The sequence below is a fragment of the Meriones unguiculatus genome, chromosome 3 (assembly GCF_030254825.1).
Source record: "Meriones unguiculatus strain TT.TT164.6M chromosome 3, Bangor_MerUng_6.1, whole genome shotgun sequence".
In the NCBI taxonomy this organism is placed as follows: Eukaryota; Metazoa; Chordata; class Mammalia; order Rodentia; family Muridae; genus Meriones; species Meriones unguiculatus.
In genome coordinates, this window is record NC_083351.1 from 180,144,651 (window position 1) to 180,383,282 (window position 238,632).

The 238,632-nt window shown below is 42.9% G+C and overlaps 3 protein-coding genes and 2 long non-coding RNA genes across 13 annotated transcripts; 2 read left to right on the plus strand and 3 right to left on the minus strand.

The window, feature by feature from the left end:
• Nucleotides 1-6,595: 6,595 nt before the first annotated feature.
• Nucleotides 6,596-14,434, minus strand: LOC132653226 (uncharacterized). Of its 6 annotated transcripts, none has more exons than XR_009591010.1 (7): nucleotides 14,082-14,434; nucleotides 11,353-11,849; nucleotides 10,429-10,685; nucleotides 9,414-9,557; nucleotides 8,866-8,921; nucleotides 8,481-8,618; nucleotides 6,596-7,758 (listed from the first exon to the last, which is right to left on the minus strand). It is a non-coding gene; the product is annotated as an uncharacterized LOC132653226 (long non-coding RNA). The 6 variants fall into 6 exon arrangements; XR_009591012.1 differs by lacking the exon at nucleotides 14,082-14,434 and adding an exon at nucleotides 12,193-13,878; XR_009591011.1 differs by lacking the exon at nucleotides 11,353-11,849.
• On the plus strand, nucleotides 14,429-58,379 carry Hsdl2 (hydroxysteroid dehydrogenase like 2). Its single transcript, XM_021627680.2, has 11 exons — nucleotides 14,429-14,663; nucleotides 27,775-27,938; nucleotides 28,842-28,940; nucleotides 30,062-30,176; nucleotides 32,893-32,996; nucleotides 34,674-34,772; nucleotides 39,704-39,898; nucleotides 44,427-44,498; nucleotides 49,266-49,484; nucleotides 51,462-51,590; nucleotides 57,590-58,379. The coding sequence occupies exons 1-11, from the start codon at nucleotides 14,647-14,649 to the stop codon at nucleotides 57,700-57,702; spliced, it is 1,326 nt and encodes a 441-aa protein (XP_021483355.1). The 5' UTR covers nucleotides 14,429-14,646; the 3' UTR covers nucleotides 57,703-58,379.
• Nucleotides 58,380-62,804: 4,425 nt separating this feature from the next.
• Kiaa1958 (KIAA1958 ortholog) lies at nucleotides 62,805-212,278 on the plus strand. 3 transcript variants are annotated; one of them, XM_060381147.1, is made up of 4 exons: nucleotides 62,805-63,085; nucleotides 136,384-137,578; nucleotides 182,165-182,337; nucleotides 198,775-200,820. In XM_060381147.1, exons 2-4 carry the CDS (start codon nucleotides 136,408-136,410, stop codon nucleotides 199,579-199,581), a joined length of 2,151 nt encoding a protein of 716 aa, XP_060237130.1. In that variant the 5' UTR covers nucleotides 62,805-63,085; nucleotides 136,384-136,407; the 3' UTR covers nucleotides 199,582-200,820. The 3 variants fall into 3 exon arrangements, with proteins under 3 accessions (XP_060237130.1, XP_060237129.1, XP_060237131.1); XM_060381146.1 differs by lacking the exon at nucleotides 198,775-200,820 and adding an exon at nucleotides 163,236-164,282 and having other exon boundaries at nucleotides 62,935-63,085; nucleotides 182,165-182,296; XM_060381148.1 differs by lacking the exon at nucleotides 198,775-200,820 and adding an exon at nucleotides 211,446-212,278 and having other exon boundaries at nucleotides 62,936-63,085.
• On the minus strand, nucleotides 169,982-209,683 carry LOC132653227 (uncharacterized). Its single transcript, XR_009591015.1, has 3 exons — nucleotides 208,855-209,683; nucleotides 180,587-180,747; nucleotides 169,982-170,241 (listed from the first exon to the last, which is right to left on the minus strand). It is a non-coding gene; the product is annotated as an uncharacterized LOC132653227 (long non-coding RNA).
• Nucleotides 212,279-222,039: 9,761 nt separating the features above from the next.
• Inip (INTS3 and NABP interacting protein) lies at nucleotides 222,040-232,308 on the minus strand. Of its 2 annotated transcripts, XM_021664101.2 has the most exons (5): nucleotides 232,075-232,308; nucleotides 230,629-230,709; nucleotides 226,754-226,856; nucleotides 224,717-224,807; nucleotides 222,040-223,236 (listed from the first exon to the last, which is right to left on the minus strand). In XM_021664101.2, exons 2-5 carry the CDS (start codon nucleotides 230,651-230,653, stop codon nucleotides 223,141-223,143), a joined length of 315 nt encoding a protein of 104 aa, XP_021519776.1. In that variant the 5' UTR covers nucleotides 230,654-230,709; nucleotides 232,075-232,308; the 3' UTR covers nucleotides 222,040-223,140. The 2 variants fall into 2 exon arrangements, with proteins under 2 accessions (XP_021519776.1, XP_021519777.1); XM_021664102.2 differs by lacking the exon at nucleotides 230,629-230,709 and having other exon boundaries at nucleotides 232,075-232,304.
• Between the last annotated feature and the right edge of the window lie 6,324 nt (nucleotides 232,309-238,632).

The following is a 238,632-nucleotide window of genomic DNA, read 5'->3' on the forward strand; positions in this document are numbered from 1 at the left end:
AATGTATTAAATTAAAAAAAAAACAATTTTTGTTCCAGTGCTGGAAACTAAGCTCCGGGTGTTAGCATCCTAGAGGGGCTCTGACTCTGAGCCTCATGCCCAGGGCCCTATCTTCACCATTATTGTCTCTAGCTAAATGACAGTAAATTATCTACCCATTTATAGTATTTAAAAAAAACAAAAATAAACCTTCCAAAACCTCAAAATCTGTTCCCATTAAACAATAATTTCTCATTCCCTCTCCCCAATGTTGGGCAAACACCACCTTCCTACTTTCTGTCTGAATTTAACTACTTTACATGCCTCATATAACTTTAGTTACATAGCATTTGTTCTATACGATGGCTCATACTAATTTAATGTTTTCAAGGTTCATACATGTTGCAGCATGTGTTGATGTGTCCTTGCTGTTTAAAACTGAGTGACACAGCTTGGCGTTGCAAGCACCCATGCTTACTGGGCCAAGGTTACCTGAAATGGCCAGCAAGAAATCAAACCAGGCGTGGGTAGGGGGAGCCACCGCAAGACTGAGGCCATGACACGGTTTTTGCAATCAGACTTTGTATACTCTTAGCAGAAACAGAATATGGTGGCAGTTGCCAGGATCAATACAGCAGCAGCTGCCAGGGTACAACGAGGTTTGCAAGCTACACAGGGTACATAGATTAGTATCCCAGACCAACCACACTGTCAAGCTTCCACGCGGCCCTGGCTTCTGAGGGAACATGCAGAGAAACACAAATCGGCCTGAACGCTTCACTGCCTGAGGGAGTGCCCGGTTTCTTAGGAACTAAAGGCACACAGTGCCCCAGGAGCCACAGACTCCAACCTGAAAAACCCATGAGGCATGCCTCTCAAGGCAGCTAGGCCAGACCAACTTCCCGATTCCCCGTGCCCCCTCCCCCCTTTTAGTTTTAGGGTTTGTTGGTCAATCTTCAAAGCAGACATGGAAGGGCAAATCAGTCTCAAGGCTATTCCCATTATAACAACAACAACAAATTCCCATAGACATTCTTATGGGCCACAGTTTAAGAAGTCCAATTAGAGACAGAAAAATAATGACCAAAATTCTTTGCCAGATTTTGTGCAGCAATGGAAGAAGGTAATTAATTTAACTTTGAATGCCGAATGGTTAATATTTCATCACGCAAGGCCTGAACATAGATATCCAAATTATCATGTGACGGTCTTTGCCTGGAGAACCATATGATTATCAGCGGGGAGGCACAAGATCTCAGAGCCGCTGACATAAACAGGAAAGGCCTTCTCTTCCCAGCTAACAAAGCGAGGCACAGGAGACTCGCGTACAAAGCCCAGTGTGTCTCAGAAATAAGAGATGCATCATCAGAGACAACGCGGCAAGGAGCAGCTGTCCCTCTGTCTCACCCTTCCCCTGCGATTTCACCTGTTCCCTCAGGCACACGTTTCTTCATCTGAGTCATTGAAGGAAAGCAGACCCTGTTCTTCATGGCTCAAGGACCCATTCTCTCCCCTCAGCCCCTCCCCCCCTTTTCAGGTGTAGCCCCTGCAGATGCCTCAGACTCTCTTTATCCATCTTGCAACAGTCAAGTCTCTTCAGGTATCTACACCCACTTCACACGCCACGGGAAAAACAAATCACAGACATAGCATTGGCACCGGTGACTTGCTGGAGCGGGGCCATTCAATTGGCCAGACATAATTAACATTTCCCCAGAGCACTGTGACCCTGAGGTGTTTCAGAGGGGGCCCAAAACACTGCCCAAGCAGCAGTGAGGCCATCCTTGCCCAAATTTGAAGTTAAAAATGGAAGATAAAATACTGTGAGGAGTAGCCATACTACCCTCCTCCTCCTCCTCCTCCTCCTCCTCCTCCTCTTCTGTCTTTAAATAATAATAATGTTTAAATGGTCCGTTAGCCTTTTCCACAAAAGATTGACCCTGAAGGTCCTATGGAATGCCAGTGCTGTGGGTTAGAGCATACGCTTGCAAAATTCCTGAAAAGGCTGGGCATTGTATGCAGGGGCATTGCCAGTTTTAAATATTTCACAGGGGCCTACAACATCAGCACTCTAAGCGCTGATAACATCCTTAACTGCTCCTCCCGATAGGGGAACAGTGAAAACGAACAATGAGTAAGTGCCCACAGTGGCTTGAACATATTTCAGCCTCCAGAACTAGGGACATGAATAACACCAATGTGCCAAATATGATTGTGCCATGACTCCCCAAGGATTACTGACAGATCATATTTGGCACATGGTGTTTCTCTTCCACACAAAGTACATTCCTTACCTCTCAAGCGAGCCTGCTCATTAGGGAAAATGTTTTTCAGTGCTGAAGCACTTTGGTGAGAGAGAGCTTGAGATTCTCGGCCTTCCTTTAGGCTGTCAGTTCCTGGTGAAGTGTTAAAAGGGAATCTGCCTTTTCATTTCCCTCAGACAAGGTCCCGAAAGATTAGAATGTGACATAATATTTTCTCTCACATCTGCAGTTTCTGCTGAACTGAAGTAAACCGTGAGCGGGCGGCTGACAAAGTGGTCCGTGCCGCTTCTAGAGACACTGCCCTGCCAGGGCTGGGTGCTGTGCAGAGGTTGGGGTACTGCTGTAAAGCAATGTAAATCATGGCTGCTTCTATCTGTTGTACAGAAGCACTTGGTTAAGTAAAAACCAGTGAGGCATCCAATATAGGTGTGCAAAAATCCCAACTTTTTTTTTCTCATAAGGAATACAAATTTTTGTTGGCTTTTGTTCAAAAAATCGTTTTGTTCAAGACCTCTAGAATGATCAGTTCATCAACCATAAGCCAATATAGAGTGGTAACCTTTTTTGGACTGAAAGATGTACCCATTCTGCTGGCCCCTTGTTCCAGAACATTCCTCTCGGGATGCCGGGAGAAGGTATAACTGACAAATGTGGGAACAGCTTAGGGATTCAAGAGCCACTGACGCAGAGCACTCCTAAATACATTTCCACCTGCTGTAATGCCCCACTGCAGGCTCAGCCCATTTTTAATTTTAATTTTCTTCTTCACAATTTATTCATTATATATCCCAATTGAAGCCCCCTCTTTGAACTCCCCCCAGTCCCACCATCTCTCCCTCTTCCCCCACCCCCTTGCCCTAGTCCTCTGATAGGGGAGTTCTCCACTATTGCCATCTCCCCATGGCTTGTTAAGTCTCATCAGGACTGCCTGGATCCTCTTCCTCCTGGCATGACAAGGCTGCATCAACAGGAGCCAGGAGAGATCAGAGAGCAGTCAACTGAGTTCACAATAGAGGCAGCCCATGATCCCCTCACTCAGAGATCCACATAGAGACTGAGTGGCAAATCAGCCACATCTGAGCAGGGGGTCTAGGGCCTCTACATTCATGGTCCTCCTTTGGTGCATCAGTCTCTATAGGATGCCCTGGGCTCAGATCTTTTAGTTTTGTTGCTCTCCTTGTGGGGCTCCTGTCCCCTCATATCTGTCTATTCCCACCTCTTTCTTCCTCTATAAGCCTCCCTGTGCTCTGCCCAAAGTCTAACCCTGAGTCTCAACATCTGCTTCAGTTCCCTGTCGGGTGAATCATTTCAGAGGACCACCTATGGTAGGCTCCCATCCTTTCTCCTCTCTTCCACTGTTTCTGGTATCTATCCTGCTTGCCATTCTGAATGAGATACACAATTCTTTACAGACACTGAAAGAAAATATCTCAACTTGATATGGAATAACAAGAAACTCAGAATAGCTAAAACAATCCTCTACAATAAAAGATCTTCTGGAAGGTATCTCCATCCCTGATCTCAAGATGTACTATAGAGCAACAGTAATAAAAACTGCATGGTACTGGCATAGAAACAGACTGGTGGATCAATGGAATCGAATAGAAGACCCAGAAATAAACCCACACACCTATGGAACCTGATTTTTTACAACGATGCCAAAACCATACAATGGAAAAAAGATAGCATCTTCAACAAATGGTGCTGGTCTAACTGGATGTCTACATGTAGAAAAGTGCAAATAGACCCATACTTAGCACCCTGAACAAAATTAAAGTCCAAGTGGATCAAAGTTCTCAACATAAAACTAGACACAGTAAATCTGTTGGAAGAAAAAGTGGAGAAGAGCCTTGAACTCATTGGCACAGGAGACAATTTCCTGAACAGAATACCAACAGCTCAGCCCATCCTTTAAGACACGAAAGACCAGGTTTTCCCTTCAGAACAAAAAAACCACCTAGATGTCCCTCAACTAAAGAATGGATACAGAAATTGTGGTACATTTATGCAATGGAATAGTACTCAGCAATTAAAAACGAGGAAATCATGAAATTTGCAGGCAAATGGTGGGAACTAGAAAAGGTCATCCTGAGTGAGGTAACCCAGAAGCAGAAAGACACATATGGTATATATTCACTTATAAGAGGATATTAGACCTAGAATATAGGATAAACATACTAAAATCTATAGTCCTAAAGAAGCTAAAAACAAAACAAAAGCAAAAACAAGGAGAACCCTAGGGAAAAGGCTAAAACCTCATTCAGAAGGGCAAACAGGATAGACATCGGAAGTAAAAGACAAGAAACAGGACAGGAGCCTTCCACAGGCGGCCTCTGAAAGGCTCTACCCATCAGGGTATCGAAGAGATACTAGGACTCATAGCCAAACTGTGGGCAGAGTGCAGGGAACCTTATGGAAGAAGAGGGAGATAGAAAGACCTGGATGGGATAGGAACTCCACAAGGAAACCAACAGAGCCCCAAAACCTGGGCCCAGGTTTCTGCAGATACTGATACTCCAACCAAGGACCATGCATGGAGATAACCTAGAAGCCCTGCACAGATGTAGCCCATGGCAGCTCATTCTCCAAGTGGGTTCCCTTGTAGGGGAAGCAGGGGCTGTCTCTGACATGAACTCAGTGGCTGGCTCTTTGATCACCTCCCCTTGTGGGATGCAGCCTTGCCAGGCCACAGAGGAAGATGATGCAGCCAGCCCTGATGAGACCTGATAGGCTAGGGTCAGACAGAAGGGGAGGAGAGAGGGATTTAAGAGGAGAAGAGGGAGGGTGGGTGAGACTGGAAGATGAGGAAGGGGCCATATAAAATAAAGGTTGAAGTTGTGGTGTGGAAATTTTCAACACAGTCAAGTTCTGTAGCAGCTTTTGGAAATTAGTCTTAAGGTGTCTTTTCTAACCTTTACTCATTGAGCAATGATTGCTGAAGACTTTATCAGTTTCCCTAAATATAAGATTAGAGTACTTTGAATTTTCTGAGGGGCTATAATCAATCTGTAATGGGTTAATTCAATTTTTATTTCAGCAAATATATCTTCCAGGATTCTATTATTTCAGCAGAAAGCAGACTACCACTCATATGTATAATATCAAGAAGGGGAGGGAGAGTAGCTCAGAGGTTAAGAGCACTGGTTGCTTTTCTAAGGGTTCTGAGTTCAATTCCCTTAACCACATGGTGGCTCATAACCATCTATAATGAGATCTGGTGCCTTTTTCTGGTGTGTAGGCATACATGCAGGCAGAACACTATAGATAATTTTTTTTTAAATCTTAAAAAAAAAAAAAGGCAAGAGAGAACTACTCTCCAGCTCTCTTCAAAGCAAAACATTCTGACATAAAGCTGGGCTATTTGCCTTTCTTTTTTTCTTGTTGAATGAATGCCAATAGTTGAGGCACTGTCTGCCTTTGGAGGGCTGTAGCCAGAATTAACCCTTGGCCCAATAACAGCACAGAGGCAGATGTAATCATTAATATCTTCTCCTTTCTTGCAAACAGGAAGGACGGCAGCTGGCACACAGCATTAGCACGGCCATATGACAGTTGTTAGCAAAAATCATTCCTGCCTCTCTATCGACCATCAGGCAGCTGACTGCTTGCAAAAGACAGGAAACATAATCTTGAGATGGTTCATCAGGCTCCTATCTGATTGTAGGAAGTTCCTCTGTCTTTTTTTTTTTCGCAGAATCTGTAATTTATGGCATACTTGCAGTACCAAAACATCATTTCTCCATGATCTTCAGGAGGATATGTAATCTGTCATTGAGCATCACTGTACATGCCTCAGCCTTCTAATATTTCAAAGATTTGGGGCACATTATTTTATTGATTTTCACTAGCTTGGTCCTGACATCTTTCTGAATAATCAGTCTTCCACAGTACGTATTCTCTCCCAGTAAGACATGCCTTTGCTAAGACTCTCCAGTCAGAAGGAACAAAAGTCTCCCCAGAAGTAGAATCAAGGAGAGACAACGTAAAAGAGCAGTTAGTTTATATTGAGAACAAACCTGCTTAAGATTCTTAAGTCAGGGCTGGAGAGACGGCTCAGCAGTTAAGAATACTGGTTGTTCTTCCAGGGTTCTGAGTTCAGTTCCCAGCACCCACATGATGGCTCACAACTGTCTATTACGCAATCTGATGCCCTCTTCTGTCTTGCAGGCATACATGCAAATAAGCACTCATGTGTACAAATAAATCTTAAGAGTCTTAAACGAAAGCAGGGGGTGGTGGTATACCTTTAATCCCAGTATTAAGGAGGCAGACAGATCTCTGAGTCAGGGATCACCTCTAAGTGTGTAAGGGCACCTGATATAGATGTCAAGAAATTAAATCAAGCTAGGGGCCACAGAGGCTGTTTCAAGTTTATTGAGAGCAATCGGACTTTTTATACCTCCCCCTGTTTTGCCCAGTTTGTGAGACCCCAAAAGACCAGAAATAGACTCTGCTGTAAATACATGAGGTTTTTTTTGTTGTTTTTTTTTTGTTTTTTTTTTTTTTAATTGTATATGGCCCTGCAGTCTAGGGGAACAGGGTTTTTAAAGGAAAAAAAACAAAAAAAACAAAAAAAAAAAAAAACGCAAGCAGGGACTTACATGCTTTGGTGTTACATGATTGGGTAAGGAAAATTGACTTTTGAAATGACTGGTCCATTTTAGGTGCCACGACCACAAGCAGTTCTAGCCTGGCCATATGGGCCAGTTTCCTAGCAACTATATAACTAGTGGATGGGGAAAGACTGCAGTAGGCTTGTTCTCCCCCTCAGGGTGTTAAGGCTAGTTCTTCCCCGCAAGTGGCTGGACATGTCTCCACCTAGCTGGACTTAATTCAGGCTTGTGCTTTAAACTTTAAAATAAGAGCCAGTGATTTTTAATCCTTTGGTCTCTCATTTCAGCATCCCACGATCATCTGAAGACCCAATCATGGCTCTTCCAGATATGGCCCCTGGAGTCAGGCCTCCAAATTCACCTTTCCATAATGGGATCTGAGTACCATTAGTTAAATTGCTCTCAAGCATTCCTTCATGAAAGCCATCAAGCTATTTAAAATACAAGGCCCAAAGGTAAAAATAAAATGAGTAGGGGTCCCTTCAGGGCAGATATAGGGGTAGTAAGCCAAGGAGAACTATTATAGCAGGATTTAAACCATCCTATGGAATCTTTTCTCTCTAGCATCTCTCCAGGCTTTTTGTCCAATTGCTGCAATATTAGTTCCCATTTCAGCTAAGCAAATGCCCAAGATCATAGCTAATGTCAGGGAGCCCCTTTTGACTTAGCATTTCAGCCTGTTAGGTGGGATTTTGGGCAAAGATCACATCGTCTGAAACTGCTTCAGAACTGACAATAGGATCGTTGGCAACAGGGGCTAGGAAGGCTGAAATGCCAGTCAAAGGCTGGGCAATGGGTCAGTCCTCAGAAGCATCTGGTTAGTTGAACCAACTGAAGAGACAGGAAACAATCATGTCAGCTTCCAGCAAGTTCTGATTTCAGCTTGCAGTCCATAGCTGATCCTGGAATAGAGTCAACCAGATGAAACTCTGATGAGACAAATTCAGACTAGAGACAGAAGTTAAAATTTGTCTATTAAATGGGAAAAGTGATGAATCCCAAGACCAGGGGAAAACCTCATCTGGGGTCCGTTTGAGCTATGCCAGATCCAGTTCTCATGACTTTTTGGTTTCCTGATACACATGAATTTTTAGTTTACAAAAGGAAATATATATTTTAACAAAATTCAGAAAAGTAACAAATCAGCAAATCTAATATAAACAACATTCCTCAGACCCCACATAAACTCCACATCTTTCTGTCCAGCTATTTACCATAAGACACAGGCAACTAACATGAAGCCTGTGAGCAAGGCAAACCTGTTTGCCTTTCTAAATAAAAGATCTAGTACCTAGTTAGTAGTTCTAAATAGCTAATGAACTGACTAATGAGCTAACAGTGGATCTAATTGTCTGTTCTTTAGCTGCAAAGTTACCATAAGCTCAGCCTAGTCGTCCATGTCATCAGAGACCTGAGAAGGATAAATTATAAGCTAAACAAATGTACCAATCAAAATGACAGAGATAACCAGTTAGTCCATCACCTAAGCATCACCTGTTGTCTCATGGCATCCTGAGCAGAGGCAGTCCAGCCCTCAGGCACAGATGAGAGACTATTTTTGAGGAAAACAAAACAAAACAAAACAGAAAACAAAACAAAAAACAAATTGAGATATCCACCTCACCTCGTCCTCAGCAACGTGAAACAATGACTCTTCAGATGTCCACAGCTTTGTCCACAGTTTAGGCTGGGCCCTAGCAGTGGGCCAGTTGGGGCAGCCTTGTCCAGTGGTTAGCACACCACAATTCAGCGTCGCAGTCACCTGTTGTTGTGCCCAAATCATGTTGGAGAGTGTGGGGGAGCTACTGCCAGGATTTTGGGACTCTCTGTCATAATAAGCTTACATATGTTAAAATGCCATATTCATCAGGTCTCTGACAAGCTTGAGGACCAGCATATCTGAGTAATGCTTTCTCTATTTTTATCTGCTCTAAACTGCATCCTATAAAACAGAACACTATAATCTCTAATTCTGGCATATTCCTTAGGTAAGTGTTTTAGGACCATACCTATTTCAAGTAGATCTACATTGACAAACTTCATAGTTATCCATCCAAGGCTTAACCTTAAAAACAAACAAAAGACTAGGTAAAGCTCAATCTTGTAACCAACCCTAGTCGCTAGCATAACTTTAAATATCTTTCCAAACTAAAATCAAAGAAAAACTTTCAATCCAATACAGTTCATAAAGGGGCTAGCAAATCTTGTTGATCCTACTGCATTGCATTAAAACTGAACAACAGAAAGCTTAAAGGACAGAAGTTGCACTTAGCACTAAGCAGGGAACTGAACACAGCCCTCAACAAAGCTGCTCCACCCTCTGTATCTAGGAACCAACATGGCGGCCAGCACGAGGCCGAGGCCAGCAATTCAAAACATAGCCATTAGGTGTCGCTGATGGCATTCTTACCTCCCACGGTAGAGCAAGCACTGTGGGACACTTACAATTTCCCATAACCGAAGTTCTAACATTGTAATCAAATAAGGTTTAGAACCAACTACATAATAGAACAGTATAGAACAATTTTAAACTGTACTTGAACCGTTCTGAACACACCAAATCCATCGGCCACAAAGAAAAGCAGGAATCCATTCATGCAGGAATTGGTAGTCAGGCATATATTTCATGTAATAGTTAACAAGGACTTGAATACAACCCTGTATAATCCTGGGCTAACATGGAGCTGCAGTCTTCTTCCCCCTTTAAAGAGCATAAGAAAACATTTTACATTGACAAATCACCAGCCTTTCAAATGAAGAACAACATATTTTACAGTTCTCTCAAGTCATATTTGCAGTTATGAAAACCCAAGGCAAATACAGTTCATTCTGTATACATACTCTGTCTTTCCATAACACTCTATATACCTTCAGGTTAGGTGTAATGAGCCTGTAAGACAGCAGAGCTGTCAGGAGCGAAGCTGAGAGACATTTGTGGTGACAGGGACTGGGCAACGCCCCTAAGACACTGAGAGCTTGTAAGACAGCAGAGCTGTCAAGGATAGAGAAGAAGATCTTTTAAGTAATAGCAACTAAGTAATGCCCTTGAGACATTAAGTAGTAAAATTAAATACCAGCTGATTAGCAGCTGGTGTGTGTGAACGAGTGATAAGTCAAACCTATGCCCTGAAAAAGGCATAAAAACTGGAGCCTGAGCCCACTCGGGTGCGGCAGGCCAGACTCTTTGGTGAGTACGCTGAGAGACCACCACTAACCAGCCAATTCCCGAACGGCTGCTTGAAAAACCCAGACCACCTTAACAAACCGGTTCTGAAGGGACCCCCTTATCAGACCGGCCCTGGAAGACGGCTCCCGAGCAACCGAAGCTTCCTCCACACCTGAGGCCTGGCTGGAGCAGAGAAGCTCCAAGGCCCATCAAGTCATCCGAAGATGCCTCTGAAGTCCGGCTGGAACTTCGAAGACAGCCGAAGCTGGAGGCAAAAGTGTCCGAGCCTGTACCTGTGGCCAGGTTGTATTCCCCATAGGATGTATAATGAGCTAGGCAACTTTTAGATATTTGTGTGATTAAAGCAGCATTCAAAAATCATTCTGGCGTTGGCTTTTATCAATACCTTGCCGCCCTTTGTGGCGTCTTGGTTAAAGTCCTCCGGCATAATTAAGCGCTCGTGACATTAGGCTTTTCCTGGCTCTGTTCTTCTGGTATAATCAGACATTCTTACTTTAGACAAGCTATTCTTTCCTTTTCCTTTTTAAAATCCCAGTCTCCTGCTTTCTTTCTTGCTTTTCAGACAACATAGAAACTTCCATCAAAAAAATCCTTTTCGTTCTGACATGATACTGCTGGAGCCCGCTGGCAGGTAGACAGTACCTGAGTGCAGAGTGAAGATTGAAATAATAATTAAAACAAATCACATTACACACAGGATCGGCCTGAGAGGGCTGTCAGTATGGATGCAGCGTGGGTTTATTCCACGATTTATTTTTTATAGGTAAAGCAAAAACAAGTCACATCAATACAAAAAGAAGTTCGTGGAATTGCCAAACTTTTCTAAAACTACTCCCCTGTAGCAGATATGGCCCAAGGTCACACAAACAAGCTTTAAGGAACTTAGCAAAACTTCTTTTCTCTGTCTCAAGGTGAAGGCCGGGGTGAAAACCTGTTTTTTGATGGATAACAAAGCAGCTTGATAAACAAGCAGCTCTCTGCAGGATACACTGTAAAAACAGCAATTTTCCCAGTTGGCTCAAACAGTATGGCTTGGTTTCATTTGGTAAAATTAATAAAGTAAATACCAAAGTTTTTTTTTTTTTTTTTTTTGGCCTCCCCCAAAGGGTTGAGAAACTGTTCCAAGTTCTTTGTTAGGCTGCCCAAGGTCATTATTTAAAATGCCTGATATACTTTAAAATGTTTCATGGCCTTAAACATTTAAACATTCTTCTCCAAAACATCAAAATAACGTACCCTTTTTAGGAGTGAAGTCATAAAGCATAACCATAATTTTAAAAGTCAAAACCAAATTTGTCAGGAGCCATACCTCAGGCAGCTGCTTTATTTAAATCTCAGCAGAAAGACTGCTTTTACCAGGCCTTCACTAAGTCAGGGAAGAATTTGCAAATCCATCTTTTGTTTGTGACAGCAGGTGGGATAGCTTGTGAAGATCACACCTCTTCCTCAGGCTCCTCGTGGAAATTAACCCACTGTTCTGAGATGTTTCTACTGTAGCCTAAAAACTCTACAATAAAAAGACAGGCTGGCAGTTGCTGCTAGTTTTGCTGCAGAGGCTTGAGGCTTGCTGCTTGTGGCTGCTTGCTGCTAAGGCGGCTTTTTGCTGTGGCTGGCGAGTCCGGACCTTCTTAAAAAAGCCTCCTGTGTGCTGTGTGTTTTTTTATTAATTTTAATCCTCACTCCCAACTCAAGAATCGTTCGACTCTGCTGGCGGGATCCGGCACAAATTATAAAATCAAAATTCACCAGTGCAAACTTTCAGTCTCTAAAACCAATACCAGTTAAAATGAGACTTGTCTTCCTAGTCTAAAAGAAAATAGGATGATAAAACTAAATTAATTGTGACTAAGAGGTTCTGTTAATTTTTTTTCTTTGCTGTGCCGCACACCATGTGGCAATCTCAAGATGGCGGAGTCACATCACATGACACAGCCAGCCACGTGGTTGCTATTTAAACACCTCTATGCTTTTATACATCATAGGCACACATATATGTTCTAAACGAGTTTGAATTTAACCTTTAAGTATACCCAATAACCCTTAATCTATAACCAAGACATACAGAGCATATTACCCATTTAAGATCAGTCAAAAACAAACATATAATGGCCATACATACACTTAAACAGACAGACAAAACTTTCCTTACTTCCTCCAGCTGAAATTTCGCTGGCCCAGGAGAAGTGCGGGACAATTTCACCCGTCTCCACCCTTGCATGCTTTCCCAGCCCGTGCTCACTGTGGTCGCACTGCTGCTTCAGGAACATGGAGCAGGCGGAAGGGTTCGGAGAAACGGGGAGGGTTAGAGGAAGTCTGTCCCATAGTATCCATAGTGACCACAGAAAGCCAGACAAACACAAAGGCAGAACAACATATTCCGTCAGCCAAGCAAGCAAGAACCCCAAACCAGTATGTTGGCGGCGCTTCCTCTCTGTGTGGGAGAAACGCCCTTTTTAAGCCTGTCAAATAGACTTGGGACCCTGTATCCCCCACAGTGCTATTGGGGAGCACTGCCCCACGGGGTTCTGGGACGTCTCCCAAGATCCCCGTGGCTTTGGTCTGCCAGCTCTTCAGCTGGTGTACTATGACACGCCCAATCCCTGGCCACCCACTGTGTGCCTTGAGATCTCAAAAATACACAGAATGACAGAACAGAGACATAGAACTTGGCCAAGACCAAAGTGCTTACGTGGGGTTCTGATCCTCCAGCTTGGGAGTCCCCAGAGGTCTTGGGAATCATGGAGAGGCCCCAAGTATGTTGTGCCTGATTCACGAGACCCCAAAAGGTCAAGTCCATTGCCAAACACATGAGGATCTTTTTATTACAAGCTACAGCTTGGGCTCACACACCCTCACCCCCTAAGCAGTGAGAGGGCAAGAGCCTCGTGCTCAGGTTACTTGGGTGATTTAAAGAGTCCAGTCCCTCCCAGCATGCCCAAAGCAGGAGGATTCCTACCTGGCAAGCATCTATTGGTCAAAACACAAGAGGGGCTGCTGTGTTTTGAATTGATTAGATGATAGGAAGGCCCCCAAACCATTAATGGCTTCCCTGCCTAGGGGGGATGGGCTGGTTTCCTAGCAACTGTATCTCTTGTGGGCAGGAAAGAAGGCAGTAAGGCTAGTTCTTCCCCTCAGGGCATTGAGGCTAGTTCCTCCCCCAAGGTGACTGGACATGTCTCCACCTAGCTAGCCTCTGTTCAGGCTTGTGCTTTAAACTTTAAAACAACGCCCACTGATTTTTAATTCTTTGGTCTCTCACCCCAACCCCCAGGCAGGCTGACCTTGAACTCACAGCAATCCACCTGCCTCTGCCTCCCTGAATGCTGGGATTAAAGGCACATTTTTATACCTTTATAAGAAAGAGAATATAAGGGTGATTACCAGAATCAATACTACGGTAGCTGCCAGGATACAATGACATTTTAAGCTATGCAGGGTACCTAGATTAGTGTCCCAGACCAACTGCCCCGTCAAGCTTGCACGCTTCCCTGGCTTCTGAGGGAACATGCAGAGAAACACAAATCAGCCTGAAACCTTCACTGCCTGAGGGAGTGCCCCAGCAGCCACAGACTCCAACCTGAAAAACCCATGAGGCATGCCTCTCAAGGCAGCTAGGCCATGATTCCCCTAAGGGAGTGGTGGTGCGTGCCTTGAATCCCAGAACTTGGGAGGCAGAGGCAGGAGGAGCACTGTGCGTTTGAGGCCGGTCAGGTCGACGTCGCGAGTTTCTGCACAGCTAGGGCTACATCGAGACGTCCTGTTTCAAACAAACACGGCCGGGTGCTCCTACACGGTAAGCACTTACTCCATTTAGTTTACCCTTCCACCAAAGAACAAATACTCAGACCTTTTTGGTTATTCTAGATAATGCACACCAATATAGGTGTGCAAACCCCTCTCTAAGTCGCTGGGAGTTAAAGTTGGTGGATCACACAGCAATTTTAATTTCTTTTAGGAATCACTGTCTTGCGCCAGCTATGTTCTCATACTCTGAATTCTTGTGGGTGAGTTTTGCAACGATCTCCTCCAGAAGCTCACCGGCTATCTCCAGACACTGGAGGTCAGGCCGGCCAAGTCCAAATTCGGGGGCAGTGAGAATGCGACGCTGACCAGCTTTTGCAACATTTTTCAGAGGTCCGTAAGCGTTTCTCAGAGCAAAGCGCCTTGGCTCGGGGATGGACGGGGAAAAACGACGCCCAGCGCCCCCAAGCCAGTCCGGCGTGCCCCTCAATCGGCTGTCCTGCCGGCCCGGAGCCCGCGACGCGCCGAGCCTCGGCCGGCAGGGGCCAGCCTACGTAGGCCTGTTCGCGGGAGAGGCTGATTGTCACAGCCGGGCCCGGGAGGGGGCGTGGCGTAGGCGCCTTCCACAGCGCATGCGCCGAGCGTCGGTTTCCCGGGTGTCGTTTGTGGAACTGTGGAGAGACTCGCCCAGCGCCCGGCGTGCGCAGGCGCACTCAGAGGGCTCCGTCCTTCGTCGGAGAGCCGGTTCCCGAGCGGGCCTCGGGGCGGGGCCGGGGGCGCGGCTAAATGCGGAGGTTCGCCTGACACTCACGGCTCGCCGGGGTCCCGCCACCGCCACCAACTTTGCCGAGCTGCGGAGGTCATGCTGCCCAACACCGGGTAAGGGCGGGCGGGCGGGCGGGCGCGGGGAGGGCCGCTGGGGCTGCCGCGCGCCCCGAAAGAGTCCGCGCGTCCGGGACCCCAGGGTCGTGGACAACCGGGGCAGGCGGGTCCCCGCCGCGGGGAAGGCCCGGGGTGGATGTTCCTGACGCTGTATCCGTGACTTTGGCCTGGCCACAGTAGTGTTATTCGCAGTTTCTAGGTGAAAGGTCTTTGGAGTAGTTCGCGGCTTAATCGCGAGTTAAAATGTTACAGCACGGATAGCCTAACCAGACGCGGTTAGGCCACCACCCCCAGCCCGCAACAGCTGGGGGCATATGTATATGTGCATATATATACATACACACATGTATACACATATATGTGTATACACACGTATATGCGGTTGTGCAGCCAGTCACCAGGACTTTGCAAAATCAAAACAAATACCCATTAACCAATGTTCTTACAATTGTTTTTGCCCTACTTAGTCCCTGGCAAACGCAGGTAGGTCTACCGTGCTCTGTGAAGTTTGGTTCCCTTAAGCGTAGGGACAAGCCCATTCTGTAGTTATCTTGACATATCTAGACAGCTAAAGGACTTCAATCGTTCAAAAGGGTGTAAGTCTTTCAATTGCCAAGGATGGGCACTCGGGGAGGCAGAGGCAGGAGGATCTTTTTTTTTTTTTTTAAAGTGGTTTAAAAATTCAGTTTCTTTGTATTCTCTGAATTTATAAACTTTTTTTTTTTTTTTTTTTTTTTTTTACATCTTACAGGGACACCTTCTACTTTTAGAAAATAATAGAAACTCCATTTTGGGCTTGTTGTTTTTACTGACATGTCTTGGGGTGTACATAGGTTTCCAGTACCTGCAACATGTCCTTGTCCTCTCTAATGGTCGAATATTATTGTTGAAGACCATCATTTACTTAACCTGTTCCCTGTTGTTGGATACTAAATCATTTTTAGTTGTTCTGTTATCTTTTTGTTGGTGCTATTTTTATTGCATTTTTGCCTACACTGTTATTCTTTGTTTTAACTACAGTCCTTCCTTGCTGTCTTTGAACTTTTTATGTAGACCAGGCTGGCCTTGAACCCACAGAGCTCTGCCAGCCTTTGCCTCCCAGGTGCTGGGATTAAAGGTCTGTGCCAGCATGCCTGGCTTCATTATCCTTCTTCTATGTGTGAATGTACCATCTAAGATAAATTCTTGAAAGTGAAATTGCTGGGTCAAAGAGAATATTTTAAAATTTGATATTGCAAGACAGGTGTTCACCACCAAAAGAATTGCACAGTCCTTCTGTGTGATCAAAAGGATTGGTATCAGTCCAATCTAGCCCATCTCAGGTTATAAAGTTTGAAAAACTAAATACCCAAGAATAGCCAGGAAAAAAAAGAAAAAAGAAACCAGATGAGGCGAGTTGGCTTTTCCAGGTATTAAAATAGTTTATAAACCTAGAGAAATTAAAATAGTTCTAATACATGACTAAGTAGATAAAGTGTTTGATAACACTAATCAAGAGGGGGTGGACCAACAACTCTTCATCATAGTTAAATTTTGTATTTATTTTTTCACTAGTGAAGTGAGACAGTTTAACTTCAGAAGACATTTGGCAGTATCTGAGAAGACTGTGGGTGTTACAGTGGAAAGGAGAAGCTAGTTGCTAGGTGCCTGGAGCCAGCCTGGATGGATGTAAACTACCTAGAAGCAATAAGCAGCCCCTGATAGCAGAATTTTCCAGTCCAAAATGTCAGCTGAGCAAAGACTGAGAAAGTATGGTTTAAAGCCATCTCTGCATCTTTTCCTTTATCTGGTTTAACCAATGAGGTCCTTTTGTCATTGTGTTGTGAAGCCTGGGATAGAATCCAGGGCCACATGCATGGTAGGTAAGCACTTTTTCAGTTCCTCAGCCCCAGTAGAGCGATTTTGATTGATCTCTGAGAACCTGGATATTTATTTGAGAAGTTTTATACTTTATCATATGTCACAAATATTTTTGGGATTTTCTTATAGCACTTGCTTTTGACTGTGGTACTTATTGAACATGAATAGATATGCTTTTACAAAGTCAAAATGATCATTCTGTTCTTTGAAGCTGTTTTGTTTTTGGAATATGCCTGTAAGACAACACTAAACTAACTCTTATTTAAGGTGGTATTCTAATATGTTATAGTCTTCCATTGTCTTTTTAATTTTAATTTTATGTACATTTGTGTTTCCCTTTATGTATGTCTGTGTGAGGGTGTCAGAATCCCTGGAGTTACAGAGAGTTGTGAGTTGCCACATGGGCGCTGGGAATTGACTACATGTCCTCTGGAAGAGCAGTCCTTGCTCATAACCCCTGAGCCATCTCCTAAACGCTGTCTTACACTGCCTTGTTTACTTACTTTGTGACGCTGGGGATGAAACTCAAGGAGTCACATGCTTTAGACAAGTTCTACTGAGCTAACCCCCAGCCCTTATTTCTATACTTTTAATAAACATTTCATCTTTTCTTTTCTTTTTTTGAAGCAGGGTTTCTCTGTATAGCCTTGGCTGTCCTGGACTCAACTTGTAGACCAGGCTGGCCTCAAACTCACAGCGATCTGCCCGACTCTGCCTTCTTGAGTGCTGGGATTGAAGGCGTGTGCCACCACGGCTGACTATTTCATATTTTATGACAAACATGTAGTATATTCATCTTTTCTCAGAAGTAGGTTAGGAAGCCACTTCGTTCTGTTTCAGATGGCTTTCTCAGTCACAGGCAAACTGACCTACCGTGTGTTCTTTCTTCCTCTTAGTGCACTTTTACCACGAGGAAGCACTTGTATGCATAGGGGTCTGTTTCTAGGCTCTATCCTCTATTACCTAGTCTGTCTATCCAGGTATTAGAATCAAATATAAATTACTCTTTTAAAATCTGGAAAAGCCAATTCTCCTCATTTGGATTATGTCTTAGAATCGTTCTGGGTGTTCAACTTTAGAACTTGAGATTTGCTAGTATATATATTTTTAAAGAAGTCATTATTTTTTTTAATGGTTAAAAATTTCATCACATTTACAGTAATTTTGAGAGATTCTTAGTAAATTAAAGTTTGAGTTGTGTCTGCATCTGCAAATTCTAGTTACTTGCTAATGACATTAAGAAGAATGCCCTTGCTGCTTGCATTCTGATCCTAATGTTCTGCAGTTAGAGGACCTTCTTAGGACGGGGCTGGCTGCCTTTGCCCCTCCTGCTGCCAATGCCCTGGACTCTGATGACAAAGCATTCCCTTTATTCTACTGGGATCCAGTCCAGCTGTATTCCAGGCAAAGGGATACGCCTTGTAAATTGAGAGTTCGCAGACATTTCATGTGAATACTTAACATTAAACATCTCTTTATTTGTGTTTATTTATTTATTTATTTTTATTTTTATTTTTTTCGTGTGTACATCATGAGTGGTTGGTGCCCATGGGGGTTGTAAAAGGATGTTGGGGTCCCTGGAGCTAGAGTAATGGCTGGTTATGAGCTGCCTGATGGGTGCTCAGTATTGAACTATGATCCTCTGTAAGAGCACTGAAGTTCTGTTAACCTCTAAACAGCTCTTTAGTAGTGTGTGTGTTTGTGTTTGTGTGTGTGTGTGTGTGTGTCTGTCTGTCTGTCTGTCTGTATGTATGTCTGTATGTATGTATTCGATACAGGGTCTCACTGTGTAGTCCTGGCTGGCCTGGAACTCAATATGTAGGCTGGCCTCAAACGCACAAAACATTTCTCCTGTGGTGTGCACTACCACAGCTAGCTTCTTCTGTGAGTGTGAGGTATGGAATTCAGATCTTCAAGCTTATTAACAGAGGAACAGATGGGATCTTTCTTCCTTTTGACATGGGAGTCTGGAAATTCTTTTTATGTTTTCTGACCTGCTACCAGGTCTTTGTCCTCATTTAGAGGATTCATGCCTCTATCAGTACCCAGGTTTTATTATTTAAATTCTCAGTGGTTGGGATTTCTCTCTCCCTCTCTCTTCCTTTCTTTCCCTCTCCTGCCCTCTCTTTTCCCCATCTTTCCTCCAGATTTTCCTCTTTCTCTTTCTCGGTCTTTCTTTCAGGCAGTCTCTATCCAGGTTGACCTGGAACTTAATTGTATATCCCAGGCTGACCTTGAATTTTTGGTAATTCTTTGCCCTTCACTTTCCAAGATCGAGGATTCCAAGTGTGTGTAGCCATACCCAGCTGGGATTTCTATTGTCACTTGTCTAACCTCGCCGTTTGTTTTTTGTTTTCCCTGTGGCACTAAGTTTCAGACACCCAGGGCCTCTTACATACTAATGCATGTCCTGTACTGTTGACCTATGCCCCAGCCTTCTAATTTAGCCTCTAAAACATCTGTTTGTTTTTTGTTTTTGAGGCAGTGGTCTCACTGCATAGCTCTGGCTGCCTTGGAACTTGCTATGTAGACCTGGCTGGCCTCAAATTTATGGAGACCTACCTTCCTCTTCCCCTGCCTCTCCAGTCCTGCGACTAAAGGCAGGCACTATGTTTGACAACCTTTGGTGGTTCACTATTTTACCCGGGAACACTTCGTTTGGCTAAAGTAAGTGCCATGTAAAAAGGGAAAAAAGCTTGTGAATTGGACTGAGATAAATAATGCTGTCATCATATGCGGTTGATACAGTTTTTTGCATTGCTTGGCAAAACTGGACTTGAGTGTATGCTTCTTTACCCAGTGTTGTCTAATAAACTACCCCCTAACTCTTTGGATGAGAGTGACTTGTTACAATTCTCCGGGTTGCTTGGAGTTTTCTACCTCACATACAGTGTGCTGAGGTGCTCGCCACATGGCTGCCTTCTGTCGCTTAGCCATGTACTCACTTCTCTGCAGCCGAGCATCTGGCTTCTAAGCGATGGTAGAAGCCATTGGCATAGTGTCTGTTTTTGTGATAAAATACCATTGACCAAAGTCAACTTCAGGAAGAAAAAGAGTTTATGTCAGCTTATAGCTCCGCAGCACAGTCCACTGCTGAGTGGGGTCAGACGGGAACTCAGGGCAGAAAGTGGAGCAGAAGCCACGGAGGAGTGCTGTGAACTGGCTTGCTCTTCATAGCTTGCTCAGCTGCTGTCTTAGACCAGGGCCACCTGCCCAGAGGTTGTATTACCCACAGGCACTTCTGGAAGGAACACTTTCTCAGTTGACGTTTCCTTTCCCAAATGACTGTAGCTGTTGTCTGTTTGCCTAAAACCAGCCAGCACACTCATCTACTGTTATGTCTAAGAATTGGATGGCATTTCTATTCATAGTCTGTTTTTTTTTTCTTCAACAAAAGCTAGAAGATTAAGTCAGAATCCAGGGAAGAGAAAATATGGGAGCCCCTAAAAAATCTTCACTGATTTAAACATTTTTAAATTTTAATTTGTATGCCTATAGAGGCCAGAAGGAAGAATAGGGTCCTAAGCCTGGAGTTACATGCATTCATAAGCTGCTGGTGTGGGTTCAGGGATACAAATTCTAGTTCTCTGCTAGAACAGCACTCTTAACTAAACTACTGAGCCAACTCACCAAACCCCTCAATTGCCTTTAAAAGGCATTTTGTCACTCTAATGAGGCCAGAAACCAATGCATAATGGAACAGTTTCACTGGTATGTGTGTGTTCTAGGGAAACTCTCAGGTGTACTGGAAGATGAGTTCGGCAATGTTATAGCTCCACTATTTTATTTTATTTTTTAGCTCCACTATTCTTAAGTAATAGAATGGATAACTTATAATATTTTCATGTGTGGAATTTCATGTACTGATGAAAAATAAGTACAGTTACTTGAATCAATATGATAGCTCTCTAAACAGAATCATATACTTTGTGAATCTATTATATAGAGTTCAAAATTAGGCAAACAAACAAACAAACAAACAAACAAACAAACAGAAAAAACCTAAAGAGTGTATTGTTTATTCCTTGGTTAGACAGGATTTTTCTGTAAAAAGGCCAGCTAGTAAATATTTGGTTTTGTGAACCAAGAGGCAACATCAGAGATAGAAGTACTTACATAATAAGACATAAAAATTATTCTCCATAATATTTTTGTTGTAGATATTAAAAATAATTGGGCACAAATTTTGTAGTACAGTATCTCATGAGAAGTTTTGAGGGGTCACCAAAGTGATATAGCTTTCTAGGATGTTATAACAAAGTACTACAAGCTGGGGTCTAGGATTAGTGTTTTCTGGCATTAAATTGGTTGCAAATAAATGTTCATCTGTAAAGGTCAAATCCTTGGGTCTAGCCCTCCTCCTTCACATACAGGTAATGATTTGGACTTGACTTGAGGGCTATAATTGGCTGAACCTTGGTCAGACATAGATACATAACTATTATAAGTGATTAAAAAGAATTAATGATAATTTTTAAAATAGCTTTTACTTTGTAGGGTAGAAGAAGGAAACAGGTAAAATTGGAAGTTTTATTTTGACTCATAATTTCAGAGATTCTCAGTCCATCATGGGGCTCAGGGGACAGCAGGGCTTCATGGTGGATGATGTAGAGAATGGGCAGGAAGCGGGGCCAGCTATAACCTTCAAGGGACTGCCTCTGGTGACCTTCCTCCAGACAGTCCTCTCCTAAAGGAGCACACCAAAAAGCTCCCCAATTGGGAACGTTTTCTGTTAAAAACGTTAAGACTTGAGATCAGGGATGGAGATCCCTCCAGATCTTTTATTGTAGAGGTTTGTTTTAATGATTCTAGGTTTCTTGTTATTCCATATAAAGTTGAGAACTTTTCTTTCAAGGTCTGTAAATAATTGTGTTGGTGACTTGATGGGAAATGCATTGAATCTGTAGATTGCTTTTGGTAAGATGGCCATTTTTACTATGTTAATCCTGCCAAGCCATGAGCATGGGAGATCTTTCCATCTTCTGATATCTTCTATTTCTTTCTTCAGAGACTTGAAGTTTTATTCATACAAGTCTTTGACTTGCTTGCTTAGAGTTGCTGCTTGCTTAGAGTTACACCAAGGTACTTTATGTCCTTTGTGGCTATTGTGAAGGGTGTTTTTTTCCCCCAATCTAATTTCTTTCTCAACCCATTTGTCTTCTGTATACAGGAGGGCTACTGATTTTTTTTGTTTTTTTTTTTTTAGTTAATTTTGTATCCTGCCACGTTGCTGAAGTTGTTTATCAGCTGTAGGAGTTCCCTGGTAGAATTTTTGGGGTCAGTCATATATACTCTCATATCATCTGCAAATAGTGATACTTTGACTTCTTCCTTTCCAAACTGAATCCCCTTGATCTCCTTTATTTGTCTTATTGCTCTAGCAAGGACTTCAAGAACTCTGTTGAAGAGATATGGAGAGAGTGGGCAGCCTTGCCTTGTCCCTGATTTCAGTGTGATTGATTTACATTTCTCTCCATTGAATTTGATGCTGGCTATAGGCTTGCTGTATATTGCCTTCACTAAGTTTAGGTAAGTGCCTTGTATCCCCGAGCTCTCCAGGACTTTAAACATGAATGGGTGTTGGATTTTGTCAAATGCTTTTTCAGCATCTAAGGAGATGATCATGTGTTTTTTCTCCTTCAGTTAGTTTATATGGTGGATTACATTGATGGATTTCCGTATATTGAACCACCCCTGCATACGTGGACTGAAGCCTACTTGGTCCTAGTGGATGATATCTTTGATGTGTTCTTGGGTTTGGTTTGTGAGTATTTTGTTGAGTATTTTTGCATCAATATTCATAAGGGAGATTGGCCTGAAATTCTCTTTCTTTGTTGGGTCTTCGTGAGTTTTAGGTACCAAGGTGACTGTGGCTTCATAGAATGAGTTTAGTGATGTTCCTTCTGTTTCTATTTTGTGGAATAGTTTGAAGAGTATTAGTGTTAGCTCTTCTTTGAAGGTCTGGTAGAATTCTGCGCTGAAATCATCTGGCCCTAGGCTTTTTTAAATTTTTTAATTTTTTTATTTTTTGATGGGAGACTTTTGATGACCACTTCTATTTCCTTGGGGGATATAGGACTATTTAGTTCATTTACCTGGTCTTGATTCTACTTTGATAAGTGGAATTGATCCAGAAAATTGTCCATTTCATTTAGATTTTCAAATCTTGTGTGTTTTGAAGTAAGACCTAATGATTGTTTGGATTTCCTCGGTGTCTGTTGTTATGGCCCCCTTTTTATTTCTGATTTTGTTGATTTGGATAGTGCCTCTTCACCTTTTAGTTAGTTTGGCTAGGGGTTTGTCTATATTGTTAATCTTCTCAAAGAACCAGCTCTTGGTTTCATTGATTCTTTTAATTGTTCAAGCTGTACTATAGAGTAACAGTTATAAAAACTGCATGGTACTGGCATAGAAACAGAATGGTGGATCAATGGAATCGAATAGAACCAGAAATAAAGCCACACACTTATGGACACCTGATCTTTGACAAAGATGCCAAAACCACACAATGGAAAAAAGCATCTTCAACAAATGGTGCTGGTCTAACTGGATAGCTATATGTAGAAAAATGCAAATAGATTCATACTTACCACCCTGCACAAAACTAAAATCCACGTGGATCAAGGACCTCAACATAAAACTAGACACCCTAAATCTGTTAGAAGAAAAAGTGGGGAAGAGCCTTGAGCTCATTGACACAGGAGACAACTTCCTGAACAGAACACCACCAGAACAGGCTCTAAGATCTACAATCAATAAATGGGACCTCATGAAACTGAAAAGCTTCTGTAAAGCAAAGGACACTGTCATCAGAACAGAACAAGAGCCTATGGATTGGGAAAGGATATTCACAAATCCTATATCTGACAGAGGGCTAATATCCAGAATATGTAAATAACTCAAGAAGTTAAACAGCAACAAACCAAGTAATCCAATTAAAAAACAGAGAATTCTCAATAGAGGAATATCGAATGGCAGAGAAACACTTAAAGAAATACTCGACATCCTTAGTCATCAGGGAAATGCAAATCAAAATGACCCTGACATTTCACCTTACACCCATCAGAATGGCTAAGATGAAGAATTCAAGTGACAATATATGCTGGAGAGGATGTGGAGAAAGGGGAACCCTCCTCCATTGCTGGTGGGAATGTAAACTTGTACAACCACTTTGTAAATCAATCTTGTGCTTTCTCAGACAATTAGGAATAGTGCTACCTCAAGACCCAGCTGTACCACTCCTAGGAATATATCCAAAAGATGCTCAAGTACACAACAAGGACATTTGCTCAATCGTGTTCGTAGCAGCTTTATTTGTAATAGCCAGAATCTGGAAACAACCTAGATATCCCTCAGTTGAGGAATGGTTACAGAAATTGTGGTCCATTTATACAATGGAATACTACTCAGCAATGAAAAACAAGGACATCATGACATTTGCAGGCAGATAGTGGTACCTAGAAAAGATCATCCTGAGTGAGGTAACCCACAAGCAGAAAGACACTCATGGTATACACTCACTTATAAGTGGATATTAGACATATAATATAGGATAATCATACTAAAATCTGTACACCTAAAGGAGCTAAGCAAGGAGGATGACCCTGGGTAAGATGCTCAATCTTCATTCAGAAAGGCAAATGGGATGGACATCGGAAGAAGGTAAAAATAAGGAACAAGACAGGAGCCTACCACAGAGGGCCCCTGGAAGACTACCCAGCAGGGTATTAAAGCAGATGCTGAGACTCATAACCAAGCTTTGGGCAGAGTGCAAGGAATCTTATGAAAGAAGGGGGAGACAGAAAGACCTAGAAGGGACAGGAGCTCCATAGGAGAGCAACAGAACCAAAAGATCTGGGCCCAGGGGTCTTTTCTGAGACTGATACTCCAATCAAGGACTGTCCATTCATGGAGATAACCTGGACCCCTTGCACAGAGGTAGTCCGTGTCAGCTCAGTCTCCAAATGGGCTCCCTAATAATGGGAGCAAGGGCTGTCTCTGACATGAACTCAGTGGCTGGCTCTTTGATGGAGCAGCCTGACCAGGCCACACAGGAAGACTATGAAAGACAGTCTTGATGACACCTCATAGGCTAGGGTCAGATGAAAGGGGAGGAGGTCCTCCACTATCAGTGGACTGGGGAAGGGGCATGGGAGGAGATGAGGGAAGGAAGGAGGGTGGGATTGGAAGGGGATGAGGGTGGGGGCTATAGCTAGGATACAAAGTGAATAAATTGTAATAAATAAATATATTAATAATATGTAAATAAATATAAATATATTAAAAAAACATTAAGACTATGGAGGATGTCTTGTTTTCAAACCATAACAGAGAAAAGTGGACTGGTGGCTTCTGTTTCTTGCTTGGATAGTAAGAACACCAGTGTTTATTTATTTATTTTTTTTAGGTTTTATATGCTCATTTTATATATGCTTTTTGTATCTTTACTATATTTTACTAAAAATCACTTTTCTTTCTCTTTTCCACTTTTCTACTTTGGTTTCATCCAAGTGATTTATGATGATTTGAGTGACAGTATTCCTCAGAAGCTTAGCTTTTGTCTCCTTGTTCCCCAGGAGGTAGTACTCTTTGAGTAGGTTTAGGCTATGTAGAATTGTTGAAGGAAGTATGAGGCCTCAGAACCAAGCTGTCATCCCCAGTTTGGACTCTCTGCCTCCTACTTGTAGTTAAGATGTGAGTTCCCAGGTTGCAGCCAGCAGGCCTACCTGCTGCCACTCTTCCCTGCTGTGATGGCGATGGAGTCTGTCTTTCCCTCTGGCACCAGGGACCAAATAGACCCTTCCTCTTTTATAAGTTGCTTTGGTCATGGTATTTTGTCACAGCAATAGAAAAGTAACTAAGAAGACACGATTCCTTATTTCAAAACCACCTCTGCCTGCACCTACAATGTCTTACTTCAGTGTGATCTGCCAGGACCACAGGAGCCTTCTGCTCCTTAGGTAGCAAAGTCATCTCTCTTGTTACCACTTTTCTTGTTGTCACCTAATAGCAGATTAAATAGAAGATCTGAGGTTAAGATGGAAGGTATCTTAGTTTGGGTTTCTATTGCTGTAAAGAGACACCATGACCCTGGCAACTCTTATAAAGGAAAACATTTAATTGGGGTTGGCTTAGAGTTTCAGAGGCTTAGTCTGTTGTCATCATGGTGGTAAACATGACATCATTCATGCAGACATGGTGCTGGAGAAGGAGCTGAGAGGTCTACATCTGGATTGGCAGGAAATGAATGGGGCAAATTAGGCCTGGCTTTAGCTTCTGCCTCCAGAGTGACACACTTTCTTCAACAATGTCACACCTACTCCAACAAGACCATACCTCCAATAGTGCCAGACCTTATGAACCGACGGGCCATTTCCATTGAAACTACCACATAAGGTATGGAGAATGAAAGGGCAGCTAGGGATGTCAGGATATTTGAATCAGGGCCATTTCTAGTCTGCCTGTTCTCACTCCCTTTAGGCTTGATCAGCAGCGCCACTGAGATGTAATTCTTGTAGCAATCAGTCAGTGGCTCTGCATTGTGCATGCAAAATACCATCACCACCTTTTTTTTTAATTTTTTTTCCTCTAGAGAGGGTTTCTCTGTGTAGGCTTGGCTGTCCTAGAACTCACTCTGTAGACCAGGCTGGCCTGAAACTCAGAGATCCACCTGCCTCTGCCTCCCAAGTGCTGGGATTAAAGGCGTGTGTCATCAATGCCCAGCAATCTAAAACCAGAAGGATGCTCCTACCTCTGACCTGTCAGCTCCCAACCCTCCCACTCATGATCTAGGCACTCACTGATCTTGAGTCTCTACAGGTTTGACTGTTCTGTCCATACCATGTCATTGAGTTTTAATAATGTGATCTGTGTGATTGCTTTCTTTTTCTTACTGTTTGTCCATACTGTAGTAGTCTTACTACAGTATTATATCTGTATTATATATACTATATTATAGTATATCTTACTACAGTATTTCATTACTGAATAGTAGTCAATACTGAACAGTACTTTGGGGGTAAACTACTTACATTATCCATTCATTAGTTGATCCATATTTGGGATTTTCCCACTCTACCTTTTTTTAAATTTATTTATTATGTATACATGGTTCTATCTGCACATCAGAAGAGGTTGTGAGCCACCATGTCGGTGCTGGGAATTGAACTCAGGACCTCTGGAAGAACAGCTAGTGCTCTTAACCTCTGAGCCATCTAGCCATCTAGCCATCCAGCACCTCTACCTACTTTTTTAGAGAATTTTTTTGAGAATGTTTTGTTTTGTTTTAAGATTTATTATTTATTATGCATATTTGCATGTATACCTGCAAGCCAGAAGAGGGCACAAGATTTCATTATAGGTGGATGTGAGCCACCATGTGGTTGCTGGGAATTGAACTCATGGCCTCTGGAAGAAGAGCCAGTGCTCTTAACCTCTGAGCCATCTCTCCAGCCCTCCAGCAGCAAGTATTATATATTTATTCTAGAAAACTTAAAAGTACTATAGAATGTAAAGGATAATAACAATTTATGTGTAAGTCTACCACTTTCAAATAAGCCTTGTTGGCTGGCATGGTGTTCGTGCCTGTAATCCCAACACTTGGCTGGTAGGAGCCGGAGGACTCGGGGATCAAGGCTAACCTGTTCTGCATGAGACTGTATCCAAACAACAACAAATCCAAAAATCTCAGGGCTGGGGGTGAGTCTGCGGATAAAAGCGCTTGTTGTGTAAGCCTGAGGCCTTGAGCTCAAATCCCAGCTGCCCTGTAGGGAAAGCTGGACATGGGCGCACTAGGCTGTAGCCCTGACTGTCACGGGAGGGAAGAGGAGCTGTAGGCTAGGTTATAGCCCAGCCCCACGTTCGCTAGAGACCTTGTCTCAGGAGGTTAGAGAGGAGTGCTTAGAGAAGGGCACCTGCGGTGATCCTCTGGTCTCTGTTCATCACTTAGGCATGTACCTTCTCGCACACATGCATCCTATGCACCACACACAGCCTTGTTAACACCTTTTCTACTGAAAAAAATTGCGCGTCGTCTTAAGGTTTACTTTGTATTTGAACAGATTCTCTTTGCCAGATCTCAGTAAGACTGGACAACCGCAGTTCATTAATAACTTACCAGTCATGCGCAGTGGTAATGAAGTGGGTTGTTAGCTGTCAGATGGGGTACAGACGACGTCATGAAAATGTGTATGAGCTGGTATAAATATAACAGTGAACTTTCTAACATGCTCACCTCTGCTCTGTTTAGGAAGCTAGCAGGATGCACAGTTTTTATCACAGGGGCGAGCCGAGGCATTGGCAAAGCTATTGCATTGAAAGCAGCGAAGGATGGAGCAAATATTGTTATTGCTGCGAAGACTACACAGACACACCCGAGACTTCTGGGCACAATCTACACTGCTGCTCAAGAGAGTGAGTGTGCCAGCCGCTGCTTCTTAGGCTGTCTTTAAAGCACCTTCCGTACAGGGCTTGCTGTAGAGTTTGGTGTAAGCTCTTTGAAATTGCATGTAGGGCCAGTGAGACGGCTCAGCAGGTAAAGAAAGGTGCCCGGTACCAAGCCTGACACCCTAAGCCCGGTCCCCGAACCTACACCGTGGAAAGAACTGGTGTTTGCAAGTCGTCCCCCGACCTGGACGCCCTTGTCATAGCATGCACACACGGCAAAATAAACTAAGTAAATGGTGCGCACACCTTTACCCCCGCGCTCGGGGGGCCTCTGTGAGCCCCAGGCCAGCCTGCCCGCAGAGCGAGAGCCAGGCCGGCCTGCCCGCAGAGCGAGAGCCAGGCCAGCCACGGCCACACAGACCCTGTCTCAGAAAACAAGGGGAGAATTGTACACCTAAAGAAGTATTTATGTTGTTACCGTAGAGGGGGAGTGCTGACCAGTTTTTCACCTCTAGCTCTTTTGAGGATTATGAGAAAGTCTAACTAAATCATGGCTCTAGGGCCGGAGTATGAAGGCCCTGGGTTCCATTCCCTAAGACAGTTATTTTTGGGTGGGAGGTGGAGTAGAGCGGAAGTGAAGACATTTGAGGGCAAGGTGGAGTGAGCGTTGGAATTGCTTTTAGATGCATCTAGTTGGGTGCAGTGCCCTTTAGCCCGTGTGTCTGCCTGTGCGCTGTGTTCGTGCCTGGCACCCGCGGAGCCCTGGCTGCTCTGAAGCTGATAGTTAGTCTGTCCGTTAGGGCTGTGATTCCTTGTAATTTATATCGACGTCTCCGGAAATGGGAACCTTTTTATTTATGTTTTAACGATCGTTGCATCAGAATGAAGGTGTGATTCTAAATACTTAGCGCTCTGTTTCCTTCTCTGTAGTTGAAGCAGCTGGAGGAAAGGCCTTGCCATGTGTTGTTGACGTGAGAGATGAACAGCAAATCAACAGTGCGGTGGAAAAAGCTGTCAAGAAATTCGGAGGTAGTCCCTTTATTCTGAAATAAGTATTAAACATTGGTAAAAATATAGATGTAAGGAGCTCCAGTGGACTGTCTTTGCTGTTTTTACCCTGTACCTGCATACCTGTGATAAATGATACATAGACCAGACCCAGTCAGAGATAACATCAGGGGAATGGAGCAGTGAGAACGTGTCGTGCAGTGAAGGTTGTGTGACTGGAGTCTCTTCCTTTCTGCTGTAACCTGCAGTTTTGGGAACACAACTCACTGAGGCAAACTGGTCTATAGCCTGAGTTTCCTGTAACTCCTTCACAAGTCCCAAACAGTTCTTCTCACCTTAGATGTAATTATCACCCTCTGCATACAGGTTTTTCACCGAAGTAGAGAACTTTTACCTTCTCACTGCAATTTTCATTTAATGCATATAACTGAAAACAAGATATATTGCATATACGTAGAAACTGGACAGAGTACACAGAAATTGGGATTATTTTAGATTTGTGTGTGTGTGTGTGTGTGTGTGTGTGTGAGAGAGAGAGAGAGAGTGTGAGTGTGTATTTCTGTGTGTGTCTGAGTCACTAAAGTCTTGTTTGGGATTTGAAACTCAAGATCATTCTCTTTCCCAAGTTTCCAAGACGAGAAAGGAGCCCTTCCCTTTAAGAAAGGAGTTTTGTGGAGAGAGAGAGTAGTATGCTTGGAAAGGTTGTGGGTCCTGGAGAGTATTAGAGGATTTGGCCCAAGGTTCCTGGAGTCAGTGAGAGAAGGACTTAAGGGCTGAAGCTACAGCTTGTAAGAACTAAGCCTCCTTGCAGTTTTCCAGAGAGCTCTGGTAACTGGCTCTATCTCCACTGTGCCAGTGAAAAATCAGAAGGTGCCATTTTGAAAGGGTGACTGGGTCTGGCATTTGTATAGGTCAGTTATATAGTCTTAAATGTGTATGTTATAGACCTATATGACTTTATATATGTATATATATGTATATGTGTGTATATTATGTATGCATGTATGTATTTATGAGTCAGCTGAGGGATCAACCATAGAGAGGAAATGTTTTGTGTGTGAGAGAGATAAAGGAGAGAGGGAGAGAGATAAAGGTAAAAATTCTGACTTTCATTAAAGTGGAACTGTTTCCTTTGGAAATAGGAATTGATATTTTGGTGAACAATGCCAGTGCTATTAGCTTGACCAATACATTGGATACTCCTACAAAGAGAGTGGACTTGATGATGAATGTGAACACCAGGGGCACCTATCTTACGTGAGTCACCAACAAGAGTGTGGGGATGTTGTGTTCTCAGAGAATGTACCTACATATAAACAGGTGGGGCCAGACAGTTTAAAATCTACTACTTATAGTTACCGACCTAATTCAGCTAATGATATTAGTATCTGTCCTAGTTAGGGCCCTGTTGCTGTGCTGAAACACCGTGGCCGAAAGCAAGTTAGAGAGAGAAGCATTTATTGGCTTACCCTTCCACATCCTAGTCCATCATTGAAGGGAGTCAGGACAGGAACTCAGACAGGACAGGAATGTGGAAGCCAGGAAGTGATGCAGAGGCCGTGGAGCGGTGCTGCTTGCTGGCTTTCTCGGTTGCTTTCTTCTAGATCCAAGACCACTAGCCCAGGGGTGGTATTACCCACAACGTACTGGATTCTCCCCTATCAATCACTAATTAAGAAAATGCACTCCAGGTTTCCATACGGCCTGATTCTGTGGAGGCATTTCCTTAACTCAGCGTCCCTCCTCTCAGGTGATGTTAGCTTATGTTAAGTTGATATAAAACTGGCCAGTACAATATCTAACTGTGGTGCTGGGAGTTTCAGTGTGATGTATAAGACAGAGTTTGTTGTTATGAAAACTGGGATGTGGGATATGTAATGTTGATGGCCCTGCTTGTTAGCAAAGGCAAGGTTTGTCCAATCAATCGCAGGAAAGCTGATGTTTGCTATGTAAATGAGAGGAGCTCCTTCCTCTGAGTGCAAGGTTCGGTCTTATTGCTAGAATGGACTGAGTTTTGTTTTTGTTTTTTCTAATGATTGAAGTACAGTTTCAGTTTTAATGAAAATCAGCTATAATATTGTTTGCCTGTCCTCCTTTTACCCTTGTGAAAGTGAAACAGTGTGGGCATGAAAAACAGTTTATACCAAAACTCTGTAGTGGTGTTGATTGTATTGGTGTCTAAAGTTAAGAACATGCTAGAGTGATCGGGGGTGACGACACATGCCTTTAATCCTAGTACTTGGGAGGCTGAGACAGGTAGATCTCTGAGTTCAAGGCAGTCTGGTTTACAGAGGGAGGTCCAAAACAACCAGAGCTATACAGAGAAACCTTATCTCAAGAAACCAAAAAGAAAAAAAAGTTGGAATTGGTAACAGAGTTTTGTATTTAGAAATAATAACAACAACATAATAATAACGATGATAATAATAATGATGTTGATGATAATAATAATAGTAAATTGACCTAAAAGAAGAATGGCTTAGTTCACAATCTTCTTCTTTTTTTTTTTTCTTTTTAATTTCAGTGCTAGAGTTTGGACCTTATGCATTATGCCTTATGCATCGTAGGCAGATGCTTTACCACTGAACTATAGCCCCAACCTCAAGAATTTCTTCTGTTGTACTTTTGAGACAGGTCTCTGTATGCAGTTTAGGTTGGCTTGGAATTTGGCAATCCTCCTGCCTCAGCCTCGTGAATGCTGGAATTAGTCATGCACTGCCACACTTGATGCTCTTAGATGTCCTTGAATGTGCAATAAACCTATAACTGAGCTACAATATGTTAATATGTTGTTTTGCTATATGATGTTATGACTTTAATACCTAAAATTGTGAAAATATTGGATATAGATCTTTGGTAAAATAAAGAATGTGTTTTAACAAGCAGTTAAAAATAAAATTAGACTTGGATGGTGGTGCACACCTTTACTTCCGACACTTGGGAGGCAGAGGCAGGTGGGTCTCTGTGAGTTTGGAGTCAGATTGGTTTACAGAGTGAGTTCCAGAACAGCTAGGGCAACACAGTTTTGAAAAAACAAACAAATAAGTAGCCCTCATGGGGGCGCGTATGTATAATCTCAATACGCTGGAGGGAAAGGCAGGAGAATTGCTCCCTGTTAGAGGCTAGACTGGGCTACATAGTGAATTTTAGGCCAACTTGACCTATACAGTGAAATTCTGTCTCAAAAAGCAAAAAGATCTGGGGGTGGTGGCTCACGGCTGTAATCCCAGCACTCAGGGAGGCAGAAGTAGGTGGATCTCTGTGAGTTTGAGGCCAGCCTAGTCTACAGAGCGAGTCCAGGACAGCCAAGGCTACACAGAGAAACCCTGTCTCAAAAAACCAAAACAAACAAAAAAAATAAACAAAACAAAAGCAAAAAGAAAAACAGTAATAAAAACCAAACCTCTAAATTATTTTACCAGTCCAAAGTGTGATGTGCCTTTGGAAGAGACATGTGGCCCTACACATGGCAGCGTTTTATCCCGTCTAGCATACACACTGTCTGAAGCATCTCGTTTGAATCTGTGGTTCAGTCCTACACGGCAGTTGTTACCTTAGAGTGACAATTCTAGAACTGGAAAGCTGAGTGACCCAGTGACATACAATGGGGCAGAAGCAGGATTTGAACCTATGATTGTCTGATAAGTGTATTAACTGAGTCTGAAGATTCTGAGTGTGTGTTGAGGTGGGAGAATTTGAGACAGTCATGGTTGAAAATACATCCTCAGTTGAGTGTAAAGCTAATATAGAAAAGGATTTAATTTTTTTCCACCAAGCAGATCATGTGGTCAGGACATGAAGCATGATCTCAAAGCATGAAAATCAGTTTCTTGCATTATCTTCATTCTAGAAAAAACAAAAGTAGTCTACAGACAAGCTGTACCAAACAGATCACTGAGCAAATACAGTTGCTCCATGGAAGTACTTTAAAATGTAAGCTATTAGTCTGACTTCTGCTTTCTTCCATTTTCAGATCCAAAGCATGTATTCCTTTTTTAAAAAAGAGCAAGATCGCTCATATTCTCAACCTCAGCCCACCCCTGAACCTAAATCCACTGTGGTTCAAGCAGCACTGTGGTAAGTGTTAGCTGAGGGCATAGGTCATTTGACTAATTTGTTTTGAATTCATCAGTGTAGTTATTATATAATCACAATCAGGATGTGCTAATTAATATTGAATGTTCTGTTATGCCAGTGATCCAGAAAATAAATTCTTAATCATTTATCTGTAATGCAAATTTTTGAAGTTGCACTTGATATAATTCACAGGTCTTAATGAATTTTGGCAAATATGTATACCTGTGTAACTATTACTCAAGTTATGATATGAATTTCCACCATCTTTCATGTCTCAGTAGGTGTGCTGTTTGCATGTTCACTAATAAAGTTAGTTGAAAATAGCTATGGAATACCTTACTTTTCAAAACAAAGGAATGATGTAAGACAAATGTAGGTAGCTAGAGCTATGTGGTCCACCTCCCTTAAAGTCGTAGCAGATGCTTAGCTCTTAGGCTAATTTACTCACATTTAGGAAGGCCCTGAGACTGAAAGTTGTGCTCTAGTTGATGAGGTTAAGTGAATTGGAAGCCTTTATTTTTTTAAATTATATGTGTGTGTCTCTGTGTGGGTAAGTGCCTGTGAGTTCAGGTGCCCTCAATGGCCAGAGGCGTCAGATCCCCTGGAGCCGGAGTGACAGGCAGTTGTGTGCCTAGCAATCAAACTCAGGTTCTCAGTGAGAATGGTATGCATGTAACTGCTGAACCGTCTAGTCCCTGGTACTTTTATTTTGTGGTGCTGGAATTGAAATTCAGGCCTCACAAATGCTAAGCACTTATTCTACCACTGAGCCACACCATACCTGTGGTGTTGATTTGTGAGTGAAACTTCCTCTGTAAATAATCACGCCCATTCTTTGCTTGTTTGTTTGCTTGCTTTGTTTTTGAGACAGGGTCTTACTATGTAGTTCTGGCTGTCCTGGAACTCACTATGTAGACCAGGCTAGCCTTGAATTCACAGAGAGATCCACCTGCCTCTGCCTCCCAAGTCCTGTGCCCAGAATACCCATTTTTTAAACAGTTATGGGTGGAAGCATATGGCAGTATCCCAGCACATAGGAGACTGAGGCAGGAGCACTGGCAATTGAGTAGCGCTAAGATACATAGTGAGGTACTATCTCAAGAAAGAAACAAGAAAAGAAAAAGAAAACATTAATATAATGAAATATTAGGATGGAAATAAGACACCTCTGATCAATTACTTTCTTAAAAACAATTGTTTTAAAACAGAACATTTAGAGTTAAAAGCATTATCTGCTCTTGCAGAAGGCTCAAGTTTGGTTCCTAGCACTCACGTCAGGCAGCTCACAACTGCCTGTAACACCAGCCCAGGGACATCTGAAGCTCTAGTATCCCCAGGCACTTAGTGGCGCACACATGTGTGCCCACATGCGTATGCACGTGCTCACACACACACACACACACACACACACACACAGATGTATTCATAACTAACCATAATAGCGTCCTTAAAACATATTTGCTCAGATGTTGTGAACTATAATCCCAGTGCTTGGGAGGCTGAGGCAGGAGAATCAGGAGTTCATAATCATTCTTTTCTATGTAGAGAATTGTCATGTATATTCTGTATTGTGAAAATAATTGTCAAAACTATCAGGGAGAAAAGAGTGACAGAAAACTGGTTGTTTCTACTCAAAAATTAGTTTCTCAACTTTTTGTGGTTTGTGGTTTCTTTCAGCTTATACCATTGCCAAATATGGCATGTCTATGTGTGTGCTTGGAATGGCAGAAGAATTTAGAGGTGAAGTTGCAGTCAATGCCTTATGGCCTAAAACAGGTTTGTACTTAGAAGAAACTGCTTAATTAGATCTGCATCCTTCTTCCACACCGTGTGCAAACCCTAAGTTAGTGTCTCGCTAACCTTAGGGGAGCACTCCCCAGTGAGCTAACTCTGCAGCCCTCTTACTGACATCCTGTGAAACAGCTCAGGTCACCTGAATCTTTTGGGAAATAAGGTCAGCTGTTTTCTGTGGAGCATAAACAGCCTTGCCGTCCATCCTCCAGCCTTGACATCATTGCAGCAGCTATGATGGGAGTGTGGCGCTAGAACAGGAGAGTCTCATGAAAGCCACCGAAGTGTTTTCAGCAAGTTCTTTTCAATTGTTGAGATTGAAAGGCTTGTTGAAGAAGCGGTAGTTGCAGGTAGGCATGTGACCATGCCTGTAGTCCCAGCTACTCCGCAGGCTGAGGCAGAAGCGTCGTCATTCAAGCACAGGAGTCAATGGGTAGTATGGCAAAAGGTAAAAACACTTGTAAAATTAAAGCAAAATTAGGAAAATAGTGTGCCTCTGCCACTGAAGAGAGGTTTTAACACTTATTTATTTACACTTTATTTATTTTTATTTTACTTTTTGAGATAGTCTCTCTATTATATAGCCCTGGCTTTCCTAGAACTTGTTCTGAAGACCAGTCTGGCCTCAAACTCACACAGATCCACCTCCCTCCCTCTCTTTCTGAGTACCTGGATTAAAAGGGTGCGCCACCACACTCAGCCAGGCTTTAACCTCTAATAAAGTAGAAAGGTTTCATGGTTTTTTGAAAATGTGTCTTTTTAAAATATTTATTTATTTACTTTACATCCCAATCATAGCCCCCCTCCCTCCTCTCCTCCCAGTCCCGCCCTCCTTCTGTCTCCCCCATATCCTCCCCTTTCCACCTCAGAAAAGGGGAGCCTCCCACCTCCCCCTTCCTGCACATCAAGTTGCATTAGGACTGAGCTCACTATCCTCCACCCGTGGGGGACAGGATTGAAAAGCATGCAAGAAAGACCTTGTCAGAGACAGCCTCCACTCCTTTTGTTAGGGGACCCACAGGAAGATGAAGCTGAGCATCATGTACATTTGTGTAGAGGGCCTAGTTCCAGTCAATCCATGGTCCTCGGTTGGTGTTTCAGTCTCTGCAAGCCCCTTGGGCCGAAATCAGATCCCCACCCTCATTTTCCTCAGCACTCCCTTCCCATTCTGAAGAGGGATCTCTTCCAGCACTTCTTCTGTCTTTTCTATTTTTCCTTCTCAGTGAGATTCAGACACCCTCCCTTGGGCCCTCCTTATTAGTTAGTTTCTTTGGGTCTGTGAATTGTAGTAGAGTTATCCGAGAATGTGGCTTTTGAGCATAGATTTGGAAGTGATTGGAGTTAGCCTTCTTGCCAAGAGAAAAGTGTTCAAAGATGCAGTCGGTGCAAAGACCCTATGGATGGAAATGCCTAGTATCAGGATCCAAGAACAGGAAGGAGACCATTGTAGCTGAAGTAAGGTTCTGAAATCAGTGAGGAAGTGGAGGCCAGACTGGGGACTTAACTGTGTGAAATGAGTGTTGAACCTGGATTCTGAAGAAGCAATAGGGAAAGCCATTTCGAGGTTACTGAAGTAGCAGTCACCGGCGCTGGTGGCCGTGGCGGGCCTGTAGCAGTGAAGGTGGGAAGGCCTGCTGTTGAGGCGGTCTGAAGGCGTCGCACTAGCAGGGTCTGCTGGTGGGTTCAGTGGGGCAGGAGAGAGCTAGGAAATCGTCAGTGAAGACTGCAGGACTTCTGGCCGGAGTAACCCGAACATGGGTTACACCACCGAGGTGAAGAAAGCTTGACATGGAGCAAGGTGGAGAGCAAGATTAGAACTTAACTGGAGACATCATGTTGGAGCGTCCAGGTGGAGACTGGCGGTAGGCAGCTGAGCCTCTGAGCCTGAAGGCTAGCTTGGAGCGCGCGGGTTATCAGCATTGACTGGTAATACAGTCTCAAGATGAGATGGCATCTGAGAAGTAGAGAAAGGACTGTTTGCATTGTAACATGAGCGATTTAAAAGAAGGACCCCACAGGTAAGGTAGGAAGAGGTCACAGTGTGACGTCTTGAAGGCAGGCCACTTGCAGGAAGTGTAGTAAGAGGAAGTGATCAATTGTATCAGTGTTGCTGATAGTTTTTAAAAGATTACGATTCACCATTAGTTTTGATAATCTGTACATCTCCTTTATGTCACTAAAACATTTATAATTTAATGATAGTTTATAAAAGCCTTCCTTACTAGAATGAAAACTCGAGGAAGATGCTGTCTTCTGAGTCCATCTTACTGTAGTCATTGCAGGTTTCAGTGAATATTTTTAAAAGATTTATTTATGTATTTTATGTATATGGGTATTTTATCAAAGACAAGCTTCGACATCAACGGGAAACTGAGGCAGGGCATAGATCCAGTGGCTGGCTGATCACCCAGCAGACTTTCTCTGAAGGTAAAAGGCTGAATTCTATGGGCTGGAAGTGATTGTTATTAACAGGGCTTCCACTGATAGTGATAATTGAGGGGCCAGAATTAATTATTGCTGGCAGTGGGCTAGGGCTGGTGGTAGGTTAGGGCTGGTGGCTACCTAGCAAGGGCCTTCCACTGGTAGTGGCAAGCAGGGGCTAGAACTAGTAGTTCTTAGCAGGGGCTTGCATTGGTGGTGGCAAGCCTCTAAAAAAGAAAGGAGAGAAAAAGACCACACACACACACCACACACACACACACACACACACACACACTCTATGAGGAAGTAAGACAGACTCCAGCAGGTAGGTTCCAACAAGTTTCTTCTTAACTTCACACATATAGATACATACATACGTATGTATGTCCGTACATACATACATACACATTCACACATTGGGTGGGTGGAGCAAACTCCAAACAGCAAGTTTGGGCTATGTATAATAGCCCACCCTGCTATTGTACATATACACACATACACATTTGGTGGATGGAATAAACTCCACGAAGAGCGAGCTCCAACAACATTTATTATTTCTCTCCAGCAAGATCAATCAAGCACTATAAAAATCACAATGTGGTTACTTTCTGTTTTTCTTCAAGTGAATGATTAACAATGAAAAAAACATGTTCCCAGATACCCTTACCATAATAAATGTTTTACATATTATAGATAGATGAGAAACAAACACTAAAAACAAATTATTCCCAAGAACCCATATACCTTTCTTTTCTTTTTTTCTTATTTATTTAATTTATCTTTTCTTCCTCTCTTTCTCTCTTTCTTTCTCTCTTTCTCTCTTTCTTTCTTGACAGCATTTCTCTGTGTAGCCTTTTCTGTCTTGGACTCACTTTGTAGACCAGGCTGGCCTCTAATTTACAGCTATCTGCCTGCCTCTGCCTCCCTGAGTGCTGGGATTACAGGTGTGTGCCACAGAGCATGGCTCCCATATACATTTGTAACTAAGCAACTTGTTATATATTAACAAAGTGTGAGCAAGCAAGGTAATTTCACAGTCAGCTTTTCTTTACCAGCAGGCTGCAACTTACCATTTCTACTTTAAATCTTTAAGGTGTGCACCTACTCATTAATAATTTTTATTAAATCATATCAGGAAGCTAAGACTCTACAAGTCTAGGAGAGTACTTGCCTAGTGTATATAAGGCCTGTGTTCAAACCTCTGCACCAAAAAATGAGAGAAAAAAAAAATCCAGCAGCTTAAATTGGCAAAAAGACCAAAGTCAGAGTTCACCCATCCAGGCTCCTTCCACCCAACATTCCAGTGAACCTGAAGTACTGAGCAGCTCAGATGAAGTGGGAAATGAGAGCCAACAACCTGGAATGTTGGGTGGAAGGAGCCTGGGAGGAGACAAAGGAGGGGGCCACAGCTGGGATACAAAAGTAAATAAATTGTAATAATGAAAGAAAGAAAGAGAGAGAGAGAGAGAGAGAGAGAGAGAGAGAGAAAGAAAGAAAGAAGAAAGAAAGAAAGAAACAGAAGAACTTTTAAATATCAGGTTTACATTAAAGCCATAAGGCAGTTAAACTCAACTGCCTGGTCAGACAGGATAGACACCAGAAGTGGTAAAAGAGAAGGAACAGTATGGGAGCTTACTATAGAGGGTCCTCTGAAAGGCTCCACCCAACAAGTCATCAAAGCAGATGCTGAGACTCACAGCCAAACTTTGGGCAGAGCACAGGGAGTCGTGTGGAAGAAGAAGTGGGGATAGAAGGACATGGAGGGGACGGGAGCCCCCAAGGAGACTAACAAAGCTAAAAAATCTGAGCCCAGGTGGTCCTGCAGAGACTGATGTATCAACCAAAGACCATGCATGGAGAGTACCTAGACTTCCTGCTCAGATGTAGCTGATTGGAAACTCAGTCTCTATGTGGGTATCCGAGTTAGGAGAGCAGGGGCTGCCTCGGTCATGAACTCGATTGCCTGCTCTTTAATCACTTGCCCATAGCAATATGGTCTTGCCAGGCCACAGAAGAATAGGATCCAGGCAGTCCTGGTGAGACTTGATAAGCTATGGGCAGATGACAGAGCAGGAGAACTCCCTGCTTCAGTGGACTAGGGGAAGAGGATAGGGGGGAAGTAGGAGGGAGGATGCGACTGGGGGAGTTGAGGAAGGGGCTTCAATTGGGATATATAATGAATAAAGTGTGAAAAAGGTAAAAATTAAAAAATAAATAAAATAAAAAATCAGAGGAGGTGCTTTTCCTGAAGGACTTCTGCAAGTGCAGTCTGTGCCGAGTAACAGCCGTATTTGTCTCCTTGTCACCTGTCCCACCCAACTCTGTCTCTAGAACATTTAGCGACTTTCTTGACCTTACTTTATTTTTTATCACCTGAGAAAGAAATTGACCTTGGTAGTTTTGAACAGTAGTTGTCTGTTGTTATTTCCATATCTTACGGAGTCGTGTGTGTGTGTGTGTGTGTGTGTGTGTGTGTGTGTGTGTGTTCTCCACAGCCATACACACTGCTGCTATGGATATGCTGGGAGGAACTGGTATTGAAAGCCAATGTAGGAAAGTTGACATCATCGCGGATGCTGCATATTCCATTTTCAAAAGGCCAAAAAGTTTTACTGGCAACTTTATCATTGATGAAAATATCTTAAAAGAAGAAGGAATACAAGATTTTGATGTATATGCAATTACACCAGGTAATACTTACAGGTATTGAAAGCGTTAATGTTTTCCCATATTTTATGCAATGTTGTATGTGTGTTTGTGACATTATAAAGTGAGTATATTCTTTTACAAGTTATTTTCCATTGAAGGAAAACCTCACACCATCTCTACCTTAAAAAAAGTCAAAAACAAACAGAAGTGAAAATTAGGGCTTTTGAAATTACATGATGATGTAGAAGGTTGGTTCAGTTATTCACTCCCATTAGGAAGTGAACATTTAAAAGGAAACTGAACTTTTAAAAGTTACTCTGCTGGGTGTGGTAGTGCACGCCTGTAATCCCAGCACTCGGGAAGACAAGAGACAGGTGGATCTCTGTGAGTTCGAGGCCAGCTGGTCTATAGACTGAGTCCAGGAAAGCTAAGGCTACACAGAGAAACCCTGTCTCAAAACAAACAAAGAATAAAAAAGTTACTCCTAGAAATCAGAGTGAAGATTTTATTTAGATGCATGACAGATGATACAGGAGTAGAGTTCTTTATTTTTTTTAATTAAATTATTTTTTAAGACATGCATAAGAATGCTCTATTTGCATGTGTACTGGCATGACAGAAGAGGGCATCAGACAGCAAGAGAGCATCAGATCCCATTATAGATGGTTGTGAGCCATTATGTGGTTGCTGGGATTTGAACTCAGGACCTCTGGAAAAGCAGCCAATGCTCTTAACCACTGAGCCATCTTTCCAGTACCCTCTCCCCTTTTTTGTTTTTCAAGACAGGGTCTGTCTGTAGCCCTGGCTGTCCTGGAACTTGCTCTGTAGACCCAGCTAGCCTCTAACTCACAGAGATCTGCCTGTCTTTGCCTCCTGAGTGCTGAGATATTTATACATATATGTGCCACCGTTGCCCAACTGAAATGTTTGTTTTCTTAAGAACAATCTTGTAGACTATGAAGATGAATGAGCAGGTCTGTCTTATAAATAGTGGTCCGATTTGAAAATTTCCAGAACTCTCCACCGTCCACTGTTTAAAATAATTTCCTTTGAAATTATAGATGGCTGTGGTAATGGTTTTTTCTTATATGTAATATATTTACACTAAGCAGGGTGCACTGGTCTCCACTACAATCTCAGCTACTCAGGAGGCTGAGGTGGGAGGGTGGTAAGAGCCCAGGAGTATAGATCCCCCCTGAGCAACAGAGACCTTTCTCTAAAAAAACAAACAAAGATATATTCTAAATAGAAAATTTAGCTAAAACCTGGGAATTCTATTTGCACATAAATGTATTTTAAGTGTTACTCATGAACCTAAGCTTGTAGATGAGCAAACTACATGTTCGTTTGGCTTATTCCCTCAGTTCCAATTGAATAGCTCCTGTCATTTTACAGAGCCGCTCTACATGTGCTGTCTGGGTAACCTCTGAGCGAAGCAGCCGTGCCTGGGGCTGGAGCAATGGTTGTTGCCAGGGGACAGCAGCCTAGTTAATGTGCACTCAGGTGCATGTGCGTAGCACGTGTGCACGCATGCACGCATGCACGCACACACGCACACACAAAATGAAAATAAATCTAGCTGGGTGTAGTGGCAATTGCCTTTAATCTCAGCAACTCAGGGAAACAGAATGGGGCAGATCTCTGTGATTTTAAGGCCAGCCCGATCTACAAGACAAGCTCTAGGCCAGCCAAGGCTACATAGTAAGACCCTATCTGAAAAAAATTAAAAATGTAAAATAAATCTAGAAAGCATTTGGCAGGGCAGCTCAGACTGAGTGCAACCCCTGCTTCTTACCCGCTTAGTGGTGCTGAGTGTGTCACCTGCTTTCTTGAGTCCCAATTTCCTTATTAAAAGTGAGGAAATAATTTTTCTGGAGAGGATTTTAGAACCATTTGCGAAATGTGCACAGTGCTCTTGCAGAGTGCTTGGCATGTGCAGTGTTCAGTAGTTAATATCTGCAAATAGTAAAACAGGGTCAAAGCTATTCTAGCACTTTGCCTGTGGGTAGATGGATACTATGTGGGAGGAGCTGAAGGAGATGCACTCAGATCCTCTGGATCCGGAACACTGTAAGTATTCCTGTTAGGGCTTTCGTGTCAGTGGGTATTGTTCTGGGGACGCACCAATAGACTTTGCACATTCCAGCAAGTACACTCCTACCCTTGAGCTATATTTCTAGCCTTGGCTTCTGAGTCAGCGCCTCACCATGCAGTTCAGGTTGGCGAACTCACGATCCCGTCTCTGCTTCCTTAGCTCTGGATGACAGGTATGTACCACCACCACCTGGCTCATTTCAGGTTTTTAAGACATGATGTTATTATATAGAGATTGTAAAATTTGTCTTCTGCAATCTTAGGACTTGGGGGTGAAAGGAGGAGGAACACAGGTTGAGGCCAGCTTCAGCTGTATAGCAAGATCCTGTCTCCTTCCCGCAAAATCATGCCAAGTATCAAGAACTACATAGATGAAGTACTGTGGTTTTAGGATATAACAAAAATTAGGTTACGCTTGCCCTAGGTGGGGGAGGGGAAGCCTACAATTTTGAAGGCTCTATGACCCTTAGATCCTTTCATGTACATGTCATATAGTTGTCAGATTATATTAAGATAATACTTAGATAGTTAACTTATTTTCTATCCATAACTGTTAGTTGATAAAAAGGCTCAGTGAAAGAAAATAACTTAGTGGGGCTGGAGAGATCGCTCAGAGGTTAAGAGTATTGTCTGCTCTTCCAGAGGTCCTGAGTTCAATTCCCAGCACCCACATGGTGGCTCACAACCATCTATAATAAGATCTGGTGTCCTCTTCTGTCATGCAGATGTGCATGCAAATAGAGCACTCATATGTGAAATAAAGAAATAAACCTTTAAAAAGAAAAGAAAAGAACTTAGCTTTAGTTTTCATGATGGCAGAAAGAAATGAAAGAGAAAAGATCCAAATACATGTATGCTAAGAAGTAAGACCTTAATTACTCTCCCCTGCTTTCAAGGGCTGGTCAAGTAAGAAATTAAATGTTGAGCACATTGGAGGGAGGTGGGATGAAAGGATTATAGGGATAATAAGGATTCAGGCTCCTGGATTAGTCAGAAGGCCAGTGAACAATTATGGCAGACAGAGTTTTTAAAGAACATACAGAAGCCAGGTGTGGTGGTGCATGCCTTTAATCCCAACACTCAGGAGGCAAAGGCAGGCAGATCTCTGTGAGTTCAAAGCCTGCCTGGTCTGCATAGTGAGTTCCAGGATAGACAGGGCTCTGTAGACTAACCCTGTCTCAAAAAAAAAAAAAAAAAAAAAATCAAAATAATAATAACAACAACATATAAATAATGAATTAAACATGGTGTTTTCATATATAGTTTGTTCTTAGTGATCTTCTTGTTCCACTTTCCCCATCTCCCTGTACAGTACTAAAATTCATAAAGAAGCACAAAAGACCCCAAGTAGCCACATCCACACTCTGCAGAACAATGCTGGTGGTATCACAACACTTGACATAAAACTATACTACAGAGCAGTAGTAACAAAGACATGGTTCTGGCACAAAAGCTGACATGTAGGCCAGAGTGAAATTGAAGATCTGGACATATACCACATAGCTGCAGTCACCTAATTTTTGACAAAGGCTTTAAAAATTAGGAGCGGGGAAAGGCAGCCTCTTCAACAAATGGTGCTTAGAAAATAAAAAGAACTGTAAAAATCAAATACCCCCTCAGTAAATGGGTTAATGAATTGAATGGACAGTTCGATGAAAGAAAAGACAGGTTAGTTGAACACATCAGTTCTCCAGCCAGGAGAGTGGTACATGTCTTTAGTTCCAGCACTTAGGAGGCAGTGAGTTCAAGGACAGCATGGTCTACACAAGTGAAATTATGTTTCAGAAAACAAAAAGAAAAGAAATAGAGAGCAGACCTTCGGGGTCTAGGGAAATGGTTGAACATGGAAAATGCCTGCTGCGCAATGGTGACGATTTGAGTTTGGATACTTAGTCTCTGTGTAAAAAGCTGAGTGTATTTTGTACGATTCTAATCCCAGAGCTGGGGCGCCATGGTAAGTGAATCAGTGAGAGACTGTAAAAGTGGCGGAGAGTGACAGAGGAAGACACTTGATGTGGACCCCTGGCTGCCGCAAACACGCAGGTCCAGGGTGTGCACAGCTACACGTGCACACACAGCGCATGTGTGTCCGCACACACAAGCAGGCACCTGGCCGTTCTTACCTGTGCTTGTGATACCCAGCGCTTGGGAGGCAGGAGCAGGGCTGCTGCAAGCTTGCTCCTCTCTACAGGAGTTCCCGGCTAGCCAGGACTAGCAAGGCTTTGTCAGAAAAAAAAATGAGACAGAAGGTTAGGTCTGAAGAGGAAATTTCTCATAAGAGAGGAGGATAACTACTGAGTTACTGGGAAAAATGAGTAAATTAGATCAAATAGTTCAATATTTGTCTAGGGGCTCTTTCTATAGTCAAGGATTCTTTTTAAGATGAATTTTATTAAAAAGTTTTAAAATCTTAATATAGTATAATAATTACTATATAATTATTCTAACTTGATTATATGGGGGTTCATTTTTCAGGCCATCCCTTGCTACCAGATTTCTTCTTAGATGACCACCCAGATACATATATAAAGGAAATCGAATCACCTGGTAAGATTCTAGAGCACATTTTATTTTATTTTATTTTTTTGCTTTGCCTGCATGTATATCTGTACACCAAGTATAAGCATACCTGGTGCTGCAGAGGCCAGGAGACAGTGCTGGATTCCCAAGTGGACTGGAGTTAGAGATGGTCGCGAGCTGCCACATAAAGGCCGGAAATTGAACTGGGCCCTCTGGAAAAGTAGCCAGGGTTCTTAACTGCACCAGGATTCTAGAGCGTATTCTATGTGTATGGATGAATGTGTATATGAATGTACATGGTCTCACTGTGTAACCTTGGCTGGTCTCAGACTTCTAGAGATCCACCTGTCTGTGTCTTCCAAATGCTGGGATTAAAGGTGTGTATAACATGTCTGGGTAAATCAAATTTTAAATAGGAAACTACAATCACTAACTTACTTTTTCTTCTAAAATATAGAATTGCTGTTGTAACAATGCTATTTTTCCCTCTGCTTCTAGTATGGTGGTTCCCATCCTTCTTGGTGGTGCAGCCCATTAATACAGTTCCTCATATTGTGGTGAACCACAGCTATAAAATTATTTGTTGCTACCTCTTAACTAATTTTGCTAATGTTATGAATTGTAATGTAAATATCCGATATGACAGACATCTGATATGGGACCCCTGGGAAAGGTTGTTGACCCCAAAGGGGTCTTGACCAACAGGTTGAGAACCATTGCTCTAAACCATTCTGTAACTTAAATATACATTATGTACAGTTCTCAGTTAACCCTAGAAAAAGGCGTTTTTTTGTTTTGTTTTTGCAGCTGTCCCAAGTTTTATTTCTTTGACAGCTGTCTTTAAGTGTTTTATGTTGATATTTGGAGAAAAATGTATCATGTTGAAGTATATCTAACACAATTTTTAATTTGTACTATTATCTATGAAGGGAGTTAATTTCAAAGGAAGTTTTGGGCATACCTTTTTTTTTTTTTTAATCTTTGTGATCTATTTAGCATACCATCTGTGGTTTACTGAAACACAAGAAACATTTTGTAATAAAAGTTTTTAAGAACGAATTTTCTCTGTGCCTTTGATATCTGTAGAACCCTGATGCTTTTACAGCCAAACTTTATTTCCAGATTAGTTCTATCTTTTATGTGTCTGTGTGTTATCTAAATTTTTGAACAAGTTAAAAAAAATAGATAATAAAAGGACATTTTTTTATACAATAAAGAAAATAAGAGCCATAGAAAAGAAAAGTAGTGAGGTCTACAACACAGAGAATGCTGGTTTAAAAGTTAGATCTTTAATTCATCAGGAGAGAAAAACCAAGAAAACAAGATCATCAGTTTTTTTCTGAAAAGGCTTCTTACAGAATGGTCGGAACCAGACTCTTAAACCCTTGAGTCTGGCCTTCAAGGCAAGAGACCTCAGGTCCTGTTTTTTGCCCAAACCCCTAAAATTGGATTTATCTTTTGAAGGGAGACACGTGAATTGAATTTGTCTATCACATTTCAAACAAGAACCATTTAGTTGGTCATCTTCTCCATCACATGTGGCCTATGTGTGATTGCTGTAGCCGCTTGTTCATGTGCATTGTTTAATACTGAAGACTGTACCGGAGCTGCAGAGCCGACAGCAGGTGGCAGAACCAGGATGTAGATTCTTGTTTCTCTGTTTCCAAAGTCTGTGCTTTTTTGTTGTTGTTGTTGTTTTGTTTTTTTGACACAGGGTTTCTCTCCAAAGCCTGTGGCTTTAACCAGTTACATAGCTGGTATTCCTAAAGGCTGAATTCTTAAAAGTCCCCAATAGTGCCAAATATTAATTTATAATGAGCAGTTGCCACCTCAGGGACTAAACGTGTAACTGCTGTGTTCAGCACATTCTCCCCCTTTGGGCGTAATTAACGAGGAACAGTATCATCATGAAAAGGGCATTTGCGATTGTGCAGTCAGAACAAGAGGGGTTAAGAGTGAAATGTCAGCCACTGACATTAGGCTTTGATGGGTAGATTTGTCTTGATGAACTTTCATTACAGAAATGCTCTACTTCTCACCCTTGAGGTCAGATGCTCCTTCTTTGGCAGCCTTCTCCATATAGTGCTAGTGCTAGAGAGAACATTATGTTCCATAGTTCTTTTCGCTTTTCTTATGTCATCACTAGCAGTTATAATCAGCATTTCCTGTCGGCATAGTTGTGTGCTTACACAGACAGGGGCTAGTATATCTGGTCTGGGGTTCAACTTACCTTTGCCAGCTGGCTTTTCATATGTGTATCCAGATACATTGCATTTTTACTATATATCTTAATGCAAAAGGCTTGGTGTGGAGCCCTCATTTTTCTGGTGAGAGGTTCACATTGCTTTCGAATCCACTGCTGATCGCAGCCCCTGCTGAGAGTTGGCTGTACCTTTTCTGGAATTTGTTCTCCATGTGCACACACATGCACACACACATGCACTCACACACATCATTTTGTTGTTCATTCCTTATCTCTGCTCCCTGCTGGAACACAGAGAGCCTACTTAGTTCTTTCTAGTTTATTTTATTTGCTTATAGTTTGGGTTGCTCATGTTCTGGTAGCTCTTAGTTTTCTGAACTATGCATTCCTAGGTTGGCTGCCCCTTTTCCTGTAGTTAAAGCACCCTTGGTTATTCATCTTCTTTCATTTTCTTCTGTATTTGGGGAAACCTTGTCAGATTTATCCTTGTATTACAGAGAATAATCTGTTAAGATTCTCTACAGTTTTATTTCTGTTCAGTTGTGTATATTAAGAACAGTGTCACAGCCAGTGGTGGTGGTGCACACCTTTAATTCCAGCACTTGGCAGGCAGAGGCAGGCGGAGCTCTGTGAGTTCAAGGCCAGCCTCGTTTACAAAGTAAGTCCAGGACAGCCAAGGCTACACAGAGAAACCCTGTCTCAAAAAACAAAACAGAAACAAAAAGAAACAAACAAACAAAAAACAATGTCACTGCTTGGCTGTTGTTTCTCAGTTTCTGCTTTTAGACTTACGTCCTCTTGTTGCAGCTAGGTCCGTGGTCTCCAGCACCCACTTCACAGCGTGTTGGTAAGACCTGCTGCTTCAGAGCAGCTTCAGGCTCACTACAGAATTAGAGGAAGGCTCCAGACAGCCCTCCATGCCCCGTGCCTGATGTGGCCTCCCCCACCCTGCTCCACAGTGTGTGCTTGTTACAGTCGAGACCAAGACATCATAAGAATAGCTTTCATGTGAAAAAAAATTTTAGTTTCATAGGAAATTGCTTGTATAAATTGACTTTGGATTTTTTTCAGCATAATTTACTCCTCCCTCAGTATGATACTGTTTTCACAGCATCCAGTTATTTTATTCTTGTTAATCTGTTCTCTTATAGGAGATTTTCTGGAGCTAGTGGAATGAGACGGCAGGAATATATTTGTTGCTTTTGCTCCACTCTGCCCTTCTGATGAAATTCCTTTCTTTGTGGATTCTCAGCTAGGGCCATGGCACAAGGCTGACATAGGTCCATCCTCACCTCTACTAAGAAAATTCCTCTTCTTGCCTTTCCAATTTATGTGTACATATAGATACCACGTGTGTACCTGCTGAGACTAGAAGAGGACATTTCATCCCCTGCAACTTAAGTTACAGATGTTGAGACATCTCTTTAGCACGTGCCTTCCCATTTTGATCAGTCTAGCTGTGTGCATGTACTTCCCTTGAAGCACCACCACAGAATTCCTTCCTACCATAGGGTTCACTGCAGGGCTGCTTTCCCATAGGCTCTCCCACCCCAACTCCCTTCCCCACTCCTCTTCAACTGTCTGTTTTTCTCCTTCGGGAGCTATGAGCTTTGAACTTGGATTTAAAAGATGAGAAAGAAGAATACTGTTGAGCCATTCTTGAAAAGTAGCATCTGTCAAACAGAGGGATAAACCTAGACTCTGATCCAGAGGCTTAAATATGCTAGTGCCTTCTCCTTTATTTAAAGAGGTTGAGTTTGAGATCTTTCATGAGCCAAAGCACAAGCAGGCCTATGTTTATTATGCTGAGTCTGTGTACCATAGTTACTTCCTAGAGCCATATCATAGGTTGTATGTGGGTCTAAGTGTGTGTGTGTATCTGTATCCTATGCCAAAGTTTAAAGCCAAAGCCTTGTACATGCTAAGTAAATGTTTTAAAAATGTGATATATCTGTAGCCCTATTTCAGTAGATTAAAAATTATTTGTTGGTGTGTGTGTGTGCACACATGTGAGTGCAAGTACATGCAAGCATGAACACATGGGTATGAATGTTGCATGTCGCACATGTGGAAGTGGGAGACTTCTTAGGAGATGGTTCTTTCCTGACACCTATAGGATTTGAAGATGAAACTTCTTATGTGGGGAAGGATTAGGTGAATACATTTTACTTACAGACAAGTAATATTTACTTGGCTATTAATTCAAGCCAAGTCTTGCATATCTTCATCTTCCTTACCATGGCATCTTTTTCTCGTTTGGTTTTATAACCTATATGGATGGCCTATATAGGTTATAAAACCAAACACTGTATTGTTTAGGAGCAGCTTTGTTAGGTTTGGGCGTTAGTAACCTATTTTAAAAGCCAGCCTTTTACTTACGAGAGCTAGCTTCTTAACATTCACAGCCACACATGACATGGTTGGCTGCTTTTCCCATCAGCTAGCTCTATGCTTGTAGATACCACTTAATCCATTGAAAATCATTTGGCCAAATGGGCTATTTGGTAGCAAGTCTGCCTGGCGTTAGCTGTGTTTTGGGCCTTACACTACCAAGGCTTTTTAAGTCTGTTTATGTAAATTATCTTTTGCAGACCCTGAGCCAGAAGTAATAGCAGAGAAGCCGCAGCCACAGCTGCAATCACATCCGCAGCCACAACCACACCCAGAGCCTCAACCACAGCCGCAACCGAAGCTGCAGCCACCGCCACCACATTTTGGAGCCGTGGAAGAAACATTTAGAATAGTTAAGGACTCTCTCAGTGATGAAGTTGTTAAAGCCACACAAGCTGTCTATCAGTTTGAACTCTCAGGTGAGGACTGAGTCCGATGATCTGGAGCTTTTATGAAACAGTGAGAAGAAGATTTTGTTGGAAGAAAATCAGCTCTTGACACCTGGATAGTTAGCTATGTCTAGAACTATTGAATATAGATGCTCAAAAACAGCAAGGAACTATCAGTTTGTATTTTTGAGTTAAGATTTGTTTGTATGGAAACAAACATGGGTAGAATACATTTTCATGGCATATACTTTCAGTGTTAAATAACTCCTTGGCATAGATGATAGGAAGTCCTACATAGATGGACATATGCATTGTGACAGGTAATGTAATAATTTAGCAGTTGTGGGCAGCTAACCATTTTTATTTTTGAGTTAGGCCAGTATGAATATAATAAAAACCTCTGCAATGAGCCAGGCATGATGGCACACTCCTTTAATCTTAGCACTCAGTGGGGGGGATGGCAGCAGAAGCAGGTGGATCTCTATGAGTTTGAGGCCAGCCTGGTTTAAAGAGTTAGTAGCTAGGGCTATTTTAGAGAGAGTCTGTCTTAAAAAATAAACAAAACCAAAAACCTCTTTACATGTTTTTCGATATAATAAAAAGTAACATAGGCTAATGGTAGTTTTAAGCACTGCTTTCTTTAGTTCTTTTATATGCAAACTTTCTCATCCTTTATGCTGTTCTCTGCCTTTTCAAAATCTATCATTCTCTCTTTTTGTTTCTGAATTTGTGGTCTGTCGCTTCAGTCATTTTTTTGTGTTGAAGTCCTAAGCTTGAACCCTTCCTGCTTATGTCATGACTTATCTATCAAAGATTAGTTTGGGATGAATCAAACTATCTGGTTGCCCAGAGTTGCAAAATCTTGTTATACAAGAACCAAAACAATAACATCAGCTGGACTTGTGGAGATTCATTTGTTATCTCTTTAGAGAGGTCAAAGCAGCATCTTAGACTTTTCTCCTGTCATTTGCTGCCTCATTTTCCACAAAATATTTTCAAAAAACCTGCAGCTAGCAGTGACTTCAGCTTCCTGCCATCACATGTAAATCAGCCTTCATAGGCCCTCCTTTTCTTCCCTGTACCCCGGAGTGTAGCTCCCCGCCAGTGCACCGCAAGCTTCCTTAACTGGACCTAGACTCTTCCTCAGATGCAGAGTTTGATCCAGTAGGTCAGGGGTGTCCCTGAGTGTCTCCATTTCTGACAGACCGTGACAGTAAAGTAGTTCATGGATGACGCTAGTAGTATTAGAGTTAGAGATCCCATTTCCTCTGGCTCCTCAGGGATTGTCCTGCTAACTCCTGCTAACTGTACCTTTTCTTCAATTTCTGCACCCTGCAGCCTCCTTTCCAGCAGTTATTTTAATGTTTTCACTGATAGTCTATCTTTAAAACAGAATCTAACAGTATTGCCAAACCATGCTCCCTGTCTTTCTTTCAGAGCCACACTGTATTTTTACCTGAAGCCCACTCTATGGAACATACTTTTCTCCCTCCAATTTTTCTTAGTTCCACAGAATCTGTTTTCCCCACAGTCCTAGATGATGGCTGTTTCCCCAGTGGCTATTTGTCATCCCTCCCTGTAACTCCTCTGTAGGCTCTGAGGCTGTTGACCACTCCTTCCTTCTGCAAATACCCCCTCTCCCTGGCTTCCTCCTTAACAGTCTCTGTTTATTCCCCACTTCTCAAAGTGAGCTGTTATATCCATAGACACTGAGCCATGTCCCTTGTTCCAGCCCCTCTTAAGCATTGTAGTAACTTGAGTGTGAATTTTACTGCTCCAGCTTTGCACTTCCTCTGTTAACACACCTGCACCACCTCTGATGCCTCTTTGGAGAAGAACCTGGCTTTTCTTTTTGCTATTGAATTATCTTCAGAACCTAGCGCAGTACTTGGATTTTAATAAGTGCTAAGTTGATGGTAGCCTGAGGATTTTAACCAGGACAGCATGGTAGAAGATGGCTACACAGTAGTGATAATTATGTTTATTTCCACATGTTTGTCTCTACAGGTGAAGATGGAGGCACATGGTTTCTTGATCTGAAGAATAAAGTTGGGAAAGTTGGGCATGGAGAGCCCCCTGACCGGGCGGACGTAGTGATGAGTATGACTACTGATGATTTTGTCAAAATGTTTTCAGGTGAGTTGTCAACTCTTTTAGATCACTTGCTTCAAATGGAAACTTTTGGAAATTCCACTTTCTTTTTTTCCAGATAATCAAGGTTCAGAAATGTTCCTAACAATGGGAGCTCTCTGTGCAGGTAGTCTTGGGAAAGCTGCTCATAGGCTGCCCCTGCTCCCACTTCTGCCTCATCTGACTAACGGGAAATTGATGGTGACCTTTCTTTTCTCATCACTGAGAAGAGAGCCGTCAGCCTGAATGAAGCTACTGCACTTTGAAGGTGTGGGCCGGAGTCATAGAGAAGTCAGCAGCAGCTCCCTCGAGCCTCCCCAGGTGCCATAAAGGAGCCAGGAGCCAGCTCTCTTACGCCCTTGTGCCTTGATTTTGTGAAATCTCTATCCCAGGGAATCTTTTGCATGATTTTATATTCTGCTCAGTTAGCTCTAAAAAAGTCAAAATAGTTTTAAGGGTGATTTGTTCTATTTTATTCTCTTAGAATATTACTCAAACTGGTAAGTTAACATAAATTCTTAAAAAAAAAATAGCAACACTACTCTTAACTAAGACATTATAATATTCTAATCTAAAATTAATTGTAGCTAGGTGCAGTGTCGCACACCTGTGATCCCAGCACTTGGTGAGGCAGAGGCAGAGGCAGCAGATCTCTGAGTTTGAGGCCAGCCTGGTCTACAGAGTGAGTCCAGGACAGCCAGGGCTACATAAAGAAACTGTCTCAAAAGAATAATTGTAATGAATTATAAAGTTACTCATATGTTCTCTCCTTCCACCTTTATGTGAGTCCTGAGAGTGCAAATCAGGTTGTCGGCTTACACAGTGCTTTTACCCACTGAGCCATCTTGAAGGTCACTCTTGCTCTTAGTTATTCTGTTCTGACTGACCTTCTAATCAGTGGATTGGGCATCAGTGGCTTCCTTTGCTTTGCTTTAATACAGGATTTCATGTAGTCTAAGCTGGCCTGGAAAACTGTATAGCTGAGGATGACTTGAACTAACCCTTTACCCATGTTAAGAGTTAGCATCACTGCTCTTGGCTCCATGGCTTCTTTAGCTTTTCCTTATATATAAGCCCGAGATAGTGAGCTTTCTTTCTCTTTCTGTGACTGTAGTCTTGCATTTGCCAGAGTTCCCTAAGACATGAGTTTTGAGGCACATTTTATACCTATACCGGGAACATTCTGCCTTTGTCATTTCATTCTGCTTATCAGCTTTCCTTTATATGGGTACAGTTTCGACTGTGGAGTCTAAGAAGTCTCCTTTTAGAGATCGTAACTATTTCTATGACTATTTGTGTAGAAGCATGCAGTATAATACAAAACCTAAAGTAACAAATCTCTTTTTAGCCAGTAGAGGCCACTGTGTGGCAAAGCAGTAAGTAATAAACTTTTGATGGGCTCAGTGGCACATGCCTGTCCTCTCAGTTTTTTAGGGAGCTGAGGCTCAGGAGGATTGCTTGAACCAGAAGTTTGTGGCCAGTCTGAACAACAAGGTGATGTCCCTAGCTCTTAAGTAAAAAGGAAAGGAAATAAACTGTTTTAAGACTACCTTATTTGAGCCAGATATAGTGGAGCACACCTTTAATCCCTGCACTCAGAGGCAGAGGCCAGTGGATCTCTGTGAGTTCGAGGCCAGCCTGGACTACAAAGTGAGTCCAGGACAGCGAGTGCTATTAGATACAGAGAAACCTTGAAAAACAAAACAACAACAAAAAAAGATTACCTTATCTAAAGAGTATGTATATATTTTTACATTGTGGTTAGTAACTTTGTTTGAAAGCTTTCCCCCCTCTATCAATATAGTTTTGATAAAATATTATATTGTAAAATTTACTAAGACAAAATTTGTCTTAATAAAAATATACATGATTCTCAATATATTTTTAGTCATCTACCATTAAGTTTGACTTTAAGAATATTTCTATTACTCTCTTTATGTAGTCAGTTCCTATTTCCACTCAGTCCCTAGCCAGCAAAATAAATATTTCATTCTGTTTTTCCATTCTTTTTTTTTTTTTTTAAATGGCATCAAAGTGTAAAGTATCATGCATTGGGCTTTTTTCAGCTTAAGGCTTTTAAGAGTCATTCATGTATTAGCAGTTTTATTTATTCTCCTTGTTGCATATTTAATTGTATGGCTATCCCATATCATTTTCTTTTTCACACAGGTAGCCCAGGCTCTCCTCATATTTGCTATAGACCTGAGGCTTTCCCTGAACTCCTGAAATTCTTGTTTCCACCTCCAAAGTGCTGGATTGCAAATATATAGCAATGTTTAGCAATGTATAGCAATGAATGCCCTTCTCACACCACATCTTGTTTGGCCACTCAGGAACTGACGGGCATTGTGGAGAGTGGTCACTGTTGTTTTGTTTTGGGCTATTCTGTGAGGGGTTTTTTTTGTTTTTTTTTTTGTTTTTTGTTTTTTTTCTTAATTCTTGCCCTTGACAGTACTGTTTTTTAGTTCTGTTGTTTTAAAAAAAATTATTACCATCCTACTAGAATCTTAACATTTTGGTTTGGATTACCCAATTGCTAATAGTTGAACCTTTTTAAAAAATGTGCTTATTGGCTATCTGTGTTATGCCTTAGAGAAATGTTTGTTTAGTCTTTGTTTTTAAAAGTTTTAATATTATGTATACGGTTGTTTTGCTTGCAACTATGTCCAAGCACCACTTGCATGTCTGGTGCCCATGGAGACCAGAACTCCTTGAAATGGAGCAGAACTACAGCCAGTTGTGAGCCTCCATGTGGATGCTGGGGACCAAACTCAAGTTTTCTAGAGGAGCCCCAAGGGCTCTTAGCCACCGAGACATCTTTTTAGCTCCCCCCCTTATTGTTTTTAAATTGAGTTGTCTTTTTTCCATGAGTTTTAAGAAGTATTTTTTTTTTAATTTCCAGGTATATTATATGCAAATACTTTCTTCTGTTAAAGATTTATTTATGTATTTTATGCTTATGAGTGCTCTGTCTGCATATATACCTGTGTGCCAGACAGGGCATTAGATCTCATGAAATGGTTGTGAGGTGCTGTATAGTTTACTGGGAATTGAACTCAGGACCTCTGGAAGAGCAGCCAATGCTCTTAACCACTGAGCCATCTCTCCAGCCCTTGTTTTCTGTTGCTGTGATAAAATACCATGATCCAGCGTGACTTACATAACGAGAGTTCATTTTGCCTTATGGCTCCAGAGAGTGTCGATAGCAGCGGGGAGGGACGGCAGCAGGTGCACAGAAGCTGAGAGTTCACATCTCAGATACATGGAAGAAACAGAACAATCTGGGCACGGTGGCCACGCCTTTAATCCCAACACTCGGGAGGCAGAGGCAGGAGGCTCTCTGTGATTTCAAGGCCAGCCTGGGCTACAAAGTGAGCCCACGACATCCAGGGCTCTGTTACACAGAGAAACCCTGTCTCAAAAAACCAAAAAAAAAAAAAAAGAAAGGAGGAAAAAAGAAGAAACAGAAAGACCAAATTGGACAAGGCTGTCAGTTCTCAAAGCCTCATTGCAATAGTGCACTTCCTCCAGCGAGCTTCGCGTTCTGCAAGCTCTGTAACCTCCAACCAACACCACAAATTGGGGACAAGGTGTTCAGATGTAGGAGCCTACATTTATTCCATAACCCTGTGTTGTAAGACTTGAAAAGTTTAGTTTGTACATTTAAGTCTGTGATCCATTTTGAGATAAATTTTTACATTTCTATCTTTGTGTGAGGTGTGTGTATGGAGTGGACAGGTGTTCATGCGTGGCATTTCTGTGGAGGCAGAGGACAACTGTAGATTCTGTTTCCTTTAGCCTCTGGGTACTGAGCTCAGTTCACCAGGCCGAGCCATCTCTTTGCTTCATTATTATTATTATTATTATTTATTATTATTATTATTAATCTCCCAAAGCATGAATTATTTCAGGTTCTTTTCTTCTGCACCTACATTTCCGATTAACTTTAAATTGCTTCTTTTATCCATGATTTTTGCTGTTTTGAACCTACATGTGTCACAGAGGTGGAAGGTAGGAGAGGCCACTAAGGTACCAGACACATGTACCTTGTAGGAGACATAAACAGTGTCGAAACATTTAAGTAAGGAAGTCATAAGTGATAGTTGGGCATACCTGGCTAAGGGTTGGAGCACTGCTGTGTACAAGCTGTGGGACTTCGGGCAAGGTAAAATCCTCTTTGAGCCTCAGTTTTCCTATTAACCCTGTGCTCTAGATTGAACTGGCACTGAAGTAATTTTATGTGCATTTGTGTGAAGGTGTCAGATCCCTTGGAATTGGCATTACAGATAGTTGTGAGCAGCCGTGTGGGTGCTAGGAATTGAACCCGGGTCCTTTGGAAGAGCAGACACTGCTCTTAACCACTGAGCTATCTCTCCAGCCCCATAGTAGCTATGTTAAAAAAAAATTTTTTTTTTTGAGACAAGGTTTCTTTGTGTAGCCCTGGCTGTTCTGTAGACCAAGCTGACCTTGAACTCAGAGATTCATCTGCCTCTGCCTTTCATGTGCTGGGATTAAAGGCTGTGCCACCACTGCCCAGCTGCGATTCTATTTTTTTTTTTTTTTTTACAGTTTTCTACTTTTATTGCAGCCTTCTTTTTTTTTTTTAAATTTTTCATCAATTACACTTTATTCATTCTGCGATTCTATTTTGTTGTTGTTGTTTTGTTTTGTTTTGTTTTGTTCTGGAGATAGGATTTCCTTGTGTAGTCTTGGCCGTCATGGACTCACTTTGTAGACCAGGCTGGCCTCAAACTCACAGAGATCTGCCTGCCTCTGCTTCCTGAGTGCTGGGATCCGCCTGCCTCTGCCTCCTGAGTGCTGGGATCACAGGCGTACGCCACAGTGCCCAGTTTCTAATTCTAATTTTAATGCTTACATGTCTCTGGTTGAAAAATGCTAACATATACTTTTGTGTTCATAGACTATACTTTAAAAAATTATTTCTTAAATAGTGTGTGTGTGTGTGTCTGTCAGTGGGTATGCCCATGTGTGTATAAGTATCCTCAGAGGGAGACCAGAAGCGTCAGATTCCCTGGAACTGGAATGATGGGCCTTTTTGAGCCACTGGACATGGGTGCTAGAAAACAAACTCAGATCTTCTTAAAGAACTGTGCAAGTTCTTTCTCCAGCCCTACATACATTATATTAAAAATAAGAATTTTTAGTATATGTGTGTTTGCGTGTTTATATGAGTACACATGTGCGAGTACCACTATGTGCCGGGAGGTCAGAGAACAGCCTTTGTGTGTCCGCGCTCACCTTCACCTTCTGACGGGGTGTCTCTGTGGTCCGTGGCTGTGTACGGCATGCTAACTGACCACAAGCCTCCATGCACTTACCTCACAGTGGGAGCCCCGGGCACAGACGTGCCTCCCAGCACACGACGCTACATGGCTCTGGGCTCTGCACAAGGTCCTCAGGCCTGTGCAGCCAGCACTTTCCCCGAGTCTCTCCCCAGCTCCTCACTACTGTGTACTTGATGGTCTTAGCTGCTGTTTGCTTAGACACACCGTCACTGTTTAGCTCAGCATGGCTTTGAACATGTGATCCTCCTGACTCAGCCCTCAAGTGCTAGAGTTACATGTACTGCTACGCCCAGCTTAAAAATCATTTGTAAATATTTTGTACATTTTTCACGCCATTTAATTTATTGAAATTAAGTGAAATGGGTAAAGGGTTTAATGAGCTATAATAAATTAGGAAAATTAAATAATGTAATATTTGCGTACCAAAATCCATTGGGGTCTGCATTTCTTTAGACTGTTGTACCCAGTAGTATAAACATAGCATCTTTAGCTTTTTAACGTTATCTTTTGTATTATAGGGTATTGTTAACATCCACGTCAGAAGCTGAGCTTCCCTAGATAGTAATGTGCAATGCTGTCTAGAAATTTCTGTGCTCCAGGATTTATATAACTGCAGATTCTTCCTAGAGTGCACGTTCTTGAAGTGGCATATCCCTTAGGACACTAATGACGCTTTCTCTGTCTCATTTCTTATTTTAGGGAAACTAAAGCCAACCATGGCATTCATGTCAGGAAAGCTGAAAATTAAAGGAAACATGGCCCTAGCAGTCAAATTGGAGAAGCTAATGACCCATATGAATTCCAGACTCTGAAGGACAAGAAGCAAAAGTGTTGACTGTTCTCCTCAGAAGTAAAGAAGTTAAAACTCTGTTGTCTCCTCCACTGTCGTATAAGGACGCATAGGTTTGTTCTGGAAAAAGTAGGATTCCTGTATCTATTAGACTTGAAATTATAATTAAAACAACTAACCACTCAAGACATCTTAATATATTGTCTATTTTTATCCAATTTCCCCCTCTAAGCCTTTATTTCATTCATTGCCTTTTATAGGAAAAATATGTACCATGAACAACTAATGAGAATCAAGCAATAAAATTAGCTGTTTACTACTTTATCCTCACTAAGAAAGTGTGTGAGGGACTGTAGAGGCAAACTTTTGTTTAACTTACTATAAGTATTTTATATTATTGATACTATTCTAGCTATCTTTACATTTTAAGCTTTTCCCTTTTTCTCCAGATGGGGTAACTCAACTGGCCTTGAACTCAGGCCAGTCCTCCTGCCTCCGCTTTCTTAGTGCTATGATTAGCCACCATGCCTGGCTAAACTGAGTTTCCAAGTGCTAACATACAGAAATAGAATTAGTTTGTGAGTATTCCTAACGCCCTGCAGTAGTTAGACCTACTCATTATCTTTAGCAGCTTTTTAAAACAGATTCTTTAAATCATGTTATCTTCAAATAAAGATGAATCTATCTCCTTTCCCCCCATTCTGTGTGCCTTTTATTTCTCTTTCTTCTCAGATTGCACTGTTAGGTCCCTTAAAAGAGTGGTGAATACTAATGGTAGGAATGGATGCCCAGCCTGAGTAACAGTATGACCTGTCTCAAAAAAATGACAGTACAAACCAAAACCAGTTCCGTCTGCTCTAAAATCACTGTGTAATTAGTTCACTAGATGTGTAATATGCTATTCTGTCCACGCAGAGCTAACTATCATCACAGTTACTGTCCTTCCTCTCCCTCCATCCCTTTTTTCCTTTTTATCCTGTGTGGAGTTGGGGAACCACTTGTGGGGACTCAGTTCTCACCTTCCAACATGTGGCTCCTCAGGGCTGAACTCAAGCCATCGAGGTTGGAGGCAAGGGCCTTCATGTGCTGAGTCATCTTGCAGCCCCAGTTAGAATGTTTTATCACCCTCCCCACGCTGCATCAACACAATATTTTAGTCCTGTGCAACAACAAACCAAGTTCCTATTACTACTGACTTGCCAATTCTGGACATATGTATAGAGTCACACTTTTCACTTTCCTGATAGGCTTCCTTCACTAGGCATAATACTTTCAAGGTTTATTCATGCCACATCAAAGCCATAATTTGTTTGATACATTTGTTGCATTGGCCTCTATTTTGGGGCTTAACGTAAGTTATTTAAAATCCTGTTGTGCCCTGTCACCTTTTGTCCACTCAAAACTTTCCTTCTCACTCAGGAACTCACGCCAGATATAATAGTTCTGTTAAAATTCTACTACAGTAGTCTATGATACAGTCACTCAGTGACTCAAATCCAACATGCTTGATAGCTAATAACCACAATTTAAAAACAAAACAAAACCTCATAGAATGCCAGGACAGAGTAATCATGGGAAACAAATTCTCTTTTGCTAATTTTTTTTTCCCTTTTTTTGAGACAGGGTTTCTCTGTATAGCCATGGCTGTTCTGGAACTTGCTGACCAGGATGGCCTTGAACTCAGAGAGATCCACCTACCTCTGCCTCCTAAGTGCTGGGATTAAAGGCGTGTACCACCACCACCTGGCTGCTAGTGTTTTCTTTAAACCACCCAAACTGTTACCCCTCAGTGAAGTCTAAAATATACCATGGACCTTAATAAACAAACACAGAACAAAAGATTTCATTTATATGTGTATCTTATATGTGCCTGGTGCCCACGGGAAGAGGACATATCAGGTACTGTGAAACAAGTTACAGATGGTTGTGCGTCACCATGTGGGTGCTGGAACCAATCCTAGGTCTTCTTCAAGAACAACAAATGCTCCTAACCACTGAGCCATCTCTGCAGCCCCAATTTTCTTTCTGTCTCTTTTTTTCCCACTAGTTAAGTTTCCTGCTATCTCCATATTTGTTAGCCTCCTCTCAGCACCTCCAACCTTCTTGAGATCTGAGAATAAGTTTGTGTTTGTACCTCATTTCTCTCCTGATTGACACACACTAAATTTTGGCCATGGCCATGATCTGGTTGGAATACAGACATGCCCTTAATATACACATTTAATCCCAAACAATGAAGATAAGGTTGGTTTATAGAAGGAGGCAGGCATATTTGAATATTGAATCTATTAAGGGACAGTCAAAGTGATGAATCAGAGAAAGATTTCATGGAATGAGTCAAATGGATATGCCCAACTTTCACAAGAATAGAACAGGAAGGAGAGGTTACTTAAGAGCTGTGCAGGGAGAGAGGAAGAGAGGGGAAGAGAGTGAGAAAAAGGGGGAGGGAGGGAGGGGAGAGATTTTTTTAACTGGGGTAGTTTTACAGAGACAGGCTGCAAAGAAAACAAGCTAGACCCAGGTCAAGACAGAACAAGCCAGAGAATAAAGAGGAGCCAGAAGATTAAAACATATTGCCAGAATTACTTTGAGACCAGGCAGAGCAAATCAGAGAGAAGCCAGTTTGAATCAGTCATCTTGGAGAGAAGTTTGGGCCAGAATAGCTGAGTTGAACCAGCCAGTGAGAGTTCAAAAAGAGCTAGGAATACCTTCATCTCATCACCTCATCTGACATTTATAACCCTGGATGCTTTGTTCACAATCTGTCATATTCTCATCTCTTACCTACCTCAGAGGTAGGAATGACTGAGATTTCCTTTCCTAGGAGGGGTGAGGCCAAGATGTGGGTAGTATCTAAGGCTGATCAGATTATGTTCTAAATATAAGTTACTGCCTTTATAAATGTTTTGGAAACAGCCATTGCCTTGTGGAGAAAAGGGAGTCTAGATCCAGACTGCTTTGGATGAATCTGAGCTCCAACAACAAACTGTTAAGATTTCTTAGTTTCTCTAAGCCTCAGTTTCTGAAAACTAAAATTATTTTAAGAACTGCAATATCACTTCTCAGTATATACCTCAAAATGTGGGGCTGGAGAGATGCCCAGGGGTAGGATCATTAGTTGATCTTCCAGAGTGGAGTGGGACTATTGAACCCTTCAGTGATATAGAGGCTTATTAATGTTTTAAAGCTTAGACCCTTCGCTGGGCAGTCTCCTGGCTACTCTAACCTGACCAACCCTGGCTATGTCCTGCTAAGTAGCCAGGTCCACCTCTCTGCTCCACTCTGGTCCATCTCCTCATCACCCCCTGCTCTGCCCCCATGTCCAGTGGCCAATCTTTCGCCTCTGATTTTTTTTCTCCCCGGTCCCATTCTCTCTGCCCAGAAGTTCTGCTCACTACTTTCTGCTCAGATCTTTATTACAATCAATAGGCAAACGAAGAAGGATAAATATTTACAAAATATGAGGCTAGCTGTAGAAATAACAATGCCAAGATCCCACTAGTATCTCTGCTGGTACAGAATTAACAATTCAATATGCAGAGAGACACTTTCACACAACATACCTCAACTCCAGAGGACTTGAGTTTGATTCCCAACACCCAGGAGGCAGCTCACAGCTATCTGTAACTCCAGTTTCAGGGCATTTGACACCTGCTACTGTCCTATAAGGTCACCAGGCACACGCTTGGGTCCAGAGACATTCACGCAGGCAAAACACCCACACATACAAAAGCCAATAAAAATTTTAACAAAGTTTTCATAAAATGGCAATGTTAATGGCACCAATTTTATAGATTTCCTTGACAACCCACTAAGTGCTTGGCACAAACCTGAGTATCTAGTAAGTGCTATGAAAGTTGTTTTTTTGTTTGTTAAATACGTGCAGTCTTGCCTCCGTATGCCATGCGTGCCATACGTGCCAGAGCACCAGTCTGAGAGTTTTAGGTGTTGCTCCATGAGTTCGTAGCTGCAAAAATATAGCTCTTATCAGAGAGTCAATCCTTTAGCCAAATATGAATGATGATGGCCTAGCAGCATGGATTCAGATTACCCTGAAAGACATGCCCCACCGTTGAAGTGTTTACATGAGATTTCTTTTTATTAGTTACAGAGCAAAGATAGTCATAAAATCCAGGCATTCAGCAAATGGCCGGGACTACAGGTGGGTGGACTACGGCCAAGCGGGCCCCATTTACAATTTTCTGGTGCTGATGAGATCTGTAGCTTTTGGCTTGCTGGAAACTAGTCAGGTGACAATGCGTTTAATTTTTTATTATTACTATTTATGATCGTTTTGCCTGCACGTATGTCAGTGCACCACTTGTGTCAGTGCTTGCAGGGACTAGAGAAGGCACCGGAGCCTCTGAAACTGGAGTTACAGACTCTTATGAGCCATTGCTGGGAATCACACCTCGGTTTGGAACCAAACTTGTGTTCTGGAAGAGCAGCCAATGCTCTTAACCACTGAGCTGACTAGCCTCTGCGAAAAATAACACTTTAAAGGTTTTCGTTAGAGGCATGAGGGTGGTAAGTTTGCCACATGGGCGGGCAATAGACTGGCTTTCAAAGAAACTAAAAGAGCCCAAGATAATTTGTCTCTGGTCTGCAACATCTTAACTCTTCATAATCATGCAGGTTAACCTAGTAGAATATTTAACACCGTGCAGCATCTTCTTTCTTTAAACATTTTGAGATGTCCAGTTTATTACAGGTGTGTGTGTGTGTGTGAGAGAGCGAGACTGAGTTGTGGCGTTCGGACACCACGGGGTGAGTACGCGGTTGGTTTCAGGCGGCCCGGCACAGCTCTGCCTGAGGTCAGACACCTCTGAAAGCGAGCGGGCTCCGCTTGCTGCCAGGCTTTACCGGACGTGCGCGGAGACGGCGGACAGCCACCCGCGTGGGAAGCGGCGGGGACGCGGGTTCCGTAGGGACCGAGCCCGTCCGGCTCAGGGCCGCGCCCCCTCAGGGTGGCGAGCGACGCGGGTCGGGCGCCTTCCGCGGGCGTCGCTGCACACTTCCTGTAGGTCCCGGCGCCCGCCGAGCGCTTCCGGTGCCGGCTGGAGCCGCGGTCCGAGCCCCCGCCCCGCCCCTCTCCGGCCCCGCCCCGCGCGGCCCCGCCCCCGCGCTCCGAGCCCGGCGCGCGGAGCCCGGGGCGCACCGAGCGGCTCCGCCGGTGGCCGAGCCCGGCTGGCGCCCTCGCCCCCGCCGCCCCGCCGCCGCCGCCGCCCGCCGCGCAGCCCACGGGGCGCCGCTCCCGCCCCCCCCCCCCGGCCCCGGGCGCCCGGGCCTCCGGCCGCGCTGCCGCCGCCCCCGGTCCGGCCGTCCCGTCCCGTCCAGCCCGGCCGCCCGGCTCCCGCAGGCCCCACCGCCCGCGTTCCTATGGACAGACGCACAGACACCTGCAGGTGGGTGCGGGCCCGCGCGGGGCGGGGGAGCACGCGGGCGCGGGGCCCCTTTGTGTGTGGGCGGCCGCGCCGTGACCCTCGGAACCTTCCTTTTGTCTGCTGCGGGCCGGCGAGGCGGGAGGGCGCTAGGGGCGGAGGGGTCTGCGGGCGCCGAGTCGGGCGCGCGGGTTCGCGGCCCGCGGTGTCGCGGCGCGGACTGTCCCTGCGCCGGCGTCCCCGAGCCGGCCGGGAGGGCGGGAGGAAGGAGGGAAGGTCTGCCCCGCCGGCTTCAGAGTCCGAGGCGCCTCGGGGTTCTGCAGCACCGGCCGGGTGTCGGGGGGCAGCGGGGGGCGCGTGAAGGCACGCGCGGCGGTTCGCTCCCTATCATTGTTTGCAGCGGAGGAGCGCTCTCCCCAAGGCTCCCCCAGTCTGAGGCTGCGCGCAGTGATTTGTGTTTGTTATCAAACAGATCGAGACACCTAGCGTCCTGGGAAGAGGAGGTCGGGCTGGCCAGCAAGCACATCACAGCAAACAAACGAAAAATGTTTGTGGGTTTCTCCCCGCTATCTTTAATTTTAATTTTTAAAGGTCAGATAGTGGCTTCAATGGGGGACATCGAACATGACTGGTTTAAAAAACAATTGTATTTTTGTTTTGAAGTTTTGGAGTGAAGTTTTCTTCTTACGGTTTCTAGGATTATCGCCGACAGTGTTCTGTCCATTAAAGTTACCCGCGGTGTCAGGTAGTGGCTAGTGAAAGCTTCTCCACATTAGAGAGTAAAACACAATGGTAGTCTTTTCATTCGGGCTAAGGGAAGACCTTTGTTTTCCCTCTTAAGACAGGAGATTATTGATAGCATGTGAGGAGAGCTCGAGGTTAGTGATTTTTCCCACCTGTGTTTCCATATTTTACAGGATGCGTTTATGCATTCAATGCATACAAACCAAAGATTGCGTTGTTTATATGCCAGATATAGTGTTTTCAAAGTTAAAAGATACATTATTCTTACTTGATTATCTGGCTAGCTTCGTGAATAGTTGCTATGTTTTCATAGACGATTAAAAGACAAATGAAGTCCAGGATTCATTTGTAAAATTCAATTTACAGACTAATGTTTTCTATGCAGGTATGGGGTTACGTCCTTACGCTAATCTGTTTGTTTTCACTTTTAGAAACTTTATTTTTGTATACTGTGATAATTCATATTGACGTAAGTCTGACTCTTACCTGGGCACTTTTGACTTGTGTTTTTTAAATTAGTTTTGAGGAACGCCAAGCATAGCTAGGTACAGCCATTTGGAGAAAGTGGAAGCTTCCTTTTAAAAAAGTAAGCTTGAAGGAAAAAATACTGTGGTGGGAAAGCTACTTAAATTGCCATTAAGTTGTTAAAAATTCAAGAAAAAATACAGTTCAATGGACTTATATTCAGTTACACTATTTTTAACACGAAAGAGTTTAATATGCTTAAAATAGTGCTATTTTGTGGGAGAAAAATTTACCCTAGATTCTTGCCCCAGTTCTGTTAGATTGTGTACTGAATCTTTGTAAGTTATCCAACCGTCTAGAAGCAGCTTCATGTGCCACAGTTGACGGGTTTTGCTGTGACCTCCCGTCTAGAGTAGGTAAACGATTTTCAGCTACACAGAGGCACGGAACTTAGTGTGTGGCTGTGGCCCTCCCTCCTAAACCTCCTGCTCTCCCTTATAAATAGCTTAAAGAGGAGGCTTGAATTAGGTCCGGCGTTATCTCGAACAGGGAGTTCTAGGGCACTATCAGGGCTGCAGCTTGGTGGCACTGCCCGAACTGGCAGAGAAGGCAGGCTGACAGACTGAATCGCTCGTTTGTGTGCTCGTTTGTGTATTTATTAGACTGTGATAAACTTAGCAAAGCACCCCGTGTAAGCGCAGAAGAGAAAAAAGAAGAGATGACCGTGCCCGGGCTGTGTTGGGAAGGGTGTGGTGGAGTGGTACTGGTGTCTAACAGTTTTCTCAGTCAGCACTAAAGATAATGCCTTGCCCTTTTGTTTCTTTGTGACTGGTGTGGAGATGTTAAGATTTTTCTTTCTGTGTAACTAATAAATGGTGTAATCAGAAGCATCCCAGAGTGGCTTATGTATTTTTAACTTATTTCCCTTTTGGTCAGTTGGTGTCTAAGAGGGCATATAAAATGATTTTTGTCCAGATGCTTTTTTTTTTTTAACCTTACTACAAATAAATCAAATAAATGCTCCTTGCAGAAAATTTGGGTTTGTGTAAATTGCCCTTAAAAAGAAGTTGCCAATTAGCTGTTTTTTGTTGTTGTTGTTTGTTTGTTTGTTTTCCTAAGCAACACTAAGCTGTCCTCAGTTAAATCTAGGAGACCTAAGCCTCTGCAGGCTTTCCAGTACCTTCCTGTGTTTGGTACTAACATAATAGAAGACTTGGAGGCAACAGATTTGCTCTTTATTGATCTGTGACTGTTGGTCTTGTCCTCGCCCTATCCCCTGCCAGCTCTCTGGCCTGGTGGGGAAGCAAACAAGAATGAGAGGTGTGATAGACACTGTTCATTGCAGGTTTTGCCATTTTGTACTAAGAAGAACACAAGTCCATGTTGCTTGCTGAAACACATAATTCATTCTTGGATTAATATCTTGGTACCAGATGTATGAGGCTGGCTCTGGAGAAGCATTCCCTCCTAAATCCTGTCAAAAATAGAGAAGCTGAGGATTGGAGAGAAGCCATTTATTTTGAACAGTTTATTTTATGACAGTTTGTGTTTATAAGAAACCTGCTCATAATATTTACTTAAGGGTTGTACATAGTACCCAAAGAAACCCCACAGCTTTTTCTTTTTTTTCCTCCTGTAAAAAAGTTTCCACAGAGCTCAGGTTCCATGATGCTTCTTGAGTTTGCTTCTGATTAGTTGATTTATGGACTTTATTTACCAGCGTGATTGGAGAATTCTTTTGCTAGTCTGAAATTGCACTCTGTCTGTGCTCTGGTCGGTTTCCTAGGAAACAAATGCACTGCAAAGATTCCATAATGAGGACTGTGGTTGGCTAGTGACTGTGTAAATTCTGTTGTTTGGTAAAGCTTAGTCTCAAATTCAAATAAAGGTCAAGAAAGCAAAAGCGCTGAAAATGCAAATGTGGGGATTTTATTTTGTATCCAATGCCAACAAAGTTTTAATAGGCTTTTCTGGACAAAGCGAGTTCCCCAGAAGTGTCCATTTGTTTTGCAAAGTCTTACACTTGAAGCAGCTGGGGAGATCTTTCAGTATTGCATACTGGTGACGCTGGTCGCTGAAGTGACAACAGGGATGTATTTCAGAAATGTGTTATAATACTTGCAAATCATGTAGAGAGCAAAGGGGTGGGGCATAGGACTTCAGAAATACTTTTATACCTAGAAGGAAGTAACATATATTTTGAAGAAAATTATGCAACTTCACATGAAATAGAACTTTAAAAACCTAAAAGTATTAGAGAAACTTCTAAAAAATACATTAAAATTTTATCATACAGTGATGTATTTCTATCTAGTTGTTTTTCCTTCTGATCTGTCTGAACTTTGCCCCAGAGCTGCAAGTTAGAGACCTGCTTTCCTCTCTTACTCTGTGGCTTCTGTGGCTCTAGATAAAGAATGAAAAAGCAAAGCACAAGGCAGCTGCTGGTGGGAAGGGAAGAACAAGAAGAAACTTACAGAGTACCAAAACTCCAGTGAAACCACTGCATATAGCTTTTCTTTTTTTTTCCCATTTTTTTTCCTTTCTTCTTTGTGTGTGTGTGTGTGTGTGTGTGTGTGTGTGTGTGTGTGTGTGTGTTTGAGGCTCTGTGTAGTCTTGGCTGTCCTGGACTTGCTTTGTAGACCAAGCTGGCATCACACTCATAGAGATTAGCCTGCCTCTGCATCCTTGAGTGCTGGGGTTACAGGTGTGCAGTACTGTGCCCAGCATGCAACCATCTTTTCATTTGATGCTTGAAAATACATTTTTGTTTGTGAATCCTCGAGGATACTTTAGTTCGTCTAAACATTAAAAGAAAAACAATGCACCTGTTTGCAGTCCCAGGGAACATCCAAAGTTGCCTCCATCCCTCTTCCTTGCTAACTAGGTTGTTTTTATAATTCACTTAACTTTTGGTTAACTTCAAGCATAAAACATGTTTTGTCTGGGTTCTCCTGTTCTTGGTTTTTCTCAAAGTTGACATGACTGACTTGAATCTTTCATTCCTTTTTAAATTGCACATACTATGCCCTTCAGTTTTTCTTATAAATATTGTTGTGGCTTTTCAATTTCACTGTTGCATTATTTAAAGCATAATTATCTCCTATAAAATAAAATCCCCTCTTTTCCACTGGGTAGTGGTGGTGCACACTTTTAATCCCAGTACTCAGAAGCAGAGTCAGGCCCATCTCTGTGAGTTTGAGGGCATTCTGGTCTACAAAGTGAGTTCCAGGAGAGCCAAGGCTACACAGAGAAACCCTGTCTGGAAACAAACAAAACCCACCAACCCCTCTCTTTGTTTTTGTGGGCTTTGGCTGTGTTTAAGTCACAGTTAAGGCTGTTTGTGACTTGTGGCTCGCCCAGCACATGGCCTCCCTCTTACAGGTCTCCTAACATCATCGCACCACGGGTGGCTTAAACAAGACTTTGTTTTATGATGATTCTTTAGGTCAGAAGCTGAGATCTGGGGTCCTGGGTGGTTGGTTTTTTTGGAGGGCTCCTTGGATTGGTTTCCTTCTGTGTGGCTGTGTCCTAATTTTATTTTGTAAAGACATCAGCCATTCCAAGAAGGACTATATGGATTAGACTACGTTGATATGACTTCATTTTACCTTACTTACTTCTTTTTGAAGGCCTTCACTCCAAAGATAAGTTTCTATCTGAGATGCTCGAGGTTAGGGCTTGAAAGATGCATCTGACAATAGTGTTTAGCCACAGCCTGTATTTGTGCTCGCTTGGAGCCTTAGCTATGTACTCACTCTTCTGTTCAGTGATTTCTAGTGGTTCGTCTTCTAGGTCTTCACTTTCCCCAAGTTCCCACAGGTTTATTATTGTTTTGAAGATTTGTATGTGTGTATGCATGCGTGATGAGTACCACATGTGTGCAGTATCCATGGAGGCCAGAGGGGTAGTTGGATTCCCTGAAACTGGGGTTAAAGACAGTGGTGAATCTCCATGCGAGTAGTAGGGGTTGAACACCACTCCTCTATAAGAGCAGCACATGTTCCTGACCCCTGCACCGTCTCTCCAGCCCCAGGCTTTACCCTTCAAAGGAATGGGGTGTGCACGTACACACGTGTGGTTTATGTGTGTGTGTGTGTGTGTGTGTGTGTGCACATGAACATGTGGGGCACTTGTGCATGTCCACCTGTGGAGGCCAGAGATTGATATTGTCTGTCTTCCTCAGTTACTCTCCATTTTGTCCTTATTTTTTAAGATAGGATTTCTTGCTAAACCTGGAGCTTACTGATTCAGTGTGATGGGCAGGCTAGTGTGCTCCAGGGATCCTGCCGTCTCTGCCTCATCATTGAGATCGGGCTTACAGCTGTGTACTGCAGCACCTGACTTTATGCATGCATGCTAAGGCTCTGAACTCAGGTACTCATATTTGCGCTATCTCCCCAGCCCTAGGCATGGATTTTGAGAAGAAAGAAAAAATAAGAGGAGTGTGGAATAGGAACTAAATGTAAGCTGTTTTACTAGTTGCTTTTATAAGAAACTAGTACAGAGCATTCCCTTTACAGAAAACAAGATGCAAAGGCTGAGGTTCCTCACAGCAAGGCTGATGGGTTAGCTCTACTGGGTAGAGGTTTTTGACCTGAGGCCTTACATTGGATGAGTCACTGAGTATGTGGCATAGTCCATGCTTTTGCCAGATTTGAGCAGAAGAATGGACAGTTGGCCCAGGTAGAAGCAGACGAAGAGTTTGGCTTTTTGTGTTAACTATCAAGAGTTCCTCCCTGGGCTTGACTGCCAGGGGAGATGGTACATCCTGTTAGATTTCTTCGTGTTGTAACAGCAGTGTTCTTTTCTACTTTGTGTGTATCCAGTGCCCGAGCAGTTTTCCACTGAGTCATTTGTGTTCCCTTCAGCATGCTGGCACTTTTGATCCCACCTTCCTCTTGTGCCTGAGTTCCATGGGTCAGGGCTGGTGGCTGTGTAAGTGTGTGTTGGGTCTTTTTTAATCTATTGGTTTCTCATTGAGTGCCAGGCTCAGGTAAGGAGCAATGTGTCAACTCTATGCTATTTAAAAAAAAAAAAAGTAGGTGAAGGCTTCATTTTGTTCACACTTTTCATATTTATTAGTAATAGCTAAATTAGAAAATTTTGGAAGACCACAGGATTGGAAGTGTGGCCAGCTTCAGTGGATGTGGGACGCTGCTCTGTTTTGTGGCTTCTGAGGACAGTTTCTTTGGTGGCCGGTTTGGCACTATTGTGCTGCTTTCTAAGGAGTTGTGTACCATCCTGCAATTAGTAATTTAAGTTAAAAAGGAATTCAAGGGGTGATTCTTCTTCTCCTCAGGCCTGACTTCTGTGCGTAATCAAGTCCCTAGATTCAGCAGTGACAGTTTCCAAGATTTTGTTTAACTTTGCAGTTGCTCTTAGGTTGGATAGACACAGAGTGGAGGTGTAGCTCCTGTACTACACACACCTACATGCACAAGGCCCTGGCTCTCGTCCCCAGCATGCATGCACACAAAAATGGTCTATTTTTCATGTGTAACATGAACCTGTATCATAGCACTTCTATGATCATTGTAGTTAGATGTTCTTCAAGTCCTTACAAATGACTCATGTGAAAATACTTGCTTTTTTCTCTGTTTGTTTATTACAGTTTATTCACTTTGTATCCCTTCTGCAGCCCCCTCCCAATCCCACCCCCCTTCCTCTTCTCCCCCTGTGCCCCTCCCCAGTCCACTGATAGGGGAGGTCCTCCTCACCTTCCCACTGACCCTAGTCTATGAGGTCTCATCAGAACTGGATGCATTGTCTTCCTCTGTGGCCTGGCAAGGCAGTTTACCCCTCAGGGGGAGGTGATCAAAGAGCCAGCCACTGAATTCATGTCAGAGACAGCCCCTGTTCCCCTTACTAGGACACAAACTTGGAAACTGAGAAGCCTATGGTCTTCCTCTGAGCAGGGGGTTTAGGTCCTCTTCATGCAGAAGTTAAACACCAACAAACCAAGTAATCCATTTAAGAAATAGGGTACAGAACTAAACAGAGAATTCTTAATAGAGGAATATCAAATGGCAGAGAAATATTAAAGAAATGCTCAGTGTCCTTAATCATTTGAAAAATGCAAATCAAAATGACTCTGAGATTCCAATCAGAATGGCTAAGATCAAAAATTCAAGGGATGGCACATGCTGGAGAGGTTGTGGAGAAAGGGGAACCCTCCTCCATTGCTGGTGGGAATGTAAACTTGTACAATCACTTTGGAAATCAATCTGGCGCTTTCTCAGACAATTAGGAATAGTGCTACCTCAAGACCCAGCTGTACCACTCCTAGGAATATATCCAAAAGATGCTCAAGTATACAACAAGGACATTTGCTCAACTATGTTCATAGCAGCTTTATTCATAATAGCCAGAATCTGGAAACAATCTAGATGTCCCTTAACTGAAGAATGGATACAAAAATTGTGGTACATTTACACAATAGAATACTACTCAGCAATTACAAGGAAATCATAAAATTTGAAGGCAAATAGTGGGATCTAGAGAAGATCATCCTGAGTGAGGTAACCCAGAAGCAGAAAGATACTTCTTCCTTTTTACAAGTAAAACTGTTCATAGCTTTTATACTTTAAAGGTAGTTTGACTGAATAAAAAATTCTTGTATTTGACTCTTTTTTGGTTTTTGTTTTTGCTCAAGTATCTTTCAAAAATGTTACTTTACTGTAGTGATTGGCAAGTCTTTCCCTGTGGAAGGTCGGATAGTAATTATTTTAGTTTTTCAGGTTGTAATTCTGAGGTATAGTTATTAACTGAGCCACTGTATCTCAGCAACCATGGGAATATGTAAATATTCTAGCACTATCTGTCCTCTACCGAGAGATGTGTGATGGTAAAACCAGGCTGTGAATTGCAATTTTACAAATTATAGTTTCCAGTCTTACTGCATTGCATTCTGGTAAATGGACTGTTGTAAAAGGAGGACAGGGTCTTGAACCCAGCACCTCATATGTACTGTGGGGACCATGTGGAACTGTATCTCCAGTTTGGATTTTATTACAGGCAACTTTATTTCTCTGCCTAGACACTCAAAGGATATTTTCTCCTGCTCTGAAAGGGCAAAGGGCAATACTTTTACTGGAATATGCCAGAGTAGTAACTGTTCTTTGTTAATTTTCCCAGATATACAATATATTTTACTATATTGGCCCAAATATTTTAATCTGTTACAACTTTTAGTCTTAATTGTATTTCATTATTTTTATTTCCTTTGGGGGGCTCTGTGTTATACATGCTAGTTCATCCTTGCTTATCTTTTATTCATATACCCTTTTCTTTGTTTCTTTTCCTTTTTTCTCTTTCTTTTTTATTTTTTACTTAGTACTGGTTGCTTTATTTTACATTTTTAGAACACACAAACACACACACACACAAACGTTTTATATATGCTTCCCTCATGTTGATCATCAAGGCCTTATGGTAAGACAATAAAAATGTTTTCATACAAATTAGGTATACTCAGAAACAGTGGATAATTTAAAATCTCTCTAATCAAAAACGTTTTACAAAATACATATTCTAGTACACATATGAATTTATCAGCCCTAAAATTAGATGTTAAAAGGCAGTTAAAAAAAAAACAAAACAAAAATAAAGAAAACATTTACCGCTGATGAGCCTGACAGAATATCCTGACGGCAAGGTAAGAATAGCTTCAAATGCTGAGTGTAATTGTAGGGAGGGGGATTATTGGCTGGACCTACATTTAAATAAACCTATTAGTAAGATTCTCTTTTTAATGAATTTCTACCAAATGAAAAATTCATTTGCAGCTGGGTGTGGTGGTGCATGCCTGTACTCCAGACTTGGGGAGGCAGAGGCGAGTAGATCTCAGTAGAGTGTCACTGACAAAGCTAGCCTGGAATTTGCTGTGTAGACCAGGCTGGCCTCTAACTCACAGATCTGCCGGGGCTGAGATTGAAAAGACTATGCCATTACGCCTGGCCGATTGCATTTTAAGAAATCATTGTCTTCATATTTGCTTACTTGTAAAAAAAAAAACGCACTTTTTATTTGTGTGTGACCTCAGAGGGGAGCTTTCTGGGGTAGGTTCTCTACTCTGGTTGCACTCAGCTCTTAACCACTGAGCCACTGCGCCAGCCCTTTTCTTTTAAATATTTCTTTCTTTATTTATTTAAATTGTATTTAAATATTTTAAAGAAAATATTTATTTAAATAAAGTTATATAAATATTACCTTTTCTTTAAAATATTTGTTTATTTGTGTGTGTGTGTGTGTGTGTGTGTGTGTGTGTGTGTGTCACCTGTGCAAGGGTGCCCGTCAAGGACCGAGGAGGAAGTTGGCTCCCCTATAGTTCTGCACTTACAGGTAGTTGTTAGCAGCCTGGCGTGGGTGCTGGAAACTCAACTCAGGTCCTCTAGAAGAGCAGCAAGCACTCTTAACTGCTGTGCCATCTCTCTACCCCTCCTGCTTTACTTTAAAAATATATAGATTAAGCTGAGTGTGGTGGCACACACCTGTAGTCCCAGCACTTGGGGAGGCAGAGGCAGGAGGATCTTTGTAAATTTGAGCCTGTTCTGCAAAGTCCAGTGCAGTCAAGGCTACACAGAGAAACCCTGTCTCAAAACAAAAGTAAACAAAACAAAAACAAACCCAAAATAGGTAGGTAGGTAGGTACTTTTTGAATGTGTATGTGACACGTGTGAGAGTGTGACACAGTGAGCTTATGAGGTCTGAAGACAGCCTTGTGGAGTCAGGCTCTCATGTCTGCTGAATGCTGGGATAGCAGGTGTGGGTCACTATGCCGGGCCATTTCCCTGTCTGTTAGTCCCTTCACTAGTCTTTCTGTGACAGCCACCTGTTAAGCCCTGGTGTTCCTTTAAGTGTTTCTGGTCTGTCCTCCTCTTTCTTAGTCTGTTTGGAAAGCTGTCATTTTTCTCTGTGCATCCTTTTTCCATCTAGCCAGTGTTAAGTTTTTAGCTTTTCTATTTCTCTGTGTCCTCCACCCCCCACTCCAGCTTTTCTTTTCTTTCTGTCTCTGTGTCTTTCAGGTCTCGTGTAGCCCAGGCTGATATTGAATTCACTATGAAGCCCAGGATAGCTGAGAGTACAGACACTGAGATTCTGCTCCTGTGCTCTCGTGCTTCTGCTTTACACCATGTTGTGTGGTATGCCTTTGCTAGGAGCTTCATTATCCGGTTCTTGTTCAGGGGATACCTTGGTTTTTTCCCTCACCTTCATATTTAAATAAGATGGCTTTGCCAATATTTTAGGCGTGAGCTTGCTGTGCTAGGGATAAGAAGTTGTCCTACTTTCATGGTTCAAAACTTTTCTCCTTTATTACTTTTGTGAAGTATTTTAAAATATTGCCACTCAAAAAAATCAAAGTGAAGTACTATTGTACACTCATTAGAATGAAAGAAGATGAAAATTAGCAAGTGTTGTGAGAACATACAGCAGCTGAAATTCTGAAATTGGAACGAACAAATTGGAAGGCTGTTTGGCAGCCATGGAAGCTAAACATGCATACCTTATGGTTCCACAGTTCCGCTTGGAGACACACACCGCCAGATGAGTGTACTAGAGTGAATGTTCACAGCGCTGTTTATAACGCCCCCACTGGAACTCTTCACAGTAACTGTCACCACACTGTATGGAAAAGCGTTACACTGATACACTCAAACAGATTGCATTCCGTAGTATTGATAACTTTGTCTCCTTCCCTGTGGTCTGCTCTCCCACACCTCTCCACCGTGATGGATGACCCTGGAACTGTGAGCCAAAAGAAATCCTTTCCCCTTGAGCTGTTTTAGATCAGGACAGCAACAAAACTAGTGCAGTAATGTTGATGGTTTTGTGATGGCCTGGAAGCTTGAGCAACTTGGTTGTTTGTAGTTGCAATTTTACTTAGATGGGATCTGTCTTGTTAAGGGTGAAATTTGGAAATGTCTTGTTTCCTGTCTTTTCGAATCAGAAGAACTCACTTTCACTCTCATACACATACATACACTTTTTGATCCTACATAAATGATGACTTTTTCTAGTTTATCTAACTCTCAGTGATAAACCGATACATACTTACTGAAGGGAATTTAATTCTTTTGCAGTGACAGGTTTGTTAATGTTTTCATGGTAGTTTTGGTTTAGGAATTAACTTTATCCGGCCATATTCAGAAAACTAGGAGCTCAACATTAGTAAGTTCCTCAAATAATGAAAATTAACATTGTGGAAAAAATCCACTGTTTTAACTCTTTTGTGAAAATATGTGAACATTTTCTCAATGAGTTTAAGTAAAGTCAGTTGTGCCTTTATTTGCTTTTGGAAATCTGAATTAACAAACAGAAACATTTAAAACTATCATTTTCTTTCCCTGGACAGTTGTCTCAAATTTGAAATTTTGTATTTTAAGTCCTGTTTCCCGAAACCAGTTCCAGAAAGGCTCGGAAAGGTTAGCCCTGTTGACAAGTCCGCTGAATTGACTGATTTCCCCAAGTCTTACTTGGCTTTGCTGGGACACTGTGAAACGTTAGCTGAAAGTACCTGGTCTCCTGCAGAGCGCCCTTGAAAGACAAGTGTTGTTTATAGCTTAGTCTTGCAAGGATCTTCCCTCTTGAACATATGGAAAGATGCGTCGCCTTATAAATAGCATTTTGCCTATGAATATACTTGTGAACATATTGGGTATGAATTTTTGATTTGTAGACATTCTACTTAAATTGCTTGTTAGCCAACTGGCTATGTTCTTTCTGGCAGTCAAAAGTCTTACCACAAAGTATGTTTTCTATATACACTTCTTTAATGATGTATACATTGATGTAAAACCTCTACCTTTCATTAAGGAATTAGTTTTCCTGTTAAAAATCAGTTTTAAAGCCAGGTATGGTGGCACATGTCTGTAATGCCAGCACCTGGGACAGTAAGGCAAGGAAGATCTCTTGCTGGAAGCCAGCTCAGGGCCTGCAAAAGGAGATTCCCCCCCCTAAAAAAAGTAATAACTTTATAAATTGCTTTCCTTTTTTAGGTCATTTTTGGCTGTTAAACATTTAAGTACATTCTTTGTGTGTGTGTGTGTCATATCGGTGAGAGGTGCATGTGGATGTGTGTGTTTTTGTATACTCGTGTATGTGCTGGGATCAGAGGGTAACTCTGGGTATCATTTCTTAGGTATCATCCACCATCTTTTTTTTTCTTTCTTGTTTTCAGAAAGGGTCACTCACTGGCCTACAAGTCGACTGGACTGGCTGGCCTGCCAACCAGACCACTGGTGGTTTGAATAAGAATGCCCCACCCCCATAAGCTCATGGAGGTGTGGCCTTGTAGAAGGAGGTGTGGCCTTGTTGGAGGAAGTGTGTCACTGCTGGTGTGGCTTTGAGGTCTCAGAAGCCCGCGTCAACCAAGTTCAGTCTCTGCTTCTCTTCCTGTTGCCTGCAGATCTGGATGTAGAACTCTCAGTTCCTTTTCCAGCACCATGTCTTTGTATATGCTGTCATGTGCCGCACCCTGATGACAGTGGCCTAAACCTCTGAAACTGTAAAAGCAAGCCTCCAGTTAAACGCTTTCCTTTATAAGCGTAGCCTTGGTCATGATGTGAAGTCGCAGCAAGAGAATAGTGACCAAGACAGAAGTTGGTACCAGGGAACAGGATATGCTGTTTGTTGGAGGGATGTAGAAGATGCTGAGGCTTTGGACTAGAAGAACATTTGTCTGGGTGCTTGCTTGCCTTAATAAGAGTTGCTTTGGTAATGCTGTCTTCCTAGTGACCGAGACAAGACCCAAGGTTCCACCTGCCTGTTTATGCCTGCAGAGAACACATTGCCAGCAGTTTTTTTATTTGCTTTTTGTTTTCTTCTTCCTTTCTTTTCTTTTCTTTTCCTTTCCTTTCTTTCTTTTTTTTTTTTTTTTTTTTTTTACGACAGGGTCTCACTGTGTAGATCAGGCAGGCCCCAAACTCACAGAAATCTACTTACCTTCTCCCAGTTTTTTGTTTGTTTTCTAAAATATGGTTTCTGGAACTCAAAGTCAGGTTCTTGTGCGAGGCAGGCCTCAACCACCTGAGCACTTCTCGTATCTGTCCTCTTAGGGGCACACTATTGATCTCAGAAATAAACATTTTCTTACCTGTAATAAGCAACAGTATATTGTTCTAGACAATAGTTCTGAGAAAGCTTTACCAATCAGAAGACCAATTTAACTATTTAAACACTTAAACTTTACTGTTGTAAGAAAACAGTTGCATCTGGGAGTTTATCTTAGTGGTGTGGAGTATTCCCTGTCATGCACAAGGCCCTGACTTCATCCCTAGCACTGCAAGTAAATACATGAATAAATAATTCCTTTCTCCTTCCCTCCCTCCTTCCTTTCCTCCTTCCCTCCCTTCCTTCCTCCCTCCTTCCTTCTCTCCTTCCCTTCCTTCCTCCCTTCCTCCCTTCGTCCCTCCTTCGCTTCCTTCCTTCCTTCCTTTTATGGTTTTTGAAACAGGGTTTCTTTGTGTAGCAGCCCTGGCTGTCCTGGAACTAGCTCTGCAGACCAAGCTGGCCTGGAACTCACAGGGATCCTCCTGCATCTGCAGGAGCTGTTGAGGGAGAGTACAGGCAGAGACATCTGCAAGAGCCCAGAGCAGAGAGAGAAAGTAGTAAACTGAGGATAGCCAGCAGACTGCACTGGGCCGTGGGGGGTGTAGAGTGAGAGGAAGACAGAGAGAAAGGGGCAAGAGAGAGGAGCCCAAGAGAGGAAAAGAGAATGTATACCTGAGATGGAGGCTTAGAAGGGAATGAGAAACTGGGGAAAAGTTTTTAGGGTAGGGGGCCACAGGTACTTGAGGTATTCTATGAGCCTGGGGCCAGCATGCTCTTTGGTATGCTAATGGCACCACAGATAGCCTTTGTCCCTTCTGGCTCCTTTGATAGCAGACAGCTCCCAGAATTTGGGGGAGTGGAGTTTACTTTGGACCTGTGAGAAAGTTTTAGGACTCATCAATACTAGCCCTACTAGTTTAATGAGATCCCTGACCATCTCATTGACTGGTCCTGGCTAGGGCATCTGTGAGAGAAGGGGGAATGGAGGGAAACAGTGGTGGAGTTAGTGTTTTAGTGTGGGGGCCTTGCCATTACGGAGAGAGCTGACAAGGGCTAGGACACCAGCTTGGGGGCTTCGAGATATCCAGTGGATAGTTGTGACTGTAGGAGCTTGGAGGCCAGCGTGGGCCTTGATAGCAACCACAGGTGTATGTCACAGGTTTGTTGTCTGGGGTTACTTGTTTGTACTTAGCCCAGGCTAGACTTGGATTTGTTATGTAGGTCATACTGGCCTACAGTTTGCATTCTTCCTGCCTCCACCTTCCCAATACTGGAATCACCGAATGCTGCCTCGCCCAACCCTTTGATTGCTTCTGTGCACCATGCAGAATTGGGTAGTCATGATAGATCCCTTGCATAACAGAAATATTTACTATCTGACTCACCTGAGGGAGAGTTGCTGATCTCTCAAAGCTGGACAGTAACTGGCATATTCAGCACTTGGGGAATTGTTGGGTAAATCCTTGTTCAAATTGCTATAGCCATTTACAACAATAATTGAACATAGCACTCAACTAGAAAATATTTGCAGTTGCTGTGTGTTAGGTACTTTCCTTGGCTCTAGGAAATTAGTAAAGACAGAGCCTTGATAGCCTTTATAGAAATGTTGACTTGAAGCCAAGTGCGGTGGCACACTCCTGTAATCCCAGCACTTTGGGAGGCAGATCTCTGTGACTTCAAGGCCAGCCTGGTCTATAAAGTGAATCCAGGACAGCCAAGGCTATACAGAGAAACCCTGTCTTGAAAAACCAAAAAAAAAAAAAACAAAACAAAACAAAAACCACAAAAAAAAAAAAAAAAAAAACACAACAAAAAACAAACAAAAAATTTAAGTAAGGCAGATACAAACAAGACAAAAGAACTCATAACTGATAGGTGATTAGGAGAAAAGAGCAGTGGATAGGGGTAGGAGCGCGTGACATTTAAGATAGAGTTAGCTAAAAAGAGCTCACTGAGCCAAGCATCATGGTGCATTCCGTTAGTCCCAACACTTGGAGGGAGAGGCCAGTAGATCTCTGTGTGAGTTTGAGGCCAGCCTGGTGTATATGGTGAGCCCCAGGGCAGCCAGGACTACACAGTGGGACCCTGTCTCAAAAAACAAACAAGAACTCACTGAAAAATGACTTTTATTTTTTATGTAAGGACTTAAAGTGAGGTGGCTAGAGCAAGTACATAGAAATGTGCCTGGTGATGCTCAGGGTTGCAGCTGACAAAAGTGGGTGGGAGAAGGGGCTGAGCGTGGGAGGTAAGGGAGCATGGGGTGGGGGCGTGAGGTGGCTAAACCATGTAGAATCTTAGGGCACAAAGAAAATCCCTGCTGTACAGTTGTCAAGTAGAAAAAGGAACATCCTTCTGCCTCTGTCTCCCTAGTTATGACAGTTATTTAAATACACATAAGAAAAGACACCAACAAACAAGTGTTAATATGCTGTATGTGTGGAAGGGCACAATAAAAAACAACCCTGAAAGGGCTGCTCTGCTGGGGAAGGCTCTGATTGCAGATGAGGGCTCCGTCATCTGGAAGATTCCAGACTGGTCCTGGCTAGGGCATCTGTGAGAGAAGGGGGAATGGAGGGAAAGAGTGGTGGAGTTACTGTTTTAGTGTGGGGGCCTTGCCATTACGGAGAGAGCTGACAAGGGCTAGGACACCAGCTTGGGGGCTTCGAGATATCCAATGGATAGTTGTGACTGTAGGAGCTTGGAGGCCAGCGTGGGCCTTGATAGCAACCACAGGTGTATGTCAACGAGCCAAAGGTCCCTTCTGCCAAAGGCAAGGGAAGTGACTTTTTGGCAAAAGGAACCTTGTCAAAAGTTCCTGAGGAATGCTGGCTTTTATCTTACTGCCAGAAATCCATTTGTAGTCCATCTTGAGATAGGTCTGTACTGTCATTTCTGGGCATATACACTGACTTTTGGAGTTTGGGAATTGGAATTTCCTTTGGATCTGACACTGTATAATTACAAATCATATATTTTTCTTTTGCTGTACTTCTAGAATTTTTCTATATTTTATTATTATGTATTTTTAAAAGTGTATGTATAGGTAAGAGGACAGCTTTTAAGGAGTGCATTCTTGGCTTTCATTTTGTGTTTTTGAGGTAAAGTCTTTGTTGTTTCGTCTGCTGTGCTGTATACCTCAGGCTAGACCGTCATGGACCAACCTCCCGCTCCACTTCCAGGAGTACAGAGGCTGGGTTAGACACAGGAGCCACTGCAATCAGCTTTTCCACATGGGTTCTGGGGATTGACCTCAGGTTATCTTGGTTGCCTGGCAAACACAATTAAGTGCTGATCACTTAATTGTGATTTTCTTTTTAAGTTTTTTTAAATAAAAAATTTTGTGTATTTGTGCCTTTGAAAATTTTTTGAAATCTAATATTTTTTTTATCTTCTCAAGGTGGATATATTATGATTTCTGAGAGTGGTGTGTCTTTAGCCTAAGGAATAGGTGGGGCTTTTTTTGTTTGTTTGTTTTATTGTTAATCTTCATGTGTTTGAAATAAAAGCGACTGTAGGGATTATTTATACTCTTGCTTTATGATGAAGAAGTGATACAAGCCGGCTTCTGTTTTGTTTGTTTTTTTTTTCTTGATAGTGTTCACATCTTTCATCATTTAATCTGTGGCTCTCTAGCACCTGAGAGGCTTTTGTGATTAATAATTTAACTAATCTTTGTTGAAAATAAAGTTTTTGCTGAAAAAAGTCAAAGTCTGTTTTATAAACCAGCACTGCATCTCTGGTGTCAGACTTTACAGGCTTTGCCTAGTTAAGGCAAGCTTTGGGCTCAGTGTTGTTGGCTTTAACATCATCATTAGTCCCTGTTAGTCCTTTCTGGCCTTTAGGGATGTTTGACATCTGTGCTTTTGTTCCCATATTTACAGATGATACTAAGTATATGCTTCATAGACTTGTTAAGGATTAAATGGATCCATGAGGGTCGAGTGCCAGGCACACAAGATAATTATTACTGAAGTTTAAATATTTGGAAGACTCTCATCATTTCTCTGCCTCCACCCCCCATCCCCACCATACAAACCTGCTGAGAAAATGGAATTCAAGAAATCTCTAAGTGGCTGGAGAGGTGACTCAGTGGTAAAGAGCACTGGCTGCTCTTCTAGAGGCCCCAGGTTTGTCTCCCAATAACCCCACAGTGGCTAATATCTGTAATGCCAGGTCTAGCATATCCAACTCTTTCTTTCTTCTGGTCTCCTTGGGCACCCGACACAGGAGAGTCATTATATGCACGTACAGGCAACACTCATACACATTAAATAAATAAAATCTTAGCTCTTTAAACATTTATATCTTTAAAGACATCTCTCCAGGCCTCCAAGTATATATGTCTTAGAGCACATTTTTATTTAAAATATTGTGAATATTGTGTTTGTGTCTTTCACAGGTCAGGTAATCTCTTATGAACATTTTGAAACTAGCTGTCTTAATGCAGTACCATCAAATCATGTGCATTTGTGGGCTGCGTGGCAGCCTTCCCAGTTACTGAGTTTTGAGAGAAGGATGCTTGTTTTATTTGAGTAACAAAGACATTGTGATGTTCACTGAAGTGACAGTGTTATGGAATGTGAGGCAGGATTGAATGGCAAAGGGCTGCTCCTAGAGAGGTTGCTCGTTTGCTGGAGCAGGCAAGGACTTGCTTTGTGAGTATCTAGGTCAGGGAGAGCTTGGTTAAACACACAGTGGTGAGGGGTTTCCAAGGGAGAGTGGGGGATAAAGATGTAGCCATCCTTTAAACATGCTACCACAGTTCTGGAATTTGCATATTCTCTAATCTCAGATACTAAAGATCACTGGACTCAACATAATGAATGTAACTAAGAATAAATATTTACCAGTTTAAAAATTAAAAAATATGGTAGTGGTTTGGTGAAATTGAAAGATGGAGAAAATGAAACTTAATTCAGTGTACTATGAAAGTTTAGAAATAAATCTGAAATTGTATTTCTTCATGGTAGTTAAGGATAAATAACTTTATGTCCGTAGACTATCTAATGTGGTTTGTGTGTGTGGCTGTTTGGGAACTGCACAAATTTTGACTAGTCTCCGTTAAGAAAATAAGAAAAATAAAAATAATTTTGCAATGTTGATTTTATTTTTCCAATACTAAACCTTTAAGGGGTTTACTGGCACCAGATCTCAGGTACTTACATACCTAGTGAGTATTGCTTTTATCCGTGGTTGTGGTATTTAATTGAACCTAGAGGTTGTTTGGAATTTTCCTTGTGAACAGGCCTCTGAGAAGTTGTTTTTAAAGTGCACTTAATATTAATGACTTAGAGGTAAACTGAGGACTTTTACAACTGTTTGGGTGTGGAAGGAATGAATGCATGCATCAACAAAGGCCCTCATGAATTATGGAAGTATTATATGGAATTAGCATTTCTTCCCAGCTCTCCTGCTAACGAGGCTCAGGTCTATGGACTTGCTGTGTCTTGGATTCCTCAGGAACACCTTTGATTGATATTAATCTCTTCTCAGTTTGAGTTGATAATGTGCATAAGAAAGCTTAGGAGGGGCTGGAGAGATGGCTCAGAAGTTAAGAATACTGGCTATTCTTCGAAAGGTCCTGAGTTCAATTCCCAGCAACTGCATGGTGTCTCACAGCCATGTGTAATGAGATCTGGTGCCTCTTCTGGTGCACAGGTAGACATGCAGAATGCTGTATAAATAATAAATAAATCTTTTTCCTTTTGATTTTTTCTTTTTTTATTATAATTTATTCACTTTGTATCCCAGCTGTAGCCCCCTCCCAATCTCATCCTCCCTCCCTCTTCTCCCATGCCCCTTCCCTAGTCCACTGTTAGGGGAGGTCCTTCTCCCCTTCCATCTGACCCTAGCTAATCAGGTCTCATCAGTACTATCTGCATTGTCTTCCCCTGTGGCCTGGTAAGGCTGTTCCCCCCTCTGGGGAAGGTGATCAAAGAGCCAGCCCCTGAGTTCATGTCAGAGACAGCCCCTGTTCTCCTTATTAGGGAACCCACTTGGACACTGAGCTGCCATGAGCTACATCTGAGCAGGGGTTCTAGATTATCTCCATGAATGGTCCTTGGTTGGAGTATCACTCTCAGAAAAGACCCCTGGGCCTAGACCTTTTGGTTCTGTTGCTCTCCTATGGAGCTCCTGTCCCTTCTAGGTCTTTCTGTCTCCCCCTTCTTTTATAAGATTCCCTGCACCCTGCTCAAAGCTTGGCTATGAGTCTCAGCATCTGCTTTAATACCCTGCAGAGTAGAGTCTTTCATAGGCCCTCTGTGGTAGGCTTCTGTCCTATTCTGTTTTCTCCTCTTCCAATGTCCATCCCGTTTGCCTTTCTGAATGAGGATTGAGCATCTTACCCAGGGCCCTCCTCCTTGCTTAGCTTCTTTAGGTGTACAGATTTTAGTATGATTATTGTATATTATATGTTTAATATCCACTTATAAGTGAGTATATACCATGTTTATCTTTCTGCTTCTGGGTTATCTCATTCAGGATGATCTTCTCTAGTTCCCACCATTTCCCTGCAAATTTCATGATTTCCTTGTTTTTAATTGCTGAGTAGCATTTCATTGTGTAAATGTACCATAATTTCTGTATCCATTCTTCAATTGAGGGACACCTGGGTTGTTTCCAGATACTGGCTATTATGAATAAAGCTGCTACAAACATGGTTGAGCCTGAACAGAACACCAACAGCACAGGCTCTAAGATCTACAATCAATAAATGGGACCTCATGAAACTGAAAATCTTCTGAAGTCAAAGGACACTGTCATCAGAACAGAACAACAGCCTATGGATTGGGAAAGGATATTCACAGATCCTATATCTGACAGAGGGCTAATATCCAGAATATATAAAGACCTCAAGAAGTTAAACAGCAACAAACCAAGTAATCCAATTGAAAAATGAGGTACAGAGCTAAACAGAATTCTTAATAGAGGAATATTGAATGGCAGAGAAACACTTAAAGAAATACTCAGTGTCCTTAGTCATCAAGGAAATGCAAATCAAAACAACCCTGAGATTTCACCTCACACCCATCAGAATGGCTAAGATCAAAAACTCAAGTGACAACACATGCTGGAGATGTTGTGGAGAAAGGGGAACCCTTCTCCACTGCTGGTGGGAATGTAAACTTGTACAACCACTCTGGAAATCAATCTTGTGCTTTCTCAGACAATTAGGAATAGCGCTTCCTCAAGATCCAGCTATATTAGACATATATCCATAGGATGCTCAAGTACACAACAATAAATACATCTTTAAACAATAAAGAATGCTTAGGAGGGCAGTGGCAGCAGCAGTGCATACCTTTAATCTCAGCATGCTAGGAGGCAGAGGCAGGTGGATCTCTGTGAGTTCTAGGCCAGCCTGGTCTACAGAGTATGTTCCAAGACAGCTAGAGCTAAAACAGAGAAAAACAAAACAAAAAAATGCCCAGGAGGATGCGTGGAAGAAGTTGTCAGAAATTCCTATGAGTGAATGTTTTGGTTTGATGTCACAAGCAGAGGATGTAAGCTTTAGCAAGTCAGCATTAGCACGAGGGGAACTAAACTTCTACCACTGAAACACCAGTCGTGCTTTCCGTCCCAGCAGTATCAAGGTGTTACCCAGAGTTGCTGTATCTCTTAGATTCAGTTGGTCCTCCAGCCCAGGAGATCCTGGAATTCACTGTAGCCCAAGGTGGCCTTGAACAACTCACAGCAGTCCTCTATCCCCACCCTCCCTAGTGCTGGGATTTCAGGCATGAACTATACATCCAGTTGGACATACGGTTTTAGTGTTGGGACCACGCCCGGGGTTTGCTAGGCAAACACTTGGCCACTGAGCCGCACCGTGGTGCGTGAAGTCGAGGGTGTATGTGGACTCTGGTCTGTTATGCTGACATTCTCTACTTTGTATGCTTGTACTTCAGCATGCTGAGACTAAAAACTTAAGGTGGAAGATAAGGAAAATGATCTGGGCTTCTGGAAAATTTTATTTTTTTTGCAAGAAGAAAGATTGACATGTTATTTTTCATAAGAAATCTATTCAAAAAATTTCCAGATAAAAGTACCAGTAGTGTATATATGATTAAATAATTCTTCTGCACTATAGGTTATAAAGATACAGTGTCTCCCTCCTGGTGTGTTTGCAGAAGCAGTGTAGCAAAGAAAAATTAAAAAGCTTAAATTCTCATTTTCATTTCTAAGGGAATAAAGAGGGAGAATTCATTATGTGAAGCATGACAAATAAGCATGTATTAAAGCAGCTACATATGATGATGGCATATTGTCGAACACCCCAAGAAAGATAATTTGCATGGAAGATGATTATTCAGTAGGGCTCTAATTTACAAGAAACATTCTACCATTTAATCGAGCCCTTTTACACAGTGCTTCGCTTCAGTGGATTGCATTTGCTGCCTGCATATGTACAATGCCATAAGAGTGGTTAAAATTCGATTCAGTGTAGCTGGAAGGTAAAACAACAGCTGAATGTCATGTCATAAAAGTATACATTATTAAACATTCCAAGATTGGTTTTGGAATTAGTTTTCTGTTGGCTGGTTTATACTGTAAAGCTGATGGCCTGATCTTTCTTTTCTCATAAGATTTTTATATAAGATTATTTGGCTATTTTGGCCACTAGTTAAATTATATGGTTCAGTTTAATTTTTTTTTCGGTTTTGTATTATGCTATGGTGAAGTGATCAAATATACCCTTCATTCATAGTTATTACAAAAAAAAAACCATTCAGTAATTAAAAAAAATAACTGAAGTAAACCTTTCAACAATTAGATGACTTGTGATTAAAATGCCCAGAGAGGTAATATATTGTAAAGTTTTAAAAGCATGTTTTTGCTTGTTTATTTGGTGTGTGTATGGAAGCATACATGACTCATTACATTTCTAGAGGTCAGAGGACAGCCGGTTTTTCTTCTGTCATGTGAGTTTCCATGTTTTTCTTCCGTCGTGTGAGTTTCCAGATCAAACTCAGGGCCTCAGGTTGGCAGCAAATGCTTTTACATGACAAGGCATGATGGTGCACACCTTTAATCCCAGCACTTGGGGGGCAGAGACAGATGGATCTCTGTGATATCGAGGCCAGCCTGATCTATAGAATAAGTTCCAGGACAGCCAGTACTACACAGAGAAACCTTGTCTCAGGAAAAAAAAAAAAAAAAAAAAAAAAAATTTTTTTTTTTTAAAGCATAGTGTAGATATGTTTCATATCTTACCGAAAGCATGCTGTGTGGCAGAGGCTGGAGGTGACACACTCCTTTAATCCCAGCACTTGGGAGGCAGAGGTGGGTGAGTCTTTATGAGTTCAAGGCTAGCCTGGGCCACAGAGTGAGTTCTAAGCTTATCACGCCACACAGAGAAACTCTGTCTTGAAAAAAACTAGCAACCCCCCACCCTCCCCCAAAAGAACAGTATGTGGCAAAGTTTTTAGTTTTGTTTTTCAATAGAGAAAGGTTTTGGATGAGCCTGGAACTGACTCCTTGTGGACATTTAATAAACACAGTTGTGAGAAGCCAGTAGCCAGGCCTGTTCTTAATGTGGAAACATTGAGGGCATGTGTCAGGGACGGGACACTGAAAACCTGCAGGCTAAGCCAGCGGAAGATAAGGATGCTATCAGTGATGTTCCAGAGGTCCTGCAGTGTAAGCTAGGCGAGGAAGGCGAGGGAGACGGAGGAGCTCTTGGGAAGGAAACCATGCGTGGATCACCACTGCATGGAAACATGGCAAAGAGGAATGTTTGCGAGACGACGGAGAGGGAGAAGGAGCTAAACTCTGTGTCTAGGGTGTCCATGGAGGCTTTTTTCATCCTCCATGAGGATGAAATTGAACAACTAATAAGACGAGGGAGAAAGGATTTTAAACAGCTGCTATGATGAAAAAACAGCTTGGAATATCTCCAGGAACGCAACTGAGGGCAAATTAAGAAGCGATAGCAGTTAGGCAACAGAGGTTGCTTCCCGTGAGCAGGCAGTCCTGGGTCACCTGACAGTGCAGAAATCACCTGGGTGGTTTGAGGAAGTGGGTCCGCCTCGTCCTCCCAAGTTTGCTCCTGAAAGCTGATATTTGGCAGCATAAGACCCTGAATTTAGAGGCTCTATAGAGCCAGTTATTTGTAAGATAAGAAAGGCTGGAATTGTTGAGGAAAAGACTGTATGATATTTTTAGTTATGGTATTTGTTCTTTGAGAATTTCATACGTGCATGCAGGGTATTTTGATTGTATGCAGCCCCCACACACACTCTCCTCCAAATCCTCCCAGATGTCCTGTACTTTCCTCCCGATTTCATGCCCTTCATCATCATTGCTGTTTTTGTTACCCAGTGAGTCCAGTTAGTGTGGTTCAAACAATCACAACTATAGACCACTGGATGGTATTTTTATACTGGGCAAATCTGTCAGGGTATTTTTGGCATGTACAAAAGCCTAGATAATTGTATTTTCAAGTGTTTCTCCACAATATATTATGTAGGATACACTCTTAGTATGTGTCTGTTTTGTTGTTCAGTTGCTTTTCTCTGTGTGAGTATGAATACACATTGTATGTGTGTGTTAGGGAGAGAATTGTGCTCCTGTTGTGTGTTGTGTCCATGTGAAGAGATATGCATGTGCGATGGTGTGGCGTGCAGAGGACAGCCTTTGTGAATCAGTCCTCATCTTTCCACCGTGTTTGAGAAAGCTTCTCTTGGCCGCTGCATCAGCCAAGCTGATCGTCTGTGAGCCTCTGAAGAGTCTCATCGCCATCTCTTATTTCTCTCCTTAGTGTTACTGTGGTGCTACTAAGCCTGGCTTTTACGTGAGTTCTGGGGATTTGAACTCTGGTTGTCGGGCATGTGTTATCACAAGCACTTTTACAGTGAGCAATCTTCCTCTTCCTAGTTACTTCTTGAAAATTTGTGTGAGTCTGTTTCTTCTGAGCATTTGAACAATTTCATTTACTGTGACAGCTGCTGCTGCTGCTATTGTATGTGGTATTGGAGGTTGAACCGTGACCTTCCGAGGTGCTGGGCAAGTGGTCAGTTTCTTATGTCCACACTGGTCTTTCCCTGCCCTTAGTTCTGTCTCTGTATCTTGAGGAACCTGCACTTGAGCCTACAATAGCATATTCTTTTTTATTTCATGGACATGTGTCTCAGATAAATGGGCTGAATGCACTGTTTATTTTCTTACCTTTATATCTCCATTCCTTTCTACTCCACATAGCTGGACATAGACAAATAAGCCTATGTAAACTAGCAGGTGATAGCAGCTCCGGGGAGGATGGAGAATATCAGGTACGCGTGGGAAAGGCTTTCTAATTTAAACACTTTTAAATTTCTTTTGATTTTGTGTGTCAGTGTTTTGCCTGCATGTGTGCCACATTTATATGTGTTGTTTGTAGATGTCAGAAGAAGTCATCAGACCCCAATTACTGACAGCTGGGAGCCATTGTGGCGTGCAGAGAACCGCCTCCAGGTCCCGTGTAAGAGCAGCAGGTGCGCCTAACTGAGGCCATCTCTCCAGCCTCCAAGTTTGCTGATTTTGTGATGCAGTCTAGGAAGACCTTTCTATAGTCATGTTTAAGTGGACTTGAAGTGGGGGAACAGATCATGCAGATATCAGCAGCATTCTTAGCAGCCAGTATAAACCCTTGAAGTAGGGACAAAATGGCATGTTTGAGGATGAGTGTGGGAGATCTTTGCAGATTAAGCAGAGTAATAGGGGGGGGGGGGGACACCAAAGAAGTAGATAGATTGGGTATTGGGACAAGTAGACACAATCGTCTCCTTGCCTGCTATTTCAGCCTGGGGACAGAAGGAATCAGGGGATTTGAAGAGATGTCTCTTCTCCACAGCTGGGAGTGGATCAGCGGGGCAGAGGTGTAGAGGCCAGCCTAAGCCTGCTGAGTCAAAACCTTTGAGAATGAAACTGTTTTTGTAAGCCCATGGGGTTATTTTGCTGCACAGAAGTTTTGAGAGGCACTGGTCAGAGGTGGTGAGAGCAGGTAACACTAAGGATTTAGTGGTCTTAACCTCTGTTAAAACAGTCTGCAGGTTTCATTGAAGCAAGAAGGGGAGAGGGAATGGAGTACTTACAAGGGGTTGTTAAAAATGATGTGCCATAAATTTTAAGCTGCATTAAAAAAGAAATGAGGACAGGGCATAGAGGACAGTGAACAAATGGTAGGATCAAATGAGTCAAAATAAGTCCATGAAAGGAAGTCTGACATAGATCTGATTGACTCTGAATCCCAGGCTTCCCCACTTCCTACTGTGTTTCTTGACTGTAGAATGGTTTCTTAGAAGAAGCAATATTTAGTTGAGAGAGTTTGCTATTGTTGTTGTTTTTATTTTTTATTTAATTTATTATTGTTGTTTCTTAAACTTCTCTTCCTGTGTAGTCCAGGCTGGCTTTGAACTTAATGGTTCTCTTGTATTCGCCTCTTGAGTGCTGCGATAAAGCTGTCTGCATTTATTTGTATTTGGTCTTGGGTAAGTCTTGTAACCTGAACCAGTTTTGGCATCACGGTGGAACTTCAGTACCTAGCAGTCGTTCAGAGCATGAAATAAATGTATGGAGAGACCCCGTGAACTATGTTGTGCTTTGTCCTAATCTGTGGAACACTATTTTTCATACTATCTTTCCCCCTTTTATAGCTTGCATTTTATTCATGAGGTATTTAGAACCTTGCCTCATAGCTATGAAAAAACAAATCTTGTAGAAGAGTGTGGAAAAAGTATTTGTGACTATTGTAACCATTTGCGTTATAATAATAAAATACTCTCTTAGAAATGTACCAGGAGACCTCCTTCCTCCTCGGCACAGCGGCACAGCGGACTCATCTTTCTCAGCGCAGACCTAACTGCCTGGGGTATACAACCGCTGAGACGGAGCCCCAACCACTTTAGCGGCAGACAAAAGCCAGCAGTACGTACCCCGGAGTCCCAGATTCGCGCAACGGCTGCACCATCCTCCCAGGGCGCGAATCTGCTAGACACCATACTAGCTCCGCAGGATCGCCATCACTGACGGTACGACCCGCCCAATCCCACAGTGACAGAGAATACGCTATATACTCACCGAAACCAGGCAGAAACGTCATACAACCTGGACACACCAGACACTGGGCCTCCCAAGCTTGGAGAGCACAACGAAGAGATCCCAGGACTTCCCAGAAAGCATTGGGACTAGCAAGCCAGTCTCCAGTTACAGCAGGACGTGGCAGCAGAGCAGTACTGAACTGGCGGGGCACCACAGCCCTCCAGTTTAAGACTAACCAGGGCCAAACCAGAGAACAGAGAGCCTGATTACACCATCCCTGCTGAAGTGACCACCCTGAAATCTCCAGCTGCAGCAAGACCTCAGAACCTGGCAGTGACAGCAGCACAGAACTGGTGGAACACTTCAAAGAAGCAGGGCCAAACCAGAGAGCAGAGAGCCCCGGATACCACGATCTCGGCCAAGAGACCTGCCTGTAAGTGAGTGCACCCTTGAGAATCTGCAGTTCCCCAGATCCTGGGTCCTTCTAAATCAGAAGCCAGGCATCGAACCCCCCTCCCACCCACATACCCACTTTGGGAAACAGAGGGGCACTAGGGACATTGAAGTTCCTGCCCTGTGGGCCTGATTGAGGAGCTAAGACAGTTAATACCAGAAATTGTGCTGCGATCATCATTAGCGCCTGCGACATATACAGTACAGAGCCCCTCCCACACACTCAAGGGTTCAACATTAGCCATCACTCTGTCCCTCGAGAAACTCATCCACGCACACTTACACACACAGACACACACGCGCGCGTGCGCACACACACGCTTGCATTTGCCCCGTTTGCGCCTGCGTACTTTCCTCCCACAGGTACAGCTAGTCCTCAGCACACGCTGAGAGTGCTCAGCTTCCTGAAGAACTCTCCAGACACCAGAGAGAGACAGCACCAGTCTGATCTGCAGAATCCAAAAACAAACAGGGAAGGTTTCAGATAAGCCAATGGCCAGAGGTAGGCGAAAGAACACTTCCAACATAAATCAGGACATCATGACTTCACCAGCAAACCCCAAAATCGATGGATACACCAATTCAGCAGAAGCACAGGAAAATGATTTTAAAGCCATGCTTGCCCAATTATTTGAGGCTCATAAGGAGGAAATGAACAAGTCTTTCAAAGAGATGGCCAGTCAATTGGAGGCAAAGAAAGAAGAAATAGACAATATCCTTAAAGAAACACAGGCAAACATAGCCAAACAAATAGATACACAAGTAGAGGAAAAATTAGTGGCATATAAGAAGGAAATGAAAAAAGAAATAGAGGCCATCGTAGAGAGACAGGAATCCAAATTCAAACACATGAAAGAAATGGTGCAAGGCATGAAAACAGAATTAGAATCAATAAAGAAAACACAAAATGAGAAAACCCTTGAGCTGGAGAACTTGGAGAAAAGATCAGGAACCACAAAAGTAAGCATCACCAACAGAATACAAGAGATGGAAGAGAGAATCTCTGGAGCTGAAGACACACTTGCAGAAATGGATACTTCTCTCAAAGAAAAAGTAAAATCAGAAAAGTTCCAATCACAAAATATCCAAGAAATCAAGGATGCTATGAAAAGACAAAATCTAAGAATAATAGGAATTCACGAAAAAGAAGACTCCAGACTCCAAGGTCCAGAAAATATTTTCAAGAAAATCATAGAAGAAAATTTTCCCAACTTAAAGAAAGAGATGTCCATAAATATACAAGAGGCCTACAGAACTCCAAATAGACTAGACCAGAAAAGAAACACATCACGTCACATCATAGTCAAAACACTAAATCTACAGAACAAAGAAAAGATATTAAAAGCAGCAAGGGAAAAAGGCCAAGTAACATATGAAGGTAGACCTATCAGAATCACACCGGACTTCTCATCAGAAACTATGAAAGCCAGAAGGGCCTGGGCAAGTATCATGGAGACTCTAAGAGATCACAAATGTCAACCCAGACTACTATACCCTGCAAAGCTTTCAATCAACATAGATGGAGAAAACAAAATATTCCATGACAAAACTAAATTTATACAATATCTACACAGCAAACCATCCCTACAGAAGATACTAGAAGGAAAACTCCAATCCAATGAAAACAAATTCACCCAAGAAAACAGGGCATACAGATAATGTCCCAACAAAAATGAAAAGAAAACAAGCAATGAATCAGGGTTAGATCATCGACTCCATTACAAAAGGAACTAACATGCATTGGTCACTATTATCAATCAATATCAATGGACTCAACTCACCAATAAAAAGACACAGGCTAACAGAATGGTTAAGGAAACAGGATCCAACATTCTGTTGCATCCAAGAAACACACCTATGCAACAAAGACAAACACTACCTCAGAGTAAAGGGCTGGAAAACTGTTTTTCAAGCAAACGGTTCCAGAAAACAAGCTGGAGTAGCCATCCTAATATCTAATAAAATAGACTTTCAACCCAAGTTAATCAAAAAAGATAAGGAGGGCCACTATATTCTCATCAAAGGAAAAATCCACCAAGAGGACATCACAATCTTGAATATCTATGCCCCAAATACAAGAGCACCGACATTCGTAAATGAAACATTATTAAAGCTTAAAACATACATTGATCCTAATACCTTAATAGTGGGAGACTTCAACACTCCACTCTCACCAAGGGACAGATCAACTAGACAGACACCAAATAGGGAAATAAAAGCACTCACAGAATCCCTAAATCAAATGGACCTAATAGACATCTACAGATCATTTCACCCAAACTCAAAAGAGTACACCTTCTTTTCAGCACCGCATGGAACCTTTTCCAAAATAGACCATATAGTGGGCCACAAAGCAAGCCTCAACAGATACAAAAGGATAGAAATAATCCCTTGTATACTATCTGACCACCATGGACTAAAGCTCGACCTCAACAGCAACAGAAACAACAAAAAGCCGACACGCACATGGAAACTGAACAACTTACTACTCAATGACAGCTGGGTTAAGGAAGAAATAAAGAAAGAAATTAAAGACTTCCTAGAATTCAATGAAAAGGAAGGCACAACATACCCAAATTTATGGGACACACTGAAAGCAGTGCTCAGAGGAAAATTTATAGCACTAAGTGCCTGCAAGAAGAAATTCGTAACATCACATACAAACAACTTAATGGCCCAACTGAAAACCCTAGAACAAAAAGAAGCAGATACACCCAAAAGGAGCAGACGGCTGGAAATAATCAAACTAAGGGCTGAAATCAATCAACTAGAAACAAATAAAACTATCCAAAGAATCAATGAAACAAAAAGCTGGTTCTTTGAGAAAATCAACAAGATAGACAAACCCTTAGCCAAACTAACTAAAAAGCAGAGAGAAACTATCCAGATCAGCAAAATCAGAAATGAAAATGGGGACATAACCACAGACATTGAGGAAATCCAAACAATTATTAGGTCATACTACAAAAGCCTATATGCCACAAAATTAGAGAATCTAAATGAAATGGATAATTTTCTTGAAAGATTCCATCTACCAAAACTAAGTCAAGATCAGGTAGAAAGACTGAATAGCCCTATATCTCCCAAGGAAATCGAAGCAGTCATTAACAGTCTCCCCTCCAAAAAAAGCCCTGGACCAGATGGCTTCAGCGCAGAATTCTACAAGACCTTCAAAGAAGTGCTAACTCCAATTCTCCTCAAGCTATTCCACAAAATAGAAACAGAAGGAACACTACCAAACTCATTCTATGAAGCCACAGTCACCTTAATACCTAAACCACACAAAGACCCAACAAAAAAAGAGAACTTTAGGCCTATCTCTCTTATGAACATTGACGCAAAAATACTCAATAAAATACTTGCAAACCGAATCCAAGAACACATCAAAGATATCATCCACCATGACCAAGTAGGCTTCATCCCTGGCATGCAAGGGTGGTTCAACATACGGAAATCCATCAATGTAATCCACTACATAAACAAACTGAAGGAGAAAAACCACATGATCATCTCCTTAGACGCCGAAAAAGCATTTGACAAAGTCCAACACCCATTCATGTTTAAAGTCTTGGAGAGATCAGGGATACAAGGCACATACCTAAACATAGTAAAGGCAATATATAGCAAGCCTATAGCTAACATCAAACTCAATGGAGAGAAACTTAAATCAATCCCACTGAAATCAGGGACAAGACAAGGCTGTCCATTGTCCCCATATCTCTTCAACATAGTACTTGAAGTCCTAGCCAGAGCAATAAGACAACTAAAGGAGATCAAGGGGATACAAATCGGAAAGGAAGAGGTCAAAGTGTCACTATTTGCAGATGATATGATAGTATACATGAGCGACCCCAAAAATTCAACCAGAGAACTCCTTCAGCTGATAAACACCTTCAGCAAAGTGGCAGGATACAAAATCAACTCAAAAAAATCAGAAGCCCTCCTATATACCAAAGACAAAAAGGCTGAGAAAGAAATTAGGGAAACAACACCCTTCACAATAGCCACTAATAACATAAAGTACCTTGGTGTGACCCTAACCAAGCAAGTGAAAGACCTGTTTGAGAAAAACTTCAAGTCTCTGAAGAAAGAAATTGAAGAAGATATCAGAAGATGGAAAGATCTCCCGTGCTCATGGATTGGTAGGATTAACATTGTGAAAATGGCCATACTGCCAAAAGCAATCTACAGATTCAATGCAATTCCCATCAAAATACCATCTCAATTCTTTACAGACCTTGAAAAAAAGATTCTCAGCTTCATATGGAGAAACAAAAAACCCAGAATCTCCAAAACGATCCTGTACAACAACAGATCATCTGGAGGTATCTCCATTCCTGATCTCAAGCTGTACTACAGGGCAACAGTAATAAAAACTGCATGGTACTGGCATAGAAACAGAAAGGAGGATCAATGGAACCGCATAGAAGACCCAGAAATAAATCCACACACCTATGAATACTCGATATTCGACAAAGAAGCCAATTCCATTCAATGGAAAAAAGACAGCATCTTCAACAAATGGTGCTGGACCAACTGGATGTCTACATGCAGAAAAATGAAAATAGATCCATATTTATCACCCTGCACAAAACTAAAGTCAAAGTGGATCAAGGACCTCAACATAAAACCAGATACCCTAAATCAATTGGAAAAAAAAAGTGGGGAACAGCCTAGAACTCATTGGCACAGGAGACAACTTCCTGAACAGAACACCAACAGCACAGGCTCTAAGAGCAACAATCAATAAATGGGACCTCATGAAACTGAAAAGTTTCTGTAAAGCAAAGGATACCGTCATCAAAACAAAACGACTGCCTACAGATTGGGAAAGAATCTTCACTAACCCTTTATCTGACAGAGGACTAATATCCAGTATATACAAAGAACTAAAGAAGCTGAAAAGCAGCAAACCAAGTAATCCAATTAAAAAATGGGGAACAGAGCTAAACAGAGAATTCTCGACAGAGGAATATCGAATGGCAGAAAAACACTTAAAGAAATGCTCATCCTCATTAGCCATCAGGGAAATGCAAATCAAAACGACCCTGAGATATCACCTTACACCCATCAGAATGGCCAAGATGAAAAACTCAAGCGATAACACATGCTGGAGAGGTTGTGGAGAAAGGGGAACCCTGCTCCACTGCTGGTGGGAATGTAAACTGGTACAACCACTCTGGAAAGCTATCTGGCGCTTTCTAAGACAAATAGGAATAGTGCTTCCTACAGACCCAGCTATACCACTGCTAGGTATATACCCAAAGTTTGTTCAAGTACACAAAAAGGACACTTGCTCAACCATGTTTATAGCAGCTCTATTTGTAATAGCCAGAACCTGGAAACAACCCAGATGTCCATCAACGGTGGAATGGGTACAGAAATTGTGGTATTTTTATACAATGGAATACTACTCAGCAATCAAAAAGGAGGAAATCATGAAATTTGCAGGCAAATGGTGGGATCTAGAAAAGATCATTCTAAGTGAAATATCCCAGAAGGAGAAAGACAAACATGGGATATACTCACTTATATAGACCTATAAGATATGATAAACATAATGAAATCTATACACCTAAAAAAGATAATCAATTGAGCGGACTTGGGGTAAGATGATCAATCCTCATTTAGAAAGACAGATGGGATGTGCATTGAACGTATGACAGGAGTCTACTGAGCGCATCTGAAAGACTCTAACTAGCAGTGTTTTCAAAGCAAAGACTCATGACCAAACCTTTGGCAGAGTACAGGGAATCATAAGAAAGAAGGGGAGTTAGTCTGATGGGGAAAGGATAGGAGCTCCACAAGGACCAAATATATCTGGGCACAGGGTCTTTTCTGAGACTGACATTCAACCAAGGACCATGTATGGACATAACCTAGAACCTCCACTCAGATGTAGCCTGTGGTAGCTCAGTAACCAATTGGTTTCCCAAAGTGAGGGGAACAGGGACTATTTCTAACAGGAACTCGATGACTGGCTCTTTGGTCTCCCCACCCCCGAAGGGAAGAGCAGTCCTGTTAGGCCACAGAGGAGGGCTTTGCAGCCAGTCCTGAAGATACCTGATAAAACAGGATCAGATGAATGGGGAGGAGGTCCCCCCCATCAGTGGACTTGGAAAGGGGCACGGTGGAGATGAGGGAGGGAGGGAGGGAGGGACTGGGAGGGAATGAGGGATCGGGACACGGCTGGGATACAGAGTTAATAAAATGTAACTGATAAAAATAAAATAAAATAAAATAAAAAAAAAGGAAAAAAAAAAAATAAAATAAAATAATAAAATAAGTAAAGCTATTAAAAAAAAAAAAAAAAGAAATGTACCAGACTTCAACTTCAGGTAATGCGACACAGAACAGTACTGTCATGTTGGCAGTGGTGGGGCATTTTGTTGTTGTTTTTGTATGTGCATGCATGTGTGCATGTGAGTTTGTTTGTGAAGAGGTTTATTATGATAAAAATTGACTTACATGATTATGAAGACTGGCAAATTACAGTTATTTTGGAGCCCTAGGAGAGCCAGTGGCATAAATTCCTATTGGAAACTTTAGACTTGGGGCCGAAGAAGTGCTGGTGTCCCTGTTCAAAGACGGGAGAAAGCAGTAAGAGTTTCTTCCTACTCTGCCTTCTTTGTTCGTGTGACTCTTAACATTGGGGGTGGGGCAGTCCGCTCTACCTGTTCAGATGTTAGTTTCATCTAGACTTACTGTTGTATACATACACAGTAATAGCTGACCAAACATTCAAGTTCCCACTAGTCACGAGAACACAAATTTAACCATCACACCATCTGAATGATGAACACAATTGATAAGAGGCTTTGACAGTTTTTAAGATACTGGACATCAGATAACAAGAACAGTGGTCTCTGAGAGGTGACAAACAAATGTGACAGATGTGGAGACTGCCTCACCACACTAGGTGGGGTGGAGGCGGCATTGCAACTAGATCTAAGAAGGTAAAACTGGGAGTCTGAGAAGGCCACCAACTACTGCATCCTAGAGTCAGTGAAGTTCGTGAGAGATGAAACTGTCTATCGTAGTTGGGGTTCTATTGCTGTGAAGAGACATGACCAGGGCAGCCCTTATAAAGGAAACCATTTAATTGAGGCTGTCTTATAGTTTCAAAGGTTTAATGCATTTTCCTCATGGTGAGAAGCATGGCAGCTTGCAGGCAGACATGGTGAAGGAACTGAGAGTTCTGCATCTTGATCTGCAGGCAGCAGCAGGAGACTGTGTGTCACACTTGGCATAACTTGAGCATATAAGACCTCAAAACCCACCCCACAGTGACACACCTCTTCCAACAGGCCACATTTACTCCAACAAGGCCACACCTCCCAGTAGTACCACTTTTCTAGGCAAATATTCAAATACATGGGGGGGCATAACTGTTCAAACCAGCACACTGTTATTGCTCACGAGATAACACGGCCTCATAGAGAAGAACCCCGAGAGACTCAGAAGGAAACGAGGAAGGATAGTGCAGGGTGCTTTCCAGAGCACAGATCAGTTGTGTTTCTACACCACACAAAACCTGCAAAGGAGAAAACACTGTCAGTTACAGTAGCATCTCAGAGAATAAAATACATTGAAATTGATTTAACCAAAGTGGCAAAAGGCTTGTATGCTGAAAATCACAAACTATTGCCGAAGTAAAGAATACCCAAATCAGTGGAGATACAATATTGTTAACATGTCAGGGTTCTCCAAAGATCCCCTCTCAATATTGTTACAGGGGTTTTAAAATGGAAAACTAGATCTCTGAATTAATTTGGATTTGTAAGAGGCCCTGAATGGCCAAAACAGCATTGGAAAACAAAACAAAACAAAACAAAACAAACAAAAACAAAGTTGGGGGACTCATAGATCATGACTTTTTTCTTTTACTTACTTTAAAGCTTTAATGAAACAGTGGTGGTAACACAAGGACCAACGGAGTAAAATTGCTAGTTGGTAAATACAGTGGTATCTGTGTCCATGTGACTGTCAGAGCGATTGCTGCGTCTGCACAGTGAGGAAAGCATAGTTTCATCATGCTGTGTTGGGGTGATTATATGTCTGCATGCAAAAGAATGAAGTAAAACCTGTCCTTCACTCCTTATAGAAGCAGTTCCTCAAGACAGATCAACCACCTAGATAGGAGTTAGAACCAGAAAACTTTTAGAAAATAAAGTGGAGTAAATCTTCATGACCTTGGATTTGTCTACAGATAGTAGATGTGACATCAAAAGCCTAAGGACAAAAGGGTGGTGGAGTGAGGGACGTTAACTAACTTGAAGTCATCAAATTTTAAGACATAGAATATCATAGATATTAATTACTGGTAATTGATAGGTAAGAAGCCAGAAAGTCGGTAAGAATGCAGACTAAACAAAAAAACTCATCAACCAGCGTCATGTAATTGATAGTTGCAGAACATTTCACTCAGTAATAACAAGCATTCTCTACAAGTTCACATGAAACACTGACAATTTACATCCTGGCCTTAAGATGACTTAATGTATATGTCTTAATAAATTGGAAACATTTGAATCATGCAGCGTGACCACAGTTGAAAGCAGTGGAAAACAGTGAATGCTGTCTGGGAAATTCTCAGATACTTAAAAAGGCAGTGACACTGCTCTGAGTCAAATAAGAAGAGAAGAAAATGGAGCCAGTGTGGTGGCATGTCCCAGTAGTCCCAGCATTCAACAGCCTGTTGCAGTCTCGTGTGAGCTCACAGGCTTGAGTCTACCTACATGATGAGACCTGCCTTGGGGCTGTGAAGTAACAGCAAGTATTTTGAGCTAAATGAAAATGTAAACACAGCTAGGCATGGTGGCCCATCACTGTAACCCCAGCATTTGGGGAAGAGGCAGGAAGATAATTACACATTATGAAACCTTATCTCAGAATCAAACACTAAGGCAAATGCAGACCTAAACAGACATAGATACACAAACATTTGTGAGAAGCAGCTAGAAGACCGCTTCAGGAGAAATCAATAGCGAATATATACAATGCTTTTACCTTCTAGCCTATAAAAAGAAAATGTTCAAGAAAAAGCAAATGACAACTGAGAAAAAGTATATCAGAGCCAAAATCTGAAAGACAAAGTAGGAAAAGAAAAATGAAATCAAGAATTAGCTCTTAGTTCTTTGGGGGCTAGAGAGATGCTCAGTAGTTAAGAGCATTTGCTACTCCTGCAGAGGACTGGAGTTTGGTCTCCAGCATACACATGGTGGCCCATAGCTATCTGTAATTCCATATCTAAGGATCTGATGCCCCCTCCTGACTTCCATGGGCACCTGGCACCCACACATATATACATACAGGCAAACAGACATACACATAAAATAAATGTAATCATGTACGTAAAAGAGTGAGCTCTGTGGGAAGCTGTTAATAAGGGAAATGTGTTGCTGTAAGGAACAACTTAGTGGTGTAAATCGATAACCCTTAGTCCCAAACCTTCAGAGCCCTCACCACTGTCAGGGGAGATGCATTTGTAGTTAAACCTTACAGAAAAAACTGTAGGCCCTGATGGCCTCATCAAGGAATCTCTCAAAGATTTAAGGAAAAGATAATACCAGTTACATACAAACTTCTAGGCTACAGAAAAGGACAGATTACTTCCCAGAGATCATGTAGCACAGATACTACAAGTTGGAATTATAGCCTGGGTGTCTGTCATAAATATAGCTAAACTCATAACAATTATTACAAATGAAATTCAGAAAATAACAGCAACGGAAAACATATTATGATCAAATGAGGTTTACCCTGAGGAGTCTAAGGTTGGATGAACACTCAGGATTCCAGAAATTCAGTTTATTATGTTAACAACGTGAAAAAGAAAACATGTTACCATCTGAGCAGAAAAGGATATTGACAGAACTGGACCTCCATTGTTGATTAAAAACAACTGCTGTCTGCAGGCTAGGGGAATAAGGTGTCTTCTCTCCCCGGTAAAGGCATATCTAAGAAAACTGTGCAACTAACTTCATTTTAAATAGTGGAGTGGTGAAAGTCCAATAAGGACCATTCAGCTTTGTACTGGAGTTTCTAGTCCACGAGATCAGGGAAGAGAAATGGAGATGAGAGGGAAAAAGTAATGAGGTTAGGAAGGAAGAATTAATATATCTATGTTCACTGGTACCATGATTCTGCCACATCATGTGTCATGTATGAAAGCAATACCAAAACTGCATGGCTTAAGAAGGTTGCAGAATATAAATTAAAAATACAAAACTCAACTGCCTATCTGTAGATTAGCAAAACAGTTAGGCATTGAAATTTAATGTACTATTTCCAGGAGCTTCCAAAAAGTAATTAGGTAGAGATAAAGGGTACAAAATACACGTGAGATTATACTCTTTTCATCACAGTGCATAACTGCTAGAATGTGAGGGCTTAAATAGATCAAGTGATCCAGCACGTTTATGCAGTGAACAGTCTGCAGTTGGAGACTAGTTCTCCTCAGCCAGGCACAGCAGTTTCCATGCAAGCTCAGACTATACCCAGCAAATTATTTGCTGGAAATAGACAACTGGCACTCAAACCTCTTTAGAAATGAAGAGGTTCTAGCTGAGCGGTCATTTTGGAAAAGAATGCAGTTGTATCACATTAATTTCCTGATTTTATTAAGTCACCTGTGAACATATCAGTACATATTACCTATATGTAAATATGTAGTAGAACAACGTGGTGATCATAAATAGTCCCCAGAAACGACCCAGTAATTTTCAGCACAAGTGTAAGGGATAATTTTCAGTCCATTTTACTGTCACCCGGGCTGGCCTCAGCCTTGGGTTATGGTCATCCCTTACCCCAGCCTTATGGGTAGTTGAGACTACAGGCATACACACCTCACCTGGCCAGCAGTCATCTTCAGATAACTGGACATCTGCCTGCAGGACATGAAATGTGTGTGCGTGTGTGTTCATATGAGTGCAGGTGCATGTGGAGGCTCAGAGTTGGTATTAGGTCTTCCCTGATTGCTTGCCACGTTATTTTCTGAAGCAAAGCCTCCTGCTGAACTGGAGCTTACTGACTGGTTAGTCAGGCTAACTAGTTTGCCCTGAGGACTCTCTTTTTCCTACCTCCCAGTGCTGGATTACAGGCAGCTAACCATGCCCGTCTCTCCTTTATCTGGGCTCTGGGGATTCAGCCTGATGACTTGAGTTTGTTTCTGGAACCTACAGGATGGAAGGAGAGAACTGAATCCCAAAAGCTGTCTTTTGACCTCTGCATATGTGCCATGGCACCTGGGTGCCCCCACAGACACATACACACTAAGACGTGTAAAGGAAAAAAGTTAAACTTGGGACTAGAGAGCTGTCTCAGTGGTTAACAAGATGGCTGATCTTCGAGAGGACCTGGGTTTGTTCCCAGAACCCACATGGTGGCTCACAGCTGTCTGTACCTTCAGGTCCAGGAGATCAACATCCTCTTTTCTGGCCTCCACCGGCATCCGTACACACATGCGTCAGAAACCAGAGTGCTGCCATGCTTGACCTCTTACATGGATTCTGGGGATTTGAACTCAGCAAGCACTTTACCAGTGGAGCCATCTCCTGAGCTCCTGCCCCCCACCCCATAGATTTTTTAAAAAATGTCAAACCAGGCTGTGGTGACACATACCATTAATCCAAGACCTTAGGAGGCAGAGGCAGAAGGAGCTGTCTGAGTTCAAGGCTAGCCTGGTCTACAGTGAGTTCTAGGACAACCAACACAGAGAAACTGTCTCAAAACTAAAAAAACGAGATGACAAAACAAAACCTACAACAACAAAAGACTCCAAAAAAAAAAAAAGTCAAGACTTAGAAAATTATACCTTTAGACTCTACCATTAATTGTTTTGTAGTATACCTCAGTGAAACTTTTTTTTGAGAGTTAAAATAGAAAAAGTGGCTGAGTGTAATAAAAGATCATAGTTTGAAAACAGCTCATTACCAGGCAGGTAGCAGGAATGCCAGCAACAACAGTGAACTTAAGAACTTAACCGCAAGTGACTGGCCACCACGCAGTTTTGGCTGCTAAGTTTAGGACATGGTTTCTCTTGGTTCTTTGAAGCATCTTATGTTATTAATAAGGTCTGTTAACCAACATGGGACCTAACATACACCAGACATTTCTTTATTTGCTGAACTTGTCATAACATCTCAAAACTGTTTTTAGGATCTGCTTGAAGTTAATGTGTAATTTTTGCTTGTTATCATCAGAAAGCCGTCTCAAAGGCTTTTAGGACCTTGTTCTGAATTGCCCTGTTCATTTTCTGAACTTTACTGCACCTGAATTTGCTTTCTTTACAGTCTGATCAGGATGCTCGTTGTTCACAGGATAAACAAATACTGTCTGGGGCAAATTAGGTGTAGCAATGAGGTATCCTTTAGTTTTCTGAGACATTTCCAATGGGTACATATTTCTGTAAGTCATACATACAGTGAGTAAATGCTGGTACACCTTTTAAAGTATAATTTTCTTAAAGTAATAACTTGCTTCTGATTAACAAACAATATGTAGTAGTAATCTGATAGTGGATTGTATTTGTATAATGTCATATTATTACAGTAATATTTCTATAACTGTTGATATACATCACTTTGTTCCTAATTATATGATGTTGCAGAAAGCGGACCATGTAAAAAGGAGGGGCTCAGCCTTTTAGTGATACCGTCTTAATGAAGATCAAAGAGGACTTAAGTTTTGTTTGGGAAAATGTCCAAGTAAAACAGTTGTCATTGAATACTTGGGCACATTCATGCCCACACCATATACGAAAGTTTTGTTTGGGAAAATGTCCAAGTAAAACAGTTGTCATTGAATACTTGGGCACATTCATGCCCACACCATATACGAAAGTTTTGTTTGGGAAAATGTCCAAGTAAAACAGTTGTCATTGAATACTTGGGGACATTCATGCCCACACCATATACGAAAGAACAAAAATGAAAGCTACAAATGCCTGTGTACTAAGTTTTCATTGTAGGACTATTTCTAGACCATCTGTGGCTTCCACCAAGACAGTTTATGTCGGCCCTTTTCTGCTTTGGCACTTGGAATACAGTGTTTGGAGGTAGGAAGTGTGGAGTGAATCATGTTTGTTTGATCTGGTTTCCCTTCATGATGCAGTCAGTGCCATCTTCAGTAAGTTCCGTTTCACCCACTCGTTTTTTTACTTTTAAGCCCTTCTCTGTAGTTTTTTGTTTTGTTTTTATCATCTTTCAGGCTTCCTGACCTTCAGATACAATCTGTTTATTCTGTTTTCACAAAAGGATTTGGCAGTTTGGCTTCTGGAGGGATTTTGCTTTGCCTAACTTGTCTTAAGCTGGGTGTGGTGGGGCACACCTTTAATTCCACCTTGAATGCAGACCTTTAATTTTAATGCTGAGGAGGCAGAAGCAGATGGATCTCCGATTTTGAGGTCAACCTTGTTTAAGTAGTGAGTTCCAGGACAGCTAGAGTTATGAAGAGAGACTTAGTTTCAAGAAAGCAAAAATAAAAACAACAAGAAACTTCTGTGTTTTTCATTTCTAAATAATCTTAATATTTAAAATAATATTTTAAAGGAATGTCTTAGCCTAATTTTTAGTTTTATTACATTGATCATAAACTTGTATGGTTTTTGCCTTTGGGAAGTTTGAGATGTTTCCTATTACATGATATTTTTTGAGAAATGTGCTCCATAGTTTTGGAAAATAACACATACCCTGTGTAGTCTATTCATTTCAGTTTAGTCTGAGTTCTTGTTCTAATTTACTTTTCACGTTACTGGAATACATTCTCTGTTCTCCCTTGCACCAAGCTCTAAGTTCCTCTTGCCTTTTCCTTGAGTTGCATTTGATATCTCCCTGGGTTTCACTGTACTGAATATCTTATTTAGTGCTGGTACATAGCCTGGTACCGCTAAGGAGTCCCACAATTCCCTCCTTGGTTTGAAGGCAGTCGTTCTTGTTGTTTGCTTTGACCATGGACCCTCACCCGCTTTGGCCCATTTTATTTTTGTTAACATGTTTGCTTTCAGCTGTAAAGTTGAACATACCCAGACTGGAGACCAAAAGCTGAGCAAAATGAAAAATGATTGTGCTAACATCTTAACTGAGGAGGACTTGGACCAGAGCTAGTGCAGGAGCTCCTTCTTGTGTGAACACCAACACGTAGCACCTGCCTCTTCACAGTGGGAAGACTGGAAATGTGAAAGAACATGACCCAGGTTGCTCTTAGAATGTCTGGTGAAGGTGGGGATGTTCTCGAGTTAATGGTACAGATGGCTTGAGTTAGCAAGGTACAGTGGTTGATGAGAGCTGGGCAGTGTCTCCTCTGCCCACAGCACAGCTGCTTCATCTTCACCACCCTCCTCTCAGCAGCCCATTAGAAACTCTATTTTCCCTCATCACACATAGCTCTTCATCTGAGAAAACTGACTCACATTTACATGCTTAGGGTAGAAAGTGGTCTTGGCAGGACACTGAGTTTGAGAAGATACCTCTCGCATTGATTGTATCCCTCTTTATTGGCTGAATCTTTCCCATCCATATTTCCATGTATTATACAGGCGACAGAATTTCCTGTGGCACTGAAGTTTACAGTTTCAGTGATACACATTGTTCTAAAAGATTTGTAAGGGGGGAAGGTTTAAGGAGTTCTGGACATAACATTATTTTTAAAGGGGGGAAATGTTTATTTTTCCCTAATAAACATTAGGGAAACCAGGAACGTTAAACAAGTAGGGTTGTCTATTCAAAGGTGATGTGTGGTGTGTTTTCTGCCCAGAAGACTGGGGATGGGTGTGGCCAATGGCCTGTTGAATTTTGCGCTGTTAACATGACAGAAACAGCAACGGATCCCTCACCCCTTAGGATCCCATGTGTAGTCAGTCCAGGGAACCCACCTTTATGGAAGATGTCACGTACTTTACAAAGAGTTTTGATGTAGTCATGCCTTAAGCTTTATTGTACACGTGAGGCTGAGTTTGTTATCACCAGGAAACTTTTTTTCTGAATTGTGCCGTGCTTAACTATGCCTAAAATAAACTCGCTGATGTTAGACTCATAAAGTTTGAAACAGCACCTGCTATTGAGTTGTGAACCAGACTTCCTTCTTGTCTCACACTGATGACACTTCGCTGGCCTCAGTAGTTGCACGGACCTCTCACTGATGGGTTTAAGACCCAATCAAGGATGTGTGAAAACACAGAAAATCAGATGTAGACAGGGTAACTAAACTCAGGAATTGGATCTTTTGTCTAGTTATACCTATTTACAAATCTTTGCTTTTGGCTGCTCTGTGCTTCAGAGAGATCTCGTGTGAAACAAACAGGTTATAGCTTGTTTTACCTTAGGGAGCACAGACAGTATAACAGAGATGCCTTTTTAAAATGTTGTAATAAACTATGTGTAAGCTAAAATTTATCATCTAAACCATTAATGCATTGTCCACTGTCTGTATTTTTAGGGGGAGGGGAGGAGCAGGAATCATTTAATCCAAGGTGGCCTCCACTTTACTATTCAGCCAAAGAGGCCTTAATTCCTGATCTTCCTGAGTGCTGGGATTAAAGGTATGAGTCACCAGTACTTGTGGTACTGGGGACTGAACCCAGGGCTGTGCATGTAGACAAGTACTGTACAAATCAAGCTGCTTCCCTAGCCCAACTTTTAGTTAAATGTATTTTTTTAGATTTAAGTATCCACTGTAGAGTAGAGGAGGACTAGCTCGTTCGTTTTTATTATTTGTTGTGGGGAGGTGGTGCTAGTGTAGAATCCAGGGCTTGCACATGCTGGACAAGTGCTCATTCCCTGAGCTTCATCCCAACCCTTAGCAAGACCTTAAAGTCCCTAAGACCCCAGAACTCTTAAGGTGGGCTGGACTTCTGTGCCTCCAACATCAGGAGTCTGCTGCTATAGTAAATGAGGATTGCATTTCCTCACAGAGATAGTAAATTTCTGATTGACCATGTTAAGTACTAGTTTGATATTTCTGGTCATGGGAGTTTCAGGTGTTTGTGAGCCACCATGTGGGTGCTGGGAAATGGACCTGGGTCTTCTGGGAGAGTAACCAGGGCTTTTAACCACTAAGCTGATCATCTCTCCTCAGCTTCTTTGAACGGACTCACTGTGTGTGTGTGTGTGTGTGTGTGTGTGTGTGTGTGTGTGTGTTTTCCTTAGAATTCTCTACACAATAGATTGCAACACATCATGTATAAGGAAGGGTACAACTTTTCAGATGTGAGGCCAGAGATGTGGGGGTAAAGGTCAGGTAGGTGTTGTGCGCAGGGATGGATTAGGCAGTGTTGCTGCTGTGCAGTCTTAGAGTCGAAACCTGATGATTTTTGTCCTGTCTGCTCTGACTTGTAATCAGTTACGTGCTGCCCATCCTTTTAGGACTGGAAACTTGAAGACTTTTCTTTTCTCCTGGAGTCTACAGCAGTTGACTCCCTGCAAGATTACAGATCTCGAGGAAAGGAGCATTTCCTGTGGTTTTCATTTATTCGTAATTGTGCGTTTCCAGTAATGGTGAAATAGTTTGATTCTGGAGACCACTGGTGGTCTGTTCATTGCCTCTGCCCTTCCTGATGATACCATTCCTCCTGCTTTATCTGTGTTTATTGGCTGTGGTTATTCATATGTAAAAATAATTTTGTCTAGTACCTAGTATATAAAGTAGAATTTATCGCATGCAACTTTCTCACATAGTTTTCTAGTTTTCACAGTGTTTTGCAGTTTGTTTTTGAATGACAAGCCCCATCTCCTTGATTACTGTCACTGCTATGCTCACTTACTACATTGTCGACCCACAGTGCAAACAGATCTCAGTTAACACAGTATGGGGAGGTATGGAGGAGAAGGAAAGATAGGATTGTTGGATATGAGTTGGAAAGTTCTTTCTATGTTCTTTTTGTTGCTGTTTCTCCATTAAGGAATTCATCCATGCTGTTGACTCTTTGGGGTTTCTGGCACACATGTTAGTTCTTCTTGTACCACTGTATCAGAATATCTGAAACTTGGCCAATTTTTAATGAGCAGAAATTTGTCGGCTGCAGTTCTGGAGTCAGGGAAGTTCTTAGGTAACATTTTGCAAAGGCCTGGCTACATTGTAATGTTACAGAACGTGAGGAGAGGGGCCCAGAGTAAACAAACTTTCCCTTTCAATAAAGCACCACTCCCACTGTGAAGAGGCAGCATTCATGTCCAAAACACTCCTTGAAGGCCCCACAGTTAAATCAGTAGGTTTTGGAGAAAGCAGAAGTTCCAGCTGTAATTGTTTCCCTTGGCTTGCAGGGCTTTAGGAAGGAGCTACCTGCACAGCTCTGGGAAGGTATTAAATCTGGGTAAGTCACTCCCTATGTAAGCCTTATGAGCAGTTCTTGTTTTTCAGACATTAAGACATATTGCTACCTACACTTTATTAGGAATTTTCTGTGCCCTCAGCTTCATATAACTTGCCTTTTGCAGTTCTCAATTTTCAGCTTAGGCACTCCTTTTGAGAATGACCTTCCCTGACCATCCCAGTTATTTTTCCTGTGTAATTCTTTCTCTGCACTTGGTTTAGAATTGTTTTTCAGCAATTAATCATAATATTACATCTTTACATCTCTCCTGTTTGACCATCAGGCTTATGTGGCCACCTACTTCTTTATTTTTTTATTTTATGTGTATGGGTGTTTTGCCTACATGTATGTCTGTGTAGCATGTGTGTGTCATGCCCTCTGAGGCCAGAAGAGGGTGTTGGGACGCCTAGAACTGGTGGCTGTGATGGGCCATGTGGGTGCTAGGAACTGGAACACTGTCCTCTGGAAGCCTGTGCTCTTCACTGCCGAGCCATCTTTCCGGCCCCATATTGACTCTCAGATATTCTTGACTATCTACTTTTGCCAGATGCTAAGAGTTCAGACAGCCCTGGCCCCTTCCCCCTGACCTTGAGTGTTTATACTTTTAAACAAATAGTGTTAGTCAAACACACTCAGTCCTCCTTATTGCCAGCTGAGTTACAGCAGGAAAGCATGTCCCTTCCTGCTTTGATTCTCACGTTATAAACAACTATAATTCTTTGCTCTGGGTTCTTCCATGACTTTGCCTTTTTTGAGACAGGTTCTCTGTGTAGCCTCTGCTGTCATAGAACTCACTCTGTAGACCAGGCTGGCCTTGAACTCACAAATCCTACTTGCAGCTGCCGCCTGAGTGCTGGAATTAAAGGCTTGTGTTGTCACACCCAGCTGATCTTGACATTTTTGTATTGTGTGTGCTGTTGCTCGTCCTCCGGCTCCACGCGTGTGTTAGCTCTTGTAGTGGCTCTGAGCAGAAGCAGGCTATGACATTGTGCCTTACATGTCTGACACGCGTTGCTCTGCATTGTTTATAGTACTTGTCTACGGGTTTAGTGCTAATGAATCAGCATGTGTTGACATGTTTGAAACAAAGGTTACATACCGATTGGTCAGCAAAAAATGAATGAGCAGAAGTTAGTAGGAACAAAATTCAGTATTTCCTGTAGAGCAGGGAAAGATGCTCGCTAATCTGCTGATGGAGCATTTCCTCTGGGAGCAGTGGTCGCTGGAGTGCTGTGACTTTACTGAACAGAGCTACCACAAGAATAAATGTGCGTACTCTCTAAGTGTAAAGAAAAACAGGGTATTCTGACCACGAGTAATTGTGTAGGAAAGGGGCGGGGCCTCTTTAGTTTGGTCCTCTTGGGAAGTAACAGATTATAAGCTGAAGGTCCCTGGAACAAAGAGTGGAGAATCATAGTCATGAGAAATGATTGCCCCTCCCTCACGTGTCAGGGATCAAACCCTGTCCTAGCGAGACTTTTGACTGAGCACATTTCTAGCCCTTGCTTTGTTTGTAATTTTGCTGCCGCTGTTTCTTGTCACTCTGCTGTGATTCAGGCTCCCTGAGTGACTCTGGCTAGGCTTAGACTCTACTCCATGCTAGCCTCACACAGCCCCTGTGTCCTGCAGTGTGGAGGTACTGGCAAGGTTGTTTTTTGTTTGTTTGTTTTGCTTTTTCTTCAGGAACGGAAAGAAAATGTGTTTGGAGGATAGGACAGGATGAAGTTGGAAGAGAAAGCAGAAACTTGATTATATTACCTTTTAGAGACTACACTGAGGAGCTTTTGGAATATGTAATGGATGGGCATTGGAAAGTTTTAAATTGGGAGTAAGGTGATCTGCTTTACATTTTTGAAAGATAATCTTTCTTCTGTGAGGGGAGAGGTTTGATGAAGGGGTGAAATGCAATTAGTTAATATATAAATTATTATAATTTAATAAAGGTGTAGTCGGCCTTGATTTGCTCCTGAGTGCATCATTTCACTGTTGTAGTTTGCCATCTTTTCTGCTCTGCTTCTGTAATTTCATATGGGTTATTCTGCCTTGTCTTTGCCTAAATCCAGAGATCGGATCTGTTAAGTCACCACCTTGGCAGTCCCCGCCCTCCTTAGTTCCCCTCTGACTCCCCGACCCCTGATGGCCTGGAGTCTGCGTGCACAGTGCCTGTCGCTGCTCCTCGTTTAGCACTTACTTTCTCATGCCCCCTTCTCCTGGCTTGTCTGGGGCCTGCTCACCCTGCTTCACTCGTGAATCCTTTGTACTTATCATCCTGGGGAGTGTGGTGGGGAAAGCACTCGTGATACACTGCCCTGTGGTACATAGAGCAGGAACTTTACACACTATTTTCTGCTCTCAGTTTGTGTATCGGTGCCCCCGCTCACAATTAGACTTAATTTAGTGTGTTAGGGTTGTTTGTTTGTTTGTTTGTGTCCCCAGATGCCACTTTTGGGGTGTAGGGAAGACAGCAACTGTTTGTTGGATAGATCTGTTTATAGTTGTCATTTACAATGTACTGTGTGTGGTGGGGTGGCACACGCCATATGTGCTCATGCAAGTCAGAAGAAAACTTGTGAAGTGGTTTTTTCTTCCCATCTTTGAGATGTCAGGGATTGAACTCAGCTCATAGAGCTTTCATGGTAAGCTCCTTTGCCTGCTAAGCCACCTATGATCCCAGTCATTGCTAATTTGTTGACCAGAATTCAAATCAGTGGGTACTTTTTTTGATAGCATCTTCGGTGAATGAAACTATAGCAATAAAGGAATAATGAGAGTAACAGGAATTAAAGTGTAAAATGTTTATGAACACTGATTCAGAGGTTGAGAGTGCTGGTTGCCCTTTTAGAGGACTGGTAGGGACCCAGGTTCAATCTCAGTACCCACATGGCAGCTCACAAACACCTGTAACTCCAGAGGGCCTGACACCCTCTTCTGGTCACCGAGTTTACCAAGCATGCTGTGGTGCACAGACGTACACGCAGACCAAGCACCCATCTACAAGATACTAATCCTGCCCCGTTGGAAGTGAGATGTGTATGCACAGCACCTACCGACACCTCTGAATCATCGCCATCTACCACAGACGTTACAGTGTTGCATGCAGAAGGTAAAGTCTAGGCTATTTTGAGAGTTGCTTTCAGAGTTGCAGGAAATGAAATAGCCCCGCGATTCTTTGTGTAAGAAGCTTTGTTACATTGTGTGTTAGTGTGGTATCTCTTCACGTTAATGAAGATATTGATAAATGAATGCTATCTGAAGTCTTGTCTTTATTAAAATATTCTTAATTTTTACCTCATGTCTCCTTTTGACCAGGCTCTTCCCCTCCCCATGAAACCGTATTATACTTACTCCTCATGACTTCTCTGTACTGTGATGGTTTTTCAGAATGTTTTTGATAACCTTGAGGGAATACTGGTAATGTGTCTTAGAGAAAGGGATACTCCTCAATTTGGGGTCACCTGGTACTTTTCCTATTTCCTAGAGTTCTTGGGAATAGGAACAATGGTAAAAATGTCTTTAAATTTTCTTTTTAAAATAGTTTGTGTATGCACACCATACATCAGATGGGGGAGTGAGAAGACGGCCTGTGAGGTTGGTTAGTTAGTTCTCACCTTTACCATGTAGGTTCCAGGGACCAGGGCTGGTGGAGAGCACCTTGACCCATTTTTTTCCCTACCCTTAAAATGTCATCCTTCCCATATTGCACCAATGGTTTGTGATCTCAGCGTGAATTAGAATGTCATCCTTGCCATGTTGCACCATGGTATATGATGCATGAATGGTAGATGATCTCAGCATGAATTAGCACTGTTAGCTCCTGCTCACTTGGCTGAGGTGGTGTTTGTTGGGTTTTACGTGGTCGTCTTTTCTCCCCCTACATTTGCCTTTCACGTCATGGGTGAAGAGCTGCTTCATCGTCTTGAGGTGGCAGCATCTGTGTAGCTGTTGCCTCTAACTGAGACACTCCCTGGAGGTGGGGGTGGGCGCAGTGTAGTAGTTACTTGCCTGTTGCTGTGATAAAATACCAAAGCAATTTATTGGAGAGAGAGGCCTCCCCCCCAGAGAACTAGAAGTCTATAATGACAGGGAAAGCACTGTAGGCAGGAGGTTGGAGCAGGATTCTGAGCCATCACATCTCAACCACACGTTGGAAACAGAGAGGCAGAGTGAATTGGGAATGGGATGAGGCTGTAAACTTTCAGAGCCCACTTCCAGCAATGCAAGGCTCAGGTTCTAAATGTTTCCTATCATAGTTACTTTGTTGTTGCCATGACAAAACACCAGGGCAACTTATAACAAAAAGTGTTTAGTTGGGCTCACTGTTACAGAGGGGTAGAGTCCATGATGGCAGAGCAAAGGCATGGTGACCGAAAGAGCTGAGAACTCTTGTTAAGCTACAGGAAAAGAGAAAGAGAAAAGAGAGAGAGCGCACACTGGGAATGGGCCAAGTGTTTTGAAACCTGAAAGCCTGCCCCCAATGACACACATCCTCAAACAAAGCCACACCTCCTAATCCTTCCCAAACAATTCCACTAACTGGGGACCAAGTGTTCAGATGGCCAGGCTTATGGGGGCTATTTCTCTTTGAAGAACTATACTCAGGAACTTCACAAAACTTACAGGACTTCAGAGGTCCTGCCTGAAGGTGATAAAAGCAGTAAATAATTGCTGTGGGGAGGAAAGGGGAACTCTGTGATGGGGCTGCCTGCAAGTTACTCGGGGAATGTAGTGACCTGGAGTAGGCTTTTGGGTAATTTTGTTGCTTTGGAGTTACTGATGCTCCTAAAAATAGCCCCAGTAAACTCATTGGTTCACTAATCAACACTTGAGTGGAATCACTTCTTTGGTCTATGTATTTCCTGTTTAGGCTGAATTGAAGTTTGTTCACGGCTCTCAGAAAAGTTTTATAACATATGGATACTCTGGGTTAAAATCCAATATTTGTTTTCCTGTTCAGTGTTTTTCTAGTTTTCTCAGCCTTTGAGAGCTGTTGAGTTGGCTCCTCAGTCCCGTTGCTATTCTCCTCAGTTTTTTTTTTTGTTTTTTTTTTTTTTTTTGAGCATTTTCTTATTTTCTGGTATATAAGGTACTCATCTGGAAATTTTGATTTGCATAATTTGATTGGAAATTTTGAATAATCTCAGTGATTCTGTGTAGGATTTTGGATATGTGGATTTGCATGTATGAACCAGGATATGAATAGATTAGAATATTTTCAATATTGCTGGGCATGAAGGCACACTCCTTTAATCTGAGCACTTGGGAGGCAGAGACAGGTGGATCTCTGTGAGTTTGAGGCCAGCCTGGTCTACAGAGTAAGTTCCGGGACAGCCAGGGACAAACAGAGAAACCCTGTCTCAAAAAACAAAATGAAATTTTTTTGATATTGACTTTTTCTCTAGATTCTGTGTTTACGGCCACAGCTTCATGCTTTCAGTTTGTTCAGATACAAGTTTCACATTCCAGGTCACATTGGAGAAGCTTGCTGTTTCTGCGGCTTTCAGGAGCTGAGCAGATCCCATTCTGCCAGACGGGCTCCAGCAACTGCGTGCGCTGAGTGGGAGACTGCATCGTCTAAAAATGGACTCCACGCGATTTGGTTTTGCTAGTAATTATCAGTCAGGCGTGCCAGAAATTAAGTTTAGCTTTTAAAAGCCTGGAACTCTTAATATGTTTTTTCTCTAGCTGAACATCCCAGAGTCTGTTGGGAAACTGTCCGTAATTCCATTATAGACTCCTGCTCTGCTTTTCCTGAGTGCACTGGCAGAGCGACATGGGGCAGTGCGGTGCAGGTCTGCCAGCGGCCTTTCTTCAGGGAAACGGATCCCCAGAACAAATGAAGGATGGAAGGGAAAGAGCCTTACAAGTGAGCGCCCTCGAGTGATACCGAGAGTGATACTGCCCTTCTGTTTTCAGGTAGAAATAAGGCATCGTGTATTACTGTGTAAAAAAAAAAAAAAAATGGAAGTTTGTTTTTATTTTTAATTTAGGGAGGATTATAGAAAAGAGCAAAGTCTGTTGAGTCTTCTTTTGAGTCTTCTACTGAAAGTTAAGAGGACCTTTGAAAATAGTCCATAGTTCTGGTTAGTTTTCCACATTATTAACTGACACTTCAGCCTTTACACATTTCTCTGGATCTTGTTTACTAGAATTGGTACTGGATGGATCTCCCCTTCTGTCAGACAAGGTACTGGATCAGGTCAAAGGGTGGCATCCAGTGTTGACGTATTCGGCCTCCATGGCTCTGGAGTCTGTGTCGCTGGAGCAGAGTGGGAGATCTCGGGGCAGGACCAGAGCCTGTCACCACCTGCTGATGTGCCGTTAGACACCCTATGAGATAATGTCACATTCCTCTCTTAGGAATCTGGTGGCATCAATAGCCGCTAGGAGTAAAGACACAGCATTGTCTAGATGCCTCTCAGTTTTCAGCCTCTGGTGGTGAGGAGAGGTGAATAAGGTTTGTGACCTGGAATTTGCAGGGCAGCCTTCTCAGGCTGTTGGCTCTGGTTCTCCTTGAGATGGGCGTAGAGAAAGTTTAAAAAGCTGTGTTCTGGTCTTCAGATATGCTCAATTAGTACAATTCAAGGTGGCTTTTAAATTTCCTAGAAATTAAACTACCTGTTTTTCTCTCCCCAACCACTCTTGTTTCTTTTTCTCTTAATGAACAATATTTAACATTTAGAAACATATCCAAAGACAATTCTCATAAGATGACCCTTGTCACTAATGGCCAGTACCTGTCTCTTCCTCCTTCTACCTGGAAATACATGCAGGAGAGTGGAGGCTGGGCGGTCATTTCCTCAGCTGCGTACTCATGTGGTATGCGTGACCGTGTGTATGGAACAGTGGCGGGATTATCCTCGCACCTGGTGGTTGCAGCTGGAGTTAGGATTGTATACTAAACACTGGGTCAGCATTTGAGCAGTCTCGTTTCATGGTGTTAGTGGGATTAGTTTCTGTGGTCGGCAGAGTGCCGCAGTGCAGGCTAAGTAGGCAAGTGCTCCTGTCAGCAGAATAAGGCCTGTCAGTACACCAGCATGCTAACCAACAACTGTGCAAAGCTGGAACACCCATCGAGGCAGGCTTCAAAAGCAAGTGATTGGAACCACTTTCCTGGTTAGCCACAAAATTGCCTTCCATCTTGTTTGAGGCCAAGTTTAGTTGTTTGCCTGTGCCTGGCTAGTCAGCCTGTGAGCTGGGGGGTTTCCTGCTCTGCCCTTTACCTTGCCCAGGGCACCAAGACTGCAGAGATGCTGCTGCTCTCAGCCTTACTGAGGTTTTCATACTACTTCACCCACTGAGCTGTGTAAGTGAAATTTTTCTAGTACTCATTTTTAAATATGCAGATAGGAAAGCAAAACTTAAATATGCAAATAGTATAACAAAATTGAAATCTCCCTAAATAATCTTACCTTATTCCTCCAAAATTAAGTATATTCTTCCAGATTTATGAAATAATGCGTGTATGTGTATTAAAGTTTATGTAACCTGCGTCTCTACTAAGTGTGTGGTTGTAAAATAGCTTCTGTTCTCTCATCTTTTTCCGTGTGTGGTTGGGTCTCAGTTGTCTCAGAGCATGTGTGGGTTCTGGGGTCAGGCTCAGGTGTCAGGAATCTCCTGCCCTTGTCTTTGAAGACAGAATGTCGCCATGTCACTCATGCTGCTCTGGAGCCCAGGGTGACACTTCACTCTTGTTTTTCCTCCCTTCCCTCCCACGTGCTGGGATTACAGGCACGTACGGGCATGTTGGCTTCTCCTACTTTTAAGTAATGGCTGGCAAATACGATAGTTAGTTGCTGCTGTTCCTTTAGGGAAACTTTCCGAGAGAAGAATTCTAGGTCGTTGCAACTCTCAGCCACATTATTAAACTGTATCTCAAGATTGCTTCTTCTAAAACTTCCTGTTCAGGCTGTCCTCACCACATGACTGTGATAGCATCGACAGAGGCACGTCAGAGAGCACGGAAGGGCCATCAATGGGACCAGAGGAAACCAGAGGGACACTCGAGGCTCATGTTGGTTCTCAGCAGTGATTATTATGCCACTCAAAATTTGCTTATGGCTTTTATTTGTGTGTACGCATGCATACATGCATTTGTACTTGCCGTGATGTATGTGTGGTCAGAGGACAGTTTGCAAGAGTCGCATGTGCATTCCCATGTGAGTCCCAGGATTGAGCTCAGGTTGTCTGGCTTCGTGGCAAGCACCTTTATCTGCTGAGCCTCCTGCCAGCCCAAAGTGTATTCTTTCCTCCTCCTCCTCCTCCTCCTCCTCCTCCTCCTCCTCCTCCTCCTCCCCCCCCCCTTTAGGGAGGTGAGCATGTGGGGGTCAGAGTAGTTCTCTCCTCCATCATGTCAGCTCTGAGGCTCTAACTTGGGTCGTCGGCTTGGGGACAAACGCCGTTACTCAGCCACTGGTTAACTTTTTTAAAAATTATCTCTGGTTGTGATGCCATTTGCCCTTAATCCTAACACTCAACAGACATAGGTGGATCTCTCTGAGTTTGAGGCTGGCCTGGTCTACATAGAGAGTTCAAACAAAACAAAACCAAAAACCGACATATATAGACAGACAGACAGAGTGAATGTGTGTCTGACTATGTCTGGGTGTCAGAACCCAGACGTGGCAGACCACTTGGAGCGGGAGTTATGGAGGGTTGTAGTGTGGGTGCTGGGAACCAAATAGGAGAGGATTTGTGGACACACTGGACATGAAAGGATCTGGCCGCTTTCCTCACATTTCTGTTCTGTATGCAAGCTGACTGCTCTTTCTAGCAAGTAGCTGGATGTAACTGAAGTCTTTGGCTTGCTCACAAGTGATTCTAAGAGAAACTGACTTTTCTCTATGAACATTTTGGATCAGGAAATAGTGGGTCTTGTATGTTCTTGGGAAATGTATATATTAGTTTTCCCCTGGGAAAACTCTAGTCAACACGTGTGGCATAGAGACATCCCCAGAGTTTGAGATGTACATACAGACTGTCCAAGATCCAGCTGTACACCCAGTTATCCGAATCAACTTCAGGAGCGTGTGTGTGTGTGTGTGTGTGTGTGTGTGTGTGTGTGTGTGTACGCACGCGAATGTGCACACAGTGGTGTGTGAGGGGGAAAGGTGACTTTATTATAAAATTATATGGCTATACAAGTGACCAGAACCAGTGAAAACGGAAGGGCAGAGCTGTGGGACTCAGGACTTAGACTGTAGCAGGGTCGCCATACTTTTTCTGTAATGAGCAAGGTAGCATGTAGTTTAGATTTTGCAGACACATATCTTGCAGATTATAAGCTCACTTCTGCTCTGCAAGATATCATGACTTGTAAAATTATATAATCAAGAATAAATGCCAACAATGGATAAGCAAACCAATGAGAAGCCAAATGAGTAGGAAAAATATGAGATTTGAAAGTCCTGAAACCCTAAACAAGAAGCAAACAGTCAATTTTAGGCTCCATGCACTTGCAGTAGACAGTCTATTTCTTAATCATCTGTGCAATATACAGCGTATTGGGCAAGAACAAAGCAGGTAAGGGAGAACTCCGTAAAAGCCCAGCAGTGTGCCGCCTCTGTGTGCTCTTTCAGTGTGGGGTTTAGAGGTACTAAACGCAGTAATTGCGATAAAACACATTAGCTGGACTGCCTACTCTCTTCCTTTTGCTTTACATTGTTAAATGGTGAATCTTTCTTTCTAAAACTTATGAGACTCAACAAAGTCATTTTTCCAGAGAAGATGCACAGGTAAGCATGTGACCTTCAGCAGCTTTAAGTGTCAAGGAAGTGTGGACCAAAGCCGAGCTTCTACTGCACAGTCAGAGTGCCTTGTGAGGAACTCTGGGAAACTGAAACTCCAGCTGTCCCTCTTAGAGGTGGATATAGTACAACGCTTTGCAAGCAGTCTGGCCCTTGCTTAGAGGGTTAAACTTGGGGTTGCCATACAGCGTGAGTTCGTGCCTAGATTATTAATGCCTGTGAGTACTGGGGAGAGACGCCAGTGAAACGGCATGGGTGCTTACAGCGCGAGTTCAGTCCCCAGAACCCACACGATGGAAGAGGAGAACTGACTCCTGCAAAGTTTTCTTCCGAGATACAGGCGCGCACAGACACACACACCGTATGTGACTGTGTGTACATGTATAAAAACTTGTATGTGGTGGCTGGGGGTATAGTCATAGAGCACGTGCCTAGCTGCACAAGACCCGTGGGCTTGATTCTTAGCATTACATAAACATGCGTGTACATGCATGTTTATAGTTACAATATTTATGAGGTAGGATCAGTCAGGGCTGAAGCTGTAATTAAGAGCACTGGCGTCTCTTCCAGGGGATCCCAGTGCAGTTCCCAGCACCCCGATGACAGCTCACAACCATCTGTAACTTGAGTTCCGGGGGATCTGGCACCCTCTTCTGCCTTCTGTGGGTACCAAGCACACATGGATTTTACTTACAGTCATGCAGCCAAAACACTTGTACACATAAAATAAAATAAAATAAATCTTGAAAAAAGTCAAAACAGTCTAAATGCCCGTCAGCTGACAGGTAAATAAAATGTGGCATGTCTGTACAGGAGGATATTATCTGCTTACAAAAGGAGGCTATGCACTGTAACATGGCTGCATCTTGATGTGCTAAATGGAGGAATGAAGTCAGACAGGGTTATGTATTTCATTTACATGAGCTAGGTAAATGAATATGTGGGACTTCCGTGATACGTGGTGAAATCAGAAGTAAATGGTACTCTGTATGGGGGTTTCTTTTAAGGGAGATTAAAGTACTCTTAATTTTATTTACTTGTTTGTTTAGAGATGGTCACAGGTAGCCCAGACTGGCCTTGAAACCTAGGGTTCTTCTGCCGCAGCTTCCTGAGTGCCGCAGTTATCGGTATATATTGCCACACCTAGCTAAAAGTATTTCCAGATTGGTTGTTCTGATCATTTCGCAAGCATACACAACAACCATTGGATTATATGCCTGAAATTGATGTATTTATAGTATGTGAAGTATGGTATATAAAATATATCTTGATACAGATATATTTTGTTGCAATTGACAACAAAATGAAATTAAGTAGTTATTATTTATTGACTTTAAAGGAGTTTCCCACCACGTGTTCGAGCAAAGATAACAAGGGCTGTGGTTGACGGCGTAGTGTGTAAGTGCCTGAGTTTGGATCCCAAGCTGCCATATAAAGATCACTGGCAGTGTAGCCCAGTGAGGATTTGGCAGGAGATCCTGGGGCCTCACAGGCCGATCAGGCTAGCTGAAACAGCGAGCCCCAGTTCAGAGAGATACTTGTCTCAAAAATAAAGTGGAAAAGTAATTGAGGACGCTACCCCAGAGTTAACCTTTAGCCTCCACATACTCCCACAAGGGAGTACAGCTTGCTTATATGTGCACGCATGCATAGAATGTACACACGTAAAAGACAGAGAACATATATGCTTGCTTGTGCTTGTACAGTGGCAGTCCTGTTATGACTGTATGTGTGGACGTGACCATGTAGTAAATTTACATGGACCCATAAACTGGGCTGCCAGTATGGGTCACCCACATCGGGAAGCCTGTTGGGGCTCTCTGGAGAGACAGTCCCTGGAGTATGTACTGGGACATGAGGGCACGTTGTAGGATTGGCTTACGTGATGACGGAGGCTGGAAAGTTCCAGGACCAACTAGATTCAAGCTGGGGCCCTGAGATGCTGGAGTGTGACTCTATCCAACCTGAAGGCTTCAGAACCGGAGAAAATGATGTAATTTTCTTCAGGACTGAAAACCGGAAAACCCAGGAGCTGCTCTTCAAGTCCTGGATTCAAAGGCCAGAGAGCTTATATGTTGTATCCAAAGGCAGGACCAGTTTCCTTCTGTGTTTGCTCTCTCCAGGCCTGGTTGATGTGTGGTTGGTAAGTCAGTTTACCAGATACAAGCAGAGGATGTTTTTATCCCTGCCTTACAGAATGTTCATTTTGTCAATTAGATGTATCAGTTGACTTGCGAGAATACTGTTCTTAAACATATTCAGGGATCTGAGCGCATTCTTCTGAAGATGTTCCTAATGACTCTATTAATATTTATCAGATTGAAAACTGAGTTCTAAGCTTCCAGTATGGTCAAGAATGCAGGCCATGAATATGAATATATGCTGATGAAAACACGAATATATTCCTGGTGAATATATTGTTATTCATTAAATTTTAAACGAGGTTTTAAAATGCCCCAATATGGTCAGGAACACAGTTCATGAATATGAATATAAACTTATAAAAATGTTCATGAATATATTCATGTTCATTAATTTTAAACTGTATTAAAAAGGTTTTCCCAACAGGGCAAAGAAGAATGTATTCATGAGTATATTCATAAGGAAGATATATTCATGAATATAGTCATTATAGAGAATATGTTCACATTTATTGAATATATTCACAAGGAATATATTCACAGGAATGCTAGCTTATCCTAAAACCCTTTGGTTTTTTGCAGACTAAAGAGTTGTTAGAGCTGCTGTGAAGCAGAATAAAAGTTAGTGTATTAAAATTTCACTGGAATCTTCAAAAAGGGAAGAAGTTAAATTTGGTACATTGAGCAAATTGGTCTGTTGATGAATTGGCTCCTAGCAAATGGTTCTTGCAAATTAATGTAGGGCCCCCTTCTCAGCATAAAATGCATCATCATTTATTATCATGTCTACTCTGGGAAAACAAAGACAAAGAAAACTGAAAACAGCCGGACCATGTGAGTGCAGCGCCAGTGAGACTGCTGGGGAGGGGCAGGGTCATTGCTGACCTTCAGGTATGAGTGCTCAGGTTAGTGAAACCGGAATGCAGGGTGTCGGTCACCCTGTGACATTAGTAGTGGAGAGTGTCTCCTGGGTTAGAGGCCAGCATTTGAAAGCAAACTTCATTCACTGTATTCCTACGTATGTATGAACTCATACACACCATACAATCAAGTCGGAACACTGACTCACCACAGAGCCTCCTTCAGCCCTTCCTAGAAGTGACAAGACCCTGTGGTTTCCATCACACAGATCCTTCTGCCTGTTCTTGAAATTCTTGTGCGTGATTATGCAATATTTACTCCCGAATGTATCGGCAGTGAGTTCTGCTTGTGGTGCTAGTGCGTGAATATAGAGTACATTTTAGTTTGTTCTCCTGATGCGGATTGTTTGTAGTTTGTTAGGAAGAAGGCTAGTGTTTATATTTTTGTGGGTTTGGTGTCACGCTTACACTTATACCAAACAATAAAGCCATAGATCTGCTTTGCTTTGAGAGAAATGTAGTAAAAAGGGAAAAATTAAAAAAGAAATACATGTGTATGTGTAAATATATACATTTGGCTTTACTGTAATTTACTTCCCATCTCTAGCTCTTGTTCTTCTGTAATTTACTGTTTTGTTGATGGTATTTGATTGTACTTAGGAGCTAAGGACTTTAGTGAGTTACCATCTGCAAAATGGTGAGTTAAATTTTCTCAAAATAGAAGCAAGCTGGAAAGTCACATGGCTTGCTTTGCATGTTTCTCACTTCATCTTAGTGTCTCAGAAAGAAAAAGAAAGAGAGAAACCTCAAGGCTTTAGACAGTTTGCTACCCTGAGACCCCGTGTGAAGTGCTGTGCACAGCTTGTTTCTGCCGTGGCTGCACTGAAGCTTTAAGCAGCTTGAACACAGCTCAGACACTTGCTGCCAGCAACAGGCCACAGTTCTCAGCCTGTTTAAGGACCTAAATATTATTAAGTCTCTTGACATTTTATGTGTCCCAGAAGTAACCATCTGCTTCACATACATTTCTAAATAAAAAATAAATTATTAAATATAAGTGGATATTGGGTTCATTAGACCTTATGCCTTCGTTATAGATTTTGTATTTAATATTCACTTTCTAATGTTTATACAAAGAATGAATGAATTGCTTATTTTCTTTATTGACTTTATCATGAAACTATAATCTTTTTAAAGATTTATGTATTTATTATGTATACAATGTGTGTTTGCATGTATACCTGCACTCCAGAAGGCACCAGATTTCATTTTCGATGGTTGTGAGCCACCATGTGGTTGCTGGGAATTGAACTCATGAGCTTTGGAGGAGTAGCCAGAGCTCTTAACCTCTGACCCATCTCTCCAGCCCTGAAACTATAATCTTAGGTCTGATTTATATTGTCTATGTGTAATAATTACAGTTTTTGATTAAACATACTTTATTGTGTGTAACAGATATTAAAGATTATAAATGATGAACCTCTTTTTTTATAAACTATTGACCTCTTTATAAGCGATTAATGTTTATAAGAAATTTTAGCCAAAAGATGAGAATCATTTGGACACACACACATACATATATTTAAATAATAATTTATGTTTTACTGTGATGTTTGTGCTACTTTATTTTATGTTAACTAACAAAGCATGTGGACATAAAACCTGCAGTGTGTCTATTATCCTGATAAAGGTGCTTGCTTTTCTTTTGTGTACCGTATTTTTTTTTACAGTAAGTTCCTTTCCCAGTATTCCATAATATATTTCATTTACTTCTTAGCCTTCCCCCCATTTTGTGACATTTTCCTTTCTAATTAACTTTTTTTAGTGCCCAAAATAATGGATTTTATTATGACACTTTTATCTGTATTATTTTTTCTTTGCTTATGTTTGTTCTCCCACTGTCCTTCCCAGTCCCTGATCCCACCTTTCACTGTTCTCTGAGCTCTCTTTCACGCGCGCGCGCGCGCGCGCACACACACACATACACACACATACACACACACACACACACACATTCACACTCACAGTATGTAGCTAAATTTAGATTATTCATATGACGGAAAACATGCAGAATCTGTTTTTCCGGGTCAGGTTTATTTTGATGTATATGATTTCCAGTTCCGTCTGTCCGTCAAATACCATGCTTGCACTGTCTTTCCGTCTCTGGGGCCCTGTTGTGTGTACATCCCCTCGTGTGGTGTGGACCTCTGGGCTGGCTCCATGTTTTGGTTTCTGTGAGTACGGAGATGCGAGTGATGGCATGCACTGCCTATGCCATAGCCTGACCAGAGTTGCAGGAGGGAAGAGAAGTTTCCTTTTTTTTTAAAAAACAAGGCAAACAAAAGCACCTAGGCTCTTGATTTGTTACATCATATTTGAACATCAAGCACCACTATTTCACCAGGATTTGAAAGAAAATTCACCACTTCTTTTCTTTCACACCTCTCTACCCAGCAGTGACTACAGTCGTGAGATGGGCTTCCAAACTCTGGCAGTCTTATTTTTCCACTTCCACTAAACACTCTAGGTCTGTGAACATTGTGGGCAGGTGCCTCTCAACAGTGACTTAGCTTCAGAAACAAGGATTAGAAAGTCTTAAAACCAAGACCCTTAATTGCCAGAGTCATCATGGGCCTTATGTGCCCTCGGAGCAGCAACCGGCGGCGGTTTCAGGGTTGGAGCACCAAGACTGTTGTGAACAGCTGACAGGGCTCAGGAGCGCCCTCAAGATGTGTTACGTGTTAGCTTTGGGTGAAATCTTTTTGTTTTGTTTTTTGATACAGGGTTTCTCTGTGTAGTTGTTGCTGTCCTAGAACTGCTCTGTAGACCATGCTGGTTTTGAACTCGGATACCTGCATGCCTCTGCTTCCCGTTTCAGGAGTTCACCATCCCTGCTCGGCAAGTTTTGTTTGAAATCTTAGCTCCCTTTTTACTGGGATGTGACAGTACCCACATCTGTTAAGCATTCTGACTCCGTCCTCCCCTTTAAGATGAAAACGAAGCCTCCTCATGAAGGCCAGGGTACTACGTTTACTGTGTTTAGAGCAGAGCTTGAGCTCCAGGCCAGTGCGTGCCATTTCTGTTCTCTCCATTGTTAACGCCAGTTCTTGGCATCTTCTCCGACATCAGGAAGGTCAAACACTGCTCAGAAAGTTTGACCAGAGCAACCACCACAACATTGGTACATGTATCTCTCACTAGGTTTGTTTGTCTGAATGTTAGATCAGAGATGCTTTCTGCATAAGAGAGATCTGCCTTATTGGACTTTGCTCACATCATTCACGAGTCATAGTGAATGTTCAAGCAATATTTATAGGATGAGAGGTCACTATACTTCTAAGGCTAGCAGAGATGTTTAAAATGACGTAATCGGGTAGAATGGTAAGGAAACAGACATGCTGTAATAGAAGTCATGTAGATCTACTCTGGAGATAGTTTGGGTAAAAGAATCAAAGAACTCTGTTTTTCTTCTGTATCTAAGCATTCATCACAAAACAGAAATGGCTTAAAAAGGTGAGCTAGGGCTGGAGAGATGGGTAATGATGTTCTTGCAGAGTGCCAAAGCCAGTTCCCAGCCCCAACATGGTTCACAGCTGCCTGTAACTCCAGCTCCAGAAGCTCCAGTACCATCACCTGGCCTCCTTGGGCAGTGACACACGCTCACATATAAATAAATGAATTAAGTATTTTTCTTTAAAAAAAGTTAATATAGGGCCGCAGAGATGGCTCAGTGGTTAAAAGCAGTGGATGTTTTCCGGAGGACCTGAGTTCAGTTCCTAGCACCGACATGGCAGCTCCCAACTGCACTCTAGCTCCAGTTGATCTGACACCCTCACACAGACATACATGCAGGCAGAACACCATTGCACATAAAACGAAAATAAATGATTTTTAAAAAGTTAATGTAAAAAGATGCTTATTATTACATATATATAAATCAATAAGTAAAATCAAGCTAAGCAAAAATAACCAAAATTTAAGGCCTGGTTAATTATAGTTAATGTATCATTAAAAATCCTGTAGAATTGCGGTGGAGAGATGGCCCGGTGGTTGAAAGCTATTGCTGCTGTTAGCACTAGAATTTACTTTCTGGTACCCATGCGAGCGTACAGCCATGTCTGTAACTCCCGCTTCAGGGGATTTGACACCCGCCCTGGCCTCTGGGTGCTTGTGCACATGTGTACACATAGACACACAAATCTTTTTAGAAATTGTGTAGAGTCATGGTGTTCAAATGCAAACTCTTAGTGTTGACTACAGAACTGGTTCAAACATACATTCCCAAGCCCAACCTCCTAGTCAGTGTCTAGGGGTGACCTAATAAGCAGGTCATGCTTTCAGCAAGAGCCCTACGTGGTGTTCACTGGTATGATTTGAGGGGCACTTTGCTTGCTCTCCAGTTGTCTACAGTCAGCCAAGCCGAAGGTTTACTGTCTTACCAAATGGAGGGCCCACTAAGAAAGAAGAATCAAAATCTGTAGGAAGCTGGAAACTACGAAAGGAAGACTTTACACGCACACACGCACAGAATGGAAGATGACCCAGAAAGCTAATTAGTTGCGAGCCAAGGAAAGCCTCTCCCTCCCTCACCCCCGCCATTTCCCGACAAATTAGACATGAGCTTTCCAAAACAGAACAGCGATTGTTCCATAAATCACAGCAGCAGGGCCTGTTTGGGAGGTGGAAGGTGGGGAGGTTACCCAGAGCCTTCAGATGAGGGCCTATATGCACCCATAGACATAAAAATAAAGCTCTGAGTTTAAGGCCGGCCTGGTCTACAGATCGGGTTCCAAGACAGCCAGGGCCACACAGAGAAACCGTCTTCTAGGCAGCATTTTGAAATTGTATTAAGAAGTGAACTTGTCTTGGAGAGATGGCTCGGGTTGAGAGCGCTCTTTTAGAGGACCTGGGCTTGAGTCCTCACAGGGCAGCTCACAGACTAGTTCCGGGGGATCCAGTGTCCTCTTTTGACATCTGCTGTCAGCAGGCACACAGGTGATGCACAGGCAAAACATTCACATACATGGAAACAAATACATTTTGTAATTAATTAAAAATGTACGGCCAGCTGGTAGCAGTGCTTTTAATTGTAGCATTCAGGAGGCAGATGGATCTCCTGAGTTCAAGGCTAGCCTGATCTACAGAATTCCAGGACAGCCAGGCCTACACAGAGAAACCCTGTCTCAAAGAAACACACAAACAAAAAACAAAAAAAAACAGAAGAAAAAAAAATTTCCAAAAGAGAAGATGTGAACTCATGTAGCTTCAGCCACCAGAGCCATCCCTGAGACCCTAAGCAGACCGGGAAAGATGGGGGCAAGCTAAACCGAGGTTGTGTGTGTATATCACAGTATTTACTCTCTGGCTCCATTAGGTACCTCTTAGTGACCAAGTACTTGATTTGTTACTCCTCTGTGACAAAGCATGAGATTGGGAGGCTTGCAAAGACTAGAAATATGCTTTTACCACATGAATGGAGGCTGGGAAGGCAAAGATAAGGCTACTGTTGGGCTCCGTGGCTGGTAAGGAGGGCTGGTATAGTCTTTCTGTAGCAATATCCTCACATGGCAGAGGTGCAAGAGGAAAGAGGCAAGCAGGTGCTAAATGCTGTGTCTACGCATGATACCAAAGCAGAAGAGCACAGACTGCTTAAGTCTTTTGTTTCCTCGGGGGCCTCTGTTAATACTATTATAGTAGAGATTAAACTTCATTGTGACTTTGGAGAGGATCACGTTTAAACTATACCACGTGAATGTGATAAAAACCAGAAAGCTGGGAAAGCTGGTGTGTTCCTTGTTACCCCAGCACCCAGCAGACAGAAGCACAGGACCAAGGCCAGCCTAGGCTGCAGAGTGGAAGAACCCTGTTTAAAAACAGCACACACACACACACACACACACACACACACACACACACCTATGGCTTCACATCTCCCTTAAGTAGACCTAAGCTGTCTGTCCCAGTGGTTTCAAGGGAGGCCTGTCTGTCTGCCTCTTTTTATTTAGTCTGTACCCAGGGCAGGAGTCTGTTGCCTTCAAAACCAGGTAGCTACTGAGTGAGTTCTTTGGAAGAACAGGGCAGAGATACTTGAAAAGTTTTCTACGTCTCCTATTTATGTGCACACACACAGAGACAGAGGCAGAGAGAGAGAAGGAGGGAGGGAGGGTAAGGGAGGCAGAGAGAGATGGCACAATTTTGAAAGGTTTTCAGCTTGTAAATATCCCTCTGGGATCCTTGACCCACTGTCCTCTCACCCACTACCATGCTTCAAGAAGTGACTAAATAGGAGTAAGTGTGCCGTCAGATAGTAGGGGGTGGGGACAGCACAAAATAGGTTGAGCTGGCAGGTGGACACAAATGGGCAAACATTTCAAATAAAGCAATCCGTGAGAACAAAGCTGAGTTTGATCACTATTTACTGAATGTGTTGTGTGCTTTAGGCCCTGTAGAGGAGATGGAGAGCTCCGGGCAAGGTGTCTGTCCAACACTCTGCTTTCAGAAGAGTCACAGTTTGTATCTTTAACCTCTGAGCCATTCTCTCTGCCCCCAATTCCTGAATCTTAATAAACAGATTTTAAACTCTAACTGGGGGTTCAATCCTTGGCAGCCAACAAGGTAGCGATGCCATTTACTGAGGTATCAGCAAGACAGTAAGGCAGAGGGCATGCATCTACTGACCCACAGAGGAACTAGTGAGACAGGACCAGGACACAGAAAAAATGCTTGGAGCATTTGTGAATAATGGAAACTGGGGACATTACCAGTTGCTGTGTAAGATCTGTAGACACTGAGAAATCTTTAAATGTAACTGTTAGATCTCAAACCCTAGACAAAAGCCCACCTTGGATGCCTGTTAACACATTAAAGCTAATTCTGGCCACTGGCTTCTCCCAGCATCCCTCATCTACCTGTTTCAGGGTCCTTCTGGGAAGCATATTCTACCCTTCCCCCCTGGCCTTCTTTCTCACAGCTTCTCTGATTCCTGTATAACCTAGGCATTTTGGTTATGTGGTACCTTTTGGCCATTTTACCTTTTGGCCTCTTTGCCTCCTGGCTCTCTCACTCCCTTCCCTCTCTCCTCACAAAGCTCCAGTCTAATCTTTTGATCATGTCCACTCCTGTCTCTACATCTGCCTCTGTTATCCCTTATATCTGTAATAAAAACCTCAACCCCTTAGGAGCAGTCATGTCCTCCTTTTATTTCTTTTTTTTTTCATTCAGTGACATATTTTTCACTGTTTGACAAAATGAATATCCCTTTGAGTTAAGAAACTGCAAATACTCTTAACATAGCTGAAAATATTTATTCAAAGTAAATATGGGATAACATTCTCAATATAGAAGTTTTACCATGAAAATTAAAATTAAAAATGTTTAGGCATAGTTAAGTTAAAATATCTTACAAGAAAATAAAGAGAGGATTGCCTTCCTGAAATAAAAAAAATAGCAGGAGGGATTTCAGATAGTGGTGTAGGGGGGATAATTGTTTGTGTGACTGCACATGAGTGTGGATGTGGAGGCCAGAGGCTATCTCTGAGTGTCTTCTTGACTTGCTCCACACAGATGTTTTGAGGGAGGCTCTCAGTACAGCTGGACCTCTTTGCTCGGATCTCAGTAAATGGCCTCAAGGGAGTGCCGGGATCCTTGTCCTCCGTGCTGCAGTTTACAGACATATGCTACCGTCTGGCCCTCTGCTGCCGGGGTCAGAGTTCCGATTCTCACGCTGGAGCAGCAGGCTTCTACTAACAACGCCATCTTCCTCGCCCAAGGAATGTACAATAGGTAGATAGATCAGAATATTAAATCGAGAAATAAATGAGAAAGCGAACAATTTTGTGCTCTTACAATCACTTTCTTCATTGCTTTGCATCTCTTAGGAAAATGGTCTTCCTTAATATTTTCTAGAATGAATGCTATAGTCCTAAGTTGGTGGGTTCTGTCTCACTGATAGTATCCTGCTATTCAAACCACTCGACAACTATTTAAAGTACTATTTAAACTATTTAAAGTTTCTTATGAGTAGAATAGGTTGCTCACACTTTGGTGTCACCATTGCCTGCCTCCCTATCTCTTCTGGAACAATTAGGGTCACGTTCAGTACTTGCCATCTTGTTCCTAAAATGAGTCAGAAGAGAGGAGCTATTGGAGTGGGACGTGAGTAGCTGCAGGTCTCGCTCCATGAGCAGATGTTTTGTGGTTATGAGACAGGTACATCCTCCCTTCCTGAGCGCCAGACGATTGGGAGTGAACTTACATATAAGACGTTGTAGGTAGAACGTTATCACATTTCAAAAAGGCCAGCCACTGCCTAAGAAAGGAAACACGCTTCAGTCCCACAGCCTCATCGGTTTCAGTAAGCTTCAGAAGGGTTGTAATGCTGCAACCACAAACTATAACACTTAGTGGTTTTGAGAACCAGCGGCTGGAGTGAGTTTTCAGAATTGAACCAGTCCCATTGGATCCTTTGGATAGATAAGGGGACATGTTGGATGGGCTAGAGAGATGGCTCAGTGGTTAAGGGCACTGATTGCTCTTCAAGAGGACCCAGGTTCAAATCCCAGTACCCCCATGACAGCTCATAACTGTCTGCAACTCCAGATCTGACACTCTCACATAGACATACATGCAGGCAAAACACCAAAGTTCATAAAATAAAGGTAAATTTAAAAAACGAAAAAGCACATGTTGGAGTTAGGGAAGGCTCCTAGAGTTTTAACTTCAGTCTCTGAGAGGATAATATCATTTATTAAGACATGGCTTTGGATAGTAACTGTCAAGAGTATGTACCTGATAACCAGATCTCCAAGCATGGCAAATACCATCTGGTGAAACTGTAACATGGGAAGAAAACACTGCTAACTAAAAAGTAGAAAAGAAATGAGGAGCCATAGCAAACAAAGCAAGAATGTAGAGTCAGGTCCTTGGGAGTCACAGGACAAGAGGGATGGACGGCAGATAACAACTGAGGGCTGGGGAGCCAAGAGGAGGGCTGAGGAGTGACAGTGGACTTTCTTCACAGGGATGTTGGTGAAGTTCACCCAAGCCTTTGGGGTGCAGATGGCACCTGTTATTTTCATGCTGTTGTAAGAAACCTAGGACCAGGCCACCTTTAGTTTATTTATAAGGTGGGGTAATGTCTTTAGCATCTACGACAGATTCTTTGTTTGGGAGACAACATTACTTTCTTAATCTTGAATATCTGGGAAGTGAAGCTGTGTAAATTTAAAGGAAGTTTAAGAATAGGTGTAGCATTTGCTGTGAGAAAGACTTTTCAGATTTTCTGATAACTGAATTTCTTTGCACGGGCTCTTAAATCGTGAAGCACCATGTGAAATCATGCCTGCTGATGGGAACAATGTTTTTTCTCTTTTTGAAAGTTCGTGTATAAGCCAGGCATGATGGCGCACACCTTTAATCTCACCACTCAGGAAGGCAGAGGCAGGCAGATCGTGTGAGTTCGAGGTCAGCCTGCTCTACACAGCAAGTCCAGGACAGCCAAGGCTACATAAAGAGACCCTTCTCAAAAAACCAAGATAGATAGATAGACAGATAGACAGATGGATAGATAAAATAATTAATAAAAAATTCACACGTATTCCCCTTCCTCCTTCCAACTGCTCCCAAGTCCTCCCCCTCTCAAAGTCATGGCCTCCTTTTCTTTAATTTTTATCATTACGTCATCCTAAACAGCAGTACAGCCTGCTGAGTCCATTTGCTGTTACTTGCATGTGTATGTGTTTGGGCCCAACCACAGGATATTGACCCATTGAGAGTTCACCCCGGAAAGACTAATTCTTCCTCTCAGTGGTTATTCATTGACTGGTTCTTCATCTAGGGGCAATGTTTTGTGAGAGTCCTCCTGACCATGTCAGTGTTTCAACTTTCAGCTGGTGCTGCTTAAGCAGCTATATTGTTGAGACATGACGTAGTTTCCCTGTCATATCTAGAAGACTCAGTGTTGCAGCAGGCTTCCTAACCGTCCGGCTCCCAGACACTTTCCTCCCCCTGTTCCTCCATGTTCCCTGAGCCTTAGGAGTAGGGGTTGTGGTGGAGCTGTAACAGGTGAGGCACCCCTGGGTCAGTTCTCTATATTTTTGACCAATTGTGGGTTTCTGTAGTGGTTTCTGTTTGCTGCAAAAAGCAGCTTCTTTGCTGAGGGCTAAGAGCTGCACTTACCTGAGTAGTAATGGAGTGAGAGATTATACTGGTCTGGAAAGGTAGCAGTAGGAGGTTCTTCTCTAGGCTCTATGGCTTCACCAGCCACTGGCAGTTGACCAGGTTGGCAGGACCAGACATGAATCCATCCTAATGAGTGGGGGCCCTGTTAATTAGGCAGCTGTAGGGTCTAAGTGTCATTGAACATTTGGGGGATATCGTGGTGTGCTGGCCTTTGTGACTTATGGCCTTCACAGCTGGGTAGGACCGTTGATTCCTTTCTCCCTTGGCAGCATGGATAGCACCTTCTGATAAGGTGACAGCTCATCCTTAAGGAGGAGGCCTTTGGGTCAGATCCAGCTTAAATTTCTCCCCACCCTGTGTCAGAGAGCGTAGATCAGGCTCATTTAATGTGATCTGATGCAGGCAGTAGGAAAGTTGGCCAAGTGCAGTGGCTCTGTAACTGCCCTTTATCCTTTTCTGATGCTATGGAATGAAGTTGCTCCTCAGTGTAAACTGTAAACGTTAAGACCGTGAATAATTGGACTTGCTAAGAATTTTGAAGCCTTAGGAGGTTTTTTAAAAAAATTATTTTTGTGTATGTAAGTGTTAGGCCTGCATGCATGTATGTGTATATAACTGTACGGCATGCACGCCGAGTGTCTGTGGAGGCCAGAAGGGCGTGCTGGGTCCTCTAGAACTGCAGTTAAGAACTGGTAAGCCACCATGTAGGTGTGGGCATGCCTGCGGAATGGCATGAGCCGAGCCTCTCAGTGAGAGGGTGAGCAGCGCCAGAGCTGCTGCCCCGCCCCACCCCGTTCCTTTTCTTCCACTTAGTGTTCAGATCTGTTCTCTCTCTTTCCTTCCCTCTCCATCTTCCACTCTTCAAGGCTGGGTATTGTTACATCTCACTGGAGTTCGTGCTGCTAGTCTTATCTTTTCCTCCTATAATTGGAACAACTCTAAAGTTACTCTCTTGCTTACAATCACATAGTACTTTGCTGTTATCTCTACAACAAAGTACAAAACCTCTTCCCATAATCTGCTGTGCTTTGTGGTTAGAATCACATTGGACCTACAGGTGAATTAGGAGACAAGCTAACTATGCTCACTTTTAAGATATACGAATATGGTTTATCTACTTATTTATGGTGTGCTTAATTTTTCTTACTGCTTTGAACTTTTTTTCAGCTTTTCAAGACAGTTTCTCTTTGTTAAAATTTTATTTATATATTTATTACAACTTAATTCACTTTGTATCCCGCTGCAGCCCCCTCCCTGTCCTCCTCCCAGTCCCACGTACCCTCCCACTTCTCCCCCTATAACCTTTCCCTAGTCATCTGATAGGGGAGGACCTCCCCCCTTCCATCTGACCCTAGCTTATCAGGCCTCATCAAGGCTAGCTGTATCATCTTCCTCTGTGGCCTGGTAAGGCTGTTCCCCCATTAGGGGGAGGTGATCAAAGAGCCAGCCACTGAGTTCATGTCAGAGACAGCCCCTGAACCCCTTACTAGGGAACCCAGGTAGCCCTGGCTGTCATGGAACTTGCCATGAACTCGGAGAACCAACTGCCTGCCTCTGCTTCTCAAGTGCTGGGATTAGAATTCTTGAGTGTAGAAGTCTTCAACATCTGTTTGTTTGTTTGTTTGTTTTGAAACAGGGTTTTTCTGTGAAGGCTTGGCTGTCCTGGACTCACTCTGTAGACCATGCTGGCCTCAAATTCACAGAGATCTGTCTGTGTCTGCCTCCCTGAGTGCTGGGATTACAGGCATGCACAACCATACCTAGCTCTTCAATATCTTTTATTAAACTTATTCCTGATATTTTTACAAAGTTTAGTAATGTTTTCCAACAGTTGCTTTGTGAATTCTCTTGAGCTTTAAATCTAAACAGTGCTGCCCTTTATAAATCGGAAGAGTTTTATTTCTTTCCCTCTTACCTTAGGCCTTCTCCATTGCCCTACTACTTCCATTTCCTTGTCCCTTTCTACCTCTCTTCAGTGGCTAGGTCTTCCAGTGCAGTGGGGAGTAGAAGTGATAATAGCTGGACATTCATGCCACATTCACTCTTAAAGAAAATGATTCATTCTTCTATAGCTAGATGTAAATATTAGCCACATAAGTTCATAGATGTCTTTGGTTCATTCAGGAATTTGTTTATTATTAGTTTGTTAAGAGGATTATTGTTTTTTTTTTCTCCCCTGCATTTGTTGAAGTGATCTTTTGAATTTTCTCCTATAAACTGTTAATATCTTGATATATATTTATTCATTTATTTATTTTAATGTTCTTCCTTGCACTCCTGGGGTATGTTTTGCTTGGTAATAATGTTTTACCTGTATTTTCATTATTGGATTTTTTTAGCGAATGCTTTATAAAGGGTTTTTACATAAGCATTTAGAAGTAGTATTGATTTATAATTTTATTATAAGAACTTCTTCAGTAAGGATTAGGCTGTCCTTAAAAAGCTAGTAAGTACTCCCTTCTCTTTTTTTCTTGTTTTGGATTTTCAAGACAGGATTTCTCTGTGTAGTCCTGGCTGTCTAGAATTCGCTCGTGATCCACCTGTCTGTGCCTCCCACATTCTGGGGTTGAAGGAATGCACTGGCCCAGGGCAGCATATATACATGTGCCTCAATGCCCAGCTTCCTGGCTTGTTTGTTTGTTTTCAAATATTTGCATATTAAAAAAAAATTTTCCCCTAGGTTGACAGAATTTACCAGTAAAACTATCAAAGCTTTTATTGAAGAATATTTAACGAACGACTTTGTTAAAGAAGTCTTGTATGTGGGTGACTGAGATCTGGCAGTTTCAAAACAAGCAATAAAGAAGGCTTTGAAGAGTTAGAGCTTATAAATTTTGTCCAGCAATTTGAGGTGTCTGATGCCAGCTGGAAGCCAGCCAGGTTTTCACTGGTCGACTTCTAGCTAGCTTTCTCGGGCTTTGGGAAAGTGGCATAATGCTTCTAGATCTGAATAGTTCTTTTAAAACTGTTTTTCTTAAACTATTGGAAAAGTTGTTCCCATGGTGCATCCTTACTCTTTAATTCAAGGCTGATCCATTTAGCTAGTGGCCAAGTGCCTTCTGCACGAGCATAAGGCCCATAGAGCCTCAGCGCCTAGCTCCGGGATACATGCCCATAACCCCAGGGTTTGGGTGGAGGATAGGGTGTACATAGAGGATAAGAAGCAGGTGGCGTGGACAGTGTGTACCTGGGCGATATGCCTTAGCGATTCCACAATTCGCGTGGCTAAGGACCACTTTGTAGAACACACAGAAGAAGCAGCAGAGGCCTCGGGTGGAAGGAAGGGATCCAAGTAGAACAGGGCTGTGTGGAAGGCAGCGTGGTGTTGCAGGACAAGTGCATAGTGCGTAGCCACGCAAGTGCCAGGCAGCCACCTAACGTGTCCTTGGCACAGCCTCCTTGACTATGATCCGGGACCCTAGGTATTTGCTCTAGTTGACTTGGCCCCGTTTCAGCTGACGCTTGTCACCCAAGCCAAAGGGAGAGACTGATTTCAGCGTTCGAAGGACAGCCTGCCGCAGCTAATGGGGACTGTGCTCACACAGGTGGCTCCTGGGCATTTCTTTGATGCCCCATAGAGCAGGGGCTGAGGTTCCAGAAGGTTGTGCAGGCTGGAGTGTGGGAATGAGCCCTGGGTACTGCCTGAGGACCAGGGTGGCTCCAATAGAGGGCTCCTTGCAAGGATCTTTGGAGCCCTTCAGAGAGCAGCAGGAATCCTAGTGATCAGGGTCTCCAGAAAGAAAAAGAAGCTGCTTGCACCTGCTAGCCCTGCCCTCGCCCCATCTGCCTCTGATGGGATGTAACTGACCACCCAGGCAGATGTTCCTCAGACCCAGAGTCTGGTAAAAGTCCTCGGAACTTTTGGGGAGCCTGCTTTACCCAGACTGACCAAATCCTGTGAGTACCTGGCTGAGAACCTTACTCTCACTGTGAGGATGATAACTTCTGCAAATACCTGTTGACTCTTGTTTGACTTTTGGTTGCCTGCCTCTTTCCTAGTGGACTTCTAGCAATACTGGTTTCTAGTTCCAGGTGTGGTCTTGCTTCTCATAGGAGGAGCAATGCTGAGCCCATTGGCTATGGTGTTTATTCACTATGGTGAGTGCAGAATTAATAGATATTGGGGTAGTAGCCCAGACTGGGTTGGAGCTTTAAAATATATTTATTAAAAAGAAAAATAAATAAATAATGTAACCATAAGAGCTTATAGTTCTGATGCAGGCATAAACCTCAACAATTGTAAAATTCAACTTAAGTAAATCTGTAAAACCAACATAAATTCAAATCTGTATGGATATGATAGTGACCCAGACTTGAGGCAAAGTCTCTTTGCTGTTGTTATGTGGGTTGCTACCCACATAACAACTTCTCCTTCTCCTTGCTACACACTGGTAGATGTGCTGAAGAGATGGGGGCAAGAGGATCATGAGTTTGAAGCCTGTCAGCTTATACCTTTGAGGCTGGAGAGGTGGCTTAGGGATTGAGCCTGTACTACTCTTGTAGAGAAAACAAGTTTGGTTTCCAGAACAGAAGGTCAAACATTGTACTTTGTGCAAGTACTTTAGTTTCCTCCCATTTACAAAATTAAGGCACTAATCTAATTCAATGAATCAAATTAGAGTTATCTGAATAATTAGGTTGTTTATATGTCAAGCTCTACAACAGTGCCTGACAATAGTAATTGACCAATAAATATGAGGTATAATAATAAGTGGTGTTCCATTGTTGATATACAGCCTGTAGATGGAAGCTGGATGGTGGAAATGAATCCTGGATTCACTGCCCGGTGGTCATGGCTCACGCCTTTAAGCCCAGCACTTGGGAGGCAGAGTCAAGAAGATCTCTGAGAGTTTGAGGCCAGCCCAGTCTGTAGAGCTAGTTGCAGGACAGCCAGAGCTATACAAAGAGACACTGTCTTTAAAAAGGGGGAGTGGGGGTGGGGGAATAGTGTTGCCAGGCAGTGGTGCCTCATGCCTTTAATCCCAGGGAGACAGAGGCAAGTGAGTCTGAGTTTGAGGCCAGCCTGGTCTACAGAACAAGTTCCAGGATAGTTACGGCTACAGGGAGAAACCCTGCTTTAAAAAAAGAAAAGAAAACTCAAAAACACCCAAGCCTATAGATGTTGCTGGGCTTAATGTTAGGACATCTGCTTCTGTAGTTAGTGATTTTGGATTTAATAGTGCATGAAATGTCTCTTGCTTAGCTTAACGTAAGAGTGATGCTACAGCTTCAGAGGCTTGCATTCTAATGTAGGGTAATCATATCTCACACAAACAGACTCTTTCAGCCAGGACTCCTTTGGTTTTAATTTTCAGTGGTGTGTCACTTGGTAACTCTGTAATGTTGAGTATCTATTCCATCAGCGATATCAGGTATGGAAAAATACCATGTGAAGTCATGTTAAGTTCTGAGAATAACCAGGGCAGATAAGGCATGCATTAAGGTCTTTGTGTCTTCCTGTCTACCCTTTCTTCTTACCTGAAGAATCCACCTGTCCTTTCCACTTTTCATCACCATCCTTTCTGTCCTTGCTTAGGACCCAGCCAAGGACTTGGGGCCAGCGACTCTGATTCCTGCCCGGTAAGGAATGATTTATGCTTGTTTTAGACGAATATCCTTGGGACGCTCAGAAGGTAGACTACACCTCTAACCTGTTACCTCTAACTGGAATGAATGGTATCATCTCGGGAATTTGGAGTGCCCTGAAGTGTGGCTAGAGAACCCCAGGCTGCCTGTCCTTGCTGCTTTGCCCACCCCCTGCTTCCACAGCAAGTCTCCTTCTATTCTGTCCTTCCTTTCCTGGAAGAATCTCTTTCTCAGTGCTAAGTTTGTGCCTCAGTCTCCCCTTGGTTCGCAGCTGTATTGTTTTCTAGCCTCTGGCAGGTTGGCTTTTCCGATGTTCTCCCTTCAACCAGTCCACACTTTGTTTTCAGCTCTGCTACGGTAATGGAGTTTACTAGGCGACATTAGAAGAGCAGTCCTCTTGGTTAGTGCAAGTTGTGCACACGTGTCATGAAGGACTGAGCAGACCAATCTCCTGTTACTAGGGAAGGAAAATACACCATAAAGAAGTGTGTCTCCCCGCCTGCCACATGCTCCTCTCTCTTCATCGTTTGTTTTCTTCTTTGCAGGAATTGTCATAGCAGTCAAGGAAACTAACAGATTTTTCTTCAGATTCCGTCCTGTGTGGACAGTTAGCTGTTTCCACCTTTCCCATCCCTGTTCGTATGCAGTGCTGATGTCTGCGTGCAGCTTAGAAGTACTTTTCTCTTTATTCCAAGTGATTATAGTTGGGAAAAAATGAATTGTGATGTGGGAGTGTCTTGGGTAATAACAGCCTCTCGTTTTGATTATTTCCCTTTAGGAAAGACTCTGCCGATCCTGTAACATGGAGGATTGTCTTCATACCTCATCTGAAAATCTGTCCAAACTGGTCAGCTGGGCCCACAGCCATGGGACCATATGCAGCCTCATTCCAAACCTGAAACACTTGCTTTCCGAAGGTTCCCATGGGAACCTGACTGCAATGTGGGGCTGTAGTGCTGGCCATGCTTACCACTGGCCACTCACAGCTACTTGCAGAGCTGGATCCCAAGAGCGGGTTTGTTTCCAGGACAACCGAAGTTTTAATTCTGATAGTCCCAGCATAATTGGGGTGCCTTCTGAGACACAGACTAGCCCTGTGGAAAGGTACCCTGGGAGACCCGTGAAAGCAAAGCTGGACTGTAACCGGACCAGAGACTCTTGTGACTTCTCTTACTGCAGTGAGCCCTCTGAACTGGACGAGGCTGTTGAGGAGTATGAAGATGAAAACACACTGTTTGACATGGTTTGCGAGTCTTCTGTTACAGATGAGGACAGTGACTTTGAACCCCAAACCCAGAGGCCTCAAAGCATTGCTCGCAAAAGGCCAGGAATAGTCCCATCTTCCATTCATTCAAGTTCCCAGGGACAGATGGTTGATGAGTGCAGTAATGATGTCATCATCAAGAAAATCAAGCAAGAGATTCCAGAAGATTATTACATTGTGGCAAATGCAGAGTTGACTGGAGGAGTAGATGGGCCAGCCCTTTCCTTGACCCAGATGGCAAAGCCCAAGCCCCAGACTCACGGTGGTCCTTCCTGTGTAGGGCCTGGTAAACTGATTCCCCATGTAACATCTGCCATCAACACGGAACTAGACCCACACGTTATGTCAGCGTCCCCCTCTGTGATCTCCAGACCAGTCATCCCAAAGACTGCTAGGGTATCTCTGGCTTCTCCCAACAGAGGGCCTCCTGGTCCTCATGGCGCTGCCCACCAGGTGACCACACAGATGCCTGTGAGCACATCACACCCCAGTAAACAGATCAGTATTCCCCTGTCTGCCCTGCAGCTGCCTGGACAGGATGAGCAAGTTGCCACAGAGGAGCTCCTGCCCCCTTTGCCAGGCCAGGTCTCATCTTGTGAGGTAGCCCTTTCTCCCCTGGTTAACACGGAGCCTGAAGTGAGCTCCAGTCAACAGCAGCCCCCTGTTGCTCCAACCATAACCACGGAAGCCGCTGCACAGTGCATTCCAGGTATGGAACCTGAGGTGACCACAAGTCCCTCAGCTGCATACTTAAGAGAAGTCTGCGCCGTCGGCACTTACAGGACAACTGGTTTAGTTTGCCAGGGCGCGGTTGTTTTCATTGTCAGGGAGATAGAAGTGGTGAAATGCATTACATGCAAGGAATACTATGAAGGAATGCCGTCTGAAAAAGACCATCCATTCAGTAGGTGCACCTCAAGGCTGAGATGGCAGCCAGGAGACTGCTGTCGATAGCTAGCCTTCAGGTTCACAGCCAGCCGTAGCTGAACTGCTGCTGGTGGTGGTGGTTGTTGTTCTTCCTCTTCCGCTTCTTTTTTTTCTTCCTCTTCTTCTTCTTCTTCTTGCTTGTTTGTTTGTTTTTCGAGACAGGGTTTCTCTGTGTAGCCTTGGCTGTCCTGGACTCGCTTTGTAGACCAGGCTGGCCTACACAGAGCTCTGCCTGCCTCTGCCTCCCTGTGTCCTGGGATTACAGGCCTGCACCACCGCACCTGGCAGCTGAACTTTTTATAGTAAATTTATTTTTGAAAAATTTTTTCTTCTATTTGTATCAAAGTAGTTAAGCTAACAGGTATTGAATAAGGTATATGATAATAGATTGTTTTTGTTATTATTTATTTGATTTAATTTTCTATTGCCATTCATTTTAGTTAGTGTGATAATTTAAACTGATTTTAAAAGGCAACAGGTAACTTCATTTTTTAAATAAAATAATTTATTTACTTTTATGTACATTGGCATTTTGGCTGCATGTATGTCTGTGTGAGGGTGTCAGATCTTCTGGAACTGCAGCTACAGACAGTTGTGAGCTGCCATGTGGGTACTGGGAATTGAACCCAGGTCCTCTGGAAGAGCAGCCAGTGCTCTTAGCCACTAAGCCATCTCTCCAGCCCCCAACAGAAATATATTTCTGGAGTACGCCAGCTTAGCTCAATGCATTCACATTGGCAGGAGTGTGGATTCATGATTACTACCTCTACAATTCCAATTCCAATTCTCTTTAATTCATATATTCATTGTTTACTTGAGTTAGGATATTGGGATATAAAGGGCATTTGGTGCCCGTAGTTTTGGCTGCACAGTTCAAATCTAAAAGGACCCAAGGAGATATATGGACAAAGGGTGAACAGACACGGAGAATATAGAAAGCCAAAACTGTGGCACATTTAGTCCTTTGCAAAAGAGCCATATGTTTGGGGAAAACATCTTTAAAAGGAGGGAGGTACCTGTACCTTTGGCCTGAAACTTTCTAAAATTAAGTTGCTTTTACAAATACACATTTACAGTTTCAGTGTCAGCCCCAAGGGCTCTAAATTATCACTGAAGACTTTTCTCTTACAGTCCTGCTGCCAGTAATGACTCACACTGAAATGATTATGTCATCTAGTTGCTTTTAAAATTGTGGTAGTTGAAATATCATAGATTTTTATTTGGCTATTTTTCTTAGTAGTTTTATTGAAATATGATTCACATATCATAAGACACTTTTTTCTTTGTAAAATGTTATTTTATGAATGTGTGTATTTGTGTGTGTGTGTTTGTGTGTGTGTGTGTTTGTGTGTGTGTGTGTTTGTGTGTGTGTGTATGTTCATTCCACACACTTGCCTAGTGCCCAAGGAGGTCAGAAATGAACAAAATTGGGTTGTGAATCATCACTAGGGTACTGGAAACTTAACCCAAGCCCTCTGTAAGAGCGTCTCTTAGAGCGCTCCTCTGAAGTGCTTCTTGGCCCCCAAAGAAGGCCCTGTTCATCAGCAGCTACTGCTTTCTTCTCTCAGTTCTTGGCAGCAACTGATGTACTTTCTATGAACATTAGTTTCTGTATATTTTGTATAAACTGTATAATCTTTCGTGACTACTTTGTCTTAGTGTGGCATTTCCAGGATTAATCCATGTTGGAGCATTTTTATTGCCAAATAACATTTTACTATAGATATGTCATACTTTTTCTTCAGTTGTTGGACAGACATTTGGGCTGTTCGCACCTTCAGTCTGTTTGCTGCTATGAACATTTATATACAAGGTATTATGTGAGCATTTACTTGATTTTTGTGTGGACAGATTGCTGGGCCTATTTTAAGTTTTATGTTTTCTAAAAGCCATTTGATTTTAAGTCTTAGCGCTAATGCACAAAGGTTTCTGTTAATATGTATGTCACCAACAATATTTTCTGTTTTAAAAATTGCTCCTTTACTCCCAAGACACAGGAGACAGAGACAGACAAATCTTTGTGAGTTCAAGGCTAACCTGGTCTACATAGCAAGATCTAAGCTACCCATGTCTACATAAGACGACCCTGCCTCAAAGCATGCAAACAAAAAAATGCTATGCTATGTTGTTTGTATAAAATAGTCTTGTGATTTAACCTGCATTATTCTAATACCTAATGATACTCAGAATTCTTTTTCATGTTCTTATTGGTCACATATATGTGTAATGCATATATACACACATATATATTCATTTGAAAACATTCAGATTCTTTGCTCATTTTACAGTTAGACTCTCTTTTCTGCTTTGATTTATAGGAGTTCTCTGTGTTCTGGATGTAAGTCCCTTACATGATTTGCAAGTATTTTCTCCTATTCTCTAGGTTCATACTCTCATTCATTCATTTATTCATTTATGTATTTTTTCTCACTCACCTCTCTTTCTTGTCCCATCCCCTTCTCAGAGGACAGCCTTGAGATTCTGACCTTTTTTAATACCACCTCCAAGGGCTAGAATTATAGGCATGACCATGCCCAGTTATGCTCTCTTTATTTAAGAGACTTTATACTTTAATTATTGTGAACTCCTGCAGACAGAGGCTAATTGTCACACTGTGGGACATGTGACTGTCAGGCCGCAAACACCTTTGCTCTAGGAAATCTAATTCTTAATATATGGGGGATAAGCAGTACTTTTCACTGAAATCGTTGATTATCCCCTCCTCTTTTTTTTTTTTTTTTTTAAGTAGGAGACAGCCTGGCAGCGTTTTCTATATTTCCAACTTGTATTTGATGAAACAATTTAGAAATTGTTTTTATAGAGTCGCCGTTCACCGGCATACTAAGACTGCTGCTCTGACCCACACTAACCCTGTAAAGCAAGATGTAGGACCCACCTGTAAAGCACATTTGAATGTAACTGTATAATGATTTGGAAAAGAAATTCAACCTATTTGAAAAAGACGTGGGGTTTTGTCACTGTTATTGTGGGGTTTGTTTGTTTGTTTGTTTGTTTGTTTTTGAGATAAGGTTTCTCTTTGTAGCCCTGGTTGTCCTGGAACTCACTCTGGTCTAGGCTGCCTTGAACTCAAAGATCTACCTGATTCTGCCTGCCCAGTTCTGGGATTAATGGCATGGGCTGCCACCACCGCCTGGCAAAGAAATGGTTTTAATTCTTTGATTAGTACATGTAGTACATTAGGGTTCCTTCTTTATTGAACTTGCACTTCTTGTATCAGCTGTAAAAATTAGGAATGACCAAAGATATCATGTAATGCATCTAGCCATGGACTGATCTGACTTCAGGAGGATTAGTTTGGCCTAGAGGAGAATGCTCAAGATGAAGAACCAGTAATAGCAGGTTTCTGAGATAGTTCTCATGTTCTGTCTTGCCATTCTGTGGGAAGATAGCAAATTTCACCATGCTGTTGGCTTCAGAGAAACTATTGGACTAAAAACAGCAGTGAGAAAAATAATAACCCAATTAACACTTCCATTTTATAAGAGTTACATAAACTTAACACAATCCACCTTTACTTCCTAGAGCCCAACCTAGGTTCTATATTATAAATTTTAAAATTTAACTTGCTTATCTGTGTTTGTGCACTTATTTATAGTTGATGATCTCTCACACATGTAATTCCACATATATAAATGTATGTGATTACAGTATAAGTGGACTCTGTAGGGAGTGTAAAAAGCACAGTTAGGACTATAACAAAAGAGAATTGCTCTGGGGAAAATGGCCAAAATTAAGAATAGGCACTTGAACCCTGTGAAAGCTGGAGTCTTTACAGATTATTGCAGTAATGCTACATGGCTTTATGAATTCTATTTTAGTAATAATCTGATAAGTGACTCAGTGAGTCAGCCTAAAACAAAGAGAAGTTGTTCCAGTTTCAGCTGTATCATGTAGTTCGTTTGAATACCTTAATGGTAAACGGAGAGGCACGGTGAATGTGCAGGTACTGCATCAAGAAAAAAATCAGAGCACTTCCCGTTTATGCCATTTAACCCAGAGCGGAGCCAGATTTGAGTTCTCTACTTTACTCTCCAGGTCCCAGTCTGTCTGTCCTAGGCGTCAAACTGTACCTGACTGAAGGCAGTCGTGTGAATTTGTCACTGTCCCTCCTTAACAGGGGCCTTGCTCAGCAAGCATCACATGGGGAAGGAATGAGGGATACTTTACAAAAGCCTTTAACAGATTTTTACATGTGATCACGTCCGGACCGCAGCTGATCCAGATTACAAATATCATTATTTATCAAGCAATATCTGAATGTTATGTTCACCATTTGTGAACATTTTATAAGATTACTTCTCTGTTCAGCAAATGATTATTAAAACACATAGACCAGGGAGGAGATGAGGGAGGGAGGGTGGGGTTGGGAGGGAATAAGGGAGTGGGATACAGCTGAGATACAGAATTAATGAAATGTAATTAATAATAATATTAATTAAAAAAATAAAATAAAAAACAAACAAACAAAAAAGACAACTCAAAAAAAAAAAAGAACAACACATAGACCTCACTCTAGGAGCCAGGCATAGTGGTGCATTCCTTTAATTACACACTGTAGAGGCAGGTAGATCTTTGAAAGTTTGAGACCAGCTTGATCTACAGAATGAGTTCTAGGGGAGCCAGGAATATGTCTGAAAAAAGACATGTCTTAAAAACAACAATCCTGTCTTAAAAAAAAATACAGTTTTGCATTAACTTAGGTTGTAAAGGTTGATTGCATGAAAAATTCAGCACAAGTAAGGTTGGTTGTGACATTGTTCTCTTAAAGGCAGGTTAAACAGCAGGCTGAGGACACAGTAGGATAGCAGTCTTAAGTGACCTTGCACTGTATAATTAATTTTGTCCGTGCAGTCCAGCAAAAGTTCAGCCTTTACAGTGTTAGAGATATTACCATAATGCATTGTCACAGTACTAATAGTAAGTTTTGTTCTCTAAATAAGAAATCATCTTTTTTTGGCTCAGAACTGAATTTATAAAGTTGTGAAATGCTAAGGTGTGAATCAAAGCATTGATTTCCATACCATTCCTGTCATTCCACCCAACACTTGAGCAGTAAATAAAGCAGACACATATTATTAGATTTAGTAGTAGTAGCTTTTATGCTATGGTTTTTATGCAAGGTTTCTATGAGTGTAGCTGATTTGTCATGATACTATCTAAAGCCCTATTGTGTCTTTCTTTTTGTTTTAAAGATTTATTTATTATATATACAGTGTTCTTTCTGCAGGCCGGAAGAGGGCATCAGATCTCATTATAGATAGCTGTAACACATTTCCTTTGAGATTCCCTTTTTTTATTTTCAATGCACACTGAACTCACAGAGATCCACCTGCCTCTGCTTCTCGAGTGCTGAGATCACGGGTATCCGCCACCAGTGAACTGAAAGAGCAGTTAATGGTGCAGGATGGACTACCATGGGTATTTATTTGTTTTTTAACTAAATTAGTTAAGGTTTACATTTCTTATCAATTCTCCTGATTTTATAAGAATGAAGGTCATTAACCCTATTTCTACCCAAATATCCTGGTAAACTTGGGTCAAATAGGGTTTGTTTCATGGGGACCCAGCTATTCCTAATAAGGCTTTGAAGCATCTCAGCAGGACCAAGGCCACAGGCCACACGTTACCCTACTCTGCTGTAGACTGCAAGTTATACTCAGGCTGTACTCAACTCCCTTTAAAACCGTCACCATAGCTGACTATGTTAAACCGGAGGATCCCCAGCAGACAAGACTAAATCCATGATTGTTCAGTTAAAGCAAGCTTCATCTTGGGTGCACCTGGGACTGGGCAGCAAACCGAGAGTTGGCTCTTAGCCGTTGTTAGATACAGTGAAAAGGGAAGGAGGGAAGGTAAGGCTGTGCTTCATGTGAACAGGGATCATCTTAATCACAAATGGAACGCTCAGCGTGCAGGGAGTTACCCAGGACAAACGGAACTTACCCTGTAACAGCAAACAGAAACTCTAACCTGCACTTAACCTGTTTTAACTGCAAACAGAACCCTTAACCTGCGAGGTATAGTTTTCCTGTTTTGGTTTCCCATTAACTTGCAAGGTGTATTGTTACTGTTTTAGTCTTACAATTGTCAAGATTTTTTTTTTAATTTAAAAATTTAGAAAAATGTTAAGCTTTTTGATGTCTTTACCTTCATCTTTAATCCCTGATAAAGGACCCACCTAAGGCTGTTTCGTCATGGCGTTTTGTGTATGTGTAGGCTACATTAAACTGGTTAGAAAGTAGCCTAATTCAGCATATAAACTAGTGCACTCACCACCAGCGATGCTCTACATACTGGTGAGTGCGACACTGGCGGTTTGTTTATGTTGGCACCGCTGCGCAGAGGCCCCCAGCGCTCTGCAGTAGGTGTGAGAGTCACTAAGCAAGAGAGTTCCCCATGCTGCAGCAATCAGGAGACTGCTGTTACATGTAGCCTGTCATTGCTGAGTGTGAGACCTGAGAGTGCTAGAAACAGTAACACAGTCTTCATGTCTGTTGAAAGTATACTGGAGCCAGCCTTGCTGGCACACTCCTTTAATCCCAGCACTTGGGAGGGAGAGGCAGGTGGATCTCTTGTGAATTCGAGGCCAGCCTGGTCTACAAAGCAAGTCCAGGGCAGCCAGGGCTATACAGAAAAACCCTGTCTCAAAACAAACAAATCAAACAAACAAAAACAAAACTAAACTAAAACAAACAGTAAATATATCAGGTCCTAATTTTGTTGGTGCTGTTTTAGGAAGTATAGATTTTCTTAAACTTTTTTTTGTAATAACTGTTCTTTTATTTGTTTTATCTGCCATCTTTTCTGCCTTTGATATTTTATTCAGGAAGTCCTTTCCCTATTGAGATCAGGTAAATAATTATTTAAGGGATGTGGTATGTCTCGGAGATGGAGCTGGATGAGATCCCAGGCATTTGCAATGATTAAAAAAAAAAAAAAAAAAAAAAAAACAAAAAAAACTTTAAAATAGTTATCTGGGAGAGATGGCTCAGCAGTTAAGAGCACGTGTTGCTCAGCAGAAGAATGGGGTGTAATTCTCAGCAGCCACGTGTAGCTCACAGCCATTCGTAACTCAAGGTTCAGAGGCTCCTGTGCCGCCTTCTGCACACACTTAAAACATAGAATTAGGGGCTGGAGAGATGGTTCAGCAGTTAAGAGCACTGGCTGCTCTTTCTGAGGACCTGGGTTCAATTCCCAGCAACCACATGGTAGCTCACAACTGTCTATAGCTCAGGTTCTAGGGGATCTGACACATTCAATCATACATGCAGGAAAAAATAAGATTAATTTTCAGTTATCTGTTTGTCCTTTGATTATTCTATGTCCTCCTTTACTTCTCTCCTTTTTGACATTTAAACCTCTAAAGTAGAGTATTGGAGGTGGAATTTCATGTCATTATTTTTGCAAGGTTCTAGAATATTTTATTGAATAGTTCCTGTTTCCAGTGAGTTAATGTTTCACATTTTTTTTACAATTATGTCTGTTTGTAGTTTTCATTTTCATTGATCTCTTTGTATTTTTTTAATAATTTTTACCACATTTATATTTTATATAAAACATATTCAGAAAGAAGTGGTATAGTCTAAATTGTTTACTGTCCTTTTTGAAAAATCACTAATGTAAAATTGAGTTTAATGAGTGTCTGAAAATTAATAAAGGTGTTTATTGCTTCCTATTATTCGGTTTATGATGACAGAATAATTAATGGTTTCTTTTGTCAGAAATAGAAACAGGGTTAAATCAAAGAAGAAAATTAATTAGCTTGTAGGTCTTCAAGCAAGGATTCCTCCAGGGTTCAGATGCCATCTAGTCTTTGCCATTTTCAACCTTGGCTTCTTCATCTCCAATTCTCAATTGATCTATGGAGTGAAGTTAGTTGTGCTAGCTGCTAACCTGTCTGGCAGCTGACGGAACCCATGTCATAGCATAAATACTAATCCCTGATCCAGTAGGCGCTTCAGGCCTCTACCCCAGAAATAATATTGAGTTAAGTCCTAGGTTAGCTAGAGAGTGAGAGACAGGAGTCAGGATGAAGTTTAAAGGACAAGAATGTTCTTGAAAGTTCTGTACATGAGACAGGCACAGACAGTACAATCGACCGACTGCTGGTCTGTGCAGTGAGTCTAAGATGTTTTGCATGGGCAGAGAGAAAGGGTTATGTCATTTGGAGACATAGTGGCATGTACTTGAACGCTGCTGTAAAGGATGGGAAGATATAAAATATGTATGCCTGTGTGTACACACGCATGTACTCTTTCCACATTGCCATATTCCTACAAGATATGTGAGCCTCTTCTTAGGAAAAGGAGCAAGGCTCTCTTTACGTTTTCTCAAACTTCCTTACGGGAAACCCTGAGACAGAAGCACTGGAAGATATGTGCTACAATAAACAAGTTTTATCTTACCGTCATTCTCCTGTGAAAGAGTGCTTGTCTGAACGTTGTGCAGTAGGCAGCCTGGCTGGACAGCTTTTAGAATAAGGTATCTTTGAACTAATGCCTCCCGCTGGCTTGCAACCACATTTACAAACTAGTAACAGTGCATTTTGTAAAAACCAAATGCACGATCGTAAGCACAGCAGTAAGGAGAGGGCCTGAGCTATGATGAGCATGGAGGAGCTGAGTAACTCCCGCCAGGCGAGTGTTTTCGTTGTGCCTTTCAGCAAGGGAAGTGCATGCTGATTTCCTGCTGAGCTGCTGCTTCCTCTCCCCGTTTACCTTCAGGTTAAAACAGGACTTTCTTTGGGACCACTAGCTCCTCAGATAATGGCACAGAGACCTTTTATATTTATTATTGTCTTAGGCACTACAGCTGGGCAGATTCTTGGCTATTCTAACTCACAATACTGGCCTTGCCTGCATCCAGCTTAGTGGCCCATTACCTCTCATTCTCTTAGTCCTGGCCCCTTATTTCTCTCTGCATCTGGCTGGTGACTCCTCCCACAGAGGCCCATCCAGAGTTTCTATCTCTGCGAGAAGCCCTGCCTTCCTCTCTTGCCTTTGCTACAGGCTGTACAGCTCTTTAATCACCCAGTCAGAAGGTGATGGAGAACAGTGTTTACAAAAGGCTGAGGCAGGCGAAGCTTCATGAAAATGACAATCTCTGTGTTCAGAGATCAGCATTTGAGTAATGCAAGGACAGTCTTTACACAGTGCAGAAAAAGATCATCCCAACAGCAGTGAGTTAATGTTATCATACCCATTACTTGTCCAAAGGTTAGACTGTTAGATTAATATCCCCAAAAGATTTAAAGAAATCATCTGTGTTTTCTGAGAATCTGTTTTCAAAGGACCTAGACTTTTAACATTAAGATTGTCAATATATCAGAAGCTAGAAAGCAGAGTATGTGTTAGTTTGTTTATGTCCACCCCCTCCACACGTGCACGGGCTAAGCATCTGGATGCTCATTTGCATTTAACAAGGCCCCTTTTAAAGATCCGCTGCCTGTGGATATGACAAACACTTTGCTGGGATGGTGAGGAATCAAAGATGTCAAATAATGGATACCATTATTAGGAGGGAGCAGGCAGACCAGCCATTTCCAGTGCATAAGATGTGGTGAAGCACATTCAAGAACTCATAGAAGAGCGTTTCAAATAGGACAACACAAACAAGGATGAAAGCTGTGGACACATGAAGAATATTGAGGAGGTAAGGAATTGAGTAAGGCTTGAGAACAGATTCAAAGGAGAAGGGAGACTGGTTTTGAAAAGACAAGCTGGACTCACCTATGACAGCTGTGCATGTGATGTCATAGCATTCAAACAGTTCGTTATCTGAGAAGATTTGCTTTATGATATTAGTGACTCAGGTGAGAGCGACTGCTCACATCCAGCGAACTGAAGGCATTGGAGAAGAGGAGGCAGGTCAGTGGCAAGGGCAGAGTGCAGAGGCCTCTGGGGATCCTTGATAATTCCACATTCCCTGTTTTAGACAGCACCAGAGTCTCCAGGGCACAGATATCTACACTGAAGTCCTGTGTGCAGCTCGCTTTGTGGACAAATTAAAGCATGCTGCGGCCATTCATTCACCTGCTAATCAAGCAAAGGAGCACTAGGAGTCTGGGGAGGGCCAAGTTCAGGTGGCTCTAACTGCAGTAGGCTCTGCTTATGGTGTTAGGACAAAGACCGCCTTCTGGACTGGGCCCTCTCAAAACAACCTGTGCTGTTAGCTGCTGGCTGGCTTGGTGGCTCTTGCTTGTAATTCCAGCACTTGGGAGGCTGAACTCCCCAGAATGACTAGCTTAAGCACAGTGTGGGCTACAGTCTCAAAGATAGATAGACAGACAGACAGACAGACAGACAGACAGACAGATAGATCAAACCCCAGTCTCAAAGGCAGACAGATAGATAGACAGACAGACAGACAGATAGATAGGTAGATAGGTAGATAGTGGGTAGATAGATAGATAGGTAGGTAGATAGGTGGATGGATGGATGGATGGACGGACGGACAGGTAGATAGGTAGATAATTTTTTAAGAACAAAACTTGATTTCAAATAATTGCTAAAGTGTGATATTGTTAATCAAATCAGATGACTGTAAGACTAAATTGGTTTGCCTTCAGATAACATTTATTAGGACTGTTTTAGGGTGATTTCTGACTGAGAGAGAATGGCTAGATGAGCAATTAAGCTGCGGTGATAAATGAAAGCCAAGTCTTTCTTAGCCAGAAATTAACAGTGGAGAAGCTACAGGCAAGCCAGTTCTCATGGTTTATTCAAACACTTTCTACTTAGCTACAAATAGGCCTAATTATATTAAGATTGTAATTTAGTTTTACGACAACTGGTGACTTAAGTCTAAGGTTTAAAAATATTGTCACTTACTGTGCATCCCTGGATGGCTTAGAGCGTGGAAGTCCCGCCTTCACCTCCAAATCCCGGGATCAAAGGCATGCAACACTGTGGTCATAGGGGCTTTAGGTAGTTAGTAGGAAAGCAACATGGGTTGAAATGCTGGATCTGCTGGTATTTATAGCTGCATACTTAATGCTCTAGAAAGAAACTTCAGGTTTTTTAAATTGTTTTAATTATTTTCTTTCACATATATGAGTGTTTTGATCGAGTATATCTCTATGTACCGTGAGTGTCCAGGGAAGCCAGACTAGGGTGTCAGTCCCCATGAACTGAGTTCCGTGGTTGTGACTCACAGTGTGGGAGTTAGGAATTCAACCCAGGTCCTCTGCAAGAGCGGCCACTGCTTTTAACCATCTCCACAGCTCCTAGAAAGCATCTTTCATATTGCAATTTGTAGGCTATATCTAACCTTTTATAGCCTTAAACCCTCCCTTTTCAGGGTTTCACTGTGCAGCTCTTGGCTGTCCTGGAACTTAGCTATGAAGAGCAGGATGGAGAGATCTGCCTGCCTCTCCCTCCAGAGTGCTGGGACTGGAAGGACTCACCACCTCATCTAGCTTTGTCTGGCTTATTTATGGTGGGTACTTCTGAAAAATGAGAACTGAGGACAGATTTTTAAGCACGATCAGGCAGAAACTTTTTTTTTACTTTAATTCTTTACAATGAATATATTTTTTAAATTAAAGTAAGAGTTTTTGAATGACAGAAAGCAAAGGCTAAGAAAGCGACACTCGTTTTGTTGTTCCTGCACTCTGCCCATGGCTACCTGAGCTACTTCTTCCCTGAGCTACTCATCAGTCCCCTTAGTGCTGCCCGTACGCACGTAGGTGTGGGGCCGTCCACCAGAGCATGGACAACCTACCGGTGGCCTCACTCCAAAAGAAAAGCGACTGTCTTTCTCTGACTAGCCATCAGCTGCTAATAGCTCCTCAGCTAAAGCTGGGGACCTCCCAGGTCCCTTCCAGTGGTTCTGAAGTTTTGACTGTCCTGATCCTTCAGAGATAGTCATAGGTGCTATGAGTTTATGAATGCAATGGCCATGTCATGTCCTGAAGACATTTCACAGCATTTCCTCCTGCCTTCTCCAGCTCTTATGTTGCTATTACCTTTGATTGTGTTCCCTGAGTTTTTGAATTGTGAGGCAGTTTAATGTAAATGTCCAGTTAGGGCTGAGCACTCAAAATCACTTTATTCTCAGCACTTTAACCAATTAGTGAGTCTCTGCATCAACAGCTACCTACTGGAAGAAAAGTGTCCAAGATTGAGAGCAGCAGAAATGTATGGACATAAACTGTTTTTAGAAGGCATCTGGCAATATGATGATTGAGCAAAACAACAGTAGCAGGTTTCCTGCTGTGGCTTTATGACCTATCCAACTAGGTGTAAGTTCCCTTCTGTGGAGCAGGCCTCAGATCCAAGGGTAAAGTGGTTGGTCATTCTGACAGTCGTGCATTGTCGCACCCAGTAGGTACGTCTGACCTGTACCTGGCAGGTAAGACGTCTGTAGCACTTGGGTAAGGCCACAGGTGCCGCCAGCCCAGCGGCCTGCATAGGACTTCCAGCACAGCCTGTGACCTTGTTCCTGTGGGCTCACCTACTGTAGGCACTCCCGATACCAGACCATCAAAATGGAACTTTTTTGTTTTATTTTTATTTTTGTCTCAAGAAGTGTTTTAAGTTCTTGGTTTCTTTCTTTCCTGTTTGGTTGGTTGGTTGGTTGGTTGGTTGGTTGGTTGGTTGGTTGGTTGGTTGGTTTGATTTGGTTTTGCTTTTGGTTTTTTTAAACCGGTCTTGGTTCTTGAGAGTGTATTTAATTTCCTAGCTCTAGTCTCATTCCTCATTCCCTGTTCAAAAACAAGCTGTTTGTCCACCCAAATTATAAACTGGCTTCACAGCTTATCAATTCTTGGACTTCATTTTTTTCTCTTTGCATGTGTATGCAAGGACTTCCTTCCTGTTTGAGGCTGGATAATATCCATTGTATAGGTGTGTCATTATTGTTTATCTTTTCATCACTTTGCGGACATTACTTTTTGTTTCTTGTTTTTGGCTCTTAATGGGAAAATCTCAGTTGTGAACACCCATTAGGTTTTAATGTGGAGAGATGTTTCCAGATCTCTTGGGCAGGTGTCTTAGGGGTAAGCTTGGCAAATCGTGTCGTACCTCTGTATTTGTCATCTTGAGGAGCTGCTGAATTGTCTTCCTAAATGGTTGTGCCATTCCCGTCAACATGTGTTGGTCTAACTTCGAGATCCTTGCCAACATATGTTGCACTCTGCCTTTTAATTATAACCACGTCAAAATGGAGTATGAAGGGCCGTATCTCAGTGTGCTTTCAATTTACATTTCTCTAATGGATGATGATCTTTATCTTGTTTTGGACACATTTAATATGATAATTTAAAAACATTAGAAGCATCCATGTTTTTCACTCAATTCAGCAATGATTAATAATAAATCCTGCTACCTTGGGTATACTTATGTATATATAAGTAAACCATTATTCACCTCTTTCTTCATCTCAGAGTGATTTATAGGAACAAAGTTGTTGATTTCCCTGTAGAGGTATGTATAGCTCATAATAATTGAATAATAAAATACAAGTACAAAGTAACACTGAAGTGGTAAAGCAGTGTCCTTGGGCAACACCACTCAGTGCTCTACAGTATAGTCACACAGTGATCTGTTGTGGTGTCCGAAGAAGATACTAGATTTCCTGTTTGTTTGGTTTATTTTTTAGATTTTATTTTTTTATATTAATTACAATTTATTCACTTTGTATCCCAGCTGTCGCCTCCTCCCTTATTCCCTCCCAATCCCATCCTCCCTCCCTCATCTCCTCCCATGCCCCTTTCCAAGTCCACTGATAGTGGAGGTCCTCCTCCCCTTCCATCTGACCCTAGTCTATCAGGTCTCATCAGGACTGGCTGCATTGTCTTCCTCTGTGGCCTGGTAAGGCTGCTCCTCCCATGGCGGGAGCGGGGAGAAATCAAAGAGCCAGCCACTGAGTTCATGTCGGAGATTTCCTGTTTTGTGTTTAGACTAACAATTCAAGTTCATTGCTTGTTACTGACAAGAGGATGGATCGAGAGATAATGAAGGGAGGGCATCACTAACAATTTTTACCAATGATTGTATGTACGAAAATGGCATAATGAAACCCATTATTTTGTATGCCAGCTAGAAGAGTTAATTTTTAAAAATCAGTTTTTATATATATCAGCTTTCAGATTTACATATATTGCAGAGGTGGTTTGAAGGCCTCTAACACAGTCAGTAAATACAGTAGTTAAGTATAGTGGAGAGTTAAAATAAACTTATACAACACTCACTTTAATGCCTAAATTTCATTTGCAGAAAATAAATGACTCCATATAAAATTATAATATTTAGTGTTTCTATGAATCTGGCTGAGATTTGATTCAAAGTACACAGCTGTACTTTTTGAAAACAATGTCTGGAATCTTATTTTACAGATAACTATAGTCTTGAGTATGCTAATTTTGACACTTGGAATGCTATTGTAATTAATGCTTCTAAATTGTTCCGTGTTATGAGAAAGTCATCTCATTGTGAAAGGCCTTGTTTTTCTTCGCTGCTTGTGTTTATGACTGAGTCATAGAATACTAACTTACATGGAAAACTTCTGTTTTTTACTTTACAGTGAGGTTTCTAAAATGCGCTGTACTGTCATCCCTGACCCACTTACAGAAATTAGCGTCTTCCTTCTGTCCGTTAGGGCACTGCTTCTTGGGTGGAATTTAATGAATATTAATAACGCAATTCAGAAGGAGGTAATTTATTAGAGTTTTACACATTTCCATATTTATGTTATTTGCTTTCTTCTGCTTTATGTACCATACATCTTTTACTTCAGGTTGATTAATAACCGCTTTTTGTTTTTTACATTATTATGCATTTTCTATACAAGATGTCTTCATATTTTTATTTGTACTGACAAATATGCAGCCATATAAATGGTGTAAACAGAGAGGAAGACACGGTTTCTAATCAGAAGTTGCTGGTAATTTGTGTAGTGGATATTCTGTTTCATTTCATCCCCATCGTTTGTTACCTCATGCTATGTTTGTTCTCTGTTGTAGAAGCCAGAGAAGTTTGCCTCACACCCTTAGTTCTCTTGTACCGATGAGCTGATGGCACCGTAACTCTTGGCCTTTTTTGTTTGTTTGTGTGTTTGTTTGTTTGTTTGAGATGGGTCTCACTCTATAGCCTTCACTGTCCTGACAGTTGCTGTGTAGGCCATGCCGCCTATAACTGCAGGGCTCTTCTGCCCTTACCTCCCGTGTCGTGTGCCTGGCTGATAAAAGAGTGCCGCTCACTTAACTTCCCGTCTCCCTGAGTGTGAAATAGCGGCAGCAATACTCGTAATGACTTGTGCTAATTCATCCCTCCCATGCTGTGATAATGGAAGACACCACTTTACAGATGAAGAAGCTAGGTCACAGGAGGATGGAGGTTACTGACGGTCGCTGTACTAACCAGGTGGGAGGTGCCGACTCTGACTGGGGCGCCTGCCGCCCAGGCTTGCGCTCTCGACCAAGGATGCTTCTCATGCTCAGCCTCCTCCTTAGCTGGGTGTTTACACCCAGACCAGCATCCCTTCTCTTTCCTACTTCTAGTCTCCAGCTACATCAGTTGTCCTCACAGAAGAGATGGAAACCAGGGTTCACCAGCCGCAGCACACATGATCAGAGGCACTGGAAGCTGGGCCTCCCATGTTGAGGCGCTGAAGATATTTTGCTGAAAGTTGAAGCTGATATACAAAAAGTAAGATTCCAGGAAAGAAAGGGACATATGGCTGGCAAAGTGGCTCAGCAGGTGAAAGTACTTTGTCACCGGTCTTGATGACCGGAGTGAGTCTCGAAGGTTCACATGCTATAGGGAAAGAACTGATTTCCAAACATTGTCCTCTGACCTCCACACTATGACACGCACAGTCACCAAATGTAATAATAAAGCCTTTTTAAAAGAGGAAATCACAGTGTTCTGGTTTGGTGTTTTTGTTGTTGTTGTTTTTGCTTTGTTTTTTTCCTACACAGTTTAGTGTATATGTTCTGATACTCAAATTAATTCACTTAACTATTTATCACACCTTCAGTCATTGGTGAATCCATGGCAAAAATAAAAAGCCCGTTACTCCATGAAGCTTATACTGTAAGGTTGCATCACAGATGTTAGTGGGATAACCACACAAGTATGTAATACACATTGTTAGAAATGCTGTGCTGGCAAAGATGCAAAGGTTAGTTGGAGTCAGGGGAGGGTTTGGGAGGATCCCCTAGGAAGAGTGGCATTTGGCTGAATGAAGGCTGAGATCATGAAAAATGGAAGACAGAAGTGTATCCCTGAAGGAGGACTTGTGTTGTGCAAAGCCTTTGAATAGAGACCTGCCTATATTACTGAAAGAAAAGGACATTTGAAAATATGGATGGCTGCCACTGTGGGCCGGAATGAAGACTGGGCGGGGGAGGCAGACCAGGAAGGGTTTTATGGAGGTTGAGCAGGGGAGCAGCGTGGATAGGTGTGGGATTTAGAAGACTTGGGTTGTTTTTTTTTAACTTTTTATTGATTCTTTGTGACTTTCGCATCATGCATCCCAATCCCACTCATCTTCCTGTCCCTTTGAATCCACCCTCCACCCCTGAAACCCCCCACCCAAAGGAAAACCAAAAGAAAAACAACAAAAACCCTTGTCTTGGAAGCTGTAGTATGTATGTAGTAAGTATGTAGTATGTAGCTTTTCATGTATGAATAGTTACTTTTTAAAACCATCTGTTTCTGTAAAGTGCAGCCTCTTAGAAATTAAAGTTAGGTACACACAGCAAATTCAAGAGTGTGCCAGTTCCCTGAGTTCCCTGAGGAACAGTGTTGTCAAGGCTAAATTTCTGAACTATACAGAGACTAATTTTTATTTTGGGAAATGATTCACTATTGAATTTCATAATGTGTTTCTTTTAGGAATCATGTTAACAGCACATGTATGAGTTGACAATGTCTTTCTTTTTTTTTTTTTTTTTTTGAAATTGTCTTTGTAAGATATGTTGTGCTATGTACTTAAATCAGTAAAGACTGAACGGCAAGAGGGCTGGCTGTGTGCGGTATAGCCAAGGCTTCGCTACTGAATCTGTGGGAAGTATAAATGTTGAATCTGTGTCTTCAGCCAGAGTCTGCTGCAGCAGTGCACTGCATATTCTGTGTATTACACCAGTGACAGATACTCAGACTCGTCGGAAGGTCCTCTTGATTCAGTGCCTGGCAGTGTAATGAAAAGGTGGCGGTGGCGTTCTGTGGTCTCCAATAAGCAGTATCTCAGTGGGCCCTGTCACAGCCTGTGAACGGCCCACAGATGATGCATTGCCTTAATTACCGTTGTGTGGCTTTCATGCTGTTAAGCCTACAAAAGCAGCCACATTCTGAAGTTGATTTAAGAATATATTTCAGCCATGATGAAAGTGCTTATTGTGATTACTGTCATACAATATTTATTCTCTTGTTCTTTTCTTCTTTTGCCTTTGCTTTGGAATGCTAAATTTCTTTCCATGAGTAGGAATTAACCTTGAGATTTAAGCTTTTTCTAGTTTATTTTTAAACCTGTTGAATGATCTCCTTTTTGCCTTTTAGTATCTTATTTTGTTATTTTAAAAGCCCAGCATTTTCAGAAGAGAGAATTCCATGATTGTATCATTGTTTTTATTATTATTGTTGTTGTTGTTGTTGTTGTTATTATTATTATTATTATTATTATTATGGTGTTTTGAGACAGGGTTTCTCTGTGTAGCCTTGGCTGTCCTGCACTTGCTTTGTAGACCAGGCTGGCCTCAAACTCTGCCTCCTTGAGTGTTGGGATTACAGGCATGCACCGCCACACCCAGCTTATTGTTTAATTCTATACTGAATTTATTCAGTCGCCATACCTTGTCTCATAGTGACACCCTAAACTTGGGGAATAAATGGGCTCCAGAAAGCTGTTTGAGATGTAAATAAATTCCAGTTTACAACTGCCCATAACAAAGTATTACTCATGCATGAACGGCTTCCAAAGGTGGGAAAATTAGTTAATGTCTTGCTACCAAAAAAGCATCAAGAGTGGAGCTCAGTTAGTGCTGGTGATAAACCCAGGACTCGGCTTCGCCAGCGCTCTGTCACGGAGCGGCTTCTCCTGCTAGAATAGGGGAATGTGGACATAGGGTGTTGGAATACATTTTCTAAGCAGTGATGCGTTTAAAGGGTTGAACTTGATACATTGTGTGGCCAATATTGAGCTAAGTAATAAACTTCGCTGTCTTTCTCAATTCTTAAGAGATACAATTATAACCACTTCAATTAAACTAAGGTTTAAAACACATGATTTTATGTAGCTCAGCCCAAGCAGTGCTTCTAAGGTTTGAAAAGGACATGATATTGGGAAAGATCTGTTAACCGTTGGCCGCGATGCCTGTGTCGGGTGGGTGGGGCCGAGGAGATGAAGATTTTAAAATCTTTCAGTTCCGTGAAGTGTTCAGCCCAAGAGTTCTCCCAGGGGGAGTGGAGCTGACTCAGTGGTTGAGTGTGCACCGTGCTGAGCGCCATGCTGGGTCTCAGCTGCCTGTGACCCCAGTTCTGAAGGCTGGCTGCCATCGTCACGTGCATACACTCAGTACTACACAACAGGCAAACAGACAGGCCTCCCTAGTGTTTAGCGAGCGTCTCGCCTGGAAGTGAAACTCGGCCTGTAAACTCTGCACACAGGCAGCACACCACACAGGTAATGGATGCGAGGCAGCGTGGGTGTGAGCCTCCTGGGAGGAGGAGGACGAGGCCTTCCCAGGCACTCAGCACCTATGTTAGAACCATCTGGAGACTTGTTAAAGAGGCAGACTCCTGCACCCTGATAGCCAGAAGCTAATTCCAAGCTGTGGGCTCACTTCTGCCTCTACAGCTTTGTAGCCTGATTTAATTCATTTAGAGATAACCACTGACACAGATAAGAAAGAAACAGGCGTTTTCCATGCACTTCAGACCCCTTGTGTTGTTTTAATAAATTCTACAAAATGTTTTGCTGTATTTCTTTCTCCTAAGTTTCTGCTGAGGAAAGTCTCCAGAGGCTGTGTAGTCCCATAGAGCACCCATCCAGAGTCTTAAGCAGGTCACGGTGCCCTTGAGTGATTGCCGATTCAGTAAAAGACACTATCAAAACTAGTTTTATGTTCTGGAAAGGTGTGTCTGTGCGTAGATGAAATGTATTTTACTACACTAGAAAAGATTAACCAAGCATAGGAATAGTTCTCTGGTCAGGCAGCTCCAACATCAGAGGCGCCTAGCTTCACTCAGTGACGTTAACAGCCTAAGAAGGAGCCGGCTTCAAAGTTCTAGCAAAAGGCAGAGAGTGGGCAAGGAACAAATTTAAAAGAGAAGAAAGCCAGTGACTTTAATGTATTTTATGACAATTGTAAAATTAACACAATTTACATTTAAGGCAAACGTAGCTTACTGTTGTGGCTACTAAGAGCTATTGCTGTTTTCAAAAAATGAAGCATAAATTTTGCCAAGTAAGTTTTATAGCTATTAAGAAAAATTTAGGTTGCCTGTTTTCTAAGACTGTCAAAAGGAGCTCTTATTTCTCCAACATAGAGAATCGTAAGAAATTTATTTCTTCCAAACGAGGTATCTATGAAGAAGTACCTCATTGACACTATGATGTCAGTACATTATCTTTAGAGTGAAGCTCAGGAAAAAAGAGGGAGCTGCCATTGACTTTTATGGGTACATGTATTCTAACGCAGACTTTTGCTAAAGCATTGTTTTCTTAGCCTACTACAATGAAGATGATATCTTGTAGCAGTTTTTGTTTTGGGCTGGATTTCTTCTGGGCTGGCCTTAAACTCACCATCTAAATGCCTGTGTTTATAGACCGTACCACCCTGCCCAGCAAACAGTTTGTTGTGATGGCTGGTAATTCTAATTTTTAGGGAAAGATCACTAAGGAAAACTACCAGGGCCTCTTACATAATTTCATACCATCAAAATGGATATTCAAACCAGCCAGCTGACTCTTACAGTCCTAAAAAAGGATCAAGGGAGCATGTGAAGTCTGCTTGTGACTCCGGGAATTTAAATTAGTGCCCCTTGCTTTATCATAATAGGTGGGGAAGCAGCTGTGGTTATTTGTTTAGAAAGTGCCTCTGTCAGAGTTTTGACATTTGGGGGTTCCCTGCACTAGCATCGTCTCTGTGGCCATCCCACTGGTCTAGCTTTCTCCCTGCTTCGCCTGACCCCTACCCTAAACAAAAGTCAGCGCTTTATACTCACGAGCTTCCTCACATCTTTGCCGTTTCTCAAGCGGTTTCTTCAGGGATGCCCCACCCTCCTTTGTTGCTTAACCAAACGGTACCTGACCTTCCAGAACATCTTCCAAGCCCTCTATAGAGACAGGTGAAGCTTTCCTGCCACTTCCGCTTGCATATCAACTCCTGCTGAACCTGCGCACTCCACGATGTGTGCATGGCCTAGTAAACTCGCTTTCTGTGCATTGCTGACCTCTCTAGCTGTGGCTGATCCTCACAACAGTTAAGGATTTGCTTTTTCACCCACAGAAATTCCTCAAATGCTCAGGGCTTAATGATACCCATGAGTGTGAGTTCATTGTTGATTCCTACATATAAATCTGCTCACCAGATATTTTATTTTTCATATGTAAAGTGCATTCTTATTTAATAAGCTCATGGTTTATAGAGAGTTGGAACATTACTAAGTTAAAGATGAGACAAAGTACTCTTTGTTGTACATGAAAATGATAAAGGAGAAGTTAGCCATCAGGAATTGCTCACACTCACTGCAGATGTATTGCTTTAATAACAGCACACGGCGGTGCCACAGAGAAGTGTGTGCTTGTTCTAAATTTGATGTAGCAGCAACAGAAGCCGATGTGTCTGGATTTAAATCTAACGTAGATCTCCTCAAATTAAATGAGACCATAAGATCCTAAACTAATTCTGTGTGTTTCCATGCCATCCCCTTAACAAGGGAGGGAATAATTGGATTAATGGAGTGTGGGGAGGGTAGGGGAACTTCTGAGTGGCTGAGCACATTTGCTGAAAATGCTCGTTTTCGTCACAGCCTTGGGCTAGTGTTTTAAAGACTGACTTCGGTACAGTCCTGCACAAGATGGTAAATTCCCAGAAGCAAAAGCTGTGTATATTATGCTTGTCAGCTGGTCCACTCTTTCCTGGCCTGTCACTTGGTGTGTAGGTGAGGTGGCCCACCTGGCTGAGGTTTCAGGCTGCTGCCTAGGTGGGTGGGCAGACACTGGGGAGAAGGTTGGGCTTTGTAGGCCAGCTCCTTAGCCCCTAAGCCACACACTAGGGCTCAGTACACAGATACGGATTCATCTGTCATGCATAGAGGCTGCTGGAAGCTATAGGAGACATTATTTCACCCCTGCAGATTTACATGATCCAAACACTTACTCTAGGAGCTAGGGAGATGGCTCCGTTGGCAAAGTGCTCTCTTGGCAAGCATGAGGGCCGGAGTTCAGATCCCAGCATCACAGTAAACAGTCGGGTGTGGCATTGTGTGCTCATGTTCCCATTCCTGGGGAGGTGGAGACAGTAGGATCCCTGGGACTAGGCCAGTCAGGCTAGCAAATTGGTGAGTTCCAAGTGCAGTGAGGGACTCTGTCTTGAAAATTTTAAGTGGGAAAGGCTGGAGAGGTGGATGAATGATAGAGGGTCGATGATGCAAGAATGGATTTGATTCCCAGAACTAAACTTAGGTTTGATATGTGCATCTTTTTGCAGTGAAATGGGAGAAGGGCTTCCAGATGCTTGCGGGCGAGCTAGCCAGGTGAACTGCTTCAGAGTGGAGGAAAAACTCAAAATTGTCCTCTGACCGCCGAGTGTGCACCCACACTCGTGTGAGTGAGTGTGCACACGCACCCTACACGCACAAGTATAAGCTGGGAGCAGTTGAAGAAGCTGCCTGTGGTCAGCCTCTGGCCCACAGCAAGTACTGTGCACACACCCCTGCACATACGGCACACGTGTGAACATGTGTGTACCTACTCACAGATAAGAAAACAAACACTTGCTCTAATCAGAAGAAATGTCTGTGTCTGCATGTCCGTAGCTGCCGCGCTCTGCTTTGCTAATTTCTCTTGGCTTCAGGCGCACCGAGGTGCTGGGTTTATATGCAGCAGACCAGACCGTCACACCGCAGAGAGGCAGAAGCACCTGCACAGCCGTGAGCAAGCTGAGGAAAAAGAGGCCAAAGCACGATTCCATAGGCGTGGGAGGAGGAATTCCGATAGGGCCACTAGGTTCACAGGTGAATACCCGTGGTCAAGATTGTGAGCGTTAATGACTGTCCTCCTGTGTGTGTTACGCCTAAACACACATATTCAAAACAAACAAACAAAAAACAAAGCAAAAACTTTAAAAGTAGCGGAGCGGAAACTTTTCTAAACTTGGAGACGAACGCATGAAACTTGTTATGTGTTTTAGTAGTGATTCTCTCTTACTTGATTTTGTTGTTAGCTGAGAACTTTCTTACTTGTCTACAGGGTTTGAAAACTCTTTGGCGTCTTCATGCAAAGTGAGTGGGGGCGTCTTCCTTCCCGCTGCCGCTGTGGTGCGTTCCGAGCTGCTGAACAAGATGGCGATGCCACCGCTCACTGTTCAGCAGCCGCACCGCCTGCTTCTTCACTAAGCTTGAGACCCAGCAGAAAAGGGGGAAGGCCTTGTGAGGAGGGCTGGGCTGGGGCTGGCCGGAGGTCAGCTCAGAGTGGTTTCAGCTGGAGCTGGCAGTGCGGCGGAGAAGCGGATGGAGGCAGCTGAGCTGTCCTGTGGTGCCTCCTGCAGCACAGCCACCCGCTCACAGCCCCCTCACCAGCTTCCCTGCAGCAGGCTGCCCAAAGCTTCTCTGAGTCCAGTGTTTAGCTCACATGCCCTGCAATCAACACCCACTTTTATTTAATTTTTTTAAAGATTTATTTAAAAATCCAGAAGAGGGCACTAGATATCACTAGTGATATCACTATAGATGGTGCTGAGCCACCATGTGGTTTCTGAGAATTGAACTCAGGACCTCTGGAAGAGCAGCCAGTGCTCTTAACCTCTGAGCCATCTCTCCAGTCCCCACTTTTAAATTGACACCCAAAGGCTTTCAAATCAAATTTCAATTTTTTTTTTTTTAAGGAGGTAAAAGTACTGAATATTTTACAAACTAAAATGAGGGCTAGCCAGGTAGAGTCCTCCTGGTGGTGATGGTAGTGACTGACGCCGTGTGAAGAGCGCAAGCACGCCACGGAGGTGTGTGACAGGTGTACTGGATTTCAGGGAGAGGGCGCACACTCAGTTTAAGAGCCCATGTAAAGGGTGAGGGGCTGGAAATTCCCCCCGGGGTTGCCTGTGAATGCTTATTTCCTCGAAAGCTTTGGAAGTTTGAAGACTGCTTTTAGGTATTTGCATGAGCAACCAGAGTAAACTCATGCTGGCTTCTGGCTTCACCTGTAAAACCTTCAAGAACTCAGCTGGTGAAAGGCTACAGGCAACGCTGCTTTCTTGTTTTCACTGGAAAGAGGAGGTGGTCTTCATTGTTAACATGAAAGCAGTTTCAGCTACAGAAATTCAGACACTGAAAGTGAAGCTATTGAAGCATAAAGTCTGTGTGCTTGATTTTGGAAATATCTCAAGTGTGCCTGAGTACATAAGAAATTTGGAAATCTGCCTTAGAATTGTCATTTAAAAATAACATGTTTATTCATAGATATGTAGTAATGTATAGTAATGTTTTATGAAAAGTAGTTTATCCTGTGAATAAAATCCAGCATATTACTGGGTATAGTAATTACAAAGACTTCCACTGAGCAGTCTTACAAATTAATCTGAAATTTTTAAATATTTTTAGATATTTTCAATAAACAAAATGTTGTTGCCTTATACCCAAGAGTCCTAAGTTGTATTTTTCATTGTTTTAAATTACTTTTTGTGTTTCCTTTTTAAAAATCAGTAGGAAAAGCAGCTTCATTGATTATCGGTAGATAGACTGGTTTTCTATTGTGTAATTCTATTTTGGGTTTCTGAGTTTTGTCCAGACCATGTCTGACATACAGAAACAGGTGTTTTTAACCAAGTTTGGTTTGTTTTTTTTTTCTTTTTCCCTCAAGACAAAAGCCCTGTGTAGCCCTGTCTTTCCTGGACTCATTCTATAAACCATGCTAGCCTCAAACTTACAGAGATCTGCTTGCCTCTGCCTCCCAAGTGCTGGGATTAATGTTAAGGTCTCAAGTTTGAATTAAATGTTACTGACATGAAACCACTTAAATAGTGTTTCTTAATTTTTTTTTTAATAGGCGAAATAGAATTCCTTGTCAAGGACACAGGCATAGAAGTTGGCTTTCCTGAGTCTGGGTAGCCTTTGAACTTGAGATCCCCAGCTTCCTAAGGAGCTGGAATTACAGGCTGAGCCACCAGAACTTCTTTACTCTGGTGTGCTTTTGAGTTTCATCAGGAGCATGGAGGTATTGACTAAAATGCAGATTCCTAGACTTGCGGCCAGTAGTCTGTATTTGTCAAAGCATCGTAGGCCTGAAGCATAGGAAAGCGTGAGGCCTGCTACCTTTGAGCAGTGCCACTAAATGGATGATCCACCGCTTGTGTCGGAAGCCCTCCAGGCAGAAGGTAGATGATAAATCAGGAACACAAACCACGGAACCAGGATTGGCCCTTTCTTTCACTTCAGTTATGACGTTCACATTAATTTTTCTTTTGTTACCACGAAGCTTAGTCCTGGTTTTCCTTTAAAATACCAGGTAGATTCTGATCAAACTGTTTTGCCGTCCATAGGAATACTTGTCAAGAGTGTGGGCCAGAAATCTTAGAGAAGAGCGAGTATCACTCGATACTCGCTAAACACTTTCTAAGTAGACGTCAGTGATGTGTGCAGCCAGTGCCGCCTCCAGTTTCACAAACGCTGTGTTTTACCAGCTGGGGGAGGGGTGCCTCGCATGCTACAGAGGACAAAGCACATTTCTGCCCCATGCTTTTCCTCAAAAGACTACCCAGTTTCACCCTTCCTGCAAACCTTCACTCACTAAACTGTGTGACTCATGATGGCTTGGGAGACCTAAGTGCTTCCCCATGCAAGCCTGAGGACCTGAGTTCAATCCGTGGGAGGACCTGTACCTACTGTGTGTCTCTCTCTCTCTCTCTCTCCCTCTCTCTCTCTCTCTCTCTCTCTCTCTCTCTCTCTCACACACACACACACACACACACGTCATGCACGCTCACCACACAATAACAACAACAACAACAACAAAATAACAAAGGTTAACCTTGAAAAAGCAGTTCTCTCTGGTCATGATGGGCTGTATCTTGTCTGGTTCGTTTGTGAAACTGAATTTGGCTTCAGTAGTGCGGCAAGGCCAGCCAGGCAGTACCGGTTATCACTGTGATCCTTCTTTCCCCTTTTCATTATAAAAGGAAACTTTATTTCAGAGTAGCAAGTGCATTGTCTGAACTCATCAACACCCTCTCTGTCCCTCCCCTCCCCCGTTTGTTGCAGACCAGGATGAAAGAGCAGCTGAGCTCAGCAGGGAGCAGAACGAGAAAACCATCCGGAGCACACAGACCGCGCTCCGCAATTTCCGGGAATTCCTCATCTCCAAGTACCCTTCCGAAACCAGAGAGATCTATGTCATCCCTTGCAAGGAGCTAGATGCCTACCTTGCCTCTTTCTTCGTGGATGCCAGGCAGAAGGACGGGTCTGAGTACGAACCCAACAGCTTGGCGAATTACCAGTGCGGGCTGGAGCGGTACCTGAAGGAGCACAGGTACGGCTACAGCATTACCCGGGACAAGGAGTTCAAGCGCTCCCAGGAGGCCCTGAAGCAGAAGCAGATCGAGCTCCGCTGCAAAGGGAAAGGAAACAAGCCGCACAAGTCCATGAAGCTCACCTTTGCGGACGAGCTCATCCTGCGGAAGAGGGGATTGCTGAGCAGATACAACCCGGAGGGTCTGCTCAACCTTGTTTGGCTCAACAATACAAAAGCCTTTGGGCACTGCACAGGCTTTCATGGGTCCACCTTGAAATGGGGCGATATCCGGCTCCGGGTCACAGAAACTGGGCTTGAGTACTTGGAGTGGATGGGTCAGGACACTGGTGATCTGAATGCCAAACCCAAGAGAGGAGGCACAGACTCACGAGTTTATGCCACCCAGCATGCCCCGCAGACCTGCCCAGTGCAAGACTATAAGGAGTATGCCCAGCGGAGGCCTCCTGCTATGCGCTACGAGGATGCCCCCTTCTACTTGTCCATCAAGCCAGTTGTGAATTTGGCAGCTCTTCACTGGTACAATTGCCAGGCCCTTGGCAAGAATAAGCTGGCCAAGATGGTGAAGACCATGTGTGAGAAGGGCAACATCCCTGGCAGGAAAACGAACTTCAGTGTGTACCAGAGCTGTAGCACGTTGTCCGAGGCCCAGAGCAACCAGCTGGTGCTCATCTGCAATAGCCTGAGCCAGCAGGCCGCCCAGTCAGTGGCCAGCCACTCCAGCAGCGGCAATTTCATTGTCTCCTCGTACGACTCTTCCTCAGACACGGCTTGACCAGGTGGCTCGCGCACCCCACTTTGGTTTCTGTGTCCCAAGAAACTATCATTGTGTACTGCATTTTGTCGCCTTTCACCTGCTCTCAGTGCTAACTTTATAAAATGCAAATCTATATTTTTCTTCTTACAGATAAGCCAATGGCGATAGTTTAGTATTACTAACAGTATTTATAGGCTTGAGACAAATAAGTGTGCTTGTGGGTGATTACATGTAATTGCTGTTACAGACATGGCAGAACCATAGGGTTCTCAGGCAACAGCAGAGAAAGAATTCCCCTTAAAAAAACATCAAAAAGGAAACCGAGAGTCAGTTAAGATACTGAGTCCTCAACTCCTCCTCCCCACCTCACCTCCCACGTTTAGTCTCCTTCAGAGATGAATTTATTTTTTTACTTTTTAAAGATTCTGTATGAATCAGGAGGAGACAACTCCACTGCTCATGCAGAATGCTGCTGAGCCAGGCCAGCTCCAGAAAGTGCATCAAAAGCTCACCATCAAGTTACTTACATATATATTTTAGTATATAGAGTTTTAGCTTTATCTCATTTTCACCATACTTGGAGATCCCAATACTTAAAGAACTTTTCTTTGGGGAGAGGGGTGTAGAAGAAGTAAAGGTGCCATTCCTTTTTGGAAGATGTCTCATTTAAAAATAATATGCAAGGTCTGACACTGTGGGGGAGGGGCAAAAGACTGTTACCTAGCTCATTTTTAGTGGTGTGCTTGGACCTGAAGAGGATCTTCTCTGTCCCTAAATCAGTGTGAGTTCGATCATCAAATTAACAAGGAATCTAAAACTACCAAAAACTTTGAAAATATTTCTGAGTGTTAGATTGTATATCAAGCATGAAAGAGAAGGTAGGGAATTGGAGGCCCACTAAGAAACCTGGGTCCATTGGTGGAGACAAGCTGCTGGTCCTGTTAAGTGTCATTAAATCCGGCCCTTTCCCCTCAGGGGTTACTTGACTCTGCACTTAAGATCAAAGGAACGTTGACACTCATTTGAAATCACAACATTTTGTTACCAGGGCTTTCAGAATTCAAAGCATTCTTGAGTTTCTTCTCAGCAAATAGAAATGTGTTTATCTGTGATACTTTGTAATTGGAATAATTTTGGCTTAACATTTGTCATGGTTTTTCCAGTCTTTATTTTCAAGTCTTGAAGACTGTAGTAAATTATTAGTTAAGACACTTCAAAACTCAAGTAAATTTAGATGTTAGAGCTACAATAAGGCTGAGCAGGGGTCCTTTGCATCCTGTGCAGGCAGTAATGTGTAACCGTCATTGCTTTGTCATATCTGACACCCTCTTGGGCCAGGTGTTTGTTGTTGTTTATCATGATAAAAAGACAAACATTGTTATTTGTTTTACAGAATTGTCACAGAGCCCAGCTTTCCGGTGTCTGGGTGGCTGGGTGGCTGTTTGCGTCAATAATTCATAAGCACACAGGGCTTCTAGGCTATGGTCTTCTAGTGCAGAAGTAGCAGGTCTGCCCGGGACATTCATTGCTCAGCAGAAGTAATTCCATGAACTTGTCCCTCCAAGAGGAGCATTGCTAAGAAAAGTTATATATTTCTATTCAAGTATTACCTAAGTCCTGAGCAACCTTAAAGGGAAAGTAATTTATCTTCACTGTAGGAGAAAATTGTGTCAGTTAGATGAAGAAGGAGTAGTCTGTCTTCTCACCTCAAGCTTCTTCTAGCCACCTTTTCCAGTACAAGCTGGTTGCTGGTTCAGGTGGTTTGAGCCAGCCATAGGAGCAGGCTCTTTGCATTGCTGAGGGCTGTCTGGGTTAAAGGACTGTCCTCTCACCACCTCACCGCAGCCTCCACTTAAACACACCATCGCCCTGCAAAACTCCCCTGCTGTGCTCACCCTGGAGCTGGCCATGAGTTCAGGAGACAAGCCCACTGTAAGGGAACTTTTTTAAAGGACGTTTTCATGTTGCATGAGTTCATGAGACAAGCCCACCGTAAGGGGACTTTCTTAAAGGACGTTTTCGTGTTGCATACCTGTCATTTGAAGGCTTCTGTAGAACTCTTACCTGAGACGGTTTTAAGCCCTGAGTGTGTTGACAGCAGAGTGTGTTTGAGAAGGCCGTGCCACACCGAGAGCCCAGGCTGGCGGGTCTGAGCCCTGCTGTGCGCCCAGGCTGGCAGGAAGGTCTGCCCTGCTTAGTCTCACCACGTCTTCATCGAGCCGGCTAGATCAGGGATGGGAAAGTTTGTCATTTATTTATGTTTTGCTGTGATAACTAACCAAATAGGAACACTGTGATATTTCCATTAAAATGTTTTGGAAAATGGCTTACTAGAAGAAACCTAGTCAATTTAGAACCTCTTTAAATTATAAAAGTCTGTGACTACCTCTAAATTTTGTATTTTTATCTAAACAATACTGAGGATATACCACTGCTGGATGCCATTTTTTAGTATTTTAACTTAAAAAATTATTCAGCTCTGTGACAGAGGTGCAGGCCAGCATTTATTATGGTTTATTAGGGCTAATGTGAAATGTTTCATACAGAATATATGTCAGCTATTAAATATTTATTTCATGATTTTTAACTGTCTTAAAGTTTCCCTGTGAATTCATTTTCTCTTAAGTTGCTGTGTACTGTTTAGTTCTTTTTGGTGCAGGATTTCAGCAGGTGGTTTAATGGCCTTACGTGTCTAATCCTCACCCTCCACATCCTGGGTACCGGGGTTACAGCAACACCATGCAGAGCTCATTTCCCTAAATTACAGTATTGCCTGACCTACAATATATTGCCTGCATCTTTTCTGGCATAGGTCAGGTCCCTTGTTGTTCCGTTAGGTTCTTATACAGGGAAACTGGAATTAACTAACATCAGAGCCATGAAATCAGTGAATTTATTGTGATGAAAATCTATGGCCACACGGACAAATATGTATTGAATATCCAGTCAGTGGGAAGTTTGTAAAGATGTATAAAATTACCCTGTTCTCAGAGAAAATCTAAAGGCACTGCTTATCTAAGTTCCGCCTTTGAGAGCCCAGCAGAAAGCGAGCTGTGCGAACCCTAGTCTGCCTTGGCGTCCACTCCTTGTGCTTCTGCGGTTACTTACGTCATCGGATGTTCCGGTTTGCTGCTGAGTGTATCCCACTTCCTTGAGTATTTTATGAAGTACGTTTATTAGAGCTCTTAAAATCAGTAATAAGGTGAAGCTATCTGTGCACTATGCCTATGTTCGGTGGGTGCGCACATACAGGAGTGTGAGGGTCTGTTCTTTGTTAGAACATACAGTGTGCCCCTGAGGCAGGAGCTTCTGGTTGTCATTATTCTAGCAGCCATTTTCTCCTCTCTGTAAGGAGAAACTCGGACGGGATGCCCCTGTCACAGAGTAAGTGGGTAAGAGCAGACGTCCCTGAAGTACGTCCCCAAGTCCTGTCCTTCACTGTAGCTCTTCCAGGCATGGCTTGCTTGTACTCCTGGTAATTCTGCAGTAGGCTCTCTGAAGTTACAAGCTGTAGATAAAACCTCTGATGCAAAACAGTTTTTTGTTTGTTTGTTTGTTTTGAGAAAGGGCTTTGGCTAGAGCCTGGGGCTCAAAAAGTAGGCTAGGCTGTTGATTCAGAAAGAGGAGTGATGGAGCTGGGCTAAAGACTAGCAATCCAGAAGTACACTGTAGATACCATCCTTCCATCACTGCTGTATTTCTTTCTTCTGATAACAGATCAAGGGGAATTGTGCTGATAAATTACCAACAACTCTGATTTTACCTTTAGAAAAGGAAAGCAGAACTCTCAAGGTCCAATTTAACTTGAAAATTGACCAGTTGGGTTTGCCGGAACTGAGTGAATGACCTGATTTGGTATTGAAGATTGTGGTTTCTTAAAAATAAGACATTTGATATGCTAAGTTGAGTTTTAGTGCAAACCATGATGAATTAGAATAGTATTAGTCTTGTGATAAAGCCTTTGTCTTTGTTGAACTGATCTCAGAAGCTGCCCCGCCCACCATCGCTAGGATGTAGACTATGTCGTCCTGCAGCCAGGTGAGAGGAAGCCTGGGAAAGAACATTCACGCATGCATACTCGCTGGAGACTGTTTGCCGTGCTGAACGGGCTGCTGTTGCCTCTGTTAGACATCCTTCACATGTTCTTCCTCACAGCAAGAAGCAGCCCCCAGAGAAATGAGGACCTGAATCTTACCGTCGTTTAGGGCTGGAGCCATGTAAGCCCCTGTCCGTAGATAAAAACTGGATAGAATTTAGAAAAGTCCCACCTGCATACAAGTTAACCCTGAGTTAAAGTTCCTTCTTTTCCAAACTCTATTTCAAACTCGTTTGTTTGTTTGTTTGTGTTCTCCCTGTAGTTTTGGCTGTAACTGTGTAGACCAGTTTGGCTTTGAACTCACAGAGGTCTGCCTGCCTCTGCCTCTGCCTCCTCCTCCTCTGCCTCTGGAATGCTGGGATTAAAGGTGTGCACCACCACGCCCAGAATTAACCCTCACGGTTTTTTATAGGCTGTTTGAATATGAAACTTAATTTTCCATTTTTTAGAGTTATGTCTTGATTTTAGCCATGTTTCATTGTAAAATGTGTTAGAATAACCTCGGATGTTATTTTTTTTAACGTGTCACTCAGCTTGTACCACAGTATTTAGTTTCCATTATAAATGGGAAGGCAAACTTTCCACATCTTTAAGTATTAAATTCCAGTTGTAGATCATGAACCAAAAGAGAATTCCCTTTTCACTGGGCATTTCCTTGGAGATCCAGCTCTACAGAATCTGTATTATTGGTTTGAGATAAAATTTGTAGTATTTCACAGTTTGAGACATATTTTCAAAGCCGGGCATGGTGGCACACACCTGTAATCCCAGCGCTCTGGGAGGCAGAGACAGGTGGATCACTGTTCACCACCCTGGTCTACAAAGTGAGTCCAGGACAGCCAAGGCAACACAGAAAACCCTGTATCGAAAAATTAAAAAAAAAAAGAGAGAGAGAGAGAGAGACATATCTTCACCCAAAAGAATTAATTTTTATCAACATAATTAAGATTTTCTTAAGTGAATTTTTTTAGTGATAGTAAGGGGGAAAATGGGAGCCAGTGATACAGGTCTTTAGCGGAGAGATTAGAATGCAGAGTGTTTTCTTGTACTATCTTGACTTTTCTTCTGAAAAGGAAGTCAAGCAAGGAAACTTCACAGGCATAATTTACAGACTGTACTTACCAGAATCAGTGGAGACTCAAATTTTAGAATTCTTTAAAAGTACGGTGTAGTTACTTGTCTTTTTTATGGAGTGTTGGTCTTGGTATGACACCGGGATTAGCATTTTTACCATTTTGCATTTGTTTTGGTGGGAGCTTTGAAAACGCTTTGGCCTAGTCTACTCTTTTGTGGTAGGAGAGAATTAGGAAGGCGTCGCCGACACAGAATCTCCACAGGTAGTGTGCACACGGTGCCTAGTGGCTGTTGACTTTCTATGTTGTAATATTTTATAAATCACATACATTAGAATACTTTACTAATTAATTTATAATTGGTTATTTATACTGGATGTCCATATTTAGTATTGGTCCAGCCAGAATTAGCTTTATGTAACTCAGCTTTTATACATACAGTCCATTAGGTTGCAACTTTAAAATAGCATTTATAATAAAAAAAAACTTTGCTTTATAAGCATTTGTTACAAAAAAAAAATACTTGCCAAACCCATTACAGTTTCTGTGCATTTCTGATACCTGAGTGACGTCAAGGCTCTGCATGTTCTAGCGCTTGTTGATGGTGTCCATAGTGTTGCTGTGGGATTGCTGGCCATCGCTGCTGTCGCCTCCTGAGGTTAGGCTGCGCTGCCCACGCGTGTGTGACTCAAGAAAGCAGTGCTCTGAGCCAGCGCTTAGTGGCCTCTGCAGAAGGAGATGCAGTTATCCTGCAGTGCCAAACCACTGTCTCGTGTGCATCACTGCAGTCTAGAGGGCTTTCCTCCACACGCCTGCAAAAGAGAAAGCAAGAATTCCGTTTTGTTTAAGTGTTTCAATACTGTGTCACTGAGAGTTTTTGGATTCTTTCATGCGGCGGCATTTTTACAGAGGAAGTCTAGTTGCTCCCACAGTGGAGAGCACAGTCTCTGCTCAGAGAGTTTGAGGCTGGACAGTGCAGCAGCAGGGGGTTGTTTAGCTGCTCAGCGTGGCTCGCTACTGGAATAGCGTCTGTAGGAGTAACTAGTGATTTAGGGGCTGGGGAGATGGCTCAGTGGTTAGGAGCATGTACTGCCCTTCCCACTGCACTGCTCTACCCGGGTTCAGTTCCCAGCTGCCACACCAGGTGTCTGTAATTCTAGCTCCAAGACAAAACCTCTGCACAACTCACACATAACTGAAAATAGTAAAAATGAACCTAGAAAAGAATACTTAATACTGTGTTAAGCCCTACAGTTGCTCAGTCCAGCTCTTGTGTTCACGAGGGCTGTGGAGTGTGTTCCGTTGCCTTATGCCCAGCAGTTCTTCCATACCTCTCTCTCCAGTCCAGCTCTTGGTATTTCTCACTCGCCACAGTGGCTCCACATGATACCCTGAAGACAGGAAGAGAGCTGCTTCAACACAGTAACCCAGTCTACTGGGTCAGATTCAGGGGGAATGTCACCATACTCTTACCTCTCCCTTACAGTGGAGGTGAAACCATTACAAATATTAAAGAAGGCTGCTTCCTAAAGAGCCTTTTTACAACAACATCCAAGATTCCTCACCTAGTACAGGGCTTTCTCCTGTCAGTTCAGTAGGTAATAATTATGTGATAATTAAAGCCTTCCTTTACTGAAGGGATAATCTCCTGAGTTAGAGAGAGGCTTTTTGTTCAACTGTCAGAGGCTTAGTGACAGCCAGCGCTGCATTTGGACACATCGGTGCTGGAATTACTGATTTAATTCTGAGATTATTGGAACTAACTCATCAAGGCCGCTGCCCTGCCTTGGCTCAGAGCAGCAGTTCTCAGCCTGTGAGTCACAACCCCCGTTTTTGGGGAGGGGAGAGGAGGGGGATTGAACGGTCCTCTCTCAGGAGTTGCATGTCAGATATCCTATATATCAGACATCTACATTACGACTCATAACAGTTGCAAAATTAGTTATGAAGTAGCAATGGAAGGATGAGAACCACTGGCTTGCAGTAAGAGAAAGGCAGATTTACCTGGGAGCATTCCTGCCAAAATAAGCTTTAAATCCCCACCCCCCCATGAGGTGATAAAGCAATAAAACAAACTCAGTTCGTGTGGTGTGGCACAGCACCCAGCCCCGGAGTCACACCGGAGCATTTCTTGATTCCTGGAGTGGGAGATTTCAGACACCAAAGACCGGCATGCTAGGTCCCAATAGTGACGTCTCTCTGAGTTAGCAGTGGACATGTGTATGAATGCTGCTCTCAGATTTATTTTTCACCCCTGGATCTTCTGTTTTCAGTCTATACTAAGGCCTTTATGTCTAGAGCGATTTTTTTGAACAAATGGTATGTGTACTTGGTATGTTTTTAATCTATAGTTTCCATTTTTCCTCACGACTATAAACATTCATTGCTAAAGCTGGACAGAGTTGCCAGGTCAGCCTTGTTGTGACCATTTCCTCTTCTGTGTGGTATATAAACATTTAAGTAAACTCCCACAGGCCTGAAGGCTGGGAGGAGACTGGCTGGCCGTAATTAAATTCACCAGAATCAGTAGTGACCCAAGTGTCTGCTGCAAAGAAGAATCGGCATGCTTTAGCGACGTGGTCAGTGGAGACCTTCTGTTATGCATTGTAGACGTGTGTTTGCAGTTCCTTTTCTTCCATCACTGAGGACTCACAGAATGAAAATGCAGATTTATCATTTTAGTTTCTGTGGTGGAAGGCCAGGCATCTGTTGGAAATACTGTAACCACAGCTAATGCCTAGGAGAACTGTCATGAAAGCGCAGAGGCTGTGCTGTCTTTTGGGAATGTGTTACTTGCCCAGGCTGGCAGATTATCGCCACTGGCTTCTATATGATTTATGTGGAAAAAAAAAATGTGTGTCCGTTTCACTCAAATCATATTTTAAAAGTTTTGTTAGCTGCTACAATTCTAACGGGAAGAAGAGAGAGGTGAGTTAAAGTGGAAGAAATTTGTCAATGTGTCAGACGTATGACGTCCTTTAGCCAGCTGATCCTCTGCCTGCAATGTGTGTAAAATGTAGAACTTTTGTGACTAGGAGTATACGGTATTGCTTTTGTTCTCATTTCGCTGCTCACTGACTTTTGTGCTAAGATGTTTCATTTTTAGCAGCTCACTGTTTTTGCTTCATGACTGTCCGTGTATTTGTGTTTTAAATAAAACTCTAGTTTTGTGTCCCAGTGGTCGAGTCCATCGTGTGTACGTTTGCCTCTGATGTAGTGAGATTTTATGGTTTTTTATATGTGTTGGTACAGCCTAAAATTTATGGAAATAAGCAAACCAATAAATTCAGTCAATGCATGTTGATGGCAGAGAGCCTGTTCAGTCACACCGTCTTTTCTGTATTTGCTCATGTTGACCAGTATTTAGTTAATAAACTATTTTCTGCAAAGTAGCTGTTTTTGTAACTCCAGCAATGTAACAAGCAGCCCACAGATTGAAAAGAAATCAACTAGTAGACTGGGATGGCGTCCGAATGTACACAGCCATGTACATGTGTCTGACCATGACGGGGCAGTGCGGGGAGAGGAGGCATTACACCACTCCACACAGACCTCGTGAGGTAATAACATTCTTTGGAAAGGATCTGTAGCTGGTTTATTCCTGGGCTTTCTGTGGCCCCGGGACTGCTCGTGGAGGAAAATGCTCCACAGCAGATAGTTAGCCGTCTGCTGTGCTTGGTCGTTCATGGTGGAGGGTGTGCAGGCCTGTCTGTGTGTGGAGGCCGGAGGTCAAAGTTAAGTGCTTGTGTTGCTTCTGCGCTTTTGAGACAGGGTCTGTCAGTGAACTGGGCTCCAGGTTGCCCCGTTGCCTGGCCAGAGCCCTGGGGACCCCTTTGTCCCTGGCCTCCAGCGTTATATGGGCGCCACTTTTACATGCCCCATGCTTTTCCCATTTTTGAGACGATATGTAGCCCAGGCTGGCGTAAAATTGTTGCACAGCAGAAGGTGGACTTGGATAGCTGACCCTCTCGGATCTGCCTCTCATGTACCGGGTCACCTGTTTGTGCAACTCCAGGTCTGTTTCCGTCTGTCTGTCTGTGGGCCTCCGTTAGCCCTTTCTCTTTACCTCTGCAAAAGGGTTCCATGCTTCTTAAATAAAGTTGTACTGATCTAGTGGCAGGCGAGAGGTGCTTCAGAAGTTAAGAGCACACGCTGCCAGAGGACCTGAGTTTGCTTCCCAGCACCACATGGCATCTCACAACTGCCTTTAACGCTAGTCCCAGGGAAAACCATACCTGCTCTGGCCTCTGCAGGCACCAGCCAGGTACATATGTGGTGCACAGACATATGTGAAGGTAAAATACCCATACACACTATACACACACACACACACACACACACACACACACACTTTATACCCAAAGGCAGAAGCAGGTAGAGCTCTGTGAGTTTGAGGCCAGCCTGGTCTGTAAAGCAAGTTTCAGAGAAACCCTGTCTCAGAAAACAAAACAAAAGTATCTATGTCAGGTCCTAGGTTTCCTCATGCTTTTAGTCAGGTTCTCCATGTGTTGTTTATTACATTTAGCATGTTCATGTGACATTGTTCTTTGAACAGAAATGGTTCCTTGGTGCTTAACCTCAGGCATCTTTGTTGGGCCACTAAAAGTACCTAATAAAAAATGTTAGGCGCTAGGGAGATAGCCCAATAGTTACACACACTCTTGAGAGGACCAAGTTCAGGTCCGAGCATCATGTCAAGGTGCTCATAACTGAGTTCAGGGCATCTGTGTACATACCCTTAACACACGTGCACAAACACACACATACACACATGCACACACAAACATGATTAAGAATAAAATAAATCTTTTTAAAAAGTAAAACCTGAAAATAGAATGAATATTCATAACCATTTTGCTTAAATGTAAACCTATCTGACTAGTTCCCAGTTTTCTTAGCTGACTGACTATTGCAACTAGAGACACCTGTGTCACTGTAACTGCAGTGTGGGTGGGCTACTATGAAGGGTATGCCTGTGTTTTCATAGTATTTCAAGCAACAAGGAGACCATCTTTAAATGGGTTTGCAATTTGTATATTTATGATGAATCTTATTTTTTTGATAGTGAAAGAATATTAGAATTCAAGTTGACTCAGATGCAAGTCATAAAGCTGTTTCTCTTTTTAAATTTATTCATAATCTCAAAAAGGATTTTCTTTGACTCAAATGGTTAACGTGTATAAAATAATGTTAGTTAAAAATAAATATTGAAAACAAAACATTCAGAGTAATCTTGTTTTTAGCTTTTGTTTTTTTGTTTCCAAGCCAGGGTTTCTCTGTGCAATAGCCCTGGCTGTCATGAAACTTGCTTTGCAGATCAGGCTGGCTCTAACTCAAAGAGATCTGCCTGCCTCTGCCTCCTGAGCACTAGGATTAAAAGTGGGTACCACCATGCCTGGCCTGTAAAATTGTTTTTTTAAATGGAAGTGAAACCAGCATTTGCTGTATTTAGCATTCTAGTGCCTTATGACTGATATAGCAATAAACAGTCATTACACATAGGAACAGATGGTAATAGACAGGATTTGGCAAGATGATCCTTAGATACTGCCTCACAGATAAGACTTTCTCATAGTCTTTTTATTTGGGATGTGGATGTTCCGTCCCTGAACGCTTCAGGGCTGGGGATTGTAGATCAGTGAGAAAGCATCTGCTTTAATGTGCAGAGCCTACTGTTTGGTCCCCAGAATGGAAGCAGCATAGGGAGGGAGACCGAGATTTGGGGTCTCACTGTGCAGCCTGGGCTGTCCTGGAACTTTCTGTGTAGAACAGGCCAGCCTCAAACTCTGCCTTCCTCTCCCCTCAACTGCTAGAATTGAAGGTGTGCACCATAATACCTGGGTGGACCTTAGTTTTGTTTGTTTGTTTTTGAGACGGGGCTTTTCTGTGTGTAGCTCTGGCTGTCCTGGAACTCACTCTGTAGACCAGACTAGCCTCGAACTCACAGAGATCCATCTGCCTCTTGTCTCCTGAGTGCTGGGATTAAAGGTGCTGGCTACCATCACCTGACTGTTTTCAGGACTTTTTAAATGAAGTTATAAATAGACAATTTAAATTTTTTATTTTCTTGTTAAAATGTATCATACTGCATGTTATGGTAAAGTAAAATTTCCCTTTTAGAAATTTCCCTTTTTGACTTTATATATTGTGGACCTGTTTTTGTACCAGCATGCAAAGGGTAGCACGGTTTTTAATGCTAGCCCGTAAATAGGCACTATTCAATCACTTTCTACCAGTGAGTTTTTGGTAGACGTCTGTATATTTGCAAACTTCTTTCTACACTTAGCCGTGGTTGCTCAGGGAGTACTGGTGTAGGCATTGTGTCACCGTGGCCGAGAGTGCAGCTCTCCCTGCATTCTGCCCTGTGTTTGAATGACGACTTTTTAAAGTTTTTGCCAGTTCGTTAGGTGAATTACACCTTGTGTTAATTTCCTGTATGGCTGTTACTAATGTGATCAGCATTGGTGTTTCTTCAGTGGATAATTAGCTGTCTGTCATTCTGAGTCCACTTCCTAGTGAGCTGTCTTCCTTGTTGATTTCTAGGAGCTTTTCCTGTGTCCTTTTCTCCTGTTTGACTCTTCATTTATTTTTTTATTTCTTCAATGCCAATGTCTGATCTGCTCACCTGCCCCATACCTTATGGGTAGTATCATGCTGGAAAAGGCTTTATTTCTACTCTCTCCAATTATGCAAACATCTCCTTTGTAAAAACAGAACCATTTAGAAATGTGTGTGCATGTGCCTATGTGTGTTGTTGGTGTGGGGGGGTAAATATTAATCAATTTATGTTTTTTTTCCTGACTTGACAACCAATTAATTAAAAAAACCCATCACTGAAGAGCCCATGCTTTGTTCTGCAGTCAGAGTTTGCACTTTTACTGTGTGCCCAGTGTATGCTTACACACCAAAGGCTGTTTCTATACTCATAAGCGGCAGTTTATTACATTCTTTTTGTTTGTTTGTTTGTTTTTTCAAAACAGGGTTTCTCTGTGTAGCCCTGGCTATGGTAGAATTTGCTCTGCAGACCGAGCTGGCCTCTGCCTCCCCAGTGCTGGGTTAAAGGTGTGTGCACCAGGCCCTGCGTAGTTTATCACATTCGTGTAATACATTTGTGTCTCAGGGCCAGGCCTCCCAATTATTGTTTTTATAACTGCCTTCCTTTTTAAAATTCATTTACAAAAATTATTTACTTTCTCTACTAAGCTTTAAAATTGGCCTATCCGGTATCACAAAAGAAGGATTTAGATTTTAATGATATTGAATCAAAGTTTACTTCAGTGGGGCACAGTGGTGTATGCCTTTAATCCCAGCAGAGGGAGACAGAGGCAGGTGGATCTCTGAGTTTGAGGCCAGCCTGGTCTACAGAGTGAGTCCAGGGCGGCCAGGGCCATTACACAGAGAAACTCTGTCTTGAAAAACCAAAAGAGAAAAAAAAAAAAAGATATTACTTGAATAAATTAAATTGAGCTCTTCCATCCACATTTGTAGTAGTCGTACTGTCTAGAAGGTGTTTTTAATTTTAAGGAGTGTTGGATTGTTTTTATAATTGAATTACACAGAAAAAAATGCACAAATCATTAGTACATAGTTGAACTGACTTTCCTGAAGCAAACGTCATAATAGCCCCACCCAGAGGAAAGCACCACCAACCCAGCAGCTTCTCCTGTGGGCCCCCTCCCACTGTAGGAGCATGGAGTAACTGCATGTCTTTGAGGCCTTCGCAGGATACTCTGCTCTCTGGGTATTTTTCTCTCTCAGTAGTGGGTTTGAGGATTCACTCATGTGTTGCATAGTTCATTCCTCAGCACTGTTACATGATAATTTGTTGTTAAGCATCTTATAATTTGAGTGCAGTTGGTATCCTATGGACAAAGGACAGGCTTCGGTTTGGGGCTCTTCGTCATGCTGTTAGACTTTTATAAACATTCATCTCTGCCTTTTGGTAAGTGTGTACGCACTTACATTGGGTGTGTCGGGATATGGTGTCGGGGATGGTGTAACAGACACATGTTCCATATTAGCGGACACTGCCAGTTGGTTTCGGATATGGCCACGGCTGTATTCTTGCACCAGCAAAGTATTTCTTATTAACATCTGATATTTCTTCCTCGTTGAAGATGTTTTGCTTAGTGTGTGTTAACGTATGATTCCTGGATCATTACTAATTTTATATGAAGCTCATAAAAGTTTTGTCCTTTCGTGTGTGTATGTGTTGGTGTGGAGTCCCTGAATGTATCTCTGTGCATGTAGTTCCCTCGGAGGCCAGAAGTGGGCACCGGGTCCCCTGGTCCTCTGGAACTAGAGTTCCAGGTGGTTGTGAGCTGCCTGATGGGACAGAACCTGCCTGAGGGAGAGAACCTGGCTCCTCTGCAAGGGCAGCAGGCGCTCTTCACTGGCCACTCCTCTCCAGTCCTAAGCTGTGCCCATTTTTCATTGGACGGTCTGCTTTCTTGTTGCTTTGTCAGATAAATTCATAGCAAATGCTTTTCCCTTTATGTGGCTAGCCTTTTTCACTTCTTTTTTTTTTTTTTCCTTTTTCACTTCTTAATGATGCATTTTTAAGTGTTTACTTTTAATTTTTATGGAATCCAATTTCTCCATATTTAATTTATGTATTGATTTTGATGGCATTGTTTAAAAGTATTTGGCAACTCCACACTCATAGAGCTGATATCTTACAGTTCTGTTGTGTTTTGACTTTTGAGACAAGGCCTCATGTACCAGGCTGGTCTTAAACTCACTCTAAGTTAAAGTTTGATTCATTTGGGATTGTTTTATTGTTCTTGTTTATGGTGTGAGGTTAGAGTTCAGTTTCCTTGTTGTTGTGTTGTTGTTTGTTTTTGTTTTTTAATATTGGGTTTTTTAAGCACTTAAATCTTTTATTTTTTACTTTTAAATTTTTCTTAGATTTATTTCTCTCTCTCTCTCTCTCTCTCTCTCTCTCTCTCTCTCTCTCTCTCTCTGTGTGTGTGTGTGTGTGTGTTTCCCCTGAATGTATGTCTGTGTTGTCTCACACGCATGCTTGATTCCAGGGAGGTCAGGAGTGGGTTTCTGATCTCTCAGGGACTAGAGCTCCAGATGGGTGTGAGGTGCCATGTGGGAACTGAATCATGGATCCTCTGCAGGAATAAGTGCTCTTAACTGCTAGACCGTCTCTTCAGCTCTCCTCATATTTTAAAGATTTTTGTGGAGAGATGGCTCAGAGGTTAAGAGGCTGTTCTTTCCAAGGTCCTGCATTCAATTCCCAGCAACCACATGGTGGCTCACAACCATCTGTAGTGCGATCTGGTGCCTCTTCTAGTGTGCGGACATACATTCCAGCAGAATGCTGTATAAATAATGAATAAATCTTAAGAAAAATAAAGGGTTTTGAGTCTGTTTAGTTGCTAAGTTGGCCTGTAGGTTTCCTTATTTTATTCTGTTTTTATGGGAAATCTATACTGTTTTATAAAGAGCTGTAGGTGGGCTGGAGAGATAGCTCAGTAAGCGCACTTTTTGCTCTTACAGAGGGGCTGACTCACAGCCTCCTGTCACTCCTGTTGTCGGGATCTGACACCCTCCTCTGATGTCTGCTGACCCTATACACAACCATACACACACACATAATTAAAAATAAATCTTACAAAAACTGTGGTGGTGTATGCGTTAGTCCCAGCACTTGAGAGGCAGTCCCTGTCAGAAAAAAAAAAAAAAAAAAAAAGGAGCTATGTCATTTTTGTTCCCTAAAGTTGGAGTAATTAGCTAGTAAAATGCATCTGAACCTGAAGATTACTTTCAGGGTATTTTGCTATAGATCCACTTTTTGTAAGCTATGAAAGACTGTTTTACTTTATAATTTTTTAGTAAGTTTTGCTAAGTTGTGTCTTCCTAGCATTTGTGCTTTTTATTCAATTTTTAGGTCGACTGGCCTCAGGATGTTTATTGTAAGTTCTAGTGATAATTTTCATTTCTGTGTAAAAATCTGCCTTCCCTTTCCTTTCACTTGGTAATATTTAAAGTAGTCTCTTTGCAAGTTTATCTTGGCATGTCTCTTTTTATTGTACATTTGCTATTTCACTGATTCCTGGTTTTGTTCCTTCCTTCAATTTATCTGTGTTTCCTTTGTTATATGGTTGATAGTGTTTCTTTTTGGCTCTAAACAGCTGATGTTACCATTTTCTCTGTGGCGTGTGTCCTAGCTCTGGGGCATGCTGCACTGTCATCCTCATGCGGTTTGAAACACCTTCTTGCCTGCGACTTCTGTCTGTCCTCAGAAAGGCAGTTTCGCATGTATGACTGTGTATGGCGCCTTTAGGTCTGTGTAGTACTAAATGTGCTCCCATTTCTTCTGTTATGTTTTTTGGTTTCCTCTGTCTTGTGAATGCACCGTCTCTGGGAGAGCAGCAGGCGCGCGGGGCCGCTGCTTGTACATCTCGGCAAGCATCAGTTCTGTTGTGTGTTCACATTTTCAAACTCAGGTGTAGGCTATTAGTCGCTGGCAGGAGTTCAGTATTGTTGAGAGTTCCCATGCCCCTCTGGACAGAACTCACTTCTGCAGGTTAGAGTGAACACGGGGCTATGCTAGTGGATTTCCACCAGCAGCAGGAGTGGCTGAAGTTCTCAAATCGGTTTCACCTCCTAGGGCTGGAGAGAAGGCCCAGTGTGTTCAGAGCACTTGCTGTTCCTTCAGAGGACCAGGTTCGGTTCCCAGCACCCAGATCATTACGGTTGTCCTTTCTGAAGATTAAGACAAGTGAATTTGGGGACCCAGGATGTTTTTAATGTGCCTAAGGGGTGTCTAAATTATTCTCACTGAGACTGTGCCCTGCAATACATGGCCATGCTGTTGCAGCCGGTGCATGCCATCAAACTCACTGCAGCTCCTGGATCTACCAGTTGCTAGCTCGTGGCTTCAGCAGCAGCTTCTGACACAATGAAGGTTCTTCGGTAAATATCTAATGAGTGTATGAAGCTACTGTCATGTCTGAGGCCGTTTCCTTGTCTGTAAAATAGATATAATCGTGTACTTGTTCAAAGATTACACACAGGTTTTAAAAATCAGCACACAGCAGGCTTCCATTGACATTAAGTATGGTAATCACAAATCGTATTAATGTCAAGAAAGTTCTGCAAAAGCTGAAGTTAAGTAAGTTTATGGAAGTGGTGAGAGGAACGTACCTTCACGGTGCCTCGGCCAGTGCTTGTGCTCTGTTACTGGTTCCTCTCGATACCTGTGCTAGTAAAGCAGTTTGTGTGTTCCCCAGTTGTGGGCAGGGTCAAGGTGTCAAAAGTGACATCAGTTTTTAAGGAGCATAGAGCATCACCGTCAGAGCACACGCCTAAGGAAAGAAGGAAGATGGGAAAACATGAAAGAGGAAGGCTCTGATATGCAGACAGCTTCTCTAGAAGTAAGGTTGATATTGGCAAGAGTGTGTTGAAGGGCTGCAGAGATGGCTCAGTGGTCCTCCTAGAGGACCCAGGTTCAATTCCCAGCACCCAGATGGCAGCTTACAACCAGCTGTGACTCCATTCCCAGGGAATCTGATGCCACCTTCTGGCCTCCACAGGCACCAGGCATGCATGTGGTACAAAGACATACATGCAGACAAAATACCCATATACATTAAATTATTTTTTAAGTATGTTGTTTGATATACTCAAGGACATTTCTCAGCCGCACGAGTGTGAGAGAGAGAAAGGTAATGTTCCTGGGTGCCAGAGGATTCTGGGACCCCAGGATTCTGGGAGTTTGATACAGAGGGGTCCTTGGTGGGAGCCATGAAAACCAAGGTGGGTTAGGTGGAGTGAAGCCAATGTGAAGACTGCACTAGCTTTATCATTTTGCTGTCTCGCTGAGCCCTAGCCAGTTTGTATTTGAATATCCATAACTCAAAGGGATGCTTGGTTTCACCAGACTTCGGAGTAGAAGGAAAGACCAGCTAGTGGTTGTGTTTGATTTTCTTTTAGGCAGCTTTTGTCTTCCATCCCACCTGAAGGTGAGCCTATCCTGAGTACCCCTCCTCTTCTTCATTCTCCTTTTCCTCACGGCTGCCGTCATCCCGCCATCGTTCTGATGGTGTGTATGGTGAAGGCAGACGGCAGTCAAACTCTCCCATGCTTGCCCATGTGTGAGTTTGTCTGCAGCATTACTTGGGCGAAGAGATTTAGAGGAATATGCTGTCTCCACTTAACTCAAGGCTGTTCCACATGGCACACAAGTAATTTGAAGCTGTATTACAAGGAGATGAATATTCCTTGTGCACTGAAGATTCCTTGCAGTCCTTCTCCCTTTCCTTGTAATCTTCCTCCCTCTCATCTTAAAAAAAAAATAAAAAAAAATCTCTACTTCCTTATTTTTTTACTGTAGAAGAAATGCTATTTTTTCCTAGTGAAAATTTAGACTTTTCTAGTATTCTACCCTGTTAATGAGATGACTGTCAGTGTGCCAGCCAGTGCACATGGCACAATGACCAGGCCGAGATTCTTGTACCTGTAAACAGCTTTTTGAGACAGGGTCTCCCTCTGTAGCCCTGGCTGTCCTGGAACTCAGTACGTAGACCAGGCTGGCCTTGGATGCAGAGAGACCTGCCTGCCTCCCTGATTCTGGAATTGGAGGTATGCTTCCCCATTTGAAATGCCTAGAGGTTTCACTTCTCAACTGTAGCCTTGGAGTTCTTTGTTATTTAATGTCATCCCAGGGTAAAGTTCACTAAAGAAGGGAATGGCAAATTAATGCTTTATTGTTTTTATTTCTAGCTTATTCTACTAAGCTCAACAAATTTCCTGTGTTTAATATTAACGATGACTTGAATGATCTGTGTACCAGTGCAGTGAGCCCCAACACCACCAAAGCCACGAGGTACGCCCTGAATGTGTGGCGCTACTGGTGCCTGACCAACGGGCTCAAAGACCACACGGACATCACCAAGGTAAGGGGCACGTGAGTTCGCTAATTCTTTTGGCTGACATCACTGAGCTTCCAGGTGCTGGCTACTGTGCTAACTGCTGGGGAGAACACCCGTGAAAGAACATGAGCTACAAAGAAAATTATCCACAGCACCAAGTAGAATTTAGAAAGTGTTTGTTAAATATTCAGAAGAATAAATTCAGCCATATTTCCAGGAAGAGGTAGGAGCTGGTAGAATTGGAAGACAGGAGACCCATAGAGTGAATGATGTGAGGAAGAATAAAATGTAGAGAGCAAAGCCACTTGCCACAATATGGCTAGACCAAAACAGACATTGATGACAAGCTCAGGGTCTGTCTGTTGTGTTTTGTTTTAGGCCTTTCGAGACCAGGTTTCCCTGTGTAGCTCTGGGTGTCCTGGAATTCGCTCTGTAGATGAGGTTGGCCTCAAACCAGAGACCCACCTGCCTCGACCTCCCCAGTGCTGGATTAAAGGTGTGCTCCACCATCAGCAAGCTCAGGGTCCTGTAGACGCTGGGAACCCCCCGACATTTCTTGTTTTCTATACTGCAGGGTCCAATTGTAAATACCTAGGGCCAGGCAAAAAGGACTCCATTAGAGTTTTTTGAGCAGGAAGGAACATACTAAAAATGGTACTTTAGAGAAACTAATTAGAAGTTATGAACAAAATAGTTATTTAGTATCCTTAAACCCCAATCCCCACCCCTTTGTAAAATGAGCTCTTCCAACTTCAAGTCCTTGAGATTTGTGAATAGCAGGGGAAATCTAACACGTGGAGAGGCTGACTAGAAAGACTGTTCTGACATGAGTACAGGTGCTTTAACCCAAGGTCCAGGGGGATATATCCATTAAGCAGTTTGGATTCTGAGGCTTAAAACAGTGGAAAGAAGTTGGAAACAGACTTAAACGTCTCACAGGTAGAAGCCATTAGCTGAAGCCTGAAGGCAATGTAAGATTTCAGAGCTTGGGTGATGTACTTAGAGAATCAATAAAGCTGAAATAGAAAACTTGGGTTTCTCCTTCAGCTGCATGGTGCATTAGGTACTGTGAGAGACCTTTCTGTTACAGATGAAGATAGAAGCATCCTGGGATGAGAGCAAGAGAAAGGAAGGGAGGTGAAACTCAACAGTGAGCTAGTCCTTCTGAGGGCAATACTGGTAATATCAAGGAGGGAAGAGACAGGTTGATGGCTGCAGGACCTTTATCTGGAGGAGGAACCTTTCAGCTATTAACAAAAGTTCTGGGCCAGGCAAGATGGCTCATTTGTTAAAGTGTTCACCATGAGAGCGCGAGGATCTGAAATGAGTTCTGCAGCATCCACACAGAAAAAGCTGCCATGGTGGATACCCGGGTCTGGAAGCTTAGAGCTCAATGGCCAGCCACTGAATGAGAGTTCAGTGAGACACCCTGCTTCAAAAAGTAAGATGGAAATTTAAAATAAAAAAAAATTGTAAAACTGCAAAAAAGTAAGATGGAGAGGTAATTGAGGAAGATGTCTAATGTCTACCTATGGTCTCCATAAATATGCAGTACCTCATGTATATGTACACACAAAATCACATGCTCATCAGAGACAGAGCGCTTGATTGGTAGAGTGGAGTGATTCTAGGTAAACAGCAGGCTCTGGTGGCCACCAGTCATTGTTAATGATCTTTTCAGAGAACATCCAAAATGTCGGCACTGAGGGGTTTTGGCAACTTAAGATCAGATAAGTAGGTGCTTGTTTAAAGAATCATTGCCAGGGCAGGAGGATGACTTACCAGTTAAGAGTGTCTGCTACTCTCCCTAAGAACCTGAGTCGGGCACCTACATGACAACCATCTGTAACTCCAGTTCTGGAGGATGCAGCACCCTCTTCTGGCATACAGAGGCACTGCATGCATGTGGTACACAGACATACAGGCAAAACATCTATACACATAAATACACATAAAATAAATGTTAAAATTCACATTGTCTGGCATTTAATGAAAAATTACCAACATGCAAAATACTAGAAAATATCTCCCTTAAAGAGTGAATTGAGTCTGTGCTGGTGGTACTCACTACTAATCCTAGCATCTAAGAAGCCAGGCTCAGCAACAGCACAAGATTCTGTTTCCAAAAAAGGGGGGGATGGGGATAAGGAAGGGGAGCTGGGGATCTAGATTGATAGCTCAGTGGTTAAGAGCAAGCAGGCACTGCACTTGCAAAGGACCTGAGTTCAGTTCCCAGCACACATAATTGCATGTATGTATAACTTGTTGTCGTTCGTAACTCCAGCTTTAGGGCCAGTGCTCTCCTCTAGATCCTGCAGACAGCTGCACTCACGTGACTCTATCCACACAGACATGTAACTGAAAGTAAGTGTTTACAAAATCTCAACAATGAATAGACAAGCTATACGGATATCATAATCACATTCTTAAACAGTGATGAAAGAAACTAAAGAGGATCTAGAAGGCTGGAGAGATAGCTCAGAGGTTAAGGCACTGGCTGTTCTTCCAGAGGTCCTGAGTTCAGTTCTCAGCACCCACATGGTGGCTCTCTACCATCTATAATGAGATCTGGCGCCCTCTTCTGTCATGTAGGTGTACATGCAGACAGAAGACTGTGTACATAATAAATGAATAGATCTTTTATTTTTATTTTTTAAACAGCATCTAGAACAAAAGGAGCGATTTATAGAGAGTCAAAGGTAAGGTTTGTGAAAGAAGATTTCTTACTGGAAACTAGGCAGATGAAAAAGATAGTGGGACAAATGCCGTCATTACCGAAAGGAAAGTAATTTCAGCATCCACAGTGAAGATACTTTTCAGAAAGTAAGATGAGGTAATACCTTGTGAAACATTCAGAGATGAGGGAATTTAGCAGCAGCAGATCCACACTTGGAGAAACATTTTGGCCTCCATCCAAAAGGGAGAGGATAGCATCGGGAAATATGATCCATCACAAAGGGGAGGGAGGGACCAGGAGACACTACTGGGTGAATACATGGGTGCTTTAAATCTTCCTACAGAATAGCATTAAGTTTCTGAGCAAAAACAGTAATGAGACAAAATGGAACAATACATAGTGAATTGAGCCAGAAAAGAAAATGGGCAAAACCAGTTCTGCATTAGCAGATCTGCAAGCTGCAAACAAGGGAGTAACATTTGTAACTGGCCAAGAGGAAACCTGCCACCTAAACTTTTACACTGCCTCTTCTCCTGCTCTCTTTTTCTTCCTCCCCAACCACCTCTCTGTCTCCCCCTCCCTCTTTCTTTCTCCCTGCCCTCCTCTCTCTTTCCCTCTGAGAGGAAACAACTCTCCAGGCTGTGGTGGTACCTTCCTTTATCCCAGTACTCAGGAAGTAGATGTAGGTGGATCTCTGAGTTTGAGCCTGATCAACAGAGAGAGAGTACCAGGAGACTTATGGCTACACAGAGAAACCCTGTCTCAAAGAAACAAACAAAGAAAAACAGAAAGAAAACAACTGTATTTTGCAACTGCAAATACATCAGCAGATGTGGCAGTAAAGGAAGACCCACCAGACAATAAAGAAATTCTCAGTAACAGGGTCTTGTTTTAGGATACTGAAGTTGTAGTGTGCCCCTCTCCACAATAGGATGAAATTACATCAATTACAGATCACTCACAGGACCTGGTTCTGGGAAGTTATTAAATGACCCACAGATCAGGAAGAGACCACAAAGCACATTGTAGAATATCATGAACCAAATGAAAATTAAACCTCAGCTAGAGTTTGTAGAGTGCGAAGGAAGCAGGCAGGCTGCTGTTGACCTTCGCCTTTCCTTCTGCTCCTTCAGATCCTACCTCATCCCCAGCTCTGCAGCAGACCGCCTGTTGCACCCTCCCTTCCTTCTCTGCCCCTGTCTTAAACAGGGTTTCATTGCTGTGAGAGACACCATGACTGTGGCAATTCTTATGAGAGAAAACATGTAACTGGGGCTGGCTTACAGGTTCAGAGGTTTCATCCATTATCACCATGGCAGGAAGCATGGCAGCATGCAGGCAGACACGGTGCTGAAGAAGCCAAGAGTTCTACATCTTGATCCACAGGCAGCAGAAGAGGACTGCGCCATCCCACCTCAAGATCCAGATCAGGTGTGCCCTCATTCCAGATAGAGTCAAGTTGACAACTGAAAATAGCCCCCATCTCCAGTGGATCACACAGATCTTCCCCTCCTGGCCTCCTTTACCCCCTCATTGCTTTATCCTTGCCCCCAACTTGAGCTGACACTTCTGGGGAACCGACAGGCCACTCTGGCCAGGAAAACAAGGAGGCTAACTGTAGATCTTCATCTCTCCCTCCATCCCTCCAAGTCCAGGGTCTTAAGTCTCATCCCCAGCTCTGTGGCAGTAGCCTCCCCTCACTCTCTGCCCCATTCCCAGGGGACTGAGCAGATCCTGGTGGAACCCCCTCTTTCCACCCTCCTGTGGGCTCTGTCCGGCTCATCCACATTCCTAAGGATCAGCTCCCAATACCCAGAAATAAAGTTTACCTGGAAACCCAGTGACCACACCTCTAAGGCCCCCGGAAAGGTTTCCTACCAGGTAATACACAACCACCACATTCTCCTGAGAACCATCTTAGGGCAACAGAAACCCAGGAACAAAACGCCTACCCAACAAAGACAAGACCAGATACCAGCACCTAAAATTCCAATCTTCCCAATCCCAGATGCCTAGGCGCTAGCATAAAACCACAATCAGTAACAGCGAGGACAATCTGTCTCCATGGAACCCACCAATCCTACCCCAGCAGGCCCTGAGTATTGCAACATAGGTGAAGCACACACACAAAAATAAATAAAATAGACTTTATGAATGTGATAAAGGTCCTTAAAGAAGAAATTAATAAATTCCTTAAAGAAATCAATGAAAACACAAACAGTGGAAAGGAAAGAAATGAATACAACAGTTCAAGTGCAAATAGAATCAATAAAGAAAATCCAAACTGAGGGAAGTTTGGAAATGAAAAATATAGGGACTAGAACAGTAACATCAGAGGCAAGCCTCACCAACAGAATACAAGAGATGAAAGAGAGCATCTCAGGTATTAGAGACACAATAGAACAAATGGATACCTCAGGCAAAGAAAAGGTTAAGTTTAAAACACTGGCACAAGGAGCTGGAGAGATGGCTCAGAAGTTAAGAGCACTGACTGTTCTTTCAAAGGTCCTGAGTTCAATTCCCAGCAACCATATGGGGGCTCACAGCCACTACAGTGAAATCTGGTGCCCTCTTCTCCTGCACAGGTAGAATGCTGTATAAATTAAAAAACAAAAACAAAACTGGCACAAAGCATTCAGGAAATCTGGACACCCTGGAAAGACCAAATGAATAAGAATAACAGGAATAGAGGAAGGAAAAGATTCCCAGGTCAAAAGCACAGGAAGAATTTTCTTTTGTTTTTGGTTGTTTTTTTAGACAGGGTGTCTCTATGTAGCCTTGGCTGGACTCTCTTTGTAGACCAGGCTGGCCTTGAACTCATGAGAGATCTGCCTGCCTCTGCCTCCCAGAATGCTGGAACTATAGGAGTACACCAACTGCGCACAGCAACACAGAAAGTATTTTCAACAAAATCACAGGAGGAAGTTTCCCTAACCTAAAGGAGATGCCTATCGAGGTACAAGAAGCATACAGAACACCAAATGGACTAGACCAAAAAAGAAAATCCCTCAGCACATAACAATCAAAACGCTAACAGTACAAATAAGGAACATTAAAAGCTGCAAGGGAAAAGTAAGAAGTAACATAAAAAGGCAGACCTGTGAGAATTGCACCTGACTTCTCCATGGAGAGCCTAAAGGCAGAAGTGCCAGGACAGATGTTCTACAGACTGTAAGAGACCACGTGCCAGCCTAGACTGCTATGCCCAGCAAACATTTTCAGTCACAATAGATTTAGAAAACAAGACAGTCTATGATAAAACCAAACTTAAGCAATATCTATTTACAAATCCAGCCCGACAGAAGGTGCTAGAAGGAAAACTCCAAACTAAAGAGGTAAACTACACCCATAAAAAAAAAAAAAAACAAAAACCAAAAACAAGGAATAAATGGTCCCAGACCAGCAAATCAAAAGAGGGGAAGTACACACACATACACACACACACACACACCACCAACAACAAAACAGGAATCAGCAATCCTTGGTTATTGATATCTCTCAACATCATAGTCTCCGTTCCCTAATGAAAAGACACAAATTAACAGAATTGATGTGAAACCAGGATCTAACCTTCTGTTGCATCCAAGGATACCTTAACATAGACATCACCTCAGGGTAAAAGGATGGAAAACGTTATTCTAAGCAAAGGGACCTAAGAAGCAAGCTAGTGCAGCCATTTTAATAACTGACAAAACAGACTTCATACCAAAGCTAAAAAGCAGTAAAAGGGAAGGATACTATGTAGTCATCAAAGAAAAAACCACCAGTGGGACATTACAATCCTTAACATCTACGCCCCAAACACCAGAGCAACCAGGTTTCCAAAAGAAATACTATTATAGCTTAATTCACATATCGACCCTCATACACTGATGGTGGGGACTTCAACGCCCTACTCTCACCAATACACAGCCAGACAAAAACAGAAATGCTGCCCCTAACTGACGTCATAGACAAGTGGGCCTAACAGAACACTTCACCCAAGCACAAAGAATATACTTCTCTTCAGCATCTGGGAACTTTCCAAGCTTGACCACATACTCAGTTACAAAGCAATTCTCAGTAAGTACCGGAAAATGGAAAGCGTGCCCTGTGTCCTCTCTGACCACCACGGACTGAAGCTGGACATTGACAGCAGAGACAGCAGAAAGCTTACAAGCTCATGGGAACTGAACCGCTCACTACTGAATGGAAAATGGAAATGAACACACAACATACCCAAACCTATGGGACACAATGACGGTGCTTCTAAAAGGCAAGTTCATAGCACTAAGTACCTACATTGAGAGAGAGAGAGAGATAGAGACAGAGAGAGATCTCATACTAGTAACAGCACAACTGAAAACTCCAGTAAAAAAGGCATCACACCCAAAAGTAGTAGATGGCAAGAAATAATGAAACTCGGGGCTGAAATCAATAAAATAGAAACAAACAAACAAACAAAAAAAAAGCAATCAACAAAGCAAAGAGTTGGTTATTTGAGAAAATTAACTAAATGATGGAGAGAGAATATCCAAATAAAATCAGAAATGAAAAGAGGTACATAACAATAGATACTGAGGAAATCCAGAGAATCCTAAGAACAAACTTTAAAAATTTATACTCTACTAAACTGCAAAAAAAGTAATGGACAAGGGAAGGCATTACGGGAAGAGAGAGTGAAAACCAGGGCCATTGGAGGGACAGTATGGAAACCTAGCTCAGTGAAGCTTCCTAAAATACATGTATGAAGGCAATCTACATGAAATTGCCAAAGGGTGGGGAGACAGGGCCCGGACCGGACATCTCATTACCAAGTGAAGCTCTAGTCTGGGATTGGCTTACATCTAATTAAGTTGTTACTAACCAACACAGGCTGCTGCCAAAATATAGGTTGTTCTCCACAAACCGACAGCACAGCCTCATTGCTGAGGACAACACCTCTACAGCTTACTGAAAATGGAGAACTTGACTTCACCCCTACAGCAGCATGCTACCAAAGCCAGCCACGCCAGCCATAAACCCTCGAATCCACGGCGCTGTCCTGCCTGCAAGATATGCCAATGCAATGGTGCACGGCGTTTGTTGGAGTACCCAAGTGATACCTTGTTTGACTGAGGTCCCACTCCCCAAGATGGAGCCCATACTGACACTGCTTGGATGATCAAGAGTCAGGGACTAGATAGCTCAGGGGCCCATGGTAAGACCAAAGACTGTTCTAAAAACAAAACATAGCAAAAAGTGTCAGTAAAATGACTACAATGATATTCGGCTATACTCATCAGTGCTTTGCTCCACCATGTACAGAGAATATCCCTCCTGCAGCAGATGGGAGCAAATGCAGAGATCCACAGTCAGACATTATGCAGAACTAGAGACCTTGGGACACTCAGCTCTAAATGGGATGTATCCTTCAAATCCCTCCCCTTTGGAATCAGGGAGCCCAGTATAAGAAAAGGCAGCAAGAGTGTAAGAGCCAGGGGAGATGGAGAACACCAAGAAAACAAGGCCTTCTAAATGAGCATGACCAAAGCTCATACAGACTCACAGAGACAAGCAGCATGCCCAGGGCCTGCAGGGTATGAACCAGGTCCTCTCCATATATATTATGGCTTCCAGTTAAGTGTTTTTGTGGTATTTTTGAATGCAAACAAGTGGATCTCTATTTCTGTGACTTCTCTTGGGCTCTTTTCCTTTTGTTTGTCTTGTCCAACTCCAATGTATTATTTTATTTTAATTTTTTATTATCCTTTATAAGCCTGTTTGTTTTCTAAAGAGACAGAAAGAGAGTAGGTCTAAATGGAAGGGAAGGTGGGGAAGAATTGAGGAGTGGAGAAGAGGGGAAACCATAATCAGGATATATTATGTGAGAAAAAAAAATCTATTTTCAGTAAAAGGAAAACAAAACCAAAAAGGAATCAACTCAAGGTGTGTAATGTAGTTTAATTGCATCTCTCAAGTATATGGTTTGTGTTCAGGGTGAGCCTGCGGCTATGGAAGCTTAAGAGAGCTGAGTGCAGTCACTTGGGTCTCTGCAGTCACTTGAGTTCTCTGAGTCCATCTTCCCACAGTCTCACTGAGAAAGACATCCATCAGTTAAGAATCAACTTTAATTTTCAGCAAACTCTGAACCGTGAGGGTTATTTCTCTGATTTACATATGAAAAAGAATTTCTTGAGAAGAGTTAATTCTTTTACCTACTCAAATTTCTTTTTAAAATTATATTTATTATTTGAGGATTTTATGTATAAGATCATTGGTGTCTTTTCTTCCTCAGTGTGCTGTGTAGAACCTTCTGGCACTATGAAAGCTAGCCAGCAGGAAAGAGACTTCCCAGTCAGCTTTAAACTCATTTCACTGTATCTGGCAACTAAAGAGTGCAGTGTCTTCTTCTGTGTGTTCTTATCACACTGTAATGGGCAGCAAAGAATGATGGCAATAGCCTTTGCTGCTTCTGACCCTGGGGCCTCGCTGACCAGTAATGACCCTTGGTGCTTATTCGTCCACCTAACTTTTCAGTTAATAATGCATTACTTCTAGGCCTGCTCCCAACATTTCTTTTTTTTTTTAAAGATTTATTTTTATTTATTATAGATACAGCGTTATGTCTGCATGTACACCTGCATGCCAGAAGAGGGCACCAGATCTTATTATAGATGGCTGTGAGCCACCATGTGGTTGCTGGGGATTGAACTCAGGACCTCTGGAAGAGCAGCTGGTGCCCTTAACCTCTGAGCCAACTCTCCAGCTCCCAACATTTCTTATAATGAGTTAAATAATAAGCCACGTGGTGGTGGTGCACACCCTTGATCCGAGCACTTGGGAGGCAAAGGCAGGTGCATCCCTGAGTTTGAGGCCAGCCTAGTCTACGGAGTGAGTTCCAAGACAGCCAGGGCAACACAGAGAAATCCTGTCTCCATACACACACACAAAAATTTTAATAATCAAAGGTATATACATTAGAAGTAAAATATGGAGGAGTAAAAAATGAAGCAAAACAATATTTATAGGGAAAATATAGACTAAATTATGTTATGAAATAAAATATTAATATAAAAGCTATAAATCAATAAATATAATGTTGAAGTCAGTTAAAAAGCAGGTCTACATTGGGCCTGGTGACACATGTAGTTTTGGCACTTGGCAGACAGAGGCTGAAGGTCATGGCAAGCTCAGAGTTGGCCTCAGCCACATAGTGAGTCTCCCCAGGGCTATTTTTTAAACCCTGTCCCAAAAAAACAAAGAAATTAAAAAAAGTTTAGACTCAGATGATAAAGTAGTAAATTATAAGCAAGGCGAGAAGGCTTTCTGGAATGCAGCAAGCAGTGGGGTTGTGGCTGTAGGACAAAAGCGGGTAAGCTGGGTGTGGTGCCCTGCCTTTGCTGCCAGCACTGTGGAGAAGGAGGCAGGGTGGCTGCCGGCTCGAGGGCAGCCTGGAGTACATAGTGAGACCCTGTCTCAAAAAACTTAATAGGAAGAAAAGAGATTGAGATCAGAGAATATAAAAGAATCTGAAATTTGGAAAGCAGCAATAAAGGGGTTAGTACTACCAACCTTACAGAAGAGGAAAAGATTCTGTGAACAATTGTGCCAAAAGGAGAACACAGATACGATGAACAAATTCCTAGAGTCAAAGCCAGCAACAGCAAGAAAGACCACTCTCAGTAGCTCCTTTGCCCTTGAGATCTGTTACAGCCTGTTGACCCCTCGTGCTGCACTGTCTGGGGACAGGGACTCAGCTGCAGCCCTTCCTGGTGCACACCAGCTAACTTGCTCTTCTGCCTAAAAGGCCTTTTCTTCTGTGAGTGTATTTGAAACTCTCTACGTGGTCTCACAGAATGAGCTGAAGTTCTGTCTCTACCTTTTTAAAACTCTGACACCATCACCTGGGTCCCATGGCCCTTGCATGTTACTGTTCTGCGTTAGTTCTGTTTCTGGACGCCATAACTAAATACCACGCAGGAAGCCACGAGATGGAAGAAGCAATAAAGGCTGGCATCAGGGATGCGAGGCCTGTTTCCATTTGAGTGAATTGGTGTAGAAAAGGAGTACTGACACCCCCTTTTTCTACTTCTGAGCCTCCTGCCTTCACCTCCTGAGTGCTGGCATCACAGGCAGGCACCAGCACTTCTGGATCATGTGGTGCTGGGGACAGAACCCGGAGCTTCCTGCCCCCCTTTTAGTCAGTCCTGGACCCCAGCCATGGTGCTGCCTACAGAGTCCTCTGGAAACACCTGCTCTAGTGCCCTGGAGTCTCTCAGTCCAGTTGAGGAGAAAGGTTAGCCACCACCGGGACTCTCCAGGGGAGCACTCCTTGTGGATTGCATGCCTGTTGCCTCAGATGGACTAAAAGTTCCTTGAAGGCAAAAGCTGCACTTGCTCACGACTGGGTCTCCAACACGAACAAGAAGCCTGACTAGATAATGGCAGCCTGTGTGCTGATAAATGTGTTAAGTCAGTGACTTGGCCTAAGTGTCAGGAGCACCCCACAAACATACATCCACAACATTTTTCTTTGTTTCCTCTGAATAACACACACTAAACGGTAAGCAGGGGTTCCAGAAGCATCTACCCCCATAGTGTACTGTTTGCACACAGGCAGTTCATCCTTACCTGCGCTCACTACCTTCTTCGCTTTTCTCACACTGATTTGCTCGTCCAGTGTTTCCCATTACTAAGGTCTTCAGTCTCTTAAAAAGAACATTGAAGAAGTAATTTCACTTCAACTACTGAGGGCCAGCTTTTCCTTCCCTGTGGGGAAGGGCTGGCAGCAGCTTCTTCATGGAACCACGACTGTGACCAACAGCTGTTATCTAGCAAGACATGGTGACGCATATGTAAAAGCCAGCATTCTGAACCACCTGGATAAACTATTTGCAAATTTCCTTCCTTCCTTCCCGGCCCATCTCTATCTTCCTCTCAGACAAGCCCTTACTCTACAGCCCTGGCTGGCCTGTGCTACTTGCTATGTTCAGCAGGCTGGCCTTACCTTGAGAGGGAGCTGCCTCCTCTGCCTCCGTAGTGTTGCGATTAAAGGCATGTGCCACCATATCCAATAATTTATTTGAGTTCTTTAAATTGTGGTAAAATAGATATAATATTGAACCTTTGAACTATTTTTAATGTAAAATTTTTTCTACTTTTTTGTGATTTTACGTAGGAGCACAATACTTACATCATTTCCATCATTTCCACCTCTCTCTCTCTCTCTCTCACTTGCTATGATTCCTCTCATCCCCCTGCAACTCCTGTCATGTCCCAACTCCATCTCAATATCATGACCTCTTATTTAATTATTGTTTTATGTATGTCTGTGTTCTGGGTCTATATTTAGAAACACTATATGGTTTCATAGAGTGAACTCAAAATCTGTACCTTTCTTTACCATACACACACACACACATATAACATGCTGAGCCCATTTAGTGTTGCTTCTATATGCATGTTTGTAGGAATGACTCCTTAGCATTGTATAACCTATCTTGGGGCTGTCCCTGGAAAGGACTGGTTGTCCCTTTCTTTGCAGCCACTGATTGCCTGAAGCTCTTCATCTAAGGGTAGGACCTTGTAGAATTTCCCCCATCCACATTGGCATGACAACTGGTATCACTGTGCAGGTCTCGTTTAGGTGAACATTTATTTGCACTTTCATGGGTACAGCTCCCTGTCATATATAGAAGATGGTATTTATCCTGGCCCTCTGGCTCTAAGAATCTCCCCCCCCCTTTCCATGATGTTCCCTGAGCCTGAGTTGTAGATGTATCAGTTGGGGCAGGGACCGCACAGGCGGCTCTCCCATTTTGATCCTTTGTGGATTTCTGTGCTGGTCTTCAACAAAGAGAAGCTGCTTTGATGAGGGATGAGAGATACACTTAACTGTGAATATAAGGCTAAGGATTTAGAATGAAGTGAGAGATTATACTGGTTTAGGAAAGCAGCAGTAGTTGGGTCCGTGATCTCAGCAGCCATAGGTGGTTGGTTAGGTTTTTCACAGAAGATATGAATTCCCTCCTATTGAGCTGGAATTAGCTCCAATTAGACAGCTGTTGATTACTCACCAGATATAAGTGCTACTACTCCCCCCTTGGAGATCTTTACCTTGGGGGTTGTTTGTTTGTTTGCTTGCTTGTATTTCTCTGTGTAGCCTTGGCTGTCCTGGACTAGATTTGTAGACTAGGCTGTCCTTGAACTCGCAGAGCTCCAGCTGCCTCTGCCTCCCTGAGTGCAGGGATCACAGGCGTGTGGCTCCACGCCCGGTTCCTGCTGGTTAGCTTTCACCTGTGTCAGTTAGTACCGTTCATTGTCTTCACGATGTTCTGCAAACCATTTACTGTTATTCATTCCCAGACTTTTTCATCCTTCCAAATAGAAACTCTGTACTAACTAAACAATATAGCTCCCATTTCCTCTTTGCCCCTGCCCCTAATAACTACTATCCTGCCGTCTGCCTCTGGATTTGCTTACTCTAGGTTCTGAACATTAGAATTACCACTGTCCTTTATGACTTACTTGTCCTCGTGTATGTGTAGAAGTGGGAAAAGTGAGCTTTGCTTAGCACAACATTGCAAGATTCATTCCCTTTTATTGCTAAAGAAAATCTCATTCCTATATATGCCTCATTTTGTTTATCCACTTACCTACTGATAGACATTTAGGTTTTTTCATACTTGGGCCATTGTGGAAAATGCTACAGTATATATCTTTATTCCTTTGGGGTATATGACTTATAGATTGAGGGGACTGACGGTCCATTTCCAAAGCAACTGCATCCTTGCACATCTCTCCATCGCGGCGTCTGTGTGCGCTCTGCTTTAAACCTTCATCCCAACTAGCATTTGTCATCCTCCTTTTCCTCAATTCCAGTCATCCGACAGAGTAGAGTTCCGTGTGGTTTAACTTCCCCGAGCTGAAAAAAGAGCCTGGACCTGGGGAGAGGCCATCTGATGACTCCGCCGTCTCCTGATCCTGTAGCCCTCTTTAAGGCCTAGCTTTTTCGAGCTTCATTTTTTTTCCTGCAACCAAAGGAATCCCAACTAACTGTATTAACTCTGTTTTTTAAGAAAGCCAGTCTTATGTTTTGTACGCAGCTACTCTAATCTGTTGAACTAACTAATCAGAAATGACCTTTTATGTTATTTCCTCCTTTCTTTTTTTTTAACTCAACATGCCATCCTGCCAGACTTTATAAGGAAAATTCTAGTTTTCATTGTGGGTATATTTTTATAGTTCTTGCCTGCAAAATACTTTTATTTTTGTTAAGTGGATTTTTTTTCTTACAATATCAGTTTAAACTCAATTCTAAAGAGTTTAAAGTAGATAGCACATCTCTAAAATAATTTCTCCGTGTTTGTCAGGTTCACGTTTTTCTCCCTATCGTGTCAGTGTCCGCGCAGGTGAGCACTGGCTGAGTCACCCATCCGCTAGACGCCCACCTGCAATGCAGTGTGACTGTGCTGTCGTCTTGCTAATAGTCAGGCAGTCAGACCCAAGAGGACCATGTTACCTGGCACTTGTGCGCCCAGTGCCACTGTGCTTGCACACTCTCTGTCTTACAGGATTGGTTTATTGTGTTCGCCTTTGTGCATGTGTGCACACGTGCATGCCATTACGTCCTTGTGATGGCCACAGGGCAGTCTGTGGAAGTCAGTCCTTTTTTCTGAGGAGGTCGCTTGTTGCTCCTGTTAGCTGAGTACTCCAGACTAGCTGGCCTGGCACTCAGAGGAATGAAGAGCCTCTTTGGCTTTTCTCCATATTGTTAAACTGTTTAAATCCCCCCCCCAAAAAAAAAATTGGTAGCTCAGTGGCTAAATGCTTGCCCAGCATATGGGGGGCATTTAGTTTGACTCCTAGCATGACAGTAATTAAAGTAAAATCGCACAAGGGTAGTGGCTTACATGCCCACATGCATGCAGATGTACCACGGACACAGGCACAACGCACACATGTTCACTAAACAAAAACTTTAAAATAAAGTCATTAGATTACAAAGATTTCAGATCAGTGTACGTGAAGCATGCTGTGTCATTTCATGCTATTTACTCTCGTTTTATGTGGCCCTTCTTCTTTCTAACATTATTGCCTTTCTCTTGTCCTAGCAGAACTCACAGGACTATGTCAGCTTGACAGGTCTTCTCAAAGGCTGATTCTTCCCCTGCCTTCATTAATTTAGATTTTTGTTTTTATTGGCTTATTTTACTACTTATGAATTTGATTTACTTTTCTAGCTTTTGGGGTATATAATCAGTTTGCTTACTGAGAATAAAGTTTTGTAACAAATCATTCTAGTTTATGTTATTGGAGTATATTTAACTAGATACGGTATTATATTTAATTATATTTTAGTCATTTTTTGTTTTTAAATAAAATTCTTCATGGATGTCATTTTTAAGACTTACTTTGGTGGGCAGCAGTGGAACACCCCTTTAATCCCAGAACTGGGAAGGCAGAGACAGGCAGATCTCTGAATTTGAGGCCAGCCTGGTCTACAGAGAGAGTTCCAGGACAGCCCAAGGTATACAGAGAAACCCTGCCTTGATAAAACACACATACACATATACACGATTTTCATTTGTGTGTGTGTGTATGCATGCACACACGCGCGCGCGCACACACACAAATATGAGTGCCTCCAGAGGCCAGAGGAGGGCCTCTGATACCTGGAGCTGGGGTTACAAGTGTGAGTCCCTGGCTGATTCCTGTGCTGGGAACTGAACTCAGTTTCCTTGCAAGAGCAGCAAAGACTTGTAACCCTACTAACACTATCTCTCCAGCCCCTAATTTGGCTAATTTTTAATATGTAACTCTTTTTATTTTCTTTTTGACTCTTATGCTATTAGCAAAATGAGTGCTAACTGTATAGCTTCTACTCAAACATTTTTATCAGAATTTCTGTTTTTCCCAAAGAATGTATAATATAGCTTGACCTGATAGAGCAAGACTGCTTGCCCTTGCATTTCCGTCTTGAGTACAAAGATTTATGATGAGCCAGACTCCTAAGAGTGATATTGAAACCCTATTGATTGTTAAGCTAGAGGTGTGTTGGGACCTATTCAGACAAATCCAAGTGAAAGGTCACAGAGCATGGAGTTTCCCTTCCTCTGAGGCCCATGCTTTCCCTTCCTCTGAGGCCCATGCTTTCCCTTCCTCTGAGGCCCATGCTTTCCCTTCCTCTGAGGCCCATGCTTTCCCTTCCTCTGAGGCCCATGCTTTCCCTTCCTCTGAGGCCCATGCTTAGCAGCAGCTACCAAACAGTGAGGACAGACGTGGAGGATATTAATGCTGGGACGATTCAGGCGTCAAGTTACGGAATCCTTTAGAGAGGATGGCTGAAGTTATAGAGGAGGAGCAAGCAAATGGTTTTCAAGCAAAAGGAAGAAGGACCTTCCAGAGAGGAGTGGTCAGTGTTACAGAAAGCCAGTCACTCTAGCCACCTGTACGCATGATGTGCTTGTAGACGCACGTTTGTAAGGAGGTTTGGATTCAGTACTGCGTACAAACCTTGGAAACTCACGGTCCATGTCACAGTAAGTGTTCCTTGTGTACTTTGAGAGGTGGCTACCCATCTGCTCTACTTGCAGATTGAAATGCTGTGTTTTAAAGAAATTAGGAGGGAGCCAACTGTGACACCTAGATCATCCAGTTTGAAACTTACTGTTTCTCCACTGTATCGCGTGAAAGGTTCAGTCCTCAAGAGGTCGCAAAACTGTCCTCTCCACAGTTCAGCCCCTAGTGAGGGGTGGGGCAAAAGAGGGGTCAGCTGTTTGGGTGTCCCCAAATGTGTAACCTCGGTGTTTGTCTCATTTGAGATCCCTGCAGTGAAGTTGAATGAGCTGCTTGAGAACTTTTATGTTACTGTCAAGAAGAGTGATGGCTCAGACTTCCTGGCTACCTCACTTCACGCCATTCGCCGCGGCCTGGACCGCATCCTGAAGAACGCAGGCGTGGGCTTTTCCATCACCAGCAGCACCTTCAGCTCTTCCACCAAGAAGCTCAAGGAGAAGCTGTGGGTCCTGAGCAAGGCGGGGATGTCGGGGGCCCGCTCTCGTAATATCGTGTACTTCTCCCTTTCTGACGAGGAGGAGATGTGGCAGGCAGGCTGTCTGGGGGACGGCAGCCCCATCACTCTCCTGTCCACAGTGGTCAAGTTCAACAGCCAGTATCTGAACATGCGCACGCTGCAGGAGCATGCAGACCTCATGTATGGAGACATCGAGCTGCTCAAAGACCCCCAAAACCAGCCCTACTTTGCCCGGACAGACAGCGTGAAGCGGGAGAGCCGGAGCGGTTCCGGTAGAATGTGCCACGGGAAGATCTACCACGAGCACGCCCGGGGCCACAAACAGTGCCCGTACTGCCTGCTCTACAAGTACATGTACATCCACCGGCCGCCCACCCAGATGGAGGCCAGGGCTCCCTTCTACCTCACAGCCCGCAAGGAGGCCGCAGACATGGGCAGTGTGTGGTATGAAGAGCAGAGGATGGGCTTACGGTCTCTCCGGGGAATTGTCCCAAATTTAGCCAGGAAGGTCAAGCTGGACAACTGTGAGAACTTCACCTTCGTCTCATTCACTCAGGTCTCCAGGCGACTTGGCTCCCATAGCTGCTGCCAGTGAGCCCGAGGGGTCTAGGGCCTGCTTGCTCACCTAGGAGACCACCCTCGAGTGGCCACGGGAGGAGTGATCAGCAAGCGGGTTCTGAGGCAACGGAGGCTGATGTCTGCACTCCACGGTCCGGCTGGCCTCCCTCTACTGCAGCAGGCCATTCCTCTGACTTCAAAGTCACTTTCCATAAGAGTAGATGACTGAGTAATTTGGATGTTTTATCTAAATGTGTGACGCCTTGTTAAACCATCAACTCTAACACGATATATAATTATATACAAGAGTGAAGAAATTCATTTTATCTAGTGCCTTTTTTAGCATAGGTTTTCTTGGAAAAAAGAAAAGAAAAAAAAATGTTTTGGGTAGTTACTTAAAAAATATCCCAGTAGCCGGTAGCTTTAGAATGGTATAGAATTGTACTTCGTTGGGTTTCTTTCACACGGGGACTAGAGCAAGAGAGCAGACATAGTAGAGAGCGCTTGCACTCACCACCCTTTGTTTTTGCCGTACTCTGCCAGGACGGCGGGGCTGCTCACCGCGATGAAATACACCGTCCTGCTGTCTGGCCTCAGAGGCAGTTTGGTGAAAGGAAGGTCTGTGCGCCTGAGATCCACAGGGCGCATAGGTGACACTGTGCAGCGGCCTCCATGGTCTGCACCACGAGGGCGTCTTGCTAGTGGAAAGCGCCACCTGTGGCCGGATGTGAAAGCCCTCCACGCAGAAGTGCCTGCATCTGTCGAGTTCTCCCCCGAGCACTCGCTGTTTGAGTCGTGTCTTGTTTGCTTTGTTTTGTAATCTGTTTTCACATCGTTGTTACGTTGGCAAGAGTTCTTGGACATGTGAGGTGGCGCTTACCGAGAATCCAGAGGAAGCCAGGAGTTTGTAAGGAGCCTGGGGACCCTCTAGGTTGGCGCCAGTGCTCAGGACACGGATTTAGGTATCCTGCCAGGAGCGCAAGCCCAGCACAGGGACATCATTACTGGATCGGAGTGTCATGGGAGGTTATTTGTGCATTTCAAAATCATTTCACATTAATAAAAGTCAACCTGACCATGTGTTTCTTAAACAGCAGAATTTTCTAGTAACTACTGTGAATACAAGTTTTTAAAAGGAGCCCAAAGAGTGCTAAGTAATAGTAGTAATTTCTACTCTATTTTCTATTCAAGGAAAGACTGTTTTAAAAATTGTACCATTATGTTCTTGTGTATGCTTTCTAACCCCAAATTAAAATCCCAGTGCAGATTCACATTGCATGAGTCTTTCAATTAGTGTTCCTTTTCAAGGCATCTTTAATAATTATTTAAAGTCATTTTAGTCACTGAGGTGACATTTCCCAGAGGAGAGCCGACCAGTGCTGCCTTAAGGTCTCATGTTGTTTCCTTTCTGGTGACATGTTTATAGCTCTGTGGACTGGTGACCTTCCCTGGGTAGTGATGAGTTCCAGCATCTTGCTGTAAATAGGAAATGGATAATCAGTGTTCCAACTTGATCTTGTGTGTTGGCTTCCAATTGTGATCTTAGGGTTTTGGTTTAGGAGAGATAAACAAAGCAGGCGTTGTGGTACTCGCCTTTAATTCCAGCACTTGAGAGGCACAGGCAGGCCAGCCTGGTCTACACAGGGGAACTATCTTGTGTGTGGGGGGGGGGGGGGGACAGGGAGAAGAAGAGACAGACGAAACATTAATTGCTCTTCTTTACTTTGCTAAATAGCCAAAGGTTACTTTGTTTGTGGAATGCCATCATCTTGTCTGTTCTGCGTGTAAGATGGAGACATGACTTGTATGGCCAAATTGCAGAGCCTGCAGCTTAATTACTAACACTTTATTTTTATTTTAAATAGCGTCAAATGTTGTCAGTAGGTATGCTGGGATCTTTTCAACCTTTCCAAAAGTAGCAATAACTGACCAGAGGTTGTTAGTCTCCCTGTTACTGTGACTTTTCAGCACTTGAATAACCATTCCTGCCTCAGCGTGCTCCCGTCACCCATGTGCTGCACTGGAAACTCCAGAATGCAGATGTCAACTATTACGCTGAAGACTCAAGGGTCAGTCTTCACTCACTCCTGATGGAAATGAGAATTCTTCTGAGTTACCCGCCCCTGGGCCGTGGGAGTGAGGAAGGGCGCGCTTGCTTCGAGGGCCGCCATGCGGCGCGCGCGCTTGCTTCGAGGGCCGCCATGCGGCGCGTGCACCGCCGTGTACTTGTACAAGTACGTGCATGTGGAGGCCTTTAACCCAGTGTGTGGTAAAGCCGCATCAGCTTGCTGGCAGAGTCGCTGCTGCACGCGCGGCCGTGCTCCGGAGGAGCTTGTGGCTGAGGTTCGGAGGGAGCTCTGCTCTGTCTCTGCAGTCAGCTCTGGGCTTCAGCAAGAGGAAGAAGGGAGGCGGCAGGTTGTAGCACTTCCTCCGCTTGCCTTTGTTTTTTTGTGCTCTGGAGTTGTCATGATTATCAAGAGTTCTATGCTTGAGCTGAGGCAGGAGCTCAGAGGCAGTCTGCTGGCCTAGCATGCGCAAGGGCTTGCCTTTCCTTCCCAGCGCTGAAGAAAGACATTCTTTCGCTAGTTCACCCACATGCATGCCACCTCTGGGCCCTGTATAAGGGAGGTTGCCATCTGTGTTCCGAGAGGAACCCTGGACCTCTTGGGGGAGATCATGGCACAACATGTTTTATATTGCTCTAAAAGGAACTGAGTTAGGCATGGGGGCTCACACCTGCAATCTCAGCACTCAGGAAACTGAGGCAAGAGGATCTCTATGATGAGTTCAGGCCCACCTGGGCTACATAGTGAGTTTTAAGCCATCTTGGGCTACAGCATGAGGCCTTGTCCCCCCAAAGCCTAGAGGGCTAGAGAGATGGCTCAGCTATTATGAGTACTGGCTGCTTTTCCAGAAGACTTGGGTTCCATTCCTGACTCCCACATGGCAGCTCACAGCCATTTGTAAGACCAGTCGGGGGGGGGGGGAGGGCGGGGATCTGACACCCTCTTCTGGCCACTGTGGACACCAGGCACAAGTATAGAGTACAAATATTCCATGCAGGTAAAACACCTCTACACAGTAAAACACACAATAAAAGCAGGGGTGGGTGGTACCTCCCTCAAGCCCACAGGCCTCTCCCCAGGAAATGGCTTGCCACATAATAGGTTGTCAGCCGATGCAGGAGCCCAATGGACATGAAGAGTTTAACATACAGCTGGATCTTAGGTGTAGAATGAATTTCTCTTTCTTTCCTCTTTTTCTTTTTTTTCTTTTTAAACCTTTAGTAATATGTATCACTCATTTCCTCCATTGCTGAGATTTTTAAAAAAGATTTATTATGTATACAATGTTCTGCCTGCCTGTACACCTGCAAACCAGAAGAGGGCACCAGATCTCATTATAGATGATTGTGAGCCATCATGGGTTGCTGGGAATTGAACTCAGGATCTCTGGAAGAGCAGACAGTGCTCTTAACCTCTGAGCCATTTTTTCTAGCCCCATTGCTTTCTTACATTTTTAAACTTGAAGAGGAAACCAACCTGATAATGAGGTCCAGTGAACACATCTATTATGATGAATTCTACCTCCAGCACAACCAAGCCTGATACCTCACACCAAGCAAAACAAGACAGAGGCTTTACAGAAAGTTTTCCCATTGTTTTCTGTGTTTTAAAGCAAATGTTGTAGCTAACCAAAGCTGTTTGGTCACATGGCATGGCCCCCTTTCCTTGGATTTTATTCTGCTTAGTCAGCTCTGACCCAAAAACGGTGTTTGAAAAAATGTGAAATTGAATTACTTTTCTATTAATTCAGTCTTATTAAAAGCATCAAGTATTTCAGCATGTTCATGGATGCGCTCCCTGAGAGGATCTGAACAAGATGGTATTTATGTGGAAACTGAAATGTCCTGACAGCTCCTGGGTGTTCTTCACCCAGCTGGCAAGTGTGGCAGCTGCTGCTGGTACCATCCTTGGCCCTGGTGTGGACTCAGTGGCCTGGCTCATCTCAGTCACTAACATGTCCTCAGGCTAACAAGTCACACTGCCAAGCTAGCATTTCTCAGTACACTAGCGTGCCTTCTGGGAAAATAAGTTTCTCTTAAATTTTCAAGTTTCAGAATTTCTAGTTATTTGTTATCTCTAGATAGACAAAATGCTATTTTTGTCAGTTTAAGCTAACAGTGACCATACTGTTAGCTGAAAAAAAAAATTGGTTAAATCTCATTCTTATCAAGCATTTTTCACTTAATTGCTTTTATGAGACATAGGTTGCTCTTTAAATTTAAAAAAAAAAGAAAAAAAAAGAGCTTGTAGCTGGTTACCTTACACAAGGATGAATGCAAACAAGTAAGAGCTCACGGGAGATGGCCGATTTGCCCTAGACAGCTCCACTGTAGTCTGAGCGAAGGCTGAGCCTGGTTTGGAACGGCTCTTAGACAGCTGTGAACAGAGCTTGTGTACAGTTTAAGTAATTTTAAACACAAATTCTGTGTCAAGAAAAAGACATCCTGTTGTTTAAGCATTGTTCTTAAGTGAAGATCTTTGTTGTGTCCGTCTCTGTAAATGAACAGATTTAAGCTAAACGCGGTTGTGCACACCTATAAGCTCGGCGCTTGGGATCTGACACAGGAGGATCAAAGCCCGATATGCAGCAAGAGCTTGTCTCAAATAACTAAAACACAAACCAAGGCAGGATGGTGGTGACCATAGCTGTACCTCTTCTTGGAGAGACAAGGCCAGGAGGATGATAATGAAATGAAGATTCTGGGAATTCCTACATGTGGCATCACAGGACTTCCTCAACTCCTTTAAAGGAAGCTGTCCAGCCTTCAAGCCGAGTTTGACTGTTCTCAAGAGGAGCTTCAACACTTTTGGCTCTGTGTGGCCCAAAGACACTTTCCTCGTGTCACTGATCAGAGTTACGTGTCGCATCCAACTCAAGTTCTTCCTTATGTAATGTAGCGCATATGGAAATGAGCCATCTCAGGGAATACCTGAGACCGCCCCATTCCCAAAGAAAGGTGTCTGATGTGTTGGTAAGCGCACAGTAGTCCATTGCTGTTTACACTGCCACATAGACCCTCCTCCCGTACTGAAAGGGAGAGCTCCTGAGCTACAGTATGTGGTTGTTTCATGTGTGGCTACTGCACACTGCACCCACCCACTTTGGAAATGAAGAGCCTGGGAAAGGCTTCCCTGGGCCGCCTCATTCCCTGACTTTCACAACAGCTCTGCAAAATGCATCTAATTATTCCCATTAAGAAGCCAAGACTCAGAGAAGTCAATTTAACTTCCCATATTCTAGAAGTCGGAGAACAGAAGCCAACATCACATCCTGATTCCAAATCCAGTGCTCAGTTCGTTAGAAAAAAAAAAAGTTGCTTCCTTCAGGCCTACTGGAGCCCATTTAACTTTGAAAAATTCACCTTACAAGTTTTAGCCAGGCATGGTGGCACACACTTGTGACCCCAGGATTTGGGAGCTGGAGGCAGAAGATCATCCTTGGCTACATAAGCTAGCTTGGGCTACTTGAGATCCTGTCTGAAGAAAGCAAAACAAACAAACAAACAAATAAAATACTTAAGAGCCAACCAGCCAGGGGCGGGTTGCAGAATCAGGCCTGGGAAACTAGTGAACCTGTTCCTGCAGACCACAACTGGGAAGATGAGGACTTAAAAAATAACAGCACCCTATCTGCTGGATACCTGGCCAGCAGAGTCTCATAGGATTGGCTCAAGGGTTTAAAGTACTGGCTGTTGTTCTAGAGGACCTGGTTTGAGTCCTGGCACCCACATGGAAGCTCACAACTGTTAACTCTAGTCCCGGGGTATCTAGAGCCCTCTGCTGGCCCCAACAGGTACTGCATCTGTACATGGTACACAGGCAACTCTCTAGTCCAAGACCCCAAATCATAGGGCTGTGATGACTGGAAAACTGAAGGGACAGCTAGACACTAGTGAACTCCTAGAACAAAGCCTTTAGGTGAAAGCAGAAACAGTCAATGGCTGGGTAGCAGGAAATGCAGATTTTATGATTACTTGTATGATGTTAGTTCAGAGATCCATCAGGCAGTAGTAGGAGGCTGTGTCGGTAAATTGCAGCAGACAAGAAACTGGACGGAAGCCTGCGGATCTAACCTCACCATGAACCCAGACTTTCACTGCAAAGGGAGTCTGACAAGTTTGAGTGCAGGGTCTGAGAAGAAAGAATCACATTTAAGGGTGGAAAAGGAGAGTGAACTCAATGTGCCTCATGAAAATGAACAGCCTCCAAAACACTTTTGGGTAAGGGGTAGGGACACAGGATTTTACGTAGTCACTGGCTTGAACTCACACAGTCCTCCTGCCTCAGACTCCAGGTGTTACCATGTCTGACCAAGAGCATCTTGAAATGAAAGTGCTGTAAGCAGGAAACAAAATGTGAGCATTCTCTTGGTCATAATTGTAAGAGAATCTGCTTCCGTGTAATCCTAAATTATCTCCAAAGGTCAGGAGGGAAGGGCAGCAGAATGGGAGGGAAATGAATGGATCAGAAAGAAGCACTTTAAGGAAAGTTAACACAGGAGGAGGCTGAAACCTGTACTGGAAGAAAAGAACAATACTGAGCCTTAAAAGCTGCAATTAGGTGAGGGACAAATGAACTTTTCCTGTTTAAAAAGTATTTAATGAAGATAATTGGATATGGAAAACAACAGTAGCTTGAATTTGCTTTTAATGAAAAGACTATATAGAGAAACAAGATATTCCCTGAACCAGTGAGTATCTGTGTTTATAAAGTTTTAAAAGGTTTGGTATATTCCAAGTACGCACACACACTAAAATAAAATGTAATTGGAACGAGTACCCAACACTTCTGGCAAAAATATCAAAGCATCGCAGAAAACGAAAGCTGTCTGGGATCCTTCAGACATCCAGTCAAGGCCGCAAGCTGTCTATATGGAAACAGGAGAGTGTCTGGCCTCCGCTCCTCTGCAGTACCAAGTGCTGAGAAACTGTAGGAATTGTGAAGAAAAAGTTTGTATCTCTGGAATTTTATAGTTTAATATTTAAACTATTTTAGTCCTCATAAAATCCAAGAAAATACCAGCTACCCTGAAGCCTACAAAACCTCGTCTAGATTAAATGCATCTCTGATTTCAGTGTCTTTGGAGTAATTAATATTATCCACCAGAGGGAAGGAGCGTGTGCTTTTAAATAGTAAAGCTAGAAGCCATGCATCTAAACTGCCGAGTCCTCTTAAATGTGCTGTCCGTAAAAGATATATCTAAAAGTAAATGTAGCACTGTAGTACTGCTTTGTTTTTTATTACTGAAAAAAGTCCATGGCAATTATAAATAGAAAACTCAGAACCTTTACAAATAAAGTCTGAATTATTTTAAACTTTTCCTGGCAACATTAAAACTCTCTCGTGAAAGAGCCCATTGCTTTCAAGTGGCTACAGCCAGGGATTCCCCTCCCCCAACTTTGTTCTGGGGTCAAGCCTGGACTGGGCCTGTTCACTGCATCTCCTGGGCTGCTTTACTCTCCCCAAAGTCCGCAGCAACAGGTACAAAACTAAACAGTTATAGACTACTTATGGGGTGGGGAGCTGGCTCCGCGGTAAAGAGCACTGGCTGCTCTTGCAGAGGACCTGGGTTCTATTCCCAGCACCCACATGGGAACTCACAACTGTCTGTGACTCCAGTTCCAGGGCATCCAAAGCCCTCTTCTGGCCTCTGCAGGCACCAGACACGCACGTGGTGCACAGATAGACATTCATACAAAACACCCATAAAACACATTTAAAAAAAAAAACAAAAAACACTAGATAAGTTTGACTTTAACTGTCAAAGTTCAAGTTTGTGAACTTGTGGATGTAGCTCAGTGGTAGAGCAGTGGCCCTAGTTGTTTTTGTTTTTGTTGTTGTTGTTGTTGTTTGATACAGGGTCTCACTATGTAATCTTGGATACCCTGGAACTCGTTATATAGACCAGGCTGGCTTCAAACTCATAGAAATTCACCTACCTGCCTCCTCCAGATGCCAGACCCTAGTTTTGATACCCAGCTTGGGATGGCAGGAGGGAAGCACAGAAAGAGAATAAAAAGTGAGAAAAAATTTACTTACAGAATCTAAGTAACCATGTCAGCACTAAAACTGGGTTCTCTTGTTTTCATGTGCTTGGCCTGGCCGTGCTTGAAAACAGGACTAAAGATGCCATCGGCTTCCTCCCTCAGCTCCTGCTGTCTGGCCAGTTTAAGCTTGCAACTAAATTTTCAGTGACCCCAGATGTTTGCTTTAAATCAGCACTACAGGACCTCACGGATTGCTTTGTATTTGCCCAGTTTTTCATTCTGAGATAGGCAAAGCCTCCCCAGAGACCAACCGTCTCTCCTGGTAGAGACCAGGAGTAAGCTTTCCAGGGTTCCCTTGCTTGACTATGACTGACAAGTCTGTTTGATTGTACCACTTAGGTATATGTTGTCTTTACAACATTTTAGTAAAATTTTAGTATTTTCTATGTGTCAATTTCTTGCTTTGTTTCTGTCTGTTTCATAACAAAAATGTTTATAATGCTTTTATTCTCCTGAGTGTTTTAAACACAATAGAAAGGTCTTTTTGGCTGGTGTTCATTCACTAATGACTGATTTTGTTGTACCCTTTCGGACTTTTTCTTCCTTGGTGGCCACACCTGAAAACACAAATGAGCACATGGGAGCCTGTGAGGGGGAAAGCTTTGCATCTGTTTTCTGTCAGTTTGGGAAAGGGTTTTCTCACCTTCTGGTTGATGGTTTAGTAGAGTCTGTTAACACTTTGCTGTTTGGGGTTGGTTTGTTTTTTAAGTTGTTGGTTTTATTCATGTTTATGGAACTTTGCTGTTTAATCCAGATTTCAAAAGAATAAAAAATAATCTCTATTTGTTGTTTCCTTAGAGTAACGTAGTTCTTTGAACATCATCTGCAGCACTGACTTGAGCACTCTGACAGCATCACACCCCTGAGGTGGTGGTCTGCGAGGCTGGCGTAGCAGGAGGGCTCCCTGCCGCCATCTAATGTTCCTGACGTGTTATTCTAGTGCCTCCTCCTCTGGTCCTCTGAAAAGCTTTCAGACTGAGTCCCAGGGGGAAGTCTCTCAGTCATACCCTGGCCACTGTGTTCAGCCTTTAATTAATATTTAATTAATGTTTTAAAGCTCTTCCAGTTTTATTACTTTGGTGACATTTAGCCCTCAGAACTTCCGAGTGGAAATCTACTGCTCTCTGTTACAACGGCTAACCTCATCTCTAAGAAAGCAAGTTTTATAAACATTTCCCATAGAAGACAATCTGGTACCTTAGCTGGGTTCCTGTTGCTGTGGCAGGAATCATGACCAAGAGCAATTTTTGGAGGAAAGAGTTTCTCTTCATCTGAGAGTTGTACTCCATCATGGAGGGAGGTCAGGGCAGCGAGCTGAAGGCAGGAACTGAGGCAGAGGCTGCTTACTGGCCTGCTCAGCTTGCTCTTTATAGTACCCCACCACCGACCCCGGACGGCACTACGCAAAGTGTGCAGGCCCTCCCCCATCAATCACCAATCAAGACAATGCACCACAAGCTTGCCCACAGGATAATCTGTGGGAACATTCTCGTAATTGAGGTTCTCTCTTCCCAAATGACTCTAGCCTGTGTCAGGCTGACACAGAATTAGTCAGCACATGCAGTGTAAAAAGATAAAGATCTTTTGTCTTAACAAAAGACTTACTGATCCTTGGGTCAAGAGAGATGGCTCAGAGGTTAAGAGCACTGGCTGTTCTCCCAGAGGTCCTGAGTTCAGTTCCTAGCAAACACATGGTGGCTCACAACCATCTAGAATGAGATCGGGTGCCCTCTTCTAACTTGCAATACATACATGTAGGTAGAAAATTGTATACATAATAAATAAATAAATCTTAAAAAAGATACTGATCCTTAGGCAAATTGAGTGTCTTCTCGGTGCTCCTGTAGGTGATTTGAATGAGCTGCCCCTCATTTTCTCAGGCCTCCGAAGAGTTGGTCCCCCGCTGGTAGCAGAAGGTAGGCTTAGGAGGTATGCCCTTACTGCAGAGAGTGTGTCGCCTGGGCCAGGCCTTGAGACTTCAGAAGCCATACACCCTTTCCAGTGTGGCCTTCCTGCTTCCTGTTTGTAGTTGGGATGTGAACTCTCAGCCGCTGCTCTCGCCAGCATGCCTGCTGCTTGCTGCCTGCTTCCTCAGCAGGATGAACACTTATCCCTCGAACCATAGCCGAATAAACCCTTCCTTCTAAGAGTTGCCTTTTTCAAGGTGTTTTGTCACAGCAATAGAAAAGAAACTAAAAGTTCTACTATGGCAATAATCACGCGAACTCAATTTACAAATTTGCTATCTCCTAAGTATGAGAATGGTAAACCATTCTCTAAACTCTGGAGAGTTTTTTGGCTGTGTCTCACTTGTAACTGGTGGTTGTTCATTTTCTGGGAAGAATAAGCAAGGAAGACTCTATCTGAATGGTCGTGCTGGTTGGTTTTTGACAACTTGGCACACACTTAGACACGTTTGGGAAGAGAAACCTCAATTAAGAAAATGTCTTACAGATATGCTGAGAGGCAATATGGAGGGAGCATTTTCTCGATTAATGATTGATACGGGTAGATCCAGCCCGCCCCAGGCAAGTGGGAAAACAACAGAGCAAGCAGTAAGCAGCATCTTCCACGGCTTTGCTTCAGTTGCAGTCTCATTTCCTGCACTGAGCTCCTGCCCTGACGTCCTTCAGTGATGGAGTATGACCTGGGAGTTATAACATGAAATAAAGCCTTTCCTACCCAAGTTCTTTTTGTCATGGTGTTTTATCACACACTTGTTGCTCCTTCACAGCACCCATACTGGCTGGCTCACTGAAGTCTAAAACTCAAGCTTCAGGGTATCTGACTCTGCCTGCTTTGAGGAGCACCCACATACACATGTACATATCCACACCAGACACACACAGAAGTTTCTTAGGTTTGAAAATACCTAGGGGAGCTGGGCGCAGTGGCACAGGCCTGTAATCCCAGCACGGGGCGAGGCAGATGCAGGGGGATCTCTGTGAGGTTGAGGCCAGCCTGGTCTACAAAGGGAGTCCAGGACAGCCAGGGTACATAGAGAAACTCTGTCTCAAAACAAAAACAACAACAAAACACTGGGAGAGAGTGGATGTAGCTCAGTGCTGGAATACTTGCCTCGAATGAACAAGGCCCTGGGTTCAATCCTCAGTACCAAATTAAATCACTAAATTAAATATGCTCAAGGTTATCTTCAGGTACATAAGTCTGAAGCCAACCTGGGGTGGATACAAGAATATGAGACCCTGTCTCAAAAAATAAAAGAAAAAAAAAAAAAAAACTCTTGTGCTAGAAATATTTTGAAAAGAAAAATTGCTTTATTTATTTATTTTTCAGTGTGTATGTGTGTGTTCGCTCTGGACATTTTTCCAGGAAGATGCATATATGCATATTTTACACACAAAACCTAGCTTTAAAGAAAACCTCTGCCCTAGGACTGGAGATGTAACAGTTGGCTGAGTCCCAGCATATATACCAAGCACGATGGTATGTATACACCTGTAATCCCAGCATTCAGAATGCAGAGAATCAAAATCTCAAGGTGATCCTCAGGTACATAAGTAACTTTGAAGCCAGCCTGAAACAGATATGAGAATATGAGGCCCTGTCTCAAAAAAAAAAAAAAAAAAAAAGAATTCTTGCACTAGACATATTTTCAAAGAAATCTGCTTTATGAGACACCATCTAAAATACTTAACGAAGAGCAGAATAATTGATGACATACAGGATACACAAACTGAGTAGGTAATTCTCAAAGCAAAATGGTAGAGGTATGTGAGATTCATTGTATGTGTCTCTTCTTTTGTATGCCTGACATGTTCCACAAGACCAGTTATAAACAGACAAGCACAGAAGACAGAGGCTACACTGGAGATGCTGCAGCCTCAGAGGTGCCTTCGGCTCAAAGGCCTAGAGACATGGGAATGGTGCTGTTAACAGCATGGATGAAAACCAAAGTCGTTTCAGCTGTATTGTGCTGGAAGCCTCCAGTGAAGAAAGCTACTATGGATGGTCCTATTTGTACCCTCTAACCTGGTTCCTTCAGTGTAGGTCTATAGGCTGTTCAGTAGCCCTAAGACAGATGTGCTGTGATACACAGATGTCTGTTACATTCATGCCAATGTCCCTGAAGACTGGCAAGCTATGCAAGAGGGCCAAGGAGAGCACGTGGCTAAGGTGCTGTTGTAGAGCAGGTACCCTCCCTGAGATCACCAGCAAGGTGCAGATGTGAGGTCCCTGGCCCCTGCTGTCCACCGTGCTCACCAGGGCCCTAACTTTTCCTCCCAGTGCCTGCAGCCTTTCCTGGCAAGAATGTTTGGGCTTTTCTCACATGTGTGGCCTCATTTCCCTTCCCCAGTATACTTCACATTTCCTCCTCCTCTTCCTTTGGATTCTGTCTAATTCCCTCCTCTCCTTAGCAGAATTTTCACTACTAATTTTACTGGTAAGACACCAGGGACAGATGCGAAAGACATTAAACAAGAAGCATTTCAACAATAAACAAGATCCTTATATTTCTCATGGGAACCCAAAGAAATAAAGATGAAAAACAAAATTTCCTGCTGGAGTATTTACAGTGCACTCATCTGCTAAAATGCTAGCACGCAATCAAGGAAGCAGTCTAGCACATTTCTAACACACTTAGCTGTGGTAATCATCTTTAAGAGTTTGGCCATAGTTGAAGAACCCAGTCAAATTTTTATGACATTAGAGAACCTAACGTAGCAGTAACAAGTGTACTTTTGACAGTTAAAAGAAATGCTGGGTTTGTGCTTTGTCATTCCTGTCTGCTCCTTGGAGGACAGCCCGGAATTGAGGGATGTGATCTGACCTCTCTCGGGCAGGGGCATGTGATCTCACATCTCCCTTGTACTGTATTCTCAGTTACAGGCAGAGCATGCACAGTGCACTTTCAGGTCATTTTCTTGCTCTCTCATTTTTCTCAGGGCAACTTGCAGCCAGCATGCATTCCCAAGAGCCAGACTTTGTGCCACTGTCACAATCCCCAGAACACGTTCACTTATCCCACTACACATTTGATGTTTTCCATTCACATCCATTACCCGGTCTAAAATGAATTTAGCACTGGGCCTGGTGGCACCTGCCTTTAATCTCAGCAGTCAGGGGTGGAAGTAGGTAGATCTCTGTGAGCTGAAGGCCGTAAGTTCCAGGCCAATCAGAGCTACAAAGAGTCCCTATCCCAAATAAATAAATATATCTTGGATTTATATTAAAGCAAAAAGTAAATGCCTTAAACAAACAAACAAAAAGCATACTGATTAATTTCTATTTACCACTCAAATCTCAATTCTGCCTCTCCCTGGCTCTGTGACCCTGAGCAAGGTATCTGATCTTTCCATGCCTCAGTTTCTTTTTTTAAATTTTAGATTTATTTACACATATGACTGTTTTGCCTGCCTGTATGAATACATACAACATGTGAGTTCCTAGTGCTGTTGACAGAAGAGGGCATTGATCCCCTACAACTGGAGTTACAGACGGTTGTGCTATGCCTTGTGGGTGCTGGAATTTAAAACTGGGTCCTCCAAAAAAGTCTTTTAGGCAGAGTGCAGGGAATCTTATGAAAGAAGAAAGGAGATAGTAAGACCTGGAGAGGACAGGAGCTCCACAAGGAGAGCAACAGAACCAAAACATCTGGGCACAAGGGTCTTTTCTGATACTGATACTCCAACCAAGGACCATTCATGGAGCTAACCTAGAACCCCTGCACAGATGTAGCCCATGGCAGCTCAGTGTCCAAGTGGGTTTCCTAGTAATGGGAATAGGGACTGTCTCTGACATGAACTCAGTGGCTGGCTCTTTGATCACCTCCCCCTGAAGGGGGAACAGCTTTGCCAGGCCACAGAGGAAGACAATGTAGCCAGTCCTGATGAGACCTGATAAGCTAGGGTTAGATGAAAAGGGAGGAGGAACCCTCATCAGTGGACTGGGGCAGGGGCATGGGAGGAGATGAGGGAGGGAGGGAGGGTGAGACTGGGAGGGAATAAGGGGGGCTACAGCTGAATACAAACTGAATAAACCGTAATTAATATAAAAATAAATTTTAAAAAAAACCCTGGGTCTTCTACAAGAACAAGTGCTTTTAACTGTTGAGCCCCCTCCCCAGCTCCCATTTCTTCATCATTGAAATGAGGGTAACATCACATACATCTTACAGGGTTGTGAGGACATGTTACACGTTATATATAGGCTATCTAGTTAGATATAACCACATAGGGCAATGCCTCGTGTGCAGTAACGATCTCGATAGAATAGTAACGTTGCTACACAAATACAGTGTTCTATATTAAAAATATGTACATAAGGTTTCAATCTTTTATACACATACACACACACACACACACACACACACATATATATATATATATCCTCTAGTGGCACAGTAGCCATACTTTGGGCAATAACTTGACATGTCCTTCTCCTTTCCCTCTCAAAATGTTTGTGGTGGTTTGAATGAGAACGGCCCCATAAGCTCATTAATTTGAATCCTTGGTCCGGGAATGGCACTATTTGAAGGAATTAGGTGTGGCTTTGTCAGAGGATATATGTCACCTGGAGCTGGGCTTTGAGATTTCAAAAACTCTATCCTAAGCCCGGTCTCTTCCTGCTGCCTGCCTATCCAGATGCAGAATTCTCAGCGACCTCTCCAGCACCAGGTCTAGCCGCATGCCTCCATGCTCCCTACTGTAATGATCAGAGGTCGCCTCTGTACGCTGTAAGCCAGCCCCGTTAGATGGTTTCCTTGATAGAGTTGCAGGGTCACGGTGTCCCTGCACAGCAAGAGAACAGCGGCTCAGACAGTGCTCTTGGATGTTCCTGCTGCATGTGTGGGTTCTGCAGGTATCTCACCCTCTGAAGGCATTCCTAGAATCAATCTTAGACTGCAGGGCGACCTCACCCACCCCAGCCTCAGCACACACAGACTGCATGATCTAAACACTCTCAGCTGCAGTCTATGTGGCCCCCAGAAGAGGACTCTGGACCTTTTTCTCAGTTCCTCAAGGTTGGCTGAGGTGCACAATGCTAATGCAGAGGTAAACACATTCAAATAGGAAGGCCCTGTAAGCTGCAGGGCTTGCTCCTCAGGCAGAATACACATGGCTTCCAATTTTCCACATCCTTCCCTCCAGAAATAGCTATCCTAGCAAGTGGGACATAGTACTTTATTGTGGTCTGATTTGCATTTCCCATGTCAATGGTATCAAACATTTTAATGTATTTTTACTTATTTTTATTTAAATTTAATGTTTACTTATGGCCTTTTTGTTGTTGTTTTCATTTCTCTGAGTTCCTGGCAATCCTGGAACTCACTCCATAGAAGAGGCTAGCCTCAAACTCACAGCTGCACCTGCCTGTGGCCCCTGAGAGCTGGTGTTAAAGCCACCACCACTGAGCTATCTTTGGACTTTTGAGATAGGTTCTATTACATACCTCTGACTGTCCTGGAGCTCACTGTGTAGACCAGATTGACTTCAAACTGAAGAGCTCCACCTGCCTGTGCCTCCCAAGTGCTGGGATTAAAGGCCAACATGCCCCACCTGTTTGCTTGCTTGCTTAGTTAGTTAGTTTTTTGGGACAGGATCTCACTAGGTAGCTCTGGCTGTCCTGGACCTATGTGAATCAGGCTAACCTCAAACTCAAGAGATTGGTGGAGTGCTGAGATTAAAGCACTGCTTTATTCTTCTTTGTTTGATTGGGGTTTTGTTTTTTGGGGGGGGTTTTTTTGTTTGTTTTTGTTTTTTTTCAAGATAGGGTTTCTATGTGTAGTTCTGGCTGCCCTGAAACACTTCGTAGATTATGCTGGCCTCAAACTCAGGGATGTGACCGCCTCTGCCTCCGCAGGGCTGGGGTTAAAGTTGTTCGCCACCAGCCCCTGACCGCTTTACTTATTTTTAAGAGCTCACCGACTGCTTTCCATTCTCCGTGGGAGGTAGGATGGAGAATATGGAAGGAGGAAAAGGCAGGCTGCTGCATAGACCAGGTTAATAATGATGGTGACTTGGAACCACGTGGTAGCGCTGAGAGGTACAGATGCATGAGCTCCTTATATGCCTGGGGCTAGACATTATTGGAGTAAAAGAGGAAAGGAGAAGGAGAGAAGGAAGGAAGGGAAAGAGAGAGAAACGAAAAGCCCTGCGAATGGCCGTTAACCGATGGAGACCCTGGGGCAGTGTGCTGGGAAGGCGACATCCACAGTCAGATTTGGACATGTTAAGTTTGGATGCCCTTTAGGCTTCCATGTGGTAACCAATGGCGATATCAGAGAGTTTGCACAACAGGGTGTTTCAGGTATCTTTTGCCGCATAATGAACTCCTACCTAGCTTCTGAAAGGCCAAGCCCAGTCTTAGATAGCATGCCCTCTGCCATACTGTTTGTCGACATAGGTCAAAAGGACAGCACCTGGGTGAAGGACAGGAAAGAGAGCCCACCTTTTCATAAGAACAGTGGCATATGCGTTGTTAGATCTCAGGGTGTTCATAGATCTAGAAATGAGTTCAAACTGGACTACAGGATTTGAGGCAGTTCGACAAAAGCCAGCATTCCTCAGCAACTTGTGACAGTTTTGTGTCCCCAGGAGTCCTCCTCTGCCACTTATAACCCATGTGATTTCTCCACTCCACACCCTTGCACTGTCTCATCTTTCTTGCAGATAGTTCTGGCCATGTCCATTCTCCTTCTCTCACTGCTCTGGACTCTTGCCAGATGCTTCTGGATATTTTCTCTCTTGCAATAAAAACCTTCCCCCTAATAATGGCCCAGTCATGTTGGCAGTTTCTTTCTTGTGCCTCTTCACATGCGTTCATGGACTGAGAGATTCACTTTAGAGACTAACCACCATGAGGGGAGATGTCAGTAACAGTGACATAAACTGAGAAGTAATCTAAGGACAGCTCCCAAAGCCAAGCTACTCTGGACAGTCTGACACAGAGATGACTATAAGCAAGGGGCTTTTCAAAAGCTCATCTTCAAGGACTTTGATATTCTGCACTTGAAAAGAAAAGCTGTCCAATGGGTCAGAGTGCATGGCTGCCAAGGCAGGAGGAACCTTGAGAGCGTAACCGTGGTTCCAGATGTAAAGTAAAGGTGCTACAGAGAACACAAGCAAGACAAAAATGCACTGCTGGGCTTGAGTGGAACTTCTACAAAAGTAATTTCAAAGAGTTTGTGTTCATTTAAGCTTGAGCTGGGTGGGGGAATCCATAGACAAGGAGAGAATTTGGGTGAGCCAGCACCAGCCACTCTTGGAATTTGTTAGGTGGGGAAGCAGAGGAATGGGGTAGAAATAGAATGAGATGTAAGCCGAGAGGAGACAGCCTTAAAAGAGTGCAAACCCTTTATCATTACAATGAGAAAGCCAGGGAGTAGAAAGAAAAGAGAAGAAAAATCAAAATAAGAACATTAGCCGGGCATGGTGGTAATCAGAGCAGAGACAGGAAGATCACTGTGAATTCAGGCCAGCCTGGTCTACAAAACAAGTCCAGGACAGCAAGGGCTACATAGAGAAACCCTATTTTGGGGGGAAGGGCAAGATTACCAGAGTACATGGCACCCAGGGCAAGGGTTAGTTCTTAGTGGAAAGCTGCTGTAGAAATAGTCAAGTGTCCTGGGGGAGGACAGTTAACCCAAGCTTGAAAGGACACGTCAAAGCGGAGGGTCTTTAACAATGCACACATACAAGTGCTAAAAGCATGGTTCCATTAAGGACACAGGGAACTATGATCTCTGCACAGCCCCAGAACAGGATATGGACTATTGATGGCTCCAGGATGGCAGTAGTCACAGCCTAGGAAGAAGTCAAGGTTCTGATGTAAAGAGGCATGCAGCACTTGACAATGACACTGGTGCATACAGGGATTTAAAACAAAACAAACAAACAAACAAAAAAAAAAAACAGGTTATGAGGGTCAAACCGAGTGTCCTGGGCATTCTACATCCCTCAGTGGCAACTGTGAGCCAGAGACTAACAATTTACAGCCAAGATGTAGACTCATGAGCTGTGTTCTCTTCAGAAGTCCAAAAGACTTGCTGCCTCCAGAGAGGGATACAGGCAAGAATGCAGGTGTCAGGGGCCCTGGGGGAAGGCTGTTGTGCATGTGTATTTCTGTGCTTGAACCCAAAGTCTCACACGTCACAGACGAGGGAAATTATCAGGAAAGGGAAGGTTAGGTACTGGGGAGGCGGGGCTGCAGGGCAAATAGGAATGAGGAAACAAGTTGTGTGACTGAAAGACTACATAGTAATCTACGCTGAAGAAGTCCTGTGTGCTCAGAGAGAAAGCTGTCTCCGCTCTATGGCTGAGGGGACAGCAAGTTCATATACCTTGAATTAACCCTACCTAACTCCAACTTAATGAGAATTTACCACATCCCGAATTGGACATTTCAGAAGGGTAGCCCGCATCTTGGAGTTATTTAATTAAGTCATGTCAGTTACAGGCCCAGGAATGTCACCGACGAGGTTTACCTCCTCTGCTCTGCCACTTGGAGTGGTGCCTTTATTCCTAAGTTTGGTTCCACGGCCTGGCCACCTGGTTGCCATCTGAAGAGCATCCCTTTTGGAACTTTTCTCAGAACGGTAAGAATGCAACTTTCCCAAAATCCCAGCAAACTCTCCCAGTTTCATCTGAATGAGCCCTGTGCTCTGGAAATGTGCAGACTGGCTCAGGCAGCACTTCCTAACAGGCGGGACCTACCTCCCTGACACTTTGCAATAGGGAATTGCACTGCTTCATGAGGCATGTAAGGCGCACTTCCATAGACGTGGCTGAGTCAGCTCCCATACAAGAAAACACGGCCAAAATGATGACTGTTAGGAAGAACATAACAGGAAGAAGAGCTGTGTGAAGATTAAATCAATACCCTGAGAACTGGCCTTCTCCTTAAAGCGTTCTTGGAGACAGAGCTAAAAAAGAAACCTGAAGAGAATATAGGTAGATACGGGAGGAAAGCTAAGAGCAAAATCTAGGAAAAGGGTCCAAAATGCAATGGAAAAGACAGCAGAGACCAATGGAGTAGAGGTGAGCTGAATTAGTCATGTTCTGTGGTGCCTCCCAAGCTCGCCTTTTTCTAAGAGCCAATGGGGGCCAAATTTATTCATCTCTATACCCGACTATGCCCCTGCATGTTCATGGCCCCCAGAACTCCAGCATGACTCTACCCTAGGCTCAGGTTCACTTTGACGCATCAGGGCTGGTGACTGAATTCAGGACCTCGTGTATACTCAGCTCTACCAATGGACTACCTTTCCAGTCACCCAAGTCATTTCTAGTATCACACAAACCCACGCTCCAGCTCACTTGCACCGTGGTAGCTCCACGATGACCCTACACCTGATGTCCTCCTGCCTCCATGGAGACATTGCCTTTGGCTTGAATGTTTCTGTTTTGTTTCTTTTTTGAGATAGGGTTTCTCTGTGTAGCCTTGGCTGTACTGGCCTAGCTTTGTAGACCAGGCTGGCCTCGAAATCAGAGATCCATCTGTCTCTGCCTCCCTGAGTGCTGGGATTACAAGAGTGCATCACCACGCCTGGCGAATGTTGCCTTTTCTGTCTCAGATTACTCCATCTTGTAAATTCAGATGTGTTCTCTAACAGAACCATCACTTGTCCTTTCACACACATGTCCTCAGTTCTCTCACCACATTCACTAATACTAGGGTTATTTTTGCCTGAAATGGTGATTCATTAGCACAGTGACGGTGCTCTCCCTCCTGGTGGTCCTTGCATGTCCTGGACTCGCTTTGTAGACCAGGCTGGCCTCCAACTCACAGCGATCCACCTGCCACTGTCTTCCTGAGCGTTGGGATTACAGGCGTGCGCCACCACATCTGGCTCCACTCGTTATTTACTCTTCTGAAAAAAACTGCAGCAGCCACATGCACTGCCATGAGTAAGGAAGGTACTTCCTAATTACTATTGGTAGGACTCAATCAAATTCTCAGCTCCCATTCTGTTCCTCTTCTGTTCTCAGAATTCTATCTTGCCAAAGCCCTTGCCTAGCTGGGCTTAGACCTCATCTAAGGCTCACTTTCCACTGCAAAAGCAAAGAATTGAGATGATTTCATGAAATAGCCCACAGGTTGAGGGTTAGGAATCAAAAACTATACCTATCTTTAAAACTACTGAGCCATTTCAGTTTTATTCTGGCATCATAAAAAGTACTGCCATCTCAATTATTTGGTGGCTTTCAAAATTTACTTTCCATCCATGTCTCATTAAAAAACAAACAAATAACAACAAACAGCTGGGAATCCCAGCACTCAGGGAGGCAGGTAGATCTTTGAGTTCGAGGCCAGCTGGTCTACAAAGTGAGTCCAGCACACCAAGACTATAGAGAAACCCTGTCTCGAGAAAAAATCAAAACACAAAAAACAAACCCACATATACATACAAATCACCTTTTTGGGAACTAAGGAGATGGCTCAAGTTGTAAACGACAAGCAATGTGATGTTAAATTCAACCTCCAGCACCCACACAAAAGCCTGGGACATACCTGTCCCAGTACTAACAAGGAAGAGGATCCCTGGGACTTGATGACCAGCCAGTCTAGCAAAATCAGTGAGCTCTGGGCTCAGTGTGAAACCCTATTTTAAAAATAAGACAGAAAAAAAATTATGTTACAACCAAGGTTGGGTGTGTGTATGTATTCTTCCATTCATTTCTTCAACAAGCAGGTATAAATACCCCAACACACCAGGCACTATTCTAAATGGGGCACATTACTGAAGTAAGAGTACTCGGAGGGACAAAACCCAAACTTCTTACCCTTGAAGACTTATATACTAGAATAGAATGTCAACTAAATACGCATTAGAGTTGCAGAACATTCATGAAACTAAAGTGCCTATTAACACATGCAGTTTTTTTTAATTTAATGCTGATACAACACATTAAACCACTAAGCTACCTTCTCAACTCATAAACATGCTGTCTTCTACTTAAAAAAAAAAAATGTTGGCCTACACAAGTCTGACAATAGTCAACCGTGTGCTGCTCCTATTGTTTTTGTTTTTTGAGACAGGATTTCTGAGTAGTCATGGCTGTCCTGGACTCTCTGGTGACCATGCTGTCCTTGAACTCACAGAGATCCGCCTGCTTCTGAGTACTAAGATCAAAGGCGAGCACCACCACTGCCCAGTGCTGTTACCATTTTATAGATGGCATGGTATGCAAAAAGATTAAGTGATTTACGTAAATTCACCTACCCATGATCCCAGAGAAACGGCACTGGAATCTCACCTTAGACCTTCAACTGAGTCTAATCCTATCTTTAACACTGCAGTTTTATCTCTGAAACTCATTTGTTTTCACTGTATTTTGGGGGTTGTGGGGAGTACGGTCTTACTCTGTAGCCCAGGCTGGCCTTGAACCCATAGTGATTCTCCTGCCTCATGTGAGGACTAGGATTACAAGCTCGAACCACCTACACTGGGCTTGACTGCAGTTCTGACCTTCGTCGGGAGTTCCCCTCACTCCCTTGCCAGTTATATCCCTACTTACTTCTAAGTAACCAGACTGCAGTGTACTCCAAGAGGCCTCTCCTGTGCCATAACCGTCTACACGTAGGTCCCTGCGATCTTTCTGTCCCTCACACACAGTACATGCCACAGTAGGTATTAGTAGTTACACAACGCAGAGAAGCAGTGGGAAGTCCTCCTCTTAGGGGAATGGCACAGTCAGCATGGCAGAATCTAGAACCACCTCTGAGATGAGCCTCGGAGCACGCCTAGGGGAATCACCTTGACAGCATCAGCACAGGCAGATGATCCACCCACGGTTGAATGGCACCACTCCCTGGCGAGAATACTGGTTTGTATGGAGACAGCAGCAGCATTTGTTCTTTGTCCTTCATGTCTTAACAGTGAATGAGATGTGACCAATTGCTTTAAGCTCCTGCTGCCTTAATCTTTCCTATGATGATGGACTGTGTCTTGAACTGTGAGTCAAAATAAGCCTTTTCTCCCTTAAGCTGTTTCCATCAGGGTATTTTATCTCAAACACAGGAAAGGAAAACAGGAACCTAGATTACAAAGTCACAGAGTAGGCACAGGCTTCAACAGTGGAAAAAAACATACATGTTTTGTCTTTCTCACATCACTACTAGAAGGAGCCCAAATTGAAGATGGATGGGCTTTTGAAGGATAGGAACAAGAGGGTCCCTGGGTCAGCAGCAAGCACAAGGGTACCATTCTGCGATGGGAAGCAGAGTTATAGCTAGGAGAGTCCCATCTTACTCAGGTGGAGAAATCAGTTCAGGTTCCTAAGAGGCAGAGCCTCTTCTAGAACTGCTCACTATTGCTTCGATTACTTTGAGCAAGACAGTGCTATGTGGTTGGTGAGAACACCTGCAGGGGCTACACCAGAGACACCGGCGAGGAAGACAGTAAGTTACACAAGGTCATGAGGTTTGGGGCTTCTCAATGAAACAATACATTCATAGCAATGCCAGGTCCTTACAAGAAATATAATTTTGTTCATGACATTTTTATGCAAGATGTTACAGAACCCATGCTTTTCAGACTTTAATCAAATTCTAATTTTATAGGACAGGAAATTATATATGTAGGGTAGAAAATATATATGTAAATAAGCACCTCAGTTCTTGTTAAAGTTTGGCGCTGTTAAGCAACTTGCTTAACCTAAGTCTCTATTTAAAAATAACTTAAAATGTATTAATTTGTCTAAGTTTTCGATTAGATAATATTTTCTATTTTGAAAATAAAACCACTCAAGCACAGCACTTACACAGAGACATGAAGTGAGAATTCACACACATTTAAAACCACCATATTGCTTAAGCTGCAGTTCATGAGTGTTTAGTCACATCATTGATAGTAGCATTTATTTTAAAAAGATTTAAGATCGGTTGGTAACTTAATATGATTTGGAGTCTTCTTTTAAAATTCAGAGTAGGAGAACTAGTTATTAGCTTAGAGCATATTTCTGGATAGGATGTTTAACACAAGAAACCACAAATAAGCGTGTAAGCTCATTGTTCACATTTTTAAAAAGCATCTTGTCTTTACATTTAGGACTGTTAATGGCTCTTTTGTCTGCTTCTGTCTTTGTTTTTTGAGGTGCAGTCTCATATACCTCAGAGTGGTCTCGGAGTCCCTCCTAGGCAAGGATGGCCTTGAACTTTTGATCTTTTGCCTCTGTTTCTCTAGAGCTGGGGTTGTAGCATGCGCAGTGTTGTGCTGCACCTGTGCAGTGCTGGGGCCAAACCCAGGGCTTCATGCATGATGCATTCAGTCCAGCTTGGTGAAGTCAAGTGACTACACAGGAGACTCAGTCAGGCCCGACGCCCAGCACAACCAATTCCTCCAACGGCAGTGCTTCCCAAGTCCTCAGCATCCCAGCTGCCCTTCTTTCTCCACGCTCACGTACGCCTTTCTTTAAAGAAACAGAAACTAAGTTCTCCAAAATTCTGAAAGTTTGTATAGAGCTGAGTGAGAGCTTTGACATTCGATATCACACGGTCCTTTTATCACAGACGCTTTCTTCATTCCGGGTCAAGGCGCGGTAAAACCGGGAGAATAAGATTTCCAAAGGCAGAGTCTTGCGTTATGAAGTATCCAGATGAGTGTGCATGAGCGTGCTGAGAAAGATTAAAACAAAACAGAACAGAAACCCAAAACAGTTATGCTATTCAGTCACAACTGTTCAACCACGGCATTAAAATTCCTTGTCCTTTCTGAATTCCCAAGTTCTAATTTATAATACAACTCTTTGTTTACACAGGACAACAGCACATTCAGATTAACATACTGCAGCAGGCACTCATTTAGCAGACTATTTATCTCCTCGGGACTCTCCTCCATCAGCAGACATGACTGCTTTGTTCTTGGAATGAGGGAAAGCAGCAGCAAAGGTCATGAGACAAAATGCCTGAGAAAGAGGAGGAGCTCCAAAAGGGATGACAGTAGTGACCACTGATGATTAAAATCCACCAACAATGAGACAATGTTGGAACATAACTAATTTAAAAACTATCAGTATGCCTGGAGATAACCTAGAACCCCTGCAGATGTAGCCCATGGCAGCTCAGTGTCCAGGTGGGTTCCCTAGTAAGGGGAATAGTGGCTGGCTCTTTGATCACCTCCCCCAGAGGGGGGAGCAGTGTTACCAGGCCACAGAGGAAGACAATGCAGCCAGTCCTGATGAGACCTAAATAGGCTAGGGTCAGAGGGAAGGGGAGGAGGACCTCCCCTATCAGTTGACTCGGGGAGGGGCACAGGGGGAAAAGAGAGAAAAAGAGAGAGGGAGGATGGGATTGGAAGGGGGCTATAGCTGGGATACAAAGTGAATAAATTATAATTAATTTAAAAATTAATAAAATATCAGTAATTTCCCTCTTGCTTTAAAAAAAAAAAAAGACTGTTTTTAGTCATGTGAAATGAGATGATGCTTATGATGTCCTTTCCTATTCTGGGATTCTGCTCAACTTTCCAATTTTTATTTTTAAGTTTTTATGAGATTGGGTTTTGCTACGTAGCCTAGAACTCAAGACCCTCCTAGGTCTGATATTGTAGGGTTATAGAGATTACCCTATCCAAAAAAGAAAAAAGATGTTTAGTCCAAGGTCTCTGGGAATCATAAGCTATCCAAGAGGAATGTAATACTGAAGCGATTACTTTGAAGAATGTCTCCAAGCTGGACCATCACATTTCTAGCACAACAGTATGAGCCTTTAAATATTTTCCATGTAAGCAGTGCAGACCATTACAAAAATACCTAAACAGTAAACCAAGAACACAATCAGAGCAAGTAATGGTGTGACAAATTTAAAGACATATATGGTACTATTAAAAACTAGCCAGTTCAGTTTTTGTCAACAAGAAATCCCTTGGCAAAGCCCAGCAGAGAATCAATCATGGCTGCATTAAGACCGTGAAAGATACTTTCATTACTACCACACTGGTCCTTCACTCCATCTGGGCATCAATGAGCATTGACAAACCACTGTAGTTATGTGTGGAAACAGTTTACTGATACTGCTCCACTAAGATACATAGTAAGGCTAGGCTGGCTCCCAGAGCTGGAACTCTCCACTGAAATTGTCAGTTCACTTTGCTCACCTGCAAAGCTGCCTTCTGCTGGGCTGCAATGTGCTGCTGCTCAGCATGGTCCCGGAAGTCCTTATTAAGAGAGGGTCTGGAGAGGGAGATGCTAAAACGGAAATCTTGGTTACTTGGTTACCAAACACAGAGATATCCTTATCTTTTTAAAAATTTAAATCATTATCCAAGGGGATTTATTAGAGATTGGCATTTTTTTACTTTTACTTTGTATTTATTTATTTATTTTTGGTTTTTGAGACAGGGTTTCTCTATGTAGCCCTGGCTATACGGGACTTGATTTATAGACCAGGCTGGCCTTCAACTCACAGAGATCTACCTGCCTCTGCCTCCCAAGAGCTGAGATTAAAGGCATGTGCAGCCACCACACACAGCCAGATTGGCACATTTTTATTATAGTAAATTACTTTTAAAACTGAGGCACCCCGACAGGTGAGGTGGCACACACCTGTAATCCCAGCACTCAGGGAGGCAGAGGCAGGTGGATCTCTGTGACTTTGAGGCCAGCCTGTCTACAAAGTGAGTCCAGGACAGCCAAGACTACATAAAGAAACCTGTCTCAAAAAAAAAAGAAAGAAAGAAAAGAAAAAAGAAAAACAAAACAAAACAAAACACTGAGGTGCAGCTAACACATAAAAATTGTTTATATTTATGGTATGTTATGTTTTAATAATATACATACATTAAAATTATTAAATCAAACTGAATAACCTATCACGTCATATGCCAATATTTTTATTCTGAGATACCAGATCTGAGTAATTTTCAGTTACACCTAATTATTAAGTAATCACCACGCTGTATGACAAATCTGAAGAGATGCCATCTGGTGGTTTGGGTCTCTGGGCGTGGCACTAGAAACCACAGGCAAGGCCTGAAGTCCACTGAGCTAAGCTAAGCCCTAAGCCTTTACAGACTTACACTGAATCATACAGTTTTCATTATATATGCACTTAAAAAGGGTCCTGGGGTAGAATCCAGGCTGCCAGGCTTAGAGGCAAGAGCCCTCCTCACCACTGCGCCGTCTCAGGCCCTGTGGATTCTTTGTAGTATAAAAAAGTTGCTAAGCTGAATATGGTGGCGCGCTCATAAAATCAGCCCTTAAGGGTGGATACAGGAAAATCTAGAGTTCCAAGCCAGCCAAGACTACCCAGCACACCGTATGTCATAAAACTTAAAATAAAAAGTTAAGGGCTGGAGATGGCTCAGTGGTTAAGAGCAGTGTCTGCTCTTCCAGTGGATCCAGGTTCAATTCCTAGCACCCACATGGCAGGTCACAACTGTCTGTAACTCCAGTTCCAGGGGATCCAACACCTTCACACAGATAAACATGCATGCAAAAATCCCAATTGCATAAAAAACAAAACGAAAACTAGAAAACTTCTAGAATAAACGTACTCCCTTCTTCTTCCCATCATCTACAATAGGAAAGCCTATGTTATTTGCATGGGATTTCAAATAATCTATTACATAGATTTCATAATTTATAGCCCCATCATCCTTATTATTTTATTCTTTTGTTTGTTTTTTGTTTTCTGAGGCACGGTTTCTCTCTGTAGCCTTGGCTGTCCTAGAACTAGCTTTGTGGATAGGCTGGCCTCAAACTCCCAGAGATCCACCTACCTCTGCCTTCCAAGAGCTGGGATTAAAGGCATGCACCACCACACCAGACACTAACATCTTTAAAAAAACAGCTTGATGCTTGTCAACAGTAAAATCTTACTTCACTGTCTGTATGATAATTAAACTTATGACCATCGTCCATACAGGTTGAACAACTATGAATTAAAAAAAAAAAAAACCTGATAGTCACTTGTTGATGAGATTCTAGAAAGTTGGCACTGGGTTATATGGATATGCAGAACAAATCTCAGACCACAGCAGTTGTGGGGAAATGTAATGTATGACATAATGGGAATGAGCAGACTATGAACACAATTAGGAATTTGGTAAGGGAAGCTAATTCTCACAGTAAAATGAGACCTCCAAAGAGTGTAAGCATGATTAGTAATGACACCTCCAAAGAATAGTCAATACCTAGCTCCAGGGTGACTTGTTGAAGATTGGTTCTGCATAAGTAATTTTCTTTTCTCTTTGTCCAGTTCAGCCAAAATCGCAACTCTATTTTTATTTTGAAAACCTAAAGAAAAGAAGAGAAGGGGAATAAGAAGCATTTTAGACCTGAGCCATGTAGAAACCAGAAAGCAAAATGCCTACTTATTCTCTAACATGGTCATGAATTCACAAGTAAGTTCTTTCTCCTTACTGGCCATTTCCAAGCAACTTTAAGAGCATAATGCATTACCAGATGTGGTGGCATGCATCTGTAATCCCAGCACTTGTGAGGTGGACTACAAGGCCAGCCTAGGCTACTTGAGACCCTGTCTTTTAAAACAAACAGTGGAGGTGAGAGGGACTAGCTCAGTTAGTGGAGTGTTAGCTGCACATGCACAAACCCTGGATCCGACCTCCAACACAGTATAAACTAGCTGTGGTGATGCACACCTACACCTGTGAGACAGAGGCAGAAAGATCAGAGTTCAAGGTTACCAACTTTGCTTTTGCAACACATATTCAAGGTCAGTCTAGACGACACCTGACTTTGAAGCTCCAGAAGGTGGTGCAGCTTAAAATACAAGCCTGACGGATGCATTTGTTCCCTCTACTAAAACTCCGAATTAAGTAGGGCTCAAATGGGACCCTTCCTGGGAGCTATGCCAATATATTCCTATACAGGACCCTAAAATTAGGAGAAAGCACTCAGTGTGCTCTCCAAGTCAACATCACCCATTGGATCTCCAGGTCGTCCAGTCAGCACTATTCTGAGGAAACTAGGGCAGTTTCCACTCCTCCATGTCTATTGCACAGGCTCTTTCTGAAATCAAGCTGGACTGATCGGGCTGCCACCTTTACCAATAAGAAGAACTGGTGCAAAACAGGGCAGCGGGCTAGATGCTTCTATAAGGAAGGGGGCTTGCCACACAGGCTGGGTCCCAGCAGAGGTGGAAGGAGAGAACAGAGCCTTCTGACTTCCACACCAGGGCATGCCTGCCTACACACACACACACGTATGTGTAAAATCTAAAAACAAAAAGATCTACAGAAATGGAACCTTAGCCAAATTCTAGTTTGATGGTCTCCCTCTGCATATCAAATTTCTCCAAAATGGGTAAAATTCTTAAGATATTACAACTTATGAATCATATAATTATTGAGAAATTACCAAATGTTCCACACAACACTGGATTATATAAGACTTCAGTGACTGTCAAAAGCTTATCAAACCTAGAAATTCGGATTACAGCTATACTATGGAAAACTGCCAGATCTGAAAGAGGTTAGGTTTTGTTTTTTGTTTTTGTTTGTTTGTTTTGCTATCTTAAAATATTTGAGAAGGGCCAGCTGGCTCAAGGCTTGATGAAAAGCCCATCAACCTGAGTGTGATCCCAGGATAGATGGTAGAGAGAACCAATTCCTGTAAGCTGTCTCCTGACCTCCACACACAAGTACGCAAATACAAATCAATTTTTTAAAAAAGGTATTTTGCCTGCATGTGTATCTGTATGCCACACATGTGCCAGCTGCCTGAGAATGCGAAGTGAGCGCACAGAATTACAGACCGGACCTAAAGGCAGTTGTGAGCTGCCACACAGGTGGTGGGAATTGAACCCAGGTCTTCTGAAGGAGCAGCCACTACTCTTAGCCACTGAGCCATCTCTACAGTCCCTAAATTTTAAAACGTTAAAAAAGGGAGTTCCAGGCCAGCCAGGGCTAAACATGAAATCCTGTCTTAAAATAAAGAAATCAACTTCAAAAGTGTTCCTTTGTTAACTTTGTACTGAGGATCCTCAAGTCTATAGACCATGACAGACTCCCTCTGCTGGTGTCCAATAGTAGCAGCTCCATAGAAACAGAATTCTTAACAAAGTAACTAAAGTCAAATGACTGGACAACTGGGGGTTGTCACAGTAGATCTGACTATGAGCCAACCAAAAGCAACACTAATAATATTTGTTCCTACTGCAAAGGGAAAAGTTACCAGAAAATTTTGATAACAGAATGAGATAATTTCAAATGTTTTCATTGTGAATGCATTGTGTGGATTTTTTTTTTCTTTCTTTCCTAAATAGACTTCTCTTAGTTTGCATTTGGCCCAGTTTGGCAGGAGTTAGGGGGTACTGAGGATCAAATACAAATTACTTCAATCTGAACTTTTCTAACTTAATTTTTAAAAGAAGTTAAGACCATATATATAAATGTTTACCCGTGCTAACGGGTCCAACATACCTAAAAGGCAAACAGTTCAGCCTGCTATGGAGAGACCTATTTCAAGTAGTATGCATAAAAGTTACAGAGTGCTAATACTTTCTAAAGACTACATTTTAAGAGCCAGGTGTGGTGGTGGCACCCGCTTTTAATCCCAGTACTAGGGACAGGCAGTTCTGTGTTGGAGGTCAGCCTGGTCTATAAAGTAAGTTCCAGACTGCCAAGACAACATAGCAAGACTCTGCCTCTAAATAAGTAAATAAATAAATAAATATTTGATTTGAATCTGGCATATACTTGTAATGGCAGCAGTTGGGAGGTGGAAACAAGAAGACCACAAGTTCAACACATAGCCCTCAAAAAGCTAAAAAACCAAGCAAAAAAAAAAAAACAAAAAAAAAAAAAAACAAAAACAAACCAACCTGAATAAAATAAATTTTTACTTCAACAAAACATTTTTTAAAAATTTTCTTAACAGCATCAGATGCCAAACTTAATTAAAAGATAGTAACAGGTAAAATGACTGAGTTGTTTACAGCAATGAAGATAAAGGTATGGTTATTATCTGACGACAGTTTTATAAAAAACGCTGATTTCAAGTAAAAGAAGCCAGAGGATGAAGTTTATGAGTTGGGGAGATGGTTCAGTGGTTAAGCACTTGTTCCCAAAACCATGAGAACCGGGGTTTAGATTCCTAGAACCCACATACTTGCTGTGTGGGCACAATGACCCACCTGCAATCTCAGCCTTGGAAGGCGGAAAGAGGGGATCCCTAGAGCAAGCTGGCTAGCCAGAGTAGCCCTGTCAGCGAGCTCCGGAGAGACCCTGCCTCAATGAACTGGGTGAGAGTGATGGAAGATGATTCCCGATGTCAACCTCTAGTCTCCACATGCACGCATGCCCGACCCACACACATGCACCCACAGACATGCAAACATGCACTTACACAGATGCACACTATACAAAAATAAATGGATGGGCTGGAGAGATGGCTCAGAGGTTAAGAACACTGGCTGTTCTACCAAAGGTCCTGAGTTCAATTCCCAGCAACCACATGGTGGCTCACAACCATCTATAATGAAATCTGGTGCCCTCTTCTGCCCTGCAGACACACATACAGGCAGAACACTGTATAAATAATAAATAAATAAATCTTAAAAAAAAAAAAATTTAAAAAATAAAAAAATAAAAAAAATAAATGGAAAACGGGGAAAAAAGTTTACAATGTGACTCACTAATCTTAACAATTAAAATACAGAATTAGGGGCTGGAGAGATGGCTCAAGAGCTTAAGAGCGCTGGCTGCTCTTCCAGAGGTCCTAAGTTCAATTCCCAGCAACCACATGGTGGCTCACAACCATCTACAATAAGATCTGGTGCCCTCCTCTGGAGTTAGAGTGTACATGCATACAGAACATTGTGTACATAATAAATCTTTAAAAAATAATAAATACAGAATTAGTAATATTAAAAAATGTGTAGCTGATACAGTGTTAAAATGATTTTAAATCGGGGGTTTCACTTTGCTATTCATGCTTTAATTCTGGAGGCAGGAGCTGTTCTGTACTAGATTTTCTCTACTTCAAATACATTCACTGGATGGGAGGGGAAGTCTCTAGTAATAACAGAAATCCCAGCATGCATTACCTTGTCCTGAAGGATTTGCTGCCATCTTCCTATTCTGTTTCAATTATATTCAGTGGCCACTGATCAGCACTTTACAATCATCTGTAAAAAAATTTATGTGCACACATAAAATGCACTGGCCTTCATTACAGTCTCAAAATTGTGAAGAACAGCTAGGCTGAGTTCGGTTTCTTAGTCTCTTCAGAAAGATATATGCAAAAAGCACAGACTTAAATCAGAAATTTAACTCTGCAAATTCCTCAAGCACTTTATTAAAAAGAACACTTTAGTCTTAAAATTGTTTCTACCAACATTTAGTTACTTTATTTTACATCGTTAAGATGTATTTACCACATATATCAACCTTTTTAAAGTATCCATATGATCAATGCTAGGAAGAAAACTAAAATTCTGTAAAAATCACTGTCCATTTAAAAACATATCCCATCATTTGCTGTGCTGGTGAAAGAAAAAAAAAAAAAAAAGAACCTTAAAAGTATCTAATCTTCAACACATACTGTGTAAGATGTTTCCAAAAAAAAAAAAAAGTTTTTAATGAGCAGTTGTATGTATGTGGAGGTTAACTGTCACAAAACTAAGTAAGCACACTAGGACTCCTGGTTTCTTTGTGTGTGTGGTGTATACCCATTGGTGAGCATGAGCGAGCAGGCCAGGAAAAGGCACTGGATGCCTTGCTCTATCACTCTCCACCTTGCTCCCTCGAAACAGGGTCTCTCGCTGAGCCTGGGGCTAGGACGGCAGCCAGGAATCCTCACTAATTCTCCGGTCTCCGCCTCCCTCAGCGCTGGGGTCCAGGCCCTCCAGCCACAGCGGCGAGTCCAACAGACCCTAGGGCTTGGGCAGCAAGTGCTCTTACCAGCTGGGCCATCTCTCCAACTCCAAGCCTGCTTATTTCTAAGTTTAGAAAATAAGTTCTGTATTAGGCCGGGCCGAAATCGCAAGGCAAGTTCGTCCCTTGAGTTTCATTCAAGCAATCACACGGGGTGGGGGAGGAGAAAAACCAATTTAACCGATGCGCTCTTGAAAATCGAGATGGCACAAAGCGGTAATTCCAGCACCCGGGAGGATGAGGCCAAAGAACCGCCGAGCAACAGGCCAACCCGGACTACAAAACCCGGTCTCGAAAACAAAACAAGGCGCCAACAGGGTTGCGGAAGTAGAGAACTATTGTTGAGCGAAGGGCGCGGGATCGAAGCAGAAGCCAGGTACTTAGGACTCGCGTGTCTGGCGGCCGGGGCACAGCGTGAGAGAAGCCGAGCGAACGGTGAAAGCAGTCGGGGCCACCCTGAGGAAGGGCAGGGTGTCCCAGGAGGCCTGCCCGCGGGCGAGCCGAGCGGAACCAAACGGGAAGTGAGAAGCCCACGCCCGCCAGTCCGCGCGGGGCCGCCGCCCCGAGGCCCGCACTCGGCCACACTTCTCCTAGCGTCAGCAGTCCGTTTTACTCACCTGGATGCGAGGACCCTCGAGAAACCTCGCTCCCCGGGCGCCGACGTGCAGGGGGGCGCGCCCGCGTAGAACCCGGCGAGAGCGCTGCAAGGTGCCGCACTACAACATTCCCGCCGGCACCAGCTTCCGCCTCCTGACTGACGGGGCCCGTGGGGCGGAAGTCCCGCCTGCCGCCTGGACGCCACGGAGCCTGCTCTAGGTGATTCGTGGTTTACACGCTTCTCCGACGAGAAAGGGTTTCCCTACCGAAGAATGACAGTCGCGGAGGCTCACGGGAGATGCAGGCTGTACTGCCGGGAGCGAGGCGGGGCGGTGGGTGGAGCCCAGCGCTGATAGGCCGCGATGGAGCCGCGTCCCTAGCACCCAAAGTGACTTTTTGTCCTGCAGGTTTGCAAGAGGCTTTGTCAGTGTTGCTAATCCACTTCAGCAGAGCTCAGAGGGAGGTTGGACACACTTTCTGATTTTAACAACCATCCCAGCAGTATTTCTGTTGTTTACGGTCTGAGTAAATAATTATACACAGGAAGAGCACTAAACAAATTTTCACTACAGTGCATAATCTGCATTTTTAAAGTAAAAGTGTCGGCCGGGAGTCGTGGCACACGCCTTTAATCCCAATACCCTTGGAGGCAGAGACCGATCTCTCTTAGTTTGAGGCCGGCCTGGTCTACATAGTGAGCTCCAGCACAGTCAGGACTACACGGTCAGACCTGTGTAGTCTCAAAAGCAAACAACAAAAAGTGAGTGTCACACCAAGAACTACTGGAAATTACCTGATGCTGCATAGTCTACAAAGTGAGTTCCAGGACAGCAAGGTCTACACAGAGAAACCCTATCTGGAAGAAAAAAAAAAAAAGGAAATGTGCTTTGACGTGTATCACTTGTTCTGTGGTTATTAATCGCCTTCCACGACTTGCACCTGCGCTCTTACTAATTAACGTTTGGGACCCTAAGAATGTAGCTAAGTTGGTAGAGTACTTGCCTAGCATACAGGAGGCCCTGAATTTGATACCTAACACTGCATAAAACAGGCCATAGTGGTGCATACCTCTTAACCCCGCGTTGGGATTTTAGTGGGAGGACGATCTGTCCAAGGTCATTCTTAGCTACATAGCAAGTTTGAGGCCAGCCTTGACTACATAAAACCTTATTTCTAAAATAATAATTGATGTTTGTTAATGTTTATGGTGCACAATTTTGTTTTACAGAGTGCTTGACTGAAACAGTGAGTTCAGTACTAAGGATTTCTTTAGTTCACTGAAATTGTTGAGTGTTGTCGAGTTTGCTAGGCAGTTGCTGTACACCGGCTTAGGTCTGTCTGTGCTTTGTATGTGGGGAGCAGAGATGTCAGTGCTTTGTGTCCAGCAGTGAGCTGAGCCAAAAACCCCAAAACTCTGCCAGATTCCCAACTTTCAAATACTGTCTTTGCTCTAGAACAGCAGTTCACAAGCCTGTGCACAGGGGTCACATACAAGGTATCCGTCATATCAGATATTTACGTACGATTCATAACAGTAGCAAAATTACAGTTATGAAGTGGCAGCAAAATAATTTTATGGTGGGGTCACTACAACATGAGGAACTGTATTAAAGGGTCACAGCATCAGGAAGGCTGAGAACCATTGCTTTAGAGAAAGGAATTCTGGGGCCAGCTCTTGGTAATATTTCTCCCACTTAAGAGAGGATTTTGGTACATAGATACTGGCCTTGAATTCACCATGTAGCCCAGGCTACAGACTGGAATCCTCCTGTCTCAACTTCCTGAGTTCTGGCACTTATAGGCCTGTGCCATCACACTCAACTCTCTTGACTATAATTAAGATATAAAGTATGATGGTAGGAAGAATGTTTTAGTGTGTGCTGTTTTAGTGTGTGCTGTGAAAATGCAGCCTTATTCAGTCTTAAAAAACCTTAACAAATTCTTTCATTTAAAAGGCCGTTGTGAGACTGGGTGTGACTATAAAGATAAATGAGATCTATGTTCTTAGGAGATTTTTTTTTTTTTTTTGGTCCTGTTGCCTGAATAGTCGATACAGAAACTAGGACACAGGAAACTCTTTAATTTCCAAAGAGAAAAAAAATTGAGGCAGATGAAAACCCTTACTACCCCGACCATGACATGGTGAGTGCACACATCTTATTACAGCACACCGCCTACGTATATACAACAAAACTAACAGCACATTAAAAGGATGGATGTGATGAAAGAAGCTTGTTTAAGGAGCGGGAGAAAGTTCTTCCAGAACATTTTGTAATTTCCTGAACTCAGTATCTCACGGTTGGAGAACATGATTGATCATCTGCCTTCTCCTGGAGAGTTTTTGGAACTTCTGCAGACCAGCCAGGGCTGCACAGGGAGACCCTGTCACAAGGGGAGGAGGTATTGTGAAAATTATGTGCAAGCGAAAAAAGTAGTGTGCAAGGTTGGGCTGAAGAGCAGTGACGTGTGTGATTGGTAGCAGACTGTGCCAATGTTGCCATGTGACCTTGTAGTTTCCACTTTGAGTTGTCTGCTCTGAGGGAAACCAGCCTGCACTGTGCCCAGAGGTCACTGAGGCAGCCCTGTGGAAAGGCCCATGTGACAGCACCTGAGGCAAGCCTTGCACTCATGACCTTCACAACCCTGAGCCCGAACCACAAAACCACCTAGGAAACTATTTGCACATTTTATTTTTCTTCTTTTCATTTTTGTTGGCCAGGCAACAAAATTCTCACACTCTGGGCTCAAGTACTACTGCAACCTCCGCCTGCAGAGTAGCTATGCCTAGGATGTAGGAACCATTAATTACATTTATTTATTTACTTACTTATTTTAATTTTATTTTATATGAGTATTTTGCCTGCATGTATATGCATAACTGGTGTCTGTAGAGTCCAAAAAGAGTGTTGAGTACCATGGAGCTGTATGTATAGGTGGTTGTGGATGCTGGGAATAGAACCTGAGCCCTCTGGAAGAGCAGCAAGTGCTCTTAACCATGCAGCTATCACCATCTTGATTGTATCTCTCTGTTAAAATTCTTCTAGTCTACAGAAACAATACAAAATAATAAATACCTGTTACTTTAACTACTAAATTTTGTGATAACTCATTATACACTAACGTCAGGGTCTCTGCAAATGCCCCAGCCAGTAGAGTAATGATCTCTGTGAGGCAAGAAGGAAATCCAGTTCAGCGTGACTCAGTAGCTAGTGTCAGTTCAAACTTCCAGAGTCTGACACCAGCAGTTTCTTTCATTTAAGTACAGTAATATTTTGGAAATAAGTTTCCTAGTAACAATTATCTCAATCTCTATGTGCACAAAAAAAGCTTAAGGAATGATGACATTGAAACTCCTTTGCAAAGTACATGTGAGCTCTTTCATAAAGATGGGTTCTATAGCTTAGGGACCTAGGGGAGGACCTAGGGGAGACAGCATAGATTCATGAAGTTACAACATACATGTGACATCTCCATAAGGATGGATTCTAGTGACTGAGATACAATGTTCGAGATAAAGGTCTACAGAGGAAGAGTCTGAGAGATAATAGTCTGAGAGACCACGTGTGGTCTGGGCCTATGGATAGCACAGGTCACCCGGCTTTTAACTGTATCCACTCCCAGCCTTCTGGGAAGAAAATGGGTAGCCATCTTTTTTGTGGAAGACACGGCATGTTTAACATTCCTGGCTAGCCTAGTGCTTATCTGTGAGCACAAGCATCTCCTGTCCTGTGCACAGCAATAGATGTAATTAACACTCCCAGATCAAAAGAATGCTATCGGTGCTGAGGACGCCTGCTGCAGCGTCTCTCACAGTGTTAGCCTTGCAAGAGGATTGTCTAGCTAAGGGTAATGGCCTGGTTCCTTTCGAATGAATTATCTTTGAGACAGTCTCTGGAATGATAGAAAGGTTGTTGAGAGACAGACAGAGAGAGAGAGAGAGAGAGAGAGAGAGAGAGACCCATTACTTGTCCGGTAGATGGCAGCAAAGAGAAGAGCATGGGACAATACAAGCCCTGCACCTTTCTGAAGACTTGGCGCTTTTTACCAGACAATGGAAGATGAAGAATTTGAAACAGGTTGTGAAGGAATTGCGTTGGACACATCAGGATTATGCTTGTAAGTGGATACTTGTATTCAAACTTTTTACTCTCTCCCTCTATCCCCATGCCCTGATGTGTGATAATATGTGGTTGGACTTGAATATTTTCCTACATCGCATGAACACAAGAAAAGCTTATCCTTAAAGGAGAGGTGGGTTTAAGTCCAAATGTACATGATTCAGTGAAGCAGAAGGAAAATGTCTAGGAACCATAGGGGAAAATATTTATTTCACATGTGTGGGTGTTTTGCCTGCATGTGTTTTTGCGTATCACTAGTATGCAGTTCCTGCAGAGGCCAGAAGAGAACATCAGATCTCCTGGAACTGGAGTTATGGACAATTGTTAGGCAACATGTAGGTACTGGGACTCCAACACAGGACCTCTGGAAGAGCAGCCAGTGCTCATAACCATTGAGCCATCCCATCTCTCCAGCCTGTCACTTCTGAACCTACACATTAATTTGACATTTCAATTGCTTTCATACTGGAGCAAATATTTTCTCCAAATTAAAATGATTCTAGAACCACTTAAGAAGTATAATTACACAAGATTTGTCCAATTTTTATTATCAATAAGCAATGGCTTGAGGGTTAGAGAGATGGCTCAGTAGTTAAAAGAGCACTGCCTGTTCTTCCAGAGGTCCTGAGCTCAATTTCTGACAACCACACGGTGGCTCACAACCACCTGTAATGTGATCTAGTACCCTCTTCTGGCCTGTAAGTGTACATGCCTGTATACATAGTAAAATAAATCTTAAAAAAAAAAAAAGCAATGGCTTTTGTGAAAGAAAAAAAAATCATATCATTTTGTTATAATACACATGGTTATTTTGTTGATAAGAAGGCAAGATCTTTTACAGTATACATCTGAAATAATTTATGAACTTTGTTATGCGTCAAATAGCAAGATTATCCGGCTACGGCTAGTAACAGTTGTCTTTGATATTATACCAACCTTCAGTCATTTCCAAAGCACAGCCCTTTTCCCCCCAGACAGGGTTTTTCTGTGTAACAAGTGCTGCCTATCTTGGACTCACTTCGTAGACCAGGCTGGCCTCAAACTCACTGAGACCCACCGGCCTCTGCCTCCCGAGTTCTGGCATCAAAGGCGTGTGCCACCACTCCAGGCTGATGAGCTTTTTTCTTTTAAACACAGTTGTCGGGAGCCGTGACTCCGCGGGCTGCTTTGATATTTAAATCTCAGCGGAGAGATGGCTTTTAGCAGGTCTTTACTAATGGCAGAGGAGAACTTGCAAGTCCATCTTCTTTTGTTTGTGACAACAGGTGGGATAGCTTGTGAGGGTTACACCTCTTCCTCAGGCTCCTTGTGCAAATTGACCTATTGTTCTGAGATGTTTTACTGGCTAAAGTAACTCCTCAAAATAAATAAAGGGGTCAGAAGGCTGGAGGCAGAGGATGAGGCAGCACTGGAGACTGGCTGCTGGCACTGCTTGCTGCTGCAGTCTGCCTTTTGCTGTGGCTGTCGAGTCTGGACCTTTAAAAAGTTTCCTGTGTGCTGTGTGTTTATTTTATTAATTTTAATCCTCACACCCAACTCAAGAACCGTTCAACTCTGCCCGGCTGGCCCCGGCACACAGTCCACCTTCTGTTCACTCCTTATAACACATAGAAGTCTAAGATGACATATTTGGTCCATCCCCTCTCTCCCTTTCTCTTGGCAGTACTTGGTATTGGACCTTTATACATGCAAGGAAAAACTTCTACCATTGAGTTCCAGCCTGTGGCACTATAGGCAATGACTTACCTCCTTTTTTGGCAAAGTATATTATTTTTTTAACCCTTGCAAATAAACAATATTTCACACCACACACACACACACACGCACGCACACATAAATACATGAACACAGCTTGCTCACCCCATTTAGTATTACTTATGTCTCAGCATTGGAAGGCAAAGACAAGATCTCTGGGGCATGCTGGCTGGCCACTTTAGTCAGTTGGTAAGTGCTGCATTCAGTGAGAAACCTGGTTTCAAAAACAAGATGATGAGGCTAAAGAGCTGGCTCAAAGATCAAGCATGCTGGTTGCTCTTCCAGAGACCTTGGTTCAATTCCCAGCACCCACATAGCTGCCCACAACCATCTGTAACTCCAGTTATGGGTATCCAACGAACTCCATAGGTACTCAGCACACATGGTGCACAAACATGCATGCAGGCAAACCAGCCATAAACAGAAAATAAAGAGAAGCAAATAAATCTTAAAAGAAACCATGGCAAACAATAGAGGAAGACACCTCAACATCAACCTCCAGCCTTCATCTGTGCATGCATGGACACACATATGCATACAATATACAATATACAGCACACGCGTACACACACTCATACACACACACTCACACACGATGTAATAGGGTATCCTGGATGGGATACTGAACTGGGCAAAGAACATTAAGGAAACACTAGTGAAATCTGAGTGGAGAACGCAGCCCAGTTAATAGCAGTGTACCAAGTT

What these genes read in the sequence shown, in the direction of transcription:
- Hsdl2 (XM_021627680.2), top strand. An exon ending in CTACACTGCTGCTCAAGAGA is followed by an intron (nt 27,939 to 28,841) that starts GTGAGTGTGCCA and finishes CCTTCTCTGTAG; the next exon opens with TTGAAGCAGCTGGAGGAAAG. An exon ending in ACCAGGGGCACCTATCTTAC is followed by an intron (nt 30,177 to 32,892) that starts GTGAGTCACCAA and finishes TTCCATTTTCAG; the next exon opens with ATCCAAAGCATGTATTCCTT.
- Kiaa1958 (XM_060381146.1), top strand. Translation starts at nt 136,408, where the DNA reads ATGGAGGATTGTCTTCATACCTCATCTGAAAATCTGTCCAAACTGGTC. An exon ending in CGCTGCACAGTGCATTCCAG is followed by an intron (nt 137,579 to 163,235) that starts GTATGGAACCTG and finishes CGTTTGTTGCAG; the next exon opens with ACCAGGATGAAAGAGCAGCT.
- Inip (XM_021664101.2), bottom strand. Translation starts at nt 230,653, where the DNA reads ATGGCAGCAAATCCTTCAGGACAAG. An exon ending in ACAAGTCACCCTGGAGCTAG is followed by an intron (nt 224,808 to 226,753) that starts GTATTGACTATT and finishes TTTCCGTTTTAG; the next exon opens with CATCTCCCTCTCCAGACCCT. An exon ending in AGCAGAAGGCAGCTTTGCAG is followed by an intron (nt 223,237 to 224,716) that starts GTGAGCAAAGTG and finishes AATCTTTCTCAG; the next exon opens with CACGCTCATGCACACTCATC.